This window comes from Amia ocellicauda, chromosome 12 (genome assembly GCF_036373705.1).
Source record: "Amia ocellicauda isolate fAmiCal2 chromosome 12, fAmiCal2.hap1, whole genome shotgun sequence".
Taxonomy (NCBI): Eukaryota; Metazoa; Chordata; class Actinopteri; order Amiiformes; family Amiidae; genus Amia; species Amia ocellicauda.
In genome coordinates, this window is record NC_089861.1 from 29,380,012 (window position 1) to 29,668,369 (window position 288,358).

Here is a 288,358-nt window from a genome sequence, read left to right on the forward strand (position 1 = left end):
GTAAGAGGAGATACTAGTAAAAATAGTGACATTAAAACATCTAAAGGTTATTGTCATGGCCGCCATCTAGCACTTGCACTCTGTCCCAGCTAGATGTCGCCATCACCCTGCCTTTTCAGTCACTTCTCCCAGCTCCCATCATTCAATTAACATTCCTGGAACCCTTGTGCACTCCTGTGATCACCCCCTGCTCCCATTCACCCTGCACCTCTCATCCTGTTTCTCTGCTCCACATTTAAACCCTTCACTCATTTAAAGCCTTCACTCACTCCCAGTCACTGTGAAGTTTTGTCAGTACTATACTACATCTCCGAGCATTATTCCCCTTGTCTGATTATTGCCTTGTGCCCTCGATTCCTTGCCTGACCTCCCGACTATGACCGACCCTTGCCTGTGACCATGACCACATCTTTGACTTGCCTTTGATTGTCCTGTCCTACCACGCACCGCAACTGGGTCCCCTGTTCCCGTGCCCCGCGGTACGTTCCAGTTATGTCTGTATGCTGAAAGGTTCTGTAATGACCAATGTCCTGTAATTACAGGAGTGAGTGACAGAATGTCAGGAAGATAGTGCAAGTTCAAGGATGAGTGGAAAGAAGACCTCCAGTTCAGGGACTGGCTAGGGGAAGTATCAGGAGATGTGCATAGGGCATATTGCAAGTTTTGCAAGAAGTATTTTGATATTAGTAATATGGGCATCTCAGCACTCAAGAGTCATGCAAGAGGGCAAGGCCATGTAAAAGTTACTGGACAATTAATCCTGTGAGATAAGAATAACACATTTCATGAGGATGACACCTTCAAAAGACACAGGAGAGGAAAATAGCTGTCCAACAAACCAAGAGCCACAAACAGCCACTGTACATAAGGAAAGTGGCAGTCATTCAACTCTAGCTCTGATATGTCAGTCCTTGTTGGTCAGATGTTCCCAGACAGTAAGATTGCCAAACGGTTTTCAGGTGGTGCAACAAAATCGGCTTAACTTGTATGTTTTGGCTAGTGTCCATATTTCAAAGAGCAGCTGATCAAAGATATAAGAAAAGTGCAGTGCTATGTAGTGTCTTTTGATGAGTGCCTGAATAAAGTGACACAGAAAGAACAGATGGATGTTGTTGTGCAGTACTGGAGTGAACGTGAAGGGAAGGTAGCTGTGCATTATTTTGATTCAGAGTTTATGAGACACACTCAAGCAGAGAAGCTTTTGGAGAAAATCAAGAGAACCCTGTCACCACTTGATCCTAATAAGCTCTTGCAAGTCTCAATGGATGGCTCTATGGTCAACTGGAAGTTCCTCTGGATATTCCAAGCAGACAAGAGCCAATTGGACCCAGATGCGCCAACGATTATCAATCTGGGAAGTTGTGGTTTGCATGTTGTGCATGCAAGCTTTCAAAATGGAGAGGTTGGAAGATGGGAGATGTACTGAGAGCTCTTTGGCAGTTGTTCCATGACTCCCCAGCTAGGCGAGATTACTTAATTGAGGTGAGCAAAACAACAACATTTCCTCAAAAATCCTGGGTCCATCGATGGGTGGAAGACTTGCCAGTTGCGAATAGGTAACAGAAGTGTGGCCAGCAGTGCAGGAGTACATCAGCAGCCACAAGAAACTTCCAAAAAGTAATCTGCATCCTACTGTACAGTAAAAAAGGCCACTGATGACCCTCTTTTTCAGGCTAAGCTAATGTTTTTTGCATTTGTTTCTAGACAGCTACAGCCTTTTTTGGAGAAATTTCAGACAGATGCCCCAATGGTGGCTTTTTTAGCAAAGGAGCTCCAGTCCAACCTGAGAGGCTTGCTGTCACGCTTTATTAAAGGGAAGAACTGGAGAAGATAAAGACACCTGTGCAGCTGCTGAAAGTGGACCCACAATACAAAGCAATCCATGTGCCACTCAAACAGTTGGACATGGGATTTGCCACAAAGCAAGCTTTAGAGAAGGCATTGGAAAAGCAGGTGTATACAGGTGTTCAAGAAAGAATGTGTCTCTTTCCTTGCTGTGACCTGAAAGAAAATCATGGAGACAAGTCCTCTTATGTACCCGGCTGTGTGGCACACACCCTGTGACCATGGTAACAGAAGCTGAAAGTACAATAGCACTATTTGAGAAACTCCTACAGGTTCTCCTGAATACAGGGTGGTACACTGCCTCAGAGTGTGTCAAACTTATTGCTCAGTATAAAGGATTCTCATTGCATGTCAGTGCAAACCATAAAGCAGAGTTCCAAGATTTTGTTTTCACCTGCAGGCTTGATGAATTTCTTGGAAGATTTGCCAGTGGCAGAGCAGAGTATGCAGCACTGTGGAACCTAATAAAATGTCTACTCACGCTGTCGCATGGACAAGCTGCAGTAGAAAGAGGATACTCCGTCAACAAGGATATGCTCCTAGGAAAACTGAAGGAGAGGACTTAAGTAGCATTGCACTTGGTACAGGATTCAATGGCTGGGCATGCAATAGATGAAGCCCTGCCGAAAGACCTCATTCAACACTGCAAAGGAGCAAGGATGAGGTATGTGCAGTACCTGGAGGATGAAAAGAAGAAAAAAGACCAAACTGCTGATGAGAAGAAAAGAAAGGACCTTGAACATGAAATTGCAAATGTCAAAGCAAAACGGCAAAGAATAATTCAAAGCATTCAGAAGATGGAGAAAGAGGCAGACGCAATGGCAATCAGGGCAGAGAAAAAACAGGACTTCACATTACATTGTTAAAAGTGTTGCAGAGAAAAGGGAAGAGCTGGCAGCTCTAGCAAAAACTCCGGAAACCTGTAGTAGAGTGTGAAGGGACTACACTAAAGTCAAGGAGTAACAGTTTTATTTGAATCTGACATTTTTTTTTTATAATAAAATATTTGCAGGATGAATATTCATGATACAGCAGGTATATTTTGAGTTATGTAAAAATAATGTTTGTGACCATGGACATTTGGATGTTAATCAGTTCTATTTAGGCCAATTTATGTTAGGCTATGCACTGATCTCCCTGATTGTGATCTCCCTGATGATCTCTAGAAAAGAGTGGGAACCCTTCCTTTTGTAACCATTCCACACACTTCACCACAGTTGATATATACAAACTAATTACCTTGTTCGCTAAGGTATTAACCTGAATCAACTCTGTGAGTTGTCTTAAATTATGCTCACAGGTTTAAAATATATGTGGAAATGGAAATGAAAATACAACTCCCAGAGTTCATTATAGCTTCTTGCATGGTTTCTTGTGTCTGTTCTGCAGTTAATTTCAGAGAGAGACAAAAGTTGTTTCTTGTCAAATAAAAAATAAAGAGTTTGAAGTTTTGAAATTGACTCCACATTACCAAAAATATAATCGATTCTTCAATTTAAAAAAAAAGGAATTGAGAATCACTTATTTTGGGACTGATTCTCCATCCCTAGATACTGCACCATTTTTGGATATGGTGTGATATCGAAGTATATGGTAGCCATGTTAATACAGTGGTGGGGGAACCGACAGTATCGCCTGAATGTTTCTCAATGTTTCCCACTCTGTGTGTATTCATGCATATACTGCTCTTGTTCCTTCCTCTCCTTTTAGTTATTGTTTGCTGTGAATGTCACTTAGCTTAACTTCCCCTACCACACACACAAATGTCACCAGGCAGGCTGTTAGAAAGTGAATGGCATGAGTTGCAAAGTAATTCAGACAAGAATGAGGAGTCAGGAATTTTGCAATTTTTTGAACCACCATCTCTCCCTTCAGTCTTCTATGTTCAGAGAGGGATGATGTCACGGTAAGGAAACCCATACACTATGAGCTCTGTTATACTAGCTTTTTGTATTTACAAGTGCAGAGATGCACACTATTCCTTTGAGTGAGAATACATTTTCCACAAAGCAAAGCTATATAATTTGTACTGAACAGGGTTCTGAATTGTCTAAGGATTTGCAATTTTTCAGCAGTGTCTTACTCAAAGTGATGTATTTTTAAGTATTGGTATTAAATGTATCATACCTGTCACTGGCAGAGGTACAGCTGTAGAGTTGTGAGCTCCATGTTTATTCTGTGCTTCACAGTAGTACTGCCCACTGTCTCCAGAGCTGATCTCTGTAATGGTCAAACTCTGCCCTGATCCTTTCTCCCAGACAGCAGCTCCATTGATCTTAAACCAGGTGTAGTTTTGCACTGGTGGGTTTGCATTGCTGCTGCAGGTCAGGGTGACAGAACTGCCTTCCACTATTTCACCAGAGGGGCTGACTGACACTGAGGTGTTCACTGGGGTGTCTGAAAGGAAAGACATTTCTTGAAAGGGGAATTATTGAACTGGGATTAAGCTAGTTAAACACTGACTAGAAGTAGCAGAGAACAAGAGGATTGTTTTCCCCTCGAAGAGAGCACTTCAGTTACCTTGCAACAGCAGGTATATTAATCCCTCAGGTTTGTAAAATGTTAACATACACCATCAATGATCACAGAACACAGCTTATTGGATTTAAGTAATACAATTAGTACATACAGTATATAGTGCCAAGTATAACCTCAGGTGCTCTTAGTGTTTGTTTAGCTATTGTAGTGAATATACTCACATTTGACATCTAATTTGAAAACTCCAGATTTATGGGCTGTGAGGTGTTTGGAAGCACAGGAGTAGTGTTCAAAGTCTCCATAGGAAACATGGTTAAAGCTCAGTGTGTTGCCTGGTGTCTGTGTGTGAGACATGGGCTGGCCATTCTTAAACCAGCTGAACCCCCTCTCTGTGGGAGAGCAGCTGTGTGCTTCACAGGTCAGGGTCACACTGTCCCCTTCTCTCACTGCTCCATTCACTCCTGATGGGCTCATGATAACCTCTAAATCTGCAAGAAAATAAGAGTCTTGGTACACTGGATGATCAAGAATTCAGAATAATTACACATGTTTTATGATTTTACCTGTAATACAGCCCTGGATAAGGGCATCTGCCAATAAAACTAATGCAAAGAGCTTTTTTCAATATTACAACAGCAAGCGGTCAATAAAGGAGGAAGTGAAACAGATAGAGGGCAAAAATGGATGTGGCAAATGTTCTAAATGAGTATTTCACAGAGGTTTTTACAAAAGAAAAAACAGATAACATGCCACAGGTTGACAATCAGTCCAGTCAAACCCTAAGAGAGATCAGGATAAATGAGGAGGAGGTACTAAAGGGACTAGCAGAATTAAAAACAAACAAATCACCTGGGCCAGATGGTATATTTCCAACAGTACTTAAAGAAATGAGGGAAATGATTTATAGGCCGCTAACTCAATTATTCCAAATGACACTTACAACAGGGGATGTGCCCACTGACTGGAAGACAGCAAATGTCAAACCAATCCACAAGAAAGGGGACAAAACTGAGCCAGGAAATTACAGACCAATCAGTCTCACTGCATCACTTGTAAAATGTTGGAAAAAATGATTAGACAGAAAATAGAGGAGCATCTTAATGAAAACCATATTCTTGGAGATAGTCAACATGGGTTTAGACGAGGCAGATCATGTCTTACTAATTTATTAGAATTGTTTGAACATGCAACTGCAGCTGTAGATCACGTGAAAGCATATGATATGATATACTTAGATTTCCATAAAGCTTTTGATAAGGTTCCACACCAAAGACTGATCCTCAAATTGGAAGCTGTAGGCATTCAGGGTAATGTAAGTAGATGGATTATGAACTGGTTGCTGTATAGGAAACAGAGCGTGTCGATTAGAGGAGTTGCTTCTAACTGGAGTGAGGTTGTTAGTGGAGTTCCACAGGGATCAGTACTAGGGTCTTTGCTTTTTCTAATCTATATTAATGATCTGGACTCTGGGATAGTTAGCAAACTTGACAAATTTGCAGATGATACTAAAATAGGTGGCTCAGCAGATACAATCTCGGCAGCACAGGCTATTCAGAGGGACTTAGATAATATTCAGTTTTGGGCTGACACCTGGCAAATGAAATTCAATGTGGACAAGTGCAAGGTAATACATGCAGGTAACAAAAATGTCCACTATAATTACACTATGGGAGGTACAGATCTAGATGAAGTAACGCATGAGAAAGACCGAGGAGTCTATGTGGACTCCTCACTTTCTCCATCCAAACAATGTGGGGAAGCAATAAAAAAGGCAAAGAGAATGCTGGGGTATATTGTCAAAAGTGTAGAATTTAAAACAAGGGCAGTAATGTTCAGACTGTACAATGCACTAGTTAGAGCTCATCTGGATACTGTGTACAGTTCTGGGCACCACACTTCAAGAAGGATATTGCTGCTCTCGAAGCAGTTCAGAGCAGAGCAACCAGACTTATTCCAGGTCTGAAGGGAAAGTCCTACTCGGAGAGACTGAGGGAATTGAATCTTTTCACCCTGGAACAGAGGAGACTACTTGGGGACTTGATCCAAGCCTTCAAAATCATGAAAGGCATCAACCACATCAAACCAGAGGAGCTTTTCCAGATCAGCAGGGACACACGCACCCGGGGACACAAATGGAAATTGGGCTTCAAGGCATTCAAAACGGAAAACAGGAGACACTTCTTTACACAGAGAGTAGTCACAATCTGGAACAAACTCCCCAGCGATGTGGTAGAAGCTGAAAGTTTGGGAACATTTAAAAATAGACTGGATAGGATCCTTGGATCACTTAGATATTAATGGACACCAAACGAGCACGATGGGTCGAATGGCCTCCTCTCGTTTGTAAACTTTCTTATGTTCTTATGTTCTTAATAAATAAATAATACAATAATAATACAGCAGCTTATTCTCCTGAGCAGCACTCATGCTAATATGCTCTTTATTTTGCTATGATTCCTTATGCTTCCATGTACTGTATTGTTAGTACTTTTATTGTTTTACTGCACCTTATCCTATGCAAACTTATCCCTTTAGTACATACCTAGGACTCAACTGTATCATGTTTGCACTTGGTAGCTCATAGTACTAGGTGAGATGTATGCTTATTGTAACTGCACTTTTGTAATGCTTTAAAATGTTTGTGTGAAGGGTATCTGCTTAGAAATCAATAATAACAATTATAATGGTAAGTAAGTAAGTAAGTAAGTAATAATAATAATAATAATAATAATAATAATAATAATAATAATAATAATAATAATAATAATAATAATAATAATAATAATGATGATGATGATGATGATAATGAATCAGAGGTTCACAGTAAGTAAATTGACCGATGACGGGTGTGTTTGTGCTTCAGTTTGATAGTCATAGGACAATGTGTTACCAAGAAAGACAAACAACAACCACAAAGAGATCTAACATCATACTTTAGGGGGAGATTAAAATCCTACCAGAAATTCTAACTCGTACTCCAGGACTTCCAGCCTCTGCTTGTGGGGGTTTGTTTATTCTGATCCTGAAGAAGTAACCTGCACTGCCAGTATTTCTTATATCCAACAGCTTCAGGGTGCAGTTCTTGTCTTGTCCTCTATACTGCGCTCGGCCTATGTAATGAGAGTCCACTGTGATAAATATAGGGGGGTTCATCAGAGGCTTCATACATTTTAGACTTGAACCACTTTCTCTCTGTCACTGTGGCTTCTTCAGGATAATCGAAGGTATAGGGAATGACCACAGTGGAGCCTCTCAGGGCGCAGATCTCTGTAGCTTGATAGCGTACTCCCAGATCACCACCGAGCACATCTACAAGACAATTGGAAAAAGCACAAATGTGATTCAATTGCATGGAAATCCTTGCCTTACAGTCCATATAACCAGCCAGCGCATTGCCTTCTGTGACTTCTAGAGACACATTAGGACAAATCAAAGGATTCTTCCATGTCACTAATAGTTTGATTGTGATTATTATAATGATGATGGTGGCCAAAGGCATCGCAAGGGGGTAGGCATCCCAGGCAAACAGAAAGCAAAATATAGAATTCTGACAGCAAAACACACTGTTCAGATGTTTCTGATGTTGTAAGCAATCTGTAAGACAGCGATGATAGCAATAATATATAGTTATACATATTTGTAAATTAACATTAAAAGTAGTAATTGTAGTTGTTATGTCTTTTTAATGAGAGAAGTTATTATAAACTATTGCAAATAATTATCTACAGTACTGACAAAGACTACAATTGTAAGAGAACATTTGTTAGAGAAAGCAATTGTTTTTGATTACATTTTAATTGAATCACAAGTTTAAAATTAAAACTCATACTTGGATGTTTTTTCTTTGTTTAGGACTCAGAAGCAGGGGTGTGATCAGAACATTTTAAATGGGGTGTCCAGACGTGTCCAGTACTTATTTTGGTTGAGGCACAGCATTCCAGCATCCCCCTCCCCTTATTCATTAAGTGAAAAATAAAGAATATGTAAAATAAAAATCAAATGTAATTATTATTTATTAATACTGTATATTTTACACACAGTTGTCATTAAAGTAGAGCTGCTGTGCTGTTCACCCACGCATTGTCTTTTGAATGGATGTGTTTGTGTTTTAATGTACAATGACACAGTAATGAATATTGCTGAGTCATTAATTAACTCCTCGTCTCCACGCGGTTTGCTATGGGGCGCGCGCATATACTGTGCGTGTTTGCACGTGGCTTGACGTCACTTCTGATTGGTCAGATTCTTTCCAGTCGCGGCGGAATAATCCAGACAGTAAAGCGGTTACATCTGAGTGACGCTAACTGTCTTAAAGCAGTGCGGAGCTCCCCCTGAAATACAGCAGCTCTGTGATTTCTGAAGCACCAACACATTTTACATTCATGTCTGAGCAGGACGAGCCTTTACAAGGATGCGATTCTTACTCATTTTATGAAACTGTTCGGGGGCGGAGACATGAACCAAATTGGGGAGAGTGTAGCTGATCTCTTAAACCCCAAACAGCCTCTGTTGCCAATCAGTAACTCGCTCTGCTGGTCCTTCAGAAAACAGAGACCTGCTCTGAAAGGGTATACAGTGTGTCTCAGTGCGGAGTGTCGGTCCGGCCGCGGGTTCGAGTCCATCTTTGATCAGGAAAACAAAGAGCTGATGCGCTAATGGACGAGAGAGGGGCGGGACTGTGCCGCGGATCCGGCTCACTGATTGGCTCACCACAGCGCTGCTCATTATGCTACAGTGTGATTGCTCACAAGTGTCTAGCAAACCTGAAACATGTTAATTGCACGTTTATGTATGTAATTTCTCTCTCCAATTATAACAGTAAGTCGTCTTAAGTACATTATTTTGTGCATACATGTAGTGGAGTAAAAGTAAAAGTACTTAAGTAAAGTACAAATACTCGAAAAACGTACTAAAGTACGTTACTTTACACAACTGCAAGTTTCCATACTGGTAAATGGCTCCGTGGTATAGATCAGTATTCAGCAATGGGCTGCCGACTCAAGCTATAGGATAGAGGATATTAGAGGTTATGTAAGTGTGTGCTAGCTGTCTTATTCATGGAAAATAGTGCAGCTACAGGATACTGTATTACTGCTTACTACTATTATGCACAGTGAATGAAGAAGCGTCTTGATTATGTGGTTGCCACTGAATGTTATCTCTCTATTTACTTGGTTTGATTTGGACCAGAGATGGAGAATTCTAACTTTTATTGTACAGTATTGTTCTTGCTCTAATCCACTACAGTGGTCAGGCACAATCCAGACACTAGATGTAGTCATATACTGTTTCTATATTGAGTGTGTATATCTGTATAAATAAATATATATACAGCTCTGGAAAAAAAATAAGAAACCACTTGACTGATTTCTGAACTTGGAGTGGTCTCTTAATTATTTCCAGAGCTGTATATACTATATATATTTATTCATCTGGGTGAGGGCATCTGTGAAGAAAACAATATTTTGATATTTTCTCAGAAGCAGAGCCATATTATTTATTTTTTACTGTGGAAACAAACAATCCAACAGAAAGGAGTTTGAGATTCTGACATGATTACAAGAAAGAAAGAAAGAAAGAAAGAAAGAAAAATAAATGAATACAGATCAAATACACTTTCCCAGGCTGAAATTAACATGTTGAGTGTCAGATTGCTGGAGTGCTGAATTGAGTGTTCAGTCATTCTTTGTCTCAGTCAGACCCAGGTCCAAAGGGTGTCCAATAAGGACACCTATAAAGCTTACTTTAGGCCTTTTGCAAAACTTTTGCACATGTGGCACATATGCACATGCAATAACAGCCAATGGATCTCATGAACGGGATTCTTCATTGCATAAGTTGCCTTCAGACTGCATTGAGATGGTGACTCCCAACAATCCTTTAATTGTGTTTATGTCTTTACTGAGCTGTAGATAACCGAGGGGTCTTCCGTTTCTGGGTTGTTGGTGGCGTCATTGCTGAGAAATAGCAAACACATGACATAGTTTAGATACAAATTCGTGGATACAACCAGTCTGAACATTTGCATAACGGGCAACTCTGTAAAGATATGATGTCACTTTAGTCATGACTTAAAAGTAATTATTGTCGAGTTAATACAATGTGACCATGGGAACAGTGAACAAACAAGTTGATAACATGCAGCTCACCAAGACTGGATGTCAGTAAATATAGTGGCTCTCAAAAGTATTCACACCCTTGGACATTTCCATATTTCATTGTGTTACAAAATGAAATCAGAATGGATTTAATCAGGATTTTTTGTCACTGGTTAAAGTGAAAAACATAATCTGCAAATTGTTCAAAATTAATTACAAATACAAAACAGAAAATGCCTGAATGCATAAATTATAACCCCATTCCGTCAATATTTGGTAGAGGCAGCTTTGGTAGCAATAACAGCCATGAGTCTATGTGGAAAAGTCTCTAACAGCTTTGCACATCTGGACACAGCAATCTTTGCCCATTCTTCTTTGCAAAATTGCAAAAATTCACTTTTGGTGAATAGCAATTTTCAACTCTTTCCACATATTCTCAATTTGATTGAGGTCCGGGCTTTGACTGCACTCCAGGACATTGACCTTTTTGTTACTAAGCCACTCCTGTATGACTTTGGCTGTATGTTTGGGGTCTTTGTTCTGCTGGAAGATACATCTTCTCCCAAGTCCCAGAACTCTCAAAGACTTCAGCAGGGTTTCTTCTAGGATTTATCTGTACTTTGCTGCATCCATTTTGGTCTCATTAGTCTATAGAATCTTCCTCCACTTGGTCTCATGTCTTCTGGCAAACTCTAGCCGAGATTTGATGTGAATTTTTTCAACAATGGCTTTTGTTTTGCCACTCTCCCATCAAGGCCACTTTTGTGAAGCGCCTGGGCAGTGTCTCCCAGCTTAGCAGTTGAAGACTGTAACTCCTTTAGAGTTGCTATAGGCCTCTTGCTGGCCTCCCTGACTAGTGCCCTTCTTGCCTGGATACTCAGTTTTTGAGGACGGCCTGATCTAGGCAGATTCACAGTTGTACTATAGTCTCTCCATTTATTAATAATTGACTTTACTGTGCTCTGGGGGATTTTCAATGCCTTGGAAATGGTCTTATATCCTACCCCTGATTGGTGCTTTTGAAGAACCCTATTCGGATTTGATTGAAGTGTTCCTTCGTCTTCATGATGTAGTTTTCTGTTAGAAATTGTACTAACTAACTATCTGTGGGACATCCCAGAGACAGCTGTATTTAACCTGAAATCATGTGACACACCTTAATTGCACAGAGGTGGACTCCATTCAACTAATTACATGACTTCTAAAGACAACTGGTTTCACCACAGCTCAATCAGGTGTGTCATAGCAAAGGGGGTGATTACTTATGCATTCAATTATTTTCATGTTGTAACAATTAAATGTGGAAAAGTCCAAGGGGGTGAATACTTTCGAGAGCCACTGTATCTCTAAATCATTTAGAGACATCTGCAAATGACATCCTGTATGTAGCACAAGATTATCACTTCTTGTTCACTTGTTCAATAATTTCTATGTAACTGAATGAGGAAACAGGAAGTGATGATCTCAGCCAACATACAGAAAGTCATTTGAAGATATATTGATATTATTTGCAGATATCTCTAAATAATTTAAATGTAAATTTAAGTCAAATATATTAATGATAGTTTGCAGGTTTAGTTTGCCAAATTAACATTTAGAGATATCTCTAATTAACTTAAAGATATCGGCAAATCATTTAGAGATATCTTAGAAATGCACCTTAATTAGATATCTGCAAATGGTTTAAAGATATCTGAAATTCAATTCAAGATCTTGAAATAATGTAGAGATATCTCAAAATATTTATCTCTAAATGATAAGTTGGCTTGCCATATTGCCTGTGTGGTAATGTGATAAGCACTGAAATTGAAATGACTGTTGTGTCCTAAATGTGTCCTTTTCTTGTCTTCCAAGCCATGCTTCAGTAGTAGGTGGTCTGCTGGTGGCATTCATCAGTGGAAGAATCACAGGTTGGTGTTAGGGGAGTGGTTTAGGGGCGATGATTTGGAAACTTGCCTGGGCGCTGACTTGTGCTGGAAGTTAACGGTGGCGTAGTTGAGATCATCCCCCTGCACTGCAGCGCTCTGGCTCTGCTCTCTCCCCGGGGAACCTGTTTTTCTCACATTACTGTACAAGTCCTCTGTTGCAGCCTGTGTGGGGTTGGGCACAGACAATGTGAGTGAGTCTTATACTCAGTTTTGTTGTCTTGATTTTACCACCAACCTCTTTAACTGTATCTTTCTCTCTCTCTCTCTCTCTCTCTCTCTCTCTCTCTCTCTCTCTCTCTCTCTCTCTCTCTCTCCCCTTCACTTTCTCCATCCCTCTGTCCCTCTATCCCTCCCCCTTCCCTCCTTCTGTCCCTCAGTTTCTTCCCCTCCCTCTCCCTGCCTCCATCTCTCCCTCTCTCTCTGTCTTTTGCTTATATATTAGTGAATCAAACTAATTTGCTACCACTTGGGACCTGGGCTTGTGCTGCTCATACTTTGGCCATTGTTGGAAACCTCACTATTTTACATGCTGCCACACACTTTTTCTGACCTTAAGATTGAACGTTTACCTCTGACACTATGTGTCTGCTGTCGTCTTCTCTGGATGGACCAGTCTTCCTCCTTAGGACATAAGAAGACAAGTGAAGAAGTTATAAAAAGCAGTTTGTGACCTGGCAATTCTGTATCTTGATTAGGGTATTTCACCTGCCATTAATTAAAATTTCATGCAATTGATTTGATAGTGGAACCAGTGGAATAAAAACAAATGGCCAAGAAAATGTTTTTGGAAATCGCACCAAAATAAAATTAAACATACATACATAAAGTACATACATTCATAAATTAAAGCCTGGGCACATATTCATAAAGCGATTCGGTCATAAATGCCTGAAATATCTGATAGTGATGTCAATTTGCTCCTACTTTTACTCTTAGGAGTAAAAGCTACTAATAAAGATTCTTTACAATTAAAAGTCCTCCTAACTTGACCAATATTTAGGAGACCTCAGGAGGTTCCCTAACTAGTTAGGAGTAGGGAGACGGCATCAATGTGAAGACGACTGAGCGCAACTTCTGTGAGAGGAAAGGTGATGATGATGAAGAGTTATTGTGGCGATATAGATTGGACAAAAATTGAATATTCTTGGTTAATGAACAAGTCAGAAATGCAGTTTCTTTCGCCACTGTCAGAAATGCAACACTGACAGCAGAGTAAAGGTGGTGACAATGTTGTGGTGTCTGGCAACAGGGGAAATGCAACAATGTAGCAGTGATGATTTGGGACCATCATCACAGCCTTCAAAAAGCAGATTTTCCAATCAAACCATACTGGCATTAACACTCGAGATCGTCCAACAGTTTATTGATTTCCCCATGACCGTGCGCAAATATCCCCAAAACAAGCCACATTCATAATCAATGATTATACTGTAAGATATTATTTGTTAGAATGTATTTTTCTATGGGAAATTCTATGCAGTCTGGTTTGGTACAATAAAAAGACTTCTTCCCTTCTATCTAGTTCCCTAAATTCGAAAGAGGCCCCTGGTAGACCCTGGCTTATCTATGTGTCCAGAGTCCAAAAGATACCTGTCCTCTGATTTACTCCTTGCCAATCTCCAAAGACCCCCACCTCTAAGCTACATCTGTATCACACACCCTTCTCATGGTGTTGTGCTGCCAAAATGTGATTGGTTGAAAGGAAACCTCATAAAACTAGGGACAAACAAAGAGAAGTTAGTTCAAGAGTTCAAGGAGTTCAAGAAGAAGGAGATCATGACAAGAGAGGAGCAGGAGGAAGAGAGAGACACACCACTGCCTGCCTGACAAGACTGACCTAAACTACCCTGTAAGAAGAGGAAAAATAGGGTATTATCTGTTTCTTTCTGTTATCCAGCAGAAACTTGATATTACTTTTATATTATGGTTTTCTATTTTTGTCACAAATAAATGATTATTGCACATCTGTGACTTGACCGCATCTTCCCTCTAAAAAGATTCTTAAAAGAGAAACCAATTGACCTATGAGTTTTCAGTTCAACTATTTATTTAGATTGACTGAAAAAACCAAGCATATCAAATTCTCTTACAATACCTATATAATCAGTGCTGGACTATATTCATCAAGGGTTTTACATTACACAGATTATATATCTGATTATTTTTTAACTAAATAAAATTTAAAAATAAGCAGCAAAATGAATGAAAAATGATCCAGCTCATACAAAGCATATTGTAATGATTTAGGGGTTCTGGCCACAAAGGGAACTTGAACCTCGTTCTCAGGCGCCACAATGCAGGAGTCTTACCACATCACTAAAAGGCCCAGGCCTCTTAGCAAGGCTCGAAATCGCTATAATATTCATCATAAACTGTTACACTTTCTTTAAAATAATCTCATATAAACCATACAAGTGGAATGACACGGAATGACAGAAGAACCGTCACTCAAACGTAGTGGACCAATGGAGAGCCATGACCAACGCCTCCCTCTAAGCCCCACCCTCACGACAAAACTACCAAAACTGGTAACAAACGACAGCAAAGAAACTGGCGGCGAAAGCAAAGATCATAGCATCACAACCAAAGACAGCGACTCCACTGCTCTCGCTTTAATATTATTTCCTCTCAATTATCAGTTTTTTCTCAACTTTTTTTTTGTTTGGTTACAATATTTTATATTTTGAATTCGTTACTTGTGGCGCTAATTTGAGCCCATATAGTAGCTCTTCAAATGTTTGCTCACCAATAGGGGTGTAACGATTCGACGCATTTTCGATTCGGTTCAGTTTTCGATTGTAGTTGTTATTTTTCTTCACACACTTGTCTCCAAATTAATAACCCTTTTTGATAAAAATCGAACAATTATTTTAACACTGCCAGCCAGGAAATCAACAATAACAGTATCAACAGTAAATGAACAGTAAGGGCTTATGAAACGCACTTTAATGGACTTAAGTAGCTCTAGATTTGCATGAACAGTTTTTTTTCTGGAGTTTCATGATTGAATTCAAGGATCGTTAGAAACTCGCTGAGCCGATCAGAGGAGCTGTATCAGCTGCCATTATTTAACTGTGTATCAAAACGTGCACTTATACATGCACACGAATAATAATAATAAAACGAACTTATAAATTGGTATGCACATATCTTAGAAGACATATACAATTATAAAACAAATAATTAGTTATAAAATTAGCATGAAAGTTTAATATTACATAGTCACTGCGACCTTTCCAACAGGGGGCGCTAAATATCCTCTATGTAAATTAGATAGTCAACTCCGCCTAATTTACATGGGAACGTTTGTGTTAACCGAAACGGTGCATTATGGGAGTTGCATGAAGTTTCGGTGTATTTTTTTCCCTCTCTATGTAATGGATTTCCAGTGGTCTCTCTTAAAAACGATTGCATTTTTAACACGATGCACCTGGGTTGTATTAGAGCAGCCCTTCTCACACATGTGAGAAAAGCGGGAGCTGATCTTGTTTAAACGCGGAGTCTGTGGTGGTTGTGAAGAGCCCGCACTCCGCCATTTCTCAGAAGAGGATCAGTAAACAGCGATATGGTGAGGCATTTTCATTTACTTCTGTTGTGTTTTCCAGAAAATTGCGATCATGAATAAACCAGAGATCATAGCCAAAGCAACTGCAACAGAAATGTGCAATATTTCTATACAGCTGTGTCAGTTTTCTTTACTAAACACTACAATCGCCCACATTTCGCACCACATACAACCGCAGCGCCCGAGCAATGCGCGGCTGCTTTGAAACGGAAAAATAAAGACGTAGATCAAACTTGTGAAAATTAACGTGTTTTTCTTATTTTTTCAAAACTGGTGTATACATCGGTATGCACATATCTGAGCAGATTTATTCATTTATAAAACATAAATAACCAATTATACAAATAGCATACAACTAACACATCCCGTCTTATTGCAAAGTGAAGCGCTTATTTTATACTAAATGGTCAGACAGCGACTGATCACGGCATTGATCCGGATCCTGGGTTTGACTGAATTGCAGGGAAAACCAGAGACTTGCTGAGGCGGTCAGGACAGACGAGCTCAGGGCAAATCTGCTTATAAAATAATGATGATAATTTATAACCGCTCTAGTGTTAATTAAATTTTAAAACAGGCTACAGAGTAACAGTAACAAAACTAAAAACTAAAAAACACCAGAGGTTTATTACAATACAACAATTACATTATAGAGAAACAGACCCGTTAAGGGTTCTTAATGCTTTAGAATTGGTGGAGGCTGCAATACTCTGATATACTGTTTGACCTCATTTTAAAAGATAGTTTTTTTATGACTACATTTATGAATGTGGACTTTTGCCAATATAATAAGATGAAATAATAATCACTTTCTTTTTCTTTAGTGTATTCAGAGAAGGCCACGTCCGCTCCCTGACATCAGATATGGTCTTCATTTGTAATGAAAAATATTTGATCATTATCTGTTTGCTTGAAGTCATGCATGTGGAATAATATGGATTCTCATTATAATTATGTAATTTGTAAGTATTTTCATTCTTCCAATTGATGCTATAATTGTTCTCTACCTTTTTTGTCTTGGAGCAAATACTAATATTCAATTTGTCATTCTTAAAAAAAAAAAATAATAATTCCTGACGAGGATGAACACAACCAGTTGGTCGAGAAAGTAGAGGAGTTTGAGGGATTTTCAGTAAGTGTAATCACGTTATTACAATTATAATCCCCCCCCTTGCAATATTTATATGTCATTTTAGGAAAGATTTGGGGCTTTAAAATCAAGTGGATTGTGCCAAGTGGTCAGGTGAAAGAATTAAACTTACCAAACATTAGTCACGTAATTGTATTTTTTACTCCTTTTTGCAAGAGTAGTATTTGTGTAACGTATCCGGTGAACACGCATGATTTTCCATTGATATTCCACAAATCGCATTGTATTTACAGCATGATTTGATTTTCTATTCCAGAATGTGAGATGCATTTTCATGATGAGGTTGTGGTTGAACAAAACATGGAAAACTGTACAAAATGAAGACTGCAGTACATTTCTAAGTGCTTAATCAAATTGAAACATTGTACAGATCCCTAATAAATACATTTCTGAAGATATTACTGTGTGTGTGTCTTGAATCTAATTACTGAATATCCATGTCACAATGATCCACAGTGAGCATAGTTAGCTCACAGGGGGCTCACATTCTTCACTATTACAGTAAACGTGCTTTTCACTACTGTGCCCAATATAAAATAATTAGCATCAAACAGGTAATGATCAAACATTGATCCAGAGACCTGGGTTTGCAACGAGATCAAAACTGAATTCCACAGGAAAGACAGAAACTCGCTGAGCCGATCACAGGCAGACTAGCACTATAGCAGCTGCAAATCTGCTAATACAATACATAATGACCATAAAATATGAATATATGACTAGCAGAACATCACCACGATTATAACTTTCACAATGACTAATTTTCATTACAAAGCCCAGATTGTCGGCTATATTGTATTCAGTATATCCTACCGCATGAACTGCAGGCTCCCTGGTTGGAGATGGATGTGTTTACAACTTATTACATCTGAGGAGTTCACAGCCGAAATGCGTAGAGGAATGTCATTCAATATTTAGTGACATGGAAGGACGGAAGCGGAAACATGCACACATGTAGACATATTCTGCTGTTGTTTTGTTTTTCTGATACTTGAATTAATATTGGTTTGGCGAAGTCAGATAAATAAATAAATCACGACCCTGTCTTTCAGTTCGATGGTCGAAATGAGACGCTCGTCTGCTGTGGGCGGGATGCTGGACATTTGAATGTATCGCTCCATTTATTGGTCTTTAACAAATGCCTTTTTAAAAGTAGTGAAGTACAATAATTCACTCACAACATACTTAAATAGAAGTAAAATGACCCAATTTGAAAAATACTCAAATAAGTACAAGTACACGAAAAAGCTACTCAATTACAGGAATGAGAGTAGTTGTAATTCGTTACTTTCCACCCCTGTCAGCCACCCTGCTGAAGTAAAACACCAGCCAGTTCCCACACATCACATTTGATAGTAAATTAGCAGCAAAATGCTTCAGTTCCTCTTTGTAGTTTCCTATGATCTTGTCATGCTCAGTATTTATTTATACTTGGCTACAGAAAAGGAAACAATCATGCCATCCCATACCCTGGCAGAGTCAAGTCCGACACAGGCAACATTGCAGATTACTGGAGCAACCAAGAGGTATCCATCTCTTTATAACCTTAGACCTCAGCTGATAAAGTGCGGGAGGGAGCATACTCAGTCCACTCTCCATGTCATGTAGATGTCACACAGAGCCAATGCAGACACGTTATATCGTGATCGTAGTTTCCAGACTCCACCCATGCTCACCTCTTGATGCAGATGATGAACACGACAGCGACCACTATTACAGGCACTAGGCTTCCAAATACAGCCAGAAGGAGCCTGGTGATGGTGCCTGGAACAGAGGAGAAAATTAAGAGACACAGTAATGGGATGTCAGTTTGAAAAGCAAAAGAGGGGATTTTGAGGTATGCTTAGAAATCAGCAGGTTTCAAAAAGCTCAGATTGACAAGGGCAACTTACAGGGATATTGGTAGGGATGGATGACACATTCATTCTTAACAATTAAAAGTACTCCTCCAATATTTAGGAGACCTCATGAGGTCCTCTAACTAGTTAGGAGTTGGCAGCAATGAGAGATGACTGAGCGCATCTTGCGTGAGAGGGAAGGTGTTACAGCGGTATGATGGTAAGGAGTTATTGTGGTGATATACACTCACCTAAAGGATTATTAGGAACACCATACTAATACTGTGTTTGACCCCCTTTCACCTTCAGAACTGCCTTAATTCTACATGGCATTGATTCAACAAGGTGCTGAAAGCATTCTTTAGAAATGTTGGCCCATATTGATAGGATAGCATCTTGCAGTTGATGGAGATTTGTGGGATGCACATCCAGGGCACGAAGCTCCCGTTCCACCACATCCCAAAGGTGCTCTATTAGGTTGAGATCTGGTGACTGTGGGGGCCAGTTTAGTACAGTGAACTCATTGTCATGTTCAAGAAACCAATTTGAAATGATTCGACCTTTGTGACATGGTGCATTATCCTGCTGGAAGTAGCCATCAGAGGATGGGTACATGGTGGTCATAAAGGGATGGACATGGTCAGAAACAATGCTCAGGTAGGCCGTGGCATTTAAACGATGCCCAATTGGCACTAAGGGGCCTAAAGTGTGCCAAGAAAACATCCCCCACAACATTACACCACCACCACCAGCAGCCTGCACAGTGGTAACAAGGCATGATGGATCCATGTTCTCATTCTGTTTACGCCAAATTCTGACCATCTGAATGTCTCAACAGAAATCGAGACTCATCAGACCAGGCAACATTTTTCCAGTCTTCAACTGTCCAATTTTGGTGAGCTTGTGCAAATTGTAGCCTCTTTTTCCTATTTGTAGTGGAGATGAGTGGTACCCGGTGGGGTCTTCTGCTGTTGTAGCCCATCCGCCTCAAGGTTGTACGTGTTGTGGCTTCACAAATGCTTTGCTGCATACCTCGGTTGTAACGAGTGGTTATTTCAGTCAAAGTTGCTCTTCTATTAGCTTGAATCAGTCGGCCCATTCTCCTCTGACCTCTAGCATCAACAAGGCATTTTCGCCCACAGGACTGCCGCATACTGGATGTTTTTCCCTTTTCACACCATTCTTTGTAAACCCTAGAAATGGTTGTGCGTGAAAATCCCAGTAACTGAGCAGATTGTGAAATACTCAGACCGGCCCGTCTGGCACCAACAACCATGCCACGCTCAAAATTGCTTAAATCACCTTTCTTTCCCATTCAGACATTCAGTTTGGAGTTCAGGAGATTGTCTTGACCAGGACCACACCCCTAAATGCATTGAAGCTACTGCCATGTGATTGGTTGGTTAGATAATTGCATTAATGAGAAATTGAACAAGTGTTCCTAATAATCCTTTAGGTGAGTGTAGACTGGACAGAAATACAATACTCTTGGTTACTGAACAAGTCAGAAATGCAGTTTCTTCTGCCACTGTCAGAAATGCGGCCCTGTCAGCACTGTCATCATTCTACTGTTTATTGATTTCCCCACCACTGCCTGGCAAATACCCACAAAACAAGCTGCATTCATAATCAACAGGCTAGCCTATTCATCAAGGGTTTACATTACACACATTATATATCTGACTATTTTTCAACATATAACATATAAAAATAATCTGCAAATTGATTGAAAAAGTATCCACTCATACAAACCATATTCATAATAAACTGTATGTGTGGTGACAAATGCATGTTAGCATTAATTTTATTCAATACAGAAAAAGTGTCTGAAATAGTGAACTGAAATTGAAACTGGGGCTTTATTGTAAGTTCAAATGTGCACCATTTAATTATTGTTGGACTATCAGTTTGAATTAATCTCTGCAAGTGGGACTCGTGTAGCACGTGTGGTCAGAGCCCCCGCTTGGATTTGAACCACCATCTCTCCCATCACTCTTCTGTGCTCACCTAGGGATGATGTCATGGTAATGAACTTGTACACTATGAGCCCCTTTATACTAGCATTTGGTGTTTACAAGTGCAGAGATGTGCAGTATTCCTTTGAGTGAGTAAACATTTTCCACAAAGATATAGAATTTGGACTGGGCAGCGTTCTGAATTGTCTAGGAATTTGCAGGTTTTCAACAGTGTCTTCCTCATAGTTTTGTTTTTCGATGTATTGGTATTAAATGTATCATACCTGTCACTGGCAGAGGTACAGCTGTAGAGTTGTGAGCTCCATGTTTATTGTGTGCTTCACAGTAGTACTGCCCACTGTCTCCAGGGCTGATGTTTGTAATGGTGAAACTCTGCCCTGATCCTTTCTCCCAGACAGCAGATCCATTGGTCTTAAACCAGGTGTAGTTCTGCTCTGGTGGGTTTGCATTGCTGCTGCAGGTCAGGGTGACAGAACTGCCTTCCACTATTTCACCAGAGGGGCTGACTGACACTGAGGTGTCCTTTGGGGCATCTGAAAGAAAGAAGTCAACTGTCATTTAGTTGCTTCACTATAAATATGTACTACCAGTACTCTTCTTATTATAATGTTATAATACATTCCTATTCAGTGTCCTCTATCAAAGAAGGTCTTCAGTTTTTGACTTTAATAAAATGTCTAGTAAACCTGGGCTGCGTTAAGAGTTTAGTAACAAAATGTACAGAATCATTCACACCTTCAAGCTGACAAACTGGAAATATTATTTTCATCTGTAGACTCACATTCAACGTTCAAAGTGATCTGTGGGGACTGTACACTTGTATTGTCTTTTGAAGCACAGGAGTAGTTTCCAAAGTGTTCATAGGAAACATTATTAAAGCTCAGTGTGTTTGATGTGGTGTTGTAGATGGGCCGGCCATCCTTAAACCAGGTGAACTCTGTCTGGTTGGGAGAGCAGCTCTGTGTGCTGCAGGTCAGGGTCACATTGTTTCCTTCTAGAATGACTGGGTTGCATCTTGTTGTTTTCACTTTAACTGTCAAGGGACTGTCTGGTAAAAAGGAAAATAAATTAGCTGTTCGTTCACATTATGAATGGATCTGACAGGTGCTCTGCTTGAATGGGTACTGTGGGATCCAGTAGGAAACACAGACCTGATTGAAGTGTTCAGCAACTGAGCAAGATCAGCAGTTGGAAGGAGGACTTATCTAAATAGAGGAGTCTTGTATAACCATCAGGCACAAAGGAGAAGCAAACGATAAACTCCACAAGAGAAAAACAAATCGCTGGAATGTATTGTTTCCAAACAAACAAAACAAAAACAAAAATTACAATTGTACATTTGATACATTTATTTTAGTTAAAAGGGATTTTAAAATCTTACCAGCAACACTGAGATTCACTCCATTCAGACCCAGGACTGATTTTGGGTGTCTGTCTATTGTTATTCTGAAGTAATATTTCCTGCTGTCAGAGCTCCTTATACCTGTCAACTTGAAGTTGCAGCTCCTGTCTTGTTCAGTATACTGCACTCTGCCTGTGTAGTTAGTGTCAAGATGTTCCCCTCTACTGTGATAAACAAAGGGGGGGGCATCCCAGTTACTATTATTTGGTAAATTCGTCCACTTCCTCTCTGTCACTGTGGCATTGTCAGGATATTCGTAGGTACAGGGTATGAGCACAGAGGAGCCCCTCAGGGCACAGATCTGTGACACTGGATACGTCACCACCAGAGTACCACCCAGCACACCTGCAAAACACCAGTTAAATAATCAGTATACCGAGAAAGCAATTAATCAATATTACACATAGGAAGAACACCAAACTTACAGAAGAAAGCCCTTGAGACATACCAAGGTAAAACAAAAGACTGCTTTGAATGGAAACAAAAACATGAATGGCAGCACAGAGTAATATTTACATAATACAAATTTTACTTAAACTGTAAAAAGGTGATGATGCAAAAGATGTAGTAACTTATTTAGAATGTGTCCAAGCTATACAGTTATTAAGACCTTACAACTACATTACATTAAAAATAATTTACAAACATTACCAGGTGAAAAAATGTTATACATAATGATGTAATCTAATTTGTCAATAATACTACTACTACTACTACTACTACTACTACTACTAATAATAATAATAATAATAATAATAATAATAATAATAATAATAATAATAATAATAATAATAATCTTCACCATAAACACCATCATCTTAATCACTGTTCTAATATAATAATTTTGTTGAATAGCATGTTATGTGAGTATTAGTTTTGTCATGTCAGTTGTTTTACTGATATCTGTATACATTGCAGATCTTGCATATGATCACACTGCTTATTATATGCAGCTGTTTATGACATGCTGGCCTCACATTAATAAGCTTTATTTAACAGGTGTTATCTCCATTTGCTGTGGCTGCAATCGGTGTTCAAATACTGAATCAGGAAGTCAGTGTTACCAGGCAGGAGGAGCAGAGTCGCCCCCAGTAAGCGCAGCGTCTCTTCCACACCCATAGCTGCAGCTTCAGTTCTTCAGAGAGAGAGATGGAGAATGGTCCAAAGAACCCCCCCCCAAAATTTAAAAAAAAAGATACACTCTGTTCTCTCTTCATTTGTCGAAATGTGAAGGAAATATTTAAAGCACACAACTGGGTTAAATTTCCACTTGCAGTTTTGCATATTAAACAAGTCACATTTTCAATGCAATGCAAAAATAACTTTTTCTTTCATTCTTTCTTTCTTTCTTTCGTTCTTTCTATCTTGCTTAGCAGTCACCCTTACAGTTTCTGCAATATATACACGTTTCTCAAAACATCCAGTCAACATGTAAATAGACACAATGTACAATAAAAGACAACTAAAATCAAGCACAAACAGACTAAAATGAATAATGTGTATGCAGGGAGCTAGCATTATCTCTATGCTGTGGTGTTATGGTGTTGGAGAACTTGACCTACTCAAGCAAGATTTATGTTATTACTTCCCAAGTAGTGGTGTTATTGTGCTGTGATCTGTAACTCACCTTTACCAACAATCAGCAATTAGGAGCTCCTTTCCACACAGACTCTTCTCACTGACTAATTACATAAGTGTGGGCTTCAGCCACTGATATTGTTCAACAATTAAGTGACTCAACAAAACAAAGATTAATCATTTCCCCTTTTTTCCCCCACCCTCTCTCTCTCTCTCTCTCTCTCTCTCTCTCTCTCTCTCTCTCTCTCTCTCTCTCTCTCTCTCTCTCACATAAAAACACAGGAACTTATATTTTGCAATTTAAAAAAAGTTGGTTGTTTAGTTTTCTTCCTCCTATCTGTTTTTGTTTTTTACAGTTAGTCACTCAGTGTTGTGTTAATGACTCTCTGCTAATTGTGTACAGTGAAGGTCTTCACTGGATTCCTGAGCTTTACTCTTATTAACAGAATTTATGTTATGATTCAATAACCATGGAGATACATTATTATTATTATTATTATTATTATTATTATTATTATTATTATTATTATTATTATTATTATTATTAATTCTTGGCAGATGCCCTTATTAATTGGGGGCGACTACCAAGATAAGTGCAAACCAAAGTGCAAAAATACAGCTAAGTATAAGGCACCAGTCATTACAAATTCAATTTAACTAAAACATAGCAATTCAATACGTTCAAAACATTGCAGGTCTTATCTACATGTACAATGTCTCTGGTCCATAGCGCATCATTCATGACTCTAATGAGATTCGGGGTGCAAATGCAAACACAGAGGTTTATATTATTACTACATGTGTGGATCAGGGAATATTACTGCAGCAATTTTGTATGTATTATTTCTTATGATGGGGTGTAGAGAGATAGTTTGCTACATAGGCCTACATAGATATTATTTATATATTTGTTTTGCAGACACCACTTTTGCTACTTTTAATCTCTGATACACAGATGCAACAGATAAGGAAAAAGAGGAAAGCAAAAGAAGAAGTTTTGTATGTTTTGTCACCTGTTTAGCATGTTATTTGCCTGCACTGGAAATGTCAAGTTTGTGGTTTGACAGAATGTGCAGAGAGCCTGTTTTGGTTCACTACCTTACTCTGCACTGGACAAACCGGCATCCCCTTAGCCTATGAGCCCTGGGCAGTGCAGTATTGGGCAGCTCTGATTGAACAGGGGAATCCCGGGGAATGAGGGAGCGCTGGTACTGAAAGGCCAGTTCTCTTGGCTACCTTTCATCCAGTGCTATAGTTGTTTAACACAGAAACTGGAGTCCAGTTTTCCTTTATTCCCTACATTCACTCTTGTGCCTTTCTTGAGCTGCTGCACCTGCTACTACTAGTGAGGGTTGAAGCTGCACTATTAAGCACTTATGTTTCTCACTCTCTGTTGGCAGGTGGCCCCCTGGGCTGTATTTATCAATGTTGCATACATGTGGCCCTTGTCTTACACTTGAAGAGTGTTTGCATGCAACACTTAAAACCAATACTCTGTGTCAGTCCAGATAGCTGCTGGTGTCTTGCTATTCTGTTGTCACTAGTTGATGGTTATTGGGAATGTATGTTGTCTTACTAAGAAAGGTTGGATCTGGTTCATTACATGTCATGTTTTCATGTATTGAGAGTTTATAATTGCTCTGCATAATAAGTTTTTTAGAAAAATATCAAATAACATTTAATCATTTGGAGACCCTTACGACTCAGTAAAGATATTTAATTTTACATTGACAGGATCATATATACATGCAAATATGTAAATCTGTCTTCCTGTCTTCCTGTCTGCCTGCCTGTCTGCCTGCCTGCTCGTCTACCGGCCAGTCTGTCTTTCTGTCTGTCCATCCATCTGTCCGCCCACCCAATATCTTGTCTTTTATCTTCATCCTCAACTCTGCCCGGGTGGGGCAGTGCTGTTGTACCCTTGAGCAAGGTACTTCACTTAGATTGCTCCAGTAAAATGCCCAGCTCTATAAATGGGTACAAATGTAAGTCGCCCTGGATAAGAGTGTCTGCTAAATGACAAATAATGTAATGTAATGTACAGTGTAACATTTTATTCTGCGTATTCATTGAAGCAATCCATTCTTTAGAAAAGAAAGGCATTTTGGAAACTCTTCAAAGAACATGTGTTGATATACTTTGTCAAATTCAGTTTTGAGATTGGTTTCCGCATTCTGTCGTGCTAGCAGTTGTCAGTGTTTAATATTCAATATGACACTGTGGTGTTGTGAAATATGTAGGTTTAATATTGTTTGCTCACATCCTAGACTCGTTTGGCAAGAGCTGCCAGGAGAGAGAACTGCTAGAGTTGGTTAAAATAGAGATAGTGATAGTATATGAATAGTGAGCTAATCTTGTAAAGAGCTTTTTCTACTGTTTCCTTTTATGCACCAGAAACAGAAGAAAAATGTAAGTAATTTCCAGGTGGCTTCAGTGTGTGAATCTGAGCTCACTCATGGTTCAAGGTGCAATGAGAATTATTCATTCTTCTTCTTCTTCTTCTTCTTCTTCTTCTTCTTCTTCTTCTTCTTCTTCTTCTTCTTCTCCATATCAAGTGTATGGAAAACTTTTCAACCACTTCCAGCTGTTGGAAAGTTCTGTGCATAGGGTATAGAGACATTGTGGGTGATTTCAAAATAAAATACGCATTGATGATGAGATAATTTTATTTTGTTTCTTTTCTAAGAAGAAGGAAACTGTACACCAGACTTGCTCAGGATGATTCTATAGTTCTGTCTGCACAGTCCTACAGTAAACTCCTCTAACACATCATTGGGCTGCTGTTGGCTAATTGTCTACAGAAGCAAGAATGTGTGAAGGAAGGTCTTGGCTCTCTCTTCTGATGGCTTAGTCACTGCAGGACAGAAGAAATGGGGAAAATTAGAACTCAGATGAGATTAACATCTTTATTTCGGTTTGTTTTGTTATCCATTATCCCTTGAGACGGGACCTCATGATGTATTGATTATTAATGGTCTGCTGAAAAACAATAAAAACATATTGCTAACAACACAATCTTTTTAATTTTAAGAGGGTGTCATTTATTTTTAAGAGGGTATCTCATTGTGGATTTTATTGCAGGGGCAGAGCTGCCTTCTGAGAGTGATGTCATTTAAAACAGCTCCAGGAAAAAAGGTTGGTTATAATTATTTTTAATATTATTAAACACTGTTTTTAGGCTTGAGGACACTTGCAGCTCAATCCAAAGCAACATCTGAAGGAGCCCATGTGTCTGCTGGTTGTCATCCCAGCTGAGGTCTTAATTTAATTCTTAACTGAACAACTGATAATTGTATTTCAGACTTGGCAGTTGTTCTCAGGCCTTAAATAGGTGGAGATCAGTAATGTCAGTGGGTGACATCAACAACAATAACAATACCTGGGGCTGGAATGAACGGCAGCCAGCCGGCAGACACTGGGAGCTTCTCCAGGATCAGTGCAGGGAGCCACTGGCTTAAAACTAACCATTTCTGGAAAATATGAAGAATAAGGTAAATACATTCAGGAATTAATTAATGTGACTTGGATTAACTAAGTAAGGGGGCCTCACCACTGAGGTAGGAAGTCCTTGGAAATGCAGGATTTGATGTACTCTGCAGCGGCAGCTGTCAGGAAGTTCTCCTTGATCCTCAGGTCGTCTTCGGCCTCATTGTTGTAGGTGCCACACAGACCCTTCAGACCGCCCATCAGGAGGTTGGGTACAGTCACAGAGAGGTTGCCCATGGAGCTCAGATGCACCTCCTTCCCTTCCTTCTCCATTACCACTGCCACCTCTACCACCGACACTGCCAGCCCATTGGTTGCCTTCCAGGGCAGAGACACAGGCTGGCCATTCACCTGGACACAGACAGAGATAATTCAGTGTTGGATGGATTCCCTTTCTCTCCCCTCGCTGTCATCTGTACTTACTTGTTATTTGAAGCCTTTTGTTTATTTGGTCATTCTTCAGGAGTTCCACATTGAATTTTGATTTGCTTCTGTTTAGGAATTCTGCTTTGGGATTTTTCCTAATCCTTTTTGGTAGTGTCACGGTTCCCCGGTACTCACCCTCTGTCTCCACTAGAAGACGCTATCACCCTGTCTTTCCATGTCCCTTCTCCCAGCTCCTGTCAATCAATCTATTAACATTCCAGTCTCCCATGTGCACTTGTTCACTCTCCCTATGTTCCTATTCGTCCTGCACCTTCCCACCTGGTTTCCTGTGACCTATATAATCCCCTCACTTCTCTCACTCGGGGTGAAGTTTTGCCAGTAGTCATTGCAATCCTGAGCCTTCTTCCCATGTCCTCTCCTAGAGTCCTGTATCCCTGGTATCCGTGTTTCCTTGAACCCTCGCCTGACATTCCGACCATGACTCTGTCTCTCCCTTGTTGCCTTGTTTGCCCGATCCCGCATTTATCAGACCATGCACTGCACTTGGGTCCCCTGTTCCTGTGCTCCCCGAGGTGCAACTGTGACCGGTAGCTTTTCTGTAAACTAGTTCTGGCTTTCATTTGTCCTTGTTTTTCTGCTGTGCAGCACAACGGCCTCTTGAATGTCAGCTAAAAGTGACTTTTTATGCATAAGAGCCCAGTATTATGTAAAAATGTATCATCCCAGTTTACCAGGCTTCTTTTCTCGAACCCTTACTGAGGATGCAGGTGACGTGAGTGGGGTAGCAGCCTAGGGCCCCGTTCCTCACCACACACTGGGTGTTGGCTAAAATTACAAATCTTGAATTTGTGGAAGGTGTCCCCGCGTCGCTTTGCGACGATGATTTGTTACCCAGTGACAAATGCAATTTAATAGTGATAGACGATCTTATGGAAACAGCTAGCAACAATAGCGAAGTGGAGAAAGCTTTTACAAAATATACACACCATAGAAATTTGAGCATCGTCTATCTAGTTCGAAATTTATTTTTTCAAGGTAAAAAGAGTCGAACGATCAATTTAAATGCTAATTATATTATTATTTTCAAAAATCCTAGAGATAAGCTGCAGGTGAACACTTTGGCCTGGCTAATGTACCCCAGGCAATCTAAATTATTTTTGGAATCGTTCGAAGACGTGACTAAAAACTCTTACGGATACTTGCAAGTGGATTTAAAAGCGCAAACTCCCGAAGACTATCGACTCAGAGCGGGTTTGCTGCCCCAAGATTGGCCTGTAGTCTATGTGCTAAAGAGAAGAAATAAAAAATAGAATGTTTGCTAGGATAAGAAGAAACCTACCGCTTTTAATTTATTTATTAATGGCATAAATGAGTACTTATAGTTGGAAAGGGGTAAAGTAAAGTAAAGTCTGATACTTTTATTACGATGTATATCCATATTTTGACATGTATTACACAATTTTTACAACATGATTTTTTCTTTTATGATATATTCTTATTCTGTAATGTTTTTTTCACAATTTTACAACATAACAAACTTCCTTTTATTATATATATACACTCACCTAAAGGATTATTAGGAACACCATACTAATACTGTGTTTGACCCCCTTTCGCCTTCAGAACTGCCTTAATTCTACGTGGCATTGATTCAACAAGGTGCTGAAAGCATTCTTTAGAAATGTTGGCCCATATTGATAGGATAGCATCTTGCAGTTGATGGAGATTTGTGGGATGCACATCCAGGGCACGAAGCTCCCGTTCCACCACATCCCAAAGATGCTCTATTGGGTTGAGATTTGGTGACTGTGGGGGCCAGTATAGTACATTGTCATGTTCAAGAAACCAATTTGAAATGATTCGACCTTTGTGACATGGTGCATTATCCTGCTGGAAGTAGCCATCAGAGGATGGGTACATGGTGGTCATAAAGGGATGGACATGGTCAGAAACAATGCTCAGGTAGGCCGTGGCATTTAAACGATGCCCAATTGGCACTAAGGGGCCTAACGTGTGCCAAGAAAATATCCCCCACAACATTACACCACCACCACCAGCAGCCTGCACAGTGGTAACAAGGCATGATGGATCCATGTTCTCATTCTGTTTACGCCAAATTCTAACCATCTGAATGTCTCAACAGAAATCGAGACTCATCAGACCAGGCAACATTTTTCCAGTCTTCAACTGTCCAATTTTGGTGAGCTTGTGCAAATTGTAGCCTCTTTTTCCTATTTGTAGTGGAGATGAGTGGTACCCGGTGGGGTCTTCTGCTGTTGTAGCCCATCCGCCTCAAGGTTGTACGTGTTGTGGCTTCACAAATGCTTTGCTGCATACCTCGGTTGTAACGAGTGGTTATTTCAGTCAAAGTTGGTCTTCTATCAGCTTGAATCAGTCGGCCCATTCTCCTCTGACCTCTAGCATCAACAAGGCATTTTCGCCCACAGGACTGCCGCATACTGGATGTTTTTCCCTTTTCACACCATTCTTTGTAAACCCTAGAAATGGTTGTGCGTGAAAATCCCAGTAACTGAGCAGATTGTGAAATACTCAGACCGGCCCGTCTGGCACCAACAACCATGCCACGCTCAAAATTGCTTAAATCACCTTTCTTTCCCATTCAGACATTCAGTTTGGAGTTCAGGAGATTGTCTTGACCAGGACCACACCCCTAAATGCATTGAAGCAACTGCCATGTGATTGGTTGGTTAGATAATTGCATTAATGAGAAATTGAACAGGTGTTCCTAATAATCCTTTAGGTGAGTGTATATATATATATATATAAATAAATATATTCTTATTCTGTAATGTTTTTTTTTTCACATTTTATAATGTAATGATTATATCGGATTATGTTTCTTTTCTTTAACACGCATGACATTTTTTAAATCTGTACAAGAACAGACATTCTGTATACATGTTAGGTATTTAACATAGTTATTATTATTAACAAACCAGGACACCGTTTTTTAATTTTTTCTTAAATCAGTGCCATACAGCGTCATAACATTTGTGTATGGGAGACCTTTCGCTCTATGATATAAGAAAAACACACAGTGTTGACCGCAGGCTGTAGTCTGTAGACTTTGCACTTGGCGGCAGTTATAAACCGGTTCTTTACATTTGTTTATTAAAAAGTTGTTGATCGTAGCTAGAAAATGAATAAAATCTGGAGGGTTTCCATAGGAATCAAAAAATTAAAAGCAATGATCTTCTGTCAGATAAATAGCCAGCCAGTGCTCTCCGGGCATGGTTTCAGGGTGAGTGTTAATTATAAACATGGCGGGTAAGTTCTTTAGCTTCAATTCAGGTAACTGATCGCAGGCATAGACTCCGTGAAACAGCTTCTTAGTGTGGGGGTTACAGTTCATGACAGCCGTGAGCTCTCTGGTGTTCATGTTTAATAATAATCATAGAGCACATTCCTTCTCTGATTCACTTCTATAATATTGTCAAACACGGCATACACAACCATATTTACAGTACTGGCTAGGGGTTGCTTAAAACGTATTTCCAGTCTCATGTTTCCTGCTTTCACCAGGGAGAAATGTTGCCCGCACTCTTCATCGGGGGTTAGGTTGAAGGCGTACAAAGTGTAGCTGTTGATGTATTCAGCGCGGTTTATCAGCAGAGGCTGGTCCTTCAGATGTTTCCCTGTAGCGAGAACTAGACTGTAATATTCACGGACCGTGCAACCATTTTGAAAATCGGGTTGAATATATGATCCTGTAAATGCGTCATTATCCACCAGCCCGATAATGACATGTTTTGGGAGCTGTCCGTGAGCTCCTGCCGCGATGCTGTGCACTTTCATATAGACTCTTTCAATGGGGTACTTGGCGTTAGTGGTCATTAGAGCCTGAGCGTGGCCTAGTTTAACAGCCGGTGAAACGGATACCTTTTTAACAAACAGCGAGGCCGATAAAATAATGAGTTTATATTTTTCATCATCATCGCTCATCAGACAAAATTCATTTTTGTTCTGAATCATTTTTATCTTAATATCAACCCCATTGAGAATCAGTTTCTCTTGAAAAAATATGTAGGAATGAACATGACCAAAAAGCTCAATTGTTTTACTTGCTTTTGAAAATGTTGCTCTTTTTTTCAGACCCACGTTGGTGCCACCTGGATCTTTGACATCCATGGCGGCCAGTGTGTCTTTGGCAAACAGCCCGGGGCTGAACTGTTTGTTTAGACTCTCCTCGCTATAATTAAGTATACACTCCATCAGTGCTCTATAGGGGTATGTATTACTGCATTGACTTATCAGTCTATCCCCCAGGGTTACGTCCACTTGTGAGAAGATGGTGGCCACCAGTCACAATTTTACAAGTGAGTAAAATAAGGGTATTATTCAAATCTAAATAATCTTCACCATTACCGGCTATGAAAAATTCCAGAGGGGCGGATTCTGAAATGGCCGAAAGAGGCGGAATCTCCACATAGATGCTTTTATCAATACTTGTTTGCGTGTAAGGGACCGTAAACAGATCTTGTTCTGATTTCACACATTCTTCCGACATGTTGTGTACAAAAGCCATGATTAAAATATATATCCCGAACAGGTTCTTGGCTTTCTTTTAGGTTTTCTTTTAACGGTCTTCTTCTTCTTCTTCTTTTTCGGCTGCCTACTCTTACGAGTTCTGCTACGGTCTGTCGCTGAATAAGAAAATCTCTGTCTTTTGTTAGCTACCACTCTCCGCCCTCCGGGTGGGCGTTGTCTTTTACGAGAGCGTCTGGCCAGGACCATTAGACCCGAACCCTCCTGATTATCATTGTTGGCGGATCTGGTCATAGCGCTGTTGATCACATTGCTTACGATGTGTTTGGCGGCCGATTTAAGATGCGGTTTCGCTATATCAAAGCCTCTCCTGAGAAGAGGCATAGCCATCCTGAAAAGTCCTCGAAAGAGTCCACCTATTCCGCTCCCATTCATCACATTAGCTCCAGCAAACCCGGGCAAACCGTTACCGGCCTGCATTTTGTAATAGTTCACATAGTCTTTAGGATCGACATAACCCCTCATGATAGTTATTTTAGCCGTGTACACAATGTTTCACGGGTCGAAAATGTAGTTTGCTTATAACCTTACCAAAACGGAAGGGTATGTCAATATTCTGATCCGATTTCACTTCGATCGTAATATTGTCAAAATGAGTCTTGGAGACAGGTACGTAGTGTGGCTTGTCATAAGTAATTGTGACCACATCGTTGTTTTTACCCTTAATATGTAAATTTCTTAAAAGGGGGACATAACTATCCCCCACCCTCTGGTGTGAAATGATTTCCGTGTAGACATAAAGGGTGTAAAATCCTGCGCGGATATCCGCGGGGTATGGAGCTATTATATCCTTAAATTCATCCTCTTTGTTGGCGTAAAACCCTAAAATACGGCCTAGGTTACCGCTGGTTTTAATTCTTATCGTAGGTGCGGCCTCTATGTAAACTTTATTTTTAATCGAACTGTAATGAAATCTGACAGGTTGTTTCCCTCCAGAGATCTGTTTGTTCATCTCTTCTAATACTTTTTCGATATTTTCATAATAGCCGTCTTGTAATATGAAAGTCCACTGTTTTTTAATTCCGACGTCCAAAATTGAGTTTTCATCGCGTACTACAGCCCAAGTGTGGGGGTACTGTATTTCCGACAACCCCACCTCCCAGGGCCCCCGCAGTTCTATAGGTTTTATAAATTTGACCGTAAAACTAGAAATGGTGTTGTTAGGATAAATGTCGAGGGACGCGTTACTAGGCAGCGTCACATAGAATCCTCCCTCTTCCATCTTCATGACCCATAATGAAAGATCCTCCATGAGCTTTCACTTGTATACCGGCCGTATGTCCCACACCGCACTAGCCAAAACCCAGCTATTGAACTTTTCAGGCCACCCCACCCATTTTACCAGCACATATTTTTTCCTGTTTTCAGTTTTTTTTCCCTCAAATCTTTTCTACTCTGAATACTCTATCATTCCCCACTACAATATTTTGTAACTCCTCCTCATAAAAAGTACCTTCTATAGACTCCCCGTCGTAGTCTTTTAACCTGTACACCGGCGGGGTTCTAGGCACACGTTCTGTAATGGTGAAATATTCATCCGAAAAAGCTTGCTCATAACCTTTTACAAAAGGTCTCCGTAGCTTTGAAATTCTGACAACATCTTGTACTTTGAACTTGTAAATCTGTTTCTTTGAGGCTTTAAATGGACCATAGACTTTTTTAAAGACCTTAAAATAATTACTCTTATCTACCTCTACAGGTCTCATTTTAATACTTCTGTGATAACTGTGGCTGTAAGCGTTCACAAACTCTTGAACTCTATTGAGATACGTTCGAGTATTGTTAGCTGTGAAGTATCTCCACATTTTTGTCTTCATAGTTCTGTTAAATCTCTCCACAATTGAGGCCTTAAGCTCGTTCCCTGTGGTGAAATGATGTATTTTGTGTCTTTTAAAAAGATTCTGGAATTCTCTATTGAGAAACTCTTTACCTTTATCATACTGTAGTTTTTTAGGACAGTGCCCCCGAAAGAGTATATCTTTAAAGGCCTGCGTAACAACAATGCCGGATTTATTCCTCAACACTCGCACCCACGCATATTTTGATAATATATCTATACACGTCAACATGAATGTGTGCCCTTTATTATGTTTTGATAAATTTGACATATCCACTAGATCCACCTGCCATTGTGAATCTATGTCTGAAACATACACACGATTTCTTTTAAAGTTAATTCTAGCCGGTTTATGTAGGGTGTAACCATCTTGCGCAGACAACCACTTGGCCACACTTATCTGCCTTAATACCGTGCTCTGACAGCCCTCTCTGGAATCCCTTCCGACCCCCCAAACTCCCTACTTTAGCGGGGTTGTAGTACAAATCCTTCATCCTAGGAGCTTGTCGAGACATTCTCATTATCCCATTATCTAAACAAAAAGATATCAACTGATTGGTTACTTGCTCTATATCCACTACTACACCGGCTTTTATTTTATAAGTACACACATCGATTACATACATGTATAAAACAATAATATGAGCTATTTTAAAAATAAACAACTGTTCATTAAACATGACTTGTAAAAGATTATATAAATGTTGATGAAATGGTCTAACATCGTTCCTTGCAACAGCGATCATAGCCGCCCAGTTTTCATACCCCTCAGTCTTTTTCACATCATCCATTAAATGCTCCAGGTTTGAAAGTTGAGCATCGTCGACAGTCAAATCTGTAGAGAAAAGGTGCTCGTCGGCCACTTTCTTTTCCAATACTTTATACAATAGGGCCCTCAGATTTGTTGCGGTTTGTTGGCGACAAATCCGGTTACAGAAACAATCCAGAACATTCCCCATCTTCAGGTGCTTTCAGTTGCTTTCAGCCTCTGAGTCGGTTACGTACAGATCAAATTCCTTCTCCTTGTACTCTGCTTTACTTTCTTTACGGAAGAAATATTCCTTCAGCTTGCCGGAGGTTTTTCTGCTGCTCTCATCCAACTCGTCGAACAGCTGGTTGAGTTTCTCCCTGATGTACGGCTCCTTTTTCAGCTCCAACAAAATGTCATCTATAATTTTCTGGACCTGCACGGGACAGACATGCAGATGATGATAAGATAATGCTTTGACTAGTGCTGATTTCAACCAAGGTTTGTTCAGTTTTTTGTAAAAATCCTTGAAATAGAGATGGAAATAATATGTTTCTGGTTCAAACAGACAGCTGTGTCTCATCTGGCTAGGATGATTCACTTCACACCCCAGGCAGACTTCTTTCAGGGCTCGATCGATGAGAGCATTCAGTATATACACTATGGTGTTCTTAATAATTCTACTTACTTCAGCGCGGACCTCTGGTCTAAAACCGTCACCTTCGTCACGCCCCCTGAGGTTTCTAGAGCCATAGTACAGCTCTCCTGAGACGCCGCTGCAAAAGCAGCGATGTTCGGGGTCTCTTGAGCCGGGGAGTCAGTGGTGTTAGTCGTTACTTCCATTGAACAGCGGGCTGTTTCGTCTTGAGGTAGTGGCGGGTAGCCGCTGTAAGAGCGCTCAGGCTGGTATAAAATGTCCGGTTTGTATGACCAAGGGAGGTCCTCATTCGTAAGAGGGCTGTAGAGTCTCATAACAGACATGCTCTTTTCATCTAAACCAAGAGCAAGGGGTGGCTACTTTTATACAATATTTTTACTACGTCATGTATTACATCACAGTTAGACGGGTGGGGGTGTGGGGGTCATGTCGACCCATCGTCGATGTCTTTGGCAGCATGCAACCAACCCCCGCAACATTTTTGCCTGTCCTCGCTGTTCAAATAAAGCCAAAGAGTCAAACTCTACATATTTCCTCAAGACCTCAAAACCCTCATTAATTTATTTTATGACCGTTTTCATTTTTGACCAATCCTGGGCGTAGAAATCCATTTCAGTAACATATTCATTTTCATCCTCAGGATCCATAAAAATAGGTTCAGCATTGTAAAAAAAAGCTAATTTGTTTGGCATAGCGTGTTTTCCTGAACACGATTCTGTTGTACCCCGTCATAGTCAGAGTCATTACAGTTCTACTATGATTCACAGATAGAGCGCTTTCCCAGTTGTGACTTTCAAACATCAGAGGCAGCGGAGCAGTTTCATGATCTCTATTCCACTGTTTCAATGCTTCTAACACTTTATTCACATCCCCTTCCCTTGTCCAGTCCTTTACATGCATCCATCCAATCCTCAAGTTCAAGGTCAAAAGGTCAAATCCCACTTAACCCCCCTTAAATAGTGCCCTATATTACTACTCTTTTCATTTGTTTTACCTATACTTTTCCACAAGTTCACTTTAAATTTTAATCTGAGAGCCTCAAAAAATCCCGAGGCCATATCTAAATATACAGGGTGGTAGAATAAAAATACTCACCCTTGTTTTGGTCCAGGAAGTGGAGACAAGTTCAGATCCTTGTTCATGACTCCAAGTGTTTAACCTTTCTTGGAAATTATTGGAAAAGTTGTTGCGATAAAGGAAATAGAAACTTTATTAACAAGCTAGCTTGGAAGCACCATGTCAGGGAATTCCTACAGTGAGAACTTAGTTTTTGCAAACATGAGTGAAGCTTTATAAGAAAATGATCTGGAATGTCGTGGTCGTTCATCCAATCAAAAGGTGCAAGCCCAAGTCTGGTTGCAATCTGTCTTCCCAGGGAGAGGTGTGGGATCTGCAAACCAAATGGCTTTCTTTGATGTATTTGTAAAAGGTACGTTCCCACTGTCATCTTTTACAACTGTCAATCAATCATTATCAAAGACAGCTCCTGCCAATCTGGGGAAGCAATTAAGTCCAAAGACAGACTTTTAACAAATGGCTGTGGGCTCTCTCTCTGTTTGGGTGTTCCTCTTATCATAATAAGCAGAAGTCAAAGTGGAGAGAGGAATGTCTAGAGGGTATGCCCCGAACTGCCTTAGTGGCTGTTGAGAACTTAATACATCACATACTATTTTAATATAAGACATAATACAGTCTCTTCAATACTTTCACTGTCAACACACACACACACACAGTATTATGTGAACTGTAATTTTTTTATGTTCAGCTAATAAAAGTATGATGTTCTTCATTAATGTGAAACCTGTGTTAACATTGGCCATCTGGGTTCATAATTCAGAAACACTGTAATTTACTTTAGTTATTATTTCTATGAACTGACCAATGCATCATGTGCATTGCAGTTGCTTTAAGAAATACAGGCTAACTTCGAATTATAACCTTTGTGTTAGAACTTGTTACCCGACATACTGTATAAACTCCAAACTCATTACAGTGAGCTCAGTAAATATATATGCAATTAATGTGAGTTAAGCGCCCAGATTAGTGTTTATTTTTGTTGTCAAAAGTGATTTGGCACAAGGGCTGACATATGTGCATTCTATATTAACAAGTAGGTATTTTTTTTTATATTGACAATATACAACATGCTGTGTCAGTCAAGTGGCTTGTTCTAAATGGGAACAGATTCTGTAAAAAGACTTTGATTGTTGCCAAACTAAATGATGGTGTTCCTGAATGTGGACTTATCAAAGACATCTTAGTGGTGAACTTCTTGTTTTATTGCTTTGAGTACCAGCCCTATGATACTTTGCACCTTAATAGACAGTGTTCATATCCCTAGGCTTGCCAAGGCCACTGAGATGCTAGATGCTGAAAAGCTTAAAGATTTCACTCCTTACTACCACGCCGAGATTCAACATAGTATGTATGTTCCAGTCAAGTATTATCTTGGCAATATCATTACACTTCACCGGTGTAAAGAGTCCTGAACAATGGGCAAGTGCCAGGTTGTAGAGGCAGGCTTCTGCAATGCTTTAAATACTATAATATCAGTAATTTTAGAATTGTTTGTTTGAAATCCTTGTAATGGTTGCTAAGAGGGCAATATGTTATCATATGTGTGCTCTCGTGTGAGTAGGCCTATACAATTATGTTAAAATTAACACAGTCAATCTGTAGACTATACTGTTTTGTGATGTTGAATGGTGTTGGTGTTGAATTCAAACTGCAAATCTAATTCTTAAAACTAGAATTCTTCAAAAAGCCTCTCTCGTTGCAAAGTAATGTATTATACCTGTAAAATTTCCTATTTTAAGGAGTTATATCCAAGTAAGATTTCACATGGTAGACCTGTTGTAGTGGAGAAAGTTGTTGACATATGGACCCTACAAAGACTACAGGTACACTCAGGGAAATTAAGTCTTTCCTGTGTTACAATAGCACCCCTGGGTTGAGTAGGGATTCTACTCTATTGACTATTCCACCCCTTTTTATCGATCACCTGAGAGGAGAGGGCCTCTTGCACCCCATTCACCACAGCAGGCTCTTTGATCCCCAGGACACACATGACCAATCAGGTATAAGCAATGATCTTTTATTAATCACTATCAAAGAAACTAGATTAAACAGTACAGGGTCACAGATAAGGGCAGAGCAGGAAGTCTGCATTATAAAGTAATAATTAACAATACCAAAAGGCTAAAATCCCACAGAAGGAAAATGTTAAACTGCCATTAATAACACTGATATTTTCTGTATTGTCAGACTTCAGACAATAAATAAATAGCTGTTTCTTTGGTTTTACAGTCGTTATTATAATTATTTACCATTGTTTTTTAACATAGTTATGGTGCTTTAGTTTCCGCTGGAAGCTTCCGACTCCACAGTGGTTCTCTGCACAGTGGCGCCGCACACACTACTGAGCGCCACACTGAAACAAACACACACACTGAGAAACAAAGGGCTCATAAACTAATACAAAAGTGTTTTACTAAAACACTCATAACCAATAGAAAGTATTTTTGAAAGCTGTGCTTCATCTGAGTATCCATGGTTTTGATTATTGTTTATTTTCGTCACGACTGAAAACTACCATATACTATGGCATAGAGGTGCATTTTTACTGAAAAGTTAATTAAATTGCTTTTCAAAATTCACAATAGCAATTAAAATAAAGAAAAACAGTAAATGTTCACTGAAGATGTTGACTGTATATCAGGATGTAAAAACTGTCTCCAAATGACAAGCAAACTCAGATCACAGTAAAACATCTAAAGACAATTCCTGAAAAACGCATCTCTCAGAAAATGTTGAATAAAACTGAAACTATACATTATATTTATACAACTATTTCAAATTTTACATTGTGTTTTGGCTGTGATTCATATTGTAATACATTTAACATGTGTATTAAATAAGTTACAGTTTTGAGGGCATTTTTAAATACATTTCTTCAAAACAAATGCAGTTGTGCTATGCTGCCTGTGCTATAACCTTGCTCATATACCTTGGTCTTTGTTCTAATGTATAGAACATGCATATTTGTCCTTTATTCTCCCTTCTTATAATTTATTTTTACAATGTTTGATTTGTGGTTGTGATTTATGATGAAAATTAATGTTAAGTTTATTATGTAAAATGTAGAAGTCCTGCTTTCAGTGCAGACAATTTCTCTAGCAGGGAGAGATTTGAGGGATCCATGCTAGAAAATGTCTGTTTTCCATACGAACAAAAAAGTAATTGGCAGATATATCGGTCATCAGGGAAATTTTGCTTCCCAATTATCGGTATCGGACCCAAAAAATCCGCATCGGTCGGGCTCTACATAAAAGTATAATAAAAGTAAACAAATATATAAATTCACCCAGAAAAGAAAAAGTACTCAAGATAATAAAAAAATTAGTGATAATCATTGGCGTCTCCAGCAGCATCTCTTGAAACCTGAAATGAGGAACAGGTAGAGTGACATCAGACACAAAGTGGACGGGAGTGGAGTGAGCTTACGGATACTCAGAACCCAGGGTTTAAACATTATTCAATTTAGAGAACAATCAAAAAATCGATTGATAAAGCAGTTAAACTAAATCACAAAATATGTATCCTAATAAAAGGAAGAGTAGTTTATTTATTTGACATTTCTGATCATGTTCATACTCAGTACAGCTTCTAAGGAGTTCTACAGAATGGCAATCTGACACCAGACACACCCTGTACATCCCTCTGCACTCTGCACATTGCAACTAATGCAGCTGTGAAGATATCTGCTACCCAGAGACTCACCTGCAATGTCTCGTAATCTGAAGACACAGTCCTCAGGTCGAGGGCAGTGTAAGTGTCATGGGGAGGATCGGCCAGGGCACTCTGTAGGAGGAATGGCAGATGTCCAGGAGAGGTATCATAGACAGAGATACAGAAGGGAAGCAGAAAGCTGCCTGGTGCCATTGTTTTGTTTTAGTGCCTGAAGGATTGTTCTTAATAGCAAATATTGGAAGATCAAGGAATTTAAAACATCACATGCTTGTCAGAACAAACCCACACACATGCACACACATACAAACACAGGAAACTGCTGATGAAAGACTCCTGTGGACTCCTGTTTTCACGCTTCATTGTCAGTGATTTGGCACTATTAATGAGCTATTGAAAGAAATGTGCTTTACATTGGGCCTTTGGCTGAAGTGCAGGTGTACCTGAGTCACTGCGTTTAGGTCACCCTCTTCTCCTGACTCTGCAGCGTTCCTCCTTTGCAGGAAACGAAGCAAACAAAAAAGAATAAGAAACAGGTTCATGACAAGGGATACAGGCCTATAATGACTGATTTTTCTGAAATTAAACTTTATTACATCCTATGGAAATCTTATAGTGTTTAGTACTAAAATAACAAAAAATAACACTACTCTAAAAACTCTTAGCAAATGTATTCCTTATTTTAGGTATTTAAAAAAATAAAATAAACAAAACTGTATAGAAGTCTGAAATACAGGAAATATCACCTGTTATTAAAGTAGCATTTGTTGAATTGATCTTGCGTAAATGTCTTGTTTTATTTTAATTGTAAAGAAATCTGTCATGGAATTAATTTTAATTAATCTTCCAGGAACACAAACACTGATCGCAGAAATGTAGTTTTGAAAGATTGATGTGATGTACTTATAATGTTCTGCATATTTTACAAAAAGTTACATTTATTTAAGATAATTATCTTATCCCACTAGCAAATATAGCTTAACTATATAGACACCATGTTGCTTTATTAATTTTAGCATGGTTTTTCTTATTTTAAGCTTTTTTTAAACATGAAATGTTGAAACATTATTTTATGGGAGTTGAGTTGAGTTGCAGTCTGAACACATAGTACAGTACTCACCTTATGACACAAATAACCGCAATCGCTGCAGTGAGGCACAGTAAACTCACCAGTGTTGTTACAGTGATGAGCAGAGATGATTTCACTGAAATGTAAAACAAGGGGGGAAAAAACAACTAAACAACTAAACCTAAACAACTTTCCTATGACCTTTCCTATGATCCCTCATTTGATGTTTTGGAGTTTTCGTGGAATCTTTTTGAAGTGGAACTTGCATTTTGTGTGATATTTACAAGTAGAGAGAATACATTTGCCACAAAGCTATAGCAAATTAATGTGGTTTGAATTTAGGGATTTGCACATGTTCAAGCGTCTTCCTCATAGTTTTGTTTTTCAGTGTATTGGTATTAAATGTATCATACATGTCACTGGCAGAGGTACGGCAGTAGAGTTGTGAGCTCCATGTTTATTGTGTGCTTCACAGTAGTACTGCCCACTGTCTCCAGAGCTGATCTCTGTAATGGTGAAACTCTGCCCTGATCCTTTCTCCCAGACAGCAGCTCCATTGGTCTTAAACCAGGTGTAGTTCTGCACTGGTGGGTTTGCATTGCTGCTGCAGGTCAGGGTGACAGAACTGCCTTCCACTATTTTACTGACAGACACCTTGGTGTCCTTTGGGGCATCTGGAAGAAAGCAGTCAGCTGTCATTTAGTTCTTTCACTATTAATATTTACTACCAGTAGTTATTTTCTTATTATAATGGTATAATACATTCCTATTCAGTGTCCTCTATCAAAGAAGGTCTTCAGTTTTTGACTTTTATAAAATGTCTAGTAAACCTGGGCTGCATTAAGAGTTTAGTGACAAAATCTGCAGAATCATTCACACCGTCAAGCTAACAAACTGGAAATATTATTTTCATCTGTAGACTCAGCTTCAACCTTCAAAGTGATCTGTGGGGAATGTACACTTGTATTGTCTTTTGAAGCACAGGAGTAGTTTCCAGAGTGTTCATAGGAAACATTATTAAAGCTCAGTGTGTTTGATGTGGTGTTGTAGGTGGGCCGGCCATCCTTAAACCAGGTGAACTCTGTCTGGTTGGGAGAGCAGCTCTGTGTGCTGCAGGTCAGGGTCACATTGTTTCCTTCTAGAATGACTGGGATGCGTCTTGTGTTCACTTTAACTATCAAGGGACCGTCTGGTAAAAAGGAAAATAAATTAGCTGTTCGTTCACATTATGAATGGATCTGGCAGGTGCTCTGCTTGAATGGGTACTGTGGGATCCAGTAGGAAACACAGACCTGATTGAAGTGTTCAGCAACTGAGCAAGATCAGCAGTTGGAAGGAGGACTTATCTAAATAGAGGAGTCTTGTATAACCATCAGGCACAAAGGAGAAGCAAACGATAAACAAAGAGAAAAACAAATCGCTGGAATGTATTGTTTCCAAACAAACAAAAGATAAAAACAAATTACAATTGTACATTTGATACATTTATTTTAGTTAAAAGGGATTTTAAAATCTTACCAGCAACACTGAGATTCACTCCATTCAGACCCAGGACTGATTTTGGTTTTCTGTCTATTGTTAATTTGAAGTAATATTTCCTGCTGTCAGAGCTCCTTATACCTGTTAACTTGAAGCTGCAGCTCCTGTTTTGTTCAGTATACTGCACTCTGCCTGTGTATTCAGGGTCGAGATGTTCCCCTCTACTGTGATAAACAAAGGGGGGGCATCCAAGTTACTATAATTTGGTTTATACGTTCACTTCCTCTCTGTCACTGTGGCATTGTCAGGATATTCGTAGGTACAGGGTATGAGCACAGAGGAGCCCCTCAGTGCACAGATCTGTGACACTGGATACGTCACCACCAGCCCTCAAGAAAGCCTTTGAGACATATCAAACTATTTTCTTCAATGGCAGCACAGAGAAACATTTTTAAATTAAAGTGGTTAAATTACACTATTTCACTGATGCATTTACCAGCATTAACAGGGGAGGAAAAAATACTGAAGTAACTTGCTTAATATTTTTGCAAAGTTCTACAATAAAGTATTCAGAACCATGAAGACACATAGTGGTAGATATTAGCACACAGAGTAACAATTTTTTGCTGTAGTCATTGTAACATGAACTATAGGTACAAATACACAGACCTCTTAACACAAGTAAATTTGCTATAGTTAGAGTGACAGACTATAGGGTCTGTAATTTTATTTTTTGATTAAAGATTTATGGATTAGTTTATTCATAATTTAATACTACTAATAATAATCATCTTCATAATCACCCACACTCCATTCTAATGTATTTCTACTTTCTTCTGCATGGGACTCCTGCATGGGACTCCTGCAGTCCACATGGGCATTTTCTTGGATGAGTTGTTTGGCAGCCAGTTTATGTGAGTATTAGTTTTGTCATGTCAGCTGGTTTACTCATATCCTTATACATTACATACCTTGTGTATTATCACACTGCTTATTATAACCAGCTGTTTATGACATGCTGGCCTCACATTATTAACCTTTATTTAACGTGGAAGCTGTTATCTCCATTCACAAGCGCTTCAGTCGGCATTTGGATACCAGGTGCACAAATACTGAATCAGGCAGTCAGTGTTACCAGGCAGGAGGAGCAGAGTTGCCTCCAGTAAGAGGACTGTCTCTTCCACACCCATAGCTGTTCTGTCCTTCTGCTTTCTGTCAATGATATAAACCAGACTACACTCCCAGAGGCAGGTCACTGGAGAGATGGGAGAGAGAGAGAGAGAGAGAGAGAGAGAGAGAGAGATAGAGGGAGAGATGGAGAATGGTCCAAAGAACTCCCCCCCAAAAAATGTAAAAGATACACTCTGTTCTCTCTTCATTTGGCAAAATGTGAACAAAATATTTAAAGCACACAACTGGGTAAAATTTACACTTGCAATTCCTTGTGCATGCTTAAACAAGTCACATTTTCAATGCAATGCAAAACTAACTTTTTCTTTCTTTCTTGCAATCTTGCTTAGCAGACACCATTACAGTTGCTGCAAAATATACACTTTTCTCAAAACATCCAGGCAACATGTAAATAGACAAAATGTACAATATAAGGCCTAATAAAAGACAACTAAAATCAAGCACAAACAGACTAAAACGAATAATGTGTATGCAGGGAGCTAGCATTATCTCTATGCTGTGGTGTTATGGTGTTGGAGAACTTGACCTACTCAAGCAGGATTTATGTTATTACTTCCCAAGTAGTGGTGTTATTGTGCTGTGATCTGTAACTCACCTTCAATCAGCAATTAGGAGCTCCTTTCCACACAGACTCTTCTCACTGACTAAGTACATAAGTGTGGGCTTCAGCAACTGATATTGTTCAACAATTAAAAGACTCAGCAAAACAAAGATTCATAATTTCCCCTTTTTTCCCCCACCCACTCTCTCCTTCTCTCTTACACACAAACACGGAAGATATATTTTGCAATTACATGTTAAAAAAAGTAGATTGTTTAATTTTCTTCCTCCTATCTGTTTTAGTTTTTTAGTAACAGTTACAGTCACTCATTTTGTGTTAATGATTATCTGCGAATTGTGTACAGTGAAGGTCTTTTTTGGATTCCTGAGCTTTCTTGTTATTAACATAATTTATTTTATGATTCAATAAATGTAATCTAAATGTACAATGGCTCTGGTCTATGGAGGGTGATCAGTGCCAAAATTAAGATGAACGTGATTATGAAGATGAAGATGATTATGAACATGAAGATGCACATGAAAATGATTATGAACATGAACATAAAGAGGATTATGAACATGAACATGAACATGAAGATGATTCTGAAGATGATTATGTGCATTGGATTAGCCAATAAGCGCATTGGCTACCGCCCACTAGCTCTGATTGACAGAGTTCAATGTTTTGTCACATTGAAAAAGAAAAAGAAATACAAGAGATGTTACGAAATGTAGAGGTGCACTGAGAAATGTGAATAGCAAAGAGACAAACAGGAAATACATATATATGTAGCCCGTGAAATTGATACACTACACAGGACACATTAACTTCTTTGGGGGTTCTTTATTTTTGTTATACACTCACCTAAAGGATTATTAGGAACACCATACTAATACTGTGTTTGACCCCCTTTCACCTTCAGAACTGCCTTAATTCTACGTGGCATTGATTCAACAAGGTGCTGAAAGCATTCTTTAGAAATGTTGGCCCATATTGATAGGATAGCATCTTGCAGTTGATGGAGATTTGTGGGATGCACATCCAGGGCACGAAGCTCCCGTTCCACCACATCCCAAAGATGCTCTATTGGGTTGAGATCTGGTGACTGTGGGGGCCAGTTTAGTACAGTGAACTCATTGTCATGTTCAAGGAACCAATTTGAAATGATTCGACCTTTGTGACATGGTGCATTATCCAGCGGGAAGTAGCCATCAGAGGATGGGTACATGGTGGTCGTAAAGGGATGGACATGGTCAGAAACAATGCTCAGGTAGGCCGTGGCATTTAAACGATGCCCAATTGGCACTAAGGGGCCTAAAGTGTGCCAAGAAAACATCCCCCACAACATTACACCACCACCACCAGCCTGCACAGTGGTAACAAGGCATGATGGATCCATGTTCTCATTCTGTTTACGCCAAATTCTGACTCTACCATCTGAATGTGTCAACAGAAATCGAGACTCATCAGACCAGGCAACATTTTTCCAGTCTTCAACTGTCCAATTTTGGTGAGCTTGTGCAAATTGTAGCCTCTTTTTCCTATTTGTAGTGGAGATGAGTGGTACCCGGTGGGGTCTTCTGCTGTTGTAGCCCATCCGCCTCAAGGTTGTACGTGTTGTGGCTTCACAAATGCTTTGCTGCATACCTCGGTTGTAACGAGTGGTTATTTCAGTCAAAGTTGCTCTTCTATCAGCTTGAATCAGTCGGCCCATTCTCCTCTGACCTCTAGCATCAACAAGGCATTTTCTCCAACAGGACTGCCGCATACTGGATGTTTTTCCCTTTTCACACCATTCTTTGTAAACCCTAGAAATGGTTGTGCGTGAAAATCCCAGTAATTTAGCAGATTGTGAAATACTCAGACCGGCCCGTCTGGCACCAACAACCATGCCACGCTCAAAATTGCTTAAATCACCTTTCTTACCCATTGAGACATTCAGTTTGGAGTTCAGGAGATTGTCTTGACCAGGACCACACCCCTAAATGCATTGAAGCAACTGCCATGTGATTGGTTGGTTAGATAATTGCATTAATGAGAAATTGAACAGGTGTTCCTAATAATCCTTTAGGTGAGTGTATGTTGCTGAGAGGGTGTGCAACTGGCCTTTCTAAATTGGCATGAAATGAATTTACTATAGGACATACGAGGTACAGGATATAAAATAAAAACAATACAAGATAATACACAACAATACTAAACAATACTAAACAATACGGCAGTGGGCTTACAGCTTCGCTAACCACGAGGAGACATCAGATTACTTCATTAACTCAAGGCATCCGTCACGATAAACACCCGCGATTAGCTCCGATGCACCGCAGCACCCATCTTGCATCACTCTCCCCATTCAGCTCTACCCGGAAACGCAATGAAAAAGGAAGTGCTTAACTTAACCTAATTAACTTCTACGGAACAGCGGCCCCTAGTGGCGGGAGGTGAGAAGGACCTTAGAGATGTCACCATTTAGATTAATCTTTGTATTCGTTTCTCTGCGGTCCACAAATTAGTTTTAACACTTTCCTTTTCTACCCTTTTACATGACCAATCAGTGGGTATGCAACCTTCAAACTGTCTAGAGCTTAATAAGTTTGTACATAAATTAATTAAATCTAAATACAACACAAGGAAACTAAACTACAAGGAAATTAACTCTATATCCAAATTTAGCACCTGGCTACATTCTCCCCTGCAATAAGTCAACATCCTCGATGACTACCAAGAAATCTAAACCAACCCCATTGCCCCTTGCAATGCTTTCTCAAACAGAGCAGCACCAAGAGTTGTTAGTACCATATCGGTGCTGACTGTAACTGCATTACAGGTGGACTTCGGCAAATTAAATGGATTGGTATCAACCCCTGCGATAGCTCGCTTGCTCCTTCTAATGGCTGGAACAGGTACACTACCTTTTGATACTTGTTCATGACCCTTGGTCCCTGATAGCTGTACATCTACATCACTAGATCCCAATGCTTTACTATCACTGTCAGTTTCTGAATCCTCTGCATGAGTACTACTCTCTGGATCAGGTATAGGCTCTTCATCATCAGATACTGGAGCCTGAGCATCACCAACACCTAGATTAGGTATGTCAGCCGTTTCAACATCATCTGCTTCTACTGACACATTTGGTGTCAAGCTGACTGAAGGAATAGGGACTTCTACTACAATAAAATTAGGCTCAGAAGATTCAGTAGCTAACTGAGCTCTCCGAGTTCTTGGTTTAGGAATGGGTGGATCACAAGGACGCAACTCAAGGATATAAATTCTCAAGTTTATTAAAAACAAAAATAGAATGTAACACTGCACTAGTTATACCAAAAGGGAAAAACTAATTCAAATTCACTCTAGATCAACAAATCAAAGACAAATCACTTCCGTGACCAAATCAAAGAACATGGAATCGCATATGATAACACACAAATCGTTAAACAAAAAAGGTTATAAACACATTGACTACAATACCAGTTAGTAAGACGAAGGTGAGTCTCTCGTTAGTATTGTTAGTCAGACATTAAATAACTATGCAGGTTAGTATTTAATGTCAGGTAACTTCTTGTTATATATATATCAGTCTCATTTACGTTTAGGTGCCGAGAAAGATCCTATCATTACTTGTTACCACAATTTCCCTTAACTGATTATTATTCAATGATTAAGGATAGGCAGGGCCACCAATAATCTAACGTCTATTAACTTGTGTCAATTTCAGACTAAACAGTTAAACAGGAATGAGAAGATATTTCTCGGCGTTGACAGATTTTATTTCAAAAATTATCAACAAAACAGTTTAATGCAACACACATTTATATTTAAGAAAACTAAATGATATTACACATTCTAGAGTTATGAATCACAGATTAACATTTCTAATTGATTTCTCAAATGTCATGAATCATGAACTCCAAACTGTTAAACTTATCTGAACTTCGTCGCAGAGAGGCCTCTCTGGCTTCGGGCTCAGATAACAGCACACGGCATGAGGTCCGTGTGGTTTGGAACAAAGGCAGTCCGGTTCGGCTTTGTCCAAGAACTTCCACTCAGTCGATGCACCTGGAAGTTGGGGTTTCGCGAAAGTAGAGTCTTTTCCAAACAGATTTTCCACTGGTTTGAAGGCTCCAAGGTTGTGCACAAAATCTTCTTGGCAAGCAGGGTTTCCACCGTAGTTACTTGAAGGCAAAGTCTTTGAGGAAAGCAGGGCCCTGTTTGTTCCAAGGGTCAAGTTTCTTAAGACTCAATAGCTATTTAAATGACTGAACACTTTCGTATACAGTCGACTTAGTCAATTGTCCAGCTGTAAAACTCCACTGATCAGGTGGGCACAGGCGGGCATGCACAGTCTGTAAAGTTCTTTATTTAATAAAGTCCTTTAAAAGAATTCTTCGTACGGCTAAATCTCCTTCTCCCAGTTTAACTCTTCTGTTGCCGGCAAAGACTTGGTTGGTTTCTGGTTCCGGTTCAGGCAACAGAGCTACAGGTTGAGCTGTGGCAGCGAGTTACTGGTTCAGGTGAGAGAGAGAGAGAAATAGACCGTGCGCTGTTCTTTATAGTCTGTCAGATCAATAGGTGATTGGTTCTTGAGTTTTTGAGATTGGATTTTGGTTTCAGCCCCCAGTGTTCTATTGGAGGGGGGCTTGATTTATGACTGATGTCAATCCATGACATCTTTTGGAAATGCCGGTTGGCCCGGGTTCGTAGCTCTATGTCGGGATTTCGGCTCTCGTCCACTTCAAAAAGTTTTTTATTACCTACAGGCCCCTTTCTCCAGGCTTCTCATAGCAGGATTCCAAACTATTTGGCCTATTCTCGGTGCCATCCTCCCCAAAACTGTCACTTTGATGTAAACCAGTTCCAAGCTGATGAGTTAAGGAAATCTGATAACTTTGGGGGGGAGAGGTCTTCTTCAGATCAGTGCTTTAGCTCAGAGCTAAAATGCTCTTATCAAAATACACCTAACGCTACACAACTGTAGTCAGATTGAGTGGATACAGTGATTACCCGCAAATAAACACGGATTGGAAATGGAGACTGACGAGAGTGCGTTTTGGACATACTGTGTATATGAACATGACTAATTCAGGGGCATCAGTGATACTGGCAATGACAGATCATTTGTGGGTTTGTGCCAGTGCTGTGGAAACATTGTGAGTGAAATGCCAGGTTTTACTCCACTGATCAATACGCGATTGCTACTTCACACAGTACAGAGTGCAATAACGCATGCACATTGCACGCAAAATAATGATTCACGGACATTATCAGTGGAAGAGCATTTATTGTGATGCTATATATTCATGGAATAAAAGTGTTCACCTGGAGAGGGCTGTCAAAATGCCGTGTGAGGTACAAGCTCATGCAGGGAAAGTGCAGAAACTGTCCTATGTGGACTGTACAAGCTGTCAGGTATGCAGCCTAAATATATAGTAAATTGCTTCTCGAAATACAAATCTACAGTGAATAAAAGCAGTGTATGTTGAAAACAAAGCTTACGCAGTGTTGAAAATGTTTACTTTAGTGTACAATTATGTTTTGATGAATGCAATAGTTATTTTTGAACTAGAAAATATTGCTTTTCAGCATTATTCCAATATTTGTTTCATTATCTTATTGTATGCCGTTTTTGAGCGTTTTGCTTATTGTAGGCTATATAGTTATTTATGTTTTGACTGAAGTGTGCGCGTTTAGAAAAACATTGCTTTGTTATTCATAGCAATACTATTAATGTATATGATAATATATCAATTTAAATCAATTTGTGCTATGCAAATGTTGGAATTGGAATGTTGGATGTTCATGAATAAAACGTATGCATTTTATGCAATAGTTTGCCTTTGATTATCATATCACAGCTGTTAAAGAGCTATCCGTTACAATGACTGGCTTTCGCGCTTGTAGGTAGTTCTAAATGTCAGCGTTTCTAGTATTAAATGACTGAACACTTCTGTATTACAGTCGACTTAGTCAATTGTCCAGCTGCATATACTCCACTGATCAGATGGGTAGAGGCGGGCAGACGCAAGTTCTTTACTTAATAAAGTTCTTTAAAATAATTATTCGTACGGCTCAATCTCCTTCTCCCAGTTAAACTCTTCTGCTGCCAGCAAATACTTGGTTAGTTTCTGGTTCCAGTTCTGGCAGCAGAGCTACAAGTTGAGTTGTGGCAGCGAGTTACCGGTTCAGTGAGAGAGAGTTAAAAAGTGCTGTGCATTGCCTTTTATATCATAGGTGATTGGTTTTTGAGTTTGCAAGGTTGGATTCCGGTGCCAGCCCCCAGTCTCCTATTGGAGGAGGCTCGACTTATGCCTGATGTCAATCAATTCCATCTTTTGGAAATGCCGGTTTGCCTGGGTTCGTAGCTCTGTTTCGGGATTTCGGCTCTCGCCCACTTCAGAGGGATTTATGACCTCCAAACCATATTACCCAGACATTTTCACAGCAGGGATTCCAAGCCATTTGGCCCATTCTAGGTGAGTCGACTCCCAAGACGTAGAACTTTGACATAGAACAGTTCATGGGCCGATGAGCTCAGGAATTCTGGTAACTTTGGGGGAGAAATCTTCTTTAGCTCAGAGCTCCAGCTCAGGGCTAGAATGCTCTATCAAAATACACCCCCCTTAACTCTACACCTTATACATGTGTGGCGAATATGTAAATGTATGACTGTGAAGAGCTCTTTAAGAACATTAGCATATGCAAGTGAGATTGAGCTCATGAAACCCACAGTGTGTAGCAGAAGGACAGGGGAGCTGACTTCCTGTTCTGGGTGATTGAATCACCTTGTATTGGGCTGCTGTGGGAAAGAGACCATTGCTGTTCCTGCTTATTACACGTGCTCCACCAGTGTTCGAATTGGGTTAGAGCTTATGTGGGGTCCCCTAATCCTGGGGGGATGGGGGCAAAAAGAAAAGAAAAGTTTTAACTTCTTCATAATGACATTATCCATCATTGCATTCTTATGAAATATAGTGTAATTTTACATTTCCTGAATCTTTGACAGTAATTTTATATATTATTTGTTTTTAATGTTCCTAGATATCACAGTGATAAAATAAGGAAGATATGGTTTAGGCAAAAATAATAATGATTAGTGTCTAACTGTCTAAGCATTATTTTCTCTTCAATCCTAATGAGGAGAAATTAATAACTTGAATAATTTCATTCCGAATGAAGAAGTTTGGTCCATGTAATCGCGTTTTTCAGAGAAACATTAGGATAACTACCTACAATTGTCTGATAGATAAGATAAAAAAATCAGCTAGTGGGTACGTTACAAACTAGCTGCTGTTCAGCACGAAGGTGAAAAATTCAATAGTTATAGTAACTAAAGTGTAAACAATACTAAATCAGAGAAGAATTGTATGCTTACACTTACTACCTCCGCTGTGTCATTCGCTGCTGTAACTGATTCACAAAACTGCGAGTTCGCACACACGCGTGGGTCCATGATGGGGATGAATTGACGTGCTCCCCATGTGTGCATATTTAGAATGTCACTGAAGAAAACAAAAACGAATCTGGAACACTGATGAAAAGAAGAAGAGTGTCAGGGCATTCATTTTGACAAAAAAATATATTTCTATTTAATTAAATATCACGACCCCCCAAGTTCAAAATTTTCTCTCTTATGGGGTCCCTTAACTCTTATGGGGGGGTCCGGGACCCCCCCAGCCCCTCCTCAATTCAAACACTGCGCTCCACGCTTAAGGTGGAAAGAGACAATGCTGTACTGTTCCTGCTAACTAAATGCACTCTAAGTTTAAGGTGAAAGAGACCTTGCCGTACTGTTCCTGTTAACTGAAGGTGCTCCACGCTTAAGGCGTAAAGAGACATTGCTGTACTGCCTCTAGTTACTGAAGGTGTTCCATTCTCAACCTGGCTGGACTGCTCCTGTTTACTGCTCTTCTGATGCAAGATTTGGCTTTGTAATTTTATGGTACACAGTATGGTTTAGACCCTGCTTCAGGATTCATAATGAGTCATAATTCATAGGCCAATCGGACTTGAGTGATTTGTTTTCTGTTGATGTTTAGTTTATTTATTGAATGTGTTTTGTTTTGTTTTCTTACTTTGTTTATATTTTATTTCAATTGTGTAACCATATTTGTTTTCTTTTCTCCTGTTGAATGTACTGAACACCAGATGTTGAAGTCTACATGCTGAATACAGTGTGTGTATTGGGTGGGTTTTATGTAATTGATTTTGTGATTCATGTGGTAGGTGTAACCTACCTGGCCCCCAAACAACATTATTGTTTCTGTTTATAAATACACTGCCACACATATAGTATTATTATTTTATGTACATTTGAGGTTTTAATATGATTACACTGACAATTTTCTTGTTTTAGTAATAGTTGGATTGATTGCACATCTTAACACTGATGTTTGATGTTAATTAGCCATTAATTATTAGCTCATTAGTTTGGGACAGCTGCAGTGAATGAGCACACTAGCTATAATGTGCAAGCTAGCACTCATTGCCTGCCACAAAGCCTTCTGATTTGTTTGTCTGAGATGGAAACACACACAGTTTAAAGAGTGTATCTTGTCCCCGTTCAAACAGATATGCAGCCTGATTGCTCAGCAGCTCACCTGAATAGCACACTCCAGTGGTACCATAGGCATCGTAAGATTTTAACCCGTGGACATATACCCCCAGCATAGAGTCACTAGTGAGCTCCAAGTGATTTTGATCTGACCCTAGGTCAATTGTGGTCCACACGTATTTGGATCCAACTCCTATATTTTTCCACCTGATTCGACTGCAAAGCTTCCTGTTGTTAAGCAGGATGCTCCTGACACCATCTTGGAGATAAGGACAGCGCTGCTCGTGAACGACTGCTGAGTGTCCACAAACCACTTGATGGAGAACCCCTCAGTGGGGATGACGTTGGTCAGGAAGGGGTCGTTCTGGTCCCCGTTGCTGTAGTACATCACCATCACCTTCTTGTTGCTCTCAATGGCCAGCGGGGTGGCATCCCCCATGCAAACGTCCCACACATCCCCGGTCTTCAGCATCCTACTTGCTATCAGCAGTGATCTTTACCATGGTATTGTCTTCGGTCGCCATTACGTGCACCAGGTCCTTGGATGGCGATCGGTTCATGGCCGGCACCAGGAACTGAGTGGAAAACCTCTGCAGTGGGACCAGCTGCTCATAGATGTGGTTGCAGTACTTGGACTGAAGAGAGCACTGGTGCCCTGCCAGGACAGCCACAGGGCTTGTGGCTCTGACACGGGTTCCTGAGAAAGAACAGCGGCTCTTCAGCTGGTAGGTTTCATAAGGGGTTAGGCTGATGGTCACTGTCTTACCAGGCATCCTCTCGACCCCTTCAATTATCATTTTGACTTTGGGGCAGATCTCCACTGGTTGGGGTCCTTGCCATTGATGATGGTGGCCAGTTTATCCATGGAACTGAGGCCCGTGTTGGGTGTGAAGATGATGTACTCAGTGCCCAGCTCTTCGGTAGGGAAAACCACACAGCTGTCCCCGGACAAGCTCTTAGCATTGAAGCACACCACAGAGATCTTGTTGTCGGAGGTGATGCAAACAGATTTGGGGGAACGTCCCATTCCCTGGAGCTCAGCAGACTGGGGTAAGGAGACCCACACTGTCTGCCCCATCGGCACCGCCACTGTGTTGGAGAACGTGAGTGCCGTCATCTCCACCTTGACCTTGGCTTGGGTACGGTAAGAGGTGATGCCCAGCTAGAAGGATGGGCTAGGGGTGCTGGGTTTGTAGTTGGTCATGAAGACAGTGAGGAAGTCTGTTCCTATAGGGCATGATCCGCTGGCACCTGAAATGGAACAAGGGACAGGGCTGAATGATCTGCAATACATGGGTGAATGCAGATAATGATTCTGGCATAAGACAAAACTATCAGTTGCAAATATTTTTATGAAAAACAAGGACTTTTGTTAGGACACAGATTAACTAATTAACCACAATTGACATAATCAGTGCCATAAAAAAGATTCACATAATCCATAACAGTTATAATAATTTAATTAGTGACACGTAATGAGTAATTTTATGGGAAAAAATACATGTGTGTATGTTTGTCTGCATCTTGTATTTCACACTTAACAGGGGGGACTACCAATGAATAACGACTTCCTTTATTTCCAGGAAACATTGAAAGCATTGCCTTCTTCTGGATAATGTTATGTTTAGAGAAAAATATTTCCCACAGAAGAGTCATCTTAATAAATATCAAAAGGTTGAATCGCAATACCTAATTTTGGGGGTTTTACATATAATAGTTGCAAATGTGAAACCCTGAATAGGGATCCCTTGCAAATAAATAGATGAATAAATATAAAATGTCCTTACTTAGTCACACATTGTCTGTGAAATTTGAAACAAACAAAGACAATAAGGAGCTTGCAGTATTGGGCTTACCATTCAGTAGCATGGAAGCTACACAGAGCAAAAGGATTTTGGTCTCCATGGCTGTCAAAACAAACAAGCTCAGTATTAGAATTAGTCTCAGTATTAGACTTTCACTCTGTTAATCTACTGGGTGACCACAATGGTCTTTCATAAACCTCTTATACCATCTATAGAATGCATATAACAATCCCAGTGAATGCACACACCAACACCTAGGCAGCACAAAAGGCATGTCACACAGCTGCAAAAATCTATGGATGAAAATGTGTTTTCGCTCTCAGCAATTTCTGCACCTATTACATTTTTAAGCAACTATACCAGTTGAGATCGACAACTCTGAACTTTGTTAGAATAGAATTTGCTCTTGTAATAGTGGATTCACCCACATCTCTCATTCATTAATGTCTTTCTTTATTATTATGATTATGATTGTCATTATGCAAACTCTTTTATCCTAGACAATGTATGTGTTATATCATACTAACATAATAAACGGTATGTGTAAAACGAACCGATTTTACACATACATACATGTAGTCAAACATTACAGAAATCAGCATACATTTAAATTAATTTCCTTTGACAAACTTTCTCCACAAATTGGGGAGTTAAACTAACAAATCAGAAAATGATGTCTGTACAGCAACCGGAGTAGAGAAAAGGGAGAAATGCTTTTTTGACATTGAAAAAACATTACCTTTATATTCATATATTCTAAAGTGCATCTCATTTAAATTTTCAAATATGTTTTTTGTGGCAGTTTTTCATTCCTGGCTTTCAGTGTACTTGCTTTAACCTTTAATCTGAAAACCTTACCTGTTAGGAAGCCTTGACAAGTGTCTCTAATGTCAGCATAGAAAATCTGTCCCTTTATGTCTATTCTCGCAATCCTGCCCCCCAGTTTGCTTTAATGTGTGAAGAGAGTTGTACTGGACATTTGGACAAACTGGGACAGAGACCATATCTACCAAGAGAGTAAATGGAGGATTCCCAGCAACAAGGTGAATAAGGGTTTTATACATACATTGAGGAAGCAGCATAATTTGCAACTCTATCTGTGCCTAGACAGTTTTACCCCAAAATGTCCTGTATTTCTTTACAATTTTGTCAGGGTGCAGTAAACGGATAGATGTCTTCTAGGAACTGTCTGCCTAATTCTAATTCTGTCTAACTGTGTGTTCTGATTCCATTCTGCAGTAATTTACAAACCACATTAGGCTGCAGATGCTAATTAAGTAAGGCTGTGCTTATTCATCTGTGACTGTCCAGCAGTTAGGGTCTGACTGACCAATACTTGGCAATTATTTACTTGTGAGGAAGATGAGCCATTTAATAATTTTGCAGTTTTTCAAATTGATTTAATTCTTGAAGCCATTAAGAGCTCTTAATCACAGTCACAGTTGTAGAAATATTTCTTGTCATTTGTATTTGTAGCTTAAGATAATACGAAAACAGATAAGCAAACAAAAAACAATCTGGATCAGTTTGAAAGCTCCCACTGTTGTCAGTAAGTCATAAGTCAGTAAGACGTGGGTCCTGTGCAGAAATGGATTGAAGTGAGCAGAAACTGAAAACCACACCTGTTTACTTAAAGTATTGTGCTAGTCTTCTATAATTAGTTTAAGCCATAAAGGAAAAATGTTGTGTTTGTGAAAATCTGCTATTGCTGTGGTAACACTACATAACATATTTACAGCAATATGCAATATATATCGGATTCACAGTAATGTTTTACTTACTTACTTGTTTGAGTACTTTGAAACAAATATGAAGTACAGAATGTCTGGAAAGTTGGTCTGATCCAATAATATTCATGTCTTATTAGCAGTGAAAATAGCACATGAAAGCAACAATAAAGAACATTTGCAAACATATTTATAATATGGATTTTAAAAAATATGCTTTGAAGATGCAGTCCATATTATTTTTAGCAAGCAGCCATTGATTTGCCAAGGTACCTCTTCAGTGCTGATAAGAACAACACACCTCCGTTATGTCCCAACTATATATTCAAGTAGCATAACTGTTGTCAGATAAGTGAAGGTCTGATCTTATCTAATACAGTTAAAACAAATCTTTGTGCTGACAGATATAGGAAAGGAAGAAGGAAATATTCCTGCCAAAGTGGAAAACAACTGCACATGGTTTGAATCCCTGAATGCATATACAGCATTCAATCATGCGGTTGTTGATTTCTAATTTATTAGATGTAAGAAAATCATATATTTAACATTTATTATATGATCATTTATTTATGGTATATAGTGGACACAAGATTGGTCCATCTCTGTCTATCTATCTGTATGTCTGTTTATATAATATTTCAGTAGTCTAAATGCATAAACCATTCCTATTTTCCAGCAACTCAGATAAGAGAAGCCAGCCAGCCAGAATGACATCATAGAAGCCTTCTGTGGTCTTGACAGTCTGAACTTGCATCACAAATAAAAGATAGTTCACTTTTGTGGAAAACTCCAAAATGTTATGTAACATCAAGATGACAAGATTCGTCTCCAGGTCTGATTTCCGGAAATGCTTTTATATATTTTTTTTTAATTAAATGGGTGTCCAGCCACAATTATTAAGACATCCACTGTATTGCCACCTTTTTAATTTCAGAGTGGGAGGGGGGTGTGTCAAGATAAGAACTGACATTAAATACAGAGAGGATCGCAAGCAGGCTACGACAGCAATAGTTTAGGAAACACGTCACACGGGAATGCAATATTGGAATAGCCCAACACACACCCAAGGTGGAGACCCAGCACACTCACCTCTTCCTCACAGACACCTGGAGATGGATGAGGGAGAGGCAAGGCAGGGCTGCCTTTTATAGAGCTGCAGGGAGAGAGCGCCTGTCAGGACCCTGCCCATTGTCAGCACTGACACGGTCGGCTCGCTGTGCAGCTGGGAGTCACTGCTTTGCTACTTCACTGTCCGAGACTGAGATCAATGAGTTAGAAGGTGTCTGAACCCTTAACTATGATGTTGTCTATGTGCGCACTGTGCATCATTCCTGTTGTATTTATTTTTAATAACAATAATACTTCTGATTAGTAGTTGTGGTAGTAGTGGTAGGAGGAGCAGCAGTGCTAGTAGCTTGTCTGTAGTCAAATAAATAAGTGGTTTGAATTCAAGATTAAACCAACAATGTTGCAAGATCAATTTCCTTTACTTCAGTAGGAATTAGCATGCTGTCCTTTTCAGTGCCTAAGGTATATGTTTGTTCATTTCCTGTTTCCTCTAGGGTTGATTTCAATCACATATATGGGGGTTTGTTTCTGATTTTGTGTGTTTTTGAATGTATGTGCCTGTGTGCGACTTTCTCTGGACTGGATTGTCTTCCAAAATAGATCCTAACCTCTCTTAATCCAGCATCTAAGTTCTTGAGCGGATTTTAAATAATTTCAAACAACTGAGATGAAAGCTGGTCCCTTTTTGGTTTTGAAAGGTGGAGAGGGTAACTCCTGGTACCTGGGCAGTTTGGATGGGTGGTGGGGAAATGAAATTGTGATTCCTCAGTCTCTGTAAGGAGGGCCGTGTGTTTGCAGTGCTCATACATGAGAGGCACAGCATTGGTTGACTGCTGGAGCGTGGAGAGCAAACAGCACTGGGGATCTGCATGTCCTGAAGGATGTAATGCTGCCGGATCTCCTGCCCATTACTGACAGGAGGATGAGAGGGGGAGAGCAGCTAGGGGTACCGTTGCGGAGGTTTACCCTGGTCAATTTGTCATATAATTGTTTTTTAAAATGGTTTTAGTTTTTAAATGGTTTCAACCTGACTTTACACAGCATGAAGACATGGTCTGCATTAGACAACCTGCCTTAGAAACATTTAACATTGTCCAGTGTAGTAAAGCACAGTGGAGGTATATTGAACCAGTGGAAACCACTGTTGGACACTGTTAATGTCACAAGCTATGGGTGGCAGGATAGCTGTGCACCTGTCAGATCTTGACTACTCTTATTTTGTGAGTAAGAGAACTCATGCCACCAAGTGTCCCCCTGCTCAGACTCGGGCCAGGACCCCAACACAGGCTCAGGTATAATTTAACAAGATTTTTCTTTTAGCAATTCGATGCAGGCAAGAAATACTGCAAACAGGGATACAGTTCAATACATGCTAATAATATTACAATTCTAAAAGCTCATCTAAAATTGCCTTTATTAAAACTACTGGGTGAAAAAATAGCTACAATCATACAGTTTAAACCACCCATAAAACATCTCTGTATATTGCACTTCTCCTCTGGCTATAATTAGTAATACATAATAAATCTACCAAGGGGGAGGGGTTTCTGCACATTGCCGAAGGAACCTGATCGAAACTTCACTCTATCAAAGTTGCCATTGGACCCTGCGCCCGTCACTCAGAACAGGTCCCTTCCCACATCCTGTTCCATAAAACGTGATGTCAGCGCAGGTTCGTCCTCTTTTGCCGGGAGCCAGGACTCCCGTGCGACCTTGCAATCCTTGGGCAGTGCTTCCTTTTTCAGATAACCAGGGTTGCATACGCAACCTATTGTTATATTTCAAGTCGGAAGCACTGCGCAAGAGGGAGGGGTTACTGAATAACAAAACCATTGCAAGGGAGGAGGCAGTGAATTAATAAGGGAGCCTGCCCAAGGTGTACCGCTAGGGGCCCCGGCAACACAACTCCAGACAGTAACCTCAGGGGCCTCGTAGGGCCGCACTTGAGCCGCCCAGGAGCGAGGACCATAGTCACGCTCTTACCGGGAACTGTCTAGAATCAGCACATACAAGGCGGGGCTACAGAGGTCAACTCTTATGCCCTCCGCTCACAATAGCAAGTCCGGCTACTCTACTAGTGCAGCTAGAAGCAAGGCCGAATCTACCTGCACAATATCTGGCGCGGGCAATCAAGCAACTTGTTCAGCCTCCGAACATTATCATGGCAGTGGACCCCTGATCCCATAGGAGCGGGGCTACAGATCCAATGAGCAAACAACAGAATACATAGCTGTCTAGTCAACAGAGTATCCCAGCTTAACAACAATATACAGTATGTACATATTGCGTGACAGTAAGACCTTCCTGCTGCCAGCGCGCAGCACAGGAGCATCCAACTCAACTGAATAGTACAGAGTGGAAGTGCTGTGCTGACAATTAGATTTCGTACAAACAAGCTATATACACCACGGGGCGCAGGAGCCTGCTCATGCGCCACACGTGGGACATCATAGCAGTGGCCGCTTGCTACACTAGCACAGATAGAAGCAAGGCCACACCAGCTTCTTCCTTAGAACATAAGAAGACAAATTAATAAGTTATAAAAAGCAGTTTGTGACCTGGCAATTCTGTATCTTGTGTGGCAGTGTGAGAGGCAAGGCTGTGGTCAGGGCGGGTCTTTCAATGGAGGAGACTACAAAACATCTCCTCCAGGACTCCAAACCCCAGAAGCCAGCAGGGCTCCTGATGGCCATAGCCCCGCCCACCACTTCCCCTATAAAAGGAAGCGAACCTGTGTGTGCATTCTTGGCTGGGGAAGCAAGGTGCAGAGGAGAGAGGAGAGAGGAGAGAGGAGAGAGGAGAGAGGAGAGAGGAGAGAGGAGAGAGGAGAGAGGAGAGAGGAGAGAGGAGAGAGGAGAGAGGAGAGAGGAGAGAGGAGAGAGGAGAGAGGAGAGAGGAGAGAGGAAGAAGTTCACAGTTGACGGATTCACTGGCATACGACCCTTTTTCTGGACCTGGACCATTCTCCCTCTTAAACCCCGGACTGTCTGACAACCTCCCACCGGTAACTAACTTTGATTACGGACTGTGACTACGAACCTGCCTTGCCCCTGTCGTGCTTCTGTTTGCCCGGTGTTCGGCTCCACCGACCCGGGCATTTACTGTTATTGTTAGTGTTTGTTTTATAGTTAGGGATTGTTTAAGTTTAGTTAGTGCTCGGACAGAGCTAGGTTTTGTTTTGCTTTTTGACACTGTGCCTGCCATTAAGGGAAGCAATAAAACGACAGCAAGCCTGTTTTGTACCCTCTGCCTGCCTCCCTACTGTGTGTTTCAAGACCAGACGCCACCTACATACAGCCCTTTCTTGTGACGGGGCCCCCCAACCCGTTCCACTTGATTAGGGTAGATCAACTGCCATTCATTTAAATTTCATGCAATTGATTTGATAGTGGAATAAAAACAAATGGCCCAGAAACATTTCTTGGAAATCGCATCAAAATAAAATTCTACATACATAAAGTACATGCATACATAAATTAAAGCCTGGGCCCGTATTTATAAAGCAATTCAGTCATAAATGCCTGAAATATCTGAGAGTGACATCAATTTGCTCCTACTTTTACGCTGAGGAGTAAAAGCTATTAATAAAGATTCTTTACAATTAAAAGTCCTCCTAACTTGACCAATATTTAGGAGACCTCACAAGGTTCCCTTACTAGTTAGGAGTAGGGAGACGGCATTAATGTGAAAACAACTGAGCACAACTTCCGTGAGAGGAAAGGTGTTAGAGCGGTGTGATGATGAAGAGTTATTGCGGCAACATAGATCGGACAGAAATTGAATATTCTTGGTTAATGAACAAGTCAGAAATGGAGTTTCTTTCGCCACTGTCAGAAATGCAACACTGACAGCAGAGTAAAGGTGGTGACAATGTTGTGGTGTCTGGCAATGCAACAATGTAGCAGTGATGATTTGGGACCATCATCACAGCATTCAAAAAGCAGATTTTCCAATCAAACCATACTGGCATTAACACTTGAGATTGTCCGACAGTTTATTGATTTCCCCATGACTGTGTGCAAATATCCCCAAAACAAGCCACATTCATAATCAATGATTATACTGTAAGATATTATTTGTTAGAATGTATTTTTCTATGGGAAATTCTATGCAATCTGGTTTGGTACAATAAAAAGACTTCTTCCCTTCTATCTAGTTCCCTAAATTCCAAGGAGGCCCCTGGTAGACCCTGGCTTATCTATGTGTTCAGAGTCCAAAAGATACCTGTCCTCTGATTGACTCCTTGCCAATCTCCAAAGACCCCTACCTCTAAGCTACATCTGTATCGCACACCCTTCTCATGGTGTTGTGCTGCCAAAATGTGATTGGTTGAAAGGATACAAACAAAGAGAAGTTAGTTCAGGAGTTCAAGAAGAAGGAGATCATGACAAGAGAAGAGCAGGAGGAAGAGAGAGACACACCCGCTGCCTGCCCGACAAGACTGACCTAAGCTGCCCTGTGAGGAGAAGAGGAGAAATCGGGTATTATCTGTTTCTTTCAGAAATCCAGCAGAAGCTTAATATTACTTATTTTCAGTACTATAATTGCATGATATTAGTTTTGTATTTCTTTCACAAATAAATGATTATCTGTGACTTGACCGCATCTTCCCTATAAAAAGAATCTTAAAAGAGAAATCAATTGACCTATGAGTTTTCAGTTCAACAATTTATTTAGATTGACTGAAAAAACAAGCATATAAAATTCTCTTACAATACCTATATAATCAATGCTGGCCTATATTCATCAAGGGTTTTACATTACACCGATTCTATATCTGATTATTTTCCTAACTAAATAAAATTTTAAAATAAGCTGCAAAAGGAATGAAAATGATCCAGCTCATACAAAGCATATTGTAACGATTTAGGGGTTCTGGCCACAACAGGGAGTCGAACCTCAGGCGCTACAATGCAGGGATCTTACCACATCACTAAAAGGCCCAGGCCTCTTAGCAAGGCTTGAGGTCGCTATAATATTCATCATAAACTGTTAGCTTGGTGACGAATGCATGTTAACTTTAATTTGTATTTTATTCAATACAGAAAAAGTGTTTTGAACTGTGGACAATGTCCTATCTACAGCGGAAAAAAGATAAATAGTGTAATGTAAGATGTTTAATGTATATTTTATGATTGTGATAATGACTGTGAGATTAATCTAGCATTTTAATTCCATGTAGCATCTTAACGTCCTTGCAATGAAGGAATGAGGGGAAAACACTTATTATTCTCTGTCAAATTATAACCAAATAAAAGGCTGTCAGCTTAGCATATTCGTAAAGTTCTCTTGTAGCTTCTGCTTGACTACATGTGATCTCGCGTGTTCTTTTTTTTTTCAAAATGAAGAAAATACGTTACAGTGACACATATTCTAAATTAAACTGTTGTGAAAATATGCTAAAAGTTTTTCCTAGGACTGGATCCAACTTCCAGCTAAAAGTATTTGTAAGAGACTTTATTACTAACTTCTACCTCCTACTCTGAGTGAGGAGTAATATTACTCCTAAACTACCTTTTAGCGTGATTCCTAGGAGTCATTCTGAGATGTTTTATGCATATGGGTACAGATCCAACCTGACATCATCTTTACAGGATCTTAGATACATCTAGGGTCTGGACTGTGTAACTGTACAGTAATTAAAACTATTAATTAAAACAGCATACTTTATTATTCATCAATTATATATGAGAATCTAATAGAAGGACACCAACAACTGGCTCTTTAATTGACTTTGGAAAACAGGGGCTGCTGGGATTGTGTCACTATGTTGACCTGTAATTTTAAGTAAAGTAAGTAAGTAAAATGTAGCTTAACCCTTAGCTGTGGCCACATTCTTGTCTGCAGTAACACACTCTACACATTTACTCTAGCACTGAGGTCAGCCACCCTGCTAAAGTAAAACACCAGCCAGTTCCCACACAGCACATTTGATAGTAAATTAGCATGGCAAAATGTTTCAGTTCCTCTTTGTAGTTTCCTATGATCTTGCCATGCTCAGTATTTATTTATACTTGGCTACAGAAAAGGAAACAATCATGCCATCCCATACCCTGGCAGAGTCAGGATCGACTCAGGCAACATTGCAGATTACTGTAGCAACCAAGAGGTATCCATCTCTTTAAAACCTTAGACCTCAGCTAAGTGCGGGAGGGAGCATACTCAGTCCACTCTCCATGTCATGTAGATGTCACACAGAGCCAATGCAGACACGTTATATCATGATCGTAGTTTGCAGACTCCACCCATGCTCACCTCTTGATGCAGATGATGAACACGACAGCAACCACTATTACAGGCATTAGGCTTCCAAATACAGCCAGAAGGAGCCTGGTGATGTTCCCTGGAACAGAGGAGAAAATTAAGAGACACAGTCATAGGATCTCAGTTTGATAAGCATAAGAGGGGATTTTGAGGTATGCTTAGAAATCAGCAGCAGTTTAAAAAAAGCTCAGATCGACAAGGGCAACTTACAGGGATATTGGTAGGTATGGATGATACAAATTCATAACGATTCATTACAATTAAAAGTACTCCTAACTCGAACAATGAAGAGGCCCCAAATACCCCCCCGTACATGGGGTCACCAAAGAGCACATAACGTGACCAGCTTCTACCGGTTTGTACCAGATGCATCTCTCTGCAGACACACAATACAAATTTAGTACAGAACGTACGTTCTGTAAAACCACAAGAAGATGGGGAAGTGAGCACACGACCCCCCTTTGCCTATCTAGACATGCGTTAGATACATGTGGAATATAAATAACGAAATGGTCACATATGTCTCCATATTTGGGCATAAAATAGAAAACATTGTGTTTAAGCTTAATCAGGAAGACAGTGAGGATATCATAAGATAGGGAGTTGTCTCCCCCTTATTGGCCCAAACACACCCTGTCCAGGATATCGCAATATGTATATAACATCATGTAAGCTCTATGATTCAAGGGAAGTAAGGACAGAGACCTGCGTGTCTGTGTGTATTACTTTTCTCCAAGCGGCTTGAAGAAAGACTCTGTTTGATTCAATCTACTCTACAGTCTGATTTTTCTGAAAGTAATTAAAAAGGGGATTCTTCAACCAATATTTAGGAGACCTCACGAGGTCCTATTTAGGAGTTGGCAGCAATGAGAGACGACTGAGCGCATCTTGCGTGAAAGGAAAGGTGTTACAGCCATGTGATGGTGAAGAGTTATTGTGGTGATATAGACTGGACATTAAATATTTAAATATTCTTGGTTACTGAACAAGTCAGAAATGCAGTTTCTTCTGCCACTGTCAGAAATGCGGCCCTGTCAGCACTGTCATCATTCTACTGTTTATTGATTTCCCCACCACTGCCTGGCAAATACCCACAAAACAAGCCACATTCATAATCAACAGGCTAGCCTATTCATCAAGGGTTTTACATTACACACATTATATATCCGACTATTTTTCAACATGAATAAAAGTAAAAATAATCTGCAAAATGATTGAAAAATTATCCACTCATAAAAACCATATTCATAATAAACTGTATGTGTGGTGATAAATGCATGTTAACATTAATTTGTATTTTATTCAATACAGAAAAAGTGTCCAAAATAGTGAACCGCTGTAAAACACTTCATGAATATACCCCAGTGTTTCCACCTGTGGAAGTTCCTATGTATAACAGAAGGATATATATATATATACACAGAAGGCTACCTGATGAAGACACACAGTAGTGTTGAAACGCGTTGTGAGTGATTCAATAACATGAAATTGTAATAATATAAAAGTCTGATCTAAATAACTAATAAGTGAAAGTGCGACTACAAAATTTAATTTTCATTTTATATATATATATATATATATATATATGTGTGTGTGTGTGTGTATCAAGCCAGGATAATATCACACTTTATTGAAACTGGGGCTTTATTGTAAGTTCAAATGTGCACCATTTCATTATTGTTGGACTATCAGTTTGAATTAATCTCTGCAAGAAGGACTTGTATAGCATGTGTGGTCAGAGCCCCCGCTTGGATTTGAACCACCATCTCTCCCATCACCCTTCTGTGCTCACCTAGGGATGATGTCATGGTAATGAACTTGTACACTATGAGCCCTGTTATACTAGCATTTGGTGTTTACAAGTGCAGAAATGTGCAGTATTCCTTTGATTGAGTAAACATTTTCCACAAAGATATAGAATTTGGACTGGGCAGCGTTCTGAATTGTCTAGGAATTTGCAGGTTTTGAACAGTGTCTTTCGATGTATTGGGAATAAATGTATCATACCTGTCACTGGCAGAGGTACAGCTGTAGAGTTGTGAGCTCCATGTTTATTCTGTGCTTCACAGTAGTACTGCCCACTGTCTCCAGAGCTGATCTCTGCAATGGTCAAACTCTGCCCTGATCCTTTCTCCCAGACAGCAGCTCCATTGGTCTTAAACCAGGTGTAGTTCTGCACTGGTGGGTTTGCATTGCTGCTGCAGGTCAGGGTGACAGAACTGCCTTCCACTATTTAACCAGAGGGGCTGATTGACACTGAGGTGTTCACTGGGGCATCTAAAAGGAAAGACATTTCTTGAAAGGGGAATTATTGAACTGGGAGTAAGCTAGTTAAACACTGACTAGAAGTAGCAGAGAACAAGAGGATTGTTTTCCCCTCGAAGAGAGCACTTCAGTTACCTTGCAACAGCAGGTATATTAATCCTTCAGGTTTGTAAAACGTTAACATACACCATCAATGATCACAGAACACAGCTTATTGGATTTAAGTAATAAAATTAGTACATACAGTATATAGTGCCAAGTATAACCTCAGGTGCTCTTAGTTTTTGTTTACAAAATATGCAAATGAATTGAGATATTGTAGTGCACAAATTGGAAATACACTTCTAATGAATATACTCACATTTTACATCTAATTTGAAAACTCCAGATGTATGGGCTGTGAGGTGTTTAGAAGCACAGGAGTAGTGTCCAAAGTCTCCATAGGAAACATGGTTAAAGCTCAGTGTGTTGGCTGGTGTCTGTGTGTGAGACATGTGCCGGCCATTCTTAAACCAGCTGAACCCCCTCTCTGTGGGAGAGCAGCTGTGTGCTTCACAGGTCAGGGTCACACTGTCCCCTTCTCTCACTGCTCCATTCACTCCTGATGAGCTCATGATAACCTCTAAATCTGCAAGAAAATAAGAGGATTTTTAATACCTTATTTTCTGTCTTGGTACACTGGATGATCAAGAATTCAGAATAATTACACATGTTTTATGATTTTACCTGAAATACAGCCCTGGATAAGGGCATCTGCCAATAAACCTAATGCAAAGAGCTTTTTTCAATATTACAACAGCAAGCGGTCAATAAAGGAGGAAGTGAAACAGATAGAGGGCAAAAATTGAAGTATCTTGGAAAACGAACAAGATGTGGCAAATGTTCTAAATGAGTATTTCACAGAGGTTTTTACAAAATAAAAAACAGATAACATGCCACAGATTGACAATCAGTCCAGTCAAACCCTAATAGAGATCAGGATAAATGAGGAGGAGGTACTAAAGGGACTAGCAGAGTTAAAAACAAACAAATCACCTGGGCCAGATGGTATATTTCCAACAGTACTTAAAGAAATGAGGGAAATGATTTATAGGCCGCTTACTCAATTATTCCAAATGACACTTAGACCAGGGGATGTGCCCACTGACTGGAAGACAGCAAATGTCAAACCAATCCACAAGAAAGGGGACAAAACTGAGCCAGGAAATTACAGACCAATCAGTCTCACCTGCATCACTTGTAAAATGTTGGAAAAAATGATTAGACAGAAAATAGAGGAGCATCTTAATGAAAACGATATTCTTGGAGATAGTCAACATGGGTTTAGACGAGGCAGATCATGTCTTAGTAATGTATTAGAATTGTTTGAACATGCAACTGCAGCTGTAGATCACGTGAAAGCATATGATATGATATACTTAGATTTTCAGAAAGCTTTTGATAAGGTTCCACACCAAAGACTGATCCTCAAATTGGAAGCTGTAGGCATTCAGGTTAATGTAAGTAGATGGATTATGAACTGGTTGCTGTATAGGAAACAGAGGGTGTCGATCAGAGGAGTTGCTTCTAACTGGAGTGAGGTTGATAGTGGAGTTCCACAGGGATCAGTACTAGGGCCTTTGCTTTTTCTAATCTATATTAATGATCTGGACTCTGGGATAGTTAGCAAACTTGACAAATTTGTAGATGATACTAAAATAGGTGGCTCAGCAGATACAATCTCGGCAGCACAGGCTATTCAGAGGGACGAAACCTGGCAAATGAAATTCTATGTGGACAAGTGCAAGGTAATACATGCAGGTAACAAAAATGTCCACTATAATTACACTATGGGAGGTACAGATCTAGATGAAGTAACGCATGAGAAAGACCTAGGAGTCTATGTGGACTCCTCACTTTCTCCATCCAAACAATGTGGGGAAGCAATAAAAAAGGCAAACAGAATGCTAGGGTATATTGTCAAAAGTGTAGAATTTAAAACAAGGGCAGTAATGTTAAGACTGTACAATGCACTAGTTAGAGCTCATCTGGAATACTGTGTGCAGTTCTGGGCACCACACTTCAAGAACGGTATCGCTGCTCTAGAGGCAGTTCAGAGGAGAGCAAACAGACTTATTCCAGGTCTAAAGGGAAAGTCCTACTCGGAGAGACTGAGGGAACTGAACCTTTTCACCCTGGAACAGAGGAGACTACGTGGGGACTTGATCCAAGTCTTCAAAATCATGAAAGGCATCAACCACATCAAACCAGAGGAGCTTTTCCAGATCAGCGGGGACACACGCACCCGGGGACACAAATAGAAATTGGGCTGCAAGGCATTCAAAACGGAAAACAGGAGACACTTCTTTACACAGAGAGTAGTCACAATCTGGAACAAACTCCCCAGCGATGTGGTAGAAGCTGAAAGTTTGGGAACATTTAAAAATAGACTGGATAGGATCCTTGGATCACTTAGATATTAATGGACACCAAACAAGCACGATGGGTCGAATGGCCTCCTCTCGTTTGTAAACTTTCTTATGTTCTTATGTTCTTAATAAATAAATAATACAATAATAATACAGCAGCTTATTCTCCTGAGCAGCACTCATGCTAATATGCTCTTTATTTAGCTATGATTCCTTATGCTTCCGTGTACTGTATTGTTAGTACTTTTATTGTTTTACTGCACCTTATCCTATGCAAACTTATCCCTTTAGTACATACCTAGGACTCAATTGTATCATGTTTGCACTTGGTAGCTCATAGTACTAGGTGAGATGTATGCTTATTGTAACTGCACTTTTGTAATGCTTTAAAATGTTTGTGTGAAGGGTATCTGCTAAGAAATCAATAATAACAATTATAATGGTAAGTAAGTAATAATAATAATAATAATAATAATAATAATAATAATAATAATAATAATAATAATAATAATAATGATGATGATGATAATGAATCAGAGGTTCACAGTAAGTAAATTGACCGATGACGGGTGTGTTTGTGCTTCAGTTTGATAGTCATAGGACAATGTGTTACCAAGAAACACAAACAACAACCACAAAGAGATCTAACATCATACTTTAGGGGGAGATTAAAATCCTACCAGAAATTCTAACTCATAATCCAGGACTTCCAGCCTCTGCTTGTGGGGGTTTGTTTATTCTGATCCTGAAGAAGTAACCTGCACTGCCAGTATTTCTTATATCCAACAGCTTCAGGGTGCAGTTCTTGTCTTGTCCTCTATACTGCGCTCGGCCTATGTAATGAGAGTCCACTGTGATAAATATAGGGGGGTTCATCAGAGGCTTCATACATTTTAGACTTGAACCACTTTCTCTCTGTCACTGTGGCTTCTTCAGGATAATCGAAGGTACAGGGAATGACCACAGTGGAGCCTCTCAGGGCGCAGATCTCTGTAGCTTGATAGCGTACTCCCAGATCACCACCGAGCACATCTAAAAGACAATTGGAAAAAGCACAAATGTGATTCAATTGCATGGAAGTCCTTGCCTTACAGTCCATATAACCAGCCAGCACATTGCCTTCTGTGACTTCTAGAGACACATTAGAACAAATCAAAGGATTCTTCCATGTCACTAATAGTTTGATTGTGATTATTATAATGATGATGGTGGCCAAAGGCATCGCAAGGGGGTAGGCATCCCAGGCAAACAGAAAGCAAAATATAGAATTCTGACAGCAAAACACACTGTTCAGATGTTTCTGATGTTGTAAGCAATCTGTAAGACAGCGATGATAGCAATAATATATAGTTATACATATTTGTAAATTAACATTAAAAGTAGTAATTGTAGTTGTTATGTCTTTTTAATGAGAGAAGTTATTATAAACTATTGCAAATAATTATCTACAGTACTGACAAAGACTACAATTGTAAGAGAACATTTGTTAGAGAAAGCAATTGTTTTTGATTACATTTTAATTGAATCACAAGTTTAAAATTAAAACTCATACTTGGATGTTTTTTCTTTGTTTAGGACTCAGAAGCAGGGGTGTGATCAGAACATTTTAAATGGGGTGTCCAGACGTGTCCAGTACTTATTTTGGTTGAGGCACAGCATTCCAGCATCCCCCTCCCCTTATTCATTAAGTGAAAAATAAAGAATATGTAACATAAAAATCAAATGTAATTATTATTTATTAATACTGTATATTTTACACACAGTTGTCATTAAAGTAGAGCTGCTGTGCTGTTCACCCACGCATTGTCTTTTGAATGGATGTGTTTGTGTTTTAATGTACAATGACACAGTAATGAATATTGCTGAGTCATTAATTAACTCCTCGTCTCCACGCGGTTTGCTATAGGGCGCGCGCATATACTGTGCGTGTTTGCACGTGGCTTGACGTCACTTCTGATTGGTCAGATTCTTTCCAGTCGCGGCGGAATAATCCAGACAGTAAAGCGGTTACATCTGAGTGACGCTAACTGTCTTAAAGCAGTGCGGAGCTCCCCCTGAAATACAGCAGCTCTGTGATTTCTGAAGCACCAACACATTTTACATTCATGTCTGAGCAGGACGAGCCTTTACAAGGATGCGATTCTTACTCATTTTATGAAACTGTTCGGGGGCGGAGACATGAACCAAATTGGGGAGAGTGTAGCTGATCTCTTAAACCCCAAACAGCCTCTGTTGCCAATCAGTAACTCGCTCTGCTGGTCCTTCAGAAAACAGAGACCTGCTCTGAAAGGGTATACAGTGTGTCTCAGTGCGGAGTGTCGGTCCGGCCGCGGGTTCGAGTCCATCTTTGATCAGGAAACAAAGAGCTGATGCGCTAATGGACGAGAGAGGGGCGGGACTGTGCCGCGGATCCGGCTCACTGATTGGCTCACCACAGCGCTGCTCATTATGCTACAGTGTGATTGCTCACAAGTGTCTAGCAAACCTGAAACATGTTAATTGCACGTTTATGTATGTAATTCCTCTCTCCAATTATAACAGTAAGTCGTCTTAAGTACATTATTTTGTGCATACATGTAGTGGAGTAAAAGTAAAAGTACTTAAGTAAAGTACAAATACTCGAAAAACGTACTAAAGTACTTTACTTTACACAACTGCAAGTTTCCATACTGGTAAATGGCTCCGTGGTATAGATCAGTATTCAGCAATGGGCTGCCGGCTCAAGCTATAGGATAGAGGATACTAGAGGTTATGTAAGTGTGTGCTAGCTGTCTTATTCATGGAAAATAGTGCAGCTACAGGATACTGTATTACTGCTTACTACTATTATGCACAGTGAAAGAAGAAGCGTCTTGATTATGTGGTTGCCACTGAATGTTATCTCTCTATTTACTTGGTTTGATTTGGACCAGAGATGGAGAATTCTAACTTTTATTGTACAGTATTGTTCTTGCTCTAATCCACTACAGTGGTCAGGCACAATCCAGACACTAGATGTAGTCATATACTGTTTCTATATTGAGTGTGTATATCTGTATAAATAAATATATATACAGCTCTGGAAAAAAAAATAAGAAACCACTTGACTGATTTCTGAACTTGGAGTGGTCTCTTAATTATTTCCAGAGCTGTATATACTATATATATTTATTCATCTGGGTGAGGGCATCTGTGAAGAAAACAATATTTTGATATTTTCTCAGAAGCAGAGCCATATTATTTATTTTTTACTGTGGAAACAAACAATCCAACAGAAAGGAGTTTGAGATTCTGACATGATTACAAGAAAGAAAGAAAGAAAGAAAGAAAGAAAGAAAAATAAATGAATACAGATCAAATACACTTTCCCAGGCTGAAATTAACATGTTGAGTGTCAGATTGCTGGAGTGCTGAATTGAGTGTTCAGTCATTCTCATCAGCAGGAGTTTAGAGAAGCTGGCCACTGGTCAGAGACTCCTTTGTGATGCAACAAACTCAAATACATGAGGTGTTTATTTATCAGCCACGTCATCAAGATGTGAGTTGCAAGCTTGCAGCAGAACAGGGAGATAAGTAGATTGCATGCTGCCCAAGTTCTTTCATGTCTGTTTTTGCAGTTAATACATTCACCTGTAGCCTACATCTTTTTGTCTCAGTCAGACCCAGGTCCAAAGGGTGTCCAATAAGGACACCTATAAAGCTTACTTTAGGCCTTTTGCAAAACTTTTGCACATGTGGCACATATGCACATGCAATAACAGCCAATGGATCTCATGAACGGGATTCTTCATTGCATAAGTTGCCTTCAGACTGCATTGAGATGGTGACTCCCAACAATCCTTTAATTGTGTTTATGTCTTTACTGAGCTGTAGATAACCGAGGGGTCTTCCGTTTCTGGGTTGGTGGCGGCATCATTGCTGAGAAATAGCAAACACATGACATAGTTTAGATGCAACCAGTCTGAACATTTGCATAACGGACAACTCTGTAAAGATATAAAAGCCATTAGTGTCAAGTTAATACAATGTGACCATGTGAAAACAGAGAAAAAACAAGTTGATAATAACATGCAGCTCACCAAGACTGGATGTCAGTAAGTACAGTGGCTCTCAAAAGTATTCACACCTTTGGACTTTTCCATATTTCATTGTGTTACAAAATGAAATCAGAATGGATTTAATCAGGATTTTTTGTCACTGGTTAAAGTGAAAAATATAATCTGCGAATTGTTCAAAATTAATTACAAATACAAAACAGAAAATGCCTGAATGCATAAATTATAACCCCATTCCGTCAATATTTGGTAGAGGCAGCTTTGGTAGCAATAACAGCCATGAGTCTATGTGGAAAAGTCTCTAACAGCTTTGCACATCTGGACACAGCAATCTTTGCCCATTCTTCTTTGCAAAATTGCAAAAATTCACTTTTAGTGAATAGCAATTTTCAACTCTTTCCACATATTCTCAATTTGATTGAGGTCCGGGCTTTGACTGCACTCCAGGACATTGACCTTTTTGTTACTAAGCCACTCCTGTATGACTTTGGCTGTATGTTTGGGGTCTTTGTTCTGCTGGAAGATACATCTTCTCCCAAGTCCCAGAACTCTCAAAGACTTCAGCAGGGTTTCTTCTAGGATTTATCTGTACTTTGCTGCATCCATTTTGGTCTCATTAGTCTATAGAATCTTCCTCCACTTGGTCTCATGTCTTCTGGCAAACTCTAGCTGAGATTTGATGTGAATTTTTTCAACAATGGCTTTTGTTTTGCCACTCTCCCATCAAGGCCACTTTTGTGAAGCACCTGGGCAGTGTCTCCCAGCTTAGCAGTTGAAGACTGTAACTCCTTTAGAGTTGCTATAGGCCTCTTGCTGGCCTCCCTGACTAGTGCCCTTCTTGCCTGGATACTCAGTTTTTGAGGACGGCCTGATCTAGGCAGATTCACAGTTGTACTATAGTCTCTCCATTTATTAATAATTGACTTTACTGTGCTCTGGGGGATTTTCAATGCCTTGGAAATGGTCTTATATCCTACCCCTGATTGGTGCTTTTGAAGAACCCTATTCGGATTTGATTGAAGTGTTCCTTCGTCTTCATTATGTAGTTTTCTGTTAGAAATTGTACTAACTAACTATCTGTGGGACATCCCAGAGACAGCTGTATTTAACCTGAAATCATGTGACACACCTTAATTGCACAGAGGTGGACTCCATTCAACTAATTACATGACTTCTAAAGACAACTGGTTTCACCACAGCTCAATCAGGTGTGTCATAGCAAAGGGGGTGATTACTTATGCATTCAATTATTTTCATGTTGTAACAATTAAATGTGGAAAAGTCCAAGGGGGTGAATACTTTCGAGAGCCACTGTATCTCTAAATCATTTAGAGACATCTGCAAATGACATCCTGTATGTAGCACAAGATTATCACTTCTTGTTCACTTGTTCAATAATTTCTATGTAACTGAATGAGGAAACAGGAAGTGATGATCTCAGCCAACATACAGAAAGTCATTTGAAGATATATTGATATTATTTGCAGATATCTCTAAATAATTTAAATGTAAATTTAAGTCAAATATATTAATGATAGTTTGCAGGTTTAGTTTGCCAAATTAACATTTAGAGATATCTCTAAATAACTTAAAGATATCGGCAAATCATTTAGAGATATCTTAGAAATGCACCTTAATTAGATATCTGCAAATGGTTTAAAGATATCTGAAATTCAATTCAAGATCTTGAAATAATGTAGAGATATCTCAAAATATTTATCTCTAAATGATAAGTTGGCTTGCCATATTGCCTGTGTGGTAATGTGATAAGCACTGAAATTGAAATGACTGTTGTGTCCTAAATGTGTCCTTTTCTTGTCTTCCAAGCCATGCTTCAGTAGTAGGTGGTCGGCTGGTGGCATTCATCAGTGGAAGAATCACAGGTTGGTGTTAGGGGAGTGGTTTAGGGGCGATGATTTGGAAACTTGCCTGGGCGCTGACTTGTGCTGGAAGTTAACGGTGGCGTAGTTGAGATCATTCCCCTGCACTGCAGCGCTCTGGCTCTGCTCTCTCCCCGGGGAACCTGTTTTTCTCACATTACTGTACAAGTCCTCTGTTGCAGCCTGTGTGGGGTTGGGCACAGACAATGTGAGTGAGACTTATACACAGTTTTGTTGTCTTGATTTTACCACCAACCTCTTTAACTGTATCTCTCTCTCTCTCTCTCCCCTTCTCTTTCTCTCACTTTCTCCATCCCTCTGTCCCTCTATCCCTCCCCCTTCCCTCCTTCTGTCCCTCAGTTTCTTCCCCTCCCTCTCCCTGCCTCCATCTCTCCCTCTCTCTCTGTCTTTTGCTTATATATTAGTGAATCAAACTAATTTGCTACCACTTGGGACCTGGGCTTTTGCTGCTCATACTTTGGCCATTGTTGGAAACCTCACTATTTTACATGCTGCCACACACTTTTTCTGACCTTAAGATTGAACGTTTACCTCTGACACTATGTGTCTGCTGTCGTCTTCTCTGGATGGACCAGTCTTCCTCCTTAGGACATAAGAAGACAAGTGAAGAAGTTATAAAAAGCAGTTTGTGACCTGGCAATTCTGTATCTTGATTAGGGTATTTCACCTGCCATTAATTAAAATTTCATGCAATTGATTTGATAGTGGAACCAGTGGAATAAAAACAAATGGCCAAGAAAATGTTTTTGGAAATCGCACCAAAATAAAATTAAACATACATACATAAAGTACATACATTCATAAATTAAAGCCTGGGCCCATATTCATAAAGCGATTCGGTCATAAATGCCTGAAATATCTGATAGTGATGTCAATTTGCTCCTACTTTTAGTCTTAGGAGTAAAAGCTACTAATAAAGATTCTTTACAATTAAAAGTCCTCCTAACTTGACCAATATTTAGGAGACCTCAGGAGGTTCCCTAACTAGTTAGGAGTAGGGAGACAGCATCAATGTGAAGACGACTGAGCGCAACTTCTGTGAGAGGAAAGGTGATGATGATGAAGAGTTATTGTGGCGATATAGATTGGACAGAAATTGAATATTCTTGGTTAATGAACAAGTCAGAAATGCAGTTTCTTTCGCCACTGTCAGAAATGCAACACTGACAGCAGAGTAAAGGTGGTGACAATGTTGTGGTGTCTGGCAACAGGGGAAATGCAACAATGTAGCAGTGATGATTTGGGACCATCATCACAGCCTTCAAAAAGCAGATTTTCCAATCAAACCATACTGGCATTAACACTCGAGATCGTCCAACAGTTTATTGATTTCCCCATGACCGTGCGCAAATATCCCCAAAACAAGCCACATTCATAATCAATGATTATACTGTAAGATATTATTTGTTAGAATGTATTTTTCTATGGGAAATTCTATGCAATCTGGTTTGGTACAATAAAAAGACTTCTTCCCTTCTATCTAGTTCCCTAAATTCGAAAGAGGCCCCTGGTAGACCCTGGCTTATCTATGTGTCCAGAGTCCAAAAGATACCTGTCCTCTGATTGACTCCTTGCCAATCTCCAAAGACCCCTACCTCTAAGCTACATCTGTATCACACACCCTTCTCATGGTGTTGTGCTGCCAAAATGTGATTGGTTGAAAGGAAACCTCATAAAACTAGGGACAAACAAAGAGAAGTTAGTTCAAGAGTTCAAGGAGTTCAAGAAGAAGGAGATCATGACAAGAGAGGAGCAGGAGGAAGAGAGAGACACACCACTGCCTGCCTGACAAGACTGACCTAAACTACCCTGTAAGAAGAGGAAAAATAGGGTATTATCTGTTTCTTTCTGTTATCCAGCAGAAACTTGATATTACTTATTTTCAGTAATATAATTAAATTATATTGGTTTTCTATTTTTGTCACAAATAAATGATTATTGCACATCTGTGACTTGACCGCATCTTCCCTCTAAAAAGATTCTTAAAAGAGAAACCAATTGACCAATTAACCAATATTGACCAAAATGAGTTTTCAGTTCAACTATTTATTTAGATTGACTGAAAAAACCAAGCATATCAAATTCTCTTACAATACCTATATAATCAGTGCTGGACTATATTCATCAAGGGTTTTACATTACACAGATTATATATCTGATTATTTTTTAACTAAATAAAATTTAAAAATAAGCAGCAAAATGAATGAAAAATGATCCAGCTCATACAAAGCATATTGTAATGATTTAGGGGTTCTGGCCACAAAGGGAACTTGAACCTCGTTCTCAGGCACCACAATGCAGGAGTCTTACCACATCACTAAAAGGCCCAGGCCTCTTAGCAAGGCTCGAAATCGCTATAATATTCATCATAAACTGTTACACTTTCTTTAAAATAATCTCATATAAACCATACAAGTGGAATGACACGGAATGACAGAAGAACCGTCACTCAAACGTAGTGGACCAATGGAGAGCCATGACCAACGCCTCCCTCTAAGCCCCACCCTCACGACAAAACTACCAAAACTGGTAACAAACGACAGCAAAGAAACTGGCGGCGAAAGCAAAGATCATAGCATCACAACCAAATACAGCGACTCCACTGCTCTCGCTTTAATATTATTTCCTCTCAATTATCAGTTTTTTCTCAACTTTTTTTTTGTTTGGTTACAATATTTTATATTTTGAATTCGTTACTTGTGGCGCTAATTTGAGCCCATATAGTAGCTCTTCAAATGTTTGCTCACCAATAGGGGTGTAACGATTCGACGCATTTTCGATTCGGTTCAGTTTTCGATTGTAGTTGTTATTTTTCTTCACACACTTGTCTCCAAATTAATAACCCTTTTTGATAAAAATCGAACAATTATTTTAACACTGCCAGCCAGGAAATCAACAATAACAGTATCAACAGTAAATGAACAGTAAGGGCTTATGAAACGCACTTTAATGGACTTAAGTAGCTCTAGATTTGCATGAACAGTTTTTTTTCTGGAGTTTCATGATTGAATTCAAGGATCGTTAGAAACTCGCTGAGCCGATCAGAGGAGCTGTATCAGCTGCCATTATTTAACTGTGTATCAAAACGTGCACTTATACATGCACACGAATAATAATAATAAAACGAACTTATAAATTGGTATGCACATATCTTAGAAGACATATACAATTATAAAACAAATAATTAGTTATAAAATTAGCATGAAAGTTTAATATTACATAGTCACTGCGACCTTTCCAACAGGGGGCGCTAAATATCCTCTATGTAAATTAGATAGTCAACTCCGCCTAATTTACATGGGAACGTTTGTGTTACCCGAAACGGTGCATTATGGGAGTTGCATGAAGTTTCGGTGTATTTTTTTCCCTCTCTATGTAATGGATTTCCAGTGGTCTCTCTTAAAAACGATTGCATTTTTAACACGATGCACCTGGGTTGTATTAGAGCAGCCCTTCTCACACATGTGAGAAAAGCGGGAGCTGATCTTGTTTAAACGCGGAGTCTGTGGTGGTTGTGAAGAGCCCGCACTCCGCCATTTCTCAGAAGAGGATCAGTAAACAGCGATATGGTGAGGCATTTTCATTTACTTCTGTTGTGTTTTCCAGAAAATTGCGATCATGAATAAACCAGAGATCATAGCCAAAGCAACTGCAACAGAAATGTGCAATATTTCTATACAGCTGTGTCAGTTTTCTTTACTAAACACTACAATCGCCCACATTTCGCACCACATACAACCGCAGCGCCCGAGCAATGCGCGGCTGCTTTGAAACGGAAAAATAAAGACGTAGATCAAACTTGTGAAAATTAACGTGTTTTTCTTATTTTTTCAAAACTGGTGTATACATCGGTATGCACATATCTGAGCAGATTTATTCATTTATAAAACATAAATAACCAATTATACAAATAGCATACAACTAACACATCCCGTCTTATTGCAAAGTGAAGCGCTTATTTTATACTAAATGGTCAGACAGCGACTGATCACGGCATTGATCCGGATCCTGGGTTTGACTGAATTGCAGGGAAAACCAGAGACTTGCTGAGGCGGTCAGGACAGACGAGCTCAGGGCAAATCTGCTTATAAAATAATGATGATAATTTATAACCGCTCTAGTGTTAATTACATTTTAAAACAGGCTACAGAGTAACAGTAACAAAACTAAAAACTAAAAAAACACCAGAGGTTTATTACAATACAACAATTACATTATAGAGAAACAGACCCGTTAAGGGTTCTTAATGCTTTAGAATTGGTGGAGGCTGCAATACTCTGATATACTGTTTGACCTCATTTTAAAAGATAGTTTTTTTATGACTACATTTATGAATGTGGACTTTTGCCAATATAATAAGATGAAATAATAATCACTTTCTTTTTCTTTAGTGTATTCAGAGAAGGCCACGTCCGCTCCCTGACATCAGATATGGTCTTCATTTGTAATGAAAAATATTTGATCATTATCTGTTTGCTTGAAGTCATGCATGTGGAATAATATGGATTCTCATTATAATTATGTAATTTGTAAGTATTTTCATTCTTCCAATTGATGCTATAATTGTTCTCTACCTTTTTTGTCTTGGAGCAAATACTAATATTCAATTTGTCATTCTTAAAAAAAAAAAAAAAAATAATTCCTGACGAGGATGAACACAACCAGTTGGTCGAGAAAGTAGAGGAGTTTGAGGGATTTTCAGTAAGTGTAATCACGTTATTACAATTATAATCCCCCCCCTTGCAATATTTATGCCATTTTAGGAAAGATTTGGGGCTTTAAAATCAAGTGGATTGTGCCAAGTGGTCAGGTGAAAGAATTAAACTTACCAAACATTAGTCACGTAATTGTATTTTTTACTCCTTTTTGCAAGAGTAGTATTTGTGTAACGTATCCGGTGAACACGCATGATTTTCCATTGATATTCCACAAATCGCATTGTATTTACAGCATGATTTGATTTTCTATTCCAGAATGGAACATGGAAAACTGTACAAAATGAAGACTGCAGTACAAGTGCTTAATCAAATTGAAACATTGTACAGATCCCTAATAAATACATTTCTGAAGATATTACTGTGTGTGTGTCTTGAATCTAATTACTGAATATCCATGTCACAATGATCCACAGTGAGCATAGTTAGCTCACAGGGGGCTCACATTCTTCACTATTACAGTAAACGCGCTTTTCACTACTGTGCCCAATATAAAATAATTAGCATCAAACAGGTAATGATCAAACATTGATCCAGAGACCTGGGTTTGCAACGAGATCAAAACTGAATTCCACAGGAAAGACAGAAACTCGCTGAGCCGATCACAGGCAGACTAGCACTATAGCAGCTGCAAATCTGCTAATACAATACATAATGACCATAAAATATGAATATATGACTAGCAGAACATCACCACGATTATAACTTTCACAATGACTAATTTTCATTACAAAGCCCAGATTGTCGGCTATATTGTATTCAGTATATCCTACCGCATGAACTGCAGGCTCCCTGGTTGGAGATGGATGTGTTTACAACTTATTACATCTGAGGAGTTCACAGCCGAAATGCGTAGAGGAATGTCATTCAATATTTAGTGACATGGAAGGACGGAAGCGGAAACATGCACACATGTAGACATATTCTGCTGTCGTTTTGTTTTTCTTATACTTCAATTAATATTGGTTTGGCGAAGTCAGATAAATAAATAAATCACGACCCCGTCTTTCAGTTCGATGGTCGAAATGAAACGCTCGTTTCGATCGATCTTCGATTTCGATTAAACAGTATACACCCCTAGTGACTAATACTGGTGGCTAGACAGCTAGTTAGCTCAGCTAACCGGACACTAGTGATGCGCAGTTCGGGAACGACTCGTTCTTTTTGAGCGACTCATTTTGGTGGCCGATGGGACTCGGATCAGTGACGCAGTGAATCGGCTCTTTTGATTCGCTGTGAGCAGCAGCGGCGCTCAGGAGCCGCAGACCCGCCGTCGACGCCCCTTCAGTGACTCTGACTCTCAGTCCGGCGGATTCGTTCGTCCTGACGAGTCGCTGATTGCTATGAAACTGAAGACCGTGTGTGCCATTTGCTTCCCAATTCCCTCTTGCTTAGTGCATAAGAAAGACCTCTGTATGAGCCAAAATGGCGTCAGATACATCATCCAGACCGAGTATAGACTACTGTCAGAAAACGAGATTAGACGTTTAAGCAAAATATTATATACTGTACATAATGTGTGTGTGTGTATTAAAGTCCGTATTCATTGGGTACATCTGCCAAACAAAGCAAAAATATATAATACATCGCTATGAGGTCTGTTTTTGTATTGTTTTATACACATAAAACATTTGCACAAATTATTATTAATACTTGCAAGTCATCTTGAGGTAAATCAACAAAATGACCTATAATATTATTGAGATTAATAATAATTGAGATACACCTATGCGTAAGACATGTATGTAATGATATTATTATTATTATTATTATTATTATTATTATTATTATTATTATTTCTTAGCAGACTCCCTTGTCCAAACAATATATTAAATTTAATTAGATTAATCGTGTTGGCTAAAAAATGTTAATGCTTCAAACTGTTGTTATCTACAGGACGTTAAATATATATGTGTCACAACTGTATTTAATTTAACCCAGTCACATATAGACTTTTCCTGGCTTTCGTTCATTCCGGTTCAAGTCTCTGTAACCCGTCCTGGTTCGGGCTGCATTGTGCGAGTCACTGAATCATTGAACGAATCGAGTCACTAAAAATAATCGAACTGCCCAGCACTAGTGGACTAGTGACTTCAAAGCTTCATTGATTGACCTGCTGTAACATCACACACACACTGTGATTGGCCTGCTGAGTGCTGTGGGCGGGATGCTGGACATTTGAATGTATCGCTCCTTCTTTATTGGTCTTTAACAAATGCCTTTTTAAAAGTAGTGAAGTACAATAATTCACTAAAAACATACTTAAATAGTAGTAAAATGACCCAATCTGAAAAATGCTCAAATAAGTACAAGTACACGAAAAAGCTACTCAATTACAGGAATGAGAGTAGTTGTAATTCGTTACTTTCCACCCCTGTCAGCCACCCTGCTGAAGTAAAACACCAGCCAGTTCCAACACATCATATTTGATAGTAAATTAGCAGCAAAATGCTTCAGTTCCTCTTTGTAGTTTCCTATGATCTTGTCATGCTCAGTTTTTATTTATACTTGGCTACAGAAAAGGAAACGATCATGCCATCCCATACCCTGGCAGAGTCAAGTCTGACGCGGGCAACATTGCAGATTACTGGAGCAACCAAGAGGTATCCATCTCTTTAAAACCTTAGACCTCAGCTGATAAAGTGCGGGAGGGAGCATACTCAGTCCACTCTCCATGTCATGTAGATGTCACACAGAGCCAATGCAGACACGTTATATCGTGATCGTAGTTTCCAGACTCCACCCATTCTCACCTCTTGATGCAGATGATGAACACGACAGCGACCACTATTACAGGCACTAGGCTTCCAAATACAGCCAGAAGGAGCCTGGTGATGTTCCCTGGAACAGAGGAGAAAATTAAGAGACACAGTAATGGGATCTCAGTTTGAAAAGCAAAAGAGGGGATTTTGAGGTATGCTTAGAAATCAGCAGAAGTTTAAAAAAAGCTCAGATCAACAAGGGCAACTTACAGGGATATTGGTAGGGAAGGATGATACAAATTCATTCTTAACAATTAAAAGTACTCCTAACTCAATCAATATTTAGGAGACCTCACGAGGTCCTCTAACTAGTTAGGAGTTGGCAGCAATGAGAGACGACTGAGCACACCTTGCGTGAGAGGAAAGGTGTTACAGCGGTGTGATGATGAAGAGTTATTGTGGTGATATAGACTGGACAGAAATTAAATATTCTTGTTACTGAACAAGTCAGAAATGCAGTTTCTTCTGCCACTGTCAGAAATGCGGCCTTGTCAGCACTGTCATCATTCTACTGTTTATTGAATTCCCCACCACTGCCTGGAAAATACCCACAAAACAAGCCGCATTCATAATCAACAGGCTAGCCTATTCATCAAGGGTTTTACATTACACACATTATATATCCGACTATTTTTCAACATGAATAAAAGTAAAAATAATCCGCAAAATGATTGAAAATGTATCCACTCATACAAACCATATTCATAATAAACTGTATGTGTGGTGACGAATGCATGTTAGCATTAATTTTATACAAAACATAAAAAGTGTCCGAAATAGTGAACTGAAATTGAAACTGGGGCTGTATTGTAAGTTCAACTGTGCACCATTTCATTATTGTTGGACTATCAGTTTGAATTAATCTCTGCAAGTGGGACTCGTGTAGCACGTGTGGTCAGAGCCCCCGCTTGGATTTGAACCACCATCTCTCCCATCACTCTTCTGTGCTCACCTAGGGATGATGTCATGGTAATGAGCTTGTACACTATGAGCCCTGTTATACTAGCATTTGGTGTTTACAAGTGCAGAAATGTGCAGTATTCCTTTGAGTGAGTAAACATTTTCTACAAAGATATAGAATTTGGACTGGGCAGCGTTCTGAATTGTCTAGGAATTTGCAGGTTTTCAACAGTGTCTTCCTCATAGTTCTGTTTTTTGATGTATCGTATTAAATGTATCATACCTGTCACTGGCAGAGGTACAGCTGTAGAGTTGTGAGCTCCATGTTTATTGTGTGCTTCACAGTAGTACTGCCCACTGTCTCCAGGGCTGATGTTTGTAATGGTGATACTCTGCCCTGATCCGTTCTCCCAGACAGCAGCTCCATTGGTCTTAAACCAGGTGTAGTTCTGCACTGGTGGGTTTGCATTGCTGCTGCAGGTCAGGGTGACAGAACTGCCTTCCACTATTTCACCAGAGGGGCTGACTGACACTGAGGTGTTCTTTGGGGTGTCTGGAAGAAAGCAGTCAACTGTCATTTAGTTGTTTCACTATAAATATGTACTACCAGTACTCTTCTTATTATATTGTTATAATACATTCCTATTCAGTGTCCTCTATCAAAGAAGGTCTTCAGTTTTTCACTTTAATAAAATGTCTAGTAAACCTGGTCTACGTTAAGAGTTTAGTGACAAAATGTACAGAATCATTCACACCTTCAAACTGACAAACTGGAAATATTATTTTCATCTGTAGACTCACATTCAACGTTCAAAGTGATCTGTGGAGACTGCACACTTGTATTGTCTTTTGCAGCACAGGAGTAGTTTCCAAAGTGTTCATAGGAAACATTATTAAAGCTCAGTGTGTTTGATGTGGTGTTGTAGGTGGGCCGGCCATCCTTAAACCAGGTGAACTCTGTCTGGTTTGGAGAGCAGCTCTGTGTGCTGCAGGTCAGGGTCACATTGTCTCCTTCTAGAATGACTGAGTTGTGTCTTGTTGTTTTCACTTTAACTGTCAAGGGACCATCTGGTACAAAGGAAAATAAATTAGCTGTTCGTTCAGATTATGAATGGATCTGACAGGTGCTCTGCTTGAATGGGTACTGTGGGATCCAGTAGGAAACACAGACCTGATTGAAGTGTTCAGCAACTGAGCAAGATAAGCAGTTGGAAGGAGGACTTGTCTAAATAAAGGAGTCTTGTATAACCATCAGGCACAAAGGAGAAGCAAACGATAAACAAAGAGAAAAACAAATCGCTGTAATGTATTGTTTCCAAACAAAGAAATAAATAAAAATGTACAATTGTACATTTGATACATGTATTTTAGTTAAAAGGGATTTTAAAATCTTACCAGCAACACTGAGGTTCACTCCATTCAGACCCAGGACTGATTTTGGTTTTCTGTCTATTGTTATTCTGAAGTAATATTTCCTGCTGTCAGAGCTCCTTATACCTGTCAACTTGAAGCTGCAGCTCCTGTCTTGTTCAGTATACTGCACTCTGCCTGTGTAGTTAGTGTCGAGATGTTCCTCTCTACTGTGATAAATAAAGGGGGGTTGATCATAGTTACTATTATTTGGTAAATTCGTCCACTTCCTCTCTGTCACTGTGGCATTGTCAGGATATTCGTAGGTACAGGGTATGAGCACAGAGGAGCCCCTCAGGGCACAGATCTGTGACACTGGATACGTCACCACCAGAGTACCACCCAGCACACCTGCAAAACACCAGTTAAATAATCAGTACACCGAGAAAGCAATTAATCAATATTACATATAGGAAGAACACCAAACTTACAGAAGAAAGCCCTTGAGACATACCAAGGTAAAACAAAAGACTGCTTTGAATGGAAACAAAAACATGAATGGCAGCACAGAGTAATATTTACATAATACAAATTCTACTTAAACTGTAAAAAGGTAATGAAACAAAAGATGTAGTAACTTATTTAGAATGTGTCCAAGCTATACAGTTATTAAGACCTTTACATTAAAACTACATTACATTAAAAATAATTTACAAACATGACCAGGTGAAAAAATGTTATAGATAATGATGTAATCTAATTTGTCAATAATAATAATAATAATAATAATAATAATAATAATAATAATAATAATAATCTTCACAATAAACACCATCATCATAATTGACATTCTAATAAGATAATTGTGTTGGATGAGTTGTTAGAGAGTGAGTGAGTGAATGAGTGAGTGAGTATTAGTTTTGTCATGTCAGTTGTTTTACTGATATCTGTATACATTGCAGATCTTGCATATGATCACACTGCTTATTATATGCAGTTGTTTATGACATGCTGGCCTCACATTAATAAGCTTTTATTTAACAGGTGTTATCTCCATTTGCTGTGGCTGTAGTCGGTGTTCAAATACTGAATCCGGCAGTCAGTGTTACCAGGCAGGAGGAGCAGAGTCGCCCCCAGTAAGCGCAGCGTCTCTTCCACACCCATAGCTGCAGCTTCAGTTCTGTCCTTCTGCTCTCTGTCAAGGATAAAAACCAGACTACGCTCCCAGAGGCAGGTCACTGGAGAGATGGGAGAGAGAGAGAGAGAGAGAGAGAGAGAGAGAGAGATGGAGAATGGTCCAAAGAACCCCCCCCAAAAAAAAATACATTCTGTTCTCTCTTCATTTGGCAAAATGTGAAGGAAATATTTAAATCACACAACTGGGTTAAATTTCCACTTGCAGTTTTGCATATTAAACAAGTCACATTTTCAATGCAATGCAAAAATATTTTTTCTTTCTTTGTTTCTTTCTTTCTTTCTTTCTTTCTTAGCAGTCATCCTTACAGTTCCTGCAACATATACACGTTTCTCAAAACATCCAGTCAACATGTAAATAGACACAATGTAAAATATAAGGCCTAATAAAAGACAACTAAAATCAAGCACAAACAGACTAAAACGAATAATGTGTATGCAGGGAGCTAGCATTATCTCTATGCTGTGGTGTTATGGTGTTGGAGAACTTGACCTACTCAAGCAGGATTTATGTTATTACTTCCCAAGTAGTGGTGTTATTGTGCTGTGATCTGTAACTCACCTTTGCCAACAATCAGCAATTAGGAGCTCCTTTCCACACAGACTCTTCTCACTGACTAATTACATAAGTGTGGGCTTCAGCCACTGATATTGTTTAACAATTAAGCGACTCAGCAAAACAAAATATAATCATTTCCCCTTTTTCCCCCACCCTCTCTCTCTCTCTCCCTCCTTCTCTCTCTGACAGAAAAACACAGGAACTTATATTTTGCAATTAAACGTCAAAACAAAGTTGGTTGTTTAGTTTTCTTCCTCCTATCTGTTTTTGTTTTTTACAGTTAGTCACTCAATGTTGTGTTAATGACTCTCTGCTAATTGTGTACAGTGTAGGTCTTCATTGGATTCCTGAGCTTTCCTCTTATGAACAGAATTTATTTTATAATTCAATAACCATGGAGATACATTATTATTATTATTATTATTATTATTATTATTATTATTATTATTATTATTATTATTATTCTTGGCAGATGCCCTTATCCATCAATCATTACAAATTCAATTTAACTAAAACATAGCAATTCAAAACATTAAAAACATTGCAGGTCTTATCTACATGTACAATGTCTCTGGTCCATAGCGCATCATTCATGACTCTAATGAGATTTGGGGTGCAAATGCAAACACAGAGGTTTATAATATTACTACATGTGTGGATCAGGGAATATTACTGCAGTGATTTTTTTTATTATTATTTCTTATGGTGGGATGTGGAGAGAGTCTGCTACATAGGCCTACATAGACATTATTTATATATTTGTTTTGCAGACACCACGTTTGACACTTTTAATCTCTGATACACATATGCAACAGATAAGGAAAAAGAGGAAAGCAAAAGAAGAAGTTTTGTATGTTTTGTCATCTGTTTAGCATGCTATTTGCCTGCAATGGAAATGTCAAGTTTGTGGTTTGACAGAATGTGCAGAGAGCCTGTTTAGGTTCACTACCTTACTCTGCACTGGACAAACCGGCATCCCCTTAGCCTATGAGCCCTGGGCCTGAGCCCTATTCACTCTTGTGCCATTCTTGAGCTGCTGCACCTGCCCCAACCCGCTGAAGTTAAGCTACTAGTGAGGGTTGAAGCTGCACTATTAAGCACTTATGTTTCTCACTCTCTGTTGGCAGGTGGCCCCCTGGGTTGTATTTATCAGTGTTGCATACATGTGGCCCTTGTCTTACACTTGAAGAGTGTTTGCATGCAGCACTTAAAACCAATACTCTGTGTCAGTCCAGATAGCTGCTGGTTGTCACTCGATTATGGTTATTGGGAATATAGGTTGTCTTAATAAGAAAGGTTGGGTCTGGTTCATTACATGTCATGTTTTCATGTATTGAGAGTTTATAATTGCTCTGCATAATAAGTTTTTTAGAAAAATATCAAATAACATTTAATCATTTGGAGACCCTGACTACTCAGTAAAGATGTTTAATTTTACATTGACATTTTACAGGTTCATATATACATGTAAATATGTAAATCTGTCTTCCTGTCTGCCTGCCTGTCTGCCTGCCTGCTCATCTGCCGGCCAGTCTGTCTTTCTGTCTGTCCATCCATCTGTCCGCCCACCCAGTATCTTGTCTTTTATCTTCATCCTTAACTCTGCCCGGGTGGGGCAGTGCTGTTGTACCCTTGAGCAAGGTACTTCACTTAGATTGCTCCAGTAAAATGCCCAGCTGTATAAATGGGTACAAATATAAGTCGCCGTGGATAAGAGCGTAAGCTAAATGACAAATAATGTCTTTAGAAAAGAGAGGCATTTTGGAAACTCTTCAAAGACCATGTATTGATATACTTTGTCAAATGCAGAGTTTTGAGATTGGTTTCCGCATTCTGTCATGTTAGCAGTTGTCAGTGTGTTTAATATTCAATATGACACTATGGTGTTGTGAAATATGAAGGTTTAATATTGTTTGCTCACATCCTAGACTCGTTTGGCAAGAGCTGCCAGGAGAGAGAACTGCTAGAGTCGGTTAAAATAGAGATAGTGATAGTATATAAATAATGAGCTAATCTTGTAAAGAGCTTTTTCTACTGTTTCCTTTTATGCACCAGAAACAGAAGAAAAATGTAAGTAATTTGCATGTGGCTTCAGTGTGTGAATCTGAGCTCACTCATGGCTCAAGGTGCAATGAAAATCATTCATTCTTCTTTTTCTTATTCTCCATATCAAGTGTATGGAAATCTTAACAACCACTTCCAGCTGTTGGATAGTTCTGTGCATATGGTATAGAGACATTGTGGGTGATTGCAAAATAAAATACGCATTGATGAAGAAATAATTTTATTTCGTTTCCTTTCTAAGAAGAAGGAAAGTGTACACCAGACTTGCTCAGGATGATTCTAGTGTTCTGTCTGTGCTGTTCTACAGTAATCTCTAACACGTCATTGGGCTGCTGTTGGCTAATTGTCTATGCATTATGTTGTAAGTCGCCCTGGATAAGGGCATCTGCCAAGAAATAATAATAATAATAATAATAATAATAATAAAGAAGCAAGAATGGGCGAAGGAAGGTCTTGGCTCTCTCTTCTGATGGCTTAGTCACTGCAGGACAGAAGAAATTGAGAAAATTAGAACTCAGATGAGATTAACATCTTTAATTGGTTTGTTTTGTTATTCATTGTCCCTTGAGATGGGACCTCATGATGTATTGATTATTAATGGTCTGCTGAAAAACAATAAAAACATATTGCTAACAACACAATCTTTTTCATTTTAAGAGGGTGTCACATTGTGGATTTTATTTCAGGGGCAGAGCTGCCTTCTGAGAGTGATGTCATTTAAAACAGCTCCAGGAAAAAAGGTTGGTTATTATTATTTGTAGTGCTCCCTGAGGTGCAACCGTGACAGGTAGCTTTTCTGTAAACTAGTTCTGGCATTCATTTGTCCTTGTTTTTCTGCTGTGCAGCACAACGGCCTCTTGACTATCAGCTAAAAGTTACTCTTTATGCATAAGATTATTATGTAAAAATATATCATCCCAGTTACCAGGCTTCTCTTCTCGAACCCTTACTGAGGATGCAGGTGACGTGAGTGGGGCAGCAGCCTAGGGCCCTGTTCCTCACCGCACACTGGGTGTTGGCTGGGCAGGAGGTCTCCTCGCATACAGAGTTGTGCCTGGAGCTACAGCTGCATTTCTGGGTGCACTTGTTCATGTAGATGATCTCTCCATCAGTGGGGAGGGAAGCGAGGATGAGGCATTGAATTTACAACCCCATTGCTCCTAAAATACACCTTGCATGGATTTCAGACCACTGGTATGGAAACAGAATTAACTAATTGAATGAAGATGATTAAATTAATAAATATAACTAAATTGTTGAAAATAATGAAAAACCCTTTGTGAAATGTTTCATATCCTCCAACGTCTGAGCTATACAGAGGACTCATTGGTCTTGGGACCACCAGGAGTTTCATAGGGTGCTCTGGCCTACAACTTTCCAGTAGTTGTTTGTATATATTTCTAAATGTTTTAGTTTTTTATTTGTATTTTTGTTTTTACCTACTTAACTCTCACTGAGTTAGAGCATTGCTTACCTTCAAGTACATCCCATCCACCTCACAGCCACAGTCCTGTATCTCAACACACTTATCCCCATCTGTCACACTCACATCCCTCTGAGCAGTCCTTCGAGCAGAGCTGCGGGTTGGTTATCCCCATGCAGTTGTTGTTGTTGTTCTTCTTCTTATCCCCAGATGAGTTCTCACGAAAATTATTTCACTTGATTTCAGTATCATGGGGTCAGAAAGAGATCATGAAAAAGTGATCATCTTTTTGGTGCAAGGATCTACACATCTTGAGTAATATTCACTAAGTCATGAGGATGTGAAATAGACAGAAAAGCAGAAGTGTCTGGAAAAATTTAAGTTAGAGCCACATTACTGAAATGCATCGGGGTTCCCCAGTACTTACGACAGAAGCTGCGGCTCCTCCAGTCTTTCAGGGTCACCCCAGCCTCCTGGCAGGCAGTAACGTAAGCCTGGATCCCCAGACACACGGCTTCTGTCTTGCCTCCCACTGTGAAGCTGTTGGCAATGCAATTTTCCAGGAAGCCTGCTGGGGGAAACACTGGTTGACAATCGGCCAGTGGTCCTTTGGGAGCTGAGATCAGGCCACACCTGTCAGATTTTGTCAGCTCTTCTCTCTCCTTATCTCCCGGTTTGGGGCAGCCTCCCTGCAGACAGAAATCACCACACAGCTCCTTTTCACCCTCCATTCTCCAGGAGATCCCAAACATGTTGGCGCTGCCCACCAGGCCACCTAGAGGAAGGGCAAACTCATCATCTTTCTGGTTGTTGTAGTTTCCGCAGAGTCCGCCAATCACGCCTGGGTATGTGGATGGCACCTTGACCAAGACCATTTGCCAGAGGTCATAGGTCACTCTCAAACCAAAGTTGGCCTGCACCACTATCCCCATGCCTGCCTGGGAAGCCTGAAGTATCCCTCCATCCAGAGAGAAGGGCAGGTTGACATGGGTACCATTCATCTGTGAACAAGAAAATCAGAAAATCTCTTCTTATGTTGCATTAATGTTAGCATTGACTCACCCAAATCTGCCTGGGAAATCCCTTCTCCAGGATGATGGAGACCCCAAACACCCTCATAGTAACCAAGCGAGTTGTGGACACCTTGCCCACCATGACATGCTCCTTCTCTGCAAAGACTGAGAACCATGGCAAGTTGACGGCAGCGGAGTTTGACACTGTGACCAGCGTGTAGCTGCAGCCTCCCTGGAAGTCATAACTGAGTTTATCGAAGGTGAGGTGATGTGAGTGGCCCGACACACTGCATGTGCTGTAGGCTTTGGGGTGGCAACCTTGGACGCCATCTAAAACCCTGCACATCTCCTGGGGACCACAGGAAGCAACCTGACAGGCCACAATGCCTGATTGGCAACTGCAGCGAAGCTGACAGTCTCCGTCTGTGTAGAAGATCTGACCTGACCTGTAGTAGCAGTTCTCATGCTTGCAACCACATTCCTGTATGGGCACACACTCTTCGTCGCTCAGCAGGAAGCCTGGCTTGCACTGGCAGCCCTCTCTACAGGCAGCTTTGCAACTGGTGGGGGCACTCATGCTGTAGCACGTGGCAGGGCACCCAGGAGCACAAGTGCTGTACTCGCTGTTCTTCGGGCAGGAAAGAGCTGAGACAAACGGAATAGTGAAGGACAAGTCATTAAAGACATGTGGTTATAGACATGTGGAGATGCAACTGATGGAATACTGATTGATCTGTTTTAGGCAAGATGGGGAAGAGGAGCACAGTTCAACGTGTATCATGGGCACACCCAGGTATGATTGCGACAAGTGGTCATTTCCGGTGTGCTAAAGTATGAACAAAAGACAAACCTACCACAGAAGTCCTTCTTCCTCCAATTACTTATTTGGCCCCCGGCGTCTTGACATTGCTCCACATAGGCAGCGATGGCGTCACAAGCTGCTTTCTGTAGGCCCTTGTTCAGCTGGATGTCGAACATGCAGCTGCCATGGAAGCGAGCATAGTCTACCTTACCCAGGCAGTCGCCCAGGGGCCCTTTGGGATCGGTGATCACATCACAGTCAGCCACATAGGGTGGAGGTTTCTCCCCAGGGGTGGGGGTAGGAGGTGTCAAACATCTATGATTGCCATTGAGTCATTAGAGTGGTAGATATTCAAATAGCTGCACCAGTCAGAGATGAGACGGTTAAAAAATAGGAAACTCCTTAGTTACCGCACACGCTGCTTAATAATTGGATCAAAAAATTGAATCAGTGTAGCCTGATCTTGTTCTGCTTCTTACAACACCTTTTCATGATCCGGATCCAGTGAGCTTGGATACCGATCCCATATTCTGATCCCTGGAAGTACAACCAGCCCCAAAAGTCTGTGATTCCTGATGTAAAATGGGGCCATATAAACTTGTAGACCAGTAGGCACACCAACTTAATTAAAAAAAGAAATGCATGGCACACCTCCTGCCCACCCATCTGACATTCTGCCCATTTTTCATCTTTAAAATTAAACATAACTTCCAGTAAGAAACCTCAGCGCATCTTCATGCACAGACTCATTTAATTCTTGTAGCAGCCTATTTATTTTTAATGAATGATACATTTATTTCTTTATTATTTTAGTTTCTTTAGATGCGAGATTCTCATGAGTCCTAATCAATGTGTTGACAGACACTAGTTGAAAAACTATCGACATCGCTTACCAGGATCTTCCCTCGGTAATCATTACTGATGGTGATGGAGCTGTCGAAGACCTTGACTGTCACTACCTTGGCAAAGGACACTCGTGGGCTGCCACGGTTGTTGTTCTCCAGGGAGACATCGAAGGTCTGGATGCTGGGGTCCTTGGAGCAGACACCAACCAGCCTGTAGACACAGCTGCCCTGGAAGTGAAAGCTGAGGAAGTGAGGGTCCCCCATGACATTACAGGTCTTGTAACTGATTGGATAACAGTCTTGGATGCCATCAACAACCATGCATTTCTCACCATCTTTCACAGTGAGGTTTTCATTGTTTGGATCACTTTAGCTCATCCTCTTTCACTTTTTTTGCAAAGGATCTCATGCAATATAATTGTGAGAAACGCTTCTAATTTTCCAATTCTTCATTTAAAAAAATAATAATCAGAGAGAGGGCTTATATTGAGCAGATAGGCTAGACACAAGCTGCATTTCACTTCAATTGTCTAGTTGTGTAGTTATTGTCTACATCTAAGTAGTGTCCAGTTGTAATGAAACATGTACAGCAAAGAGAAAGGTTCTTCATTGTATCAATTTTGTGATTGTCAAAAATTGTATCTTGCAACAGATGTATAGTTCTTTTAAAAGTTTTATATAACATCTCAATTATTACCAGAAACAAAAAATATGCAGCACATTACCAGAAACATAAAATATGCAGCACATTACCAGAAACAAAAATATGCAGCAAACAGAAATAGGTAATACAATGTATTAAAATGTCACAGCATGTGAGTAGCTTAGTAGCAGGCTATGGAGGCTTGTTGCCTATATCTAAGTCATTTAAAATATTTCCTTAGAGGTTACCTGAAGAGGAGCTTAGAGTGGCAGTGCAGGGGCTATGGTCTGAACTAAGACCTCTTCACAAGTCTCTATTCCCTTCTCTGTTTCAAGAGCAAACTTTAGCCATTTGCTCTCTCTTTTTAACAGTCTGCAATATGTTGTAAATGAGGTTGAGGCAATTATATTCAGACAAGTTAAGGGCTGGTGGATTTTCTATACAGGGGTTTGATGTAGCACAACTTCCTATCACATTTGTTTTGTAGGCTATTAAAAAAATTAAAAGGATCCATTTCAAATTAAAATATGTCACTTTCATCTTATGTCTCTGCAACATCCTCATAGCACACAGGCCATCTCAGTGCATGGACCCGTCTCTCCACTTTGATCAGGGTCTGCCGCTTCAGCTGTGTACACTTAACTGTTCAAAATAAATAAACAGGCTAGAATCTGATAACTCTTTGTAGAAAGCAGAATGAAGTCCTTCTTAGACCAGGTGACAAAAATGTAAATAGAGAGACAGAGCAGAGCTGAGAAAAGGGGGGTCGGCCTCTGGGGAGCTGAGAAAAGTGGGAGGCCTCTGCTCAGACCAGGCTGTTGAGACCAAAAGGTTACAAACTGCTAGGAAGCTGTCCCCCATAGGTAGACCACAGCCCCCTCTCTAAGCTGAGCTTTTTTAGCTGCATATCCAAACGGTCCGCTTCACCATGCAACGCTTGCTTAAGAAAAGACAGAAAAGTAAAATGTAACATAAAACTGTAGAAACGCACAGGATCTGGCTATTTATTTATTGATTGATTTTAGTTGTATGACGCCGCAGCATTAAGGCGGTTAATGTTCAGAAACACTGGAAAACGGTAAGATGCCTTGTAATTGATTTATTTTATAATGATTATTATCATTATTGTAGTATTTTTTTATGTCTTTCTATGGTTTTGTTTTGTAAATAGTATTATTACTTCACAAGATTATTAAACAAGAGGTATGGATACAAGACAAAGTGTGGTTTAAAAGATTAATTCCACTATTATTTATTTCAAACCAATGGCAGGGATGCCTACATTGACCAACTAACGGCCTATTTAAAAATAAATGTTTAGCTTACACCTAAAAACTGTTAAAAATTAAATGACTACGATATTTAACAAATTAGTAATTGTAAGAATAAGTAGCATCTAAATGGTTACCCTGAAAGCATGTGATACAGTTAAGAACCTTGATTTGCTACTAAGTCTGGCTGAACCCGATTCTCTAGAGTTTAGACCATACAGCACTATTCAAAATATGACACTCGCCATTGTCTGTAATGTTATAAAATAGGTTGATAGATAGATTTCTCAGGCTTTAAAGACAATGAGCCATAGTTACACCTCAGTATACAAGCTATATTGGGAAACTTACTCTCCCCCTTAAGTAAGGCTCAAATAAGTGTAGCTGAATTCAAGAGTGAGTGGCTTGTTCTACCAGTTTGAGAGGTTTAAATCTTTTTTCTAGTCTCAAGAAGTAGGGGGTCGTTTGAATTGGTAGTTTGACTATATGTTTAATAGTAAACTAAAGAGTAATATACAAGAAACAAGTTACTTTAAAAGTAAACACCCTCTTTTCTAATTTGTGTTACCAACTGCTTTAGGTGCTAAAAAGTCACAAACTGAGTACTGAAAACCAGTCAGCTATGGGGTAGGGACTGATAAATCACAGGCCAAGACCCAGGGCAGTAGGGGAGCTTTTAGTTTTTTGTATTTACTATATACATAATTTAATACACCATTAAACTTTACATTCATAACATAAAAATACAAACAGTAGGGTAAAATAGAGGAAAGTCAGACAGGAATGTATCACTATACTTATAATTGCGCTATATGTGGTCTGTATAAGATGGATTACGGTGTTAAATAGATCAAACAAAATCAAAGAAACCAACAAAGAAATACATTGTATGATGTTATTAGGTTTTCATGTTTCAGAACCTTTTTATGGGTTCATAAGAATAATGTGCCTAAACTAGATCTCTCTGTGGATATCTCAATATACACACATTCAATGGAATATGTAAACACATGTAGTTGTTTTAAGCTATAAATAGACTGCCTGTAGGCGAAATAAATAAATACATGTTTGTTTGCCCTGGGCCTTGGCCTGTGATACAGCCTAGGCTCCCTGGTCTGGCCTCTGCAGGGGGTTTATCAGTCCCTACCCCATAGCTGACTGGTTTTCAGTACTCAGTGTCAGGGTCTCTAGGGGAGGCCCGCAGGGTAAGGGAGTTAAGACCCAGGTGCAGTTCACATAGAGTTGGCAGAATAGACAAATGGGCTAGGCAAGGACGTGGTCGAGGTCACGAGCAATGGTCATGGGATCAGGCAGACAGACAAGCAAAGGTGAGACGGAATCGAAAACGGGAAGACAGGCGATGGTAATCAAGGAGCCGAGGAGATAAGGAGCGAGGAGATAAGGAGCGAGGAGACAAGGAGCGAGGAGACAAGGCTTGGAATCGCAGACTGGGCTGATGAGACTTCACCCCGAGTGAGGGCAGTGAAGGGTTTAAGACAGGGAGCAGGAACTGGGAAGAAAGGTGCAGAGCCAATGGAAACAGAGGTAGAGTGAACAAGTGCACATGGGAGACCGGAATGTTAATAGGGTGATTGACAGGTGAGAAAAGAACAATGAGGGGAAAGGAAAGACATGGAGATAGCGGCCTCTAGTGGAGAGAGAGGGTAAGGGCTTAGAACCATGACACTCAGTTTGTGACAAGCTCCCATAGTATGCTACAAAACTACTCACATGCTGTGACATTTTAATAGATTGTATTACCTATTTCTGTTTGCTGCATATTTTTGTTTCTGGTAATGATTGAGATGTAGAAAAGATGTTATATAAAACTTTTAAAAGAACTATACATATATATAGTTAAACTTCAATTACTTTGTATGTTGTTAAGTATTTATTTATTTATTTTTTAGAGCTTTTGCATTCTCCTGTTCTATTTCCGAATTATTAATACGAGAAGGGTTTTGTCCTCTCTCGATGAAATGCCAGTTCTGGAAAGTATTCACAGCGCTTCACTTTTTCCACATTTTGTTATGTTACAGCCTTATTCCAAAATTGATTAAATTCATTATTTTCCTCAAAATTCTACAAACAATAGCCCATAATGACAACGTGAAAGACGTTTTTTTTAAATCTTTGCAAATGTATTAAAAAAAAAAAAGCACATGTACATAAGTACATTAAAATATGTACATTAAAATTAAGCTCAGGTGCATCCTGTTTCCACTGATCATTCTTGAGATGTTTCTACAACTTGATTGGAGTCCACCTGTGGTAAATTCAGTTGATTGGACATGATTTGGAAAGGCACACACCTGTCTATATAAGGTCCCACAGTTAACAGCGCATGTCAGAGCACAAACCAAGCCATGAAGTCCAAGAAATTGTCTGTAGACTTCCGAGACAGGATTGTATCGAGGCACAGATCTGGGGAAGGGTACAGAAACAATTCTGCAGCATTGAAGGTTCCAGTGAGCACAGTGACCTTCATCATCCGTAAATGGAAGAATTTTGGAACCACCAGGACTCTTCCTAGAGCTGGCGGCCCGGCCAAACTGAGTGATCAGGGGAGAAGGGCCTTAGTCAGGGAGGTGACCAAGAACCCGATGGTCACTCTGACAGAGCTCCAGCATGTCTCTGTGGAGAGAAGAGAACCTTCCAGAAGAACGACCATCTCTGCAGCACTCCACCAATTGGGCCTATATGGTAGAGTGGCCAGACGGAAGCCTTGTCCAGAGATCTGTGAAAACTTGCAGAATTATACAATTTTGCATTTTCAAAAATTAGGTAATTGTACTTTTGAGCCAGTTTCCTTTTCCTGATAAAATCCACACGTGATTATTATCCAAACTCAGATGAAGTGCTTTATACCTGTGTATTCAAGACACTCCTGCTGTGGGGCCTTTCAAACTGACGAAAGGTGCAGGAACTATAAAAGTGGCAAGCCTCTGTCACAGTGCTTAATTTCTTGCATCCCACCCTTAATCTGAAACTCTCGGATCTGTCTGGTGGATTCATCCAACACTCACCCTCACACTGCCGGACTGGCCTCTGTGGATGGAGATCTCGTGGTCTTTGATCTTGATGGTGAAGGAGCCCTCTGAGTTGCCCCGTACCTCGTTCTTGCTGATGATGCTAAAGGGTGTGAGAGTGGGGTCTTTGCCCGTGGTCTGGGACAACGTATAGGTGCAGGTGCCCTGGAAGCTGAAGGGAAGGCCATCAAAGGATTGATAGTGTGGGTCACCCATTGCTCAGCAGGTAACCTTGGATGTGGCCACACATACTGCATTTCTGTCTCTCACTATGCACTCCTCTTTCTTGCGGCACATGGTATTCAAGCAAGGATCTGTGAGAGAGAAATCAGAAAGCTTCATTCACGCAGAGTCTCGGCTTTTCTTCAAAGGCTATTTCTGTGGGGCAGACTGCAACAGGTGTGGGATAAGATTTGCACCAACAACTGGCTATTCAATTGTATACTACAATATTGATGAGATGAATATTCAGACTTCATGGGTTGGGTTAAATTCCCCAGTAAACTTTGCCTGTTAAAGTTAAGGGTAGGGTTATCTGCAGCTTGGGATTTGTTGTTGACTAGGGTTGGAGTCTTGGCTATTGTTGGGGTTTTATGTATGTTTGTATGTGTGTGGTCGTGTGTATGTGCGTGTGTATTTGTTTGTTTGTTTGAGGGCTGGGGCTAGGGTTACATCCCCCAGGTGTCAAGGTCACACAAGGACCGCAGGGCACGAGAACTAGGGGACCCAGGTGCAGTGCTAGTAGAGGTGGCTGAGAAGGCATATGGGCTAGTCAAGGACATAGTCGAGGTCACAGGCGATGGTCGGGAACAAGAAGGCTGAGAGAGAGACAGGACTGGGAGCGAGAGAGAGAGAGAGAGAGAGACAGGACTGGGAGCGAGAGGACAGAGAGAGAGAGGAGACGAGGAGCATGAGGAGCATGAGGAGCACATGAAGCATGTGGAGCACGAGAAGCACGAGGCTTGGTGAAGCAGGCTGAACTGACAACATTTTGCCTCGAGTGAGGGCAGTGAGGGGTTTAAGAAGGGGATCAGAAACCAGGATGGGATGTGCAGGGCCAATGGGAGCAGAGGGAAAGAACAAGCATGCACATGGGTGTGGAGGAATGTTAAGTGGAAGAGTGACACATGAAAGCAGTGAGAAGAGAAAGAAAAGACAGGGGAACAGTGGCAGCCTCTAGTGGGGATAGAGGGTCAGGGCCAGGGAACCCTGACAGTACCCCCCCTCCACACTCGGTGTAGCCGAACCGGGCCGGACACAGTGGAGATGGCTACAGGGCCGAGGAGCAGGAACTGAGGGATTGGTAAAAGAGAAGTCGACAAGGAGGGAAGGGTCAGAAGGTCTGTGAGGCGGCCACAGGACAGGAACGGGTTCGGGAGGTCTGGGAGGCGGCCACAGAACAGAGACCAGGTCGTGAGTTCTGGGAGGCGGCCACAGGACAGGAACGGGTTCGGGAGGTCCAGGAGGCGGCCACTGGACAGAGGCAGGGTCCGGGTCAGGCGAAGGAGATGCTGAAGGCTCAGTGTGCGGAGCCAAGGTGGCCTCAGGAGGCGGAGACATGGGAGCCGGGAAGGATCAGAAGGCGGAGCCTTGTAAGGCAGAGCCGTGGCAGCCGTGGAAGGCGGCTCCATGGAAGGCGGAGTCCTGGAGGCCTGAAGAGGATGAACCTCAAGAGGCTTTGCCGCGGAAGGCGTGGAAGTCGCGGAAGGCGGAGCAGCAAGAACTATGGAAGGCTCAGAGGGCGGATCCGTGGTAGGCTACAGGACAGTTGAGGCTGACTAACAATACTAATGAGAGACTCACCTTCGTCTTACTAACCGGTATTGCAGTCAATGTGTTTATAACCTTTTTTGTTTAACGATTTGTGTGTTATCATATGCGATCCCATGGTCTTTGATTTGGTCACGGAAGTGATTTGTCTTTGATTTGTTGATCTAGAGTTGAATTTTAATTCGTTTTTCCCTTTTGTATAATTAGTGTAGTGCTACATTTAGTCTTTGTTTTTGAATAAATTTGACAATTTATATCTTTGGAATTGGTGTCTGCGTCCAATTATTACAGAAATTGAGTTCTACAAGATTCCAGGATTCATGATAAGGTGATACTATAAATTATTAAATTGAAATTTATAAGTGTACTTTACGCTACACTATAATATCAGTAATTTTAGAATTGTTTGTTTGAAATCCTTGTAAGGGTTGCTAAGAGGGCAATATGTTATCATATGTGTGCTCTCGTGTGAGTAGGCCTATACAATTATGTTAAAATTAACACAGTCAATCTGTAGACTATACTGTTTTGTGATGTTGAATCGTGTTGGTGTTGAATTCAAACAAGGACAAACTGAATGAAAGTGGTCTTATTTAGGCATGGGTTATTTATGAGTTAGTGTTAGTCTTTCACTTTAATCCTAAAAAGTAACTGTAAATCTAATTCTTAAAACTAGAATTCTTCAAAAAGCCTCTCTCGTTGTAAAGTAATGTATTATACCTGTAAAATTTCCTATTTTAAGGAGTTATATCCAAGTAAGATTTCACATGGTAGACCTGTTGTAGTGGAGAAAGTTGTTGACATATGGACCCTACAAAGACTACAGGTACACTCAGGGAAATTAAGTCTTTCCTGTGTTACAATAGCACCCCTGGGTTGAGTAGGGATTGTACTCTATTGACTATTCCACCCCTTTTTATCGATCACCTGAGAGGAGAGGGCCTCTTGCACCCCACACCACAGCAGGCTCTTTGATCCCCAGGACACACATGACCAATCAGGTATAAGCAATGATCTTTTATTAATCACTATCAAAGAAACTAGATTAAACAGTACAGGGTCACAGATAAGGGCAGAGCAGGAAGTCTGCATTATAAAGTAATAATTAACAATACCAAAAGGCTAAAATCCCACAGAAGGAAAATGTTAAACTGCCATTAATAACACTGATATTTTCTGTATTGTCAGACTTCAGACAATAAATAAATAGCTGTTTCTTTGGTTTTACAGTCGTTATTATAATTATTTACCATTGTTTTTTAACATAGTTATGGTGCTTTAGTTTCCACTGGAAGCTTCCGACTCCACAGTGGTTCTCTGCACAGTGGCGCCGCACACACTACTGAGCGCCGCACTGAAACAAACACACACACTGAGAAACACAGGGCTCATAAACTAATACAAAAGTGTTTTACTAAAACACTCATAACCAATAGAAAGTATTTTTGAAAGCTGTGCTTCATCTGAGTATCCATGGTTTTGATTATTGTTTATTTTCGTCACGACTGAAAACTACCATATACTATGGCATAGAGGTGCATTTTTACTGAAAAGTTAATTAAATTGCTTTTCAAAATTCACAATAGCAATTAAAATAAAGAAAAACAGTAAATGTTCACTGAAGATGTTGACTGTATATCAGGATGTAAAAACTGTCTCCAAATGACAAGCAAGCTCAGATCACAGTAAAACATCTAAAGACAATTCCTGAAAAACGCATCTCTCAGAAAATGTTGAATAAAACTGAAACTATACATTATATTTATACAACTATTTCAAATTTTACATTGTGTTTTGGCTGTGATTCATATTGTAATACATTTAACATGTGTATTAAATAAGTTACAGTTTTGAGGGCATTTTTAAATACATTTCTTCAAAACAAATGCAGTTGTGCTATGCTGCCTGTGCTATAACCTTGCTCATATACCTTGGTCTTTGTTCTAATGTATAGAACATGCATATTTTTCCTTTATTCTCCCTTCTTATAATTTATTTTTACAATGTTTGATTTGTGGTTGTGATTTATGATGAAAATTAATGTTAAGTTTATTATGTAAAATGTAGAAGTCCTGCTTTCAGTGCAGACAATTTCTCTAGCAGGGAGAGATTTGAGGGATCCATGCTAGAAAATGTCTGTTTTCCATACGAACAAAAAAGTAAATATTGGCAGATATATCGGTCATCAGGGAAATTTTGCTTCCCAATTATCGGTATCGGACCCAAAAAATCCGCATCGGTCAGGCTCTACATAAAACTATAATAAAAGTAAACAAATATATAAATTCACCCAGAAAAGAAAAAGTACTCAAGACAATAAAACAATTTGTGATAATCAGAGCTGGGTTAAAACATGTTGTGGCCCTAGGCTATGAACAATCTGTCTGTCTTTACACAGAAAAAAGAAAAAGAAACATTTGCTTCAATGAGTGGCGAGAGGCAAAAAAGCTGCAGGCTATGTAGCTTAAGTGTTTAACACGGCCCAACTGATAATAACATTATTCATCACCCCCCGTGAGCCCTGTCCAACAGGGCCTCAATGCTTTATAAACTACTTATATGGGATTTTCTTTTACTGGAGAGATGCTGGTGCTGAGACTGGTGACATCTTACGTTATGTTCTTTATGGAGAAAGTCAGGAATCTCTTTTCTCACAGTCAATGTAAAGGTATGAAAGGAAAATGTTTATTCAATGGACCAAATGCAGTTGGAAAGTCACTGATCTGTGTCCAAGAATATAATGGAGGGAGTGTGTGTGAAAGTGTGTACAGCCCCTTTATTTCTACTCGAGGTTTCCATACACGGGTGACATGCTGGCGTCTCCAGCAGCATCTCTTGAAACCTGAAATGAGGAACATCAGAGTGACATCAGACACAAAGTGGACGGGAGCGGAGTGAATTTACGGATACTCAGAACCCAGGGTTTAAATGTTATTCAATTTAGAGAACAATCAAAAAATCGATTGATAAAGCAGTTAAACTAAATCACAAACTATGTATCCTAATAAAAGGAAGAGTAGTTTATTTATTTGACATTTCTGATCATGTTCATGCTCAGTAGAGCTTCTAAGGAGTTCTACAGAATGGCATTGTGACACCAGACACACCCTGTACATCCCTCTGCACTCTGCACATTGCAACTAATGCAGCTGTGAAGATATCTGCTACCCAGAGACTCACCTGCAATGTCTCGTAATCTGAAGACACAGTCCTCAGGTTGAGGGCAGTGTAAGTGTCATGGGGAGGATCGGCCTGGGCACTCTGTAGGAGGAATGGCAGATGTCCAGGAGAGGTATCATAGACAGAGATACAGAAGGGAAGCAGAAAGCTGCCTGGTGCCATTGTTTTGTTTTAGTGCCTGAAGGATTGTTCTTAATAGCAAATATTGGAAGATCAAGGAATTTAAAACATCACATGCTTGTCAGAACAAACCCACACACATGCACACACATACAAACACAGGAAACTGCTGATGAAAGACTCCTGTGGACTCCTGTTTTCACGCTTCATTGTCAGTGATTTGGCACTATTAATGAGCTATTGAAAGAAATGTGCTTTACATTGGGCCTTTGGCTGAAGTGCAGGTGTACCTGAGTCACTGCGTTTAGGTCACCCTCTTCTCCTGACTCTGCAGCGTTCCTCCTTTGCAGGAAACGAAGCAAACAAAAAAGAATAAGAAACAGGTTCATGACAAGGGATACAGGCCTATAATGATTGATTTTTCTGAAATTAAACTTTATTACATCCTATGGAAATCTTATAGTGTTTAGTACTAAAATAACAAAAAATATCACCACTCTAAAAACTCTTAGCAAATGTATTCCTTATTTTAGGTATTAAAAAAAATAAAATAAACAAAACTGTATAGAAGTCTGAAATACAGGAAATATCACCTGTTATTAAAGTAGCATTTGTTGAATTGATCTTCGTATACAGTGAGGGAAAAAAGTATTTGATCCCCTGCTGATTTTGTACGTTTGCCCACTGACAAAGAAATGATCAGTCTATAATATTAATGGTAGGTGTATTTTAACAGTGAGAGACAGAATAACAACAAAAAAATCCAGAAAAACGCATTTCAAAAAAGTTATAAATTGATTTGAATGTTAATGAGGGAAATAAGTATTTGACCCCTTCGACTTAGTACTTGGTGGCAAAACCCTTGTTGGCAATCACAGAGGTCAGACGTTTCTTGTAGTTGGCCACCAGGTTTGCACACATCTCAGGAGGGATTTTGTCCCACTCCTCTTTGCAGATCCTCTCCAAGTCATTAAGGTTTCGAGGCTGACGTTTGGCAACTCGAACCTTCAGTTCCCTCCACAGATTTTCTATGGGATTAAGGTCTGGAGACTGGCTAGGCCACTCCAGGACCTTAATGTGCTTCTTCTTGAGCCACTCCTTTGTTGCCTTGGCTGTGTGTTTTGGGTCATTGTCATGCTGGAATACCCATCCACGACCCATTTTCAATGCCCTGGCTGAGGGAAGGAGGTTCTCACCCAAGATTTGACGGTACATGGCCCCGTCCATCATCCCTTTGATTTGGTGCAGTTGTCCTGTCCCCTTAGCAGAAAAACACCCCCAAAGCATAATGTTTCCACCTCCATGTTTGACGGTGGGGATGGTGTTCTTGGGGTCATTCCTCCTCCTCCAAACATGGCGAGTTGAGTTGATGCCAAAGAGCTTGATTTTGGTCTCATCTGACCACAACACTTTCACCCAGTTCTCCTCTGAATCATTCAGATGTTCATTGGCAAACTTTAGACGGGCCTGTACATGTGCTTTCTTGAGCAGGGGGACCTTGCGGGCGCAACAGGATTTCAGTCCTTCACGGCATAGTGTGTTACCAATTGTTTTCTTGGTGACTATGGTCCCAGCTGCCTTGAGATCATTAACAAGATCCTCCCGTGTAGTTTTGGGCTGATTCCTCACCGTTCTCATGATCCTTGAAACTCCACGAGGTGAGATCTTGCATGGAGCCCCAGACCGAGGGAGACTGACAGTTAATTTGTGTTTCTTCCATTTGGGAATAATCGCACCAACTGTTGTCACCTTCTCACCAAGCTGCTTGGCGATGGTCTTGTAGCCCATTCCAGCCTTGTGTAGGTCTACAATCTTGTCCCTGACATCCTTGGACAGCTCTTTGGTCTTGGCCATGGTGGAGAGTTTGGAATCTGATTGATTGATTGCTTCTGTGGACAGGTGTCTTTTATACAGGTAACAAGCTGAGATTAGGAGCACTCCCTTTTTTTAAACATGAAATGTTGAAATATTATTTTATGGGAGTTGAGTTGAGTTGCAGTCTGAACACATAGTACAGTACTCACCTTCTGACACAAATAACTGCAATGGCTGCAGTGAGGCACAGTAAACTCACCAGTGTTGTTACAGTGATGAGCAGAGATGATTTCACTGAAATGTAAAACAAGAGGGAAAAAACAACGAAACAACTGAACCTAAACAACTTTCCTATGACCTTTCCTATGATCCCTCATTTGATGTTTTGGAGTTTTCGTGGAATCTTATTGATGTATTGGTATTAAATGAATCATACATGTCACTGGCAGAGGTACGGCAGTAGAGTTGTGAGCTCCATGTTTATTGTGTGCTTCACAGTAGTACTGCCCACTGTCTCCAGAGCTGATCTCTGTAATGGTGAAACTGTGCCCTGATCCTTTCTCCCAGACAGCAGCTCCATTGGTCTTAAACCAGGTGTAGTTCTGCACTGGTGGGTTTGCATTGCTGCTGCAGGTCAGGGTGACAGAACTGCCTTCCACTATTTCACCAGAGGGGCTGACTGACACTGAGGTGTCCTTTGGGGCGTCTGAAAGAAAGCAGTCAATTGTCATTTAGTTGTTTCACTATTAATATGCACTACCAGTACTCTTCTTATTATAATGGTATAATACATTCCTATTCAGTGTCCTCTATCAAAGAAGGTCTTCAGTTTTTGATTTTAAAATGTCTAGTAAACCTGGGCTGCGTTAAGAGTTTAGTGACAAAATGTACAGAATCATTCACATCTTCAAGCTGACAAACTGGAAATATTATTTTCATCTGTAGACTCACATTCAACCTTCAAAGTGATCTGTGGAGACTGCACACTTGTATTGTCTTTTGAAGCACAGGATTAGTTTCCATAGAGTCCATAGGAAACATTATTAAAGCGCAGTGAATGACTGGGTTGCGTCTTGTTGTTTTCACTTTGTCAAGGGACCATCTGGTAAAAAGGAAAATAAATTAGCTGTTCGTTCAGATTATGAATGGATCTGACAGGTGCTCTGCTTGAATGGGTACTGTGGGATCCAGTAGGAAACACAGACCTGATTGAAGTGTTCAGCAACTGAGCAAGATCAGCAGTTGGAAGGAGGACTTGTCTTAATAGAGGAGTCTTGTATAACCATCAGGCACAAAGGAGAAGCAAACGATAAACTCCACAAGAGAAAAACAAATCGCTGGAATGTATTGTTTCCAAACAAACAAAAAATAAAAATGTACAATTGTACATTTTATACATTTATTTTAGTTAAAAGGGATTTAAAAATCTTACCAGCAACACTGAGATTCACTCCATTCAGACCCAGGACTGATTTTGGGTCTTAGTTTATTGTTATTCTGAAGTAATATTTCCTGCTGTCAGAGCTCCTTATACCTGTCAACTTGAAGCTGCAGCTCCTGTCTTGTTCAGTATACTGCACTCTGCCTGTGTAGTTAGTGTCAAGATGTTCCCCCCTACTGTGATAAACAAAGGGGGGATGGTCATAATTACTTTCATTTGGTTTATACGTTCACTTCCTCTCTGTCACTGTGGCATTGTCAGGATATTCGTAGGTACAGGGTATGAGCACAGAGGAGCCCCTCAGGGCACAGATCTGTGACACTGGATACGTCACCACCAGATCACCACTGAGCACACCTGCAAAACACCAGTTCAATCATCCATATCACATAAAGGAAGACCGCCAGCCCTCAAGAAAGCCTTTGAGACATATCAAACTATTTTCTTCAATGGCAGCACAGAGAAACATTTTTAAATTAAAGTGGTTAAATTACACTATTTCACTACTGATGCATTTACCAGCATTAACAGGGGAGGAAAAAATACTGAAGTAACTTGCTTAATATTTTTGCAAAGTTCTACAATAAAGTATTCAGAACCATGAAGACACATGGTGGTAGATATTAGCACACAGAGTCACATTTTTTTGCTGTAGTCATTGTAACATGAACTATAGGTACAAATACACAGACCTCTTAACACAAGTAAATTTGCTATAAAGTTAGAGTGACAGACTATAGGGTCTGTAATTTTATTTTTTGATTAAAGATTTATGGATTAGTTTATTCATAATTTAATACTAATAATAATAATCATCTTCATAATCACCCACACTCCATTCTAATGTATTTCTACTTTCTTCTGTATGGGACTTACCCTGCAGTCCACATGGGCATTTTGTTGCACGAGTTGTTTGGCAGCCAGTTTATGTGAGTATTAGTTTTGTCATGTCAGCTGGTTTACTGATATCCATAAGCATCACAGACCTTGTGTATTACCACACTGCTTATTGTAACCAGCTGTTCATGACATGCTGGCCTCACATTATTAACCTTTATTTAACATGGCAGCTGTTTTCTCCATTTACAAGCGCTTCAGTCGGCATTTGGATACCAGGTGCACAAATACAGAATCAGGCAGTCAGTGTTACCAGGCAGGAGGAGCAGAGTCGCCTCCAGTAAGAGGACTGTCTCTTCCACACCCATAGCTGTTCTGTCCTTCTGCTTTCTGTCAATGATATAAACCAGACTACACTCCCAGAGGCAGGTCACTGGAAAGATGAGAGAGAGAGAGAGAAAGAGAGAGAATGGTCCACAGAAACCCAAAACAAAACATATACACTTTTCATTTGGGTTAAATTCCCACTTGCAGCTTTGCATGCTTAAACAAGTCACATTTTCAATGAAGTTTTTCATTTTTTAACCATTTCATTCTCTCATCTTTAGACAGTTTTTCTAGCCCATAGTGCCACCATTGTGCCATGGACATGTTATGGTGTTATGGTGTCTGAGAAACTGCTTATGTTATTACTTGCCAAGTAGTGGTTTCATAGTGCTTTGATATGTAACTCACCTTCGCCATTGATCTGCAATTGGAAGCTCCTTTGCGCAGACTCTCCTCACTGACTAAATATGTAACTGAGAGCTGTAGCAACTGATATTGTTCAACAAAGAAACACATAAAAGGTGTTTAATCATTTCCCATTCCCCCCTCCCTCCTCTCTCTCTCTCTCTCTCTCTCTCTCTCTCTCTCTCTCTTTCACAAACAAATACAAGAACTTAAATTTTGCTGCGGCACATCAAAAGGAAACAAATACATTTTGTGGTTGTTTATTTGTCTTCCTCCTATAATTTTTAACACGATGTTTTACAGTTCTTTCCCACAGACTTTGGAGGCTGTACACATCTACTTACAATTTGGGCATTTTCTAGACAAGAAAAGCTTAGTGTTATTTCACTCTGCCCTGTACTGAAACAGCACAGCGAGGCTCTTCAGTGAATTGACTCGATCTTGTCTTGAAGGCTCTCTGCTAATCACAGTGTGCACTGTGCAGCCAAGAGCTTCATTTAGTTCTTAAAGTGATACCCTTTTATAAAACTGTTAATGACTGACCTGCTTTCCTTTCAGTAATGTCATTTATATATGATTCAGTAACCATCGAGATACATCACTCATCTTATCTACATGGACAATGACTCTGGTCCATAGTTTTCAGGGCTCTCTTACAGCCAGTGTAGACGCCAGTGCTATAGTTGCATAACACAGAAACTGAGGTTCATTCTTCCCTTATTCTCTGGTGCACCTGCTTCAGTCCACTGAAGTCAAGGTACTAGTGAGGAGTGAAGATGCACTGTTTACTACTTAAATTACTCACTACCTACTGGCAGCTTCCCCCCTGGGTTTTGTTTATCAGTTTTACTTTATTTGAGTTTTACACTTGTGAGTGTCACGGACTGTAATGCCAAGGGTGCCAAGGCAGATCCAGGTGCAGAGCACAAAAGGGGGGTCGAGACAAGCAGGAGGTCTAGGGCCAACAAACAGGTGTAACAAGGGAATGGCGAAACTTGTAGTAAAAACACAATCAGGAGTTCAGGGGATCGGGCGAACAGGAATTCAGGAATCAAAGAACAGAGAGCGATGGGTCAAAATACCAGGGATCAATACATAAAAGATAGAAAGCTTGGAATTGCCACTGTAGATTTAACAAGACTTAGCAAGGGCTGAATTTTAGATTCTTCACTATTTATTCACTGGTTTATCTTCTAAATATATTATTCCTGTTTTGCACTTTATGTATTATATCTTAATCATTTTGCACTAATTGGGTTTTGTTTCAGTAATTGCTTTATTTTTCTATTATTATTGTCATGTATTTTTTTTTTTATTAACTTTCAACGAGCCAATCAAGTGTCCCTTGGAATCACCGCATGTGTTTCACTGAAGTTCCAGCAGCACACTGACCCACATGAGGGAATAAATACTGGTTGTTTCAGTTTAATAGGAAAAGAGACCAAAACAGAGAACAGAGTGAGAGAGACGAAGGCGGCAGCTCTCCCAGGAATATAATTGACATTTTGTATATATGTGTTTTGGCATCTACAGAAGTCATTGTCTGCTACGTTGCCCATGCGTTTGCATGCGACACTCAAACCCAATTATCTTTATCAGTCCAGGTAGCTGGTGGCGGCTTGCTTTTGTGCTGTTGCTGGTTTTTGGTTATTTGCAATGAATGTCATCTCATTGGGCTGAGTACTAAGAAAGGTTGTATATGCTTCATTACAGGTCATGTTTACATGTATTGATAGTTTATCATAACCCTACAAAATCTACATATTTGGGAAAATCACATTTAATAATTTGGAGCCCATGACAACTAAGTAAAGGTATTCAATTTTACATTTATAGGTTTCAATATCAACATGTGTACATCTGCCTCTCTTTATGCCTGATCGAGGTAAAGTTGGTTTTATATTCACACATTTAACAGACATTCAACAGACATTCGCCAATAGCCATGTAAAGCAGTAAAAACATTGATAACTAATTCAGATATTGACACTGAAACCTCAAACTAGATACAATTAATTCTAAAATTGTCTGGCATACTTTTACAAACTTTGCTTTTAATCAAAATTCTACTTTTGATTTTATACAAATAAATAGTCTATAATATTGCAATTAAGGCGGTAAAAAATCAATAACTAATTCAGAAATTGCCACAGAAACTTCAAACTAGATACAATTAATTCTAAAATTATCTGGTCTACTTGTACAGTCTTTGTTTTGAATCAGAATTCTACTTTTGATTTTATAAAAATAAACAGTCAATACTATTGCAATCACTAATTCGGGGAATGCCACAGAAACTTCAAACTTGATGTGATTTATTTAAATTCAATTCTAGTTTTTAATTTGATAGAGGGAATGTAGTCATCCCAGAGGGATTGTAGTCCATGTTCTAATGAGTCTGCAGTATTCCATTCTGAAGAGGCCTGACAGAAAATTCGCTGCTCAAAAGGAGCTACGGCAAAGAGGCCCCTTCCCCTTTTAATGAAAAGGCCAACAACCAAGGATATAATGGTGCAAAAAGTAATATATATATTTTTTTGCTCCAAGAATGTTTCAGTAACTGATTTGCATAGCCTAATTTTACAGTATACGACAAAAACGACACTAACCCAGTGGGTGAACCTTTGGGAATCTGCTTGTGGATCACAGCTTTCACAAATCGAGCATTCTTGACTGCCTTTGAAGACTAAAAACAGATCAGAATTACCACTTTTAAATTCAATGTTTACACAGAAATAAATTATTAAAAAAATATTCATAGTTCAATAGCAATTAGCTCAAATATAGCAGGAGTTTAGATGTCAAGTAAGAAACTTCATCAGTCATAGTGCTAATTCCTTATTCCCCACCTGATGCCTGTAAATGCCTGTAGAATGGTCTCTGCAAACTTCATTCTTTTCGGGGACAATTCCTTCTTTGAGGAATTTATGCCGATATGAGTTGGAAGGTTGGGGAAGCTGCCAACAACCTGTGTGGTCATCTAAATATTCAGAAATATATGGTCAATTTAGGTCAAATGGTTTAATGGCCATTGTAAAGTAAAAGTAATCCAAACATAGACATTTGAAATTTAATTTCAATATAATGAGGTAATATAATATGTAAGTAATATAACTTTATTGTCCATATGTCACAGCGAACAACAGAATTTCATCTTCTGCTCTGATCTTAATTATTCATTAATATTATCAACTCACCTCCAATACAAAGACCCCACAGCTGAAGGAGTCTTTTTGCACTGTATGTTGGATGGTGGCTCCCTTCCACCTAACCAACACCCAGTCATCCAAACCATGGCGGTTCAACCATACTTTGAAGAATTCACTGTTTGGGAAAAACATTATTGTTTTAAGTTAGTGTCAGGATTGTAATGTATACAATTACATTACTGGTTATTAGTGGAAGTTAAATTATAATACAAAGGACAAAAAACATAGCAATAATTTGTTTTCAACACTAGATATTTCAACAGAATAATTCCATTTACTTAAATTAACTCAAATTAAACAGTTTGTTAACAATAACTCACAGAATACTGTTTGGCCAAAGCACACACTCTGTGAGAAAGAGACAGAACACTGATTATTTACCCAAGTGTTTTACTTTCACAAGCCAAACTCTACAGCATCCACCCCCTGGATCTTTCATCTGCAGCTCTTGGCTTCAAAATGGTCCTTTCTCACATCCATTCTATTACCTCAATAAGTATTGTAACGCTTTTGAGTGTTTGTGGGTACAGAGTAGGTGCAGACTCCAGTTCAAAGGCAAAAACAGCTCTTTATTTAAAGTATTGGCTCATGCATTCTTAAAAGAACAGACAAGGAGGAAAGGCAGGGGGCTGTGCTGGACTCCTTACAACATAACCAGTGTGGACAATAAAAGTTTCTCTTACCAACAACTTCCAGTGCAGATTGTTAATGTTGACGCATGTTAGGATCACATTGTAGTTGGAAAACACAACCTGCGATGTAGAAGTGTGCATTCACTCATATGGATAGAATTGTAGGTTTTCTGACCTTAGTAATAACACATGGAAATTCATTAAAATTAATTAAAATTAAAATAAGGTTGCATGACAGGTTTATCAGACCGGGAGAAATACCTTTTTCACGCAGCAGGCAAGGGTAGTGTGTGTGTCTGTTTGTGTGTATGGTGGGGTGGAAGAAGACTGAAAAATGTACCTTTTGCAGTGTTTGACATATCATTGGTATCCCTTATTTATTCATAATAATATCCGCCAACATTCTAAAATTGATTAATTAATACGTTTATGAATTCAATTATACCTTCATGGGCTTCATGTTAGGCTTCTTGTTGACCCTTGGCTTTGTTCTTCTGGAGGGATCTTTTGGAGTTGGTATTGTGATGGGGGCATCGACAAACTTGTTTTAGGGGGTTGGGGGATTGAGTCTGCTCTTTTGAGTCTGCTCCTCATTATGCTCAAGCTTGTGCTTCTTAGGCTTCAGTGGCCTTTCTAGCATGGTTTCTGGCAAACCATGCTGGATTACATGCTCACGGTATCGTCCTCTTAGGGAAGCAAATGGTTTCTGTATGAAACAAGCAGGCCGAAGACCTCTCTCATTCTGAAGAATGGAATTCTTCACAATACCAAACCAGATTTCGGCATGGCAGTTGGTCTCTCTGGTTTTCATGCTCTGAACAGTGGTTATTTTATTTATTTTTATAAAATCAAAAGTAGAATTTTGATTCGAAACAAAGATTGTAGAAGTATGCCAGATACATTTAGAATTAATTGTATCTAGTTTGAGGTTTTGGTGACAATATCTGAATAAGTTATTGATGTTTTTACTGCTTTACATGGCTATTGGCGAATGTCTGTTGAATGTCGGTTGAATGTGTGAATATAAAACCAACTTTACCTCGATTTCTGCCAGTGACTCTCTGTCCGTCCATCTATCCACCCACCCAAAGATTTGTATTTTTCTTAAACATCGACTCTACAGTGTAACATTTTATTCCTTTATTATTATTAAGCTGGGAAGTGTTCATACAATTTGTCATGTTGCAGAGTTTCAAGAAGTAACAGATAAATACATGTAACCCTATTTTGGTCACTTAAGATACAAAATCGTTCAATAATATATATATATATAAAACCATTACGCATTTGCTAATTTGCATAATAAAACTAAACCCAGTGTAGTAAGGTATACTGAAGCTATCAGTAATGTTTCTAATGTTTTTATATCCATACTGTTCAAATACACATCAGAACACATACCCTCACGGATTATTATTAGTAATAATTCACATTAAAAGGAATCATACTTTATCAGGTTCACAAACAACCTCCACTCAGTCATAAATGAGTTTATTTTGTTGCTTAACCTCATTGGGGCCCGTGTATGTCGTTGGTGCACATATTTTTACATAACAATTTGTAATCCAAAACAATAGATGCAAAAGGGAAAAAAATAAGTTCAAACATTAATACCAATAATTGTTTGATGAATATAGAAGTTATACTAGTCACGCTGCTAAATCACGGTGATAAAACTCAGAGGAGTTTTGTTCTCTTCTGTGGGGATGTGTAGTTTAGTCACGAATCCTCGTTTTTCCCCGGGGCAGGCACTTCAGCACTGCAGACAGCGGCAGCAATAGCAGCCATGATAGACGACGGTTCTCTCTGTAATATTGGAAAACTATACTTTTCTGTAACTATCCACAACAACACATCAGGTGGGGACGTTGTGACCATGTAGTATTGTAATCCCTGCCCCTAGTGGGGTGTGTCTGGGACAGGCCAGAGAATCTCGTCAACATCACAGGCTATATTGGCCCTAGCCAGGCAGCGGGGGTAAAATCCTCGTGCATGCCAGACCCACCCCTGGCACGCATCAACTTAAATGTCTAGGCAGGCTTCTACCATGGCCTGGAGGAGGTGAACACGGATGTGAGGTTCTCGGTCATACACTTTCCACCGCCATGCCAAAGAAACCTCCTCTATCGGGTTTAGAAAGGGAGAGCATGCAGGCAGAATGATGTTGTAAAACCTCGGGTTATTGGTAAACCAGTCACGAACCAGGGCAGCGCGATGGAAGCTGACGTTATCCCAAAGAACAGCGTAGCGAGGCTGCTCTGGTTGTGTTGGCTCCCTCTGGTCATGCTGGAACAAACGCTCTCTTAGACCATCAAGGAAACCAAGGAGGAGCATAGTGATATAGGGTCCAAGAATGGCATGGCGGTGGAGTACCCCTCGTTGGCTGATGGCAAAGCACATAGTGACGTTCCCTCCTCGCTGGCCAGGGACATTCACAATAGCCCGATGGCCAGTTATGTTCCTCCTCCTTCTCCTTCTTTTGGTCAGGTTAAATCCAGCCTCATCAACAAAGATAATCTCATGGGGAACAGGCCAGCCTTCAATCTCAAAGATATGTATGTGCTTTGTGCTACAGTATAAACTGCTGTACTGCTATACTGTGACGGTACACAATACTTCATACAATATAAAAACTCATACTTTAAAATATTCCAGACGTTGGTCTTTCACTCGGTCAGAGTTTCATTCGAAAGGTACGCAGTAGGCCTGTTTCATCCGGAACATGTGCATTCGGAGGATGCGATCAATTGTGGAGAGGCAGATGGGATTTATCCCTCAAAATTGGTGATTGTCTTCAATCACTCTCCTTTGAATCTCTCGCAGGCGGATTACATTGTTGGCATTGACCATATTTACCAGCTCCCTCTCTTGTTCCTCCTACAAAAGCCTTAGCCTGCCTCCACCAGGTGGTCGTCTCTGTGTCCTACAAAAATAGAAGTACTGATTACTGTAACTGTAACACATCCTTTTTACAAAATGGAAGCGTACAGAAACTCTATCTGTATGTGAGGCAATTTGATGATTTTTTTTTTGTAGTATAGTGTAACAGCTACAGTACATGTATGTGTTGTAACAGCACAGAGTACAGCACTCAAAAGTTACAGTAGAGAGCAGTCTGAAGTACACCTACCTGTTTTCCTCCCTGAAGGTTCTTATGATCGAGGTGATGGTGAAGCGGCTCAAGTTTGGCTGTACTCGTTGCCCAGCCTCCCTCATAGTCATACCATGGACAAGGACATGGTCAACTAGAGTGGCACAGATTTCATCCGAGACTGCTTGTCTCCTACTCTTCCTCTTCCTTAACCTCTTCCTCCACACCATACTGCTCTTCCTCATCCTCCTCCTCCTCTTCCTCCACCTCCACCTCTCCCTACTCCTCCTCTTCTTCCTCCTCTACCTCCACCTCCTACTCTTCCTCTTCCTTCACCTCTTCCTCTTCCTCCTCCTCCTCCTCCTCCTCGGTGTCCTCGACCTCTTCCTTCACGTCTCTCTGGATCCATTGTTCCAAAACTGAATGAACTGAATCAGGCCCTTTTATCTTTCTAATGAAGATTCTGATTGGTGTGTGATCAATTTTGACTCTTAGTGTTTCCACCTGTGTAATTGTGTGCTAATTGTGCTCAAGCTGTGCTGACTTGAGTGAACAATATTGAATGCTAGTGCTTTCTAAATGACCATATGGTGTAGGAAATGAGAAATGAAGGGATTTGTGTGTGTAGAGTTTTGCAGTCACAGTTCAACAAATCTGACTCGCGTCAAAACAGGAGAATAGTGTTTATAGTTTAGGGATATGGGTGTGCTTTTTGATAATTGGCATTATGGTTTTGAAATTTTAGTTCAAAAGCCTGGTTATAGTGTTTAAGCATATGAGAAAAACTGTAAGACAAATGAGACAGACATTAATGTAAGCAACAAGCTAGTGTAGCTAGCTAGTGACAAACTGACACCAGATCAGATGTGAAAACTGGTCTGGGTTCAGATTTCATTACTAACTGACACTGGATCAGATGTGAAAACTGGTCTGGGTTCAGATTTCATTACTAACTGACACTGGATCAGATGTGAAAACTGTTCTGGGTTCAGATTTCATTACTAACTGACACTGGATCAGATGTGAAAACTGGTCTGGGTTCAGATTTCATTACAAACTGACACCAGATCAGATGTGAAAACTGGTCTGGGTTCAGATTTCATTACAAACTGACACCGGATCAGATATCATTGCGTTATATTATATTCAGTCACTCCCTCGTTTGTCTATATTTTCTGATTACTATCATTTTTTATTATTGTTTCGTTTTCATGCCTCATGCATAGGGATTCTGCTGCTGCTGTCTCTCGAGTTTACCGCTTGCTAGGACGTTCACATATCAGTGATGTCAGTGAAAGGAGGGCTGAGCAAAGGCACAGGGGGCGGGAGCTGCTCGATTGCAAAACTGACCCTGGACCCGCGGCTACGGGCAACTTCATCCTACAGCTGTAGGGTTACCAAGCACCAGGGGTGACATCACTGTTTCCACCACAAAGCATTCTGGGATGTGCAAAAAGGACTGTGGGGGAGAGAGTTGTGAAACAGAAAAGTGGGTGTGCAGGGGGAGAGAGACAGACAGACAGAACTATACAACAACATTTTACATATTCCATTCAAATAAATATATATATATACATAATTAATAAATAGTCAATTATTGTATTTAAATTGTATTTAAATTTGACAAGACCTCACCTATGCACATCATGATCTTAATATTTGTATTTTCTGATATGACATCCATTCTTTCAACAGTCGAGTTTATTCAGTATTTTACCACAGTGGAATTGCAGTATTGTGAAATTTCTTTTTTATTATATAACACAGCTTTATTGGTTTAAATTTTAAACTTTGCACAATAAACCTTTAATATAATGTGTTGTTTAATTTCAGATGAACATTTTAAGTATTTTACAATAATAAATAAAATTAGTTGATCTCCTTTTGCATGGCTGCCACATCTTTCGAAAAACTGCAGCTTAATTTTTTTAAATGAGGTGCAGTCTCTGATATGTGACATCACAACTGCATAGTCTTAGTAATCTTTACAATGATTGGTTAAGGAGTTGTTAAACCTAGAACAACGTTTTTTGTTGTGCGTTTTGTGTGTTTCAGGTTGTGCGTTCCTTGATAGTGTTTCTAATAGAAGACTTTGTGCCTTACTCCTCTTGTTTTATAGTGTTTCATAGTGTAAAACAATGGGACAAAAACAGGTCAAAAGCCAGGAAAGACAGATCAATGATGGATTATGCTTAGACTGTCACTAGGTAGCAAACAAGACCTTGCAGTGATAATTTATGTTATGCTGGAAGCAGGGTTCATGAAGCAGTATCGACCCTTTCAAAGCAAAAGGTATCGATACAATGGTTCGAAGCAGGGGCGGTTCTAGAGGCGGGTCCATGGGGGCCCTGGCCCCTGCTGAAATCTGATTGGCCCCTGATTGGCCCCCGTTCCATCAATCGTCGACGAGAAGAGCAACTGGAGAATTCTTCACAACGATCACAGATGCAATTCCACCCCCAAACAGTTGGCGGCACTGCGGCAGTAATGTGTCAATGTAACTTGGGAGAAGAAGCAGTGCTTGAAACTAATGCGCGAAATCGATGGGAATTGCCAAAAAAAGGAAGAAAAGAAGTGCTTTGGCTTGAGCGATACCAGAACATTCTTCTCTGACGTTATGCCAGTACGCGGGAGAACAGTTATCCAACTTGAAAACAATTCTTGGTGAGTCACAAATCCTCGTGTTGGTTGTCATTAAAATATGAAAGGATATTTAGCTGCTGCTCTTACTTATTTTAGGTTTGTTAACTAAATTGTGGAAGAAGCACTGTCGAAGTAAACCAATAAATTTGTAAGCCACTAAACTTGTTAGCAATGTTAACATGTTTTTGCTAAGATAGCGCTAGCAAAGATTCTATAGTTAACTTTATCAAACGTCTGTGGCGCTAACTATAGGGTTTTTGCATGCACTAACCGCCTTGTATGTAATTATACCTTTGTGATAATGTTAATTATCGTGTTTGGCAGATATAGTGAGCACGAAAAAAAAGGGACAGACACAGGGAGCCATTCAGAGTTTTTTTTACAAAATTAACCGATGATACCACTGAAAGTGAGGATTTAAGCAAGGAGAGGTCAGAGGACAGAATCAACCAGAAGGCAGCTGAGGACCAGGGTAGCCCAAACCCCTCTTCACCAGGTCAGAGAAAACATGATGTAGGCAAAGCCAGATGATAGACACAACGCAATGTATTAAATGGTATTCATTGAAATTGCAACGAGGAGAAATGTACTGCTTGCTGAGGGTCTGAAAATTTGTTTTTTTGTGGTTTATTAGCTCAACTTGATGTTAGTTTCATTGGTGTTCTAGTGACATTCAACAAAGTCCTGGGACAGTCCAAACTTTTGTCGGACATGTTACAGTCCCCTTCACTGGATCTAGCAGCAGCAGTCACTCTTGTAGAATCATTGCTGGACACATTAGAGCAATACAGGAGTGAGGCCTATTTTGAGGCTATGTGGAAAGAGGTTGAGGAAATGGCTGTAAAATGTGACCTCAGCTTGGAAAAGACTGAGAAGAGGCAGCCAAAGATGAACACACGATTGTGTGATTACATAATAACTGCACCATCTGGTGAGCGTAGAGTCAATAAAGATGATGGGGAAAGCTTTAAGAGACATGTGTACTACCCGGTGCTTGATTCAATGGCTGGTGAGTTGCAAAGACGGTTCTCTAAACCCAACTGCAAAATTATGAAGGGAATTCAAGCACTTCACCCACAAAGTGTTACCTTTTTACAGGAAGAGGCTCTTTTTTCCTTTGCAAAGATTTTTGACTCAAATGTTGAGGACTTGTCAAATGAGATGTATCAGATCAAAAGAGTTCTGGATAGGAAAGAGAAAAGTGGAATGCAGAGATTGACCACGCTCCTTGAGTTTGTTGCTTTTCTGGAGCCTTTCAAAGAGGTGTTCCACGAGCTTTTCAGGCTTTGCAAGATTGCTGTAGTAATACCGGTAAGCAGTGCTTCTTGTGAGAGAGCTTTTCAGCTCTAGCACTTATTAAAACCCACTTGAGGACAACCATGGGTGATGCCCGTTTGAGTCACTTGAGCGTTGAATCCCGACGGGCCAGGTCATTAGATTTGGATGAATTTGTCAGGCGTTTCAGCTCCAAGCATAGCAATTGGAGAATTCTTCTTTTTTGAGGTGTGTGTATTTGTGAATGAGCAAGTGAAAGAAATTGAGTGAGAGAAAGATAAAGAGAGAGAGATGTTTAAGCTGGGAGGTGCAAGTTGTTGCTCCTACTACAGTATGTTAATGCTGCTTATCATGTTCAAAATTGTTTATCTCATCAAAAAAGGGCTTAAATTGCAATTTGTTTTTCTGAAAATGTGAAAAAGATGAGAAATAAGAAACAAATGTTTAGGTAAATATATCCATACTGTGAATTGTATTTGGAAACCGTGTTATGGTAACATACGTACATGTCAAAATACCTCTTTTTCTGTTCTGAATTTGCTGTGCTCTGCTGCACTTTAACTATTGTGTGATTTATGCATTGTGTCCTTTATGCACAGTATAAATAAATGAAAAAAAATCATTAAGAAATTTACTGGCACATTTTTTTATTAGAGCATTTGAAAAAGGAATGACTGCCGAAGTGTATTTGCACCGTACTGAATACATTATTTTGTGTGCTTGAATGTACCCTGTACTTGGCCCCTGAATGTAACATGTGGCCCCTTAATTGCCCCTGTTACAGAAAAATCCTAGAACCGCCACTGGTTCGAAGCCCCGTGACACCTTGCCAGAAACCACGTGATCACTGCAAACGAAGCTTCATTATGTCACACCAGCAGCTGACAGTGTTTTGGAATATGTGTCGGTGTATCAAACCCAAATAATGCTTAAAAGAGGTCTGAATCACCTCAGATCCAAGGGTTATAGAGAGGCGACAGATTTGCAGATGCTACAGAATACATTTATTGAGAGAGAACCAGAGAGAGATAGAGACAGATACTTAGACATATGTACAGATAGCAAGTTAGATAGAGATATAGATTTAGAGACAGATAGATATTGTGGTAGAGTCAGCCCCAGCAATGCAGTATTTTTATCTTTAAATTACACCAATTGTCCAGTTGCATAATTATGTCTCTCCAACACATTTGCCTCTTCAACACAATCACTATTCTACAAGCACATATGTCTCTCTGCACTTCCCAAAATATAGTATTTTTTTGCTTTCTGTTATATAAAGTATCACTCTCCTAGTTGCACATCTATCTGATAAACAAAATGTAGGCTTTACTCTATATCTGTATCACTTGGATCATTACACAACCACATCCCTAGATACAGTGAGGGAAAAAAGTATTTGATCCCCTGCTGATTTTGTACGTTTGCCCACTGACAAAGAAATGATCAGTCCATAATTTTAATGGTAGGTGTATTTTAACAGTGAGAGACAGAATAACAACAAAGAAATCCAGAAAAATGCATTTCAAAAAAGTTATACATTGATTTGCATGTTAATGAGCGAAATAAGTATTTGATCCCCTATCAATCAGCAAGATTTCTGGATCCCAGGTGTCTTTTATACAGGTAACGAGCTGAGATTAGGAGCACTCTCTTAAAGACACCTGTCAACAGAAGAAATCAATCAATCAGATTCCAAACTCTCCACCATGGCCAAGACCAAAGAGCTGTCCAAGGATGTCAGGGACAAGATTGTAGACCTACAAAAGGCTGGAATGGGCTACAAGACCATCGCCAAGCAGCTTGGTGAGAAGGTGACAACAGTTTTTTGCGATTATTCGCAAATGGAAGAAACACAAAATAACTGTCAGTCTCCCTCGGTCTGGGGCTCCATGCAAGATCTCACCTCGTGGAGTTTCAATGATCATGAGAACGGTGAGGAATCAGCCCAGAACTACACGGGAGGATCTTGGTAATGATCTCAATGGTAATGAAGGCAGCTGGGACCATAGTCACCAAGAAAACAATTGGTAACACACTACGCCGTGAAGGACTGAAATCCTGTAGCGCCTGCAAGGTCCCCCTGCTCAAGAAAGCAAATGTACAGGCCCGTCTAAAGTTTGACAATGAACATCTGAATGATTCAGAGGAGAACTGGGTGAAAGTGTTGTGGTCAGATGAGACCAAAATCAAGCTCTTTGGCATCAACTCATCTCGCTGTGTTTGGAGGAGGAGGAATGACCCCAAGAATACCATCCCCACTGTCAAACATGGAAGTAGAAACATTATGCTTTGGGAGTGTTTTTCTGCTAAGGGGACAGGACAACTGCACTGCATCAAAGGGACGATGGACGGGGACATGTACCGTCAAATCTTGGGTGAGAACCTCCTTCCCTCAGCCAGGGCATTGAAAATGGGTCGTGGATGGGTATTCCAGCATGACAATGACCCAAAAAACACAGCCAAGGCAACAAAGGAGTGGCTCAAGAAGAAGCATATTAAGGTCCTGGAGTGGCCTAGCCAGTCTCCAGACCTTAATCCCATAGAAAATCTGTGGAGGGAGCTGAAGGTTCGAGTTGCCAAACGTCAGCCTCAAAACCTTAATGACTTGGAGAGGATCTGCAAAGAGGAGTGGAACAAATTCCCCCCTGAGATGTGTGCAAACCTGGTGGCCAACTACAAGAAACGTCTGACCTCTGTGATTGCCAACAAGGGTTTTGCCACCAAGTACTAAGTGGAAGGGGTCAAATACTTAATTCCCTAATTAACATGCAAATCAATTTATAGCTTTTTTGAAATGTGTTTTTCTGGATTTTTTTGTTGTTCTTCTGTCTCTCACTGTTAAAATACACCTACCATTAAAATTATAGACTGATCATTTCTTTGTCAGTGGGCAAATACTTTTTTCCCTCACTGTATATACATAGGAAATGCATGTGTTGACTATATCTAGGCTAAATGAAATGTAGGCTACACTTAGTTAATTGCATTTTTTTAACATCGCTACTTAGTATGACATACGACATACATCATGTAAATATGACTGCCTTCTAAAAATTCAACAGGGGAATGAGAAATGGGAACAGGTGTGTTGATTAATTAGTTAAGGGCTTAGTCAGTCAATACTGAAGCCACTTTTTCAAAACTCTTCATACAGTCTGCATTACCAACATGCATATTGGCCAAACAGTTAATCTCACCTCCAAAACTCACTCAAACCACCAAAACACTTCATGCATGTCTCAAAATAAGCTCGTTTGACCATAATACTGGCAACAATTCTCACTCAGAAAGCATACATTGTCACAATTAATACACTGACCTAAAAAACACTAACAACAGGGAGCATTACATAAATTATGAACTTTTATCTTTGAAGTTTGAATGATTTTTCACATAAATCAGTTTTTCATTATAGAATAAGAATAACACTTTATTGACTGTACTAAAGTATATGTAACAAGAATGAATTAGAAATGCAGCAATTTGCTTCAATATCCTTTATTCTTTCTATATCTTTGGATATAGTAATTTACTTATATAAAAATAAAAAGTTGAAACAAAAACAAATTCCTTCCAGGGCTGCCATAATAAAAAAAAAACATCAACAGCATGTATAGTATAATCACTCATACTGTCCAGTACTGTGAGGGTTCTAGTTCTCCGTCTCCTGCATTTGGCTGCAGGTTCTCTTCAACATCACATCTTATGTCTTCTCTGGTGATGCATCTTGGAAAGTATCTTCTGGAATGTCTAATCCAACCCTGGCTGTCTTCAGGAGAAGTGTCTCCACACCCAGCATCCATGGCATCCATCCAGTAAGGACATCTGGTCATGTGGATGGTGGTCATAAACGTATGAAACTAAAAACAGGACACTTTGAATGTGTTTTTGACAGTTTTGTGAACAATGTGTTAAGACTTAAGCCTAAACATTTGCTGAAAAATGTATAGTTTTGCAGGTGGTGAAGTACGAATAAGAAAAGAGATCATGGATTTCGGAGAATGTGGTCATTTAATTAATTTTGTGTGAACATAATGAAAAATTATTCAGTTTAGCCCACATAAACAATTTGACAATGTGACTTTACTTTTGACCAATACATGTTAGGAATTGAAAAAAACTGTAAATTAGAGCAGAAGGCTGGAGGGAAAATTTGAGCAAACTGTGGAAAGGGAGAAATCTAGTGGTTAACTTGGGGAATTGTATGGATCAACCTATTACATCAGTATTAAGTGAAAAGCAGACTGACAGTTTTTCACACAATTTTATTGAGTTTACAATAATTATTATAATAAACAATACCATGTATTTTGAACTTGTAATTCTTGTGACTATTCATTGTCTTACAATGTATGGATAATTTCTTACTTCTGTTCCTTAAATCTCCCATAACTGTCATGAATATGGAAAAACAATTAAAATGACATAGTTCAAATTCAAACAAACAAACAAACACACCAACTGGTAAATATGCAGATTACAGCTTTAACTATAAACAAAAGGACACTACTCATTTAGAGAAAGAAACAATTAAAGATTTTGAGCCATTAACAGGAAATAAATATCATAGTGTTTCCTGAAAAAAGCAGTAGGTGGCAGCAATATGAGCAATCACAATACGTAACGGTGTCACGAAGTTATCTGTTAAAGTAATCGACACAACAAACCTAGGCTTAATAAAGGGTATGGGGTGCCATTCAGGAAAATAAAAAAAAATGTTTGTTGAAATATTGAGTGGTTCAGTAATATATAAGGGTAAACTGGATTCCAGTTAATATATATCTGAACCAATCTATGCCTTCCAATGTATATATTTATTAACCAATGCATATTTATGTGAACCAACATATGTATTTATTAACTGGTTTATATATCTCTGAACCAATTTATATATCTAATAGAACCAATATATTTTTGTGAACCTATGTATATGTATCTGAAACTATATATATATATATATATATATATATATATATATATACACTCACCTAAAGGATTATTAGGAACACCTGTTCAATTTCTCATTAATGCAATTATCTAACCAACCAATCACATGGCAGTTGCTTCAATGCATTTAGGGGTGTGGTCCTGGTCAAGACAATCTCCTGAACTCCAAACTGAATGTCTCAATGGGAAAGAAAGGTGATTTAAGCAATTTTGAGCGTGGCATGGTTGTTGGTGCCAGACGGGCCGGTCTGAGTATTTCACAATCTGCTCAGTTACTGGGATTTTCACGCACAACCATTTCTAGGGTTTACAAAGAATGGTGTGAAAAGGGAAAAACATCCAGTATGCGGCAGTCCTGTGGGCGAAAATGCCTTGTTGATGCTAGAGGTCAGAGGAGAATGGGCCGACTGATTCAAGCTGATAGAAGAGCAACTTTGACTGAAATAATCACTCGTTACAACCGAGGTATGCAGCAAAGCATTTGTGAAGCCACAACACGTACAACCTTGAGGCGGATGGGCTACAACAGCAGAAGACCCCACCGGGTACCACTCATCTCCACTACAAATAGGAAAAAGAGGCTACAATTTGCACAAGCTCACCAAAATTGGACAGTTGAAGACTGGAAAAATGTTGCCTGGTCTGATGAGTCTCGATTTCTGTTGAGACATTCAGATGGTAGAGTCAGAATTTGGCGTAAACAGAATGAGAACATGGATCCATCATGCCTTGTTACCACTGTGCAGGCTGGTGGTGGTGGTGTAATGGTGTGGGGGATGTTTTCTTGGCACACTTTAGGCCCCTTAGTGCCAATTGGGCATCGTTTAAATGCCACGGCCTACCTGAGCATTGTTTCTGACCATGTCCATCCCTTTATGACCACCATGTACCCATCCTCTGATGGCTACTTCCAGCAGGATAATCCACCATGTCACAAAGGTCGAATCATTTCAAATTGGTTTCTTGAACATGACAATGAGTTCACTGTACTAAACTGGCCCCCACAGTCACCAGATCTCAACCCAATAGAGCATCTTTGGGATGTGGTGGAACGGGAGCTTCGTGCCCTGGATGTGCATCCCACAAATCTCCATCAACTGCAAGATGCTATCCTATCAATATGGGCCAACATTTCTAAAGAATGCTTTCAGCACCTTGTTGAATCAATGCCACGTAGAATTAAGGCAGTTCTGAAGGCCAAACACAGTATTAGTATGGTGTTCCTAATAATCCTTTAGGTGAGTGTGTATATATATATATATATATATATATATATATATATTCCTGAACCAATGTATATAACGGAAGGAGTGTCTGTTTGAAGGTGATGTGGGCACAGCTCCTTTACTCCCTCTTGAGGTTCTCATACACAAGGGATAGGCCTGGTCGTTCGCTCGCTGCTTGTTCATCTCCAGCTATAACTCGTGAAACCTGAAAGTAGCGGAGAAATAGTGGACACAATGTGAATGAGAGTGAATTGAGCTTATCGATACTCAGAGCCCAGAAAAATCTAAGCTCCAGATTCCAATCAAATAAAGCAATCAAACTAAATCACACAATCTGTATCATAATAAAGGAAACTACAGTTAGTGTTTATTTATTTATTTTGACATTTCTGAAATAATCCTCAGTCGAGCTTCTAAGGAGAAGTTCTACAGTATGGGTATCCCACATCAGACACACCCTGTACATCCCTCTGCACTCTGCACTTCTACAACCTATTTACTTTCACCAACTCAGCAGCTGAACTGAATTGACTTCAATTTAGGCAAACTACAGACAATGCTAACTTCAATTAAGACAAACAAAATGAGCAATGCTAAGACTGGTCTAAAACTAGTCAAACAACAAGATGGCTGCCTCTCACCTGTACTCTCACCTGTACTTGTGGCAACTTGCAAATACTTCTGTAAGGAATACAGATGCCTCCCAACAAGTGTACTGCATGATACAATTAAGCAATTAACATCCAATCATGCTCTGTGGCACATATAGCACAGGAAGCAGTGTGGAGTAGTGGATAGGGCTCTGTACTCTAGAGTACAGGGGTGTGTGTTCAATCCCTGGTGGGGGATGCTGCTCTTGTACTCTTGAGCTTTACCTAGATTGTTCCAGTAAATATAACAATTGTAAGTCACCCTAGATAAGAGTATCTGCTAAGAAATCTGATAATGATTGAAATGGTGAGAAGGGCTAGATTACTTCAATTTTGGGTCAAAATAGCAGTTCATCAACCCCCCATTACAATGCACATTTAAGAGTTCAGTGGTGCAAAAACCATGGGCACTGGTCTACAGAGATGTGGAAAAAAGTGATGAGGTCAGATAAGTCATCCTTCACCATATTCTCAACAAGTGGGCAAGTGCATGCGTGGTGACACCAAGAGAACGGTACAGGCCTGACTGCTTGACCCCTACAGTGAGGGGGTCCGGAGGTTCTGTTATGCTGTGGGGGGCATTTTCCTGGCATGGTTTGGGTCCACTTGTCCCCTTAGAGGGAACGGTCACTGCAAATCATTACAACGCTATTCCGAGTGATCACCTTTATCCTATGGTGAAACATTTCTATCCTGATGACAATGCCCCCATCCACAGGGCACGAGGGATCACTGAATGGTTTGATGAGTATGAAAATTATGTGAATCATATGCTATGGCCTTTGCAGTCACCAGATCTCAACCCAATTGAACACCTATGGGAGATGTTGAACCGATGTGTTAGACAGTGCTCTCCCCCACCATCATAAAAACACCAAATTAAGGGAATATTTTTTGGAAGAATAGTGTATCATTCCTCCAGTAGAGTCCAGAGACTCGTAGAATTTGTGCCAAGGTGCACTGAAGCTATTCTGGCGGCTCGCGGTGCCAACACCTTACTTAGACACTTTATGTTGGTTTTTCCTTTAATTTGCCACCTATATATATATATATATATATATATATATATATGTGTACATGTGTGTATATTTGGGAGCTCAGTATATATTAATTTAAGAAATGGTTAAAATTGAAAAACCTTTGAATTGCTTCTGAAACATTGATTTGCAGTGCTTGAGTTGGAGTCAATCTGACCATACAGCACTCACCTTCTTCGTACACAGTGGACTGTTGCAGTGACAAAGCCAATGCTCAGCAAAGCCGCCAGTGTACTTATAACTGCCACCCCAATGTTTGAATTTAATTGGATTGAATATATATTAAAAAAAGAGGGGAAAGTTGAAATAAATAACAATGCAGCTTTAATATTTTTAAGCATGGTGACCACATTTCCACTCTATTTCTTACTCTACTTCTCCACTTCAGATGGGAATTGGGGGTAGTGTCCCATTCAAACTAAGCTAACCTTCCAGTAGATATCAAAAGAAGAATGTGAGAAGAACGATGTTGTTCCATGCTACAGATATATGCAGCACATCATGGGAGATGGCTCCAAGAATGTACAAGCATTATGATTAGTTTTATGCTTTCCAATTCCAAGAGTGGTATGATACCTGTCACCATCAGAGGTACAGCTGTAGAGTTGTGAGCTCCATGTTTATTTCGTGCTTCACAGTAGTACTGCCCACTGTCTCCAAAGCTGATCTCTGCAATGGTGAAACTCTGCCCTGATCCTTTCTCCCAGACAGCACTTTTGTAATGCTTTAAAATGTTTGTGTGAAGGGCATCTGCTTAGAAATCAATAATAACAATTATAATGGTAAGTATAATAATAATAGTAATAATAATAATAATAATAATAATAATTGACAAATGACGGGTGTGTTTGTGCTTCAGTTTGATAGTCATAGGACAATGTGTTAACAAGAAACACAAACAAAAACCACAAAGAGATGTAACATCATACTTTAGGGGGAGATTAAAATCCTACCAGAAATTCTAACTCGCACTCCAGGACTTCCAGTCTCTTCTTCAGGATCAGAATAAACAAACCCCTGCATGCTTGCAACTCACATCTTGACGACGTGCCTGATAAATAAACACCTCATGTATTTGAGTTTGTACTTGGAGTTTGTGGCATCACAAAGGAGTCTCTGGTCAGCGGCCAGCTTCTCTATACTCCTGCTGATGAGAATGACTGAACACTCAATTCAGAATTCTCCATGTTAATTTCAGCCTGGGAAAGTGTATTTGATCTGTATCCATTTATTTATTTATTTTTCTTTCTTTCTTTCTTGTAATCATATCAGAATCTCAAACTCCTCTCTGCTGGATTTTTAATTTCCAAAGTAAAAAATAAATAAAATTGCTCTGCTTCTGAGAAAATATCAAAACATTGTTTTCTTCACAGATGCCCTCACCCAGATGAATAAATATAGTATATACAGCTCTGGAAACAATTAAGAGACCACTCCAAGTTCAGAAATCAATGTTAAGTGGTCTCTTAATTTTTTTCCTGTATCCTGCATCCTGTAGATGCACTATTTTCCATGAATAAGACAGCTAGCACACACATACATGACCTCTAATATCCTCTATCCTGCTGCTTGAGTTCGGCAGCCCATTGCTGAATATTGATCTTTGATCTTTACTTTACCAGTATCAGTCTCTCACAAATCATTCATTCAACTTGTGAGATGCTACCTTCAGGGTGGTGAACAGACATAGTATGGCATTGACTGAGCTGATTGACTACTACTTTATTGTTTCAAAATGTAAGTGTCACAGGTGGTATGTAACACTGGCTCCCAAATGTCACCATACACCACCCCTGTTAATGAGGAAGGGGAACCTCATGGCCAATTCCTCATTTTTCTTGCCTCCTTGTGTAATCTGCCACAGCTCATAGAATTGCTTAAACAGCAGCTCTTCAAGCTGGGTGTTTTCAATATTTCTAATCACAGCTATTGATCATCATATTGAGGTAGGCTAAGAACAGCAAAGGCTAGTATACAGATATTCTTATAGTAACAATGAAAACTTGCAGGGGTGTAAAGTAACGAAGTACAAATACTTTGTTCCTGTACTTTAGTATGTTTTTCGAGTATTTGTACTTTACGGTTTTTAAATTGTGGCTACTTTTACTTTTACTCCACTACATTTATGAACAAAATAAGTGTGCTAGACACTTGTGAGCAATCACACTGTAGCATAATGAGCAGCGCTGTGGTGAGCCAATCAGTGAGCCGGATCCGCGGCACAGTCCCGCCCCTCTCTCGTCCATTAGCGCATCAGCTCTTTGTTTTCCTGATCAAAGATGGACTCGAACCCGCGGCCGGACCGACACTCCGCACTGAGACACACTGTATACCCTTTCAGAGCAGGTCTCTGTTTTCTGAAGGACCAGCAGAGCGAGTTACTGATTGGCAACAGAGGCTGTTTGGGGTTTAAGAGATCAGCTACACTCTCCCCAATTTGGTTCATGTCTCCGCCCCCGAACAGTTTCATAAAATGAGTAAGAATCGCATCCTTGTAAAGGCTCGTCCTGCTCAGACATGAATGTAAAATGTGTTGGTGCTTCAGAAATCACAGAGCTGCTGTATTTCAGGGGGAGCTCCGCACTGCTTTAAGACAGTTAGCGTCACTCAGATGTAACCGCTTTACTGTCTGGATTATTCCGCCGCGACTGGAAAGAATCTGACCAATCAGAAGTGACGTCAAGCCACGTGCAAACACGCACAGTATATGCGCGCGCCCCATAGCAAACCGTGTGGAGACGAGGAGTTAATTAATGACTCAGCAATATTCATTACTGTGTCATTGTACATTAAAACACAAACACATCCATTCAAAAGACAATGCGTGGGTGAACAGCACAGCAGCTCTACTTTAATGACAACTGTGTGTAAAATATACAGTATTAATAAATAATAATTACATTTGATTTTTATTTTACATATTCTTTATTTTTCACTTTATGATTTAAATACAGTTGTATATGAGAAAAGGTACCAAAATCATGTCTATGGTGATATTTACACTTTATATAAAACAAAAGTTGTTTAAGATGGCGTGCATAACATCAAATTTTATATTTATTATATTGCCACAAACTGGCAAAAGAGACTATTCAACTTGAACTCTAGACTAGCAGAGACTGTACATGTGTTGTGTTTGTTCCCCTTCCTGTCAGAGTGTTCCCTTCTGTTTCAGTGACCCCAGTTTGTTACATTGTTGGGTCTGATATAAAAAGTCCAGGCAGCAGCAGCGCTCTCTCTGTTCCTGAAGCCGTGAGCCGGACTTACAGTATGCTGCTCTGGTTAATGTTCTTCACTGCTGCAGGTTGGAGTATTTAAAATAAAACCTTCTTTATTCTACCCTCGGCTGGTCATTTCTAAAGAGTGCTACAATATACACTCACCTAAAGGATTATTAGGAACACCATACTAATACTGTGTTTGACCCCCTTTCGCCTTCAGAACTGCCTTAATTCTACGTGGCATTGATTCAACAAGGTGCTGAAAGCATTAGAAATGTTGGCCCATATTGATAGGATAGCATCTTGCAGTTGATGGAGATTTGTGGGATGCACATCCAGGGCACGAAGCTCCCGTTCCACCACATCCCAAAGATGCTCTATTGGGTTGAGATCTGGTGACTGTGGGGGCCAGTTTAGTACAGTGAACTCATTGTCATGTTCAAGAAACCAATTTGAAATGATTCGACCTTTGTGACATGGTGGATTATCCTGCTGGAAGTAGCCATCAGAGGATGGGTACATGGTGGTCATAAAGGGATGGACATGGTCAGAAACAATGCTCAGGTAGGCCGTGGCATTTAAACGATGCCCAATTGGCACTAAGGGGCCTAAAGTGTGCCAAGAAAACATCCCCCACACCATTACACCACCACCACCAGCCTGCACAGTGGTAACAAGGCATGATGGATCCATGTTCTCATTCTGTTTACGCCAAATTCTGGCTCTACCATCTGAATGTGTCAACAGAAATCGAGACTCATCAGACCAGGCAACATTTTTCCAGTCTTCAACTGTCCAATTTTGGTGAGCTTGTGCAAATTGTAGCCTCTTTTTCCTATTTGTAGTGGAGATGAGTGGTACCCGGTGGGGTCTTCTGCTGTTGTAGGCCATCCGCCTCAAGGTTGTACGTGTTGTGGCTTCACAAATGCTTTGCTGCATACCTGGGTTGTAACGAGTGGTTATTTCAGTCAAAGTTGCTCTTCTATCAGCTTGAATCAGTCGGCCCATTCTCCTCTGACCTCTAGCATCAACAAGGCATTTTCGCCCACAGGACTGCCGCATACTGGATGTTTTTCCCTTACTCAGACCGGCCCGTCTGGCACCAACAACCATGCCACGCTCAAAATTGCTTAAATCACCTTTCTTTCCCATTGAGACATTCAGTTTGGAGTTCAGGAGATTGTCTTGACCAGGACCACACCCCTAAATGCATTGAAGCAACTGCCATGTGATTGGTTGGTTAGATAATTGCATTAATGAGAAATTGAACAGGTGTTCCTAATAATCCTTTAGGTGAGTGTATATAATGAAAAAAATATTTTGTAGCCGGACTCTCACATATAGGTGTTTACAGCCCTGATGATAACACAGTAGTGTCGAAAGGCCTGTTATTCAATACAATTAAACTTGTAATACAAAATTATATATGTTGCCTTATTTGGGCCAGCACCTCATGAGTGAAGACCCTGCAGTGCACAGATGCTTTTAAGTTATATTCAGATACAGGGCTGTATCGAGCCGCTGCCCCTTTTCATTCCCCTGTTGTTTTTTTCCTAAGTGCCCCCTGTGACCTGATCGCCTCTCCCCCGATCATGCTGCGCTCCACAACCGGGAAATTGGGCCACACTTCGTCAGCACCCCCTCGGACCGAAGTACCCCTTTGTTTGTTTCAGCCACTGCCCCCCCCCACACTGGCTAGGCTGTGCGCGCATCACTCTTTAGAGTTGTATCATTTTGAGTTTTGAGATTCAGACTCAGTCTTCTGCAGCATAGTGCAATAGATAACATTATAACAAATGTGATCACTACAGGCTTACATATTGTACGTTGTTTATTTTGTTTTATTATTATACAAATGTTTGTGATATATGTATCTGTGTGTGTGTGTGTATGTGAACAGTGAGTTTGCTAAGAAAACATTTTTTTTTTTAAAATATAAATCCTTTGTTAATACTGAATACACATACAAATAATATCCAGATATGAGCCTAATAACATGTATTTTTGTTTTCTTCAAGATAAAATTGAGGAACTGTAAAAATACCTTGATAATTTATGGAAAATAAAATGTTTGATTAAAACATCAAATTAATCTCGTGTGCCCCCTTCATAAGGCTCACACACAAACACTTTCACTTAATTAATAAAATCACAATTTACTTTTACTTTTGGTAGTTGAGTACTCTTAAAAGTAGCTACTTTTATACTTTTACTCAAGTGCTGTTTGAATGGGAGACTTTTTACTTTTACCGGAGGAAGTTTTTGATAGAATATTTTTACTTTTACTCAAGTATGATTTCCAAATACTTTTTACACCTCTGGAAACTTGTTACATTATCTCATGTGTTCTTATTGTTTTTAGGGGAGGGGTGCAATACACAAAAACTTATGTTTTTTTTTAAGTTCAACGTGAAATCTTACACAATGTATGTATTGTGTAAGTTGCTAATTTGCATGTCCTGTTTCCTGGTGATTGCTACTGTGAATGTTGAAAGGTTAGTGGAACTGAACTTACTGTCTACTATATTGTCCCCGACAGAGAGGGAGAAAGGGGCCACAGTGCATTTTTAGTGTCAGACCTCAGCCAGTGTGCAGCGCAGAACAGACACCACTGGGAGCTGTAAGTTATCTATCAGTCTAAATACATACTATTTCTGGAAAACTGTACTATTCCTGTGACACATTGAAAGACTCCTTCATTTTGTGAACCATTTAATCTAATTTGTATAATTTTCTAAAATGGTCTTAATACTTAATACTTAATACTGTGCTGCATTTGACATGTGTGTTTAACAGTAATATATATAGTTTCACTTTCTGTCCCCAGTATCTCTACAGTGGGGAACCTGTGCTTCTCATCACTGACAGAGAGCAGAAGCACAGTACTGAAGCTGCAGCTATGGGTGTGGAAGAGACACTGCGCTTACTGGGGGCGACTCTGCTCCTCCTGCCTGGTAACACTGACTTCTGCAAAAAGTGTGAACATGACATGGACCCTATTATTTTCTCAGTTACTGATTACTGATGCAGGAATGTACAAACGGATAGATAGACAAACTTCAAACTTTTACTGTTAAAAAAGTATTGAAAATATACATTACTGTGCAAGTTTTAGGCAGGTGTGAAAACTGCTGTAAAGTAAGAATGCTTTCAAACATAAACATGTTAATAGATTATATTTATCAGTTAACAAAATGCAGTGAGTGAAGAGAAGAAAAATCTACATCAAATCCATATTTGGTGTGACCACCCTTTGCCTTCAAAACAGCATCAATTCTTCTAGGTACACTTGCACACAGTTTTTGAAGGAACTTGGCAGGTAGGTTGGCCCAAATATCTTGGAGAACTAACCATAGTTCTTCTGTGGATTTAGGCAGCCTCAGTTGATTCTCTCTCCATGTAATCACAGACAGAATCGATGATGTTGAGTACAGGGCTCTGTGGGGGCCATACCATCACTTCCAGGACTCCTTGTTCTTCTTTATGCTGAAGATAGGTCTTAATGACTGTCACTGTATGTTTGGGGTCACTGTCATGCTGCAGAATAAATTTGGGCCAATCAGATGCCTTCCTGATGGTATTGCATGATGGATAAGTATCTGCCTGTACTTCTCAGCAGTGAGGAGACCATTCATTCTGACCAAATCTCCAACTCCATTTGCAGAAATGCAGCCCCAAACTTGCAAGGAACCTCCACCATGCTTTGTTGCCTGCAGACACTCATTTGTGTACCGCTCTCCAGCCCTTCGGCGAACAAAATGCCTTCTGCTACAGCCAAATAAAATTTTGACAAATCAGTCCAGTTCCTGTGTTTTTGTGCATAGTTGAGTCGCTTGGCCTTTTTGCCACGTCGGAGGTATGGCTTTTTGGTGTCAAGTCTTCCATGAAGGCCACTTCTGACCAGACTTCTCCGGACAGTAGATGGGTGTACCAGGGTCCCACTGTTTTTGACCAATTCTGAGCTGATGGCATTGCTGGACATCTTCCGATTGTGAAGGGAAGTAAGCATGATGTGTCTTTCATCTGCTGCAGTACGTTTCCTTGGCTGACCAATGCGTCTACGGTCCTCAACGTTGCCTGTTTCTTTGTGTTTCTTCAAAAGAGCTTGAACAACATTCTTACTTTAAAGCATTTTTTCACACCTGCCTAAAACTTTTACACAGTACTGTATATATATGAAATTAGAATTAAAAAGAAAATGTACAATAATAGGTAGTAATATCTATTGAAAATGAATACGAATAGGAACAGGAATAACGTGAAAATCTCAAGCAGAGTTTTAAAGTATAACAGGTACGAGGATCAGATAGGCCTGAGGTTAAACTGATCACTATCAGCTCGGAAGAAGAGCGTGCGATATGTGTGTGTTGATACTGTCAAAATTCCTACCTGAATTCATGAGGAATAATATTAGTCCTTTTTAATCCCTGTTAGATAGCACTTCACAGTTTTTTCCTCTTTGTTTTCCTCCCTGCTCCCTTTCCCGTAGCCCTTGACTATAACCCTACATCTTGACAGCACTTAGCTTTTACCGTTCAGGATGTATGACCTCACTTACTGTACTTGCCTGTGTAAATTGTAAATTGTAAAATGTATTATATTTTAAATTGCTATGTCTTATATAAATTGAATTTGTAATGATTGATGCCTTTACTTAACTGTATTTTTGCACTGGATAACGGCATCTGCCAAGAAATAATAATAATAATAATAATAATAATAATAATAATAATAATAATAATAATAATTATTATTATTATTATTATATTGTATTATTATTGTCTTTTTCTGTTTTTAAGGCTCACACATTCCCTATTGGCAGTGAGGTTGTAGTTTGGTTGTACTTTGGTTCTAACAAAGACAATGTGAGAAAAATGTTGTGCAACATTTGTTTACCCATTTTTCCCTAGAGATGTTAATGTTCTCTGATTGTTGAACAGTAACCTTGTCTGCATTGATCATTGGTCACTCTCTAGAAACATATAGAACATATCAAGCACAACTTTACTATTTTGCAGTATTATTTTTTCATTTTACTTAAACTGTTTATTCTGTGCCCATTGTAATTGCAAGCATGCAGCAGAACAGGGAGATAAGTAGATTGCATGCTGCCCAAGTTCTTTCATGTCTGTGTTTGCAGTTAATAAATTAACCTGTAGCCTACATCTCTTTGTCTATGTCAGACCCAGGTCCAGAGGATGTCCAATAAGGACACCTATGAAGCTTACTTTAGGCCTTTTGCAAATCACATGCAATCACAGCAATTGGATCTCATGAATACTTCATGCTGAACACGCTTCTTCATTTCGTAAGTTGCCTTCAGACTGCATTGAGATGGTGACTGGTTGACTCCCAACAATCCTTTCATTGTGTTTATGTCTTTACTGAGCTGTAGATAACCGAGGGGTCTTCTGTTTCTGGGTTGGTGGTGGCGTCATTGCTGAGAAATAGCAAACACATGACATAGTTTAGATACAAATTAGTGGATACAACCAGTCTGAACATTTGCATAATGGGCAACTCTGTAAAGATATGATGTCACTTTAGTCATGATTTAAAAGCCATTAGTGTTGAATTAATACATTGTGCTTTGACTGCACTCCATGGCATTGACCTTTTTGTTTCTAAGCCACTCCTGTATGGCTTTGACTGTATGTATGTTCAGCAGGGTTTCTTCTAGGATTTCTCTGTACTTTTCTGCATCCATTCTGGTCTCATTAGGCCATAGAATCTTCCTCCACTTGGTCTCATGTCTTCTGGTAAACTCTAGCCGAGATTTGATGTGAGTTTTTTCAACAATGGCTTTTGTTTTGCCACTCTCCCATCAAGGAAACTTTTGTGAAGCACCTGGGCAGTGTCTCCCAGCTTAGCCGTTGAAGACTAACTTCTTTAGAGTTGCTATAGGCCTCTTGCTGGCCTCCCTGACTAGAGCCCTTCTTGCCCGGATACTCAGTTTTTGAGGACGGCCTGATCTAGGCAGATTCACAGTTGTACTATAGTCTCTCAATTTATTAATAATTGACTTGTCCTCTGGGGGATTTTCAATGCCTTGGAAATGGTCTTATATCTGATATGGTCTTATCACCCTGATTGGTGCTTTTGAAGAACCCTATTCGGATTTGATTGAAGTGTTCCTTCGTCTTCATGATGTAGTTTTCTGTTAGGAATTGTACTAACTAACTATTTGTGGGACATCACAGAGACAGCTGTATTAAACCTGAAATCATGTGACACATCTCGACTCCATTCAACTAATTATATGACTTCTAAAGACAACTGGTTTCACCACAGCTCAATCAGGTGTGTCATAGCAAAGGGGGTGATTACTTATGCATTCAATTATTTTCATGTTGTAACAATTAAATGTGGAAAAGTCCAAGGGGGTGAATACTTTCGAGAGCCACGGTATCTCTAAATCATTTAGAGACATTTGCAAATGACATCCTGTATGTAGCACAAGATTATCACTTCCTGTTCACTTGCTCAATAATTTCTATGTAACTGAATGAGGAAACAGGAAGTGATGATCTCAGCCAACATACAGAAAGTCATTTGAAGATATCTCAAAATTATTTGCAGATATCTCTAAATAATTTAAATGTAAATTAAAGTCAAATATATTAATAACAGTCTGCAGGTTTAGTTTGCCAAATGAACATTGTGAGATATCTCTAACTTAAATATATCTGCAAATCAATTAGAGATATCTTTGAAAAGCACCTTAATTAGATGTCTGCAAATGGTTTAAAGACATCTGAAATTAAATTCAAGATCTTGAAATAATTTAAAGATATCTCAAAATATTTATCTCTAAATGATCATTTCGCTTGCCATATTGCCTGTGTAGTAATGTGATAAGCACTGAAATTGAAATGACTGTTGTGTCCTAAATGTGTCCTTTTCTTGTCTTCCAAGCCATGCTTCAGTAGTAGGTGGTCTGCTGGTGGCATTCATCAGTGGAAGAATCACAGGTTGGTGTTAGGGGAGTGGTTTAGGGGCGATGATTTGGAAACTTGCCTGGGCGCTGACTTGTGCTGGAAGTTAACGGTGGCGTAGTTGAGATCATCCCCCTGCACTGCAGCGCTCTGGCTCTGCTCTCTCCCCGGGGAACCTGTTTTTCTCACATTACTGTACAAGTCCTCTGTTGCAGCCTGTGTGGGGTTGGGCACAGACAATGTGAGTGAGCCTTATACTCATTCTTGTTGTTTTGATTTTACCACCAACCTCTTTAACTGTATCTTCTCTCTCTCTTTTTCTGACCTTAAGATTGAAAGTTTACCTCTGACACTATGTGTCTGCTGTTGTCTTCTCTGGATGGAATAGTCTTCCTCCTTAGGACATAAGAAGACAAGTTAAGAAGTTATAAAAAGCAGTTTGTGACTTGGCAATTCTGTATCTTGATTAGGGTATTTCACCTGCCATTCTTTTAAATTTCATGCAATTGATTTGATAGTGGAACCAGTGGAATAAAAACAAATGGAAATCACATAAACATAAAATTCAACATACATACATAAATTAAAGCCTGGGCCCGTATTCATAAAGCGATTCGGTCATAAATGCCTGAAAGATCTGAGAGTGATGTCAATTTGCTCCTACTTTTACTCTGAGGAGTAAAGGCTATTAATAAAGGTTCTATACAATTAAAAGTCCTCCTAACTTGACCAATATTTAGGAGACCTCACGAGGCTCCCTAACTAGTTAGGAGTAGGGAGATGGCATCAATGTGAAGACGACTGAGCGCAACTTCTGTGAGAGGAAAGGTGTTACAGCGGTGTGATGATGAAGAGTTATTGTGGCGATATAGATTGGACAGAAATTGAATATACTTGGTTAAAGAACAAGTCAGCAATGCAGTTTCTTTCGCCACTGTCAGAAATGCAACACTGTCAGCAGAGTAAAGGTGGTGACAATGTTGTGGTGTCTGGCAACAGGGGAAATGCAACAATGTAGCAGTGATGATTTGGGACCATCATCACAGCATTCAAATAGCAGATTTTCCAATCAAACCATACTGGCATTAACACTCGAGATCGTCCGACAGTTTATTGATTCCCCCATGACCGTGCGCAAATATCCCCAAAACAAGCCACATTCATAATCAATGATTATACTGTAAGATATTATTTGTTAGAATGTATTTTTCTATGGGAAATTCTATGCTATCTGGTTTGGTACAAGAAATAGACTTCTTCCCTTCTATCTAGTTTCCTAAATTCGAAGGAGGCCTCTGGTAGACCCTGGCTTATCTATGTGTCCAGAGTCCAAAAGATACCTGTCCTCTGATTGACTCCTTGCCAATCTCCAAAGACCCCCACCTCTAAGTTACATCTGTATCACACACCCTTCTCATGGTGTTGTGCTGCCAAAATGTGATTGGTTGAAAGCAAACCTTATAAAACTAGGGATAAACAAAGAGAAGTTAGTTCAAGAGTTCAAGGAGTTCAAGAAGAAGAAGAAGGAGATCATGACAAGAGTGGAGCAGGAGGAAGAGAGAGACACACCCGCTGCCTGCCCGACAAGACTGACCTAAGCTGCCCTGTGAGGAGAATAGGAGAAATCGGGTATTATCTGTTTCTTTCAGCTAAAAGTATTTGTAAGAGACTTTATTACTAACTTCTACCTCCTACTCTGAGTGAGGAGTAATATTACTCCTAAACTAACTTTTAGTGTGATTTCTAGGAGTAAATCTGAGATGTTTTATGCATATAGGCACAGATCCAACCTGACATCATCTTTACAGGATCTTAGCTACATCTAGGGTCTGGACTGTGTAACTGCACAGTAATTAAAACTATTAATTAAAACAGCATACTTTATTATTCATCAATTATATATGAGAATCTAATAGAAGGACACCAGCAATGGGCTGTTTAATTGACTTTGGAAAACAGGGGCTGCTGGGATTGTGTCACTATGTTGACCTGTAACTTTAAGTAAAGTAAGTAAGTAAAATGTAGCTTAACCCTTAGCTGTGGCCACATTCTTATCTGCAGTAACACACTCTACACATTTACTCTAGCACTGAGGTCAGCCACCCTGCTAAAGTAAAACACCAGCCAGTTCCCACACAGCACATTTGATAGTAAATTAGCATGGCAAAATGTTTCAGTTCCTCTTTGTAGTTTCCTATGATCTTGCCATGCTCAGTATTTATTTATACTTGGCTACAGAAAAGGAAATGATCATGCCATCCCATACCCTGGCAGAGTCAGGATCGACTCGGGCAACATTTGCAGATTACTGTAGCAACCAAGAGGTATCCATCTCTTTAAAACCTTAGACCTCAGCTGATAAAGTGCGGGAGGGAGCACACTCAGTCCACTCTCCATGTCATGTAGATGTCACACAGAGCCAATGCAGACACGTTATATCATGATCGTAGTTTGCAGACTCCACCCATGCTCACCTCTTGATGCAGATGATGAACACAACAGCGACCACTATTACAAGCACTAGGCTTCCAAATACAGCCAGAAGGAGCCTGGTGATGGTACCTGGAACAGAGGAGAAAATTAAGAGACAGAGTAATGGGATCTCATTTTGAAAAGCAAAAGAGGGGATTTTGAGGTATGCTTAGAAATCAGCAGAAGTTTAACAAAAGCTCAGATCGACAAGGGCAACTTACAGGGATGTTGGTAGGGATGGATGACACAAATTCATTCTTAACAATTAAAAGTACACCTCTAATATTTAGGAGACCTCACGAGGTCCCCTATCTAGTTAGGAGTTGGCAGCAATGAGAGACGACTGAGCGCATCTTGCGTGAAAGGAAAGGTGTTACAGCCGTGTGATGGTGAAGAGTTATTGTGGTGATATAGACTGGACAGAAATTAAATATTCTTTTTACTGAACAAGTCAGAAATGCAGGTTGAGTGAGTAAACATTTTCCACAAAGATATAGAATTTGGACTGGGCAGCGTTCTGAATTGTCTAGGAATTTGCAGGTTTTCAACAGTGTCTTCCTCATAGTTCTGTTTTTTGATATATTGTATTAAATGTATCATACCTGTCACTGGCAGAGTTACAGCTGTAGAGTTGTGAGCTCCATGTTTATTCTGTGCTTCACAGTAGTACTGCCCACTGTCTCCAGAGCTGATCTCTGTAATGGTGAAACTCTGCCCTGATCCGTTCTCCCAGACAGCAGCTCCATTGGTCTTAAACCAGGTGTAGTTCTGCACTGGTGGGTTTGCATTGCTGCTGCAGGTCAGGGTGACAGAACTGCCTTCCACTATTTCACCAGAGGGGCTGACTGACACTGAGGTGTTCTTTGGGACGTCTGAAAGAAAGCAGTCAACCGTCATTTAGTTGTTTCACTATTAATATGCACTACCAGTACTCTTCTTATTATAATGTTATAATACAATCCTATTCAGTGTCCTCTATCAAAGAAGGTCTTCAGTTTTTGATTTTAATAAAATGTCTAGTAAACCTGGGCTGCGTTAAGAGTTTAGTAACAAAATGTACAGAATCATTCACATCTTCAAGCTGACAAACTGGAAATATTATTTTCATCTGTAGACTCACATTCAACCTTCAAAGTGATCTGTGGAGACTGCACACTTGTATTGTCTTTTGAAGCACAGGAGTAGTTTCCAAAGTGTTCATAGGAAACATTATTAAAGCTCAGTGTGTTTGATGTGGTGTTGTAGGTGGGCCGGCCATCCTTAAACCAGGTGAACTCTGTCTGGTTTGGAGAGCAGCTCTGTGTGCTGCAGGTCAGGGTCACATTGTCTCCTTCTAGAATGACTGGGCTGTGTCTTGTTGTTTTCACTTTAACTGTCAAGGGACCATCTGGTAAAAAGGAAAATAAATTAGCTGTTAGTTCAGATTATGAATGGATCTGACAGGTGCTCTGCTTGAATGGGTACTGTGGGATCCAGTAGGAAACACAGACCTGATTGAAGTGTTCAGCAACTGAGCAAGATAAGCAGTTGGAAGGAGGACTTGTCTAAATAGAGGAGTATTGTATAACCATCAGGCACAAAGGAGAAGCAAACGATAAACTCCACAAGAGAAAAACAAATCGCTGGAATGTATAGTTTCCAACAAACAAAAGATAAAAACAAATTACAATTGTACATTTTATACATTTATTTTAGTTAAAAGGGATTTTAAAATCTTACCTGCAACACTGAGATTCACTCCATTCAGACCCAGGACTGATTTTGGGTGTCTGTCTATTGTTATTCTGAAATAATATTTCCTGCTGTCAGAGCTCCTTATACCTGTCAACTTGAAGCTGCAGCTCCTGTCTTGTTCAGTATACTGCACTCTGCCTGTGTAGTTAGTGTCAAGATGTTCCCCTCTACTGTGATAAATAAAGGGGGGTTGATCATAGTTACTATTATTTGGTAAATTCGTCCACTTCCACTCTGTCACTGTGGCTCCTTCAGGATAATCGTAGGTACAGGGTATGAGCACAGAGGAGCCCCTCAGGGCACAGATCTGTGACACTGGATACGTCACCACCAGAGTACCACCCAGCACACCTGCAAAACACCAGTTAAATAATCAGTACACAGAGAAAGTAATTCATCAATATTACATATAGGAAGAACACCAAACTTACAGAAGAAAGCCTTTGAGACATAGCATTGTAAAACAAAAGACTGCTTTGAATGGAAACAAAAAAATGAATGGCAGCACAGATTAATATTTACATAATACAAATTCTACTTAAACTGTAAAAAGGTGATGAAACAAAAGATGTAACTTATTTAGAATTTGTCCAAGTTATAAAGTTATTAAGAGCTTACAAACAAAATTACATTAAAAATAATTTACAAACATTACCAGGTGAAAAAATGTTATAGATAATGATGTAGTCTAATTTGTCAATTATTATTATTATTATTATTATTATTATTATTATTATTATTATTATTAATAATAATAATAATAATAATAATAATAATAATAATAATAATAATAATCTTCACCATAAACACCATCATCATAATTGCCATTCTAATAAGATAATTTTGTTGGATGAGTTGTTTGGTATGTTATGTGAGTATTAGTTTTGTCATGTCAGTTGTTTTACTGATATCTGTATACTTTGCAGATCTTGCATATGATCACACTGCTTATTATATGCAGCTGTTTATGACATGCTGGCCTCACATTAATAAGCTGTATTTAACAGGTGTTATCTCCATTTGCTGTGGCTGTAGTCAGTGTTCAAATACTGAATCAGGCAGTCAGTGTTACCAGGCAGGAGGAGCAGAGTCGCCCCCAGTAAGCGCAGCGTCTCTTCCACACCCATAGCTGCAGCTTCAGTTCTGTCCTTCTGCTCTCTGTCAGAGAGAGAGACATACCATTAAATCAGTGTTCCTGAAAAGAAGAAGTCAGCCAGCAACACACAGACACAGTCCAGTAAGCTGTACAATCTTAATCAAACATACAGATGGGCTCCAAACAGCACAGAAGAATTTAACAGAGCAATCAGTTCTACAGAAATAATCAACATCATCAACACTTTCCTCAGCTCACAGTACCAGCCTGACGTGACAGGACTAAATCTGGCCATAAATGATATCAATCAAATATTTCAAATTGCAGCCAACAATGGCAAATCTTAAAAAGACAAAGAAAAAGATCAACCAGAATCACACACACACACAGACATGGTTTGATGATGAGTGTAAATCAATACGAACAAATTTAAGGCACCAATCCAATCAAAAACATCATCAACCACAAGACACAGAACTACGCCAGCAGTACTGTGAGACCCTAAAACACTACAAACACACCCTTAAAAATAAAAAAACAGAAACACACAAACAAAACACTCACAGACATAGAGAAATCTGTTGACCAAAACCAGTTCTGGGAAATGTAGAACAATTTAAATTCAACAAAACAACAAGAATTGGCAATACAAATGGAACCATTTGGAAAAAATACTTTGAAAACCTTTATAAAGATATCCAACAAAATGATCTGACACACAAACAAATTGAAACCAGGGAAAAACTGAAATTACTAGAACAATCAATTAAAAATAATCAAAACCCAATTGACGCTCCAATCACCCTACAGGAACTATCTAAAAAGCTCCAGGCACTTCCACCCAGAAAAACCTGCGGCCTGGACAGCATCAGCACTGAGATGCTCAATCACAGCAGCGCACAACTGCAGGAGGCTGTGCTTAAATTGTTCAACATGGTCCTCAGTACTGGTTACTTCCCTGACATCTGGAACCAGGGGCTGATCACCCCAATCTATAAGAGTGGAGACAAATTCGACCCTAACAACTACCGGGGCATCTGTGTGAGCAGTAACCTGGGGAAGGTGTTCTGCAGTATCATCAACGCCCGGATACTGGCCTTCCTTACCGAGCACAGTGTCCTGAGTAAGAGTCAGATTGACTTCCTCCCAAATCACCGCACTACAGATCATATTTACACCATACACACCCTCATAGACAAACACGTCCACCAAAAAAGTAAAGGCAAAATCTTTGCCTGTTTCATTGATTTCAAAAAGGCATTTGATTCCATTTGGCACAAGGGACTTTATTACAGAATTCTTCAAAGCGGTGTAGGGGGTAAAGTCTATGATATTATAAAATCAATGTACACCAAAAACAAATGTGCAGTAAAAATTGGCAACAAAAGAACAGAATTCTTCACTCAGGAGCGGGGAGTGAGGCAGGGCTGTGGTCTGAGCCCAACACTGTTCAACATCTACATCAATCAGTTGGCAACTGTGTTGGAGCAGTCTGATGCCCCTGGCCTCACCCTAAATGACACAGAAGTCAAATTCCTGCTCTATGCAGATGACCTAGTCCTGCTGTCGCCCACAGAGCAGGGGCTTCAGCAAAACCTGGCACTGCTAGAGCAGTACTGTCAGTCCTGGGCCCTGGCAGTAAACATGAAGAAGACAAAGATCATGATCTTCCAAAAAAAGGCCAGACCTCAGGGAAACAAATACCACTTCACGCTAGGCAACACTACCCTAGAACACACCTCACACTACACTTACCTGGGCCTGACTATTAGTGCGTCAGGGGGGTTTAACCTGGCAGTGAAGGCACTCAAAGTCAAAGCAAGAAGAGCTTTCTACGCAATCAGAAGAAGATTCTATAACATTAATATTCCAGTCAAAATCTGGCTCAAACTAATTGACAGCGTGATCCAGCCCATTGCCCTGTACGGTAGTGAAGTATGGGGTCCACTCAGTCAACAGGACTACACAAGGTGGGACAAACATCCAACAGAGACCCTGCATGCTGAATTCTATAAAAACATACTGCAGGTGCACAGGAACACACCAAACCACGCATGCCGGGCAGAATTAGGCCGTTTCCCAACTCTCATTAATATAAAGAAAAGAGCACTGAAATTGGATGCACCTGAAGAAAAGTGAGTCAGACTCACTCCAGGACAAGGCCCTCCAAACCCAAGAGCTCAGCCCTGAAAAGAGTCCCCTGAGTCAGCTGGCCCTGAAGCTCATGGCACTGACCCCCGCTAATACTGCGAACAGAGACCAGCTTCAGGTCAGCACTGCTTACCTGCCCCCAATTAGAGTCAACCAAATCATAAAGATAACCAAAACCTCCTATCTGGAACATTGGAACAATGAAACCAAATCCCAAAGTAAACTGGATTGCTATCGGGCCCTAAACAGAGAATACACCCTGGCAGAGTATCTCTTCACTGTCAGAGATACGAAGCAGAGACGGATCCTGACCAAGTACAGGCTCAGTGACCACAGCCTGGCCGTAGAGACGGGCCGACACAGGCAGAGCTGGCTGCCCAGAGAGGAGCGGCGCTGTGGTCACTGCGAGACAGGAGAGGTCGAGACAGAGATGCACTTCCTCCTCCACTGCAAAAAATATGCCAAATTAAGGGACACATTCTTTAATAAATTCATAAATATTATATAATCATTTTCTGAATTGATAAATTAAAAGAAAATAGCTATCCTCCTGGGGGAGGGACACACAGCCCCCCTGGCCGCCCAATATGTAGCCGCCTGCCACAGCCTGAGGGGCTCACTGTGAAAACATACATGAGCACCAGCTGTAAACTTGTAAACTATAAATAAAGTAAATGTACATGTCTATTAAGATTTTATTTATAAATTATATTGTAATGTTTCAAAAAAAAAATTCTCCTTTTTCTTACCTTTTATTATTTTTCAATGTATGTATATAATATCAACTGCTTTGGCAACACTACAAAACTGTTTGTCATGCCAATAAAGCACCCTTGAATTGAATTGAATTGAATTGAGAGAGAGAGAGAGATGGAGAATGGTCCAAAAAAAAAAGAAAAAAAAAGATACACTCTGTTCTCTCTTCATTTGGCGAAATGTGAAGGAAATATTTAAAGCAGACAACTGGGTTTAATTTCCATTTGCAGTTTTGCATGCTTAAACAAGTCACATTTCTTGCTTTGCAGTCACCCTTACAGTTTCTGCAACAAATACATGTTTCTCAAAACATCCAGTCAACATGTAAATAGACACAATGTACAATATAAGGCCTAATAAAAGACAACTAAAATCAAGCACAAACAGACTAAAATGAATAATGTGTATGCAGGGAGCTAGCATTATCTCTATGCTGTGGTGTTATGGTGTTGGAGAACTTGACCTACTCAAGCAAGATTTATGTTATTACTTACCAAGTAGTGGTGTTATTGTGCTGTGATCTGTAACTCACCTTTACCAACAATCAGCAATTAGGAGCTCCTTTCCACACAGACTCTTCTCACTGACTAATTACATAAGTGTGGGCTTCAGCAACTGATATTTGTTCAACAATTAAGTGACTCAGCAAAACAAAAAATAATAATTTCCCCTTTTTTCCCCCACTCTCTCTCTCTCTCTCTCTCTCTCTCTCTCTCTCACAAAAACACAGGAACTTATATTTTGCAATTACACATAAAAAAAAGGTTGTTTAGTTTTCTTCCTCCTATCTGTTTTTGTTTTTTACAGTTAGTCACTCAGTGTTGTGTTAATGACTCTCTGCTAATTGTGTACAGTGAAGGTCTTCACTGGATTCCTGAGCTTTACTCTTATTAACAGAATTTGTTTTATGATTCAATAAACATGGAGATACATTGCAGGTCTTATCTACATGTACAATGTACATCATTCATGACTCTAATGAGATTCGGGGTGCAAATACAAACACAGAGGTTTATATTATTACTACATGTGTGGATCAGGAAATATTACTACAGTGATTTTTTATGTATTTTTTCTTATGGTGGGATGTAGAGATAGTTTGCTACATAGGCCTACATAGACATTATTTATATATTTGTTTTGCAGACACCACTTTTGCTACTTTTAATCTCTGATACACAGATGCAACAGATAAGGAAAAAGAGGAAAGAAAAATAAAAAGTTTTGTATGTTTTGTCATCTGTTTAGCATGTTATTTGCCTGCACTGGAAATGTCAAGTTTGTGGTTTGACAGAATGTGCCTGTTTAGGTTCGCTACCTTACTCTGCACTGGACAAACCGGCATCCCCATAGCCTATGAAACCTGGGCAGTGCAGTATTGGGCAGCTCTGATTGAACAGGGGAATCCCGGGGAATGAGGGAGCGCTGGTACTGAAAGGCCAGTTCTCTTGGCTCTCTTTCATTATTATTTATTATTATTATTATTTTTATTTCTTGGCAGACGCCCTTATCCAGGGCGACTTACAACATAAGTGCAAAAATACAGAGAAGTACAAGGCATCAATCATTACAAGTTCAACTTAGCTAAAACATAACAGTTCAAAATACATTTTACAGATTCCAATTTACAATTTACACAAGTACAGTAAGAGACTTCCTACATCCTGGACGGTGAAAGTGCTGTCAAGATGTAGGGTTACAGGCTAGGGCTATGGGAAAGGCAGCAAGGAGGAAAACAATCAAGAACGCAAGGAGCATAATAAGCTCAAGTGCTATCTAGCAGGGATAGAGGACTAATATTACAAGTACTGTCGGGAAGAGTAAGCGCCGGAATGAGGTCAAGGACTCTACTGTTTTGACTTCAGTGGGCAGGTCGTTCCACCACGTTCAGGGATGAGAAGGAGGGAGGAGGGAGAGTGGAGAGGAGGCAGAGTTAGCCTTCTGGCACTGGAGGAGCGCAGTGGTCTGGAAGGGATGTATGGAGAGACGAGTGACTGAAGGTAGCTTGGTGCAGTGTGGTCAAGACAGCGGTAGGTGAGGGTCAAAGTCTTGAACTGAATGCGTGCCGCTATCGGGAGCCAGTGGAGGGAGCGGAGCAGTGGAGTAGCGTGTGCGAATCGTGGCAGAGAGAATACCAGACGAGCCGCAGAGTTCTGGATGAGCTGGAGTGGGCGGGTAGTGGATGCAGGCAGGCCGGCCAGGAGGGAGTTGCAGTAGTCCAGGCGGGAGAGGACCAGTGACTGGACGAGTAGCTGAGTTCATCCAGTGCTATAGTTGTTTAACACAGAAACTGAAGTCCAGTTTTCCTTTATTCCCTACATTCACTCTTGTGCCTTTCTTGAGCTGCTGAACCTGCTTCAACCCACTGAAGTTAAGCTACTAGTGAGGGTTGAAGCTGCACTATTAAGTACTTATGTTTCTCACTCTCTGTTGGCAGACGGCCCCCTGGGTTGTATTTATCAATGTTGCATACATGTGGCCCTTGTCTTACACTTGAAGACTGTTTGCATGCAACACTTAAAACCAATAGTCTGTGTCAGTCCAGATAGCTGTTGGTGTCTTGCTATTCTGTTGTCACTAGATGATGGTTATTGGGAATGTATGTTGTCTTACTAAGAAAGGTTGGATCTGGTTCATTACATGTCATGATTTAATGTATTGAGAGTTTATAATTGCTTTTTTAGAAAAAGATCAAATAACATTTAATCATTTGGAGGCTCTGACGACTCAGTAAAGATATTTAATTTTACATTGACAGGTTCATATATACATGCAAATATGTAAATATGTCTTCCTGTCTGCCTGCTTGTCTGCCGGCCAGTCTGTCTTTCTGTCTGTCCATCCATCTGTCCGCCCACCCAGTATCTTGTATTTTATCTTCATCCTCAACTCTACAGTGTAACATTTTATTCCTTGTATATTTATTCAAGCAATCCATTCTTTAGAAAAGAGAGGTATTTTGGAAACTCTTCAAAGACCATGTATTAATATGCTTTGTCACATAAATACACAAGTCTTGGTTTCCACATTCTGTCGTGCTAGCAGTTGTCAGTCTGTGTTTAATATTCAATATGACACTGTGGTGTTGTGAAATATGTAGGTTTTATATTGTTTGCCCACATCCTAGACTCGTTTGGCAAGAGCTGCCAGGAGAAAGAACTGCTAGAGTTGGTTAAAATAGAGATAGTGATAGTTTATAAATAGTGTGCTAATCTTGTAAAGATACTGTTTTATTTGGTGTAGTATTTTACATTTCATGAATAAAAACAATTCAATTTTTTAATACTTATGAAAAAATCAATTCTTAAAATCACTTAAAATTTTTAAAATCTGAGATTTTAACAAAAAACAAAACAATTAACTTCAAAATAAACGTGCCCAAAACAACAAAACAAACGTGATTAAAGCAAAAACTGCTCACCAACATAAAAGTCAAATACATTGAAAATAACTGAAAATGCATTGGACAAAATAAAGAAACAATTAAAAAGGTAAAAAATAAAAAACAAACAAAAAAGGTCCAATGCATTTAAAATTAAATCCAAAACGGTCAATGTATTTGACAAAAGAATATAACAAAACTAAACCAAAAAAACCCTAAACAATTAGTGGTTTAAAAGCAACTAAATCTTTAAAAACAATTAAGATTCCTTTTTAAAATCGTTTTAAAAACAATCATCCATAAAATAAAAAGAAAGAAAAAAGGTTGGCTATTATTATTTTTAGTATTATTAAACACTGTTTTTAGGCTTGAGGACACTTGCAGCTCAATCCAAATTAGCATCTGAAGGAGCCCATGTGTCTTCTGGTTGTCATCCTAGCTGAGGTCTTAATTTTTCACTGAACTAATGATAATTGTATTTCAGACTTGGCAGTTGTTCTCAGGCCTTAAATAGGTGGAGATCAGTAATGTCAGTGGGTGACATCAACAACAATAGCAATAACTGGAGCTGGAATGAACGCCAGCCAGCCAGCAGACACTGGGAGCTTCTCCAGGATCAGTGAGGGGAGACACTGGCTTAAAATTAACCATTGCTGGAAAATATGAAGAATAAGGTAAATACATTCATGATTGAATTAATATGACTTGGATTAACTGGGGCCTCACCACTGAGGTAGGAAGTCCTTGGAAATCCAGGATTTGATTAACTCTTACCCAGACCTTTTGCTTCGCCGACACAGTGACCAGAGTTTCTGTGAAGAAGGCAAACACCACACCCAGGCTTGACTTGTCCTGGCCACATTCTTGGATCCCGGCCACCACTCTGAAGCTGCTGTTCCCAGCTTGCTTTCCAGCATGGTGGACAACCACATCAAAGTGACCCCCAATCCTGAGACTGGTGACCATCCTACAGAACCCTTACAGGATGCAGGTGACATCAGTGGGGCAGCAGCCTAGGGCCCCATTCCTCACCGCACACTGGGTGTTGGCTGGGCAGGAGGTCTCCTCACATATAGAGTTGTGCCTGGAGCTACAGCTGCATTTCTGGGTGCACTTGTTAATGTAGATGATCTCTCCACTCTGTGTGGAAAGGGAAGCGAGGATGAGGCATTGATTTTACAACCCCATTGCTCCTAAAATACACCTTGCATGGATTTCAGACCACTGGTATGGAAACAAAACTAACTAATTGAATGGAGATGATTAAATAAATAAATATAACTAAATTTCTGAAAATAATGAAAAACTCTCTGTGAAATGGTTCATATCCTCCAACGTCTGAGCTATATAGATGACTCATTGGTATTGGGACCACCAGGAGTTTCATAGGGTGCTCTGGCCTACAACTTTCCAGTAGTTGTTTGTATATATTTCTAAATGTTTTAGTTTTTTATTTGTATTTTTGTTTTTACCTACTTAACTCTCACTGAGTTAGAGCATTGCTTACCTTCAAGTACATCCCATCCACCTCACAGCCACAGTCCTGTATCTCGACACACTTATCCCCATCTGCCACAAAGCCCGTGTCACACTCACATCCCTCTGAGCAGTCCTTCGAGCAGAGCTGCGGGTTGGTTATCCCCATGCAGTTGTTGTGACATGTGTCGGCACAAAGACTGTAGTGGCTGTTGGCAGGGCATGAGAAAGCTTGTACAGGAAAGAGAGGGACAGAAATGTACAGTGTTATGTCTCTGCCGTTCGTACTCACATTATTCAAAATTGGTTTGTCAGGCTTTTTTCTGCTGTTAAATAAACTGTGTCAACAGATACTGTTGTGATTCCCAGATGAGTTCTCACAAAAAGTATTTCACTTGATTTCAGTACCATGGGGTCAGAAAGAGATCACAAAAAAGTGATCATCTTTGTGGTGCATGGATCTACACAACTTGAGTAATATTCACTAAGCCATGAGGATGTGAAATAGACAGAAAAGCAGAAGTGTCTGGAAAAATTGAAGTTAGAGCCACATTACTGAAATGCATCGGGGTTCCCCAGTACTTACGACAGAAGCTGCGACTCCTCCAGTCTTTCAAGGTCACCCCAGCCTCCTGGCAGGCAGTAACGTAAGCCTGGATCCCCAGACATACGGCTTCTGTTTTGCCTCCCACTGTGAAGCTGTTGGCAATGCAATTTTCCAGGAAGCCTGCTGGGGGAAGCACTGGGTGACAAGCGGCCAGTGGTCCATTGGGAGCTGAGATCAGGCCGCACTTGTCAGATTTTGTCAGCTCTTCTCTCTCCTTATCTCCCAGTTTGGGGCAGCCTCCCTGCAGACAGAAATCACCACACAGCTCCTTTCCACCCTCCATTCTCCAGGATATCCCAAACTCATTGGCGCTGCCCACCAGGCCACCTAAAGGAAGGGCAAACTCATCATCTTTCTGGTTGTTGTAGTTTCCGCAGAGTCCTCCAATCACACCTGAGTATGTGGATGGCACCTTGACCAAGACCGTTTGCCAAAGGTCATAGGTCACTCTCAAACCAAAGTTGGCCTGCACCACTATCCCCATGCCTGCCTGGGAAGCCTGAAGTATCCCTCCATCCAGAGAGAAGGGCAGGTTGACACGGGTACCATTCATCTGTGAACAAGAAAATCAGAAACATCTCTCCTTATGTTGCATTAATGTTAGCATTGACTCACCTGAATCTGCCAGGGAAATCCCTTCTCCAGGGTGATGGAGACCCCAAACACCCTCACAGTAATCGAGCGAGTTGTGGACACCTTGCCCACCATGACATGCTCCTTCTCTGCAAAGACTGAGAACCATGGCAAGTTGACGGCAGCGGAGTTTGACACTGTGACCAGCGTGTAGCTGCAGGCTCCCTGGAAGTCATGTGAGTTGCCCGACACACTGCATGTGCTGTAGGCTTTGGGGTGGCAACCTTGGACGCCATCTAAATCCCTGCACATCTCCTGGGGACCACAGGAAGCAACCTGACAAGCCACAATGCCTGACTGGCAACTACAGCGAAGCTGACAGTCTCCGTCTGTGTAGAAGATCTGATCTGACCTGTAGTAGCGGTTCTCATGCTTGCAACCACATTCCTGTATGGGCACACACTCTTCGTCGCTCAGCAGGAAGCCTGGCATGCACTGGCAGCCCTCTCTACAGGCAGCTTTGCAACCGGTGGGGGCACTCATGCTGTAACATGTGGCAGGGCACCCGGGAGCACAAGTGCTGTACTCGCTGTTCTTCGGGCAGGAAAGAGCTGAGACAAATGGAATAGTGAAGGACAAGTCATTAAGGACATGTGGTTATAGACATGTGGAGATGCAACTGATGGAATATTGATTGATCTGTTTTAGGCAGAAGGTGGAAGAGGAGCACAGTTCAACGTGTATCAAGGGCACACGCAGGTATGATTGCGAAAAGTGGTCATTTCCGGTGTGTTAAAGTATGAACAAAAGACAAACCTACCACAGAAGTCCTTCTTCCTCCAATAATTGATTTGGCCTCCTGGCGTCTTGACATTGCTCCACATAGGCGGCGATGGCATCACAAGCTGCCTTCTGTAGGCCCTTGTTCAGCTGGATGTCGAACATGCAGCTGCCATGGAAGCGATCATAGTCTACCTTGCCCAGGCAGTCGCCCAGGGGCCCTTTGGGATCACAGTCAGCCACATAGAGCTGGGGTAGGAGGTGTCTGGGCACAGTCTTTACACTCAGAGGAGCAGGGGGCATCGCCCACTTTGTAGCTGTTTCCAAACTGTGTAGGATTATTGGCCTTTTGACCATTGGGCATAAGCAGGTCATCTTTCTTGTCACCATTGTAATTGCCACACAGGCCACACGTGGCGTTGGTGTAGCTGCTTGGTCACCCTGACCTTCACCTCGCTGATCCAGTTGAACATCACCTGGAGACCAAAGTGGGTCTCAAATACTCCAAACCTGCCACTTCTGTATGCCTGGCCCTGGCTATTGTTCATGTAGTATGGAAGGGAAGTCAAAATACCATTTACCTGCAGGACAAATCGGGACAATATACAGTGTTCAGTGTTAGTGCTACACAGACAATTTATAGGTTCACTGATGCACCTAGAGAGAAAGGACAGAAATTTGTCATGCAGTAACAGTTCTTAGAATAAATTTGGGTTTGTCTTGCCAGGTGAATCACTTCCGAGTGTTCTGTCTCTCTCTCATTATATAACCTCAATGGCAGCTGTACTGTATTTGAGCAATGACCTTTTAGCCTCACTCTCTATTAGAGCTCTATAACAATTTAAATCTCCAGGGGCAGGTTGGGTTCCATTCTTAAGGTTGATCTCAATCTGAGCTCAAATCTAGTACAGATTAACAAAGCATATTAATCCTCACAGACGTGACTGATCCATGTAGTGGGACCAACACTGAAGCGAAGTCATGCTTTACCCACAAGTTTGAAACTGCGTTTAGCCTTGAGATGTTTTGCAACTGTCAGGTTTCAGCAAATACATAACATTATAAGTGTAGACGAGTCTGGTTAAGTACAGATTAACACCAAAAATGTGATTTACATTATTTACAATGATTTGTAATTTCAAATAAACAGTATAATGTTGAACCATAAATTATCATGTAAAACTCTAATTTCTCCAGCACCCCTGTTGCAAACTCAAGATGACAGGTGACAGAGCCTCCTGTAGCAGCTCCACAGCTGTACAACACTTTTATTATTATTTGTATTATTATTTGTATTTCTTGGCAGACGCCCTTATCCATGGCGACTTACAACATTTAGAAGCACCCCTACACTCCATAGTTTTAAGACATTTCTTAAAACTAACCTTTTTTAAAAAGCTTTTATTTGAGGAGTTAAAGAAACGCACAACAGTGCAAGAAATTGGAACCGGTTGTGCACTTTGTGTGATTTTAACAGATCCAACGGGCAATGTCCTTGACGAAAAACTTTTTGCACAACAGACTACAAATGACTTGTCAAATCCAGTGTACAATGAGGCATAAGCACACTGAAATTAACATGCATTGGGAAACATATTGAACAACTAAGATTGTTTAATGAATAAACTTGTCAGCAATATAGCACAGTATAGTTTTCTGAAAGGTTTATGATTGCCATTGAGTCATTAGAGTGGAAGATAATCAAATAGCCGCACCAGAGACGAGACGGTTAAAAAATAGGAAACTCCTTAGTTACTGCACACGCTGCTTAATAATTGGATCCAAAAATCGAATCAGTGTAGCCTGATCTTTGATCTGCTTCTTACAACACCTTTCCATGATCCGGATCCAGTGAGCTTGGATAACGATCCCGTATTCTGATTCTTTTAGTACAACCGCCCCCAAAAGTCTGTGATTCCTGATGTAAAATGGACCATATAAACTTGTAGACCAGTAGGCACACCGACTTAATAAAAAAAAAAAATGCATGGCACACCTCCTGCCCACCCACCTGACATTCTGCCCATTTTTCATGTTTAAAATAAAACATAACTTCCAGTGAGAAACCTCAGCACATCTTCAAGCACAGACTCATTTAATTCTTGTAGCAGCCTATTTATTTTTAATTAATGATACATTTCTTTCTTTATTATTTTAGTTTCTTTAGATGCGAGATTCTCATGAGTCCTAATCAAAGTGTTGACAGACACTAGTTGAAAAACTATCGACATCGCTTACCAGGATCTTCCCTCGGTAATCATTACTGATGGTGATGGAGCTGTTGAAGACCTTGACTGTCACTACCTTGGCAAAGGACACTCGTGGGAGGCCAGATGTATAGTTCTTTTAAAAGTTTTATATAACATCTCAATCATTACCAGAAACAAAAAATATGCAGCACATTACCAGAAACAAAAAAATATGCAGCACATTACCAGAAACAAAAAATATGCAGCAAACAGAAATAGGTAATACAATGTATTAAAATGTCACAGCATGTGAGTAGTTTTGTAGCAGGCTATGGGGGCTTGTTGCCCATATCCAAGTCATTTAAAATATTTCCTCAGAAGCTTCCTAAAGAGGGGCTTAAGTGGCAGTGCAGGGGCTAGGGTCTGAACTAAGACCTCTTCACAAGTCTCTATTCCCTTCTCTGTTTCAAGAGCAAACTTTAGCCATTTGCTCTCCTTTTTTAACGGTCTGCAATATGTTGTAAATGAGGTTGAGGCAATTATATTCAGACAAGTTAAGGGCTGGTGGATTTTCTATACAGGGGTTTGATGTAGCACAACTTCCTAGCACATTTGTTTTGTAGGCTATTAAAAACGCATAGGATCTGGCTATTTATTTATTTATTGATTTAAGTTGTATGATGCCACAGCATTAAGGCGGTTAATGTTCAGAAACACTGGAAAACGGTAACATGCCTTGTAATTGATTTATTTTATAATGATTATTATCATTATTGTAGTTTTTTTAATGTCTTTCTATGGTTTTGTTTTATAAATAGTATTATTACTTCACAAGATTAGTAAACAAGAGGTATGGATACAAGACAAAGTGTGGTTTAAGAGATTAATTCCACTATTATTTATTTCAAACCAATGGCAGGGATGCCTACATTGACCAACTAATGGCCTATTTAAAAATAAATGTTTGGTGGGGGGTTAAAGACACATTAAGCTTTCTAAATGTTGATACACCTAAAAACTGTTAAAAATTAAATGACTACGATATTTAACAAATTAGTAATTGTAAGAATACGTAGCATCTAAATGGTTACCCTGAAAGCATGTGACACAGTTAAGAACCTTGACCGGAAGTTTGGGTCCCGGTCCCGTCCGCCAAACCAGAGGTCCTGGCCGCCGCCGCCGCCGCCCAGCCCGAGTGCCCGGCCACCGCCGCTGTCCAGCTCGGACGTTGCCGCCGATCCAGAAGTCCCGGTCCCGATCCCGTCCGCTGCCACTGAACCAGAGGTCCTGATCACAGTGGTCGCCGCCGCCGCCCAGCCCGAGTGCCCAGCGGTCATCGCCGCCTTCCACGGCTCCGCCTCCTGAGGCTCCCTCTGAGGCTCCAGTGGTGCTGCCTCTCTCGGTTCTGCCTCCAGTGGCGCCGCCTCCCGTGGTTCAGCCTCCCTTGGTGCCTCCTCCCTCAGCTCTGTTTCCTGTGGCGCCACCTCCCGTGGTTCTGCCTTCTTTGGCGCCGCCTCCCGTGGTTCCGCCGCTGCCTTCCTTGACACCACCTCCTGAGATTTCCAAGGCGCCACCTCCCGAGACTTCCGAGGCCTCTACAGCTCAGCCTCCTGCGGCTTCCACGGCGCCGCCTCCAGAGGCCTCTGCGGCACCGCCTTCCACAGTTTCCCCGTCTCCGTCTCCTGAGCCTTCCAGGACTCCATCTCTAACGGCTCCGTCTCCTGAGGCTTCCACGGCCCTGCCTCCTGAGGCTGCGCTGCCTCCAATGGTGCCGCCTCCTGTGGTTTTGCCTTCCTCGGTGCTGCCCCCAGAGTGTCCAGCACATCCTCAGCCTCACCTGCACCCTGTCTCTGCCCAGTGGCTGCCTACGCACCCTGCCTCTGCCCGGTGGCCTTCTTCCAGACCTCCGGACCCTTTCCCTGCCTGGTGGCTATCTTTCAGACCTCCAGACCCTGTCCTAATCCTGTGGCCGCCTTCCCGGCCACCGGACCCCACTCCCGTCCTGGGGCCGCCTCCTGGACCTCCGGAGCCTGTCCTAATCCTGTGGCTGCCTTCCCGGCCACCGGACCCCGCTCCCGTCCTGTGGTCGCCTCCCAGACCTCCTGATCCATATCCCCGCTCCTGTGGCCGCCTTCCAGACCTCCTGACTCAGTTCCTGTCATGTGGCCGTCCCCGTCGTGTCCGGTGTGCAGGGGGGGGTACTGTCATGGTTCTAACCCCTTACCCTCTCTCTCAACTAGAGGCCGCTATCTCCATGTCTTTCCTTTCCCCTCATTGTTCTTTTCTCACCTGTCAATCACCCTATTAACATTCCGGTCTCCCATGTGCACTTGTTCACTCTACCTCTGTTTCCATTGGCTCTGCACCTTTCTTCCCAGTTCCTGCTCCCTGTCTTAAACCCTTCACTGCCCTCACTCGGGGTGAAGTCTCATCAGCCCAGTCTGCGATTCCAAGCCTTGTCTCCTCGCTCCTTATCTCCTCGGCTCCTTGATTACCATCGCCTGTCTTCCCGTTTTCGATTCCGTCTCACCTTTGCTTGTCTGTCTGCCTGTTCCTACGACCATTGCTTGTGACCTCGACCACATCCTTGCCTAGCCCATTTGTCTTGTCTGCCAACTCTACATGAACTGCACCTGGGTCCTAACTCCCTTACCCTGCGGGCCTCCCCTAGAGACCCTGACACTGAGTACTGAAAACCAGTCAGCTATGGGGTAGGGACTGATAAACCCCCTGCAGAGGCCAGACCAGGGAGCCTAGGCTGTATCACAGGCCAAGGCCCAGGGCAAACAAACATGTATTTAGTTATTTCACCTACAGGCAGTCTATTTATAGCTTAAAACAACTACATGTGTTTACATATTCCATTGAACGTGTGTATATTGAGATATCCACAGAGAGATCTAGTTTAGGCACATTATTCTTATGAACCCATAAAAAGGTTCTGAAACATGAAAACCTAATAACATCATACAATGTATTTCTTTGTTGGTTTCTTTGATTTTGTTTGATCTATTTAACACCGTAATCCATCTTATACAGACCGCATATAGCGCAATTATAAGTATAGTGATACATTCCTGTCTGACTTTCCTCTATTTTACCCTACTGTTTGTATTTTTATGTTATGAATGTAAAGTTTAATGGTGTATTCAATTATGTATATAGTAAATACAAAAAACTAAAAGCTCCCCTACTGCCCTGGGCCTTGGCCTGTGATACAGCCTAGGCTCCCTGGTCTGGCCTCTGCAGGGGGTTTATCAGTCCCTACCTCATAGCTGACTGGTTTTCAGTACTCAGTTTGTGACTTTTTAGCACCTAAAGCAGTTGGTAACACAAATTAGAAAAGAGGGTGTTTACTTTTAAAGTTACACACTTGTTTCTTGTATATTACTCTTTAGCTTACTATTAAACATATAGTCAAACACCAATACAAATACTTCTTGAGACTAGAAAAAAGATTTAAACCTCTCAAACTGGTAGAACAAGCCACTCACTCTTGAATTCAGCTATTTGAGCCTTACTTTAAAATTAAGGGGGAGAGTAAGTTTCCCAATATAGCTTGTATACTGAGGTGTAACTATGGCTCATTGTCTTTAAAGCCTGAGAAATCTATCTATCAACCTATTTTATAACATTACAGACAATGGCGAGTGTCATATTTTGAATAAGGCACTTCAGTGCTGTATGGTCTAAACTCTAGAGAATCGGGTTCAGCCAGACTTAGTAGTAAATCAAGGTTCTTAACTGTATCACATGCTTTCAGGGTAACCATTTAGATGCAATTTATTCTTACAATTATTAATTTGTTAAATATCGTAGTCATTTAATTTTTAACAGTTTTTAGGTGTATCAACATTTAGAAAGCTTAATGTGTCTTTAACCCCCCACCAAACATTTATTTTTAAATAGGCCATTAGTTGGTCAATGTAGGCATCCCTGCCATTGGTTTGAAATAAATAATAGTGGAATTAATCTTTTAAACCACACTTTGTCTTGTATCCATACCTCTTGTTTACTAATCTTGTGAAGTAATAATACTATTTACAAAACCAAACCATAGAAAGACATAAAACAATACTACAATAATGATAATAATCATTATAAAATAAATCAATTACAAGGCATCTTCCGTTTTCCAGTGTTTCTGGACATTAACCGCCTTAATGCTGTGGCATCATACAACTTAAATCAATCAATAAATAAATAGCCAGATCCTGTGCGTTTTTAATAGCCTACAAAACAAATGTGCTAGGAAGTTGTGCTACATCAAACCCCTGTATAGAAAATCCACCAGCCCTTAACTTGTCTGAATATAATTGCCTCAACCTCATTTACAACATATTGCAGACCGTTAAAAAGGGAGAGCAAATGGCTAAAGTTTGCTCTTGAAACAGAGAAGGGAATAGAGACTTGTGAAGAGGTCTTAGTTCAGACCCTAGCCCCTGCACTGCCACTTAAGCCCCTCTTTAGGAAGCTTCTGAGGAAATATTTTAAATGACTTGGATATGGGCAACAAGCCCCCATAGCCTGCTACAAAACTACTCACATGCTGTGACATTTTAATACATTGTATTACCTATTTCTGTTTGCTGCATATTTTTTGTTTCTGGTAATGTGCTGCATATTTTTTTGTTTCTGGTAATGTGCTGCATATTTTTTGTTTCTGGTAATGATTGAGATGTTATATAAAACTTTTAAAAGAACTATACATCTGGCCTCCCACGAGTGTCCTTTGCCAAGGTAGTGACAGTCAAGGTCTTCAACAGCTTCATCACCATCAGTAATGATTACCGAGGGAAGATCCTGGTAAGCGATGTCGATAGTTTTTCAACTAGTGTCTGTCAACACTTTGATTAGGACTCATGAGAATCTCGCATCTAAAGAAACTAAAATAATAAAGAAAGAAATGTATCATTAATTAAAAATAAATAGGCTGCTACAAGAATTAAATGAGTCTGTGCATGAAGATGTGCTGAGGTTTCTCACTGGAAGTTATGTTTTATTTTAAACATGAAAAATGGGCAGAATGTCAGGTGGGTGGGCAGGAGGTGTGCCATTCAATTTTTTTTTTTATTAAGTTGGTGTGCCTACTGGTCTACAAGTTTATATGGCCCCATTTTACATCAGGAATCACAGACTTTTGGGGCCAATTGTACTAAAAGGATCAGAATATGGGATTGGTATCCAAGCTCACTGGATCCGGATCATGAAAAGGTGTTGTAAGAAGCAGATCAAGATCAGGCTACACTGATTCCATTTTTTGATCCAATTATTAAGCAGCGTGTGCGGTAACTAAGGAGTTTCCTATTTTTTAACCGTCTCGTCTCTGACTGGTGCGGCTATTTGATTATCTTCCACTCTAATGACTCAATGGCAATCATAAACCTCACTGTTCCAGTTCCAATGGGAGCAGAGGGAATGAACATCCGCCTGGATGCACTTGCACAACCTCAAGCTCAACCTCTCCAAATCGGATCTCCTCTTTTTCCCCCACTCTTCCTCACCTTCTGCTGACCTCCCCATCTCAATCCCCTTGGAATCCACCACACTCTCTCCTTCTTCTTCTGCTAAAAATCTAGGAGTCACCCTCGATCCTGCGCTCTCCTACTCCCAGCACATCACCACGCTGACACGCACCTGCAGATTCTTCCTGAGCAACATACGCCGGATCCGTCCCTTCCTCACCGACTACTCGACTCAGCTACTCGTCCAGTCACTGGTCCTCTCCCGCCCGGACAACTGCAACTCCCTCCTGGCCGGCCTGCCTGCATCTACTACCCACCACTCCAGCTCATCCAGAACTCTGCGGCTCGTCTGGTGTCTCTCTGCCACGATTCGCACACGCTACTCCACTGCTCTGCTCCCTCCACTGGCTCCCGATAGCGGCACACATTCAGTTCAAGACACTGATCCTCACCTACTGTCTCCCCTTAGCAGAAAAACACCCCTAAAGCATAATGTTTCCACCTCCATGTTTGACGGTGGGGATGGTGTTCTTGGGGTCATTCCTCCTCCTCCAAACACGGCGAGTTGAGTTGATGCCAAAGAGCTCGATTTTGGTCTCATCTGACCACAACACTTTCAACCAGTTCTCCTCTGACTCATTCAGAAGTTCATTGGCAAACTTCAGACGGGCCTGTACATGTGCTTTCTTGAGCAGGGGGGCCTTGTGGGCGCTGCAGGATTTCAGTCCTTCAAGGCGTAGTGTGTTACCAATTGTTTTCTTGGAGACTATGGTCCCAGCTGCCTTGAGATCATTAACAAGATCCTCCCGTGTAGTTCTGGGAAGTTTCCTCACCGTTCTCATGATCACTGAAACTCCACGAGGTGAGATCTTGCATGGAGCCCCAGACTGAGGGAGCCTGACAGTTATTTTGTGTTTCTTCCATTTGCAAATAATCGCACCAACTGTTGTCACCTTCTCACAAAGCTGCTTGGCGATGGTCTTGTAGCCCATTCCAGCCTTGTGTAGGTCTACAATCTTGTCCCTGACATCCTTGGACAGCTCTTTGGTCTTGGCCATGGTGGAGAGTTTGGAATCTGATTGATTGATTGCTTCTGTGGACAGGTGTCTTTTATACAGGTAACGATCTGAGATTAGGAGCACTCCCTTTAAGAGAGAAGGCTTATCTATGTGTCCTGAGTCCCACCTCTAAGTTACATCTGTATCACACACCCTTCTCATGGTGTTGTGCTGCCAAAATGTGATTGGTTGAAAGGAAACCATATAAAACTAGGGACAAACAAAGAGAAGTTAGTTCAGGAGTTCAAGGAGTTCAAGAAGAAGAAGAAGGAGATCATTACAAGAGAAGAGCAGGAGGAAGAGAGAGACACACCCGCTGCCTGCCCGACAAGACTGACCTAAGCTGCCCTGTGATGAGAAGAGGAGAAATCGGGTATTATCTGTTTCTATCAGGAATCCAGCAGAAGCTTAATATTACTTATTTTCAGTAATATAATTGCACAATTTTAGTTTTTTTTTCACAAATAAATGATTATTGCACAACTGTGACTTGACCACATCTTCCCTATAAAAAGAACCTTAAAAAAGAAACCAGTTAACCTATGAGTTTTCAGTTCAACTATTTATTTAGATTGACTGAGAAAACAAGCATTACACATTACACTGATTCTATATCTGATTATTTTTCTAATTAAATAAAATTAAAAAATAAGCTGCAAAAGGAATGAAAATGATCCAGCTCATACAAAGCATATTGTAACGATTTAGGGGTTCTGGTCACAACAGGGAGTCGAACCTCGTTCTCAGGCGCCACAATGCAGGGATCTTACCACATCACTAAAAGGCCCAGGCCTTTTAGCAAGGCTCGAGGTCGCTATAATATTATCATAAACTGTTAGCTTGGTGACGAATGCATGTTAACTTTAATTTGTATTTTATACAATACAGAGTACGTGTTTTCAACTGTGGACAATGTCCTATCTACAGCGGAAAGATAAATAGTGTAATGTAAGATTTAATGTTTATTTTCTGATCGTGATAATGATTGTGAGATTAATCTAGCATTTTATTTCCATGTAGCATCTTAATGTCCTTGCAATGAAGGAATGAGGGGAAAACACGTATTATGTTGTGTCAAATTATAACCAAATAAAAAGGCTGAGTTAGCTTAGCATATTCTTTTAGCTTCTGCTTGACTATGTAGCGTAAGGTACACTTATAAATTTCAATTAAAGAAGTGAATTTATAGTATCACCTTATCACGAATCCTGGAATCTTGTAGAACTCAATTTCTGTAATATTTGGACGCAGACACCAATTCCAAAGATATAAATTGTCAAATTTATTCAAAACAAACACTAAGACTAAATGTAGCACTACACTAATTATACAAAAGGGAAAAACTAATTAAAATTCAACTCTAGATCAACAAATCAAAGACAAATCACTTCCGTGACCAAATCAAAGACCATGGGATCGCATATGATAACACAAATCGTTAAACAAAAAAGGTTATAAACACATTGACTACAATACCGGTTAGTAAGACGAAGGTGAGTCTCTCGTTAGTATTATTAGTCAGACATTAAATAACTACGCAGGTTAGTATTTATGTCAGGTAATTTCTCGTTATATATATATCAGTCTCATTTACGTTTAGGTGCCGAGAAAGATCCTATCATTACTTGTTACCACAATTTCCCTTAACTGATTATTATTCAATGATTAAGGATAGGCAGGGCCACCAATAATCTAATGTCTATTAACTTGTGTCAATTTCAGACTAAACAGTTAAACAGGAATGAGAAGATATTTCTCGGCGTTGACAGATTTTATTTCTAAAATTATCAACAAAACAGTTTAATGCAACACACATTTATATTTAAGAAAACTAAATGATATTACACATTCTAGAGTTATGAATCACAGATTAACATTTCTAATTGATTTCTCAAATGTCATGAATCATGAACTCCAAACTGTTAAACTTATCTGAACTTCGTCGCAGAGAGGCCTCTCTGTCTTCGGGCTCAGATAACAGCACACGGCACGAGGTCCGTGTGGTTGGGAACAAAGGCAGTCCGGTTCGGCTTTGTCCAAGAACTTCCACTCAGTCGATGCACCTGGAAGTTGGGGTTTCGCGAAAGTAGAGTCGTTTCCAAACAGATTTTCCACTGGTTTGAAGGCTCCAAGGTTGTGCACAAAATCTTCTTTGTAAGCAGGGGTTCCACCGTAGTTACTTGAAGACGAAGTCTTTGAGGAAAGCAGGGCCCTGTTTGTTCCAAGGGTCAAGTTTCTTAAGACTCAAATAGCTATTTAAATGACTGACACTTTCGTATACAGTCGACTTAGTCAATTGTCCAGCTGTAAAACACCACTGATCAGGTGGGCACAGGCGGGCAGCGCAGTCTATAAAGTTCTTTATTTAATAAAGTCCTTTAAAAGAATTCTTCGTACAGCTCAATCTCCTTCTCCCAGTTTAACTCTTCTGTTGCCGGCAAAGACTTAGTTGGTTTCTGGTTCTGGTTCTGGCAACAGAGCTACAGGTTGAGCTGTGGCAGCGAGTTTCTGGTTTAGGTGAGAGAGAGAGAGAGAAAGACTGTCCGCTGTTCCTTATAGTCTGTCAGATCAATAGATGATTGGTTCTTGAGTTTATGAGATTGGATTTCGGTTTCAGCCCCCAGTGTCCTATTGGAGGGGAGCTTGATTTATGACTGATGTCAATCCATGCCATCTTTTGGAAATGCCGGTTGGCCTGGGTTCGTAGCTCTATGTCGGGATTTCGGCTCTCGTCCATTTCAAAGAGTTTTAATTACCTACAGGCCCCCTTCCCCAGACATCTCACAGCAGGGATTTCAAGCTATTTGTCCTATTCTCAGTGCCATCCTCCCAAGACTGCCACTTTGATGTAAACCAGATCACACGCTGATGAGCTAAGGAAATTTGATAACTTTTGGGGAGAGGTCTTCTTTAGATCAGAGCTTCAGCTCAGAGCTATGAATGCTCTTATCAGAATACACCCCCACACTTAATGCTACACCACTCTCCATGTCATGTAGACGTCACACAGAGCCCATGCAGACACGTTATATCGTGATCGTAGTTTCCAGACTCCGCCCATGCTCACCTCTTGATGCAGATGATGAACACAACAGTGACCACTATTACAGGCCCATCAAACCATACCAGCATTAACAGCACCCGAGATAATTCTACTGTTTATTGATTTCCCCACCACTGCCTGGCAAATACCCACAAAACAAGCTGCATTCATAATCAATAGGCTAGCCTAATCTTAAAGGGTTTTACATTACACACATTATATATCCAACTATTTTTCAAAATGAATAAAACTAAAAATAATCTGCAAAATGATTGAAAAATTATAATAAACTGCATGTGTGGTGACAAATGCAAGTTAGCATTAATTTGTATTTTATTCAATACAGAAAAATTGTCTGAAATAGTGAACAGGTGTAAAACACTGAATATACCCCAGTGTTTCCACCAGTGCTCCTAATCTCAGCTCGTTAACTGTATAAAAGACACCTGTCCACAGAAGCAATCAATCAATCAGATTCCAAACTCTCCACCATGGCCATGACCAAAGAGCTGTCCAAGGATGTCGGGGACAAGATTGTAGACCTACACAAGGCTGGAATGGGCTACAAGATCATCGCCAAGCAGCTTGGTGAGAAGGTGACAACAGGTGACAAGAAACACAAAATAACTGTCAGTCTCCCTCGGTCTGGGGGTCCATGCAAGATCTCACCTCGTGGAGTTTCAGTGATCATGAGAACGGTGAGGAATCAGACCAGAACTACACGGGAGGATCTTGTTAATGATCTCAAGGCAGCTGGGACCATAGTCACCAAAAAAACAATTGGTAACACACTATGCCGTGAAGGACTGAAATCCTGCAGCGCCCGCAAGGTCCCCCTGCTCAAGAAAGCACATGTACAGACCCGTCTGAAGTTTGCCAATGAACATCTGAATGATTCAGAGGAGAACTGGTTGAAAGTGTTGTGGTCAGATGAGACCAAAATCGAGCTCTTTGGCAATCAACTCAACTCGCCGTGTTTGGAGGAGGAGGAGGAATGACCCCAAGAACACCATCCCCACCGTCAAACATGGAGGTGGAAACATTATGCTTTGGGGGTGTTTTCCTGCTAAGGGGACAGGACAACTGAACCGCATCAAAGGGACGATGGATGGGGCCATGTACCGTCCAATCTTGGGTGAGAACCTCCTTTCCTCAGCCAGGGCATTGAGTGGGTCGTGGATGGGTCTTCCAGCTTGACAATGACCCAAAACACATAGCCAAGGCAACAAAGGAGTGGCTCAAGAAGAAGTACATTAAGGTCCTGGAGTGGTCTAGCCAGTCTCCAGACCTTAATCCCATAGATAATCTGTGGAGGGAGCTGAAGGTTCGAGTTGCCAAACTTCAGCCTCGAAACCTTAATGACTTGGAGAGGATCTGCAAAGAGGAGTGGGACAAAATCCCTCCTTAGATGTGAGCAAACCTGGTGGCCAACTACAAGAAACGTCTGACCTCTGTGATTGCCAACAAGGGTTTTGCCACCAAGTATTAAGTCGAAGAGGTCAAATACTTATTTCACTCATTAACATGCAAATCAATTTATAACTTTTTTGAAATGCGTTTTTCTGAATTTTGTTGTTGTTATTCTGTCTCTCACTGTTAAAATACACCTACCATTAAAATTGTAGACTGATCATTTCTTTGTCAGTGGGCAAACATACAAAATCAGCAGGGGATCAAATACTTTTTTCCCTCACTGTAAGTTGGGTGGACTGGATATGGGTGCTTTGAAAGTGATCTCTTACAATATAAATGGTATAAACAGTCCTATCAAAAGGAAAAAGCTGTTATCTCAGTTGAAACACCTACAATGCTCAATAGCCTTTGTACAAGAAACTCATCTTACAGATGATGAACATAGAAAGTTAAGAAGGGAATGGGTAGATCAGGTTTTTTTCTCAACTTCTGAATTGGGAAGAAACAAAGGGGTAGTGATATAAATTAACAATTCAGTAAAATTTACTCAATAGACCAATATCAAGACACCTAAGGTAGATATGTGATGGTAGTAGGTATGATAGCAGAGGTGGAAGTATCATTGCTCAATATATATGTTCCAAACGAAGATGACCCGAAATTCTTTAAATCAGTAGCGGAGTTATTGTCATGTAAGGCTAAGGGGATGATTTTTTTGGGAGGGGAATTTAATTGTGTAATAAATACAAAAATTGATAAATTGCCTTCTGTTAATGGGCCTCCCTGTAGAAAATCTAAAATGCTCATCAGTGTAATGAATGAACTAGGTCCTACTGAGGTATTTCTTTCTAAACACCCGAAGGTTAAATATTTTAAATTTTACTCCACAGTTCATGGAAGTTTCTCCCGTATTGATTTTTTTTGTGTATCCACACAGGACTTATACAAGGTTGGAGATTGCGATATGCAGCCTATTACTATTTCAGACCATGCCCCAGTTGTAATGACTATTCATTTGAACCAAGAAAGACAATACAAATACTGGAGACTGAACATCTGGAGACTGAACATTGAAAAGGAAATAGAGGAGTATCTTGAATTTAATGACACAGCTGACATTTCACCAACAAATGTGTGGGAGGGAGCAAAGGCAGTTCTAAGAGGAAAATTAATAGCTATGTCTTCAATAAGGAAAAAGAAACAAACTGAAAAGCAATTAGAGTTAGAGAAACAAATAAGGGAACTGGAGAAGGTACGTCATTTACACAAAAAGAATAGTATATTGAAACAACTTACTAAGTGCAGGCAAGAACTTAATTGCTTATTAACACACAAAGCAGAAGGAGCAATGAGATTTACTAATCAGCATTATTATGAGATGGGTAATAGAGCCAGCCGCCTGCTTGCATTCCAGATTCGCAAGGCTCAAGCTAATCAAACAATTGCTAAAGTAAAGCATCCTTATACTAATAAAACAGTTTTCCACCGAAAAGAGGTAGTAGCGCCTTTGCTGCTTACTATAAAGATTTTTATGATTCACCAAACCAAAAACACAAACCCAATACAATTAATGATTATTTTAAAAAAAATAAGTTAACAAAATTAACGCATGGATATGGATGGATGGATACCCAAATTAATTCTATAAACAATTTTCAATAGATCTGGTCCCAATATTATTAAGAGTTTATAATTCTTCTCTAAAGGAGAGAAAAACACCAAATACATGGTCTGAGGCTATAATATCACTGATATACAAAGAAGGAAAGATCCAATTGTGCTTCATATAGGCTGATTTCCCTTCTAAATACAGATCTGATGATCTTAAGTTAATTAATGTCAATCTGAATTAAAAAATAAAATAAAAAACTGATTCATCCAGACCAAACAGGATTTATTAATGGAAGACAGGGAACAAATAATATTAGGAGACTGTTAAATATCATGTATGTGGCCAAAGAAAATAAGTAAACCTCAATGCTACTTAGCCTAGATGCAGAGAAGGCATTTGACAGGGTTAATTGGTCATTTCTCGAACTTATATTAATAAAATGGGGTTTCATCCACAATGTATTATTTGGGTCAAGGTATTATACTTGAATCCAAAGTCTAGGGTAAGGATAAATGGCTGTATGTCAGGATTTTTCAACCTAAAAAGGGGTACTAGACAAGGCTGCCCCCTTTCACCATTATTATTTGCCATTAGTATTGAACCATTGGCAGAACTTATTAGACAGAATCGGTACATTAAGGGAATACCAGACGGCAAGGGGGAAATACACAAGATTTCTCTGCATGCAGATGATATAATGCTATATGTTACCAACCCTTCAGCCTCTGTCCCGGTAATTATGAAGTGTTTAAAAGACTTTGGGGAAATATGAGGCTATAAAGTTAATGAAACAAAATCAGAAGCGATGATGATATCGGGTCAGAGGCCCTCTGAATTAAATAAGGATTTTACTTTTAATTGGTCTAAAAAAGGTTTTAGATATCTAGGTATTACCATTACCCCTTCTACTTCAGAACTTTATCAGGAAAACTACCTGAAACTTATTAATCATATAAAAGCAGACATGGTCAGGTGGGATCTTCTACCTTTGTCTATGTTTGGTGGAATAGAAACTGTAAGAATGAACATACTACCTAGAATCTCTGCCTATTCCAGTTCCAACTACTACATTTAAAATGTTAGATAGGCTCATAATTAAATGTATATGGCAAAATAAAAAACCCAGAGTAAAACAGAACATTTTGCATTCCTTAAATAAGAAAGGTGGCTTGAATCTGCCAAACTTCAAATTATACTACTGGGCAGCCCAATTGAATGCAATGGTGACATGGATACAATATAATAAAGACACGAGATACTTACAGCTAGAACAAAATGCATGCCCTCATATTTCTTTGGATGCGCTACCATTTGTGAAAAATACATTGATAAACAAAATGAAAAACAAGAATAACTGGTTATGCTATACACTCAAAATATGATCAGAAATCATAAAAAAGTTAAGGTTGCCAACTTCAGTATCTAGGGCAACTAAAATAGCAAAAAATTATGATTTTCTTCCAGCAAAGTTAGATTCTGGGTATAAGAGGTGGGCTAAAAAGGGTTTGGTCACAATATCTCAAATATTTGAAGGAGAAGAATTACAATCATTTCAACAACTTCAGACTAAATTTGGGTCACCAGCCACTGATTTATTTAGATTTTTACAGTTGAGACATTATTTGACAACCTATCCAGAATGGCAGGAAATAAAAAGACAACCGTCAAACATTGAAAGGTACTTTATCAGTATGGATGAAGGTCAAACAGTAAGAAATGTAGTTTCCAATCTCTACAGCATACTACAGTCTGCACTTGCAGGTAATACACTTGATGTAAAAGAAAATTGGAATTGGAAATTAACACAATTATTACAGATGAATCTTGGGAACAAATATGTTATGAAGGTCATAAATTGACAAATGCCCTGTAAAGTTAAGTACAAATACTCGAAAAACATACTAAAGTACAGGAACAAAGTATTTGTAATTCTTTACTTTACACCCCTGCAAATTTCAGTATACTAGCCTTTGCTGTTCTTAGCCTACCTCAATATGATGATCAATAGATGTGATTAGAAATATTGAAAACACCCAGCTTGTAGAGCTGCTGTTTAAGCAATTCTATGAGCTGTGGCAGATTACACAAGGAGGCAAGAAAAATTAGGAATTGGCCATGAGGTTCCCCTTCCTCATTAATAACAGGGGTGGTGTATGATGACATTTGGGAGCCAGTGTTACATACCACCCGTGACACTTACATTTTGAAACAATAAAGTAGTAGTCAATCAGCTCAGTCAATGCCATACTATGTCTGTTCACCACCCTGAAGGTAGCATCTCACAAGTCTAATTAATGATTTGTGAGAGACTGATACTGGTAAATGGCTCCGTTGTAAAGATCAATATTCAGCAATGGGCTGCCGAACTCAAGCCGCAGGATAGAGGATATTAGAGGTCATGTATGTGTGTGCTAGCTGTCTTATTCATGGAAAATAGTGCAGCTACAGGATATAGTATTACTGCTTACTACTATTATTCACAGTGAATGAAGAAGCGTCTTGATTATGTGGTTTGGACCACTACAGTGGTCAGGCACTTACTGAGATTTGCACAATCCAGACACTAGATGTAGTCATATACTGTTTCTATATTGAGTGTGTGTATATTGTGGGAGTGTGAGAGGCAAGGCTGGGGTCAGGGCGGGTCTTTCAGTGGAGGAGACTACAAAACATCTCCTCCAAGACTCAAAACCCCAGAAGCCATAAAAGGAAGCAGGAAGCGAACCAGTGTGTGCATGCTTGGCTGGGGTAGCAAGGTGCACAGGGAGAGAAGAGAGAAGAGAGAAGAGAGAAGAGAGAAGAGAGAAGAGTTCACATTTGACGGATTCACTGGCTTACGACCCTTTTTCTGGACCTGGACCATTCTCCCTCTTAAACCCTGGACTGTCTGACAACCTCCCACCGGTAACTAACTTTGATTACGGACTGTGACTACGAATCTGCCTTGCCCGTCATGCTTCTGTTTGCCCGGTGTTCGGCTCCACCGACCCGGGCATTTACGGTTATTGTTAGTGTTTGTTTTATAGTTAGGGATTGTTTAAGTTTAGTTAGTGCTCGGACACTGTGCCTGCCATTAAGGGAAGCCATAAAACAACAGCAAGCCTGTTTTGTACCCTCTGCCTGCCTCCCTACTGTGTGTTTCAAGACCAGATGCCGCCTACATACAGCCCTTTCTTGCGACGGGCCCCCCAACCCATTACTGTGTGTGTGTGTGTGTAATAAATATATATACACACACATACATACAGCTCTGGAAAAAATTGAGACCACTTTACACTGATTTCTGAACTTGGAGTGGTCTATTAATTGATTCCAGAGGTGTATATACTGTATTTATTTATCTGGGTGAGGGCATCTGTGAAGAAAACCATATTTTCTCAGAAGCAGAGCCGTTTTATCATTTTTTTTTTTACTGTGGAAACAAAAAATCCAGCAGAGAGGAGTTTGAGATTCTGACATGATTACAAGAAATAAAGAAAAATAAATAAATGAATACAGATCAAGTACACTTTCCCAGGCTGAAATTAACATGTTAAGTGGCAGATTGCTGGAGTGCTGAATTGAGTGTTCAGTCATTCTCATCAGCAGGAGTTTAGAGAAGCTGGCTGCTGGCCAGAGACTCCTTTGTGATGCAACAAACTCCAAGTACAAACTCAATTACATAAGGTGTTAATTTATCAGGCACGTCATCAAGATGTTAGTTGCAAGCATGCAGCAGAACAGGGAGATAAGTAGATTGCATGCTGCCCAAGTTCTTTCATGTCTGTGTTTGCAGTTAATAAATTAACCTGTAGCCTACATCTGTCTCAGTCAGACCCAGGTCCAAAGGGTGTCCAATAAGGACACCTATAAAGCTTACATTAGGCCTTTGCAGCAAAACTTTTGCACATATGCACATGCAATCACAGCCATTGGATCTCATGAATACTTCATGCTGATCGGGCTTCTTCATTTCGTAAGTTGCCTTCAGACTGCATTGAGATGGTGACTGGTTGACTCCCAAAAATCCTTTCATTGTGTTTGTCTTTTACTGAGCTGTAGTTAACCGAGGGTTCTTCTGTTTCTGGGTTGGTGGCGGCGTCATTGCTGAGAAATAGCAAACACATGACAGTTTAGATACAAATTCGTGGGTACAACCAGTCTGAATATTTGCATAACGGGCAACTCTGTAAAGATATGATGTCACTCTATTCATGACTTAAAAACCATTATTGTGGAGTTAATACAATGTGACCATGGGAATAGTAAACAAACAAGTTGATAACATGCAGCTCACCAAGACTGGATGTGAGTAAATACAGTGGCTCTCAAAAGTATTCACACCCTTGGACATTTCCATATTTCATTGTGTTACAAAATGAAATCAGAATGGATTTAATCAGGATTTTTTGTCACTGGTTAAAGTGAAAAATATAATCTGCGAATTGTTCAAAATTAATTACAAATACAAAACAGAAAATACCTGAATGCATAAATTATAACCCCATTCCGTCAATATTTGGTAGAGGCAGCTTTGGTAGCAATAACAGCCATGAGTCTATGTGGAAAAAGTCTCTAACAGCTTTCCACATCTGGACACAGCAATCTTTGCCCATTCATCTTTGCAAAATTGCAAAAATTCACTTTTGGTGAATAGCAATTTTCAACTCTTTCCACATATTCTCAATTTGATTGAGTTCCGGGCTTTGACTGCACTCCAGGACATTGACTTTTTTGTTTTTAAGCCACTCCTGTATGGCTTTGGCCATATGTTTGGGGTCTTTGTCCTGCTGGAAGATAATTCTTCTCCCAAGTCCCAGAACTCTCAAAGACTTCAGCAGGGTTTCTTCTAGGATTTCTCTGTACTTTGCTGCATCCATTTTGGTCTCATTAGAATCTTCCTCTACTTGGTCTCATGGCTTCTGGAAAACTCTAACCGAGATTTGATGTGAGTTTTCTCAACAATGGCTTTTGTTTTGCCACTCTCCCATCAAGGCCACTTTTGTGAAGCACCTGGGCAGTGTCTCCCAGCTTAGCCATTGAAGACTGTAACTCCTTTAGAGTTGCTATAGGCCTCAGATTTGATTTAAGTGTACCTTCGTCTTCATGATGTAGTTTTTGTTAGGAATTGTACTAACTAACTATCTGTGGGACATCCCAGAGACAGCTGTATTTAACCTGAAATCATGTGACACACCTTAATTGTACAGAGGTGGACTCCATTCAACTAATTACATGACTTCTAAAGACAACTGGTTTCACCACAGCTCAATCAGGTGTGTCATAGCAAAGGGGGTAATTACTTATGCATTCAATTATTTTCTATTTGTATTTGTAAATGATTTGAACAATTTGCAAATCATATTTTTCACTTTGACATTATGGACATTTTCTGTGTTGATCAGTGGCAAAAACTCCTGATTTAAATCCATTCTGATTTCATGTTTCATGTAACACAATTAAATGTGGAAAAGTCCAAGGGGGTGAATACTTTTGAGAGCCACTGTATCTCTAAATCATTTAGAGACATCTGCAAATTACACCCTGTATGTAGCACAAGATTATCATTTCTTGTTCACTTGCTCAATAATTTCTATGTAACTGAATGAGGAAACCGGAAGTGATGATCTCAGCAAACATACAGAAAGTCATTTGAAGATATATTGATATTATTTGCAGATATCTCTAAATAATTTAAATGTACATTTAAGTCAAATATATTAATAACTGTCTGCAGGTTCAGTTTGCCAAATTAACATTAAGAGATATCTCTAAATAACTTAAAGATATCTGCAAATCATTTAGAGATATCTTAGAAAAGCACCTAAATTAGATGTCTGCAAATGATTTAAATATATCTGAAATTCAATTCAAGATCTTGAAATAATTTAGAGATATCTCAAAATATTTATCTCTAAATGATAAGTTGGCTTGCCATATTGTCTGTGTGGTAATGTGATAAGCACTGAAATTGAAATGACTGTTGTGTCCTAAATGTGTCCTTTTCTTGTCTTCCAAGCCATGCTTCAGTAGTAGGTGGTCGGCTGGTGGCATTCATCAGTGGAAGAATCACAGGTTGGTGTTAGGGGAGTGGTTTAGGGGCGATGATTTGGAAACTTGCCTGGGCGCTGACTTGTGCTGGAAGTTAACGGTGGCGTAGTTGAGATCATTCCCCTGCACTGCAGCGCTCTGGCTCTGCTCTCTCCCCGGGGAACCTGTTTTTCTCACATTACTGTACAAGTCCTCTGTTGCAGCCTGTGTGGGGTTGGGCACAGACAATGTGAGTGAGACTTATACACAGTTTTATTGTCTTGATTTTACCACCAACCTCTTTAACTGTATCTTCTCTCTCTCTCCCTCTCTCTTTCTCTCTCCCCTTCTCATTCTCTCCCTCCCCCATCCCTCCTTCTGTCCCTCTATTTCTTCCCCTCCCTCTCCCTGCCTCCATCTCTCCCTCTCTCTTTGTCTTTCGCTTATCTATTAGTGAATCAAACTAATTTGCTACCACTTGGGACCTGGGCTTGTGCTGCTCATACTTTGGCCATTGTTGGAAACCTCACTATTTTACATGCTGCCACACACTTTATCTGACCTTAAGATTGAAAGTTTACCTCTGACACTAGATGTCTGTTGTTGTCTTCTCTGGATGGAATAGTCTTCCTCCTTAGGACATAAGAAGACAAGTTAAGAAGTTATAAAAAGCAGTTTGTGACCTGGCAATTCTGTATCTTGATTAGGGTATTTCACCTGTCATTCATTTACATTTCATGCAATTGATTTGATAGAATGGCTAAGAAAATGTTTTTGGAAATCGCATCAAAATAAAATTCAACATACATACATAAAGTACATACATACATAAATTAAAGCCTGGGCCCATATTCATAAAGCGATTCAGTCATAAATGCTTGAAATATCTGAGAGTGACATCAATTTGCTCCTACTTTTACACTGAGGAGTAAATGCTATTAATAAAGATTATTTACAATTAAAAGTCCTCCTAACTTGACCAATATTTAGGAGACCTCACGAGGCTCCCTAACTAGTTAGGAGTAGGGAGACGGCATCAATGTGAAGACGACTGAGCGCAACTTCTGTGAGAGGAAAGGTGTTACAGCGGTGTGATGATGAAGAGTTATTGTGGCGATATAGATTGGATACAAATTGAATATTCTTGGTTAATGAACCTGTCAGAAATGCAACCTAAATTCGAAGGAGGCCTCTGGTAGACCCTGGCTTATCTATGTGTCCAGAGTCCAAAAGATACCTGTCCTCTGATTTACTCCTTGCCAATCTCCAAAGACCCCCACCTCTAAGTTACATCTGTATCACACACCCTTCTCATGGTGTTGTGCTGCCAAAATGTGATTGGTTGAAAGGAAACCTTATAAAACTAGGGACAAACAAAGAGAAGTTAGTTCAGGAGTTCAAGGAGTTCAAGAAGAAGAAGAAGAAGGAGATCATGACAAGAGTGGAGCAGGAGGAAGAGAGAGACACACCCGCTGCCTGCCCGACAAGACTGACTTAAGCTGCCCTGTGATGAGAAGAGGAGAAATCGGGTATTATCTGTTTCTTTCAGAAATCCAGCAGAAGGTTAATATTACTTATTTTCAGTACTATAATTGCACGATATTAGTTTTGTATTTTTTTCACAAATAAATGATTATCTGTGACTTGACCGCATCTTCCCTAGAAAAAGAATCTTAAAAGAGAAACCAATTGACCTATGAGTTTTCAGTTCAAGCATATCAAATTCTCTTACAATACCTATATATTCAATGCTGGACTATATTCATCAAGGGTTTTACATTACACCGATTCTATATCTGATTATTTTTCTAATTACATAAAATTAAAAAATAAGTTGCAAAAGGAATGAAAATGATCCAGCTCATACAAAGCATATTGTAACGATTTACGGGTTCTGGCCACAACAGGGAGTCAAACCTCGTTCTCAGGTTCATACTCATCTTCATAATCATCTTCATGTTCATTTTCATAATCATCTTCATGTTCATCTTCATGTTCATAATCCTCTTCATGTTCATCTACATAATCATCTTAATGTTCATTTTCATAATCATCTTCATGTTCATCTTTATGTTCATAATCCTCTTCATGTTCATCTACATAATCATCTTAATGTTCATCTTCATAATCATCTTCATGTTCATAATCATCTTCATCTTAATTTTGGCACTGATCACCCTCCATAATAGCCTCCTATAGTTATAGTCAGCAGCGCTGTGCACTTCCTGTTTCACATTGTAAATAGCGCTTTAATTTCTGCATCGTCCCAGTTGTACCTCTAAGGCGGCATTTGCAATTGTACTGCTCAATACAATAGCATTTCGGATTAAACAGTTGGTCTCGTTTTAAAATGCATTGATTTGAATGGAAACCTGCTTCGGTTAAATTTATATCGTTTTAATGCAAAATCCGGATAATTAATAAAGTGACCTGGTCCCGTTCACAAAATTTCACACTTCAATCATATAGTACAAGAACAAACAATAGCAAGTTTACCAGCTACAAACTTTTATTTTAACCGACCGAGTAGTTTGAACTGCTTACATCATTATAACTCATTATTTAGCATATACATTTTTAATATATATATAAAGACATGAGCTAGCGAAATGTATCAGTACATTTAAGGCTATAGATCGATATGACATTCAATCAATATAGAGACAATACTGTGTGTCCTGAAATGTGTGAGCTGTCCGTGTTTACTCTGTGTTAATCTGTGTTTATTCTGTGTTAATCTGTGTTTATTCCGCGTCTCTCTTGCCAGGTTTCCACTGGGGGCCCCGGACGCTTAAACGGCTGTTTCCAGTGGCTGAGCGTCCGGACGCGCCGTGTTTAGAGCCGGTTAACTGGCTGCTGCTGGACGCGCCGTGACGTCCGTCCACTGAGGACACGAGTCACTGTCAGAGGGAGTGAGTTTGACTGAGACACAGGAGGACATCAGAGACATTGTGTCGGAGGATATAATCTCAAGGGCCTGTGCGATCACGAAGAAATTACAAGTTTATTAGCAGCATGGAGTGCAATCCACGTACAGAGACAATGACTGATACAGTTAATATCCGAGTGCATTAAACACTGATTCACAGACCGGTGCAGCGCCTGACTAGTTACAATAAACTGAAGGATAATAATCGCATCGTAGCAGCCGATGGTATTAATATTGTATGAACAGCTGCCGGTGTTCAGGCTGTGTGTGTGAATGTGTGCAGGGCAATCCAGAGACAGTCAGTGTGAAGACAACACGATTCAGTTAACGTGTCCATTTACAAGATCAATTAATGAATAAAATAATACAGCAGATCTGGGTTTCCTCTAAAACATAAGGACTGGTTTAATAAATGCGTCCATAAACGCCATGACTGAGACGCGCACTTTAGTTCAATTAAACCGGCTATATTGTATCTGGATGATTAATCGTGAAACGTGTGTATTTTGTTTCAACTGTAACTTGCCCTGGTTTAGGACGTCTGATAAGTACATTATAAATAATACGGCAAAAAGTATCGTTTGCAGTTACAAATCTGTAGTACGAGTAATAAGTTAAGGGAGTCAAATGATGATGATAATAATATCAATACATATTCGCTATGTAGTATTATTGTTGCGCATGGAAACGTATTCTTGTGTGAACATGCTTGTCTGAATATAATGTTGTCTACACGTTCAGCTCTTCCTAGTATCTCTAACAGAAACGTGTATTTATTACGCTGTTTCCAATCCTGTAAAGCACAGAGAATAAAACAGACACAAAGTCCTCTCCTGGTCAGGCTGTGAGGCTCTAGTGTTTCTGTCTCTGTTTTTAACACGAACACAAACCAAACCCGCAGTCGCTGCTGCTCCTCAGAGGGACGGATCTCAGCGGCCGGTTTGCAGTAAAAGCTCTGGACTCCGGCAGACGCGGCGCTTCAGCCAGTGGAACCGAGGCGTTGGACACGCGTCACCGGAGGCGGGGCTTGAGTTGCGTCACGCACTGACGCTTTCCACCGGCCCGGTCCGGCGCGTCACAGTCACATTTAGCAGGACTAGTTTTGAAAATCTCAAATGTGAACGGGGTCAGTGACACGTATTCTAAACTAAACTGTTGTGAAAATATGCTAAAAAAAATTCCTAGTACTGGATCCTACTCACAGCTAAAAGTATTTGTAAGAGACTGTATTACTAACTTCTACCTCCTACTCTGAGTAGGGTTGCGACTCGTCCAGGTTTTCCCAGGATTGTTCTCTTTTTTGAGCATCTGTCCCGGAAAATGTATATTTGATTGGCAGCAGAAATAAGAAAGCTTATGTCACATCTAGTACTTGGTCTGCCGCTCGCATCCACATCCACAATCCCACCGTGTGAAGTTGTAAGTCCAGTTGATAGCTAACATTTTAAAAACTTTCTATTTATTGTGTCGGTTTTATGAAATGGGGAGTGAGACGGATGAGGAAGACGACAGAACAAAATCGGACGAGCCACCAGCGTCAAAGAAAAAACGTCTTACAATGTACAACTCAACCTGGGCGAAAAGAGAAAACTTTTCTGAGTGGGTAAGGCCCACCCAAGGAGACCCATTCTCCGCCACTTGTGTTTTGTGTCCCACCAAAATTTCAATTAAATATGAAGGGAAAACAGCGCTGGAAAATCATGCAAAAACAAAGAAGCACCAGAGTTTTGTATTAAGCAAACACAAAAATCGAACCATTGCAATGTTTATGACAAAAAAATGTTCACCAGAGGAAGACAGGATAGCAGTAGCGGAGCTTACCAGTGTATACCACGGAGTGCTTCACAGCCACAGCTACTTATCTACGGATTGTGGCAATAAAGTAAGTGCGAAAATCTTTCATGATTCGAGTATTGCCACAAAAATGTCATGTGGAAAAACAAAAAGCAAAGCTTTAGTTCAAAATGTCCTAGCGTCTTACAGCCAGGAGCGTTTAACTACAGAACTGAAACATACCCCATATTTTTATGTCTGTTGTGATGCATCAAACTCGGGGAATGCCAAATTATAGCCATACACAGTCCAATATTTCCACTAAGACGAGGGTGTTAAATATGGGCTATTGGAATTTTTCTAAGACCCCCATGAAACCAGCAGAGCTATGAACACATTGTGGATATCACAGAAACAAGTGGCCTGTGTGTCAGCCAGATTAGTGCATAAAACATAATTGTTGTTCAAAAACTGAAAGAAGTCAGTCCACACATCGTAAAGGGCAACTGCAAATGCCGCTTGATCCACAACACCCTGAAAAACACGAACAGAATTCTCAGTGCTGCAGGTTATGATGTTGAATCCATTGTCCTAAAAATCTACAGCGAATTCTCATGCTCAGCCAAAAAAGCAGAATCTCTGAAAGAGTTTTGCGAGTTCACTTCAATACAGTACAAAGAGATACTGAGGCATGTACCAACCCATTGGTTATCTCTATTGCCTGCAGTTCAGCAGATCTTGGAGCGTTGGCCTGCCCTGAAGTGTTATTTTCTGTCATTGGGAAAGCAGGATTGTCCTGACATTATCTGGAAGGTTATGTGCAGAAGTGGTGCTGATGCTGCCGACAGCAGTGATGAGGATGATGCGACAGGGTCTGAATGTTTCCTGTTGCTCATGCACAACATCATGCAGGAATCTGACAACGCAATTCGGAAGTTGGAAAATGAGAGTGCTACTCTACTGGCTGTTCACGGAGTAATTAGCCGAATGCACAGCCAATTAATCTCATGTCGTGCAAACAGATTTTATGGCAGTAAAAAAAAAAACAAGCATTCTGAAAACTAAGTGCAGTAGAACAAACAGAGTTCTGCAGGCAGCAAAAAGGGATTAGAAATACACATGGAAAAAGAGGTGAGAAATTTCAGGGTTGGGTTGCCCAAATTCATTAAGTTAAAAAGTTGTTTATAATCTATTATAATACATCTAATCGTGTGTTCATTGCTAAAGGGAGTATACCTTTGTACATATGATTAGATCTTATAATAGATTATATTTAGACAGTATATGTTTACACATTAAAGTAAAATATCTGTATTTAATGTAGAAAAGGACAGCAGCAGACAAAGGAGTTCAGAGTGAGTGCAACTGTGTCAGGGTCAGGGAGTGCGTCTGCGTCAGGACAAATATACAAATATAGGTAAGAGAGGCAATAGGTAGTCCTACAACTGTTAACATAGTATATATATATATATATATATATATATATATATATATATATATATATATATATATATATATATATTTTGTCAGAGTGTCCTGGTTTTTCAAAAATCATAGGTGGCAACAACCCTAACTCTGAGTGAGGAGTAATATTACTCCTAAACTAACTTTTAACATGATTCCTAGGAGTAAATCTGAGATGTTTTATGCATATGGACACAGATCCAACCTGACATCATCTTTACAGGATCTTAGCTACATCTAGGGTCTGGACTGTGTAACTGCACAGTAATTAAAACTATTAATTAAAACAGCATACTTTATTATTCATCAATTATATATGAGAATCTAATAGAAGGACACCAGCAATGGGCTGTTTAATTGACTTTGGAAAACAGGGGCTGCTGGGATTGTGTCACTATGTTGACCTGTAATTTTAAGTAAAGTAAATAAAAGCATGAACATGAACACAATATGTAGCTTAACCCTTAGCTGCATGTGGCCACATTCATGTCTGCAGTAACACACTCTACACATTTACTCTAGCACTGAGGTCAGCCACCCTGCTAAAGTAAAACACCAGCCAGTTCCCACACAGCACATTTGATAGTAAATTAGCAGCAAAATGCTTCAGTTTCTCTTCATAGTTTCCTATGATCTTGCCATGCTCAGTATTTATTTATACTTGGCTACAGAAAAGGAAACAATCATGCCATCCCATACCCTGGCAGAGTCAAAGATCAGGGCAACATTGCAAATTACTGTAGCAACCAAGAGGTATCCATCTCTTTAAAACCTTTGACCTCAGCTGATAAAGTGCGGGAGGGAGCACACTCAGTCAACTCTCCATGTCATGTAAACGTCACACAGAGCCAATGCAGACACGTTATATCATGATCGTAGTTTCCAGACTCCACCCATGCTCACCTCTTGATGCAGATGATGAACACGACAGCGACCACTATTACAGGCACTAGGCTTCCAAATACAGCCAGAAGGAGCCTGGTGATGGTGCCTGGAACAGAGGAGAAAATTAAGAGACACAGTAATGGGATCTCAGTTTGAAAAGCAAAAGAGGGGATTTTGAGGTATGCTTAGAAGTCAGCAGAAGTTTAAAAAAAGCTCAGATCAACAAGGGCAACTTACAGGGATATTGGTAGGGAAGGATGACAAATTCATTCTTAACAATTAAAAGTACTCCTCCAATATTTAGGAGACCTCACGAGGTCCTCTAACTAGTTAGGAGTTGGCAGCAATGAGAGATGACTGAGCGCATCTTGCGTGAGAGGAAAGGTGTTACAGCGGTGTGATGGTAAGGAGTTATTGTGGTGATATAGACTGGACAGAAATAAAATATTCTTGGTTACTGAACAAGTCAGAAATGCAGTTTCTCTGCCACTGTCAGAAATGCGGCCCTGTCAGCACTGTCATCATTCTACTGTTTATTGATTTCCCCACCACTGTCTGGCAAATACCCACAAAACAAGCCGCATTCATAATCAACAGGCTAGCCTATTCATTAAGGGTTTACATTACACACATTATATATCCGACTATTTTTCAACATGAATAAAAGTAAAAATAATCTGCAAAATGATTGAAAAATTATCCACCTGTGCTCACCTAGGGATGATGTCATGGTAATGAACTTGTACACTATGAGCCCTGTTATACTAGCATTTGGTATTTGGCACAAGTGCAGTATTCCTTTGAGTGAGTAAACATCTTCCACAAAGATATAGAATTTGGACTGGGCAGTGTTCTGAATTGTCTAGGAATTTGCAGGTTTTCAACAGTGTCTTCCTCATAGTTCTGTTTTTTGATGTATCGTATTAAATGTATCATACCTGTCACTGGCAGAGGTACAGCTGTAGAGTTGTGAGCTCCATGTTTATTGTGTGCTTCACAGTAGTACTGCCCACTGTCTCCAGGGCTGATCTCTGTAATGGTGAAACTCTGCCCTGATCCTTTCTCCCAGACAGCAGCTCCATTGGTCTTAAACCAGGTGTAGTTCTGCACTGGTGGGTTTGCATTGCTGCTGCAGGTCAGGGTGACAGAACTGCCTTCCACTATTTCACCAGAGGGGCTGACTGACACTGAGGTGTTCACTGGGGCGTCTGGAAGAAATCAGTCAACCGTCATTTAGTTGTTTCACTATTAATATGCACTACCAGTAGCTCTTTTCTGATGAATCAAAAGATGTAGTAACTTATTTAGAATGTGTCCAAGCTATACAGTTATTAAGACCTTACAACTACATTACATTAAAAATAATTTACAAACATTACCAGGTGTTATAGATAATGATGTAATCTAATTTGTCAATAATAATAATATTAATAATAATAATAATAATAATAATAATAATAATAATAATAATAATAATAATAATAATAATAATAATAATCTACACCATAAACACCATCATCATAATAGCCGTTCTAATAAGATAATTTTGTTGGATGAGTTGTTTGGTATGTTATGTGAGTATTAGTTTTGTCATTTCAGTTGTTTTACTGATATCTGTATACATTGCAGATCTTGCATATGATCACACTGCTTATTATATGCAGCTGTTTATGACATGCTGGCCTCACATTAATAAGCTGTATTTAACAGGTGTTATCTCCATTTGCTGTGGCTGTAGTCAGTGTTCAAATACTGAATGAGGCAGTCAGTGGTACCAGGCAGGAGGAGCAGAGTTGCTCCCAGTAAGCGCAGCGTCTCTTCCACACCCATAGCAGCAGCTTCAGTTCTGTCCTTCTGCTCTCCGTCAAGGATATAAACCAGACTACGCTCCCAGAGGCAGGTCACTGGAGAGATGGGAGAGGTTAAATTTCCACTTGCAGTTTTGCATGCTTAAACAAGTCACATTTTCAATGCAATGCAAAAATAACTTTTTATTTCACTCTTTCTTTCATTTATTCTTTCTTTCTATCTTGCTTAGCAGCCATCCTTACAGTTCCTGCAATATATACAGGTTTCTCAAAACATCCAGTCAACATGTAAATAGACACAATGTACAATAAAAGACAACAAAAATCAAGCACAAACAGACTAAAACGAATAATGTGTATGCAGGGAGCTAGCATTATCTCTATGCTGTGGTATTATGGTGTTGGAGAACTTGACCTACTCAAGCAGGATTTATGTTATTACTTACCAAGTAGTGGTATTATTGTGCTGTGATCTGTAACTCACCTTTGCCAACAATCAGCAATTAGGAGCTCCTTTCCACACAGACTCTTCTCACTGACTAATTACATAAGTGTGGGCTTCAGCAACTGATATTGTTCAACAATTAAGTGACTCAACAAAACAAAAAATAATCATTTCCCCTTTTATCCCCCTCCCTCTCTCTCTCTCTCTCTCTCTCTCTCTCTCTCTCTCTGAAATTCAAATTCAATTTCAAATTCAATACAAGCTTTATTGGCATGATATGTTTACACACAAGTATTGTCAAAGCAATTGGGTACATTGAAATTATATACAATAACATTAAGAACTTTACAAATATAAAATAAAATATTGTGTTATTTACATACACTCACCTAAAGGATTATTAGGAACACCATACTAATACTGTGTTTGACCCCCTTTCGCCTTCAGAACTGCCTTAATTCTACGTGGCATTGATTCAACAAGGTGCTGAAAGCATTCTTTAGAAATGTTGGCCCATATTGATAGGATAGCATCTTGCAGTTGATGGAGATTTGTGGGATGCACATCCAGGGCACGAAGCTCCCGTTCCACCACATCCCAAAGATGCTCTATTGGGTTGAGATCTGGTGACTGTGGGGGCCAGTTTAGTACAGTGAACTCATTGTCATGTTCAAGAAACCAATTTGAAATGATTCAACCTTTGTGACATGGTGCATTATCCTGCTGGAAGTAACCATCAGAGGATGGGTACATGGTGGTCATAAAGGGATGGACATGGTCAGAAACAATGCTCAGGTAGGCCATGGCATTTAAACGATGCCCAATTGGCACTAAGGGGCCTAAAGTGTGCCAAGAAAACATCCCCCACACCATTACACCACCACCAGCAGCCTGCACAGTGGTAACAAGGCATGATGGATCCATGTTCTCATTCTGTTTACGCCAAATTCTGACTCTACCATCTGAATGTCTCAACAGAAATCGAGACTCATCAGACCAGGCAACATTTTTCCAGTCTTCAACTGTCCAATTTTGGTGAGCTTGTGCAAATTGTAGCCTCTTTTTCCTATTTGTAGTGGAGATGAGTGGTACCCGGTGGGACTTCTGCTGTTGTAGCCCATCCGCCTCAAGGTTGTACGTGTTGTGGCTTCACAAATGCTTTGCTGCATACCTCGGTTGTAACGAGTGGTTATTTCAGTCAAAGTTGCTCTTCTATCAGCTTGAATCAGTCGGCCCATTCTCCTCTGACCTCTAGCATCAACAAGGCATTTTCGCCCACAGGACTGCCGCATACTGGATGTTTTTCCCTTTTCACACCATTCTTTGTAAACCCTAGAAATGGTTGTGTGCGTGAAAATCCCAGTAACTGAGCAGATTGTGAAATACTCAGACCGGCCCGTCTGGCACCAACAACCATGCCACGCTCAAAATTGCTTAAATCACCTTTCTTTCCCATTCAGACATTCAGTTTGGAGTTCAGGAGATTGTCTTGACCAGGACCACACCCCTAAATGCATTGAAGCAACTGCCATGTGATTGGTTGGTTAGATAATTGCATTAATGAGAAATTGAACAGGTGTTCCTAATAATCCTTTAGGTGAGTGTATATTTTACATGGTTAATGTGCTGTGTTGTTGGTTGGAGACATGGTTGTGGTTCTCTGGCTGTGTGGCAGGCTGTGATGTACTCTGCCGCGATCACAGCACAGTCTCTGTGCTCCCTAGCACCACTCTGAGCTGCGCCTCTGTGCTGAGCTGGGGGAAGTCGGGGACTCTGCTGGTGAATCTGGGGAAGAAGGCGTCTCTGACCTGTGTGTATTTGGAGCAGGTCAGGGTGAAGTGCGTCACTGTCTCTACCTCTCCAGACCCACACTGTCTGCACAGGCATCTGTCTCTGGGGGTCCAGGTCTGGCTGTGCCATCCGCTCTCCACCTCCAGGCTGTGGTCGCTCAGTCTGTACTCTCTCTCTCTCTGTCTCCTTCTCTCTCTCACACACAAACACAGGAACTTATATTTTGCAATTACACATCAAAAAAATAAATAAAAGTTGGTTGTTTAGCTTTCTTCCTCCTATCTGTTTTTGTTTTTTACAGGTAGTCACTCAGTGTTGTGTTAATGATTCTCTGCTAACTGTGTACAGTGACAGTCTTCACTGGATTATCGAGCTTTCCTCTTATTAACATAATTTATTTTATGATTCTATAACCATGGAGATACATTGCAGGTCTTATCTACATGTACAATGTCTCTGGTCCATAGCGCATCATTCATGACTCTAATGAGTTTCAGGGTGCAAATACAAACACAGTGGTTTATAATATTACTACATGTGTGGATCAGGAAATATTACTGCAGTGATTTTTTATGTATTATTTCTTATGGTGGGGTGTAGAGAGAGAGTCTGCTACATAGGCCTACATAGACATTATTTATATATTTGTTTTGCAGACACCGCTTTTGCTACTTTTAATTCACACAGATACACAGATGCAACAGATAAGGAAAAAGAGGAAAGCAAATGTCACGGTAACAAGGACCACAGGGCACGGGAACAGGGGACCCAAGTGCAGTGCTCATAGAGGAGGTTGATGAAGGCAATAAAGGGCTAGGCAAAGACATAGTCGAGGTCACAGGTGTGGGTCAGGATCAAGTAGACTGGGAGAAGCGAGATACAAGGCTTAGAATTGCAGACTGGGCTGATAACACTTCACCCAGAGTGAGGGAAGTGAGGGGAATAAAGGGACAAGAAACCAGGTTGGGAGGTGCAGGGCAAATGGGAACAGAGGGAGAGAACAAGAGTGCACATGGGTGTTGAGGAATGTTAATGGGATGATTGGATGGATGAAAGCAGGGATAAGTGAGAGAAAAGGCAGGGAATCCCGGGGAATGAGGGAGCGCTGGTACTGAAAGGCCAGTTCTCTTGGCTCTCTTTCATCCAGTGCTATAGTTGTTTAACACAGAAACTGAAGTCCAGTTTTCCTTTATTCCCTACATTCACTCTTGTGCCTTTCTTGAGCTGCTGCACCTGCCCCAACCCGCTGAAGTTAAGCTACTAGTGAGGGTTGAAGCTGCACTATTAAGTACTTATGTTTCTCACTCTCTGTTGGCAGGTGGCCCCCTGGGTTGTATTTATCAGTGTTGCATACATGTGGCCCTTGTCTTACACTTGAAGAGTGTTTGCATGCAACACTTAAAACCAATACTCTGTGTCAGTCCAGATAGCTGCTGGTGTCTTGCTATTCTGTTGTCACTAGTTGATGGTTATTGGGAATGTATGTTGTCTTACTAAGAAAGGTTGGATCTGGTTCATTACATGTCATGATTTCATGTATTGAGAGTTTATAATTGCTTTTTTAGAAAAAAAGATCAAATAACATTTAATAATTTGGAGGCCCTGACAACTCAGTAAAGATATTTAATTTTACATAATCTGCCTGCCTGCCTGTCTGCCTGCTTGTCTGCCTGCCAGTCTGTCTTTCTGTCTGTCTGACCACCCAGTATCTTGTATTTTATTTTCATCCTCAACTCTACAGTGTAACATTTTATTCCTTGTGTATTTTATTCAAGCAATCAATTCTTTAGAAAAGAGTTATTTTGGAAACTCTTCAAAGACCATGTATTGACATACTTTGTCACATGCAGAGCTTTGATAAGTAACCGATAAATACACAAGTCTTGGTTTCCACATTCTGTCGCGCTAGCAGTTGTCAGTGTTTAATATTCGATATGACACTATGGTGTTGGGAAATATGTAGGTTTTATATTGTTTGCCCACATCCTAGACTCTAGAGCTGCCAGGAGAGAGAACTGCTAGAGTTGGTTAAAATAGAGATAGTGATAGTATATAAATAGTGAGCTAATCTTGTAAAGAGCTTTTTCTACAGTTTCCTTTTATGCACCAGAAACAGAAGAAAAATGTAAATAATTTCCATGTGGCTTCAGTATGTGAATCTGAGCTCACTCATGGTTCAAGGTGCAATGAGAATTATTAATTCTTCTTCTTCTTCTTCTTCTTCTTCTTCTTCTTCTTCTTCTTCTTCTTCTTCTCCATATCAAGTGTATGGAAAACTTAACAACCACTTCCAGCTGTTGGATAGTTCTGTGCATATGGTATAGAGACATTGTGTGTGATTGCAAAATAAAATACGCATTGATGAAGAAATAATTTTATTTAGTTTCTTTTCTAAGAAGAAGGAAACTGTACACCAGACTTGCTCAGAATGATTCTATAGTTCTGTCTGCACAGTCCTACAGTAATCTCCTCTAACACGTCATTGGGCTGCTGTTGGCTAATTGTCTACAGAAGCAAGAATGTGTGAAGGAAGGTCTTGGCTCTCTCGTCTGATGGCTTAGTCACTGCAGGACAGAAGAAATGGCGAGAATTAGAGCTCAGATGAGATTAACATCTTTATTTCTGTTTGTTTTGTTATCCATTGTCCCTAGAGACGGGACCTCATGATGTATTGATTATTAATGGTCTGCTGAAAATCAATAAAAACATATTGCTAACAACACAATCTTTTTCATTTTAAGAATCATTTGTTTTGAGGTATCTCATTGTGGATTTTATTTCAGTGGCAGAGCTGCCTTCTGGAAGTGATGTCATTTAAAACAGCTCCAGGAAAAAAGGTTGGTTATTATTATTTTTAGTATTATTAAACACTGTTTTTAGGCTTGAGGACACTTGCAGCTCAATCCAAAGCAGCATCTGAAGGAGCCCATGTGTCTTCTGGTTGTCATCCCAGCTGAGGTCTTAATTGAATTCTTAACTGAACAACTGATAATTGTATTTCAGACTTGGCAGTTGTTCTCAGGCCTTAAATAGGTGGAGATCAGTAATGTCAGTGGGTGACATCAACAACAATAACAATAACTGGAGCTGGAATGAACGCCAGCCAGCCGGCAGACACTGGGAGCTTCTCCAGGATCAGTGCAGGGAGCCACTGGCTTAAAACTAACCATTGCTGGAAAATATGAAGAAAAATGTAAATACATTCATGAATGAGTTAATGTGACTTGGATTAACTGTTATAGAGGGCCTCACCACTGAGGTAGGAAGTCCTCGGAAATCCAGGATTTGATGAACTCTGCAGTGGCAGCTGTCAGGAAGTTCTCCTTGGTCCTCAGGTCGTCTTTGGCCTCATTGTTGTAGGTGCCACACAGACCCTTCAGACCGCCCATCAGGAGGTTGGGCACAGTCACAGAGAGGTCGCCCATGGAGCTCAGATGCACCTCCTTCCCATCCTTCTCCATCACCACTGCCCCCTCTACCACCGACACTGCCAGCCCATTGGTTGCCTTCCAGGGCAGAGACACAGGCTGGCCATTCACCTGGACACAGACAGAGATAATTCAGTGTTGTATAGATTCCCTTTCTCTCCCCTCGATGTCATTGCTTTGCTTCTATTTTAGGAATTCTACTTTGGGATTTTTCCTAATCCTTTTTGGTAGCTTTTCTGTAAACTAGTTCTGGCTTTCATTTGTCCTTGTTTTTCTGCTGTGCAGCACATCGGCCTCTTGAATATCAGCTAAGAGTGACTGTTTTTACGCATAAGAGCCCAATGTTATGTAAAAATATATCATCCCAGTTTACCAGGCTTTGCTATGCCACATCTCTATTTAAACGCAAGCCCCGCCATACAGCATGGATTTGTCTCCAGTTGGCTGATTTGTGAATGTTTTCCACTTACCCAGACCTTTTGCTTCGCCGACACAGTGACCAGAGTTTCTGCGAAGAAGGCAAACACCAAACCCAGGGTTGACTTGTCCTGGCCACATGCTTGGATCCCGGCCACCACTCTGAAGCTGCTGTCCCCAGCTTGCTTTCCAGCAGGGTGGACAACCACATCAAAGTGACCCCCAATCCTGAGATTGGTGACCATTCCGTCAAAGGACTCAACTACAGAACCCTTAGTGAGGATGCAGGTGACGTGAGTGGGGTAGCAGCCTAGGGCCCCGTTCCTCACCGCACACTGGGTGTTGGCTGGGCAGGAGGTCTCCTCGCATACAGAGTTGTGCCTGGAGCTACAGCTGCATTTCTGGGTGCACATGTTCATGTAGATGATCTCTCCACTCTGTGTGGGGAGGGAAGCGCGGATGAGACATTGATTTTACAACCCCATTGCTCCTAAAATACACCTTGCATGGATTTCAGACCACTGGTATGGAAACAGAACTAACTAATTGAATGAAGACGATTAAATAAATAAATATAACTAAATTGCTGAAAATAATGAAAAACCCTTTGTGAAATGGTTCATATCCTCCAACGTCTGAGCTATATAGATGACTCATTGGTCTTGGAGTTTCATAGGGTGCTCTGGCCTACAACTTTCCAGGAGTTGTTTGTATATATTTCTAAATGTTTTAGTTTTTTATTTGTATTTTTGTTTTTACCTACTTAACTCTCACTGAGTTAGAGCATTGCCTACCTTCAAATCAGTGAAACATTATGTGTTAGTAATTTTAAAGTAAACAATAGATCTAAGGTGGGTGGGGGGACATGTGTGACAAATAATTGCACAAGAAAGTTGTGGATGAGATTACAAATACAAAACAATCATGAATAAAAACATCTCTCCTTATGTTGCATTAATGTTAGCATTGACTCACCTGAATCTGCCAGGGAAATCCCTTCTCCAGGGTGATGGAGACCCCAAACACCCTCACAGTAATCGAGCGAGTTGTGGACACCTTGCCCACCATGACATGCTCCTTCTCTGCAAAGACTGAGAACCACGACAAGTTGAGGGCAGCGGAGTTTGACACTGTGACCAGCGTGTAGCTGCAGGCTCCCTGGAAGTCATAACTGAGTTTATCGAAGGTGAGGTGATGCGAGTGGCCCGACACACTGCATGTGCTGTAGGCTTTGGGGTGGCAACGTTGGACGCCATCTAAAACACTGCACATCTCCTGGGGACCACAGGAAGCAACCTGACAGGCCACAATGCCTGACTGGCAACTGCAGCGAAGCTGACAGTCTCCGTCTGTGTAGAAGATCTGACCTGACCTGTAGTAGCGGTTCTCATGCTTGCAACCACATTCCTGTATGGGCACACACTCTTCGTCACTCAGCAGGAAGCCTGGCATGCACTGGCAGCCCTCTCTACAGGCAGCTTTGCAACCAGTGGGGGCACTCATGCTGTAACATGTGGCAGGGCACCCGGGAGCACAAGTGCTGTACTCGCTGTTCTTTGGGCAGGAAAGAGCTGAGACAAATGGAATAGTGAAGGACAAGTCATTAAGGACATGTGGTTATAGACATGTGGAGATGCAACTGATGGAATACTGATTGATCTGTTTTAGGCAAAAGGTGGAAGAGGAGCACAGTTCAATGTGAATAATGGGCACACGCAGGTATGATTGCGACAAGTGGCCATTTCCGGTGTGTTAAAGTATGAACAAAAGACAAACCTACCACAGAAGTCCTTCTTCCTCCGAGTATTGATTTGGCCCCCGGCGTCTTGACATTGCTCCACATAGGCGGCGATGGCATCACAAGCTGCCTTCTGTAGGCCCTTGTTCAGCTGGATGTCGAACATGCAGCTGCCATGGAAGCGAGCATAGTCTACCTTACCCAGGCAGTCGCCCAGGGGCCCTTTGGGATCGGTGATCACATCACAGTCAGCCACATAGGGTGGAGGTTTCTCCCCAGGGGCGGGGGTAGGAGGTGTCTGGGCACAGTCTTTGCACTCAGAGGAGCAGCCGAGGGCATCGCCCACTTTGTAGCTGTTGCCAAACTGTGTGGGATTATTGGCCTTTTGACCATTGGGCATAAGCAGGTCATCTTTCTTGTCACCATTGTAATTGCCGCACAGGCCACACGTGGCGTTGGTGTAGCTGCTGGGCACCCTGACCTTCACCTCGCTGTTCCAGTCGAACATCACCTGGAGACCAAAGTGGGTCTCCAATACTCCAAACCTGCCACTTCTGTATGCCTGGCCCTGGCTATTGTTCATGTAGTATGGAAGGGAAGTCAAAATACCATTTACCTGCAGGACAAATCGGGACAATATACAGTGTTCAGTGTTAGTGCTACACAGACAATTTATAGGTTCACTGATGCACCTGGAGAGAAAGGACAGAAATTTGTAATGCAGTAACAGTTCTTAGAATAAATTTGGGTTTGTCTTGCCAGGTGAATCACTTCTGAGTGTTCTGTCTCTCTCTCACTATATAACCTCAATGGCAGCTGTACTGTATTTGAGCAATGACCTTTTAGAGCTCTATAACAACTTAAATCTCCAGGGACGGGTTTGGGTTCCGTTCTTGATGTTGATCTCAATCTGAGCTCAAATCCAATACAGATTAACACCACAAAGCACATTAATCCTCACAGACGTGACTGGTCCTGTAGTGGGGCCAAAACTGAAGCACAGTCATGCCTTATGCCTCATGTCTGAAGCTGTGTTTAGCCTTGAGATGTTTTGCAACTGTCAGGTTTCAGCAAATACATAACATTATCAGTGTAGACTAGTCTGGTTAAGCACAGATTAACAACAAAAATGTTACTTACATTATTTACAATGATTTGTACTTTCAAATATACTTTCCATAGTATAATGTTGAACCATGCATTCTGCTTTTTTGTCAATATGGTGAGGTGTAGTTTGTGTTTTTATTTATTTTCATTATGATAAATGATCATGTAAAACTATAATTTCTCCAGCACCCCTGTTGCAAACTCAAGAAGACAGGTGACAGAGCCTCCTGTAGCTGCTCCACAACTTTTATTATTATTTTTATTATTATATGTATTTCTTGGCAGACGCCCTTATCCATGGCGACTTATAACATTTAGAAGCACCCCTACACTCCATAGTTTTAAGACATTTCTTAAAACTAACCTTTTTTAAAAAGCTTTTAGTTGAGGAGTTAAAGAAACACACACCAGTGCAAGAAACTGGAACCGGTTGTGCACTTTGTGTGGTTTTAACAGATCCAATGGGCAATGTCCTTGACGGAAAACTTTTCACACGACAGACTACAAATGCCGTGTCAAATCCAGTGTACAATGAGGCATAAGCACACTGAAATTAACATGCATTGGGAAACATATTGAACAACTAAGATTGTTTAATGAATAAACTCGTCAGCAATATAGCACAATATAGTTTTCTGAAAGCTTTATGATTGCCATTGTGTCATTACAGCGGTAGATGTTCAAATAGCCGCACCAGTTAGGGACTAGATGGTTAAAAAATAGGAAACTCCTTAGTTACCGCACACACTGCTTAATAATTGGATCAAAAAATCGAATCAGTGTAGCCTGATCTTGATCTTGTAGCCCTTGTCTTACACTTGAAGAGTGTTTGCATGCAACACTTAAAACCAATACTCTGTGTCAGTCCAGATAGCTGCTGGTGTCTTGCTATTCTGTTGTCACTAGTTGATGGTTATTGGGAATGTATGTTGTCTTACTAAGAAAGGTTGGATCTGGTTCATTACATGTCATGATTTCATGTATTGAGAGTTTATTGCTTTTGCTTTTTTAGAAAAAAAGATCAAATAACATTTAATAATTTGGAGGCCCTGACAACTCAGTAAAGATATTTAATTTTACATAATCTGCCTGCCTTCCTGTCTGCCTGCTTGTCTGCCTGCCAGTCTGTCTTTCCTTCTGTCTGACCACCCAGTATCTTGTATTTTATCTTCATCCTCAACTCTACAGTGTAACATTTTATTCCTTGTGTGTTTTATTCAAGCAATCAATTCTTTAGAAAAGAGTTATTTTGGAAACTCTTCAAAGACCATGTATTGACATACTTTGTCACATGCAGAGCTTTGATAAGTAACCGATAAATACACAAGTCTTGGTTTCCACATTCAGTCGCGCTAGCAGTTGTCAGTGTTTAATATTCGATATGACACTATGGTGTTGGGAAATATGTAGGTTTTATATTGTTTGCCCACATCCTAGACTCTAGAGCTGCCAGGAGAGAGAACTGCTAGAGTTGGTTAAAATAGAGATAGTGATAGTATATAAATAGTGAGCTAATCTTGTAAAGAGCTTTTTCTACAGTTTCCTTTTATGCACCAGAAACAGAAGAGAAATGTAAATAATTTCCATGTGGCTTCAGTATGTGAATCTGAGCTCACTCATGGTTCAAGGTGCAATGAGAATTATTCATTCTTCTTCTTCTTCTTCTTCTTCTTCTTCTTCTTCTTCTTCTTCTTCTTCTTCTTCTTCTCCATATCAAGTGTATGGAAAACTTAACAACCACTTCCAGCTGTTGGATAGTTCTGTGCATATGGTATAGAGACATTGTGTGTGATTGCAAAATAAAATACGCATTGATGAAGAAATAATTTTATTTTGTTTCTTTTCTAAGAAGAAGGAAACTGTACACCAGACTTGCTCAGAATGATTCTATAGTTCTGTCTGCACAGTCCTACAGTAATCTCCTCTAACACGTCATTGGGCTGCTGTTGGCTAATTGTCTACAGAAGCAAGAATGTGTGAAGGAAGGTCTTGGCTCTCTCTTCTGATGGCTTAGTCACTGCAGGACAGAAGAAATGGCAAGAATTAGAGCTCAGATGAGATTAACATCTTTATTTCTGTTTGTTTTGTTATCCATTGTCCCTAGAGATGGGACCTCATGATGTATTGATTATTTATGGTCTGCTGAAAATCAATAAAAACATATTGCTAACAACACAATCTTTTTCATTTTAAGAATCATTTGTTTTGAGGTATCTCATTGTGGATTTTATTTCAGTGGCAGAGCTGCCTTCTGGAAGTGATGTCATTTAAAACAGCTCCAGGAAAAAAGGTTGGTTATTATTATTTTTAGTATTATTAAACACTGTTTTTAGGCTTGAGGACACTTGCAGCTCAATCCAAAGCAGCATCTGAAGGAGCCCATGTGTCTTCTGGTTGTCATCCCAGCTGAGGTCTTAATTGAATTCTTAACTGAACAACTGATAATTGTATTTCAGACTTGGCAGTTGTTCTCAGGCCTTAAATAGGTGGAGATCAGTAATGTCAGTGGGTGACATCAACAACAATAACAATAACTGGAGCTGGAATGAACGCCAGCCAGCCGGCAGACACTGGGAGCTTCTCCAGGATCAGTGCAGGGAGCCACTGGCTTAAAACTAACCATTGCTGGAAAATATGAAGAAAAATGTAAATACATTCATGAATGAGTTAATGTGACTTGGATTAACTGTTATAGAGGGCCTCACCACTGAGGTAGGAAGTCCTCGGAAATCCAGGATTTGATGAACTCTGCAGTGGCAGCTGTCAGGAAGTTCTCCTTGGTCCTCAGGTCGTCTTTGGCCTCATTGTTGTAGGTGCCACACAGACCCTTCAGACCGCCCATCAGGAGGTTGGGCACAGTCACAGAGAGGTCGCCCATGGAGCTCAGATGCACCTCCTTCCCATCCTTCTCCATCACCACTGCCCCCTCTACCACCGACACTGCCAGCCCATTGGTTGCCTTCCAGGGCAGAGACACAGGCTGGCCATTCACCTGGACACAGACAGAGATAATTCAGTGTTGTATAGATTCCCTTTCTCTCCCCTCGATGTCATTGCTTTGCTTCTATTTTAGGAATTCTACTTTGGGATTTTTCCTAATCCTTTTTGGTAGCTTTTCTGTAAACTAGTTCTGGCTTTCATTTGTCCTTGTTTTTCTGCTGTGCAGCACATCGGCCTCTTGAATATCAGCTAAGAGTGACTGTTTTTACGCATAAGAGCCCAATGTTATGTAAAAATATATCATCCCAGTTTACCAGGCTTTGCTATGCCACATCTCTATTTAAACGCAAGCCCCGCCATACAGCATGGATTTGTCTCCAGTTGGCTGATTTGTGAATGTTTTCCACTTACCCAGACCTTTTGCTTCGCCGACACAGTGACCAGAGTTTCTGCGAAGAAGGCAAACACCAAACCCAGGGTTGACTTGTCCTGGCCACATGCTTGGATCCCGGCCACCACTCTGAAGCTGCTGTCCCCAGCTTGCTTTCCAGCAGGGTGGACAACCACATCAAAGTGACCCCCAGTCCTGAGATTGGTGACCATTCCGTCAAAGGACTCAACTACAGAACCCTTAGTGAGGATGCAGGTGACGTGAGTGGGGTAGCAGCCTAGGGCCCCGTTCCTCACCGCACACTGGGTGTTGGCTGGGCAGGAGGTCTCCTCGCATACAGAGTTGTGTCTGGAGCTACAGCTGCATTTCTGGGTGCACATGTTCATGTAGATGATCTCTCCACTCTGTGTGGGGAGGGAAGCGCGGATGAGACATTGATTTTACAACCCCATTGCTCCTAAAATACACCTTGCATGGATTTCAGACCACTGGTATGGAAACAGAACTAACTAATTGAATGAAGACGATTAAATAAATAAATATAACTAAATTGCTGAAAATAATGAAGAACCCTTTGTGAAATGGTTCATATCCTCCAACGTCTGAGCTATATAGATGACTCATTGGTCTTGGAGTTTCATAGGGTGCTCTGGCCTACAACTTTCCAGGAGTTGTTTGTATATATTTCTAAATGTTTTAGTTTTTTATTTGTATTTTTGTTTTTACCTACTTAACTCTCACTGAGTTAGAGCATTGCCTACCTTCAAGTACATCCCATCCACCTCACAGCCACAGTCCTGTATCTCGACACACTTATCCCCATCTGCCACAAAGCCCGTGTCACACTCACATCCCTCTGAGCAGTCCTTCGAGCAGAGCTGCGGGTTGGTTATCCCCATGCAGTTGTTGTGACATGTGTCGGCACAAAGACTGTAGTGGCTGTTGGCAGGGCATGAGAAAGCTTGTACAGGAAAGAGAGGGACAGAAATGTACAGTGTTATGTCTCTGCCGTTCGTACTCACATTATTCAAAATTGGTTTGTCAGGCTTTTTTCTGCAGTTAAATAAACTGTGTCAACAGATACCATTGTGAACCAAGTAAACTTTCTTCTTCTTCTTCTTCTTCTTCTTCTTCTTCTTCTTCTTCTTCTTCTTCTTCTTCTTCTTTTTCTTATCCCCAGATGAGTTCTCACGAAAATTATTTCACTTGATTTCAGTATCATGGGGTCAGAAAGAGATCATGAAAAAGTGATCATCTTTGTGGCGCATGGATCTACACAACTTGAGTAATATTCTCTAAGTCATGAGGATGTGAAATAGACAGAAAAGCAGAAGTGTCTGGAAAAATTGAAGTTAGAGCCACATTAGTGAAATGCATCGGGGTTCCCCAGTACTTACGACAGAAGCTGCGACTCCTCCAGTCTTTCAGGGTCACCCCAGCCTCCTGGCAGGCAGTAACGTAAGCCTGGATCCCCAGACATACGGCTTCTGTCTTGCCTCCCGCTGTGAAGCTGTCGGCAATGCAATTTTCCAGGAAGCCTGCTGGGGGAAGCACTGGGTGACAAGCGGCCAGTGGTCCATTGGGAGCTGAGATCAGGCCACACCTGTCAGATTTTGTCAGCTCTTCTCTCTCCTTATCTCCCGGTTTGGGGCAGCCTCCCTGCAGACAGAAATCACCACACAGCTCCTTTTCACCCTCCATTCTCCAGGATATCCCAAACTCGTTGGCGCTGCCCACCAGGCCACCTAAAGGAAGGGCAAACTCATCATCTTTCTGGTTGTTGTAGTTTCCGCAGAGTCCGCCAATCACACCTGAGTATGTGGATGGCACCTTGACCAAGACCGTTTGCCAAAGGTCATAGGTCACTCTCAAACCAAAGTTGGCCTGCACCACTATCCCCATGCCTGCCTGGGAAGCCTGAAGTATCCCTCCATCCAGAGAGAAGGGCAGGTTGACACGGGTACCATTCATCTGTGAACAAGAAAATCAGTGAAACATTATGTGTTAGTAATTTTAAAGTAAACAATAGATCTAAGGTGGGTGGGGGGACATGTGTGACAAATAATTGCACAAGAAAGTTGTGGATGAGATTACAAATACAAAACAATCATGAATAAAAACATCTCTCCTTATGTTGCATTAATGTTAGCATTGACTCACCTGAATCTGCCAGGGAAATCCCTTCTCCAGGGTGATGGAGACCCCAAACACCCTCACAGTAATCGAGCGAGTTGTGGACACCTTGCCCACCATGACATGCTCCTTCTCTGCAAAGACTGAGAACCATGGCAAGTTGACGGCAGCGGAGTTTGACACTGTGACCAGCGTGTAGCTGCAGGCTCCCTGGAAGTCATAACTGAGTTTATCGAAGGTGAGGTGATGCGAGTGGCCCGACACACTGCATGTGCTGTAGGCTTTGGGGTGGCAACGTTGGACGCCATCTAAAACACTGCACATCTCCTGGGGACCACAGGAAGCAACCTGACAGGCCACAATGCCTGACTGGCAACTGCAGCGAAGCTGACAGTCTCCGTCTGTGTAGAAGATCTGACCTGACCTGTAGTAGCGGTTCTCATGCTTGCAACCACATTCCTGTATGGGCACACACTCTTCGTCACTCAGCAGGAAGCCTGGCATGCACTGGCAGCCCTCTCTACAGGCAGCTTTGCAACCGGTGGGGGCACTCATGCTGTAACATGTGGCAGGGCACCCGGGAGCACAAGTGCTGTACTCGCTGTTCTTCGGGCAGGAAAGAGCTGAGACAAATGGAATAGTGAAGGACAAGTCATTAAGGACATGTGGTTATAGACATGTGGAGATGCAACTGATGGAATACTGATTGATCTGTTTTAGGCAAAAGGTGGAAGAGGAGCACAGTTCAATGTGAATAATGGGCACACGCAGGTATGATTGCGACAAGTGGCCATTTCCGGTGTGTTAAAGTATGAACAAAAGACAAACCTACCACAGAAGTCCTTCTTCCTCCAAGTATTGATTTGGCCCCCGGCGTCTTGACATTGCTCCACATAGGCGGCGATGGCATCACAAGCTGCCTTCTGTAGGCCCTTGTTCAGCTGGATGTCGAACATGCAGCTGCCATGGAAGCGAGCATAGTCTACCTTACCCAGGCAGTCGCCCAGGGGCCCTTTGGGATCGGTGATCACATCACAGTCAGCCACATAGGGTGGAGGTTTCTCCCCAGGGGCGGGGGTAGGAGGTGTCTGGGCACAGTCTTTGCACTCAGAGGAGCAGCCGAGGGCATCGCCCACTTTGTAGCTGTTGCCAAACTGTGTGGGATTATTGGCCTTTTGACCATTGGGCATAAGCAGGTCATCTTTCTTGTCACCATTGTAATTGCCGCACAGGCCACACGTGGCGTTGGTGTAGCTGCTGGGCACCCTGACCTTCACCTCGCTGTTCCAGTCGAACATCACCTGGAGACCAAAGTGGGTCTCCAATACTCCAAACCTGCCACTTCTGTATGCCTGGCCCTGGCTATTGTTCATGTAGTATGGAAGGGAAGTCAAAATACCATTTACCTGCAGGACAAATCGGGACAATATACAGTGTTCAGTGTTAGTGCTACACAGACAATTTATAGGTTCACTGATGCACCTGGAGAGAAAGGACAGAAATTTGTAATGCAGTAACAGTTCTTAGAATAAATTTGGGTTTGTCTTGCCAGGTGAATCACTTCTGAGTGTTCTGTCTCTCTCTCACTATATAACCTCAATGGCAGCTGTACTGTATTTGAGCAATGACCTTTTAGAGCTCTATAACAACTTAAATCTCCAGGGACGGGTTTGGGTTCCGTTCTTGATGTTGATCTCAATCTGAGCTCAAATCCAATACAGATTAACACCACAAAGCACATTAATCCTCACAGACGTGACTGGTCCTGTAGTGGGGCCAAAACTGAAGCACAGTCATGCCTTATGCCTCATGTCTGAAGCTGTGTTTAGCCTTGAGATGTTTTGCAACTGTCAGGTTTCAGCAAATACATAACATTATCAGTGTAGACTAGTCTGGTTAAGCACAGATTAACAACAAAAATGTTACTTACATTATTTACAATGATTTGTACTTTCAAATATACTTTCCATAGTATAATGTTGAACCATGCATTCTGCTTTTTTGTCAATATGGTGAGGTGTAGTTTGTGTTTTTATTTATTTTCATTATGATAAATGATCATGTAAAACTATAATTTCTCCAGCACCCCTGTTGCAAACTCAAGAAGACAGGTGACAGAGCCTCCTGTAGCTGCTCCACAACTTTTATTATTATTTTTATTATTATATGTATTTCTTGGCAGACGCCCTTATCCATGGCGACTTATAACATTTAGAAGCACCCCTACACTCCATAGTTTTAAGACATTTCTTAAAACTAACCTTTTTTAAAAAGCTTTTAGTTGAGGAGTTAAAGAAACACACACCAGTGCAAGAAACTGGAACCGGTTGTGCACTTTGTGTGGTTTTAACAGATCCAATGGGCAATGTCCTTGACGGAAAACTTTTCACACGACAGACTACAAATGCCGTGTCAAATCCAGTGTACAATGAGGCATAAGCACACTGAAATTAACATGCATTGGGAAACATATTGAACAACTAAGATTGTTTAATGAATAAACTCGTCAGCAATATAGCACAATATAGTTTTCTGAAAGCTTTATGATTCCCATTGTGTCATTACAGCGGTAGATGTTCAAATAGCCGCACCAGTTAGGGACTAGATGGTTAAAAAATAGGAAACTCCTTAGTTACCGCACACACTGCTTAATAATTGGATCAAAAAATCGAATCAGTGTAGCCTGATCTTGATCTGCTTCTTACAACACCTTTTCATGATCCGGATCCAGTGAGCTTGGATACCGATCCCATATTCTGATCCTGTTAGTACAACTGGCCCCAAACATCTGTGATTGCTGATGTAAAATGGGGCCATATAAACTTGTAGACCAGTAGGCACACCAACTTAATAAAAAGAAAATGCATGGGACACCTTCTGCCCACCCACCTGACATTCTGTCCATGTTTAATCTTTAAAATGAAACATAACTTCCAGTGAGAAACCTCAGCACATCTTCATGCACAGACTCATTTGATTCTGGTAGCAGCCTATTTATTTTTAATGAATGATACATTTCTTTCTTTATTATTTTAGTTTCTTTAGGTGCGAGATTCTCATGAGTCCTAATCAATGTGTTGACAGACACTAGTTGAAAAACTATCGACATCGCTTACCAGGATCTTCCCTCGGTAATCATTACTGATGGTGATGGAGCTGTCGAAGACCTTGACTGTCACTACCTTGGCAAAGGACACTCGTGGGCTGCCACGGTTGTTGTTCTCCAGGGAGACATCGAAGGTCTGGAGGCTGGGATCCTTGGAGCAGACACCAACCAGCCTGTAGACACAGCTGCCCTGGAAGTCAAACTGCAGGCCATCAAAGCTGAGGAAGTGAGGGTCCCCCATGGCGCTACAGGTCTTGTAACTGATTGGATAACAGTCTTGGATGCCATCAACAACCATGCATTTCTCACCATCTTTGCATCCCCTCATCTGGCAGCTCACCCACTGTGTGGATTCCTCACAGGTACACAGCTCCTGACAGTTGCTGTCCGTCCAGAAGGTCTCCATAGGCATGTAGTAGTGATCCTTGTAGTTGCAGCCACAGCCTGTTTTCCTGGAGACACATTTGTTCCCACTGTAGACAAAACCTTCCTCACACTCACAGCCCTCTGTGCAGGGCAACTCACAGTGTCTGCCTGTAGGATTGGAGCACGTCGCTGGGCAGGGGTTTGCACAGAATTTGTAATGGCTGTTCTCTGGACAGTTCAGTGCTGAGGATAAAAATTAATGTAAACTAGATGAGAATAGATTCCTATAACATCATTGTAAGTTAATTGCAAGATATGCAAGATTTGCAAGGTGTGGAATTGCTGGAACATTTTCAGTTTCTTTTATAGTTCTGTATTTCTACATTCTGAACATACCATTCTCTGAATAGGATTACTGGATATACAGATTTGGTTAGTTTGCTGTGTTTCTTGCAGGAATTCTGTGTGTGAGACTACTTATGTAATGGGGCTCATAAGGTAAATGAGCATGTTACAAGTGACATAACCCCTCAGTGAAATCAGTACAGTGTTAAGTCTCCCGTGTCGGCGTTGCACTAAAAAGGTCTTACTTTAAGTCTTAGCCTTAGTCTAAGTCCAGTTAAATTGTCTGCTTGTAAAGTAAAAAATATGTCCCCCCAAATTTACCCATTTTCTTATGATTAGTTACTCAACTATCGTTACTTTTTCATATTCTGTGAAATTTATATTTTTTCCTTTACAAGCAGAATTTTTTTTCCGTTACTACCAACAATAATAAGAGCAGACTTTGCAGATTAGCAACATCAGGTGAGCAGGGTGACGTGGGACCTGAGGGGTTTATTTCGTGCAACAGTCTTATCGCGAGGTCTTACGCAAGTCCAATTTAACTGGACTTACACTAAGACTTGAAGTAAGACCTTGACCCGGTATTTTGGGTATGTGTGCATAACAGTCGCTGCGGTGCGGAGCTTGGAGGGGCGCCTGTGTTGCACTATTCAAATCCTAAGCGGTGAGCTCCGACCGCAATGCTACACTTTTAGTGACCTTTTTATATTTTTATTTTTTTATTTAGTCAAAGCACACTTGCATGTCTTCAAAGCCATGGCCCTCAGACTTCAAGCACAGGGATCCCAGCAGTGAGGCAACTTAATTAACATTTGCTCATTCAAATTGAGAGGGCAAACCTAGAGCAAAGAAACGCAGTGCCATAATAGTAATACAATTTGGATTTGTACTTACGACATCCAGATAGCTCTCTCCACTGAGGTGACACGGAACTTCCAGCTTCCCGGCAAGTGGCCACATAGTTGGCCAAGGCCTGGCAGTACACCTCCTGCCTGCCTTTGTTGAGACACACGTCATACAAGCAGTTGTCGGTGATGATTTGGGGTGCCACGGCTTTGTGGCACTCACTGAAGGGCCCCTTCTTGTCCTCCAGGAGGCCACAGTATTTCTGGCTCCTGTACAAGGCTGTATCTTCATCAGAGCAGGTGGGGCAGTAGCCCTTGCAATAGTGCCAACAGAAGGGGTCACGGTCAGGAACACTCCAGGACTTGGCCCATTCAGTCATGTTCCCGACAAGGCTGCCCGCTGGCGTCTGCAGGTCATCCTTCTTGTCTTCGTTGTAGGTTCCACAAAGGCCCGCGAGGTTGTCGTAGTAGCTGCTGCTCACTGTCACCATGAAGAGCGTGGTCCAGTCAAACACAATCTCCAGACCGTAATCTGTCTGTACAACAGCCCTGATTCCTGACTGCATGATTCTGATGCCTTCAGACTCCAGGCGCACAGGTAGGTGCGAGCTGATGCCGTCAATCTGGGGAGACAGTGGGAGAGCTCAGGGGGTAGTGGTAAATGAGCCCTGGTCCTGGAGAGTTCCAGGTTACACAACACCCTTAAATCACATATATTGGAGACTGTAGACCATGGACTGGTATTATTTATTGACTAATTGAAGGAAGTTTTCTTGCCTCTTTAATTTTTGGCACAAGGAGGTGCTGACAATTGTTCCCAATGTTGTCTGAATATCTTAATTGACTTAACACTGTTGATAGAGCACTTCAAAATCATTCTACATTTCTGAGAGCTGGTGATATTCGGGTAGACCCACAACACCTGCTGGCTTGGGCAGCTCCAGGTTCAGGATTAGAGACTCTTGGTCTTCTAATAGGTTTCAACATTCATTTGGCACTTGATTTCTGCTCAAATAGAGAAAAACTACAGTGTGAGTGTCTCTGCGGAGAGCTCCCAACACCTGCTGCCTCAGCTCTGAGCTGTCTGTTAAGCACTGACAATATACACTTAGGCCAGAGACTTGTTTGGAAACAAGAGGTGTGTTTGTCTCTGTGTGTGTGTATTTGTGTCTCTATGTGTTTGTGTGTCTGTGTGACAGTATGTGTCTGTTTGTCTGTGTGTGGGGGTGTGTGTGTGTCTTTGTGTCTTTGTGATTTTGTTTGTGTGTGTGTGTGTGTGTGTATTGTGTGTTTGTGTTGTAGAGGGACATTTAATTGAATTATTGTCTTTATAGTCTTTATATTATTAATGGTTTAATGTTGTTAATTTACTCCTTTCTGGGGACTACTTTAATTATTAGTTTCTTAAAGCATTTTGGTCTGTAGTTTCATACCAACTTCTCAGGATGCTACAAAGATCTACCAAAGTCATGTTACCTTTTCTCTGTCTTAGGTTAATTGTTTCAAGGATTGTATACAGCTTTTGTCTTTTGGTTAATTTAATTAACTACTGTCCTTAGAATCATTCAATCAACTATTGCCTTTAGGTTAATTAATTCAGCCACTTCCGTCTAGGATATTCAATCATCTAAAACAGTTAAACAGTATAAAGATTGTGTGTTTTGGGGCACAGGTATTTGGTTGAGGACTTAAAACAATGGTTTTGATAACATTTGCTACGTGAAGAATGCTCACCAGCACCAATCAACGCATCGAACACTTCAACAAACATAACAAACTTAGGTCTATATTAATTATTATGCATGTGGTAAATTCTATTGTACAACTGTATTTTAATGAGATGTAATCACTTCTGATAGATGAGACTGTAACCTATTGTCTAACTGAAAATACAAAAATATGTAATGTCAGAGGAGGGCTCCAGGTTGACCTGTATTTTTGATTATTTTTAATAAACTTGTTACTTCTTCATTGGTGTATGAGAATTCATTGAGAATTTACTAAAACCACTACAGTGTGTCCATGTGTGTCTGCTTGTCTGTGTGTGTGTGTGTGGTGGGGGGGGATGTCTATGTGTGTGTGTCTTCGTGTGAAAAGTAGTGCATGAAGGAATCTCGTCCAGAGATCTGTGAAAACTTGCAGAATTATACAAATTTTGCATTTTCAAAAATTAGGTAATTGTACTTTTGAGCCAGTTTCCTTTTCCTGATAAAATCCACACATGATTATTATCCAAACTCAGATGAAGTGCTTTATACCTGTGTATTCAAGACACTCCTGCTGTGGGGCCTTTCAAACTGACAAAAGGTGCAGGAACAATAAAAGTGGCAAGCCTCTGCCACAGTGCTTAAATTCTTGCATCCCCACCCTTAATCTGAAATTCTCGGATCTGTCTGGTGGATTCATCCAACACTCACCCTCACACTGCCGGACTCGCCTCTATGGATGGAGATCTCGTGGTCTTTGATCTTGATGGTGATGGATTTTACGAAGGAGCCCTCGGAGTTGCCCCGTACCTCGTTCTTGCTGATGATGCTAAAGGGGGTGAGGGTGGGGTCTTTGCCCGTGGTCTGGGACAACGTATAGGTGCAGGTGCCCTGGAAGCTGAAGGGAAGGCCATCGAAGGATTGATAGTGTGGGTCACCCATTGCCCAGCAGGTAACCTTGGATGTGGCCACACATACTGCATTTCTGTCTCTCACTATGCACTCCTCTTTCTTGCGGCACATGGTATTCAAGCAAGGATCTGTGAGAGAGAAATCAGAAAGCTTAATTCACGCAGAGTCTTGGCTTTTCTTTAAAGGCTATTTCTGTGGTGCAGACTACAACAGGCGTGGGATAAGATTGGCACCAAAAACTGGCTATTCACTTGTATACTACAATATTGATGAGTTTCATGATATTCAGACTTCATGGGTTGGGTTAAATTCCCCAGTAAACTTTGCCTGTTAAAGTTAAGGGTAGGGTTATCTGCAGCTTGGGATTTGTTGTTGACTAGGGTTGGAGTCTTGGCTCTTGTTGGGGTTTTATGTATGTTTGTATGTGTGTGTGCGTGTGTGTATTTGTTTGTTTGTTTGAGGGCTGGGGCTAGGGTTTCATCCCCCAGGAAATCTTCTGGTTATTGTTTCTAATGGGTTAACTTAGAGGGGTGGCTTTGCACATAGAATAGATTCAACGTTTGGTCAGTTAGCTTAGAAATTGTCTTGATGAAAATATTGGGGATTGGTTAAAGCTTATTAAATTTTTGTTACTAAACCACAGTAGGCAATGTAATGGTGGCAGTTGAAGCACTACGAATGTAATGTATTTCATGTATGTATGTCATCAAATAGAAGTGTGGAGGCAGACCTACATAAGTGTTTCCTTGTCTGCGCTGTGCATGTATAATCTTATTATCTCACTTGTGTGGCTTCTAGGCTTACCTTTGCTGTAACAACCCATGGCCCCATCTCTGATTTCACAGATCTCATCAGTGCTGCATGCATTGGGTGAGCAGCTGAAGACTCCGGCCTTACAGCTACAAGCCTGGCTGCAGTCATTCTGAACCACATTTTCCCCGGACTGAAACAGAGAGGGAGTAGCAGAGAGTTTCTTGATATGCAATTCATGGAGTGTGTGTAAACATCGATTTTTTATGGTGTACTTGGAATAAAATTGAATTAAAGACCACACTGTTTAAGGCAGTGGTCAAGAGAAGATTAAGCAGACTGGGCCAAGTAAATTAGCCAAAGTTCCCTGTGGTGTCTATTAATCAGGGATACATGGGAAGCTCAAAGTCCCCTTATGGGGGAAATTGAAATTAAACTAAACCATTAGAATTTGGTTTGGAATGCAATTAGCTGTGATTATATTCTTCACACTTGTGTAAAATAGATTCTACTGGAATTACATTTAACCCGACAAATTGTAATCAGCAGCAACTGTGGCCTGAGGAAGATCCTTTTGGGTTGGAATTCCATTCTGCAAGGTACATCTAGCTCCGGCAGACTTATGCAAGGATGCCTTTATCAATTGATAAACATGGGACTTGGTATCGTATTGTGGGTCTCTCTGTGTATTGAATTTGTTGGATCCAAAGATGTGTACCTTATAGTATATGCCGTTCACCGTGCAGCCACAACTCTCCAGGGGAACGCAGGCATCTCCATTGGACACAAAGCCTTCATTGCACTGGCACCCTTCCTGGCAATTCCGGCACTTGATGGACAAGCTGAGAGAAGCACAGGTGGACGTGCAGGTGTCTGCACACAGTTCATAGTGGCTGTTGATGGGGCACATCACAGCTGATGAGACAAAGAATATCATAATGAAAGTTTCATATGTTATAGGACAATGGTCTCCAACAGAGTTCCTGAAAGCAGTGCAATGCAGTGAGTGTCATAAACAGAGCCATGCCAAATTCACAGTTTCATGGATTTAATGCAAATCATGAATTTGACTGCATCCCCATGAATTCAGTGTTTGTATTTTGATTATAATAATTTGCATCAATCCCCTGCTTATGCCATACATTTTCACACAGCAGAAATGCAACAGTGGGTGGCACTGAGGCATGATGATTAGCAATGTTGCTGCATGGCTCCTGGGTGTCTTTGCATGTTTTCCCTGGGTTTCTCCAGGTGCTCTGGGTTCCTCCCACATCTCAAAGCTGATTGGCTGTTCTTAATTGCAGAGAGTGTGTGTGTGTGTGTGTGTGTGTGTGTGTGTGTGTGTGAGAGAGAGCCCTTTTAATGTCTGTTAATGTGCACAATTGTGTCCTTTTCTTTTTTGAGCCACTGCCCCCATATTGTCTCTGCACATCCCTGATGGAAACACGAGTTAGATTAGTGTCAACATGCTTCAGACTGTACAGAGTTCAATAAGATCTTTTTATAGAATGTTATTTTACTGCAACATTAGTGTTGACAGCATCTCTCATGGTTAAAATTGCAGGATTAATAGCTATAATGCATAATTAATTTTCTGTAACTAATTTAAAAATGCTGATTGCATATTGTTCTGGGATCTATACTCACGACACAACTGCTCTGTCCTCCAGCTGCTGACGGTGGCCCCTGCAGCTTGGCAGGCGGCCACATAATGCTGTAGGTGACTGCACAGGACCTCTTCATTGCCACCTTCTGTGATCATCTCCTGCACGCACTCCTCGAAATATTCACGGGGCAGCACAGTGGCGTGACACCCAGAGAAAGGCCCACTCTTGGATATCAGCTTGCCGCAGACCACATCACTCTCTGCATCAGGCTTTTTCTGCTGGTTGGAGGCCGGGCACTGGGAGCCACAGCCCGTCTGGCACATCACCGAGCTGACCAACACCCCCCAGCCAGCTGCGAAAGTGTCAACGTCAGCAGTCTGCTTGCCATCAGGCAGGGCGAAGTCATCTCCTTGGTTGTCATTGTAGTTGCCGCAGAGGCCACCCAGCATGCCCTTGTAGGTGGAGGGGATGCTGACAAAGGTATTGGAGCTGCTGTCGTAACTCACCCTTAGCCCAAAGTCCGTCTCCAGAATGATGTGGATCCCGCTCTGGTAGACTGACACTTTCCCATCTTCCAGCATTGCAGGTAGGTTGGTGTTGATGCCGTCCACCTGCAGAGGAAGGAAAGACGGTGAGGTTATATCAGGCTGCCAGTGCTGGATTTAGCAGCCCACAGGTTTCACAACTTTCATAATATTCACCCCACTTATTATTTCTTTTTACTGTGATCGGGTAACTATATTTCAGTAATCATCTGAGAAATCTATTTTAATGCAAATGTATAGTTTCAAATTTGTTCTGTTTTGAAATTGAATATTAGTATATTGTGCTGGTCAGTTTGATGTTTGCTATTATTGTACTTATAATGATTTGATCTATTCCTGTATGGATGTTATAATGAAATATGGATGTAGGAAATGGGAAACAGTACCCTGATCTGCCAAACATATCCAGGGAGCATGGCCAGTCTATACCCATAGACCTCCAGCATAAAACTCATAGTCACAGTGATGCCCAGTTCGGTCTCCTGGTTCACCATTATTTTGAAAGGTATGAGTTTGTTGTTCCCTTCAGTCACACTGGCCACCATGTACGTGCAGTTTCCACGCAGACTGAAGCTGCGCCCATCGAACGAGCGATAGCGGCTGTTTCCAGAGATCCAGCAGGAACCTGTGCCCATAGGGTGGCAGCCTTGAATCCCGTCTTTCAGCTGGCATTTCTCGTTGGGGCCGCAGCTGAAGCTATCATCGCACTCCACCTTCCCACCTTCTTGGCACACACAGCGCTGCAAGCACAGGCCCATGGGGAAGAAGACCTCATCTGTCTTATAGTACTGGCTACCCCAGACGCAGCCGCACTCTGCCACAGGCACACAGTTGCTGTCACTCAGCACAAATCCATCGTTGCACACGCAGCCCTCCTTGGAGAGGGTGCTGTCACAGCTCTGAGCCTCTGACAGGTCACGGCAGGTCACAGGGCAGCCAGTTGCATTCACTTCATAGTGGCTGTTCTGCTTGCAGGAGGCAGCTGGTGGAGGGAACATTCAGGGAGTTATTTTCATTCTCTTCACATCTAGTTGTACTTAGAATTGGTGACCTTGTTATCCTTTCTTTGTGTTCTGGCTATTCATATACCATAAAACCAAATTACAAAATCATGTAGTGTTGTACTACTTAGCTGTAAGTCGATTTCACTTAATTCTGGTAACAGCAATTCACACTGATCCCATTTCTGGGTCAATAATGTATTTCAAGAGATTCCTTTACTCACGGCAGAATGTGTCACTCCTCCAAATAGCGACCTCAGCCCTGGCGTCATGGCACACCGCCATGTAGGCAGTGAGGGCTGCACAGAGTGCCGAGACGTGGCCACGGTACAGACACAAGTCGAACAGGCAGTTGTCAAAGTGGAGCTTAGGGTCAACTTTGCCGTGACAGCCCTTGAAGGGACCGTCAGGGTTGCTGATTATCCCACACAATGCTTTCCCCTCATACTGGCCCCTTAGCTTGAGGTCACAGATGGGACAAGTGCCTTTGCAGTCACTGGAGCAGCCCGGCACATCTTTCACTTTCCAGCTTTCCCCAAAGATGGCAGGAGTGCTGCTCAAGGACTTGTCTGGGGCGAGCATGTCATCATTTTGGTTACCGTTCCAGTTGCCACAGAGCCCACAGACGGAGCCAGAGTACGTGCTGGGCAGGGAGATAGACACGTAGCTCACCCAGTTGAAACTCACTGTCAGGCCGAAGTCTGTTTTCAGAACCCCCTGTAATCCACTGCGGTAGATGGACACCTTGTTATCCTCAAAGTAGAAGGGCAGGCTGACAAACACGTTGTTGAACTGCAAAGACAGAAAATAAAATGTTGTTTGTGAACAAATGTCTTAAATATCTTTTACCTAAATATTATTTTGCCATATCCTGTCAATAGCCTCTTGTGACTTTCAAGTCTTATTAGGTCTCTATTTATTTATGTATTATTGCTTTAATATATTCTTCTCTTTCTTCACATTGTCTTGTTAAGGTATAGCTCTGTGCTGTAGCTGCTTGCTGGCTGGGTTTACTACTCAATGCCAGGAATACATCTGTATGATCAAACTCTGGTATAACTATGCCAAAAAGTGGGGGCCTACCAGAACTTTGCCACTGTTGTCCTTGCTCATGATGATCTCATGGCCATAGATGGATATCTTGACCATCTTGGTGAAGGAGACAGCCTTGTTCCGGCCTCGGTTCTCGTTCTGTACGTGCACTTCGTAGGGTACCAGGCCCGGGGTGGGGTTGCACAATTTGGACATCTGGTAGGTGCAAGTTCCCTGGAAGTCGAAGGCCTTGCCATCAAAAGTGCGGTAGTGTGGGTCCCCTGTGGCAACACAGGTGCCGTAGGAGGCGGGGTAACAACCCCTGATCCCCTTTCGCAGGTCACACACTTCAGAGTTCTTGCATGTCATGCTGACACACTCCACTTTACCGGTTTTGGCCTGGCATGTGCATTTCTTGTTGCATTTGTCATCTGCCCAGAACTCCTGCCCGGACATATAGTACTGGCCCTCAAGGGTGCAACCACAGCTCTCCTTGGGCACACACTTAGTCCCACTCAGCACATAGTCGGGGTTACACTGGCATGTCTCCGCACAGGGCATTTTACACTTGGAAGGGGCATCTATGTCACTACAGGAAGCCGGGCAGGCATTGCCGCAATTCTCGTAGTGGCTGTACTCGGGGCAGTACAGTGCTGCGAGGGGATAGATGAAGAAACAAATATTAAGTATGAAAACAACTCAAGTGTAATTGAGAATGTACTAAATAACTTACCTGTACACTTTTTGAAGATTGTCTGGTCATATTGATAAATTGATTGATTGTTTGATTATGTAATGTACTAAATAATTGATCCGTTGACTGATAAAGTTGTTAAAGCAATCTATTTATGCTATCTTAAAAAAATCTGGTTATTCTAATTGCCATTGCGTTATTTTTTACATTTTTCTCAGATGACTTACGGCAGGATGCCAGCACTCGCCAGTTGTTGGCCACTTTGGCTCCTTCCCTCTGGCAGGAACCTGCATAGCTCTCAATAGCTTCACAGAAGAACTTTTTGTAGCCCTTGTTGATGCATACGTCATACACACAGTTGTCCACGAACAGGCCGGGGTCTAGAATCTGGTGGCAGCCAGCGAAGGGGCCGTCCGTCTTGGCCATAAGACCACAGAACGCCTCCCCACGGTACTTTTCTTGTAAGACCATGGAGCAGCTGGGGCACTGGCCCTTGCAGTCATGGTGGCAGAAGACATCCTTGTCCTCTGCTTTCCAGCTGCTGGCAAAGTCCAGCACTGAGGAGGCCAGGGCCCCTTTGGGGGTGGAGAAGTCATCCTCTCGGTTGCCATTGTAGTTGCCACATAAACCACCGAGTGAGCGGAAGTAGCTGCTTGGTGCCATGATGAAGAGTGCCATGTTCCAGTCGTACATAACCTGCAGGTCAAAGTCTGTCTGCAGCAAGGCAAACCCCCCGCTGCGCACCACTCGCAGCTTTCCATCGCTCAAGGTGACCGGGAGGTGTGTGCTGATGCTGTTAACCTGGAAATGGTGAGAAAAAACAGTCCCTTGCATCATATTATAAATGTAAATCTTGGTTGCCATTGATTTGTTCACTCTGAAAACTGTCAGATTTCCAAACTCAGCCTTCCTATTTGCTCTGCCAAAGCCACTAGTTTGGCCATCTATCTTTGCTAATGCCCCCCTCCCCTCCTCCACACTCACTAAGCAAATCCCAAAAGGTAACTAACTGAAGACATTTTGTGTCTACCTACGCTGCCGGTAACCATCCCAACATATGGGCTGAGAATGTATGTTATTCGAAGGGTGCTTGGTTTGCTTGGTGCCTCACCCCAACTTTGCCCACATCGTATTTGCTGATTGTGATGACATGGCCATAGACGCTGATGGACACTGTTCTCACGAAGGACACCTGCGTGTTGCCTCGGTGCTCGTTCTTGGCAGTAACACTGAAGGGGATCAGGCGAGGGTCATTATCAAGGCAGGTGACCAGGGTGTAAGTGCAGGTGCCCTGAAAGTCAAAGCTCCGGCCATCGAAAGTGGTGTAGTGGGGATCTCCCACCGCCCTGCAGGTGGCTTTGGAGATGTGCTTGCACACCCCATTTTGACACACCTCCTTCTCTCTGCACTTCACTGTGTTGCAGGGGTCTGGGGGCGAAGTGGGTGCAGGGACTAAGGGAGAGTAACAGAAGAGAAAGCCAAGTGAAATTCTTCTAAATGGAAAAGTTGATTTGGGCTTCCAAAGAGACTTAAGTGCCTGTGACTATCCTTATACATGTGTGGCGAATATGTAAATGTATGACTGTGAAGGGCTCTTTAAGAACATTAGCATATGCAAGTGAGATTGAGCTCATGAAACCCGCAGTGTGTAGCAGAAGGGCAGGGGAGCTGACTTCCTGTTCTAGGTGATTGGTTCACCTTGTATTGGGCTGCTGTGGGAAAGAGACCCACTGGCTCCACCAGTGTTCGAATTGGCTTAGAGCTTATGTGGGGTCCCCTAATCCTGGGGGGATGGGGGCAGAAAGAAAAGAAAAGTTTTAACTTCTTCATAATGACATCATCCATCATTGCATTCTTATGCAATATAATGTAATTTTACATTTCCTGAATCTTTGACAGTAATTTTATATATTATTTGTTTTTAATGTTCCTAGATATCACAGTGATAAAATAAGGAAGATATGGTTTAGGTGACAATAATAATGATTAGTGTCTAACTGTCTAAGCATTATTTTCTCTTCAATCATAATGAGGAGAAAATAATAACTTGAATAATTTCATTCAGAATGACAAAGTTTGGTCCATGTAACCGCGTTTTTCCGAGTAACGTTAGCATAACTACCTACACTTGTCGGATAGATAAGATAAAAAAAAGCAGCTAGTGGCTAACTTACAAACTAGCTGCTGTTCAGCACAAAGGTGAAAAATTCGATAGTTTTAGTAACTTAAGTGTAAACAATCCAAAATCAGAGAAGAATTTTATATTTACACTTACTTTGCTGAAAAGTCGAGAAGCCTCCAAGTATTTGTTTTCTTGTTGAATGTACTGAACACCAGATGTTAAAGTCTACATGCTGAATAGAGTGTGTGTATTCGCGGGACTTGTATTGGTAATTGCAGCTGTGGATTACTGGTGAATGTAATGTGTATTGGTTATAAAGACCTACTGTATTTGAAATCAATGCACATGCACTGTAAAGTAAAGTCTGACTCCACTATGATGGTACAAGTTACAATTTAATTTGTGTGTCCTGGTGGTGGGTTATATGGAATTGATTTTGTGATTTATGTGGTAGGCGTAACCTACCTGGATCCAAACAACATTATTGTTTCTGTTTATAAATACACCGCCACACATGTAGTATTATTATTTTATGTACATTTGAGGTTTTAATATGATTACACAGACAATTTTCTTGTTTTAGTAATAGTTGGATTGATTGCATGTCTTAACACTGATGCTTGATGTTAATTAGCCATTAATTATTAGCTCATTAGTTTGGGACAGCTGCAGTGAATGAGCACACTAGCTAGAATGTGCAAGCTAGCACTCATTGCCTGCCACAAAGCCTTCTGATTTGTTTGTCTGAGATGGAAACACACACAGTTTAAAAAGTGTATCTTGTCCCCATTCAAACAGATATGCAGCCTGATTGTTCAGCAGCTCACCTGAATAGCACACTCCAGTGGTACCATAGGCGTCGTAAGATTTGAACCCGTAGACATATACCCCCAGCATGGAGTCACTGGTGAGCTCAAAGTGATTTTGATCTGACCCTAGGTCAATTGTGGTCCACACGTATTTGGCTCCAACTCCTATATTTTTCCACCTGATTCGACTGCAAAGCTTCCTGTTGTTCAGCAGGATGCTCCTGACACCATCAGCCTCGGAGATGACGACAGCGCTGCTCGTGAACGACTGCTGAGTGTCCACAAACCACTTGTTGGAGAACCCCTCAGTGGGGATGACGTTGGTCAGGAACGGGTCGTTCTGGTCCCCGCTGCTGTAGTACATCACCATCACCTTCTTGTTGCTCTCAATGGCCAGCGGGGTGGCATCCTCCATGCAAACGTCCCACACATCCCCGGTCGTCAGCATCCTACTTTGGGTCTTGCTATCAGCAGTGATCTTTACCATGGTATTGTCTTCAGCTGCCACTACGTGCACCAGGTCCTTGGATGGCGATTGGTTCATGGCCGGCACCAGGAACTGGGTGGAGAACCTCTGCAGTGGGACCAGCTGCTCATAGATGTGGTTGCAGTACTTGGACCGTAGAGAGCACTGGTGCCCTGCCAGGACAGCCACAGGGCTTGTGGCTCTGACACGGGTTCCTGAGAAAGTACAGCGGCTCTTCAGCTGGTAGGTTTCATAAGGGGCTAGGCTGATGGTCACTGTCTTACCAGGCATCCTCTCGACCCCTTCAATGATCATTTTGACTTTGGGGCAGATCTCCACCTGGTTGGGGTCCTTGCCATTGATGATGGTCGCCAGTTTATCCATGGAACTGAGGCCCGTGTTTGGTGTGAAGATGATGTACTCGGTGCCCAGCTCTTCGGTAGGGAAAACCACACAGCTGTCCCCGGACAAGCTCTTAGCATTGAAGGCCACCACAGAGATCTGGTTGTCAGAGGTGATGCGAACAGACTTGGGGGAACGGCCCATTCCCTGGAGCTCAGCAGACTGGGGCAAGGAGACCCACACTGTCTGCCCCATCGGCACCGCCACTGTGTTGGAGAACGTGAGGGCCGTCATCTCCACCTTGACCTTGGCTTGGGTGCGGTAAGAGGTGATGGCCAGCTGGAAGGATGGGCTAGGTGTGCTGGGTTTGTAGTTGGTCATAAAGACAGTGAGGAAGTCTGTTCCTATAGGGCATGATCCGCTGGCACCTGAAAGGGAACAAGGCAAAGGCCTGAATGATCTGCAATACATGGGTGAAGGCAGATAATGATTCCGGCATAAGACAAAACTATCATTTGCAAATATTTTTATGAAAAACAAGGACTTTTGTTAGGACACAGATTAACTAATTAACCACATTCTACATAATCAGTGCCAAAAAAAAAAGATTCACATAATCCATAGCAGTTATAATAATTTAATTAGTGACACGTAATGAGTAATTTTAACGGAAAGAATACATGCGTGTATGTTTGTCTGCATCTTGTATTTCACACTTAACAGGGGGGACTACCAATGAATAATGACTACCTTTACTGCCAGGAAACATTGAAAGCATTGCCTTCTTCTGGATAATTTTATATTTAGAGAAACATATTTCCCACAGAAGAGTCATCTTAGTAAATATCAAAAGGTTGAATTGCAATACCTAATTTTGGGGGTTTTGCATATAATAGTTGCAAATGTGAAACCCTGAATAGGGATCCCTTGCAAATAAATAGATGACTAAATATAAAATGTCCTTACTTAATCACACATTGTCTGTGAAATTTGAAACAAACAAAGACAATAAGGAGCTTGCAGTATTGGGCTTACCATTCAGTAGCATGGAAGCTACACAGAGCAAAAGGATTTTGGTCTCCATGGCTGTCAAAACAAACAAGCGCAGTATTAGAATTAGTCTCAGTATTAGACTTTCACTCTGTTAATCTACTGGGTGACCACAATGGTCTTTCATAAACCTCTTATACCATCTATAGAATGCATATAACAATCCCAGTGAATGCACACACCAACACCTAGGCAGCACAAAAGGCATGTCACACAGTTGCAAAAATCTATGGATGAAAATGTGTATTCGCTCTCAGCAATATCTGCACCTATTTCATTTTTAAGAAACTATACTAGTTGAAGTCGACAACTCTGAGCTTTGTTAGAATATAATTTGCTCTTGTAATAGTCCATTCACCCACATCTCTCATTCATAAATGTATTTCTTTATTATTATTATTATGATTGTGTAACATTAAGTGGGGGGGGTGTATTTTGATAAGAGCATTTTAGCTCTGAGCTGAAGCACTGATCTAAAGAAGACCTCTCCCCCAAAGTTATCAGATTTCCTTGGCTCATCAGCGTGTGAACTGGTTTACATCAAAGTGACAGTCTTGGGAGGATGGCACCGAGAATCCCTGCTGTGAGATGTTTGGGGAAGGGGGCCTGTAGGTAATAAAAACTCTTTGAAATGGACGAGAGCCGAAATCCCGACACAGAGCTACGAACCCGGGCCAACCGGCATTTCCAAAAGATGGCATGGATTGACATCAGTCATAAATCAAGCCCCCCTCCAATAGGACACTGGGGGATGAAACCGAAACCCATTCTCACAAACTCAAGAAACAATCATCTATTGATCTGACAGGCATATTAAGGGTAACGCACGGCATCTCTCACTCTCTCTCTTTCACCTGAACCAGTAACTCGCTGCCACAGCTCAACCTGTAGCTCTGTTGCCAGAACCAGAACCAGAAACCAACTAAGTCTTTGCTGGCAACAGAACAGTTAAACTGGGAGAAGGAGATTGAGCCGTACGAAGAATTCTTTTAAAGGACTTTATTAAATAAAGAACTTTACAAATGGCGCCCAGATAAGTTCAGATCAGTTTGGAGTTTATTATTCATGACATTTGAGAAATCAATTAGAAATGTTATTCTGTGAGTCATAAACTTTAGAATGTGTAATATCATTTAGTATTGTCTTAAATATAAATGAGTGTTGCATTAAACTGTTTTGTTGACAATTTTAGAAAAAAAAACTGTCAACGCCAAGAAATATCTTCTCATTCCTGTTTAACTGTTTAGTCTGAAATTGACACAAGTTAATAGACATTAGATTATTGGTGGCTCTGCCTATCCTTAATCATTGAATAATAATCAGTTAAGGGAAATTGTGGTAACAAGTAATGATAGGATCTTTCTCGGCACCTAAACATAAATGAGACTGATATATATATAACGAGAAGTTACCTGACATAAATACTAACCTGTGTAGGTATTTGATGTCCGACTAACAATACTAATGAAAGACTCACCTTCGTCTTACTAAGCGGTATTGTAGTCAATGTGTTTATAACCTTTTTTGTTTAACGATTTGTGTGTTATCATATGCGATCCCATGGTCTTTGATTTGGTCATGGAAGTGATTTGCCTTTGATTTGTTGATCTAGGGTTGAATTTTAATTCGTTTTTCCCTTTTGTATAATTAGTGTAGTGCTACATTTAGTCTTTGTTTTTAATACATTTGACAATTTATATCTTTGGAATTGGTGTCTGCGTCCAATTATTACGGAAATTGAGTTCTACAAGATTCCAGGATTCGTGATAAGGTGATACTATAAATTCACTTCTTTCATTGAAATGTATAAGTGTACCTTACGCTACAATTGTCATTAAGCAAACTCTTTTATCCTAGACAATGTATGTGTTATATCATACTAACATACTAAACTGTATGTGTAAAACTAACCGATTGTACACATACATACATGTAGTCAAACATTACAGAAATCAGCGTACATTTAAATTAATTTCCTTCAATAAACATACTTTCTGCACAAATTGGGGAGTTAAAAACTCAGAAAACTACATCTGTACAGCAACTGGAGTGGCAAAATGAGAGAAATGCTTTGGGTGAGGGTGAGATACATAAAGTAATCCCTAGCCAGATAACTTGTAAAATCCCAGAGTTTAAATTTAAATACACTTATTTTAAATATGTATAGATGTATGCTGGAGTCTATTAAAGCATTCTCCAGTGACAAGCTGACTTTGAAAAAACTTTACCTTTATATTCATATATTCTAAAGTGCATCTCATTTAAATGTTCAAATATGTTTTTCGTGGCAGTTTTTATTCCTGCCTTTCAGTGTACTTGCTTTAACCCTTAATCTGAAAACCTTACCTGTTATGAATCCTTGAGAAGTGTCTCTAATGTCAGCATAGACAATCTGTCCCTTTATATCTATTTTCGCAATCCCGCACCCCAGTTTGCTTTAATGCGTGAAGAGAGTTGGACTGGACATTTGGACAAACTGGGACAGAGACCATATCTACCGAGAGAGTAAATGGAGGATTCCCAGCAACAAGGTGAATAAGGGGTTTATACATACATTGAGGAAGCAGCATAATTTGCAACTCTATCTGTGCCTAGACAGTTTTACCCCAAAATGTCCTGTATTTCTTTGCAATTTTGTCAGGGTGCAGTAAACGGATAGAAGTCTTCTATCTAATTAAGTCAGGCTGTGCTTATTCATCTGTGACTGTCCAGCAGTTAGGGCCTGACTGACCAATGCTTGGCAATTTTTTACTTGTGAGGAAGATGAGCAGTTTTATAATTTTACAGTTTTTCAAATGGATTTAATTCTTGAATCCATTAAGAGCTCTTGATCACAGTCACAGTTATTTGTATTTGTAGCTTAAGATAAAACAAAAACAGAAAGGCAAACAAAAAACAATCTGGATCAGTTTGAAAGCTCCCACTGTTGTCAGTAAGTCATAAGTCAGTAAGACGTGGGTCCTGTGCAGAAATGGATTGAAGTGAGCAGAAACTGAAAACCACACCTGTTTACTTAAAGTATTGTGCTAGTCTTCTATAATTAGTTTAAGCCAAACAAGAAAAATGTTGTGTTTGTGAAAATCTGCTATTGCTGTGGTAACACTACATAATATATTTACAGCAATATGCAATATATATAGGATTCACAGTAATGTTTTTACTGACTTGTTTGAGTACTTTGAAACAAATACGAAGTACAGAATGTCTGGCAAGTTGGTCTGATCCAATAATATTCATGTCTTATTAGCAGTGAAAATAGCACATGAAAGCAACAATAAAGAACATTTGCAACCATATTTATAGTATGGATTTTAAAATATGTATTTTAAAAAATATGCTTTGAAGATGCAGTCCATATTATTTTTAGCAAGCAGCCATTGATTTGCCAAGGTACCTCTTCAGTGCTGATATGAAAGACACACCTCTGTCATGTCCCAACTATATATTCAAGTAGCATAACTGTTGTCAGATAAGTGAAGGTCTGATCTTATCTAATACAGTTAAAACAAATCTTTGTGCTGACTGATATAGGAAAGGAAGAAGGAAATATTCCTGCCAAAGTGGAAAACAACTGCACATGGTTTGAATCCCTGAATGCATATACAGCATTCAATCATGCGGTTGTTGATTTCTAATTTATTAGATGTAAGAAAATCATATATTTAACATTTATTATATGATAATTTATTTATGGTATATAGTGGACACAAGATTGGTCCATCTCTGTCTATCTATCTGTATGTCTGTTTATATAATATTTCAGTAGTCTAAATGCATAAACCATTCCTATTTTCCAGCAACTCAGATAAGAGAAGCCAGCCAGACAGAATGACATCATAGAAGCCTTCTGTGGTCTTGACAGTCTGAACTTGCATCACAAATAAAAGATGGTTCGCTTTGGTGGAAAACTCCAAAATGTTATGTAACATCAAGATGACAAGATTCATCTCCAGGTCTGCATTCTGATTTCTGGAAATGCTTTTATATTTAAAAAAAAAATTAAATGAGTGTCCAGCCACAATTATTAAGATATCCACTGTATTGCCACCTTTTTAATTTCAGAGTGGGAGGGGGGTGTGTCAAGATAAGAACTGACATTAAATACAGAGAGGATCGCAAGCAGGCTACGACAGCAATAGTTTAGGAAACACGTCACACGGGAATGCAATATTGGAATAGCCCAACACACACCCAAGGTGGAGACCCAGCACACTCACCTCTTCCTCACAGACACCTGGAGATGGATGAGGGAGAGGCAAGGCAGGGCTGCCTTTTATAGAGCTGCAGGGAGAGAGCGCCTGTCAGGACCCTGCCCATTGTCAGCACTGACACGGTCGGCTCGCTGTGCAGCTGGGAGTCACTGCTTTGCTACTTCACTGTCCGAGACTGAGATCAATGAGTTAGAAGGTGTCTGAACCCTTAACTATGATGTTGTCTATGTGCGCACTGTGCATCATTCCTGTTGTATTTATTTTTAATAACAATAATACTTCTGATTAGTAGTTGTGGTAGTAGTGGTAGGAGGAGCAGCAGTGCTAGTAGCTTGTTTGTAGTCAAATAAATAAGTGGTTTGAATTCAAGATTAAACCGACAATGTTGCAAGATCAATGTCCTTTACTTCAGTAGGAATTAGCATTCTGTCCTTTTCAGTGCCTAAGGTATATGTATGTTCATTTCCTGTTTGCTCTAGGGTTGATTTCCATCACATATATGGCGGTTTGTTTCTGATTTTGTGTGTTTTTGAATGTATGTGTCTGTGTGTGACTTTCTCTGGACTGGCTTGGCTTCCAGAATAGATCCTAACCTCTCTGAATCCAGCATCTAAGTTCTTGAGGGGATTTAAAATAATTTCAAACAATTGAGATGAAAGCTGGTCCCTTTTGGGAGCTGGCCAGAACTGCCAGTGATGGAGTAGACAGAAAACACCCATTTGCAGCCCCCTGGTGTAAATCCCCAATGACACTGACTTGACCCATCTGGATTTTCAAAAGGGTTTTGCAAGCTGGATAGGGTAACTCCTGGTACCTGGGCAGTTTGGATGGGTGGTGGCGAAATGAAATTGTGATTCCTCAGTCTCTGTAAGGAGGGCCGTGTGTTTGCAGTGTTGATACGTGAGAGGCACGGCATTGGTTGACTGCTGGAGCGTGGAGAGCAAACAGCACTGGGGATCTGCATGTCCTGAAGGATGCAATGCTGCCGGATCTCCTGCCCATTACTGACAGGAGGATGAGAGGGGGAGAGCAGCTAGGGGTACCAGGTTTACCCTGTTCAATTTGTCATAGAATAGTTTTTTAACATGGTATTAATTTTTAAATGGTTTCAACCTGACTTTACACAGCATGAAGACATGGTCTGCATTAGACAACCTGCCTTAGAAACATTTAACATTGTCCAGTGTAGTAAAGCACAGTGGAGGTATATTGAACCAGTGGAAACCACTGTTGGACACTGTTAATGTCACAAGCTACTCTTATTTTGTGAGTAAGAGAACTCATGCCACCAAGTGTTCCCCTGCTCAGACTCGGGCCAGGACCCCAACACAGGCTCAGGTATAATTTAACAAGATTTTTCTTTTAGCAATTCGATGCAGGCAAAAAATACTGCAAACAAGGATACAGTTCAATACATGCTAATAATATTACAATTCTAAAAGCTCATCTAAAATTGCCTTTATTAAAACTACTAGATGTTAAGATAGCTACAATCATACAGTTAAACCACCCATAAAACTCTGTATATTGCCCTTCTCCTCTGGCTATAAATAGTAATACATAATAAATCTCCTCTTCTCCTGTAAACAATGTCCGACCAAGAGTCCCATCCATGAGTGTAAAGTGCATCCATGCTCTCTCAGTTGTAATCCCTTTGTTCATTTCTTTTGTCTTCTGTATGGGGAGCTCTCCCACCGGGCCATGGCGGCGGCTCATCGGCTCTGTGGACAGAGGAGGAACAATCTCTACATGTGGGGGGGGCTCACGCCTCATGCACACATTACCAGGCCATCTGGCGAGCAGTCATGGTGCCCTTTTTGTGCTCGCCTGTCTCCCGCTCACTTGGCCCCCTGATGGAGAGGCGGCTCACGCCCCACCATCTTCGGGTCTATCCAGGGTACCCGACTCCTACGCACCTGTCTCTGGCTCCCCCACCCACGGTCAATGGTGCCATCCTGCGCTCTCTTCTGCCCACGGGAGCACACAGGTGTGGAGCCCGGTCACTGTCCCCTGCATTTAGTTTGGCGCTATCCCCGTACCTCTCCCCTGTCAATCTTCAGCCATGTCTTGCCTCCAGCGAGCCACTGGTGAAGCCCTTACGTTTAGTCCCTGTTATTCTCTCTTGGCTTTTCTGAATCGGTTCCCTGTCCGCAGCCTCCTCTTGGCTTTTAAACTCCTCTCCAGGGCAGGGAACACAAGTGGGGATGATTAGTGCTGGGAATGTGGGTAGAGCTGTGGAATGTGCGCAGTGATTGGCTCAAAGGAACACAATACATAATAAATGACACGTGCACCATAATAAAGTAATTAATCAAGTGAGAAAATGCAAACCACACAGTAAAGGAGAAATCAAATACAATGTATAAAATACAGATTTCAAGAAAAATAATAAACAAATGAAAAATATGAATGTAAAATTCAAATGTAAAGTGAATAACATAATTAAATAGCCATTTACCGTCCATGACATTAAAACCCCATATTAAAGTTTTGTCAGGGTAAACACATATACGGGCAGATGTAGGGAACAGAGGTTCGGATCTCCCCGTTAAGTGTCAGATGATATTAAGGGTGATGGTACTCAGTACAAGTGAGTATGCTTGTAAAGCTATAAAATGTGGAATTAATGCTGAATGGATTCATATTTTTTGCAACCGGAGACTGAGTGGTCTGTTTGTCAGACACCAGGACAGTTGTTCTTCTGGCCACAATACTGTCTATTTTAACACTGATTCTTCAACTGCCCTGAGAAACTTGTATGACAGAGAACACTTGGGTCCAGCACTTTTACACAATGACTCTACGCCCAGGATTTGTTCCTCCAAACCTGTTTTTGAAATGCAAGTGAATGTTAGTGAAGTGTCCAGTGATTTTCCTTCCTTGTTTTTCCTGGGCTGGTGTTACCAGATCTTCGTGATCAATCCACTTTTGTTTGTTTTCTCCCCTGATGTCTAATAAAAATAAGCTGTCCAATGACACCTCCCTTTTCTTTTGTAATTGTGTTTTCTCTTCACGATGGCAGTCAGGTAGTCAGTCAGGTAGACCTCTGTTTGCATAGGAATTATTGAGAAATAACATTTACATTTACTCAGAAAACACCTCAAGACAACAGACTGGAGCCTGGAAAGCTGTCACTATTCCAATGAATTACCCTGGGGAACTGGACAAAGGATCAGGTGATTTGGGTCCTTGTAGGATCCCAATCCCTCACACTTTACAGCCTGTGTGGTGTAATAATAAAACCTTTACCACCTTACGAAGTTATTACCTGTAAGTAGAAAAACATAACAAAACAAAGACAACTATTGTTAACCAGGGTAAATACTGTGCTATTTTTGAACCAGTCAGCTATGTCCTAGTCCACATTGGAACTGGTGCTATCAGAACTACCAGACCAGACTGGAGGCAGCACTGAGTGGACTACATTATTGTATAAGGCCCAGACTGGAGTCAGTGCTGTGTGGACTATAGTATAGTATATGGCCCAAACTGGAGTCAGTCTTGTGTGGACTATAAGGTTCAACTTGTACACTGAGCAGAGGCTTTCATGAGTTGAGAGCACCTGAGGGAATTGAACTGTTGCATCAATTAATGTGTAATACATTGCATTAATTTTACAAATGTATTGCATGTATTCTCTTACAGTTACAATTCTGCCCTTCTGTGATTGTCCATTGATGAAAAGTTAATTAACATGAGTCCACTATAGAGCAGCCAGCCAGCAAGTCTCCAGCACACATTTTAAAACCCAACTTAATTTACATCACAAAGAGGTGTGGATCAAAGCCAAGTATATACAAGGAGTTCTGTTATCCTTCCTCCTGACAGTCTAAATTGGTTTATGGATTAATGGTACATTAGTGCTATTTAAACAAGAGCTCATTTGGCAAATAATAAGAAAAAACAAAAGTGTCCTGCTACAGTCAAATGCAAACAATCAAACGTATTGACACATTCACCTGTCCGAGCAGAACTAATCCACTGCTGGACCAAATCCTGTTTGCTGGCTCATCCTGCTGCACAGTGCATATACTGCTACATACACAGAATTAAAAATAAACATATGAGAAAGAACAACAAATGGGAGTAATTGTTTGACTGTAAACACAGGGATTTGTCTGTGACCTGTACTGTGTGAAATGCTCACAGCTCTAAGGCTTATCTCTTATCAAGGTGTATATCAGAGCAGTGCCCATATTTCTTACCAGAGGAAGACTTTTACTGCTGTAATTATGAACGTTGTCAAGTTAATAAATGTATATAATGTTTAATGGTTTTAATAGTACAAACATATTGTTGTGGGAAAATGTAGTTTTATTTTCATTATATTGTTAATGGTTTATTTTTGTTAATTCTGTTTTGTCTATAAAGCCATCATTAGTTTGTATTTACTCCTTTTTGGAGGCTACTTAGATTCTTGGAGTTGTGTAACAGTTATTGTCTTTAGCTTAGTTCAATCAGCAACTGGCTTCACAAAGTATTCACAGTGCTTCACTTTTTCCACATTTTGTTATGTTACAGCCTTATTCCATAATGGATTAAATTAGTTATTTTCCTCAAAATTCTACAAACAATACCCCATAATGACAACGTGAAAGAAGTTTTGAAATCTTTGCAAATTTATTAAAAATATAAAACAGAAAAAGCACATAAAGAGTACATAAGTATTCACAGCCTTTGCCATGACACTCAAAATTGAGCTCAGGTGCATCCTCTTTCCACTGATCATCCTTGAGATGTTTCTACAACTTGATTGGAGTCCAACTGTGGTAAATTCAGTTGATTGGACATGATTTGGAAAGGCACACACCTGTCTATATAAGGTCCCACAGTTAACAGTGCATGTCAGACCACAAACCAAGCCATGAAGTCCAAGGAATTGTCTGTAGACCGCTGAGACAGGATTGATCAAGGCACAGATCTGGGGAAGGGTACAGAAAAAATTCTGCAGCATTGAAGGTTCCAATGAGCACAGTGGCCTCCATCATCCATAAATGGAAGAAGTTTGGAACCACCAGGACTCTTCCTAGAGCTGGCCGCCCGGCCAAACTGAGCGATCGGGGGAGAAGGGCCTTTGTCTGGTAGGTGACCAAGAACCTGATGGTCACTCTGACAGAGCTCCAGCGTGTCTCTGTGGAGAGAGAACCTTCCAGAAGAACAACAATTTGAGCAGCACTCCACCAATCGGGCCTGTATGGTAGAGTGGCCAGACGGAAGCCACTCCTCCATAAAAGGCACATGACAGCCCACCTGGAGTTTGCCAATCGGCACCTGATGGACTCTCAGACCATGAGAAACAAAATTCTCTGGTCTGATGACAGAAAGATTGAACTCTTTGCCCTAAATGGCAAGCCCGGAGGAAACCAGGCACCACTCATCACCTGGCCAATACCATCCCTACAGTGAAGCATGGTGGTGACAGCATCATGCTGTGTGGATGTTTTTCAGCGGCAGGAACTGGGAGACTAGTCCGGATCGAGGGAAAGATGAATGCAGCAATGTACAGAGACATCCTTGATGAAAACCTGCTCCAGAGCGTGCTGGACCTCAGACTGGGGTGAAGGTTCATCTTCCAACAGGACAATGACCCTAAGCACACAGCCAAGATAACAAAGGAGTGGCTACAGAACAACTCTGTGAATGTCCTTGAGTGGCCCAGCCAGAGCCCAGACTTGAACCCGATTGAACATCTCTGGAGAGATCTGAAAATGGCTGTGCACTGACGCTCCCCATCCAACCTGATGGAGCTTGAGAGGTCCTGCAAAGAAGAATGGGAGAAACTGCCCAAACATAGGTGTGCCAAGCTTGTAGCATCATACTCAAAAATACTTGATTCTGTAATTGGTGCCAAAGGTGCTTCAACAAAGTATTGAGCAAAGGCTGTGAATAGTTATGTACATGTGCTTTTTTTGTTTTTTATTGTTAATAAATTTGCACAGATTTCAAACAAACTTCTTTCACGTTGTCATTATGGGGTATTGTTTGTAGAATTTTGAGGAAAATAATGAATTTAACACATTTTGGAATAAGGCTGTAACAAAATGTGGAAAAAGTGAAGCGCTGTGAATACTTTCTGGATGCACTGTATATGTTGTGTGTGTATATATAACTATTTTAAGATGTAATCACCTCTGATAGATAAGACTTCAATCTATTGTCTACCATGTTCTCCTAAATAATTTTCTTCATTTCCTGTGAGAGGAGTGCATCCGGGTTAACCTGTATTCAATGGTGTAGATTTAGGTAGAGACGGTAGGGACATGTCCCTACCAATATTATGGAAATGTTGACTTGTCCCTCATAATTGTGATGAATCTGAAACAACGGGGGCACAGTGAATGATTCAATAATGTAATGCTGCCGATTTCCTACAGTGGCCCGTTGAGGACATGAAAGGAAAAAAAAACTAGCACCTCTAGTTATGTCATGTTCACAACATAATGAGCCATTATGTTGTGATCATGTACGTTTTTCACTTTGATTAAATAAACCTATATCACATTTGCATTTTTTAATGGGTTTTCATTCCCTCCAGTCCCCGTGCAGGTTGAGGTTTAATTGAATAATTTATTTGAGTATTTAAAGCCTGTGTTGCCAGTTATGGAGTGAGGAGATGTATAGTCCTTCAATTATTGAAAGGCCTGAAACAATTTCTGTCTGCATTAGCCTTGTTGAAAATAAAACACAGCACTGCCCCAGTCTCAGCATTGTCTCATGGAAATGACAACACTTCCGTTTTCTCTGATAGTGAGAGATAACATTATCTCATGATCACAACATAATGAGCCATTAGCCATGTAGCTCAAATTGCTGAAAAAGTTTATGCTGGTTCTGATAGAAAGGTGTCAGAACACACAGTGCATTGCAGTTTGTTGCGTATGGGGCTGCGTAGCCGCAGACCAGTCAGGGTGCCCATGCTGACCCCTGTCCACTGCCGAAAGCACCTACAATGGGCATGTGAGCATCAGAACTGGACCACGGAGCAATGGAAGAAGGTGGCCTGGTCTGATGAATCACGAGTTCAAGGTGTTGACTTGGCCTCCAAATTCCCCAGATCTCAATCCAATCGAGCATCTGTGGGATGTGCTGGACAAACAAGTCCGATCCATGGAGTCCCCACCTTGCAACTTACAGGTGATCAGTGTATTTGAATTAAATACATATATGGCATTTCAGCTGTTAAACTACTCAAAATTAATAAGCTATAAATACATTTTTCTCCAACCACAAGACATGCAGTTTATTTGATAGGCTATAGCCTACTGAATATAATAAATATAGGCTTTGTAATCAAATTTGTAATTGTGAAAGATTTACAATCATGTTGATTGGTGAAACACTAGATTTTCTACACATCATATATTCTTTATTATCATTATTTATTGTATTAGATTTGCATCTGATATAGCTCTCGTCTGATCAGCTCAACAAGTTCCTAACTTTCCTTTGGAATTAAATCTTGATCATGTTGCAAACCCAGGTCTCTAGATCATAAATCCAAAATTGCCAAGCACGAAATATGTGGGCATTCCGTGGGATACAATCTGAATTGTGTTCACCAAATGTGAATTATATTAACGAAATGGGCAGTTTGACAAAATACTGATTATGCGCACAAATGCATTTTGTGGATGAGAAGATGCATTTTAAATATTTTCGTATGTAACCACATCGTTTCTCTGACCTGCTGCAGCGCCTACAGACAGACATCCTACACCAGTCGCCCCAGCACTGAGTGATTAGCCGTGGCTGTCAGAATCTCCTGCTCAACCAATCAGCGTTGGCTTGAGATGCGTGACTCACTGTTCAGATTTCGTAGGAGTGGCATGGACTCCTCTGCGAGCCTCTGCAGGTTACGCGCACCCAGAAACCCCCGTGCTTGGCGATTAGGTTTTGTTAAGTTCCATATTTAGGAGATAGATTGAGGTAGAATGGATGTGTGTTAGGATGTGTTTGAATATTGACTGACGTTTGTTATCATTTAAGTTTTGAATTGCCATGGTACCTTGTCCTAATCAATTTAGGGAAGAGAACCTGTATTAAACTGGTAATTTTGGTAGTTTTGTACAAAATATGAAATTGTCTATTCTTTCTATATTTGACTTTTTAAAATGTGTAATAAAAGAGTTGGTTCTTTAATAAGTTCAAAATTCAAGATAATGTTTACAAGATCCTCTTTGATTTGTTGGGGCAGGCTCCTACTGAGATGCAATGGTCCTGGTCAGCACCTCTGCAGACAGGCATTCTTCCTGCCTGTAACCTCTTTGAGCTGTGGCAGAGAAGTGAATATGTTACAGTTTTGGCTTGATGGGAATTGAGATATCTCCAGAAAAATGTTAGAATTGTGTATATGATTTACAATGTGTTTGTGTATATATTTAATCAAAGTATGATTATAAATCTATATGTATTAAATACAAAATATGAATATAAAATAATGAGATGTACTTTGAGAACACACTGTCCCTTCTCTTAAGTCAGTGGTTCCCAAACCGGTCCTGCTGGTTTTTGTTCCAACCGAGCTCTCAATTACATAATTGAACCCTTAATTGAGCTCATAATTTCCTAAATCAGAGACTTTTAATTATTTTAAACAGTAGGGGTTTTAAATTAAGTATAGAATTATATAAAAAAACGTATTGAAGAAACTATTTTGCTACACAATTTAAACAGTAAAATTTAAGCAGATTGTTACTTCAATTAAGGTTCAATTAAGTAAGTGAGAGCTCTGTTGGAACAAAAACCAGCAGGGTAGGGGGTCCCCCAGGACCGGTTTGGGAACTGGTCTTAAGTCCTAGTGTGATTTTATTAATTTTTTGTTTTACTCTCTTGTGTTCTACAGTTTTATCCTAAATAGTTGTACTGTTGGCAGATTAATGAATTTCCTTGCTAGTCCCACCCATTTAGAAGTAGAGGAAGAGAGTTTCAGAATTGCAGTTCATACTGTAATTTAGATGCAATGGGTTGTAAGGGACAGGAGAAAGAGAAAAGATTCAATTGGATTTTTTATCTGCAAACTCTGATGAGAGAGAGAGTGTGACAGTGACAGTAACTTGGCAGATGATCTATGTACTCACTGCAGCTCCCCCTCCCTCTGTAAACAGCTCACAGCCCATCTGAAAAGAAAATCAACTGCAGGCATTTAAGGGAGTTTTCATTCTGCTTCGGTTTACCATACAATGTAACTCCTGCTTGTTATACAGACAAATTGGAGGTTGTTGTGTGCAAAAATCCTTATTGTCTGTATATGCAGTAACAGGTTACATTAAAAGTCTGTAATTGCAATGTATGTACTCAGTTTCCTTGGTACATTAATTTGCACTTTCTCATAATTGTAATATAATTATGTTATTTCACTCAAATTATGTTGAGGGGGTATTTAATTACTATTACATTTAATACAGTAAAAAAAAAAAAAAAAACTTAAACGATTTACATATTCAAACTGGCTAAATTGCATTGAAGAATATCCATATTTAATCACTTTTCGTTTCAGACTGACTTGCAATACTCACTTCCACTTTTAAATTAATAAGGAAGCACAGAGATTAATTTTAGTCATGGGTCCCCCTATGCCAGGCATTGCTCTATGGGTGTTGTAAATAGTCTAATGAGTGAAAGGATGCTGATCTGTTAAGATACAGCCACAATGTTGAAACTTACTTTTTTATAAATTGATCATTACGGTTATTGTTTTATTAATAAGTAATTTTGATTGGCCTAGGACTATGTTTATTATGAAAATGTAAATGGACAACATGTAATTCTAAATGTAATATCAAGAAAAACAGGGTGGGTGAGAGAGAGAGAGAGAGAGAGAGAGAGAGAGAGAGAGAGAGAGAGAGAGAGAGAGAGAGATCTTTTACTTGAGTTTTAACTCAAGGCACAAACAAGTAACATTAGATAAAGTGTAATGAAGCTCAGAGATTCATTTTAGGCATTGGTCCCTATGCCAGGCATTGCACTATGGGTGGTTCTGTGGTGGCAGTGGCAGGTTGTGGAAGCAGTAGATCCCTCTGCTCCATGGCAATCCTCATTGTTTACAAGTTAGTGTTCAGAGCAGATGGCTTGTAGGTGATTTATTCATAATCTTAATAACTAAGAAACAGAGTAACATAGAGGACATACTGAGTTTGATGCATAAAGTAAAAATGTGTCTTTGGCAGGTCAGTCCTCTTTTATATAAATGCTTGAGTCGAGTCTTAAACAAAACATGCAATCCTTACACTAGTCTGAAACAACTTGCAAAAATATATAAAAAGTTGATCTGAACTGAGGTTCAATGGTTTGAGGAGCAAATGTTCCTCTGAAGAAATGACAGTTTGGATTGAAGTCAGTCATTGCATTTAATTCATGTGCTTGTTGCATTCCTTTGTGTCTGTAAAAATTCAGTTGCCGATTTATTTTCACTGCATTATTTTTATTCTGTTGCATTTTAGATAGTATGTACTTTAGCATCAATAAATAACACTCTCAGTGGTCAGATTAAGTTGTGATTTCCTGTACTGTGCTCTGACTTTTAAAGAAGGAAATTACGTTAAACACTATATAAAGATTTTGGTTTTGTGGTGGAAAAAAGTCACCAGTGTCACTTGTGGACCTCAGTCAGGGTGCAGAGCACAGCCTGTGAGTGTGGAGCTCTCTACACTGGACACTGAGCAACCCAAGGGACCTGGAGTCACTGTGAGTCACATACAGCATTGACACCATACAGCAGCACAGAGCTGTACATTGATCTCTGCATGTCTTCAGACTTGCAAGAACCAGAGGCACGAGAGTTGAAATAGAAATAGATACACAATTTGTTGTCAGAGAATAATGATTTAATTAATCAATCAATCAATCAATCAATTTTATTTTTGCACTTTGCATTTCTCACCTTGTTTAATACAGATCCATTTACAGAAATATTGTTTGGATGCATTTCAAATGGATGTGTATTTGTCAGCATTTCTTAATTGGCATTTATAATTTTGAGACCTTTTGAGAAAAATAATCTCAGGAACTCTATAGATACCACATGAAGGAGAGGGCAACATAATCTTTTGATACACCAATCTGAAAAACTTTAATTAAATATTTTTTTGTGATTTTACTTAATCTTCTCCGCTTTTTTCCCCAGCATTCAGCATATAGGAATTCAGTGTGATCCTGTTCACTGGTGTTAAAACAATGTTCTACATATTACATGCAATCCTGTTATTCCTGCCAGGTGAGACAATTCATTAATATTGATCACAAGACATAGGTACAGAATTATCTGGATACTGTACTGGTATAATACAGAAGTAAAATAATAATTTAGGCATAATATATGTATTGACGGTAAAAACTTACGAGAGCCGGGGGTGGGTGCTGACGGTAAAAACGTATGAGTGTGGGGGGTGGTGCTGATGGTAAAACATGAGAAAGCAGGGGTGGTTGATTAGGTGTGTATTTTCGCCGGAGTGCCAGTCCACATTTAAAAAAAAAAAAACATTTACACGGACCCCTAGAGGGTATATATATGTGTGTGTGCCCGGGATGCACAGGGTTTCAAAATATTTCCGGTGTTCTTAAAATCTTTGCAGAAGCAAGCACAGCAACCTATTTATGTATTAATATTATCATACTTGAAATGCAACTTTTACATGTTGTGTACAAAATGTATTTTTCCTTTTCATTTTCTGGACATTCTTAGGTGTTCATTGCTAAGCTAAAATTGCTAAGCACGAAATAAGTATTTCACAAAATACTCAATATGTGCACAAAATGGGCATTTTGATAGGATAAAACACCCATTATGTACACAAAATTATGAATGATGCAAATGGTGCCCAATAGTTTAGTGAGACCTCTGCACATGTCGAGGCCTGAGGGGGAGTACAGTCTAGTGCAACAAATGCATTTGTGGATGAGGAGATGCATTTTAAATACTTTTTTATGTCAACACATAGTTTTCTGACCTGCTGCAGCACTTACAGCCACATTGTACATTAGTAGACTCACCACTTGCCAATAAGCATAGCTGAGTGATTGGTCGTGGCCCTCACAATCTTCCTGCTCAACCAATCAGTGTTTGTTTGACACACAGCACCGCAGATTTGCACAATGTGTAGAGATTTGGAGGTTTGTGCATCGGCACCTCTGATAGCCTCTGCGAGCTATGCTTCCCCAGAACCCCCTTCTCTGTGTCGCTACGCAGACAGAAGCATAAATCAGGCTTTAGAAACAGCTTGCCACAGCGTCAGTGTCATGCAGTGTTATGTTGATAAAGAAAAATAAAAGGCAGGCTATAATGGAATCCACCTTAATGGCAAAAAAGACAAAGTTTAGAGTGCTGTATATGATGTCTATGGGAGAGAGGGCCGCTATTTTGCACAGTGTAGTTTGAGAGTAAATTTGCAATTGTGATTGTCAGTAATGTTGAGCTTCTGACTCATAACAGACTTCATGAAAGCTGAAGAGGAAGTGTGGGGTGGGGGGTGATAGATTCACACAAGCTCCCTTCATAATGTGGAGGGTTCAAATGTTTCAAAACTACTTTAAGTATGAAACAAAGTGCTGTGGCAAATTATATTGGGACAGGAGGAGGTAAGGGGGATAGCAGAGGTTCCTAAACCTTTTCCCACTGCAGCTATTTGTGTAATTAAAGTATCGGGACCACCACAATTTGGAAGAGAATCATACAAACCAAGCCACATACAATCCATCACATATAAACACACACACACACACACACACAAATGGAAAATGAAGCAATCAGCCATGAAAAATACATGGAGCATTTTGCACAATCTTATTGTGATGGCTTTTTTAACATGTATTTGAAATGGATACGATGTGCTGCGGACCGGCAGCAGGCCATGGACCTATGTATGGTCTAACCATAATTAACAGGCCTGAAAAATATTATATATGTATTATGGTTTTCCCACAGTCCAGTAGAGTGCAGTGAAGTCTGTTGAACCCCCTAAGAAACTGCTGTAATACGTATAAAAGAGTAAATGAGGACTGCACGGTTCTCGACCTGGGGGGCAGCAGGATTGTCTTAAGGTTTTAATTCCACACAGGGCTCTTTACTACCTCACCCATATGCATGCTTACCCTGCTACATTCGCCTTGGATTGTTGCACTTTTTACGCAACAGTATAAACAAACATTCTTTTTCTCCTCCAGGTAGTCTTGGAGCCGTGACGTATTCCACTCTGAGCATCTGTGCTCAGAAAGGGAGCTCGGTGACCATCCCCTGTCAGTATAACTACTCGGATTTCTCGAGCATCAAAGTCATAACCGCCAAGTGGTTCCTCTCCAATACAGACTGGAACACTGAAAGCTCTGACTACGTGTACCACACTAAAGAGAACTTAATCAACGCCAAGTACCAAAACAGAAGCGAGTACCTGGGGAACGCACACAGGAACTGTACCTTAAAGATTAGAAACATCCAGAGCTCTGACAGCAATACCTACACGTACAGATATGAAACAGACAAAGATTATGAGAGATTCACTGGTACCCCTGGAGTGATGCTCAAAGTTTCAGGTACAAATTTCACTGTTGCTGTGCTGATATTGTTTTGTTTGCAGACCAGCGGTATATTTAGTTTGAGAAAAAGTAGTTGAATACAACATTGATAGGGATTTCTTAAAATATGTTTACATGTATTTATATAAAACAATACACCCACATTTACTACACTTGCTTTTACTTAAAATGGGCATGGAAACATATATAGAAAAATACATTTGAACAGTCTTGATTTACAGATAGTTTAAAAAGTACTGCAATAAAGTTTCAAAAGGCATTTCAATACATTATGTCAGCATTTATTAATATTAACATATATTTATAAAATCTTCTCTCAAATTAATATTTCACGACTGGCCGACCCTGGTCCGGGAGATCTGCAGGGCCTTTGAGTTTTAGTTTTATTGGAACCATTAACAGCTAAATTGATCGAGTTGCTTAATTAGTCAAAAATTGATTTTGTTCTTGATATCCAGTGACTGATAGTTTGGAGTGTTCTGTAAATTCTGCAGGAACAGGTTTGCCCAGCCCTGCACTATATTGTTTTGATTTTAGTCACCTCTGCAATTTGAGCCATGTCTTAATCATCTGTGGAATCCAAGCATTTTTCTTTGCCAAGTAATAACCCGTTGTCAAATGTGGGTTTGTGTTCTGATTCAAAACTGGTGACAGCACCTTAAGGGCATAAAAAATATTTTTTTGTGTGTGGGTAGAGTTAATAAAAGTGAAAGCTGCACAATGTAAACATTAACAAGTGTTGTCAAGATTCCCCATTACAGGTTAAGATGACACTGTGGGAGCAAAACAGTGACGGAGGTGACAAAATCAGCCTGACCTGCAGGACAACCAGCTGCACTCCAACACAGACAGAGATCATCTGGTATAAGAATGGCTGGCCCATCTCTAACAGAACATCACACACACTTGACTTCCACCCATTTTCTCATCAAGACTGTGGAAGCTACTCCTGTGCCATGAAAGACACCAATAACAGGACACCAGAGTTCGTCTTTAAAGTTAAAGGTAAGGATAATGCAGATGCTTTCTTTCTTTTTCTGGTCCTGGAGAGACAAAGTACATCACTATCTCCAGCAGATAGACAGTATAGAACAGTACAGCAGGGTCTCCAGTCCTGGGCCTGTAGAGCTACAGTACAGTACAGTACTTATGATTGTCATTCTTTATTTCACACTTTCCCCTCCCTTGACAATAACAAAACCATTTACTTGTTTCTGCATATATGTTATTTGTTTATCTTGAGTCTTAACCTCATTGTCCATCATTTGAAAAGGGACCCTTGCTCGGTTGCTCCTCTGCAGTCTTTGGACATAACATGCATTTCTCTCGCCAGGCTGCCTTGCTATGGAGCCCCAGGCCTTTGGAACGTCCATCCCCCTGCCACCCATGCTGTGGCTGTGGGTCTCCCTGGCGTTCAATGCGGTCTTGGTGATTGGGATCGGTGTGCTCTCAATACGCGAGTGTTGGAGAAGGTAAGTGAGCACAAGTACTTTACAGCAGCACCAGGTCTCTCGGCCCCGTGGCCACTCTGAGGTCTATGACATGGTCTGCTTCTTCTCCCACAGGAAGGCCAACCCACTGCCAGTGCTAGCCAGCAGCACCAATGGAGCCCGAATGGAGGTAATTTGCTCCCCATGTGAAGTCTGCTTTGAATTAGCCTCAGCATTGACATCTCCCAAGGGGCTGCATCTGATTTACCCAACATGTATGACATTTACAATGTCTACCAAAATACAGGCATTCATACAAACAAATATGAATCATACAATTTTGGGCTGGGATCTTTTCATGTTTTTTCACACACACACATTTATATGTACTGAACATGGCCAAAGGTATGTGGACATCCCTTCTAATTAGTGGATTTGGCTATTTCAACCACACCCATTGCTGAGGTGTATAAAATCAACCACACAGCCAAGCAATCTCCATAGACAAACATTGGCAGTAGAATGGACCATACTGAAGAGCTCAGTACCATCATAGGATGCTACCTTTCCAAAAAAGTCAGTTCATCAAATTTCTGCCCTGCTAGAGCTGCCCCGGTCAACTGTAAGTGCTGTTATTGTGAAGTGGAAATGTCTAGGAGCAAAAACATCTCAGCTGCGAAGTGGAAGACAACACAAGCTGACAGAACGGGACCGCCAAGTGCTGAAGTGCATCTGTCCTCGGTTGCAACAATCACTACCTATGTGATGTGGCAGATGCCAGGAGAACGTTACCTGCCCGAATGCATAGTTCCAACTGTACAGTTTGGTGGAGGAGGAATAATGGTCTGGGGCTGTTTGTCTTGGTTTAGGCTGGGCCCCTTAGTTATGGGAAATCTTAACACTACAGCATACAATGACATTCTAGATCAGGGGTGTCAAACTCAATTTAACCACAGGCCATATGATCATTTCAAGTTTCATTTGAGGGCCGGATAAATATTTGCTCGTCCCTATTTATAATTCACTGTAGTTTCAACACAATTCGCAACACTCTAAATTGAAATGAATTGGTTAGAATTATACTTAATCTTCAACATTTAGGATTATTCAAAACACACATCTGACCTAATTGCTGCTCTGAGGGGGTTCATTTGTGGAGGAGACCTGACACCTTTTTCGTGAAACTAGCTTGTCAATGTCCAGTGTAATGTCTTGTGCTGAAGCAATATTCAGTATGGAGTGTAGATGCATTGTAGTGTGATGTTTGGGGGGATTTACCTATCTTCATCAGTGAAACAGCTGTTTCCACACATTGAGAGGTCTTGTGTAGCGTGCAGGCGGGTTTGTGGTACCGTGACTGGTAATAAGGGGTAAAACTTTGCAGCGTCAACGGAACTGAACTTCGCCTTCAGTGTGTCATTGCATTATAATATGATCAATCCCATCTTAATGTCCTCTGGAGCATTGTGTACATCAACACCAAATGGGTTGGAGAAAAGCTGGAAACTGAATTGCTGTTTGTTAAAATCTGAGAAGCAGCGCTCAGATACTTTACACAACAAGTTCAGTTTTGCAGCGAATCAAGCACTTGGAATAGTGACGTTTGTTAGAAAGTTAGAGATGGCTTGACAAGTCGAAAATTTGGAAAAGGTTACCTTGCTGCATTTGCTTCTCCCATAAACGTAATTTAAGCTGAAATGTCTGTTATGACCTGTTTACTGCCCTGTAGCTTCATGTTTAAAGTGTTAAGATGCTCAGTAGCATCACATAGAAATGCAAAATCGCAGAGAGCTCTGATTTTTGTCTCCCTTTTTTTACAGAAAAAGTCTGATTTCTCCCCGTAGCTCAAAACACGTTGTGAATTCTAGGCCCCGATTACCACATTCAATGTTAAGCTCCTCATGGAATGTCTGTAATCGGCGCTGATTTAAACCTCTAGTCCTGATCAAATGTACAGTTGTTGTTGCCGTGTGCATTACATGATCCATATTCAGCACCTTCCCACACAATGCTACCTGATGTACAATGCAATGATAAATTGTACTGGGACACTGACGATTTTCCTCACGTAGCTTTTCTTGCATCCTAGCAAGCAGACCTGTTTTTTCACTGTGGTCAGACCCACTAATTTCTCCCACGGCAACTTTATTCACTTAACGCATCTCTCAACTTGCTGAAATATGTCATTTGCTACGGTGGTGCCGTGCATTGCTGCAACGTCCAAAAGCTTTTCGGCTAGCTGGTCTTTGAGATTAGCAGCTAAATCATTTACTCTCTCGGCAACGGTATTTCGTGAGAGACTGACATTTGCAAAAAAATGCTTTTTGTCTGGACACACTACATCGCTGACTTTAATCTTATGTTGTAAATCGCCCTAGATTATGTTGTAAATCGCCCTGGATAAGGGCGTCTGCCAAGAAATAATAATAATAATAATAATAATAATAATAATAATAATAATAATAATAATAAGCATACAGTTCTTTAAAAAAAGCACCCCCGAAGAAAGACCTTGATGTTTTGGCAATGTAAAGGCAGCATTGCTCTGTTTTTGCCCTTTTGAACATGGTTTGCTGTAGTTCAAGACTTTGTTTTTTTTAATTCAGCTACTTTGTGCTGCTCTCTCTCCAAACACCCAGTACTTCTCTTTGTGTTTAGTCTCATAGTGCCGTCGTATATTGAATTCTTTCATCACGGCTAAACTCTCCTTACAAACGAAGCATGCAGGTTTTAAACTCTGCTCCACAAACAGATATTCCCACTCCCACCTTTCCTGAAACACTCTACCATCCTCGTCGATTTTTCTTTTCTTGCACATTTTGAGTTGAGATTATTGCAGATTACTGAACAACAGGAACGTGGAAAACAACTCAGCCTATGATTGGCTGTTAAAACTCTACCTCACGCCAATGACATTTGCAGTGGCTGATGGGAATTGTAGTTTTCAAGCAATTTTCTCATTCGCAAACTGTCGTGGGCCTAATTACTTAATCATACACCACCTTTACATGGACTGGATTTAAAACATTAGGGGACTGTATTCGGCCCGTGGGCCTTGAGTTTGACAACCCTGTTCTCGATTATTCTGAGTTTCCGGCTTTGTGGCAACAGCTTGGGAAAGGCCTTTCCCTGTTTCAGCATGACAATGCCCCCGTGCACAAAATGAGGTCTTTACAAAAATGGTTTGTTGAGATCAGTGTGGAAGAACTTGACTTGCCTACACAGAGCCCTGACCTCAACCTCATTGAACACCTCTGGGATTAATTGGAATTCCAACTGTGAGCCAGGCCTCATTCCCCAACATCAGTGCCCGACCTCACTAATGATCTTGTGGCTGAATGGAAGCAAATCCCCACAGCAATGTTCCAACACCTAATGGAAAGCCTTCCCAGAAGAGTAGAGGCTGTTATAGCAGCTAAGGGGAGATCAACTCCATATTAATGCCCATGATTTTGGAATGAGATGTTTGACGAGCAGGTGTCCACATACTTTTGGCCATGTAGTGTGTGTGTGTGTGTGTGTGTGTGTGTATTCAGTATGCATAATACAAATGCAATATTATAAGGTTAAATAAATAAATATTAATAAACAAAAATACTTGAAAAAATGAAAATATATTTGTTTAAATCCAGTTAATCTGAATGTTCACAGCATACAGTAAGTGCCTGGATAATAACCAGTCCAGTACAATTCATGTCTTTCCATATTTAAAACCCATGACACAGTTATTATTATTATTTATTTATTTATTTATTAGCAGATGCCCTTAGCCAGGGTGACTTACAAAACATAGGAGCATTGTAAAAGTGCAATACAGTCTAGAATTACAGATCAAAGCATAGTACAAATTACAAGCTCAAAATTACATAAGTGCATAAGACAAACTTACAATAAGAGAATTACAGTTAATACAGGTCCTACACCCTAAATTTATGAACTAATAATTGCAGACAAGATGTGATAGTCATAGTTAATAGCTCAGGGAAAGGGACATAGGGGTTAACACTATAAACAACACAATTAGTAGCAATTCAGTTATTAAACTGAAAATTGTTGAGGCGGAAGGCAAAGTGGGTGAGCAGAGTGTTTTTCCTGATAGTTCACACTTGTAGCAGTTTGTATGCTGTTCTGCATAATGTCTGGTTCTGTTTTACAGCTGACATGTCTGTAGTTAGAGATAAGGCCAACAACACATATTTAAATATAAACATGCGCTGCAAACTCAAGTGCACTGAACTAACCCTGATCTCCCCAGACCACCCCTACTTCGTCCAATGACTACATTTACCCGTGTGAAGGAATAAGGACGATCTCGGCAGCCACCAACAAACCGAGGGTGAGTCTCCCTTTGCATGTGCTGCTTCTGATTTCTACAGCAGCCACAGACACACAATGTTAATACCCAATCTGAAATATGCCTTATGCCTTTTAATAAGACTTTAAGCATACAGTTCTTTAAAAAAAGCACCCCCGAAGAAAGACCTTGATGTTTTGGCAATGTAAAGGCAGCATTGCTCTGTTTTTGCCCTTTTGAACATGGTTTGCTGTAGTTCAAGACTTTGTTTTTTTTAATTCAGCTACTTTGTGCTGCTCTCTCTCCAAACACCCAGTACTTCTCTTTGTGTTTAGTCTCGTAGTGCCGTCGTATATTGAATTCTTTCATCACGGCTAAACTCTCCTTACAAACGAAGCATGCAGGTTTTAAACTCTGCTCCACAAACAGATATTCCCACTCCCACCTTTCCTGAAACACTCTACCATCCTCGTCGATTTTTCTTTTCTTGCACATTTTGAGTTGAGATTATTGCAGAGGCAGCACAGTACAGAACTGCAAACCACCTCTGCATTGTTGGTCTGTTTCCGTTGTCTAAAACATTGTCTCTCTCAGACTAGAGCAAGAGACCACTGCCTAGATTTCCCATATATGCTCTGTAAGGTGGAGTGGATCTTGTTGTACAGTCAGAATCTTAGTGTTGTATTCTGAGTGAAAGGGTGACAATGTATTCTTGCCTTATGTCTTTCAGACAAAACGAGATGCAGATTTTGAGACGTACAGCTCCCTCTCCTTCTCAAATCAGTCTTCTGTTTATGATACTTTACAATTTTCAGCGAAGTGAAAACAGGACAAACAGTCAGGCTTACATCTTTTTATATATATATATATATATATTTATGTACCTAACTGTATATATCCTTGTAAATATTTGTAAGTATATATACAGTTAGGTACATAAATATTTGGACAGTGACACAAGTGTCATCATTTTGGCTCTGAACGCCACCACAACAGATTTGAAAGGAAACGATCAAGATGTGCTTTAAGTGTACACTTATATTTTTAATTTGAGGGTAGTTATATAAAAACTGTATCAACAGTGTACGAATTACACCCATTTGTATATGTGGTCCCCTCAATTTTAAGGGCTCAAAAGTATTTGGACAAACTAACCTAATCATTAATTAAATTGTGAGTTTCAAGACATGGTTGCAAATCCTTTGCAGTGAATAATTGCCTGAAGTCTGGAACCCATAGACATCACTAGATACTGGGTTTCTTCCTGGCACCTTAAAAAAACCTTTGGTTGCTTTCTCATTATGCTTCGGGTCATCGTCCATCTGCACTGTGGAGCGCCGTCCAATGAGTTTTTAAGCTGAGTCTGAGCAGATAATATAGCCCTAAACACTTCAGAATTCATCCTGCTAATTTCCTGCTGCTTTTGTCAGCAGCCACATCATCATCAATAAATACAAGGGAACCATTTCCCTTGGCATCCATACATGCCCATGCCATAACACTACCTCCACCATGCTTCATAGATGAGGTGGTATGCTTCTGATCATGAGCAGTTCTTTCCCTTCTCCATACTCTTCTCTTCCCATCATTCTGGTACACATTGATCTTTGTCTCATCTGTCCATAGGATGTTGTTCCAGAACTGTACAGGTTTCTTTAGATGTTTTCTGGTCTTCCTGTTTCGGGGCTTACCAGCTTACATCTTGTGGTAAACCCTCTGTATTTACTCTGGTGAAGATACCCCTACCTCCTTGAGGGTGTTCTTGATCTGGCCAACTGTTGTGAAGGGGTTTTCCTTAACCAGGGAATGAATTCTTCTGTCATCCACCACAGTTGTTTTTTTGTGGTCTTGTGGGCCTTTTAGTGTTCCTGAGCTCACCAGTGCATTCCTTCTTTTTAAGAATGTACCAAATAGTTGATGGCAAAATGCCCCAAGAACAAGCAGGAACTAAAGACAGCTGCAGTGCAGGCCTGGCAGAGCATCACCAGGGAAGAAACCCAGCATTTGGTGATGTCTATGGGTTCCAGACTTCAGGCAGTCATTGACTGCAAAGGAATTGCAGTACTGAAACACACAATTTAATTCATGATTATGTTAGTTTGTCCAAATACTTTGGAGCCCCTAACATTGGGGGGACCACATATAGAAATGGGAGTAATTCCTACACCGTTCACCCAGTACACTTGCCAACTTGCCAAAACTAAATAGAACTTGCAGAGAATATGGCTTCATTAACTTCCCCTTCAAAGGTGACACAAGTAATTAAAAAAATGAAGAAATACATACATTAATTAATAATAATTAATAATTAATTACAGGTTACCTGAATTGTCAAATTCACTATTTGATTCATGAGGTCTTTGGCTTATACCTTGGTATTGCACTTGGCATGGTAATGTGCACTTTATCTGACTGATCTCCACCTGTTTAAGAGTTAAAGCAAATTGCACAGGCTGAAAAAAGATGTTCCGGTATTGAGTTAAAAGCTCAGTTGGAATGAAAACCAGCAGACACAAGGGCTCCTCAAGAATCTCCAGGCTGGGAACCACTGTTTTACATAGTTGTTCAGTACCCCACTCCCTTGAAAATCTGCATTAGAGATGGTAGCTCTTAGATTTCAAACCTCACCGTTTTTGTGAATAATCGTCTTCTTCCTCTTCTCAATTTCTTCTTTTTCTTTCATTCTTCCTCCTTCTTTCAACTTCTTCTTCTTTAAATATATATTAATACCAATATGTGTGATTTGAGTCCATATACATGATGTTTGAAACATTTCTAATTTATTTGTTAGTGTTTTATAGTGTTGGATTCCTGCATTGAGAAAGTGTGCCACGATGCTCTGGTTGTGGCCACAGGAGGGAGTCAGAGCCCAACTCTAGTCTGTGTGTAAAGTTTGAACTCCTTAGCAGAAACCAATGATGATGATTATGAAAACAACAACAATAATAATAAAAGTTATTTATATTTTCTGATGGTGGTCTTTTCATATTTGACCTCTGAAATTAACCTTTAAAATTGTCAGAACACATTATGAATTAGGAAGAAATGTTTCATTAGATCCAGTCTTTGCCTCAGCCTTCAATAAAGCTTGTGTTACTGAATATCCATTGTGAATTGCAAATATGCATTATTGAACTTGAGTGAAGACAGGATACATTTCCTGCTGCCTACACTGATCAGGATGTTTAATATGCATCATTACACAACTCAAACATGTCACCCTTAGCCTAAAAGAGGAAGATTTACAGCATAATAAATGTAAATCAAAAGCAGGACTGTAATCTGCATACACAATATGACCTCCCGCGGTTTGCTGTGGGTTGAATAGGCCTTCACTGAGCTTTACTACAAATTTATTCTAGGACAGCTCAGGGAGCGCATATTAAAACCAACAGAAAAATATATTAACCTAATGTATAACCAAAGTAAAACCATGTTATCACAGGTAACAAAGAAAACATGCTGGTAAGGTAGATTTCTTTATTATGTGTCATCAAAACTCAAAAATAAATGTTTGTATCCCCCACATAGAAAAGCCTTCAAAACCAGTGAAGGGTTCATCAATAACAAAGTAAAATAAACTAAAATAGGGAGGAAAACAGGTGTATATACAAACAAACAAAATATTTTTGTGGCAACCATGATTAAAGTGCAGGTCCCCCCCCCTTTTGTAAGGTGTATTTGGTGGATTTTTCCAAGGTTCTATTGTGTGTGACAGGGTATCTCTTGTTAACTAAAGGTCTCAGCATTTCCTCAGTTGTATCTCAGGTGTATCCCTTCAATGGAAACTGGCAGTACATCTCAAACACTCATGCCTCCATCTAACCACTGAGTCTGTGTGGACTGGGAGCTGATGCCCAGTCTGGGGAGAATCCTCACTGTCTGCCCCAGTGAGGACGGGAGAGAGATCTGGAGACTTGTCAGGCTACTGTCTGGGGCCGGAAGAGAACGGTGGCGTAGTTGAGATTGGCCCCTTGTGCTGCAGCACTCTGGTCCTGATTTTCCTCTGGGGGTCTGACTGCCCCACGCTGCCATATAAGCACCCTAAGGCTGCCTGGGTAGAGTTGGAAATGGAGACCTTGTGAGTCATTGCCAATCACATTCTATATCTCTGAATAGAGGGATCCTGCTGTAGATTCTCTATATATATTTGTATTTGTTTCAGTTTCTGAACGGCCAGCACAAGTACTAAAGTCAAGTAGGTCACTATATCACAATGATAGTGTTCTACTGGCCAGAGCAGAAAGTGGTTGTGGTGTCTGTAAATGTAATTTTGGGAATCTCTTATCTGATTGTGTATTTTATAATAATTATTAACATAGTGCCTTACTGTTTTGTTTTTTGTTCTGCTGTATGTGAATATTAATTTTAGTTTAACTTGCATTTTGGTTCTCCTACAGGTTAATAGTCAGTACAGAAATATATCTTGGGAAACTGAAATGTTACAGTTATGTTTACATTTCATATTATGATTATGATGATGATGGTTATTATTATTATTATTAGTCTGAACCTTTGTGTCTCTGTTTCTCTCCTCACCAGATGGACCGGCCTTCCTCCTTTGGAGCACACAAGACACTAAGAGCAGAGCAAGTACTCTCTCTCTGACAGCTAACGTTTTATAACACTATAAACCTCAACTTTAAATATGTCCTGACATCATGTGAAGTCTGCTATAGTCAAGAAACCACTACAAAAGCATCCCTACATCTCACAGTGCACTTCCTGTTGACACTTTCTAGGAACATTAAACATAGTCATAGTTGTATTTTTGCCTGGACAGTTCAGAACATACAAACTCACACACATGCAGAGTTGATGCCACTGACCTTCTGACACAGAAGATGAGAATCACTGCAGTGACAATACAGACCAACAGCACACTCCCCAGGACAGCTGGAAGCACTGTCTTCCACTTGGCTGGAATTCAGAGTAATAGTAAAAACGATCAAATGACATTGTAAATAGACAGACTGCACTGCAAATCCTGTTACAAAAATTGTATCTATTTAGATATTATTTTTGATAGCTAAAACTAAAACCATAAACCAACCTTCAATTCAGTGTGTATTAACTCTGATACTGAGTTTTTATTCATTGTGTTCAATTTTTATTCCACTGTACCTGTTATAGTGAGAGTTACAGCTGTAGAGTTGTGAGCTCCATGTTTATTCTGTGCTTCACAGTAGTACTGCCCACTGTCTCCAGAGCTGACCTCTGTAATGTTGAAACTCTGCCCTGATCCTTTCTCCCAGACAGCAGCTCCATTACAGACCCAGATAAGCACTAGTTTTGGACACCCCAATGTTATTCTAGTTTGAGTAGTGCAAGACTCATGCTAATCAAGGTATGTGAAACTAGCTGAAAATGCCATATCTTTCAAAATAAGTGAGGAAGTTTCTGAAAAAATTATGCCTCCTGGACCTCCATCTTTTTCTGCTCTAGAGCACTCTGAAGGTGTGAAACAAAAATAAGCTATTCAAATATACAAAAGCTCTACCTAAGTTACACTGAATAATATGAAATTGTACTCAAATAAGAACATTCCCTACATGCTTATATATTTGTATTTATTTATTGCAGATGTCCTTATCCATGGCAATTGCACAATAAGCAATTTAAGCATTACAAAAAGTGCAGCAATACAATCAATGCACAATTCAATTTATACATTTCAAAAGTGCATTACAAAATTACACTAAGTATAGATCAATGAGGTAACAAGTGCAAACATAATAGTTAAGTCCCAGGTATGTGTCAGAGAGAGTGTCACTGGTAGCCCTCAGTCAGTCAGAGCGCAGAGCACAGCCTGTGAGTGCGGAGCTCTCTACACGACACTGAGCAACCCAAGGGACCTGGAGCCACTGTGAGTCACATACAGCATTGACACCATACAGCAGCACAGAGCTGTGCATTGATCTCTGCATATCCTCAGATTTACATGACAATCAATAACAAAAGGACATGAGGAAGGATATAGGAGGATAATTCCAGCTCTCTCAGATTAGATTGCTTTTGTTTGTGGACAGCTTCCTGCATATCTTGTAGAATGAAAGACTGGCCATCATGATTAACAGAATTGTGTGATCTTTATATGTTGTCTTTTTTGTATTCAGTATTTAAAATATATGAGAAACATATTTCTGTCTATAATACATATAGTTAGTTTGTAGAAATTAACCTCAGCATATGTTTAAGATATGTCACATGTATTTTAAATATGCAGTAAAGGGGACAATTTTGGCAGATGGAAAATATTGGTATATTTCTGCTATCTACGAAATGTATGTGTTTGTTCTGAATGAGTTTAATGTTTCTAGGGTAATGTGAAGTATAAGTGTCCTGTTGTAGCATTGGAAAGTTTAGTGTAAGGTGAATAGGAGAGTTTTGCGCTAATAAAGTTTTGGATGTCCAACAGATGTATTCACTCTGTAACAGAATGTTTCAGTTGGATGTTCTAGGGTCTTTTCCTGTTTGGGTTTTCATTTGAATTCTACTTTCAGAGATCATACATATTCACCAAGCAGTAGCAGTAATACCTCGACTTGCAGCCATCCCGGCGGCAGAATGAACTCAATAGGGGGGCATCAGAAATGACTAGGGGGCACAAGCCGGTCGGGGGTGCTAGCGATGTGAGGTCCGGGGGAGGTGGGGAGGGGGGTTGCTGACGAAGTGTGGTGACATTTCTATATGGACAATTAAACAAATTAAGCCGGATTTAACCAAAAACATAATGAGCAGACAATATTCAAACTGGGGGGGCACTGGATCTAAACTGAGGGGGCAAGGCACTTACTGGGGGCGACTCTGCTCCTCCTGCCTGGTAACACCGACTTCTGTCACACTGTTTCACACACCCGCCCTACAGAGCATAGTCTCTGAACCAGCTTTGCGGCAACCCAGATAACCACATCCACTGTCAAAGTCGCTACACAGCTGCAGCACATTCGCTACACAGCCAGTCTAAACCACTGATCAGACTATTCAAACCACGGTTACCTCAAATGCTGCTGTAGTTTCCCAAACAACGGCCCACAACAATGCACTGATGCAGTTGTCTCACAGTCTCACCACATAACATACAGCAGTTAACTATGATCCATACAGAATCTCAATTACTGTGTTCTGAACATGTGTTTCTGGGCTTCCAGCAATTGTTTATTTGTTCTGTGCCCTAATTTCAGAGTACTTTTAGACATTAAACTGATAGTGTGTGTGTATATATATAATATAATCATAACTCTTTATTTATAGGGAAATTAAAACAATCATTGTTAAAGCAAGAGTTTAAGTTACATCCGATGTTGATGAAAAGTCCATTGCTTTTTCTTCCAGACGTCCCAAAGAACACCTCAGTGTCAGTCAGCCCCTCTGGTGAAATAGTGGAAGGCAGTTCTGTCACCCTGACCTGCAGCAGCAATGCAAACCCACCAGTGCAGAACTACACCTGGTTTAAGACCAATGGAGCTGCTGTCTGGAAGAAAGGATCAGGGCAGAGTTTCAACATTACAAACATCAGCCCTGGAGCACAGAATAAACATGTAGCCCACAAATCTACAGCTGTAATTCTAACGATGTCAGATCAAAATCAGCAGTTCAGTACATCTACGTAAAATACAATTTGATATGGTTTTGTTTTTTGCTCTGAATTCCAGCCAAGCAGAAGACAGTGCTTCCAGCTGTCCTGGGGAGTGCGCTGTCTGTCTGTATTGATTCTGTATGATTCTCATCTGTGTCAGAAGGTCAGTGGCATCAACTCTGCATGTGTGTGAGTTTGTATGTTCTGAACTGTTAAGGGAGGATTAAACTATGACCATGTATAGAAAGTGTCAACAGGAAGTGGACTGAAGATGTAGGGGTGCTTTTGATGTGGTTTCTTGATGTGGTTTCACATGATGTCAGGAGATAATAAAAGGTGAGGTTATAAAACATAAGCTGTCAGAGAGACTTACTTGCTCCGCTCTTTGTGTCCTGTGTGCTCCAAAGGAGGAAGGCTGGTCCATCTGGAGGGCAACAGAGAGATAGGGTCTCGGGTAAAGGTTCAGATAAAATAAAATAATATGAAATGTATTACATACCTGTACCTTTTCAGTTTCCCCATATATATTTACTTACCTAGTAGTAACCAGTAGGAGAAGCATAATTCAGGTTAAAAAAAATAACTTCATATTCACAGACAGCAGAACAGCTCTGGGCTCTGGGCTGAGGGGTCTCCAGTAGAGTACTATGGTAACCACTTACTGGTCTGTGATCCTGAGAACTGGCAATTCAGAACCATCACAATCTAGACACAGTGTGTGCAGTGGTAAAAGTGCCTCACTATTTAAAGACACATTAATAGCCACACTGCCACACTGTGGGTTGTTTCTTCATTTATTTTAATTTTTTTGGGGGGTGGGGACATGGGATGCAGGCTGTTCTCAGTGTGCATTTATAACTTTCTTACTATGCGCTGTAAGATACAGCAATGTGTTTACCGAATACCTCACACACCAGAGAGAAGGTAAGAGATGGTGTGCCTAGGTGTGCCTGTTCCCAACTGTACACAGGCAGTATTGGAGGACATATATGTGAATACGGGATATCCATACCCCTCAGACAGAGAGCAGTGCCAGAGTGCTCCGATAGAGGAGGATGAAGACGACTATGAGAACATCAGCTTCCACACCAAGACTGCACCCAGGCAAGTCTCCAGGCCTCCCTCCCACCAGCACTGTGCTCCCTGTGCTGAGATAATGAGGATTCTCCACAACCTGAGCTCCTGCTCCCAGTGCAGCCCATACAGCTGTGGCCCCTCACTGCTGTCTGCACTTGTAACACACATTACTGTGGTGCTCCTGTTACTAATAAATGACACATCTATAATGCCATGAATTTAAACTCTAGTGTCCGCTTACTGAATACCTGTAACCTCATTTGACCCTGATCAACTGAATGTGGGACCCTTGTTCAGCCTGCAGGACAAAACTTTACCAATCTGTTCCACATTTTCCTCTTTAATCCCTTGTTTTCAACATCAGTCTAATCAATATAACTTCCAACTGCTAACTCAATTAATGATTTAATCTCTTAGATTTTATTCAAATTGAATGGTCTCCCCTGAAAAAAATAAGACAAGGACTTTATCAGCTACAGCAGCCTGTCTTTCTGTTCTGACCATTTCGTTGTTAAAGAAAGTTAAGACTTGGCTGCCAGTGAACCTCAGTGACAGCTAGTGACGGAATGCCATTATAACAATTACATTTTTTAATGGCTCTGAGTGCAATATGGCCGTAGGTAATCATAGCAGAGCTGATGTAGGGCCATATCGCACTCTTCCTCGTATGATATTGCTTATATACAGCAGTTCAACAAAACAGAAAATAAAAAAGAGAGAAAAAACCTTAGGACTGTCACAAAAAAAATGCACTTGTATATGGATAAGGCTGTAACATTACAAAATTTGGAAAAAGTGATGCGCTGTGAATACTTTCCGGATGCACTGTATATCTTCATTCTCCTAACAGAGCTTCCAGTAGTAGTGACAAAGTTGAAAGAAGTAATTGAAAAAGTCACATTTCAGACCTCAACTCCTGCATCCACCTGGTCAACATCCACAACATCTGTAGACTCACCAGATGCATGTGTTTCTCCTCAAGTGGCGTCTGATGATATGGTAACTACCTCGCATGCATTGATATGTTACAGTCTATTTGGGAAAATTTCACTGTAAATCTGTAAATCACCAACTCGGCGGTCACTATACACATTACCTGGAAAATCTGCATATTCAACTGTGTAGTGAATGTGCATGTTAACTGGTTATTATGCATATTGCCTGACCAAACAGGAAATCTGGGAGGCATGTGGATGGAGACACTACAGAGTAGGATGGCCAGGCTCCTCCTTGCATGGCACAGCAGCATTTTGCACCCTCATTAATCGTTCCATTGGGAAATGTGGGAATGCCTCCCAGATTTCCTGTCTGGTTGGGGAATAATAACTTAGTTAATATGCATACTGCACAACTGATGAATAGGTAGATTTCCCGGCGAATGTGTATCATTATTTTATCATTACTTTGGTGTGTAACAACAATGTATGTCCAATTGCAAACTAACTGATCACTCAGTTGTTTTGCAGGTGTCTCTTGTGCCAGGCTCTGATGTCAAAGTCCCTAGACGAAAGCTTTACTCTCAGCGGACTGCAAATCCATCAGTCTACATCGGGACCTTGCTGTGCTTGTCTACAGCAGGGAAACACTGTCCCATTCAAGTTTGAGGGGGAGACAATCAGGGGCACACAAAGACATGGAATCAAAGCCACAACTCAATAACATAAAACTTGATGCTATACTTTGTGAGTGCATTTAATTAAAGGGAAATTTCATCCTAAAATTCTTATACATTACTCATATAGTTTTTGTTACAAAATGACTGCAATGTTCCATGTTGGAGGTGACAGTGATTGAGTTTAATTACTGTCACCTCTAACACGGAACAAAAATGGAACGTTCCAAACATTGTGTGAAAAGCATCTAATCTCTAAAAGTCTAATCTGGGATCATCATTTCAGATTCATGAATGTGTTAAAAAAAAAATCTCACAATGCTGCAAACAAAAGAACCAAGGCCCCTTTGATTATTCCCTAAACAACTAACCCTAATCTATGTGAAGGTAGACATTTAAAGGACATTTTCAGCTCTTTGTTAAAAATAGCGATTTTGCTGATTGCATTAGTGTTCAGAAACATATCTAATAAAAAATCAATTGAATTGCACATCCCTACATGCTGCTTTGCCTGTTTTATTGTGTTAATTCTGGATGGTGAATTTGGGGTGATAGGAAAAAAAAACATTAAGTAATGTTTTGTTTGTGTGTGTGGTTTAACTCACAGGCCATGCTCTGTCGAAGTTCCCTGACATCAGCATGCAAGATGTGAGATGCATCATAAGAATAAAAAGCAACAAAGAAAGCTACTCCAAGCAAGCCACTGCAAAAAAGACCATATGAAAAAAACAATTTTGTTTCCATTTAGTTGATAATTTTTTTGGTTGGATTTGTGGTTCCTCTGCCTGAGCAGCCAGTGACTGATTTTGGAGAGGCTCTTGCATGAGATAAATTCTAATATCAACCTACCCTAAAGACTGTTCATACTGTGTGTTTGTTGTGTTTTGTTTTGAACAAGGATTTGTTTTGATTTGTCATTGTTATGTTCGTATATGTTGGCATCCAATACAATATTTGTTTGAAAATTTTGATTTATAAAGAAAACAAATCTGTTCTTAATCCTGAGTGTGTCTTGTGGATTTTTATATGTGTAATCCACTGGTAGTGTACATGTGAGTTAACTTGAAGTCTACTTAAAGTACAGTTAAAGGTATATTTCAAGTTAAAAAAAAATAATACCTAAATAGAGACCTAGTAGTATACTTTAAAGTGCACAAATAATATATAAATAATAGTAAATTATAAGTATAATATTAAGTTCACTTAAAGAAAAGTATACTTGCAGTATAAAAATTATTAAACTAGTAGTTTACTGAGAGTATACATAACATTGTACTTTCATAAACTTAAAAAGTGGGCTAGAAGTATATAACTAGTAAACTAACAGGATAAGTAAACTTGTAGTATAGTTCACAGTATATTTGCAGTACAAATAAAACTTAGGTGTAAACTAGTTGTACTGAACGTTTATTACTCTTACACTATACTTAAAAGTATACTTTTATAAACTATAAAGTGGGCCAATTTTGTCCCAAGAAGTATTAAAATAATACACTTACAAGTATACTACTAGTGCATTGATGTTAGTATACTTGGGAAATATACTTGAGCTTAAGTTTACTTCATAAAATTAACTTGAAAAAAGCTGCCACAACTATTTTCAAAACTTGATTTTAAGTGATTCATATATTAAAGGTTTATTAATGGTTAATATTTTATAACGTTATAGATTGTGAATTTCTGGAGCATTCATGTACACCCGAGACGTGCAAGGCCAAGCTATAGAAAGCACTCCGTACCTCTAGCGCAGGCGGTATTGAATGACACTGAGCAGGACAGGACGGAGCCAAGACTTTCCCTGCGGTTTCTCCCGGGTTCCGGCGGAGAGCAACTGAAGGCCCTGGCCTATATGGACGACGTGGCCGTGGTCTGCACGGACGCTCCGTCCGTGGCCAGGGTCGAGGAACTGCTGGACGGCTTCTGCAGGGCGACGGGGGCCGCTGTGAACAAGGCCAAGAGCGAGGTCTACCTCTCCAGGGCATGGCCTGTCGGCCGGGGCCCGCCGACCGTGTTCCCTGTGAAGCCGTTTATCAAGGTTCTGGGGATCACGATCGGCGGGACCAACACGGGCACCCGGAGCTGGGAGGAGGCCATAGCAAAGGTCCAAAGGAAGATCCACGGCTGGAGCACAAGGACCTTGACGATGGCTGGTAAGGTGCTGGTCGTAAAGGCCATCCTCTTCCCGATACTCCTCTACGTAGGAATGATCTTCCCCCCAGACAAGGGTATCGCAAAACTAGTGACCCGAATTATATTTCGGTTTGTCTGGGGGAGCAAAATGGAGAGGCTGAAAAGAGTGCAGATGGTGAAGGGTACCCTGGATGGAGGCAGGGGGGTCCCGGACGTTGTGCGGCTGATAAAGGCGCAGGGGCTGGCCTATGTGGTCAAGAACATCCAGGCTGCTGGCAAGAAAGTGAGTTTCATGAACCGCTTTTATTTTGCCAGCAGCCTGAGACCATTCGGCCTCTGCGCCATGGACAACACCAGGCCGCACTCGTGGGATCCCCCGCCGTTCTACAGGGCGCTCCGAGCCTTCGCGCTCGAAGTAGGCCTCCACAAAGTCGTGCTGGCCTCCTGGGATTATAAGACCATCTGTAGTCAGATGAGATCTGCCCAGGAGACCAGCCGGATAGAAGATTTCCCTCCCGAAACCTGCCGGTTTATCTGGGCTAACGCTACGCACGTTTGCCTCACGAACACGCAGAAAGATGTCTCCTGGATGGCTGTGAGTCGGTGTCTCCCCACCCGAGTGTTCATGCACAGAAGGGGCATAGCTCCTTATGACACCTGCCCCTATAAGGGTTGCTTGGGGAAGGAGACGGAGGCTCACATCTTTAGTGAGTGCCCCTCCGCCCACAGGGTCTGGCTCCTGTTTTCTCCGTTCCTCCACAGGTTCGCCGTTCCTGCGCGGGCGACCGCCCAGCAGATCCTATACGGTCCGGCAAGGGGAATTTCAACATCAACCCTGAGGTGCTGGTGGCGTGTCGTCTGCGCAGTGAAGCAGGCACTGTGGGAGGGACGGAACATCTGTTTGTTTAATAAGCAGGAGCTGGACCCGATCGTCATCGCGCGGAGGGGCATGGTGTTTGTAAAAGACTACGTCAATCTGGAGGTCCATCAGCGGGGCAAGGAGGAAGCCTTTAAGAATTGGCGCATACAAGATCTGGGGGAGCTCAGGATCCCATGATGGGACCCACCTCCGGGGACGGTTAGTTCCCCCTGCTGGAGCCCGAGTCCAAGATCTTTTAAAGATCTTTTAAAGATTTTAAGAATGATTGTTTTTAAAAGAAGATTTTAAATAATGAATCTTAATTGTTTTTAAAGATTTAGTTGTTTTTAAATCACATTGTTTAGGGTTTTTTAGGAATAGTTTTGTTATATTTTGTTGTCAGATACATTGACCGTTTTGGGTTTAATTTAAAATGCTTTGGACTTTTTTTGTTTGTTTTTTATTTTTTCCTTTTTAATTGTTTTTTTAATTTGTTCAATGCATTTTCAGTTATTTTCAATGTATCTGACTCTTTTGTTGGTGTGCAATTTTTTGCCTTTATCACGTTTTGTTTATTTGATTTGAGCACGTTTATTTTAAAGTTAATTGTTTTAGTTTGGTTAAAAATCACAAGATTTTAAAATTTTTAAGTGATTTTAAGAACTGATATTTTAAACGATTTTAATCATAAGTATTAAAATTGGAATTGTTTTTATTTATGTAAAATGTGAAATACTCAACCTAATAAACAGTATTTCCCTGCGGTTGTCGTATTAAAATTATATACAATAGCAGCTACAATTGTGGAAATGAGAGTACAAGCAGAGTGATCTGTACTTCATGGAAAGAAACGTACGGGAACAGACCGTGTGTTGTGTCATGTTTCATGAAAGTGACAGAGGCGTACTTTGGAGACGAGTAACAACCGAGTTCTTAACCACGCATTTCTCTCTCCCTCCTTCTTATTTTCCACAGCAATGACCCCTCATCACGCGTGCAAAGGTGGGGAATTAACGTCACGGAAATCGGAGCGGCATACAAACTCCAAGTACAGGGGCTTTCAATTAAGTAGAGCAGTGTTGAAAAACTGAAAGACCTGAAAGAAGTCCGAGGAGAGACAAGGAAAGGACAAGGATGCCGAAAGCAGAGTTGCGTACAGATGTTCACAGAATTGGAAACGTGAACGATCGTCCATGTACGGAAGCCGAGGAGTGCAAAAGTAAATCAAACTCGTTAACAGGACGTTGCAGCGACCACGGAAGAGAAAGTGCTGTAACATTTGAAACACGTCAGCAGCGTCAGAAGAAGGCGCTGCTGCTACAGGAGAGAGAGGGGCGCTAACTTTGAAAAAACGCCAGCAACCAGTGGAGAGAGAGGAGTGGAAACATATGAAACGTGACAGCGGCATTAAAACAACACCGACATCCCAGAGAAACAGCAGCGACATTTAGAAAACGCGGGTTAACATGTCTCCAAATTGGCTAATTAAATATTATCAAAATAGAAAGTAAATAGCAACCGGTTGCATTTAATTCTTAATACAATTAATTGCTGTTGATGGTAATAGCACCATTATTCGTTTCAGATAAAGGGTTAATTTACACATTAATGTAGTTCAATTTAGTCCCAATCCCGTCCCAAGCCATGTTAACCCTAAACATAGCAGAGATTGTCCACAAACACCGAGAGCGATGTGTCACAATGGCAGAAATGGGAAACTAGGGGAGCTCTTGGAATCTGTCTTTGCCGCCACACAATCCTATTTCCGCCACACACTCCTATTTCCGCATCACAATCCTATTTCCGCCCCGCGTTTTCTAAATGTCGCTGCTGTTTCTCTGGGATGTCGGTGTTGTTTTAATGCCGCTGTCACGTTTCATATGTTTCCACTCCTCTCTCTCCACTGGTTGCTGGCGTTTTTTCAAAGTTAGCGCCCCTCTCTCTCCTGTAGCAGCAGCGCCTTCTTCTGACGCTGCTGACGTGTTTCAAATGTTACAGCACTTTCTCTTCCGTGGTCGCTGCAACGTCCTGTTAACGAGTTTGATTTACTTTTGCACTCCTCGGCTTCCGTACCCATGTTCCGAGCAGCAGGCTGTGTCTGTGCTGGCGGGGCTGACACTGAGTTTGTTGCTGATCTGAGCTGCGTCTGCACACTGACAGTCCTTCGTGTTGCTGACTGGCTGGAAACGGTTCTCTTGTCTAGCCTTGCTCTTCACTCTCCTCTGCTGCTGACACTGTGAACTTACTTATACATACATACACATCCACTCACACACACACACACACACAGTCATTGTAATGAAACTTTGCCCTAAGATGTATCTTCTACTGCTGATTTAATTGTATTGGCTTGTATGGCTTAACTGTATGCTAAAACTTTTATTTTGGGCTAATGTATTTTACATTATGATGTATTCTAGAAATAATAGGGTTGTTTAGTATTTGTCTGTTTTTACCATTTATTAGGCATTAGCTTAGGTGTGTTAAAAGGGTGCTTCATTTACATGGGGGGGGGGTGGTTGGGTGAGTGTAGGTCAATGGTGTTTCTTTATATTACTTTATTCGGTGGTTCTATATTGCTTTCTATTTATTGGTTGCTTTATGAGTGAGTGGTGTGGTTTGGTTTATTTAGATTAATGTTAAGTTCTCTTGTGAAGTGTGGGGTGGTTTTCTTATGATTTGGTGTGTATTGTGATTTATATTGAGTGAGGGTTAGAGACTGCCTCTGACCTTGCTGTTTTCCCCAGAACCCAAGTATCCCTTTTTATTTTTATATGGTGTACAAATTACTGTTTATAAACTGTTCTCTGACATTCTTTTTTTTTTTTCATCCAAATTTATATAGTAAAAGTGGTCTCCTTCTGTCTTGGTTTAAATTTACGTTGGTATGGAGCCCTAATGGTAGGCATCTGAGTTTTGCAGGCTACGCTAATTCTTAGCAAAATCGTTTATTTCCATTAAAAGTAAACTACTTAATTTGTCTGTTCTTTGTTGAATGTTCTACTGTTGAGTAATTACCTAGTGGTTGAGTAAGTTTCCTAGAAACCATTCCTGGGCACTCTGGTTGGTGTGCACAATCCTTCTTGGTGGAGCCACACGCTGTTAACTTAAAGTAAACTGGAGAAGTGACCTGGTACACTACAACACCTTCTACAACCAAAGAACCTATTGTCGAAGAAACCAAGCTTCACATCAGCTTTTGGGTTAGAATACCATGTGATTTATTACTGTGTTCACAGGAGAGAAAGCAAGTCCCCCTGCATGCAGGAAGTAACGGGCAGCTTTTAAAGAAGGAACTATATCTGAAGTACTGAAGCAGACAGCATGTCCCATTGTGACTGAGCTGAACACTTCCTGACAGTGCTCTTTGAAGCCTCAGAGGTCCTTGTTATCTTTAAACTGCATCTGTGCAAGGAAATGGTCTGGCCTGGTACTCATAGTTTTATAGTAGTTTAGCAGTTTGTTATACCAGGCGTGTTCTGTGGTCTGGGGGTGTGAAACCATCAGTGTGACAGAAGTCGGTGTTACCAAGTAGGAGGAGCAGAGTCGCCACCAGTAAGCGCAGTGTCTCTTCCACACCCATAGCTGCAGCTTCAGTTCTGTCCTTCTGCTCTCTGTCAGTGATGAGGAGTCAGACCACACTCCTATAGGGAGGTCACTGCAGAGAGACAGGGGACATAGGCTGAATTGTTATAATATAAAGAGGGAACATCAGCATTAAGAAGTGTTCCAAAACCTTTCCAGCTGTATATCTCCCAGACCCCTGTTCTGTCCAGTGCAGTAGTCCTCTGTCCTGGGTGAAGAGAGCTCCTGCACAGACTCGGCTCTGATCACTGACTGACCAGAGAAGTACTGGAGATGCACTAATAACAGTTAAACAAGTGTTTAGTTCACCAAAACTGATCACTGATTAAATCTAGTTATGTCTTATTTTCCATTAGCTGGTCAAACACTGACCTCAAACATACACCTGCACCCACCCACCCACACAGGCAAGTGTTGAACTGTTAAAGCTGACTGTTTAATATGCACAAAACTGAAATGCCGACCATTCACAACACACTGCAACAGACCATACCAAACCATAAACTAGATTTCCAATTTTCCTTTTCATAGCTAGTTAAAATGTTTGCATTTGTAAGGATTGATAGATTTGATGGAGTCTTCATGGATATCTGAAGTTTTGTGAGACTCTAAAGAATATCCATAATTTATATGATAGTCAGGCTATTTTGATCCACTACTGGATGAAGGCCTCCCCAAGCTGTTTCCACTTGCTTCAGTTTATAGCTTCCTTTTTTGAATGCCATGTCCACAAAGTTTCATCTTCCCTTCTTTTATTTGTCTTTTTTCCATCTCCTGGGATCCTTTTGATTGCATCCTTTGGCCATCTTTCATCTGTTCTTCTTGCGATGTGTCTGGCCCATTGCCATTTGAACATTTTCACTCTTTCAATTAAGTCCCATAAGTGTATGTTCTGTAATCTGTCTTCGTTTGTTCTGTTTGTCATCTGCACACTACCACACTCTTGTTCTAAGAATCAGGGTTGACGCTGCACTCTCCTACTCTCCACACATCTCCAAACTGACACGCACCTGTTGGCTCATGAGCAACATATACAGAATCCAACCCTTCCTCACTGACTACTTGACTCACCTGCTTGTCCAGACCCAGGTTCTCTCCCGCCTGAACTACTGCAACTCCCTCCTGGCTAGCCTGCCTGCTCTACTACCCGCCCGCTCCAGCTCATCCAGAACTTCTCTGGTGTCTCTGCCCCAATTTGCACACGCTACTTCACTGCTCCGCTCCCTCCACTGGCTGCCAATACTGGCCCGCATCCAGTTCAAGACATTGACCCTCACCTACTATTGTGTCGACCAGACTGCACTGAGCTACCTTCAGACCCTGACCTCTCCGTACATCCTCACCAATCCTCATGCACCAGAAGATTAACTTGCCTCCTCTCCACTCCCCTTCCTCCAGAGCTGCTCCTTTTCATCCCTATGACTTGCACTTCTGTAATTTTGAAACTGTTGGTTTATGCTTGGTCTGTAATCTTGTAATGTATTATTGCACTTTTTTATTGCTTGTGTATCCCGTAAGTCACCCTGGTTAAGGGCGTCTACCAACAAATATAGTAATTTATTTGGTTGCAATGGTTGATTTTGTCTTGACAATGAAACCCTTAATGTGTCATTCATTTGAACTTTCCCAAGGTTAAATGCACAGATTTCTAAAACAGGACTTTTGTACGGTAATAAAGATTGTAACTTTACTTCTGTGTATGTATATATATATTACTATTTTTCTCTGTTGGTAAAACTGTTGCATTACCACGCCACCCCCAACCAGCACCACCCACAGACAAGTGGTTACAACTCTTGTCAGCTTCAGCCTGCCTGCAGTGACTAACACATAATTTTGCAACTCTTTTACTGTAGTTTATTCAGTTATTTACTCCTGCAATATTCCCACTGAAGTCAGGACAGCATAGTCCTTGACTGCGATGACTCAAAATGCATCTGTTCAGACTGTACCTGTAATTTAGTAATTTATTCCCCTGTGTGGCTTGGCTCTCCTGTAAATCTGCACTTTATATAATGTTTAATTATACTACTTGCTTTTACATTGCTAGTACTAGTGTTTATTTTGATTTCCCCTATGTCCCCTTCCCCTGAGCTCTTATCTATGACTCACATTTTGGCTGCACCTATTAGCTATTACAATCTAGGATGTAGAATTTGTATTAACAACTGGATTTGTATCTATACGCTATGTAATTTTTAACTTTTATTGCACTTTTGTAATGTTCTTATTTTGAATAAGGGTGTCTGTTAATAAATAAATCAATACTAATACTACTATTACTACTAATAATAAATTGGGCTTCCTTCCAAAAATGATGACCTGCTTGGTTCATCTGATAGTGGTGCAAATGTTTAATTGAAACTGATATCAAACCAAATGGAGTTGTTTCTTTGAATTTGTGACTGAGTTGATTTTTCTTTTTTTTGACACTAGTTTATTTTTCTGTTGCATTTTAGACTGCATACTGCTGCTCTCCACCATGAATTCTATACATTATTTCTGATCTCTCTGTCTTGTGACTTCCCGCACTGGGCTGCGCATTTCAGGGAAGTAAACAAAATCCAGTGCTATATAAAGATGATGCGTTCATGCTCAATTGTCACTGGTAGCCCTCAGGCAGTCAGAGTGCACAGCACAGCCTGTGAGTGCGGAGCTCTCTACACGACACTGAGCAACCCAAGGGACCTGGAGCCACTGTGAGTCACATACAGCATTGACACCATACAGCAGCACAGAGCTGTGCATTGATCTCTGCATATCCTCAGATTTGCATAATGATTAAAATACAAATCAGTACAATAACAAGAGGGTAAGAGGAAGGATAGCATTGTGGAGTAGTGGTTATGGCTCTGGACTTCAGTATGGAGGGTAGTTGCTTCAATCCCAGGTGGAGGATACTGCTGTGTAGATTTCTGTGTAAATGGTCTGAGACAATGATGTGTGATTTAAGTTGGTTAATTAATTGGTTAATAAAGGGGGAAATTTGCCATTTGCCACAGTTCTACCATATTATACTTGTATATATTTAATGTTCAGTATGGGTAAGAAGTTATCAAAGTGTTGTATGTGTGTCCTGTGGTAGTTCTAAAAAAAATGTATTTAGGGGACTAGCAGAGTTTATCAATAAAATAAAGTTCTGGAAGTTCTGCAGCCTTCTGCTGTAATGTTCTTTGGTCATTTCATCTTTGGGTATTCTATATATCCATACTCGGGAAGTGTTTTTTGCTCTAGTGGGTTCTGCTTTAGCTCCATTGGTATAGAAAAAGCTTAATTTCTCCATAAAAGTAAATTTGGATGAGAATGAATTGAAGGATGTGTTCTCAAGCTTGCTAAAAACAAACATATAAGTATAGTTGACAGGAGCAGCATTACAACCTGGGCTAGCAGAGAATTCTGTCTACTGAGACTATTCACAATACTGTGCAAAAGTTAATGGTCTCCTCAATGCTGAGAAGTACAGGCAGATACTTATCCATCATGCAATACCATCAGGAGGCATCTGATTGCCCCCAAATTTATATTGCAATGACCCCTAACATACAGCAACAGTCATTAAGAAGTATCTTCAGCATAAAGAAGAACAAGGAGTCCTGGAAGTCATTGTATTGCCCCCAAAGAGCCCTGATCTCAACATCTAGTCTGTCTGGGATTACATGGAGAGAGAGAAGCAACTGAGGCTGCCTAAATCCACAGAAGTACTGTGGTTAGTTCTCCAAGATGTTTAGGCCAACCTACCTGCCGAGTTCCTTCAAAAACTGTGTGCAAGTGTACCTAGAAGAATTGATGCTGTTTTGGAGGCAAAGGGTGGTCATACCAAATATGGATTTGATGTAGAATTTTCTTCTGTTCACTCACTTTGCATATTTTGTTGATTTGATAAATATAATCTATTAACATGTCTATTTTTGAAAGCATTCTTACTTTACAGCATTTTTTCACACCTGCCTAAAACTTTTGCACAGTACTGTAAATGGAAATGAATTGCAGTTTAAGTTGCCTGTTTCTTCTTTCTGTCTCTCTGTAATACATATTGGGCCAGACACACCTGTCAGACACACATGTAACAATATTTTTATGTTATTAAGTGTTCTTAATAATGAGTGAAAAGATTTCCGGAAGTGTTTAAACTGTGTGTCTACATCTCTTTTTTCCTGTGTCTCTGCAGTGACCCCCCTATAGGAGTGTGGTCTAACACCTCATCACTGACAGAGAGCAGAAGGACAGAACTGAAGCAGCAGCTATGGGTGTTGAAGAGACACTGCGCTTACTGGGGGCGACTCTGCTCCTCCTACTTGGTAACACTGACTTCTCTCAAATGAATGTATACCGGCTCTTTACTGTGATGATTCTTAACAGCCTGTTTCAAATAAAAATAATTAAAAATGTATATCACTGGCACTGATCATTTCAGTCACTCCACTGCAGTGTCTGATTAAACACACATCACAGACTACAGAACAGACAGCAGTTTAATCACTTAATGAACACTGATGTCTGACACATAACTATGTTGTGGTAATTCTGAGATCCTGAATTAAATATATAGTTTATGCAGCAGTATATTCCATTATCCATAACATATTGCTTGGTTAGTGGGCACCTTGCTAAATCCAGTATTTTTCTGAAATGCCTTAATCCTGGGAAAACGCATTTCATTCTCATTGAAAGTAGGATTATTATTTGTGTTATGCATATTAAATGAATGCTTTCTCTAAATCTCTTTTCTCTTAAATTCTCTAAATATTTTTTCTTAGTTGGTGATCTGTGACTCATCTGCTTGCTGAGCTGCTCATTCAATCACATTGCATTTTAGATAAGAAATAAAAAGTATTCCATTCAGAATTCCAGATATCAGAAATGTCAGATGCATTTTTGAAATCAGCAAATCGTGTAATCGCAGATGCAAATATATATATATATATATATATATATATATATATATATATATATATATTTATATATATACACTCACCTAAAGGATTATTAGGAACACCTGTTCAATTTCTCATTAATGCAATTATCTAACCAACCAATCACATGGCAGTTGCTTCAATGCATTTAGGGGTGTGGTCCTGGTCAAGACAATCTCCTGAACTCCAAACTGAATGTCTGAATGGGAAAGAAAGGTGATTTAAGCAATTTTGAGCGTGGCATGGTTGTTGGTGCCAGACGGGCCGGTCTGAGTATTTCACAATCTGCTCAGTTACTGGCATTTTCACGCACAACCATTTCTAGGGTTTACAAAGAATGGTGTGAAAAGGGAAAAACATCCAGTATGCGGCAGTCCTATGGGCGAAAATGCCTTGTTGATGCTAGAGGTCAGAGGAGAATGGGCCGACTGATTCAAGCTGATAGAAGAGCAACTTTGACTGAAATAACCACTCGTTACAACCGAGGTATGCAGCAAAGCATTTGTGAAGCCACAACACGTACAACCTTGAGGCGGATGGGCTACAACAGCAGAAGACCCCACCGGGTACCACTCATCTCCACTACAAATAGGAAAAAGAGGCTACAATTTGCACAAGCTCACCAAAATTGGACAGTTGAAGACTGGAAAAATGTTGCCTGGTCTGATGAGTCTCGATTTCTGTTGAGACATTCAGATGGTAGAGTCAGAATTTGGCGTAAACAGAATGAGAACATGGATCCATCATGCCTTGTTACCACTGTGCAGGCTGGTGGTGATGGTGTAATGGTGTGGGGGATGTTTTCTTGGCACACTTTAGGCCCCTTAGTGCCAATTGGGCATCGTTTAAATGCCACGGCCTACCTGAGCATTGTTTCTGACCATGTCCATCCCTTTATGACCAACATGTACCCATCCTCTGATGGCTACTTCCAGCAGGATAATGCACCATGTCACAAAGGTTGAATCATTTCAAATTGGTTTCTTGAACATGACAATGAGTTCACTGTACTAAACTGGCCCCCACAGTCACCAGATCTCAACCCAATAGAGCATCTTTGGGATGTGGTGGAACGGGAGCTTCGTGCCCTGGATGTGCATCCCACAAATCTCCATCAACTGCAAGATGCTATCCTATCAATATGGGCCAACATTTCTAAAGAATGCTTTCAGCACCTTGTTGAATCAATGCCACGTAGAATTAAGGCAGTTCTGAAGGCGAAAGGGGGTCAAACACAGTATTAGTATGGTGTTCCTAATAATCCTTTAGGTGAGTGTATATATATATAAGTTTAGCTCTTACTGAGTGCTTGTGAATATATACAGCTTGTCTGCATTATTGCAAATGCATACATCTATACATGCATACTTGTATATGAATATAGTTACACTCATTATCCTGAGCACTGCTGTACCTCTAACTGGCCAATGCTGACGACTGGCCTGGTGTTTCTGCAGGTGTCCTCAGCAGTGAGTGGGGTGTGTCCTATCCAGAGCAATCCATCTGTACTGTGAGAGGCTCCTCTGTGGTGTTTCCCTGTTCTTACAGTTACCCTGCTACTGTTCAAGAGGTTAAACAAGTGATGTGGTGTCAGGACAATGAATACTGTGTTGGCATCCAATATGTTTATAAGAGTGGAGGGAGTTCTGTCAGTCCTGACTACAAACACAGGACTGAGTATCTGGGGGATAATGTGAAGAACTGCACTTTGAAGATTAAAGACATAAGAACAACTGACAATGGGACATTTAGATTCAGATTTGAAACCAATGGTGACTTTAAATATACTGGTACCACTGGAGTGTCTCTTTCTGTCTGTGGTAAGATTGGAGATTCCTTGAATTTAGCACAAATCTGTTGTTTGAGTTGTAGAGCAACAAATATACTGAATTAGATTAATCGGACTCAGCACAACCTACGGTGAAATTAATCAGGCTCCTTTGAGGGTTTCTGTTTCAGTGAATCAGTGCATTGAATTAATCTGAATCAATTCACGAGACTCGGCAGAATCAAATGACTGGAGTCAGTAAAATAATAACTGCCCAGCACTCCGATTAGTTTGAATAAGATTTGAAAACTGTTGTCCAAAACTCATTATAGCACACCTACTGTATGCATATATAATGAGGATTATGTAAATTACTAGAATTACATTGATTTTGATTGAACATCTGTATAATTTGCTACCTCTCCTTCTTTGTAGCAATAGTGGCACAACGTAGCAGTAACTCACTCATTACACTTTAATGGAGACCGAGGCTGGCTTTAAGTAGTGCTGAAGAGACGGTCATCTATGTAAAGATCTGCTTAAGGTGAAGCCACTTTTACAGTAGTTGAAAATATATCAAAGGGTTGAAAATGTAATACATACTCTATCATTTCCTGCAGAATTACAAGTGCAAATGAGCACGAAAGTAGCAAAAACAGCCATGAGAGAAGGAGACAGTTTGACCCTGACCTGTGACACAGGGAGCTGCTCTCCAACTCAGACAGAGCTCACCTGGTTTAAGAATGGCCGGCCCATCTCTCACACACAGACACCAGCCAACACACTGCACTTTAATCGTGTTTCCTATGGGGACTCTGGAAAATACTCCTGTGCTTTAAAAGAGTACAGAGAGACACAATCTCAAGGGTTCACTGTGGATGTCAACTGTAAGTACTTTCAATTACTGCCTATGTTCAACTTTGTTTAATTTAATTAAACTATGTTTAATTTAAATTTGGAAGCTTTTGTAGATAATTACAATTCCAGTTCTCATCCAGGTTTACAAGGCCTTTGCTTTGATTTGATTTGTTTTAATGGTTAAATCTGCTACTTTAAATCTTCACTATTTCATTGAATTGTTGAGGACTTCAATAATGATGGACACAACTTTGTAAAAAAAAAAAAAAAAAAAAGTGGATGATGACTGGCTGTTGGCCAGGTGCCCACAAAAACATTTCAATATCACCAGGAAGGGAACAGTTTAATTAATACTTGATTTTGCCCAAAAATATTAAAATGTATTCAGTATTGGTGCTGACCCCCCATGATAATCATTAATATCTTACTTAACTTTGGTAAACAGAAATACAATTTTTAAATGTATACAACATATTTAATTTATGTTCCAGACGCCCCAGTGAACACCTCAGTGTCAGTCAGCCCCTCTGGTGAAATAGTGGAAGGCAGTTCTGTCACCCTGACCTGCAGCAGCAATGCAAACCCACCAGTGCAGAACTACACCTGGTTTAAGACCAATGGAACTGCTGTCTGGGAGAAAGGATCAGGGCAGAGTTTGACCATTGCAGAGATCAGCTCTGGAGACAGTGGGCAGTACTACTGTGAAGCACAGAATAAACATGGAGCTCACAACTCTACAGCTGTATCTGTGGACATACATTGTGAGTATATATTTTCTACTGATCTGATATTGCTGAAGGTCAGAGGGGTCATTGACCTCCCTGGGGTCACACAGTGTCCAGTGTTCCAGCTGGGAAACAAACCCACGACCTCCTGGACCTTCATCCTTCACTCTGGGGCTTCACTGCCTGGACAATGTGTTCAGTCAAACCTTGAATGATCACAGACTGTTCTCTCTTCCAGATGCCCCAAAGGACACCTCAGTGTCAGTCAGCCCCTCTGGTGAAATAGTGGAAGGCAGTTCTGTCACCCTGACCTGCAGCAGCAATGCAACCCCACCAGTGGAGAACTACACCTGGTTTTAGACCAATTACAATAAAGACTTAAATAAAGGGCAAATATTAACCTTCCACATTATAAACTCTGGAGACAGGGCAGTACTACTGTGAATCACAAAATGTTCTTCTTATGAACATGGCGATAAAAGAATAAGAACATAATTGTATACCTGTTAAGGTAAGCTGTATATCCACAGGTTAATTAAGATCCTGAGAGACAGCTCACCTAGTGCTGAATACTCTTTATTTACTTAAACAATTTAAAGTCAGTGCCAATAAGAATTCACCATTTAAGTTTCCTTATTTTTACATCATCAGCAGTAATGTTTCAATTTCTAAACAGTTATCTGAAAGGGATATTGTATAGTCACCTTGGACACGGACATTCATGAAAACCCTTCTAGCAATATATTTAGACTCTGTACTTACCACCGTAAGAAGAGTCTTCTGACTGGAAGCTGGCAATTTGCGCCTTCCAGGGACTTCACAATCAGCATACTTCGCTCAGGTCGGGCTCGCTTCCACATCTGTGTGGTGTACTCCTGAGTGACTGCGCAGTTACCACAGATTAATTTGGTGCTCAGTCCAGCTTCCGCTCTCTCTCCTATGATATAGTCACTACTTGAGAGCTGCAGCCTCTTTGTGTGCACTTCCCAGGGCCAGCTTGACCCAGCGTCTCTTCGGCGTGCACCGCCCCAGTGTACACCAACCTGCTTGATGCTCTCGAGACTCGATATTGAGACTTGACTCGCTTGAGATTCCATGACCGGATCTTGAGACTCGAGGTTTCTCCATCGAGTGGTGTGTCAAGAGCTTGAGTTTCTCGACAGATCTTGGGAAAAAGGCTCCTTTCCTTGCGTTTTTTGAAACAAATTGCGTGATCTTGAAAATAAGGGCTTTTTCATTGGGAAATAAGCCGTGTGCTTGAGAAACTTCCGAGAGTTCTCCTCAGTTCTCGATTTTATGATGGCTATGACCCTATTTCTTAGAAATAGCAGTCAACTGCAAATTCTACAGGAGCCGCTGGATGGGGGCAAGTCCCCATCCGTGCGCAAAGTCTACCTGGCAGTGATTCTGCTTGCTATCCTAGCATTGACAGTGTGTCACCTGATCCCCATTGGCTTCACAGTATTTGAGAAGGGTGCGGCATCTTCGCCCCCCTGTGTGTCACAAACATCCTTTGTGGTGCCTTGATGATGTGCTGGAGGCACTTTCCAAGGCCCTCCTTCGAGCCACTTCAGGTTGTTGATTTGAAGTTTGTTTCTTTGAAGACAACGTTCCTGTTGGCTGATGTCTGCTAAGTGAGTGGGGGGAGATGCATGCACTCTGATCTCATTCCATGCATGGTTTGGCACTGCTGGAAGCACATCATGTGTTCTCTTACGAGGTGCTCTATTGTTTGAGGTGTGTGCTGCAGCAAGCCGCTCTACACTGTTTACTTTTATTCGTATTTTACAGGTTGGATGTGGTGAGCGCTGCACCATCCCTTACTTTACCTGTTTTAAATTCTGCTATGTCATTTGAGCAGGTCTGAGTTCTTCCTGCTCTTTATATCTGGTGCTTGAGTTCCTTGGGGTTGGAGTACATTCCATTGTGCTCTCTTGCCACTGTTCTGGCGATTAGTGCTCCCTCATGATGGCGTAGATGTACATTGACCCATAATCCCTTAGAATTTCAGTCCATCTATGTAAAATACCTTATGATTCAGTTTTCTCTTTTGCTTTGATTTCCAGCCAAGCAGAAGACAGTGCTTCCAGCTGTCCTGGGGAGTGTGCTGTTGGTCTGTATTGTCACTGCAGTGATTCTCATCTGTGTCAGAAGGTCAGTGGCATCAACTCTGCATGTGTGTGAGTTTGTATATTTTGAACTGTCAAAGCAAAATGTATGTATGACTATTTTCAGAAACCATCAACAAGAAGTGGACTGTGAGATCTAGGGATGCTAGTCCTGTTGTTTTTTGACATCATGTGATCTCTGTTATACTCTGGATATTTGAAAGGGGAGTTTTATAGTGTTACAAAAGCTGACAGATTTACTTGCTTTGCTCTTTATGTATTGTGTGCTCCAAAGGAGGATGGGTGGTCTGTCAGAAGAGGAGAGCAACAGAGAGACAGAGAATCAGGTAAAGGTTCAGACAATTTGTTTTTTTAACCCTTTCGCACATGAGTTCTAAACACAGCACTGTGCCACCGTGAGTGAGTTTTTTTCAGGCAAGAAATGTAAACTGAATAGTGAGACAGGAATGGGTAAAGTGAAGGGAGAGACAGTCTTGTAGTTGTTATAGTGAAGTGGGGTAAACACGGTAATCATTTTCGTAAGCCGGTCCAGGTTGGTTTTCCAAATCGGGGTTTCATACAGGCAGTCAAAAAACCAGTTAGTCAGTTTGCGGTTTCTTCTCTCCCTCCTTATCACTCTGTAAAATGACAAAACACCCTGGTTGCTTTTGCCCTCAGGTACTCTGCACTCTCTGGAGGGAGGCAGGGTTGTTTTATAGTGATGATGATATTGATGATGAGTTTATGGTGATCATTGCCGGCAGCTTTCCGGGTCTTCCACAGTACAGTCTAGGTGCTTAGTATTCAATGCTGCCTGTATAGTGTCCCCTGGTACTTCACAGGCTTTCTAATTCAAATTCAAAGTTAATTGTAAAATAAATAAGTTAGCTCTCCCAGTGTTTCGAGAACTGCACTGTATCATTGCACTTTGTATTTCTGGACAAGGGCGTCTGCTAAGCAATAAATAATAATAGTCCCCCCCAATGTTTCCCTGGCTCCATAGGCATAGGTGTCACACCCACAACAATTCTGAAACCAAACCTATGCCATTTGTTCTTATACCCCAAAATCACACAATAATAAACACAACTACAACTTACAGAGAGATATTGACCCCTTCACAGTGTAATTCAGCACTTACACACACAGCAAGAAAGGAAAATAACATATAAATGTGCTCTTTTAACATCAACAAAACAAATTAAAACCACTTCTCAGTTCTCATGCAGTTCTTGTTCAACATTTTGTATGTCTGCTGAGTTACTCTATATGCAGTTTTTTGCAACACAGAGATTCACAGAAAAAAAAACAATGCAAGAAAGCTTATTTTATCAATCTGTCATTCTAGTAATGAAATCAGTAAATGTTTGTTTATGCAGGCTGTTCTCATTGTGCATTTATAACTTTGACTGTTTCTTACTGTGTGCTGTAAGATACAGCAATGTGTTTACCTAATGTGATCACACACCAGAGAGAAGGTAAGAGATCACGGTGTGGGCTCACTCTCAGTGCCTGTTCCCAACTGTACACAGGCAGTCATGGAGGACATATATGCAAATGTGAGACATCCACACCCCTCAGACAGAGAGCAGTGCCAGAGCGCACCAATAGAGGAGGATGAAGATGACTATGAGAACATCAGCTTCCACACCAAGACTGCACCCAGGCAAGTCTCCAGGCCTCCCTCCCACCAGCACTGTACTCCCTGTGCTGAGATAATGAGGATTCTCCCCAACCTGAGCTCTGCTCCCAGTGCAGCCCATACAGCTGTGGCCCCTCAGTGCTGTCTTCACCTGTAACACAGATAGCCGCAGACACTGTCGCATTACCGTGGTGCTCCTGTTATGAATAAATGACAAATCTATAATGCCATGAATTTAAACTCTACAGTGACCGCTTACTGAATACCTGTAACCTCATTTGACCCTGATCAGCTGAATCTGAATGGACAGTCACCATTATTTAGCCTGCAGGACAAAACTAAAAATTTAAGAGTAACCTTAAGGGTAATTATGACTAACTATTTTTATGTTTGTTGTGTAGATATGTATAGTCACCTCTCTGGAGCCAGAGGAAACCTGGGTTGTGTTGGATACTGTGCAGTGAAGAGGAAATTATGGGAAAACATCAGTTTGCATTGACAGTCACAGGTTCACTAGGCGATAGGAGATGAAGATGTAAATGTTTCAGAATTCAAAACTGCTGATTTCTGCCATATCTACTTGTCATAAATACATTCTGCTTGGCATTTGTTAACATAGGAGAGAGGGAGATTGATCTTTGTGAAGCTCCATGTTATATTACATGAATATATAAATCTCAAGACATAATAATTTCTATTCATCATTATATTATTATTCTATTTTGATGTATAAAAAAGTTTGGAAATGGCTGCTAAGAGTTACCGCTTATTAAGTATCTAATATAATACTTTTGAGCCTAAACCAACACTTTTGGGGAGGCTGCACACATCAGTCCCCAGGTGCAGAGGATCCTGGGACTGTCCTCCCAGATTTGAACTGCCAAATAACCAGTTACCAGATTGAAGACAGTGTATACCAAGCACCAGATGCTGGATGCAAGTGCTGCACATGCCTATAGGCTGGGCTCTAACATTTGAAGAGAGCACTTCATGGATCGAAATAGTTTGCCTGGGATGCATAACTTAATTCATGGTCATCTATCAAATGTTAGAGCCCGCATCAATGGATTCTATATCTTAAATGTAAAATAAACCACACATGAGAAACCAGCCTGTCAGAGAGGAACATTCATATGCCTCTTATCTTGTGTATAAATGTCATCCCATTCATAGAGTTATCAGGATTTTAAAATTCTTCAGTTACCAGTGAAGTTTCAGGACACTTAATGCGAGTGGTGCCAGTATCACAGTATAGCGGCAGTTTACCAGGGTGCCAGGCAAATAAATACATTCACCAATTTAATTAACATTAATACCGTTACTAGGATGCAGTAATTAAGCAATTAAGCAATTAATTAAGCAATTTTGGAAATACCGGGAAACTAAACCCCCTCTTCCCACTACACCCTATAAAGCCAGGGACGCACTAATGGAGACCATCCACCAAACCCACAACACAACCCTTAGATTTAGTAAACAATATACTTTCCAAAAGCCCAGAATATGAACAGCAATTGAGACACGTCATGAATATTCAATAACTACTCAATAACAAGAGTAGACTGTTAACAGACAAAGCAATTAGTCATTGACATTAAATAAATACTGAACAGCAGCAGTGTAGGCAGTTAACAGGCAAAGCAATTAGTCATTGACATTCAATAAATACTAAGTAGCAGCAGTGTAGGCAGTTAACAGGCAAAGCCCTTGCTTCTAGTTACAAACTCTGCCTTTCGTCCTGGCAACAATCAACATATAATTTACACTCCCTACAAACCACTATAATACATTCAAAGTCCCCGTGGGTCCAGGCATTGCATAAGCACTAATCAGTGGCAATTAAGGCACTGACACACCAGCCCCCAGACCACGCAGTGACCCCGAAATACGAGCCGGTCGCCCAACACTGTTCCACCGTATTATAGTCAGCTCAGTTCTGAAGGGAGCAGAAAGTTTAAACAAAGTCACCATATTCCCAAACACTGCTGCAAGCAAGCTGTAGTCAGGAGTGATTTCAGCACGATAGATTTGGGTAGCCAAGATTACAGTCCCGCGTTGCTAACCCCCCCCTATGCAGTCCCGCACAAACCAAACAAAAAGGAAACCCCATCAATTCCAAACCGGCCGCCATGCTTGGTCAGTCAATTACTCCACTGCCAATCCCCTGAGTAGAATGGGGGATCCATAGGCATTGCCAGCTATTTTATGGCATGTGACGTCACTTATTTATTATTCCTACGTCATATCCGGACGGAAATGTACACCCATATCGCCGTAATCCCCCCTCAATGACCCACCCCCCTCCTTCTAGCCCGGAAGTGTAATCCCCCATGATCCCCCCTCCCTACACAAACTCAGTTTAGTTCTGCAGGCCTTTGTTCTTGCCCGGAGAGTGTGAATGTTCAGAGTGTGAATGTTTCAGGTACTGTTGGTTGTGACCCCATCCCACCCTAAATTAAAAAAAGATAGTTTTAAGTTAGAATAACTCCATTGTTTCAGTAATAGTTCTCTCTCTCTCTCTCTCTCTCTCTCTCTCTCTCTCTGTATCTATCTATCTATCTATCTATCTATCTATCTATCTATCTATCTACTGTATCTTGTAATCAGTTCATTCTTTTTTTAGTTAAACACCTTCTAGTAAAGGCCTTCTAACTGTCTTAAAAGTTAAACTTAAGATATTGTTCAATTTCTTAGCAGTCCCTTATCCTGGCTTTAAAATGTTACAATATACCACATTATTTTCTTACATTCTTAATCTTTAGACCTCATTAAATTACTCTAGCAATCTAAGTAAAGTGCTTAGGGTGAAAGTTTTTAAAATGTATTTTCGCGCTCTCCCTCTCTCTCTCACAAAACGCATAACGTGAAGTCTGAGTTTAAAATGAATGCTTGGGGCTTGAGGCCTGTGTGCTGTCCCTCAATGTGACGTGGCTCACAATGAGGGAGGGGGGGGGGGGGCTTTATGCTAATAGCCCCCTAGAGACAGATCTGACCGCTTGGTGAAATCAAAATAGTCTAATCCTTTTAACCGATATAATTTATCAAACGTGTATCAAAAGTCCAAATAACTCTTTTGTTTGATCTAAACGCTTTCTGATTAGTTGCTACACGTTTTGATACCAAACATGCCTGTGTCCAATCAATAACCTGGGCTGGACCAGGAATTAATTAATTCATTTTAAAACATCCCGAGGCTTAGATAAAGCCGTTGTTGAAATAATGATTTTAAAATGCTAAACATCCTAGGCTTGGCGCTCATTTGAATTATGCCGCTGAGAGAGCTGATTGGTTGTGGGGTGTGTTTAACAAGGCGACTGAAAGTCTGGGGGTGTCCCAGAAAAATGCCCCCCACCGCAGATTCATAGGCATAAATATATGGTTAGGGCGCCATCTTGATGCATCATCCACACCTCCCGAGTGAAGTGAAGAGAAGACGTCTGCTACTGAAGAACTACAATGGCCGGAAACAGCATCACAGACTTTGACTTGAACTAATTTTTCGGTAAATCTTCAGATTCCTTTCATTGTTGCGGCATGCATTATACTCATGTTAGGTAAATAAGGATATAACATCTGTTTCAAGAACTGTAACCTTATTTTACAGACAGTCAACAATCTTTAATACCCAACGCGGAGGCAATAATTTGGAATGGCTCTGTAATTAACGAAGGTATGCTTTAATTGTTTGTATAGGAGCTTGTGTGTGTGTGTGTGTGTGTGTGTGTGCGTTGCTGTGCGTTGCTGTGTTTGTGCTTTAAGGTAGCTGTTATATATATATATATATATATATATATATATATATATATATATATAATGTGTGTGTATGTGTGTGTGTGTGTGTGTGTGTGTGTTAATGTTTTGATTTAATTACACAGAGTCTGCCGAAAGGATCACTGTTATCGAGGTACCAAGAGAAGCTACTGTGCCTAGACGAGAGATCTGACTACGTAAGAACTAAATTATCTTACATCACATTATCGGTACTTATTTGTCCCCATTTATACAGCGGGGTCTTTCATTGGTGTAATCTATATGGAGTACATTGCTCAAGGGTCCAACTGTAATTTTTAAAACTTATTATTTTTTAACAGCTGTAAGAAACGTGGTCCTAGACAACGAGAGACCATCCACTTCCAGAATGTGTTTTATTTTACCATCAAGAGCAAGCAACTTTCAAGAGGCTGAAAAACATAACAAAAGACTATTCTCTGAGGGTAAGTAATGTCTGTAAAACCGTCTCGGAAATAAGTGTAGAAGTCGTTGAGATAAAGCAAATAGAACTTTAATCAAGCCGGCTCGGAAGCCCCACGTCAGGAATAATTCCTTCATGTTTACAAACATGAGTACAACTTTATAGGAAAATGACATAACATCTTATGGCCGTTCATCCAATCAGAAGATACAGGTCCGGGTCCGTTTACGATCTGTCCTCCCGTGAAGAGGTGATGGATACAAAGCAGATGTCCGTCTTTGATGTGCACTAGGAAGATGCGATCCCACGGTCGTCATTTACCTAGTGTCAATCGCTCATTATAAGAAACAATTCCTGGTTCAAACAGACAGCTGTGCCTCAACTGGCTGGGGTGATTCACTTCACAACCCTGACAGACTGATTTCAGGGTTCGGTCGATGAGAGCCTGCAGAATATACACCAGGGCACTTTTAACAACTCTGCTTACATCGACCCGCATGCCATAAATCCATCGTCTTCATCATGCCCCTGGGGCGTGCTCATTGGGTCGCTCAGCGGGCTGTGGGTTGTTTCTACAACCGCTGGAACACCCTCATCCTGACACGAGTCCACGATAGACAGTGCAGCAAAAGCAGAACCGTTCAGGATCTCCTGAGCCTGTGCATCCCAGAGACTAGCTTCGACGTCCATCGCAAAGCATCCTGTTTCGTCTTGCGGAATCGGGGGTTGAGGTCCCGGAGGGTGGTCGCAGCCAGAGGTTTCAGGCATGTATACAAAATCGTGTGAATAGAACCAAGGTAGATCCCGGGATTGTCGACATCCATCGGTTTCAGGTAAGACATTCTCTTTAAGCCTTGATTGGGTGGTGATGCGCTTTTTATACTGTCTCTTCACTACATCACGATAGCCCGCCCTCTTAGAAGAGTGCTCCAGTCCCACCACCAAACTGCCACAAGTCATCTGTTTCAGCGTCATCACCATCCTTCAAGGGGGAAATATAATCCATAATCCAACACAGTCTCATTTTAATACAGTCCATTTCAACATATTTGATCAAGGTATCAAAACCTTCATTTATATCGGTTATGACATCTTTCACGAACGGCCAGTCAGTACCAACAAAAATGATTTCAGTAACCTTTTTTTCTTACTCCAAAGCAACAGGGCTACACTTGCACACAGTATCTTTTATTCTGAAGACACAGCCTCTGTATATATATATATATATATATATATATATATATATATATTTATAGTGGCCTCCAAATGTATTCACACCCTTCATACATTGTAAAAAAATAGATGATTTCTAAATCTGATCCAACATCTGTGGTGTGAACTCAAGCAAGAAAAAGGAAATCACATTGAAGTGGAGAAATTCTGCCAGGAGGAGTGGTCAAAACCCCCTCCTGAGAAGTGCCAGAATCTTATAAAAGACTACAGGAGGGGTCTTCTCAGTGTCATCACAGAAGGAGGATTCACAAAATACTGATTTTGAATTAATGTGATCATTTATTATTGAAAGACATTATGATTTGTGTTTACACATACACATAAACACGCACACACATGTCAGTTTTGAAGCATTGAAGCATTGACACTGTGTATGTCAGCGTGACTGAGCTGAACACTTCCTGGCAATGCTCTGTGAACCCACATTGAAAATAAAAATATAATTCTTTGCACTTACTACTACATCCATCATTGGTGTTCAGGATCAGATTAACCTTGGCAGGGTAGATGTATGTAAGGGTGATTAAGGGTCCCCTAGTCCAAAAAAAAATGAGGGGGCATAATCACCCATGATGTGCTTTCCACCCCTTTCTTTTGATGTAGTAGTCTGACAGCTTTTCATGGTAAATGGAACTGTCACTTTAAAATTGGACAAAGGCTCCCAGGCTCCAGCCTGCCATCAGTTCAGTCGATCGCCGTAAGCACATCTGGACCTGCAATGTTCGCTCCGTCCCGCAATGCCCCTCTCCTTCACGTTCCAGTTTCTTCTCTGTATTCTACATCTTTCCCCTCCTCTTTCCAGCCTCTCTTCTTTTAACTCAGAGGGTGATTATAGTGCAGGAAGTGGGACAACCTCCCCATTCAATCCAATCGCTGCTTGACAGGAAGTAAAACAGAGTTTGTCCCATTGGTCCATGTTGTGTCTGGGGAGAGCACATCCATTACAACACAGTCTCCAGGTGCAGCGTGTACCTTATTCAAATCAGTGTAAATTAGTGATACAAAACAAATCTTGTGCAATATAAAAGTGTAAAATATAAACAAAACAATTAAAATATAATAAGTGATAAAAGTAGTAATGAGTGTAATCACACAATAACAAAGAAAGTGCTCAATTAATTATACACAAACAACACCCTGTGACACTCACCCCTGCTTGCAGATTCCTGTACCAGGAGCCATCCCACTTCCCATAATATTTATTATTATTATTATTATTATTTTTATTTCTTGGCAGACGCACTTATCCAGGGCGACTTACAACATAAGTGCAAAAATACAGAGAAGTACAAGGCATCAATCTTAGATAAAACATAGCAATTCAAAATAACACATTTTACAAAATCCAATTACAATTTACATATGTACAGTAAGAGACTTCCTACATCCTGGACGGTGAAAGCTAAGTGCTGTCAAGATGTAGGGTTACAGACTAGGGCTATGGGAAAGGGAGCAATTTAATCATAGTACCTTAATGGGGTTCTCCCCATATTTTCCCTCTAGGAGCACCTTTGCTCCGGAACATTCTCTTGTGGGCCTGGATTCACTCCATAAAAATATTGCCACGCTAATGGAGGTCTTTCGGTTGGTACTACTGGGTTCACATTTCAATTGGGGGATCTATTTTGGTGTAATGAATGAGGCGTTTTCAGGGGGAGGACTCTTTCAGGTCCTTCTCTCCCCTCTGGTCTCAGACAATAGACTTGGTTGGTTAGGCTGTGCTTCTGATTACTACATAAGGCACTTTCTCCCATCTATCTGCCAGTTTTCCTTTTCCCTGTCTATGGATATCCAAAACCAATACCTGCTCTCCTGGGATGAGTGGTGCCTCTCTAGCAGACATTATAGCTTTTTTTTGCCTGTTCTGCAGCTCTGCCAATGTTCTCCCCTACTTTTTCATAGGCATAGGTTAGCCTCCCATGATACCTCTGTACCCATTCCTTAATACTGACCTCTGTTCTCTCACTAGTGGTACCAAATATAAAAATCTCCCAAAATGTAGCAAAATGTCTACAGGTAGCCTGACATGTCTCCCAAACATAAGATAAAATGGGGCATACCCAGTAAACACATGAACAGAATTGCAGGCATGGACTAATTCTGGTAATCCATCTACCTATTCTGTTTCTCCATTTCCAAGGTCCCCAAAAGACTCACGATGGTTTGAATAAAAATGCTCGCAGCCCCCATTCCCTTAGGGATGATATGGGGTTCTGCAGCTTTTATGGCAACCATAGTACTGGCAGAGCTTGCTAACAAGTTCAGATTCAAAATTGATCAGAATGGAATCTTTCAGGACAGCCAAATAGCTGAATAATCTGATGCCATAAAACTCAAGCTATAGTAAGACCTGTCTGGTCTTGTATTGGTACAGCCCAAGCAAATTTAGTGAACAGTGAAAATGTTCTGGTACTAGTCCGAAGGTGTAAGGAAATCTAAGGCTACAATTTATAATGGTGCGGTTGGTTGAGTCTAAAGGAGCCTCACCCTCTGCCTAGCTTTCCACAGGTGACATGCTAACAGCCAGTCATGGGCATCTTCCTCCTGTCCAGGCCAAAAAAAAGTCCTTCACAAAACAGACAAGGACTTCTCCAGTCCAAGGTGGCCAGCACGTTCATGGTACTTTTCCCAGAGTTGTCGAGTGCTATTCTGTGGGACAACAATTTGTATAAATGTCTCACCTGTCCCAGAGTCCTATACCTTGCGACAGATCACATCCTCCTTCAGTTCCAGACGTTTCCACTGTCATAGTATCTTCAAAGCATGTGGGGGTTCAGTTCTCTCAGCAGCTGTAGAGGGGCTAGCTCTCTTCATGTACTTCATCACTGATCGCAGGGTGATCCCCACCCCTTCCACCAACTTGGGTTCCAGCCCCAAGTCTGACATTTCTCTGTTCCTAAAGCAACGCCTACTGCCTCATTCAGATTGCAGATTTGCTTATCTGGTGGCTTTATTGCTGATAGCATCTCTCTCTCTGGATGCTACCAGTCAGATTGCTTGAATGGAAGTCTGGAAACCACATTTGCTTTAGTATTTTCACGACCCGGTCGATGTTTAATTTCAACAGAGGCGGACAGTAACGGAGTACATTTACTTGAGTACAGTACTTAAGTACACTTTTGAGGGATCTGTACTTTACTCGAGTATCATTTTTGGGGAGTACTCATGACTTTACTCAAGTACATTTGAAAGGCAAATATTTTACTCTTTACTCCGCTACATTTCTATCCATAACCGTAAGTACCATTAACTTATTCTAAAAAAAAAAAAAAAGGAAAAAAGAAAAATCTCGGAAACCCTCAATTTGTTGTTTCCCTCTCAAATATGATTGGATTGTGCAGGTGCCACTGATTGGGATAGCCTATCAGCAATCACCTTCAGCTTTCCGCCAAAGTCAACTCCATGGTCAGATTTAGATAAGAGACGAAATCATGGACGAAACAATGGATGAAGATGCAGCAGGTCCATCCCGGGAATGTGCCAACCCGTGGCCCCACCTCGCCAGACTATTTCAATCTTCTGAACAAGTTAATGATAGTTTTCGCTTCAAGTGTTTGCTGTGTTTACCAAAACAGAACTTCATCACCGCCTACAAAAATTCATCCTCCAACTTGCAGAAGCATGTCAAGGTACGTACATTGAATAAATAAACTTCCTTACATTTCTAAGCTAGATTCTACTAGCTACAGAAAAGTGCACTAAATGATTGGCTAGCTGCGATAATGCAGCTTTTTACATTCTCGGTTACGTTTGAGTAGTCGAAGCCACATGCACCCGCCAATTTGCCAGCTGTATTTTCTAGTCTGAGCTCGAGTAGCCTACGAAACGTCTTTTTTACCATACAAAAAATGTAAAAGCCTAATTAGTTCAGTCGTAGGCTATGCTAGTTGCAAGCAGGGCATTTCAGCTCACTTATTTCACCAGAGCGAATAACTAGAGCAGGGGCTATTTGGCTTTTAAAAAAAATAACAGTTCAGTACAGTGTTTGTTGAACTGTAAGGCTTAAATGCCTATTCAAGTGGGGGAACGCTCTTGAGTGTACTTATACCTGTCTTGTTATACCATAAAAAATAGTCTACAATTGTATTTAAATACATGAGAGATATGCTACCCAAAGTCTTGTATTTGCCTGACCTAATATTGCAGCACTTGTTAGAATGTCAGAAGCACCTAAATACTTTGCTGGTCCACGTAAATTAAAGTTAGTTGCACCTAGGGTTGCCAACTTCTGAAAAGAAAAATGCGGGACAATCGTGGTTCTTTATAGGAAAATAAGGGACAGTCAAAATATTTGTACTGTATCACACAGTATATGTCATTTCAGGTTCGTATGTGTTTAAAAGTTTCTCAGACATAAACATATATGTTTTGCTTAACCTGTTTATGTACAATTTAATTCTAAAACACACAAGGTCACATTACACACAAAACATAGTTTAAAATAATAGCATTTATCTGAAATAGAAAGCTTTTGTAACATTATGCACTACATTTTAAAGAAATTAAAGAAAATAATAGCCTACTTTTATTCAGCAAGGACACATTAAATGAATCAAAAGTGACAGACATTTATAATGTTACAAAACCTTTTTTTATTTCGGATAAATCTCCTTTAAACTTTCTATTCATCAAATAATCCTGACTTCTTTTTTTAAAAAACATTAATAATAATCAGACATGTTTCTTGGGCAGCAAATCACATCAGCATATTATTCCCTCGGGTAGATTGCATGTTTTCTTGCGTGGCTGGATGTTGGACTCATTAACAATAATCACGTTGTTTAAATTCACCAAAACTGATTTGGCTAAATCAAAACCCGGCCGGACAGTGAAAGGGATCTGCTGTTAGCGCGAGTCCGGATCGAACCGGGAGCGACCAGACAGCAGAGGATTCTGTTCAAATTAAAAATCTAATTATTTTTCCCAAAAGAATAATTAATTCTCAATTTATAGTTTATTGGTATGGTCTTATGCGCGTCATTGGATGATGATCAGATCTGGGGATGATCAGATGATGATCTGTCGTGATCATTCTTAAGTGTCGTGTTGCTGTTGTATCAGTCAGATCAGCACAGCACTCAATAAACGGGACAAGAGAGGTCCCGCACGGGAAAAATAAATTAGGCCCAATAATCGGGACGTCCCGGCTAATTCAAGACAGTTGGCAACCCTAGTTGCACCAGTAAAACCAATTAAAAAAGTGAGTCTGGAGCCATTGGAAAATTATGAACCAGCACTTCATAATTAATAATACTGCTATGTAGACTACATGATGGGTATCTTTTCTAATATTTATTAGTTTATTATAGTGTAAACTGAAATATTATACTGTGTTTTACAGAGAAGGCATGAGACACATCTGGAGGAATACTGTCAACTGACTTCAACATCCTGCAAGAGGCCATCAGAAGGTGGAACAGGCTTCAAGCCGAAGCAACTGAAGCTGCTGGAGACCAAGCAGGTGTCTCACAAGACAGTTGATCAGGCTATCCTTGACCGACATTCATGCAGAGTATGAAATAAGTCTAAAGGTTGTTAGAACTACAACAGACAACGGGTCGAATTTCGTCAAAGCGTTCCGTGTCTTTGGTCAGCAGGACGAAAAAAACAATGAAGAGTTAGTTGCAGAAGGCACAATCGAAGAAGAAGTAGGAGAAGATTGTGATGGTGAAGAGGAGGTGGAATTCATGGATGTGGAAGCCATTCTGGAGGAAGATGATGGGCTTCAGTATCAGCTGCCGAAACATCATCGGTGTGCATGCCACTTACTAAATTTAGTTTCCACAGTCGATGTTGATCGGGCTAATAAGACAGAAGCTTACAAGAAATTGTCCAGATCAGCCTTTTCTAAGTGTCAGGCACTCAGTTGTTTACTTACAGAGTAATAATAACAAAAATATGTGTTTGTTGTGTGATTCTGTGTTTTTAATCAAGGTCTTAGTTACATCAAGGAACATCTGCCAGAACACGATGAAGGTCTTCGGTCTCCTGATACCACATCAACCTCTTCTGATGAAGATGACTTCTTCTCCAATGTGAAGCAGACGCATTCCCATGAGATAAGTAAGCAACTTGATGGATACCTAGCCGCTACAGCTGAAGGAGTGAATACACTGGCCCCCTATCCAGCTGTGCGTAACCTCTCACTAAAGCTCAACACAGCCCTGCCAGCTTCAGCAGCATGTGAAAGGCTTTTTAGCATAGCAGGTTTGCTTTTCACCCCAAGAAGGGGATCAATTCATTCACAGAATTTTGAGAATCAACTTCTCCTCAAGTTGAACAAGGACTTAATGACATTTGATTGAATTGAAGTACAGTACACACACACACACACGCGCACACACACACATTCAGCTGAAAGTATTCTCTGCTGCCTTTGCCTGTATGTCAATAGCTGAATTTTATTTTTCCTTCTTTGTACGCTGACCTAAACACAGCTGATTAGCTGATTTTCTTTAATCATTATTATTTTCTCTTCTTTGCTCTATGCTGCGTGTATAACACGGTCAGGTTCAGAGGTGTGTCAGAACATTGCTATATTGCCTTCTTTGCTGGTTTTGGTTTATTGATTTGATTGATGAAAAAACAGAGAAACTCACATGTACACACAATTGTTAGCTGAATTTTCTTTTCTGATATTACACATTAATGTAAGCTGAGCATTTGTTTTGATGTTTTTGAGTATGCGATGTGTTTAACACAGTCAGGTTCAAATATGGGTGCAAAAAATCCATAAACTCTAGCAGAGGTTTGTCAGAACTTTGCCATTTTGCTATTGCATTTTGCACCCCACAGATAATCTTTACATTTCTCAACCACTGCTCATTTTAAAGCCATAAACTCCAGTTTAAAGGAACTGTAGTTTGCATTGTTATGTTCAGCTGGGTGTAGGCTACGACTGGTATAGGCAATGACCCTTTCCAACTATCCTTCTTGTTGGGCCAGTACAGCACCTAAGCCTCCATTACTGGCATCAGTATAGAGTATGAATGAGTAAGAAAAATCTGCACAAGCAAGGATGGGGGCTTGTAGCAGTTCTTGCTTTAAGCTTTGAAAAGCCACTTCACACTCTGTAGTCCGGTCTATGGAAGGGGGAGCTCCGTACCCATTGGCAGCCTGTGCCCACCAACAGTGCATTCAGAGGCTGGGTGATCTTGGAGAAGCCTTTGATAAAACATTATTATTATTATTATTATTATTATTATTATTATTATTATTATTATTATTATTATTATTAATAATAATAATAATAATAATAATATTATTTCTTGGCAGACGCCCTTATCCAGGGCGACTTACAACATAAGTGCAAACAAACTGCAAAAATACAGTTAAGTACAAGGCATCAATCATTACAAATTCAATTTAGCTAAAACATAGCAATTCAAACTAATATATTTTACAAATTCCAATTTACAATTTACACAAGTACAGTAAGTGAGGTCCTACATCCTGGACGGTGAAAGCTAAGTGCTGTCAAGATGTAGGGTCACAGTCAAGGGCTACGGGAAAGGCAGCAAGGAGGAAAACGATCAAGAACGCGAGGAGCATAATAAAAACTGTGAAGTGCTATCTAGCAGGGATAGAGGACTAATATTACAAGATGCGTCTTGAGTAAGTGCCGGAATGAGGTCAAGGACTCTGCTGTTTTGACTTCGGTGGGCAGGTCGTTCCACCACTTAGGGTTCAGGGAAGAGAAGGAGCGGCTCTGGAGGAAGGAGAGTGGAGAGGAGGTAGAGTTAGCCTTCTGGCACTGGAGGAACGCAGTGGTCTGGAGAGGATGTATGGAGAGACGAGTGACTGAAGGTAGCTTGGTGCAGTGTGGTCAAGACAGTGGTAGGTGAGGGTCAAAGTCTTGAACTGAATGTTTGCCAGTATCGGGAGCCAGTGGAGGGAGCGGAGCAGTGGAGTAGCGTGTGCGAATCGTGGCAGAGAGAATACCAGATGAGCCGCAGAGTTCTGGTTGAGCTGTAGCGGGCGGGTAGTAGATGCAGGCAGGCCGGGCAGGAGGGAGTTGCAGTAGTCCAAGCGGGAGAGGACCAGTGACTGGACGAGTAGCTGAGTTGAGTATTCGGTGAGGAAGGGACAGATCCGGCGTATGTTGCTCAGGAAGATTCTACACGTACAAGTCAGCGTGGTGATGTGCTGGGTGTAGGAGACCGCAGGATCAAGGGTGACTCCTAGATTTTTAGCGGAAGAAGAAGGAGAGAGTGTGGTGGATTCCAAGGGGAATGAGCAGAAGGAGAGGAAGAGTGGGGGAAAAACAGGAGATCCGATTTGCAGAGGTTGAGCTTGAGGTGGTGTGAGTGCATCCAGGCGGAAATAGCAGACAAGCAGGAAGAGATGTGAGAGGGGATGAGAGGGTCAGAAGAGGGAAAAGACAGGAAGATCTGGGCATCAACAGCATTGAAGTGGTAGGAGAAACCATGGGATGCGATGAGGGGGCCCAGGGAGCGAGTGTAGAGAGAGAACAGGAGCGGGCCCAGAACGGAGCCTTGGGGAACGCCTGTGAGGAGAGGTTGGGGGGTGGATGAGGAGCCTTGCCATGTCACTTGGTAGGACCAATCACTGAGGTAGGAGGAGAACCAGGTGAGAGATTCCTCACCTCACAGAGATTCCAAGGTCATCGAGGCAGGAGAGGAGGATGGAGTGATCAACGTTGTCAAATGCTGGGGAGAGGTCAAGGAGGATGAGGACTGAGGAGAGGGAGGCCGCCCGAGCACAGCTGAGAGAGTCAGTGACAGCCAGGAGAGCCGTCTCAGTGGAGTGAGCTATGCGGAAGCCGGATTGCAGACGATCAAGGAGCGAGTGTTGGGACAGAAAGTCCGAGAGTTGACGGTGGACAGCCCGCTCGAGAGTCTTGGAGAGGAAGGGGAGTAGGGAGACCGGGCGGTAGTTCTGAGGAGAGGTGGCATCGAGGGTTGGTTTCTTGAGCAGTGGGAGGACAGCAGCTTGTTTAAATGCAGAGGGGAAACATCCAGAGAGGAGTGAGGAGTTGAGGAGGGAGGAGATGAAGGGGAGAAGATCAGGAGTGGTCGCTTGGAAGAGGCGAGAAGGGAGAGGGTCCAGGGCACACGTTGTGGGTTAGTCACGTAGGAGGAGAGCAGAAACTTCAGCATCTGAGAGAGGCGAAAATGAAGAAAAGGAAGCTTGATCGTTGGGAGGTTTTGGTGTGATGGGAGATGAGGGTGGAGTATTGAAGAGCCTGCGGATGTCTGCAATCTTGGAGGAGAAGAAGGAGGCGAAATCATCAGCAGTGAGAGATGAGGGAGGAGGAGGGGGAGCGGGGTCAAGGAGGGAAGAGAAGGTGGAGAAGAGTTTGTGGGGGTTGTTGACAGTGGATTCAAAGAGAGATTGGAAGTAAGACTTCATGGCTGAGGTGAGAGACGATGAGAATGTGGACAGACTTCGAGGGCAGCTGGGAGTTTGGTCCTTTTCCACTTCTGTTCGGCGGCACACAGACTAGTTCGGGTTGCGCGGAGAACAGCAGAGATCCAAGGCTGAGGAGGGGAGGGACGGGCAGGATGAGACGTGAGAGGACAGAGAGAGTCAAGGGAGGAGGTGAGGGAGGAGAACAAAGAGGAGTTAGCACAGTTGACAGATAGATGGGAAAAACAGTCAATGGAAGGTAAGAGAGTGAGGGCAGTGGAGGCAAGGTTGGAGGGGGAGACAGAGCGGAGATTACGGCGGAAGGTGACAGAGGGAGTGGGTGGAGTGGGGAGGGAGGGGAGGGAAAGGGAGAAGGAAATTAAGTGTTGGTCCGAGATGTCCATGGGTGTCACGGAGAGTGTTGACGGGGAGCAGCTTCTAGAGAAGATGAGGTCTAGCTGGCGGCCAGCCCTGTGAGTGGGGGGAGACGGGGAGAGAGAGAAGTTAAAGGAGTGAAGGAGAGGAAGAAATCTGGCACAGTGGGAAGGGTTGGAGAGGTGGATGTTGAAGTCTCCCAGGAGGATGGAATGTGAGGACAGTGAGGAGAGAAGAAAGTCGAGTTCATCCAGGAAGGAGGTGAGTGGACCAAACATCTATAGTATCCTACAAATTCTAAGAAGGATCATACTTTACTGGAGCAATCTAAGTGAAGTACCTTGCTCAAGGGTACAACAGCACTGCCCCACCATGGATTTAAACCCACAACCTTCCAGTTATGAGTCCAGAGCCCTAACCACTACTCCAAAGTGCTGCCAATAGTTGTAGGAGGCTCCCAGTCATGAACAGCCAACACCTGTGGGTCAGGGGCAACCCCTTCTGCACTGACCAGATGTCCCAGGAATTTTACCTGTCACTGGAACAGCTGACACTTCTCTGGCCATAGTTTCAGCCCATATTTCCATAAGGCCTCAAACACTGCCTCCACGTGACTCAGGTGGGTAGTAAAATCTGCAGAATACACAATGACATCATCCAGACAAATCAACAGGGATTCAGACACTTGATCACCTAAGCAGCATTGCATAAGTCTTTGGAATGTTGCTGGGGCATTGCATACAGGCCAAAAGGAGTGGTAAACACAGTCTTCTCACGATCTGTGGGGTTCATCTCCACCTGCCAGTAACCACTTGCAAGGTCAAACTGGTTAAGAAGGCCTTCAATCCTAGGGAGGGGGTGAGTATCTTTATGCATTACTGTATTCAGTTTTCTGTAATTGACACAGAAGTGCCGTGTCCCATCTTTCTTATGGACTAGCACAATTGGTTGCCGCCTATGGGCTGCAGCTCTCTCTCACAAACCCCCCCCCCTCCAGCATGCCATCTAGCAGTATCCTGATCTCTTTGTACACCGTGGGTGGGATCGGTCTATATCTCTCCTGTACTGGTGCAGCACTTCCCGTTGGGATCTGATGCTGTATAATACCTGTCTGCCCATAATCCTCCTCATGGGCTGCAAAAATACGCTGCCACTTCCTTAGAAGTTCATACAGTTGGTCCTGCTGTTCCACAGTGAAACCATCTCCCTGTAAGGACAAGTACTGGGGCAGAGTTACATTGTCAGCTGCCTGATCAAACTGTCTTGCGTTATTCCAACCTCCACAACTCCAGGGCTGATTTTGGTGAATTCCAAGACCTTTTCCCATTTTACAACCTTAGGATCAATTATCCTAAGGATACTAAGGCTAAATTTTGAAACCTGTTCAGATATACAGGGTGCATGTTCACATTCCTTACTCTCACTAGAACTCTTCCCTTCTCCAATACACTTAATATTCTAGCCACTTCCACAAGTCCAGGCTCATGCATTGGCTCCACTAGAGCAAAATAACTTTGTCTCCTAGGTCCCATTGGGGCCTTTGCCCACAAAGCTACCTCACTCCCAGCTGGTACAGTCACTGTGCTTTGACAGGCAATCCTCACTGGTCTCATAAGGCCATCCTTCGGTCTGGCAGCTTGGATACACTGGCAGTCTGCAAAAGTGGTTTTCCATCTTGGCTCTACAGGGAGGCAAAGCTGGGAGGCAGAGCATGAGGGGTTACTTTCATTTTGTGGAAACAATAACAAGCTGCAATTACATTCATCCCCAAGACGGCCTGTCTGGTGCCTAAACAATTGTCTTTTACTATTACTATTCCCCATGATAGAATCTTCACACCTCCCACTTGAAAATTAGCTACCAAATATCCCATGGATGGAATCTCCAGTCCATTGGCGGCACCTAACTCCAACCATGAAATACCTGTAGTATCCCTCATGCTCTTATTCTTAAAATGTAATGGCCTGCGGAGTCTCAACACTCTAATCTGGCAAGCTCGAAGAGACTCATTAGGCTCTTGTTTACAATTGTTTATTACACACATTGCAGGTTTACAAAAATTGTGATCTCATTTCAGCAGTAGGGGCCCTATCAACATATAATAATTGTACAATACCAAAAATCTTTGAAGGTGTGTTCTTAGTACCTTTATCAATAGTAAGAATCTCCCTATTTGCTTCCCCATCTACACCACCCAATACAAACTGCTTTTTGTTCTACAGTCGATAATTTTTTTGTTCTTAGTTGTACTCTGAGCATAGCTTCAATCTGAGACTTCCATTCAGCTAATTTCACCTCCAACCCTGTACCCTTACATTTCTGAATCCAAGGTGCTTCCATGAAAAATGGCATCATCATTACTTGTGGCCCTGTGACCGGTGCTTCCTGTCCTGGCATGCTAGAAGGTCATAGTGGCTGCTCAACCAATCAAATCCTGTCGACTTCACCAAATTCATGTCACAGTGGAACTCTTAAGTTTGTAGCTCCAACTATGCTACTGGGGATTTTCACCCCAGAAATATATTTAACCCTTCACCAGATATCAGCACAGGTTCAAGATATCCTTGAATGGGAGCCACACCACCAACCAAATATAGCATAGACAGCACAAATGTCATTTGACAATATATTATTCTCATGTAAAAACCAATAAATTATTATTTTTTTAAAACAATCTTGGATTCAGCAGCAAGTATAGTGAGGGTACAGCAAATAGACAGGTCACCTTTGCTTTGTAAAATACTTGAAACCAGTTCTAATCAACAGCGGGTCCTTTAGTTGCATTGCAACAGTAATATATGGGTCATTAAACTCAAGCCAAACTATCCCTGGACTTTGTCTGCATTACAATTTAAACACATGAAAGAAACAAGGGGGTCACATAACTTGGCAGAAGGGCTAGCCGGCTTGCCCTTCCTGTTGTGACTGACTTCTGTTACATTAACAATCTTACACAGGAAACACCAGTTCTCTACTGTGGTGATTCTCAACAGCCTGGTTTAAGTAGCTTTAAAAGAAAGTTGAGAATTGAGTAAACCAAGTCACTTCAGTGCCGCATCTTATGAAGCAGAGCCCCGAACTCCTTGCAGTCGGTGTCTAGGGGCATATTACAGAAACCTCCTAACTGCCAATCCTTATCTTTACAGATATGAATGTTAAATTAGGAAAACTGCTATTAAAGATAATAGATTCCTAATTTACTTTCCTATCTTAAATTCAGATTAAAAAAAACAAACAAAAAAAACATGATTTAACGATCCTGATGTGTTTTTGTTGTAACATTTATGACGAGCAGGAACCTGGCCTGTCTTGAAGTTTGAAAAAATATATAGGATAAATTAGGATCTTATTGACTCAAGAAAGGAAGCTGATATTTGTATTGGAAGCATTCTATATTAATTTAAATCCAATCAGGCTGTTCAAAAGTATGGGGTCACAATGTGCACCAGTTGTGTTTTATCAATTTATCAATTTTCCCTTTATAAATGTCTTCTTATTTCTTCTTTATATGGGTTTAACAAGAAGTGCATCTGTTATTTCTATTTTAATGGTTCAGGAACTTCCCCTTTCTATCAAAAAGAGATATAATAAGATATCACAGATTCAATTCTTGTTAAAGGGCAGGTTCCCCCCCTGTTCTATGTGTTAAGACAAAATCTTAATAATCTGGTAATACAATTCTTCTCATCTGTAGGTAAGATCGGAAAGTAAATTTGAACAATAGTGGTTAGGCTCGAAGCAGGCTTCACGATGCGGTACCGACACTTCACAAATCTAAGTCTGGTGACAACTTGCCAGAAACCACGTGATCACTGTCACACAAGCATAGGTGGACTGGCCAGATGGGCTGGTCCATTTTTTACTTCGGTGGGCTGGTCGAATCCCATTCCCCCCCCCCAAAACTGCACTTCGTCGGCACCCAAATCTGCGCCACATGAATAAGTATTAAGTTGTTTAGTTAAGTTTTTTACTTAATTAAGATTAAGTATTTCTGAGCAGAATCTGCTCAAACACTGTTCTTTCATTGGCAGAATGGTCACATTCTTTGCAGAACTGTGGAAATTAGCATTACCGAGACACGACCGATGTAATATGCATAGCAGTACTGATGTGTTATTAATACATTTGTAGTTTCCCCCCCTCTTGTCTGCTTAGAAAAGTAGAAATATGTCCACCTCCCTTTGGCAGAGCGCCCCTTGATTGTGTAAAGTATCTAGTATGATAGGTTCTCTTTGATATGTGCTTTTTAGGATGAATGTAATTTTAAACAGAAGTCATTTTATACAAGTTTTAAAGGATTTGTGGTGTATGATGAACATATTAATTGATACTATTTTTGTCTTAATAAATAATTTAAATTAGTTTTTTTGTTTTCATTTATATTATTTCATCAAATCAACATTTATTGTATAACATCTTTAAACATAAATGTTCCTCAATATATTCTTAGCACACTAGGAATATATTGTAACAATTACCATTTCTCTGGCTCTGGTACGTGACTCTGCAGAAGAAATGAGAACGGAGGCACAGGATGCAAGGACAAGAACTTTATTTTAATTCGAACTGGAGTGATGCTCTCTCGCTTCTCCAACAACTACAACTGGGGGCGTGGGAACCAGGGCACCCCTCTTTTTTCTTTTGCACCCAGTCCCGAATCGTTACAATATTAATGTAAATATATAGATATGTGCTGTATATAGGTAACATATAAATCCGCTTAAAATGCATACATTTACAAAATATTGAAAACATATGTTTTTTCCGTAACAAACTATTTAATTTCTGTCCAATCTATATAATCACAATAACTCTTCATCATCAAACTGCTGTAACACCTTTCCTTTCACAGAAGCTGCACTCGTGAGGTCTCCTAAATATTGATCGAGTTAGAAGGACTTTTAATTTACAGAATCTTTATGAATAGCTTTTACTCCTAAGATTAAAAGTAGGAGTAAATTGACGTCACTTTCAGATACTTCAGGCATAACCCCCATTCATCCACCGCAATATTTATAGCCTTTTGCTCTGCTCCTCTCTGCAAAGTATTGTTTTGCATAACCGCTGTACTACCAAGCCTTTTCTTTGTAGCCTGCCTTTCTGTGTTTTTTTTTAACCTAAGCCTTGTTCTTGTTACCTGCCTTCTTGGATTGCCTTTTCTAGTCTGTTTGTCTGTCGTCTTGTTCTCCCAGCTTTGTTCACCGCGGCCAGCACTTGATCCATATCCCAAGATACAAGAGTACTGTTGGTAAATCGGCCATGATCTAATTGACATCTAATTGAAACACAATTAAGTCAGCTATTTCATTAAATTTGCGTGTTGCTTTACATTATATTTATTAAAACTGAGTTAAAGGGTTTTTGCATTATTTCCTTACTTCCTTATTTCCATTATTGCATATACTGCTGCTCATTCTAGACATGATTTCTGATCTCTCTGACTTCCTGCACTGGGCTGTGCATTTTAGAGAAGGAAACAAACTTCAGTGCTATATAAAGATGACAGGTTCAGGTTTAGAAGTTCCCAGTGTCACTGGTAGCCCTGAGTCAGTCAGAGCGCTGAGCACAGCCTGTGAGTGCGGAGCTCTCTACACTGGACACTGAGCAACCCAAGGGACCTGGAGCCACTGTGAGTCACATACAGCATTGACACCATACAGCAGCACAGAGCTGTGCATTGATCTCTGCATATCCTCAGATTTTCACATTGATTAAAATACAAATCAGTACAATAACAAGAGGTCGAGAGGAAGGATAGAGGAGGATATTTCCAGCTCCCTCAGATTGCACTGCATGTGGTTGGCCTCCTTCAGTTCATACCTCACATTTCCTGTAGGATGAAATTATTTGTATTATTTTTATTTCTTGGCAGAGTTATGCCGCAAGTACTCACATGTGAATTATGTAATCACAGACAAATTAATTTGCATATGGTAAAGCCCAATAGATTTGATTGCAAGCTAAAATTATAGTTTTACTGATTACTTGAAGTAATGTAGCGATCCTGAGGCCTCACTAAGGGGCCTGGGTCTTTTAGTGATGCAGTAAGGTCACTGCACCATAAGATTCCGTTATCTTATTAATGAGAAGCACACATACTCCGCTTAATCAGAAGTGATCATTTTATTAAATATGGTCTCCTTCTAAACACACACTAAGTCCATAATGTAAAGCTAGTTTTATCGCAAAACAGTGTTTCTTTATGATATGACACAGTGTATTCAATACACAACATCCCTCCCTTTTCTTTATATGTTTCACTTTCTATGTAAAACAAAACTGATTCTCACTTTGAACAGACATGGTATTGTACCCATTGTTGATGTGAAACAACATAAAACTGATTATTGCTTTGAACAGACATACTGTGTCTGTTCTTTTTGGTTAGTTTTTTTTGTGATGTTGTTTTGTTAGACAGTCTTTAAGGTAAGCAGGAGGTTGATGGTGTCCTCTGGTGATGTACAGTTAGGTTCATAAATATTTGGACAGTGACACAATTTTTATCATTTCGGCTCTGTACGCCACCACAATGGATTTGAAAGGAAGATGTGCTTTAAGTGTAAACTTTCATGTTTAATTTGAAGGTAGTTACATCGCACATGGGTGAACAGTGTAGGTTACAACCATTTTTATATGTGGTCCCCACAATTTTAGAGGCTCAAAAGTATTTGGACAAACTAACATAATCATGAATTAAATTGTGAGTTTCAATACTTGGTTGCAAATCCTTTGCCTGAAGTCTGGAACACATAGACATCATTAGATGCTCTGTTTCTTCCATGGTGATGCTCTGCCAAGCCTGTACTGTAGCTGTCTTTAGTTCCTGCTTGTTCTTGGGGCATTGGGCTGTTTTGCCTTCAGTTTTGCCTTAGAAATCAAAACAAACCAGTCAGAGAGATAGCCAAATCCTTAGGTGTGGCCAAATCAACTATTTGGTACATTCTTAAAAGAAAGAACACACAGTTGAGCTCAGGCACACCAAAAGGATCACAAACCCACAGAAAACAACTCTGGTGGATGACAGAAGAAGTCAACAATCGAGAGAAGACTTCACCAGAGTAAATACAGAGGGTTTACAACAAGATGTAAACAGGAAACAGGAAGACCAGATTAGAGTTTGCCAAAAAACACCGAAAGAACCCGGTAAAGTTCTGGAACAACATCCTATGGACAGATAAGACAAAGATCAACTTGTATCAGAATGATGGGAAGAGAAGGAACTGCTCATGATCAGAAGCATACCACCTCATCTGTGAAGCATGGTGGAGGTAGTGTTATGGCATGGGCATGTATGGCTGCCAAGGGAACTGGTTCCCTTGTATTTATTGATGATATGATTGCTGACAAAAGCAGGAGGAAGAAACCCAGCATCTGGTGATGTCTATGGATTCCAGACTTCAAGCAGTCATTGACTGCAAAGGATTTGCAGTATTGAAACACACAATTTAAATCATAATTATGTTAGTTTGTCCAAATACTTTGGAGCCCCTAACATTGGGGGCACTACATGTAAAAATAGGTGTAATTCCTACACCATTCACCCAATTTGGATGTAACTACCCTCAAATTAAAGATGAAAGTCTACACTTAAAGCAAATCTTGATTGTTTCCTTTCAAATCCATTGTTGTGGTGTGCAGAGCCAAAATGATGACAATTGTGTCACTGTCCAAATATTTACTGTACTCACATTTGCATTGATTGAGTGTCAGCTCACTTTCTAGCCACAATGCTAGCATGTGACTACGATGTAGGAGTGACAGAAACATGGCTTACAGAAAATGATGGGGATGAATACAAGTTGGAAGAATACACACAGTTTAGGAGAGACAGGCAAAATCGAAGAGGGGGTGGGGTAGCATTATATGTGAAAAATGACATTGAGGCAGAAGAACTTGTAATAGATCCCAGTAACGGAACAGAATCTTTGTGGGTGAAACTTTTGAACACGAGATCTAGAGGATTAGCGGTAGGAGTGTGTTACAGGCCACCAAACTCAGATATTCAGAAAGATGCTGCATTGTACAGTGTAATCAGGATTGCATGTAGCAAGGATGTGGCTGTTATAATGGGGGATTTCAATTTCCCAAACTTAGACTGGGAAAGCCCAGTGTGGACTACAGAAGCAGAAATAGAAATGGTTGAGATGGTAAATGACTGCTTTCTAACTCAATTTGTCAGGGAACCAAC

General features: G+C 40.7%; 5 protein-coding genes and 8 long non-coding RNA genes across 17 annotated transcripts; 6 read left to right on the forward strand and 7 right to left on the reverse strand.

Moving 5' to 3' along the window:
* Window positions 1-15,686: 15,686 nt before the first annotated feature.
* LOC136764137 (uncharacterized) lies at window positions 15,687-17,462 on the forward strand. Its single transcript, XR_010821149.1, has 3 exons — window positions 15,687-15,917; window positions 16,739-16,876; window positions 16,996-17,462. It is a non-coding gene; the product is annotated as an uncharacterized LOC136764137 (long non-coding RNA).
* A 4,803-nt stretch (window positions 17,463-22,265) lies between these two features.
* On the reverse strand, window positions 22,266-23,947 carry LOC136764138 (uncharacterized). Its single transcript, XR_010821150.1, has 3 exons — window positions 23,908-23,947; window positions 23,345-23,415; window positions 22,266-22,625 (listed from the first exon to the last, which is right to left on the reverse strand). It is a non-coding gene; the product is annotated as an uncharacterized LOC136764138 (long non-coding RNA).
* A 14,691-nt stretch (window positions 23,948-38,638) lies between these two features.
* LOC136764874 (uncharacterized) lies at window positions 38,639-44,710 on the reverse strand. Its single transcript, XR_010821254.1, has 6 exons — window positions 44,621-44,710; window positions 43,970-44,089; window positions 41,407-43,058; window positions 40,730-40,781; window positions 40,320-40,400; window positions 38,639-39,980 (listed from the first exon to the last, which is right to left on the reverse strand). It is a non-coding gene; the product is annotated as an uncharacterized LOC136764874 (long non-coding RNA).
* An 8,875-nt stretch (window positions 44,711-53,585) lies between these two features.
* LOC136764139 (uncharacterized) lies at window positions 53,586-57,778 on the reverse strand. Its single transcript, XR_010821151.1, has 3 exons — window positions 57,736-57,778; window positions 54,971-55,021; window positions 53,586-54,365 (listed from the first exon to the last, which is right to left on the reverse strand). It is a non-coding gene; the product is annotated as an uncharacterized LOC136764139 (long non-coding RNA).
* A 2,788-nt stretch (window positions 57,779-60,566) lies between these two features.
* Window positions 60,567-62,351, forward strand: LOC136764875 (uncharacterized). Its single transcript, XR_010821255.1, has 2 exons — window positions 60,567-60,718; window positions 61,871-62,351. It is a non-coding gene; the product is annotated as an uncharacterized LOC136764875 (long non-coding RNA).
* Window positions 62,352-71,857: 9,506 nt separating this feature from the next.
* On the reverse strand, window positions 71,858-86,150 carry LOC136764887 (B-cell receptor CD22). Its single transcript, XM_066719254.1, has 9 exons — window positions 86,070-86,150; window positions 85,423-85,551; window positions 84,359-84,724; window positions 83,765-84,031; window positions 83,247-83,516; window positions 82,055-82,142; window positions 75,118-75,169; window positions 74,615-74,748; window positions 71,858-72,548 (listed from the first exon to the last, which is right to left on the reverse strand). Exons 2-9 carry the CDS (start codon window positions 85,475-85,477, stop codon window positions 72,482-72,484), a joined length of 1,299 nt encoding a protein of 432 aa, XP_066575351.1. The 5' UTR covers window positions 85,478-85,551; window positions 86,070-86,150; the 3' UTR covers window positions 71,858-72,481.
* On the forward strand, window positions 77,924-79,659 carry LOC136764903 (uncharacterized). Of its 2 annotated transcripts, XR_010821263.1 has the most exons (4): window positions 77,924-78,155; window positions 78,978-79,115; window positions 79,237-79,287; window positions 79,560-79,659. It is a non-coding gene; the product is annotated as an uncharacterized LOC136764903 (long non-coding RNA). The 2 variants fall into 2 exon arrangements; XR_010821264.1 differs by lacking the exon at window positions 79,237-79,287.
* Window positions 86,151-88,547: 2,397 nt separating the features above from the next.
* LOC136764882 (IgGFc-binding protein) lies at window positions 88,548-216,920 on the reverse strand. 4 transcript variants are annotated; one of them, XM_066719248.1, is made up of 21 exons: window positions 216,901-216,920; window positions 212,669-212,719; window positions 210,844-212,061; window positions 209,006-209,346; window positions 208,122-208,695; window positions 207,252-207,853; window positions 206,393-206,960; window positions 205,554-206,149; window positions 204,663-205,233; window positions 203,734-203,930; window positions 203,070-203,208; window positions 202,065-202,393; window positions 199,697-200,270; window positions 198,102-198,700; window positions 195,818-196,391; window positions 195,013-195,608; window positions 194,250-194,823; window positions 193,614-193,813; window positions 186,730-187,113; window positions 186,084-186,370; window positions 88,548-88,611 (listed from the first exon to the last, which is right to left on the reverse strand). In XM_066719248.1, the coding sequence occupies exons 2-21, from the start codon at window positions 212,715-212,717 to the stop codon at window positions 88,605-88,607; spliced, it is 8,979 nt and encodes a 2,992-aa protein (XP_066575345.1). In that variant the 5' UTR covers window positions 212,718-212,719; window positions 216,901-216,920; the 3' UTR covers window positions 88,548-88,604. The 4 variants fall into 4 exon arrangements, with proteins under 4 accessions (XP_066575345.1, XP_066575344.1, XP_066575342.1 ...); XM_066719247.1 differs by lacking the exon at window positions 88,548-88,611 and adding an exon at window positions 185,220-185,395 and having other exon boundaries at window positions 216,901-216,919; XM_066719245.1 differs by lacking the exon at window positions 88,548-88,611 and adding an exon at window positions 185,427-186,003.
* On the forward strand, window positions 116,500-122,219 carry LOC136764900 (uncharacterized). The gene is made up of 2 exons (XR_010821260.1): window positions 116,500-116,647; window positions 121,588-122,219. It is a non-coding gene; the product is annotated as an uncharacterized LOC136764900 (long non-coding RNA).
* On the forward strand, window positions 131,107-132,782 carry LOC136764899 (uncharacterized). Its single transcript, XR_010821259.1, has 2 exons — window positions 131,107-131,605; window positions 131,813-132,782. It is a non-coding gene; the product is annotated as an uncharacterized LOC136764899 (long non-coding RNA).
* LOC136765038 (alpha-tectorin-like) lies at window positions 148,490-150,479 on the reverse strand. Its single transcript, XM_066719513.1, has 4 exons — window positions 150,210-150,479; window positions 149,574-150,147; window positions 149,019-149,218; window positions 148,490-148,651 (listed from the first exon to the last, which is right to left on the reverse strand). Exons 1-4 carry the CDS (start codon window positions 150,477-150,479, stop codon window positions 148,490-148,492), a joined length of 1,206 nt encoding a protein of 401 aa, XP_066575610.1.
* On the reverse strand, window positions 187,447-189,056 carry LOC136765039 (zonadhesin-like). The gene is made up of 3 exons (XM_066719514.1): window positions 188,457-189,056; window positions 187,652-188,247; window positions 187,447-187,470 (listed from the first exon to the last, which is right to left on the reverse strand). Exons 1-3 carry the CDS (start codon window positions 188,995-188,997, stop codon window positions 187,447-187,449), a joined length of 1,161 nt encoding a protein of 386 aa, XP_066575611.1. The 5' UTR covers window positions 188,998-189,056.
* Window positions 216,921-227,493: 10,573 nt separating the features above from the next.
* LOC136764888 (sialoadhesin) lies at window positions 227,494-237,295 on the forward strand. Its single transcript, XM_066719255.1, has 8 exons — window positions 227,494-227,577; window positions 228,017-228,106; window positions 230,053-230,418; window positions 231,169-231,426; window positions 231,755-231,893; window positions 231,987-232,041; window positions 236,107-236,187; window positions 236,876-237,295. The coding sequence occupies exons 2-8, from the start codon at window positions 228,067-228,069 to the stop codon at window positions 236,966-236,968; spliced, it is 1,032 nt and encodes a 343-aa protein (XP_066575352.1). The 5' UTR covers window positions 227,494-227,577; window positions 228,017-228,066; the 3' UTR covers window positions 236,969-237,295.
* Window positions 237,296-288,358: the final 51,063 nt, after the last annotated feature.

Bases quoted from the DNA above. Each gene is read 5' to 3' on its own strand.
- LOC136765038 (XM_066719513.1), bottom strand. From the start codon at position 150,479: ATGTGCAGGGATTTAGATGGCGTCCAAGGTTGCCACCCCAAAGCCTAC. The intron at 149,219-149,573 runs GTAAGTACTGGG...TTCCTGTACAAG, and splicing joins GAGGAGTCGCAGCTTCTGTC to CTTTCTCATGCCCTGCCAAC. The intron at 148,652-149,018 runs GTAAGCAATGCT...CTTTCCACACAG, and splicing joins TGGATGGGATGTACTTGAAG to AGTGGAGAGATCATCTACAT.
- LOC136765039 (XM_066719514.1), bottom strand. From the start codon at position 188,997: ATGAACAATAGCCAGGGCCAGGCATACAGAAGTGGCAGGTTTGGAGTA. The intron at 188,248-188,456 runs GTAGGTTTGTCT...CATTTGTCTCAG, and splicing joins GAGGAAGAAGGACTTCTGTG to CTCTTTCCTGCCCAAAGAAC. The intron at 187,471-187,651 runs GTGAGTCAATGC...ACTGATTTGAAG, and splicing joins GATTTCCCTGGCAGATTCAG to GTAGGCAATGCTCTAACTCA.
- LOC136764882 (XM_066719245.1), bottom strand. From the start codon at position 212,717: ATGGAGACCAAAATCCTTTTGCTCTGTGTAGCTTCCATGCTACTGAAT. The intron at 200,271-202,064 runs GTGAGTGTTGGA...CTGTCTCCCCAG, and splicing joins GCGAGTCCGGCAGTGTGAGG to ATTGACGGCATCAGCTCGCA. The intron at 196,392-198,101 runs GTAAGCGATGTC...TTTGTCCTGCAG, and splicing joins ATTACCGAGGGAAGATCCTG to GTAAATGGTATTTTGACTTC.
- LOC136764887 (XM_066719254.1), bottom strand. From the start codon at position 85,477: ATGGGTGTGGAAGAGACGCTGCGCTTACTGGGGGCGACTCTGCTCCTC. The intron at 83,517-83,764 runs GTGAGTCTACAG...GCTTTCTTCCAG, and splicing joins GATCACTTTGAACGTTGAAT to ACACCCCAAAGAACACCTCA. The intron at 72,549-74,614 runs GCAAGTTTCCAA...GCTATTTCTCAG, and splicing joins CAGCACAAGTCAGCGCCCAG to CAATGATGCCGCCACCAACC.
- LOC136764888 (XM_066719255.1), top strand. From the start codon at position 228,067: ATGTTCTACATATTACATGCAATCCTGTTATTCCTGCCAG. The intron at 231,894-231,986 runs GTAAGTGAGCAC...CTTCTCCCACAG, and splicing joins ATACGCGAGTGTTGGAGAAG to GAAGGCCAACCCACTGCCAG. The intron at 232,042-236,106 runs GTAATTTGCTCC...TGATCTCCCCAG, and splicing joins CCAATGGAGCCCGAATGGAG to ACCACCCCTACTTCGTCCAA.